Here is a 217,133-nt window from a genome sequence, read left to right as displayed (position 1 = left end):
ATTTCAATTTGATTTCAATATCATTTGATATGTTGTCTTTGTAGTGTTTCCTTTAAAATATGGTTTACATGATTTGCATATCATTGCATTTTGTTTTTATTTACATTCTGCACAGCGTCCCAACTTTTCTGGAAATGGGGTTTTATGTTTAGAAATAGAAAAAACAGAAATCGCGAATGTAATCCAGCGTACACATGCCTGAGTTTGTGAAGGGGAGTTGCATTTTGGTACAGTATCTGTTGTCTAAAATAGTTGCCTGCTGCATAAGTTCTGTCCTTTTCATAGTTCAGAGTAAGTCAACTGTGTCCTACATCACATCAACAGGTTCATGCTACCTTAATGAACACCTGGATGTGGTTCGAGCAGGTTATAAGAAGTTCTGAGGAGGTTGTATTTAGGTGATTTGGGTGACTATTGACTTCTAGCCTTTGTTAGTAGCCTAGCAGCTCCAGTGCTAAACTAAAGAAGGAAAATTTGGAATCCAAATATGTTTTAGCTGTTAAACTATATCTGGGGTAAGTTTAGTTTTGCATTAGAGATTTAAGGTTATTGTAGCTAAGAAGTAATGGGAGCTTTAAGCCACCAATCAGCAATGTGCTAACTGTGTGCTTGAATAATTACACTCATCACACACATGCCTTTACAAACATTTGTGAAAGAATAGGTTTTTCTAAAGAGCTCACTGAATTCGAGTGTGGTTCTGAAATAAGATGCCACCGTTGCAACAAGTCTGTTTGGGAAATTTCATATTCCATGATAAGCTGTGAGTGATATTATTGAAAAGCGGAGGCTTTTAGGAACCACAGCAAACAGCCACAAGGTGTCAGACCACGTAAAGTTACAGAGAGGGGTCGCCGAGTGCTGAGGCACATAGTGCATAAAAATCATCAACACTGTGCTGACTCAGTAAAAGGAGGTTCCAAACCTCCTCTGGCTTTAACATCAGCACAAAAACTGCGCCGGGAGCTTCATTGCATGGGTTTCCATGGCCGAGCAGGTACACACAAGTCTTACATCACCAAGCACAATGCCAAGCGTCGGATGGAGTGGTGTAAAGTGCGCCAGCACTGGACTCTGGAGTGGTGGAAATGTATTCTGTGGAGTCTTCCCAGAAGAGTGGAAGCTGTTATAGCTGCAAAGGGGGGACCAACTCCATATTAATGCTTATGGATTTAGAATGGCATGTCATAAAAGTTCCTGTAGGTGTAATGTGTAGGTGTCTCAATACTTTTGTCCATATAGTGCATGTTACATATCTGAAACCTAATGAAAATGCCCATGCAGTAAACCCTTTTGAAGCTCTTTCTAGCTTCAATATGGAAAAACAGCGCACTGTAGTGAGGAGAGGACGTGACTGATACTGTCAAAAATCCATTTTGCGGTTCCATAACTGTCGTTAACTATTTTATATGGAACTCTGCATGCACCATTGATTCCAAATGCACTAAATCCTTTTCTATAGACGTAATATTCTGCAGACTTCTGTGCATTGTGCAGTTAAAAAACTGTGGTTTGCTCTATGCATCTCTATACATCTGCACCTCATTATCTAAACCCCCCATTTAATGGAACAAATTTTAGACTACCCTTTTCTTTCTCAGCCTATACCCTTCAGTATTGCTCTGGTTGTGCTGGATGAGATCAGAAGCGGACAGATCGAGGGCATCAGGGCAGAGGAGGACAAATCCAGCTTTCCTGCTCATCATGTGTAAAGCCAGGGGCCTTCGAAAAATTCGTCATCTTTTATTTCATTTAATTTTTTTTTTCGGAGAAAAACATTAACGTCTACTTTCCAAGCGCTGGAAATCATACATATGGTCAGTCCACTCCCATCTGCTAAAAGCTAGCCCTAGGTCTTTATAGATTAACAATAACAAGTCACTCCGCTAACTCGATATGTCTCTCTCTCTCTCGCTCTCTGCTTGGGGTTGCTGAATGGGATATTGAGCATTTCCCCTCGTAAAAATGGGTCAGGCTCAGTGAAAGCCAGACAGTCTGTCTCAGAAACAGCCAGCAATTTCTCCAGCGGAGGGGAGCTTTCTGTTGCCCAGTTAGTCTCCCTCAGACCCGCACTGTAAGCACAGCCCAGCAGCCCATCAGCCCATCCAACCCACAATTGAGCACTTATTGAAACCAGGCTTTGAAATTGTGCGACGCATTCCATGGTCGGCTGTGAACAAACTGAGGAGTGCACTTTTTCCAAAATAGCAAGCTCTAGATGTAATCATCATGTCATTATGCATTGAAAAAAAATTGGGTTGCCTCCATTGCTAGCCTGGATTACTGCAGTCACGCTACAATAAATCAATGCCGGTGCAGATTAAATATCCTATTTGCAGCACTAGGGGTGTGGAAAGTGGCGGGCTGCTTAGGATGACCGAACACAGTTCTTTTTCCAGCTACACCAGGCAGGGACCATAGCGAACAGCATTGCAGCTCAAAAAATATTTTGCAGCAGTTAGTTGGCAGCGTGGATTGCAAGGGCAACACACATTTTCACAAAGCATTCCACCTAAAATACGTTGACGTCTTTTCACAGTAATGAATAAACGGTCTTCTGGTGAAAGAATCCGTCTGCTAACCTGGTGGTTGGTACCTGCTCCTTTTCTGGTCAAATCCGCAGCCTGTGAGTTCACTGCAAAAATCTGTACTGATGGAAGTTTCCGGGCTTACAAAGACTGGCTTTTCTCTCATGCTGCCAAAGCATTCCAGGCCAGCTAAACAAGGAAGTTCACTATTGTCCACCTTTCTCTGCGAGGAACCTCAGACACAAAAAAGCAAATACTGTTCAATATGTGGAGAGCCGGTAGTTTGGAAGGCATTAATTCCACTGGAAGAGAAAAAAAAACAGTGATGTCAAATCTGTCTAAATCTGGATTCAGGAGACCTCAAGTGCTACAGAATTTTTTTAGACACATAAATGAAAGTGCACGGTACATGATTTATTCAAGGGAAAATAATAACGAACGACAGAAAAACGTGGAATGAAAAGACCTGCCGTTCTGCTTGAGTGATATTAGAGCAGCAACAACAAAGAGGCCCCAGAATAGAGCCGGGGGGAACCTCTAATTCTCTCGTTTTGGATGGCTAGATGGTGCCACCTGGAATCCTTGATAAAAAAAAAGAAATAATGAGAAAGGAAAAAGTGAGAGATTGAAAGAGAGAGTATTCAGTAATAATCGGCCTTTCCTTTGGCTGCGTCTGCTCTCACACTTGTGAAAGAACCATGCCTCTTTAAAGCACTTGAGGTGTGACAGAGAAAAAAAATGCGGGTCCCTGAATACTAATAGGATTTCTTTCTTCTTTCTTTCTTTCTCTCCTTCTTTCTTTCTCTTCTGTCTAACTGACGGATTAGGGGGTGGTGAGGCAAGCCACTGTGATAATTTTCAGGTGTTGCTGGCCCCTTTTGGGACTGCTTGATAGAAAATACAAGGCCAACGGCTCAAAAAACACACCTGGGACGGGGTACTAGAAACTTTCTTTGACATCAGCTTTTCTTTGTCCATTTGAGCTAAACTGCCCACGATAATGTTTACTTTAAGTTTACAGTTTGAGCTTAGCAGAGCTCAGTGCATATGCAAAACCATTTCTCTTGCTTCATCTTGAAGTTTGATACATAGATGAATATTATTTCACCTTTATGATTGCAAATGCATTTTAGCAATAATTTCTTTCATAATTTTGTCTTAAGTGCATTTCCGGGTACAGTCAACATTATAATTCAATATTAATAACAACAATCTAACACAAAATATGCACTTTAGGTCCAGAATCTTGTAATAAATTAAGCTTGAATGCAACAGCTGGCTGTGATTAAAAAACAAATCTAAACTTGCAAAAATAAAACATTGGATATATTCAAAAGTGTCAGTTAAAAATTTAATTTCAGAGTTGCTTTGTTTTATGATCACAATAAACCATGCAAATATGTAATGGGTAGCAGAGAGAAGATTCAGACTCTCGCTTACAGGGTAACAAACATTATTTTAAGTAACGCTATCTTTCAAAACATTTGTTATAAGAGCATTTTTGGGACATATGTTGGCCTACCCCCCTTTTTTTGCAATGAGACATACAGTACACTAATACTTCTTGGACAAATGTATAGTTTATGTTCTCAGGACACAATAATCCAAAATAGAATACGCCACCTTTCATCCACAATTCTGTAAATAAATCAAGCTCTGGAATACAGCAGTTGATGAAGTCAATTCCACATTAGCTTATCTAAGCTTGCTAGAATGAAAGCTTGAATACCTTCATATGCATCTCTGTTAAAGCACTGATTTCAGAGCTGTTTTTTATGAGAACCATAAACCACGCAAGAAATATGTCAAGTGCAGCTTATGCTCGTGTTATGAAAGCAGTATGAACACAACATTGGCTCTATATTCCCTGTATGAAGAAAGAGAAGTGCTCTCTCTCTTTCTCTCTTTGCCCCGCACATTCACACGTTCAACTGGGGTCGTAAAATGTAAATCAAAAGTGCAAATTGCCGAGTGTAGAATGTAACGCACATCTGCTTGGAACATGCATGAAAATGTACACTTAGCTGCACTTGAACCGTGGTGATGTGGGGTTTACTGTAATCATCTCTTTAGTGGCATCAAAATACTCGCATTCAGTGCCATTTCACTTCTACATGGTCAAGGCAAGAGGGATTTCACATAAAGCTTCACAGCAAGTTATCACACATATACAGAAGTGGAGTGGCCTTGTAATAAAATAGCCTTTTATCATCTCTTCAGACAGCACGAGTTCCTGCAATGCACCCATGCAGAAGTGATGCGACAGTCAGACTGCATTCCACAAAGCTTTCTGCAGCTACTGCTGAGATGCTACCACAACCATGCACTCCCTCTGCCTTAAAGTCCGGATTCACAGCAACACACTATGGTTCTGTGTATAGACTGGATTATCCAGAGACAAAGATCTGAAACAGTTGTGTGGGCACATTTAAAATATATTAGAAGTTACTGTCCAATGAAGATGAAGGTGTGGCAAACATATGCATTCATTCAATGGCCTGTTTTTTGAGAGTTTATAGTGTTTTTATATGATGGCACTCTCATTTTCAATGCTACTTTTTACTAAGAGTCAGAGTTACCATTCAGTCTGTGCCTTTAAGTAAAAACCCATTTATAGCCCATTTCTAGCTGAAATCTTAGGCTAAAGTACAGTCAAGGAGCTGTCAGCAAAGATTTTAAAGGGGAACTCCATTGACTTTTTCAAAATATCTGCACAATTCAGTCATTACGATGCAGGCAAAGTCATTCAGAGCAGTTCTGTGTAAAATGCATCATTGTAGAAAAACCTTCAGAGTCAAAATTATTCACAGTGGTGGTGATAGGAACTGGACAGCAGCTGCATCTAATGCTACCTCCCTGAAAGATATTACATGGAATAGTTACAAATATATTGGCTGAGACATTGTTTTATGATCATTTTTAGATAAGAGTTTGTCCAAAAAATCCATCCATGGTGGAGGGATACATGTATGGCGTTTTAAGGCAAAATAGTATCCAAAGAAAACCTATTTTTTCAGATTTACCACTATTTTACAGATTTACCACTATTTTACCATCACCAATATTATATATAAAAACTCAAAAGACATATCGCAGCTGTTAAAACAAAACCTGGTATCATAAAATGATAATTTTACAGGAGAAGGAAAAACCATACTTTACTTTTAATGTAAGTCAATGGAGCCAGACTTTTTTCCAAGTAATTTTGGGACATTTCTTCTGATCCATTCATCATGAAATTTACATAAAATGTAAAGGGCAACTGGTATACTGAAAAATGTCAAAACTGGAGATACAAGGTTTTGTTCAGACAGCTGTGATACGCTGAATCACTGGTCATTTTGTATAGTAAGTAAAATTACTATACTTGTGCTGTAGACAGCACAACTTCTGGTTCCAATCACCTCCACTGTAAAGAAAACTGAGCTGGTAAATTTCTATTCTGTGGACCATTTTACTTTTAACCATTCAAAATGACTTTGCTTAAATATTAGAAAATAAATTATACAGACATTTTGAACAGTTGGTGGAACAGCCCTTTAAATCAGCAAGGTTTTTTGAGTATTTGGGTACTTTTTTCATAACTGATTGCCCACATAACCTTAAGAACTACTGTCAGACGTTCTGTTTCATTCAGGGAATGCTTCTGAAGCATCTTTATGTAGTTACTTCCGACACGGTTTGCTCCACTGCTATATTTGGAAATAACTAAGAGGTAATATACACCATAAACACCAACTCAATTAGCTTTCACAAAAGCAGTTTCACCAAACGTGTATAAAGAAGAGATGTTGTGTTATCCCCACAAATTTGACTCCTCCACCCTCCGTAACATTCTTGTAATTTTGTATGCATTCTTTTTAGACTTAAAAGGGCAGCAGCAGTAACAGCAGTTCTTTCATTTGGGTTCATGAGAGAGCGGACTCTCTCATGAGTACACTCTCTCATGATGAACTAATGAACTATGTGACATCATGACCTCAGAATACAATAATGAAGTGAATTAAATAATGGATCAAACTACAGCCTCTCAGCTTAAAGGGGAAGATCTTATATGTCTGTACATCTCAGCCGTTGAGATGAAATCAAAATCAGAGTGGTTTGACTTGAATTGTATTGCATTGTATAAAAACTTACCTTCTCAGATTTCTTTGTGGTGACAGGAACCAGGGGTTGCAATGTGTACAAGACAAATACAGCCATTTTTTTGATATCCAAAAAGACCTGTAAGCCTCTATATGTAACGCTAATAATGATAAAATAGTGATAAATCTGAAAAAAAATTACCTTAGGACGCTCTGCATTTACATCTCCACCATAAACAGATTTAAAAACATCTCAAAGCTATTATAAAACAATGTATTCATGGCCGTTACATGCAATAACTTTCTGTGAAAGAGCTTTGAGAGGCATTAAAGGGGAATTCCACCAATTTTTCAAAATGTGTACATAATTCAGTGGTTGAGATATAAATTGTCATTCAGAGTCGTTTGATGTTAAATGGTTCATTTGTAGAGAAACTTGCCGACTCAGATTTCCTTCCAGTGGTGGTGACAGGAACCAGGGGACCTAATGTCTACAACACAAATATAGCCATTTTATTTCCTATCCAAAACCACCAGTGAACCTGCACGTCTCTTTGGGGACTATTTTGCCTTCATGTATCCTCCAGCACCATGAACAGATGACCAAATTTCAGTGTCATAGACATCTGGCTGAGTAGCCATTTCATGTGATAACCTCCTGTGAGGGAGCTTTTGGAGACGTTAAACACTTCATACGTCTGGTTCCCATCACCACCACTGTGAACCATTCTGACTCGGTAAGTTTCTCTAGAACGGAGCATTTCACACTAAACCACTCTGAAAGACTTTGTTTACATTTTAACCATTTAATTACACCGAAAATCTGAAAAAAAACGAGGTCCCTTTAAATCCTTCGGACGTCTGGTTACTATCGCCACCACTGTGAACCATTCTGACTCGGTAAGTTTCTCTAGAACAGAGCATTTCACACCAAACCCGCTCTGAAAGACTTTGTTTACATCTTAACCATTTCATTCTGCAGAAATTTAGAAAAACCGTTGGAGTTCCCCTTTAAATGCTTTGGACGTCTGGTTCCTATCACCACCACTGTGAACAATTCTGACTCTTAAGTTTGACTAGAATGAAGCATTTCACACCAACACACTGTGAGTGACTTAGTGTACATATTAGCGGGTGAATTAAGCAGAAATTAGGAAAAATCTTTAGAAATGCTGTTTAATCTGCTTCCCTCATTCCTGTAATGAAGCCTTACAGCATCTGAGCGCTGAAGCTGAACCAGGAGTGGCGACTGCTTCACTCTGAGGGAAAAGTGGGAGGCTGTTTTAGCCACTTGACAGGAGAGAAGAGGAAGAGAGGGATAAAGCAGAAAGAGGAAGGGGGGGGAGGTATATCACACTCTCTTCAGCTGTCTGTCCACTACATTACGACCAGTAGCTCACTACTACTCCCTCTTCAAGTGGCTGAGTGTCTGAAACCAAGGTGAACAAGCCTCTCCTGACTGCAGTGGAGCTACTTACTGTAGCCTCATTACAGCACTGAAGCACTCTCAGCCCCTCTGTGCGGATAAAACCTCCACAAATACACAACGAAACATTTCCTTTACCTCATAATTATTTCCTCACAGAAAAAAATGTGAGGTACATCCACAGCCTCGTTTCTTCTTCTTTCTATCCTGCTGCCGGTGCTCCGTGGCTAGGCTACATACAGTACGGAAAGCTGGGCAGGCGAGTGTGGCAGACTTTCACTTGTGGCAACAACATAGAAAACCGCAGAACATTTTTAAGTAGAGAAGAAAGCAGAGATGCTATAAAGATGCTAAGTCTCCTACCTTTCTCTCCATAGCGGTGATGTAGCCGGTGATGCAGCCCTTCAGAGGTACGCTGCGGGTGCGGGTGTGTGCTGCTCTCGGAGCTGGTGGCTGGCGCTGGCGGAGCGGAGTGGAGGCTGAGGCTGAGGCCGGGCAGAGTGCAGGCTGAGCGGGGAGAGGCTGCGGCGCAGGCGCGCCAAACCACCTCCAGCACCAGGGGAGGAGGGAGCGTCAGCGAATTACAGCAGTGATGGACGATACCACTGAACTCCTTTACGATCCGATACCGAGTGATAACAAAACCAGTATCGATTTCGATACGTTTAAAAGGTCTTCTTGTGAACAAAAATACGTTTCTGATTTTTACAGTGAAAACTGATCATGTGGACATATTTTTTTTTTTTCAAATGTACACTATACTATAAATTAAACTATTTTCCAAATTCTATTTTCACATATCTTTTAAGAACTCTGTGAACATACTGTAATGATCTGGTTATTTTTTGGCAGTTTTTTGGCAAGTTATTGGCCTTGAGATTTTATCTTCACTTTCAAAATATGATGAATTCTGATATTAATGTTTTTCTCTGATATGAATATCTTGATTCTCAATGCTATACAGCTTTCTCAGTCATTTTAGAATCATTTAGAACCGACGGCTCCGTTCATCATTCTGGACACGTCTATCCTATAAAATATTTTAAATTTGTGAAGTTATACGGGAAATATTAAATCATTCTATACATTCATCTGCAACCAAACTGGTTTTGTATTATTGAAACATTGCTTCCAAACTGTGAAACAGTGATTCCAAACTTTTTGAACGGTGCTGTATGAAAATGTATATACAAGATATAAACAATTATCATCTATAATTTACTAAAGGATAAAAGAGAAATAAAAAATGACTTTTTCTACATTAAACACTTCTTCTCTTCATAGCACATAAAATTACTGCTAAAGAAAAGCACTAAGGGCCAGTTTCCCAAGCCCAGATTAAGCCTAAGCCTAGTTGAAAAAGAATGTTCAATGGTGATTCACCATTGATACTGCAATTTTGTCCAACAGTAGTCTTGATCCATGTATAGGTAACCAGTGCAAAGTATGGATTTTTTCATGTGAGGATCAATTCTCAAAAAGAAACATGGATCAAACCACTCAAAATTACACTTAAAAAATACTCTCACAAACAACTGGAGACTGAAACCCATTCATATTTGTCCTCAGAGGAGACTGTTAGCAAAGTCTGTGTGTTTAAAAGGGGGGGGCTTGTGTTTTGCTTCTAGCCCACTGTGCATGGACCACCTGCATGTCACCACTGTTCATATTCATGTGGCGGAATTAGGATTCCTAGCTAAAATGGCATGGAACAAAATGACATTCAACTGATAATCAACAACTAAGACAAAATTAACAGCCGTGTTCGGTAAACCAAATTTTATTATGGAAAGGAGGTGTCTGTGAATCTTACAAGGAGCTTGTGTGACCAAATACTGATGAGTGTACTTTGGAAAGAGACCTAATAGCCCTTATATTGTCCTCTTTGGGCTCTTCAAAAAAGCAGGATTGTTGGAATCAGTATAAGCAGATCAAACCATGTCCAGCAGACAAAAATCTTTGAAATGCTGTTCAAAAAAAAAAAAAATTCCCCAAAACAAAAAAGAAAACCCAACATGGTAACTTTACAGGAGAAGACAAAAATGGTCTTAAGTTTCAAAGTCAATTCATAAAGATTTTAATCAAAGTGATTTGAGAGCTTTTATATTGATCCATTCATTGAAATTTTATGAAGTGATGGACTGCTGCCATGTTCAAATAATGTAGAAAAACGAAAAACTGGCAATGCGTTTTTTTTGTTTTTTTTTGTGGACAGCAATAAAATGTTAGGCCGATATCCAATGCAAGAGAGCTGCAAGCTGCATGTCTTCTAAGCATCTTTCAGAATGCTCATGATTTTGGCCTATAAATTCACTCAGGAGTTCTTACTCTCAAATGTGTAAAACCACATGATTTTAATTTATACTAGATTAAAACACAGCTTTTATTGGTAGTCACAAAAAAATACAGCACATCCCATGTCCTACCTAAAAAAACAGATCTATCAAACGGAGATTTGATGCTGGCCACTTTACTTGGAATTTCTCCCGAAAACTCACATATTCTTTTAGTAGTAGTATCTGAATGAGGTCCTGGAGATATACCACCCTGCAGAGTTTACTTCAACCCTAATCTAACACACCTGATCCCGGTAATGAAGACCTTCAGAGGCCTCTGAATATTAGTAGCAGGTGTGTTGGGTCTGAACTCTCCAGCACCAGTACTGGGCCCCCCTGATCTAAACCCTGCCTAAAACCTCATGCCACTGGTGGTGGTGTCAGCGTAAGATCTCTATTAGTTGCCCCAAATGTAATATTAGGATCTTATGACTGGGTTTCTCAAGATAAGGAGGTGGTGATGGTGGGGACATGCAGCATGTCAACTTCAGTTTGAGGGTATTTATGTCTACAGTGCTGTGAAAAAGTATTTGCCCCTCACCTGATTTCTTCTCTTTTTGCTAATTTGTCACATTTAAATGTTTCCGATCATTCAACTGATTTTAATATAAGATAAAAACAACACAAGCAAACACAAAATGCAGCTTTTAAATGATCATTCCATTCATTGAAGATAAAAATTTATTCAAAACCTATATCAGCCATGTGAAAAAGTAATTGCCCCCTATACCTAATAACTGGTTGTGCCACACTTGGCAGTAACAACTGCAATCAAATGATGGCAATAACTTGCGATAAGTCTTTACAATAATTTTTTGACGTAATGATCTTTTGGTTCACTTTTCTTTGTAGAACTATTTTAATTTGGCTACATTGGAGGGTTGTCGAGAATAAACCAACCATTTATGGCCTTGAGATGGGATTCAAGTCAGGACTTTGACTTGGCCTCTCCAAAACCTTAATTTTGTTTCTTTTGAGTCATTGAGAGGTAAACTTGCTTGTGTGTTTTAGATCATTGTCCTGCTGCATAACCCAAATGCGCTTGAGCTTTAGGTCATAAACTGACAGGCAGACATTCTCCTTCAGGATTTTCCGATGGAACCATTAATTCTGTTCTCTATCAACTATGACAAGTCGTCCAGGTCCTGCAGAAGCAAAGCAGCCGCAGACCATCGCACTACCACCACGTTTGACTGTTGGTATGATGTTTATATGGTGGAATGCAGTGCCAGCCTTACGCCAAATGTAACGGGACCCGTGTCTTCGAAAAAGTTCTAGCTTTGACTTATTAGTCCACAGAATATATCCCAAAAGTCTGGGGTGGCATCTAGATGTTGACAAATATGAGACGAGTTTTCGTGTTTGTTTTTGGTCAGCAGTGATTTGCACCTTGCAACTCTCCCATTAATGCCGTTTTCCCCCTGCGTCTTTTCTATTGTGGAATCATGTACATTGACTGAGGCAAGTAAGGCCTTTTTCTGGGTTCTTTTGTGACCTGGTTGAGTCGTCAATGCACTTAGGGTGAAATTTTGGTAGGCTGGCCACTCCTGGGAAGTTTCACCACTGTTCCAAGTTTTCTCCATTTGAGGATAACGGCTCTCACTGTGGTTCGCTGGAGTCCCAGAGCCTTAGCAATGGGTTTGCAACCTTTTCCAGACTGGTAGATTTCAGTGACTTTGTTTTGCATCTGTATTTGAATCTCTTTAGAATGTGTCATTGTGTGCTGCTTTTTTGCATGTGATGCCACATTCTGCTTTACATTGCCAGACAGCTTCTATTTAAGTGATGTTTAGATTCAAAATGTCTGGCAGTAATCACATCTGGGTATGGCTAGTGAAACTAAACCGAATAGTCAATTGAATTTGTCCAGTTTGTTGATTTAGTAGCTAAGGGGACAATTTCTGTTTCATACAGGGCCAGGTAGGGCTGAACAGCATTTTTCCTTCAATAAATGAAATAATCATTTAAAAACAGCATTTTGTGGTTACTTGGGTTATCTTTGTCTAATATTAAAAGTAGCTTGATGATAACAAACACTAAAGTGTGACACATCTGCAAAAATAGAAGAAATACTTCTTCACAGCACTGTATATTAGGTGAACCACATATGAATCAGTCTGTTTTATTAGCATTGTAGTACTTGAGTCCAGTACTGAGAGCATAAGTGAACTGTCTCTGTCTCAACAGAATTTTGTTTCAGGGTAAAGTGGACTCGTGCAGTGCCTCGTCTGAGGTAACTGGAAATGGAACTATTTTTCTATCATTACTGAATATCAAACCTTTCCAAACAGAATACAACAGTCCTTTTTTTACAGATTTAAATAAAATCTGTTCTGGGGTGGTTGATGGTTTAACTGGCTATTACTTGTTTGTTGATTCAACCATCTCCTGAGCGCTGATCATAATGTTATTATTTTTGCTTTCATTTAATAATAAAAATGGCTGTATGCTGGTTGTTTGGTTTATATTCAATTGACCTTAGGTTGTGATTCTGAACAACCTCACTGTCATTTACTTCCAAAAGTTATAATGCAAAGCTAGACTAGACTATAATAATAATTAATATTACTTTTAGGCTACATATTGTTATATTTTACAATATATATTATAAAACATAGTATTAACTTTTTATATTGAAAGGGCTTGACTTTGGGTGGAAGTTATCTAGCTAAACTGAAAAATCCTGCTTTGTGGAATGCCCCCTTGTCTCATTCTTGACTCTGATTCGCCTCTAGCGGTCTTCACTACAACACTACTTTTTATACAAGGAAACAAAAGTTGAGTCACTCTTGCAATCCAAAAGTAACTGAAACTAAACTAACATATACAGTACAAAACCTAACATGAACCAATCCCCCAACACATCCTCCTTGCTTATTGTCTTTGGCACTGTATACTGTATTCCATAGGTATTAAATTGTTTTAAAAGGTCCACATTGTATCTGCACAGTGAACCCCAGCAGAGATCAGTTTCCCAGCGATCGAGTCTCTGTACATTCACCAAACCACTGCTTCTGAATTCAGTTCAGGCCTAATGCAAATAGACGCTAACTTTTTGGAATCTGTGGAATCTTTGTGTCCTTCGTACACGTTTTGCCAGAAAACATACACTAAAAAAATGTTCCCATATAATTTGGGAGACTTTAAGAGAAAATATTTGCAGAAAAGAAAACGACCTGAGCAGATTCCAGCTGCAGTTTGCTACATGTTAAGTAATAAAATACCTGAAGGCAAACAACCTGAAACATCTGACCAAGTTTGGTGGCTTTAGCTTAGAAGAGACTGAGGCAAAATTCCAACAAGGGTCGTTCTCAGTCAATACACGTGATTCATGTTCATAAACTGCATAGCCAGCCAATGCACAAAATGGAGCCTCAAATACTTGAGGAAAACGTTTGCTATGATGGTCCGCATAGTGTGTCACAGACTAAGTAAAGGATAAAAATTCCACAAATGCAAACAGACAATGTTACATTAATCCACTGCACTCCTGTTGTACTGCTTCACTGCAGTGTCATGAATATGTAAATGCAGACCAGCTAAGTACATCTACAGTGCATTCTAGAACCCATCCTAATCCTAATGCAGAGAATAGTTTGATGTGTTATTTCATTGTGATAAAACATTTTCTGATGCTACACTAAGGCACTTCCAATATGTTTAATTGGAGTTAGAACTAATCTCTGTACAATGATGGTGCTGCAGGAGCAGGGCTGGAGACACATGGGATTAACCACCATCCTCTGTAGTGAGTTGCGTCAGCACCACCCTGTGTCCAACAGTGGAACATGTGATCCAAGTTCAAGACCACTGCAATATGTAGCCTGTTGAGGTGTAAGGTATAAATTTATGCAAGAAAACAACACTATTCTGCACACTGTGTTGCTTCTGTATGTGTACAGCCCACAGTGATGTATGACATCTGCCCAAACAAGTGTATGCATGTGGATACAGTACAGAAACACCTCAGATCATAAGCTTTTTAAAGACAACGCAGATTTCCAACTCACCATGTGCCCAGTTTTATTTGATCTCATTACAGTGTTTAGTACAGCAACTTCAATCAATCCTGAACATCAAAATAATCAACAGGCTCTTCTTTACCATGCTTCACCCAGGCACTGCTACCATCAGCCCTGAAACAAACAAGTAACACATTTAGTCAAAATTACAACATATCGGAAACTAATTTTAGATCTTGAAAGATGCCATCATTGACACTGTTCTATAAAAACCTTTTAGGTCCATTTTATTGTGAAAAATTATTTCAATTTATTGAGTGTACCTTTTATGATAAAACTAATTGATCTAGAATCTGATTTTATTAATGTACATTCTAGAAACAACAACACATTAAAATAAAAGCCTTTGATGTATAATATAAACACAGCTTAAGTTTCAAAACGTATTCACTCCCCAGTCCGTACAGTCAATACATGGACCATTCTAAATTTTGTTCTGCAGTTAAACTGTTAAATAAATATTTTAAAGAAGTATTCAGACTTGACTCACTCAAAGCAAACAGATTTTAGTCTAAAGTCCAAGTCAGTTAAAAGTCCAAAAGGTGTTTTCTACTCTGACTTTGAACCAATTCGGTGGAATAAGACATACATAAGCTTAACTGTAAAACCAGCTCTTTTTGAAATAAATAATTTTATGATATTACAAAAACCAACAGACTACAGCAGTTCAGCTCTGCCTATTTATAATGAAGTTATAAGGAGAGTTTCAGCCTGGTCCACTTTTTGAAAAAAAGACAAAATTCAAGGCAGCCAATCAGAATGGAGGTCATTTACATAGATCAGTCATAAAAGTACAGTAACAAAAAAGCCTGTTTAACTCTAAGGGATAAAGAGAGACTGGCAAATGGTCATAGATAAATTAATTATGACTGGCACAAAAAATGGAGTGGACCTCGGGGACAAACAAAAAAAATGCAAGAACAATGGAGGATGAGGGCCCTTTAAACTACTATTTCATGGGTGATCTGTTAGAACAGTGACAATATCCATTGTTTAATAATCAAGAGTCATGCCATGATTTGACCACAGATCTCACTAACACAAATATGACATTGTGACTTACTTGCTGTTGTACTGTTTGATATGGGCAATGGGTGGTGGGGCCCTGGCAGCGGTCTCTCTCTCAATCAGTGCAATCAGAGTGGAGTTAGGGCAAACAGATTTCCCCCTGTAGAAAAAACCACCACAACTAACCTTGAGAACACAGCACAGAAGTGTTTACAGTATATCTGAATCAACTGATCTCTATACTCAACTGTTAGGCTAACTTCAATAAAAGAAAAAAGGCAATACAAATGGTCCTGCGCATTTTCATTAAAGTCAATGAATATGCACATAATGGAGAGGGCAATGTTAAAAAACAAACAAACAAAAAAAAAAATGCATACTAATGCCATGCATGTCAGCTTCAAGACTCAATTACAGAGTCACCATCAATTTCAATGTCAATCAATTCAAGTCAATGTTTTACACTGGCCATTTAACAATTCCATATTATTATTCAGGAATGAAAGTGCTGAAATTAGGCCATAATGTTCCAACCAACAGCTGTCCAACTGTGCCTTGTCTAGAGAGGTGACCCACATGCCCGTAAGCTAATTTGATACTTAATAATTTATTTCAGCAAATGATGTTTGAGCAACAGCTTACTGTGCCATTCATTTTACTGAAAAAAGAAAAAAAAAAACCAAAACTGGAAATTTGATTTCAGATGTCTTATATGATTTAATAATTCTCACAATTCTGATCGTAAAAAATCCAGTCAAGCTCCAAAGAAAAGTTTATCGCTGACCTGATGGCTGTAATGACTACGTTGCGCTTGGGTTCACTGTCGTAGCTGACGCTCTCCACACCATACACCTCTGCCAGCTCGTGGATGATTCGCCGCTGCTCGCGCTTCATGGGTGGGAAACAGTGACTTCTCTTTGGTTGTTTGCCCTGGAGAACATACACAACACACTAATTACATTCTGCAATGTAAAAAGCCGTAGCAAAAATTCAGAAGGGTCTCACTAGTGATTAATGTTTATTACCTTGTTTGCTAATTCAACCAGATTCCTGATCTCCTCCTCCACCTCACCGACGAACTTAAATTCTTTTCTGCATAGGAAGAACATCATTTTCAAAGAAAGTTGTTTTGGACTTTCAGAAGCCTTCAGGATTAATTCAGTTACCTTTAAGCATTGCAGATGCAGTAGTTACAGTACTTAATTTACATAGATAATTACATAGTCAATATTCCGAGCACTTCCACTTTCTCCCTGGAAGCTATCAGAATGTCACAACATACTGGAAATTTAGATTTTTAAAACTATGACAAGACTTTAACTGGTTTTAAACAACGCTGGTTTTTACACAGCACATCACATTGTTCCCCTAATGAAAAGGAGAATGTTGAACAAACCTGGCATCCTCTTTGAGAGAGTCACTGTATTTGCATGACGAGGATTTGGTGTTAAATGGATCAACTGACTGATCGACCTGCAGCGCTTCAGCCAGACGCCTGGAACAAAAAACAAGAAACCATGAATGCTTCTGAAAACCTGACCATATCAAGACACATGACCTCCCCACTAATATAACAATCTGATTAGAATACAATAATTAGTTAACAGTGTGGTACTTTGTATAACAAAAAAAACAAACAAAAAACAAAAACAAAAAAAACCAAAAAAACAAAAACAAAAACATGAACATGAAAAACACACTTGCACTAAGCTCACCGATTTCTCTCCAGTGTGGCACACTCTTGATCACATTCCAACCTGTAAAACACAGCAAAAGAATTAGTAGTCTTCAACGAGACAGGTGCCGTCATGGTTATTTTGCTGCCCCCTGCTGCCCACAGAAAATATTGCATCAATCTCACACAACAGGAGTGCTTTATAAAAGTGGCAGGAAATTTTCGCTACACAAATACAAATAACATCAATAAAACAAATAAACATCTTGGATATTACATGGCCTGTTTCTGCTCCTTCTTGGTGAGCTGAGCGATATCAACAGACTCTCCCAGCTGCATATCTGACAGCTTACTCGCCATGGCAATTGCTGCATATCTGCTGGCCAAACACAAACAGCAAATATATCTTTTGATACACTAACAAGTGCTTCTGTTTCATTTTCACTGCAGTAGTCATATTACCATATCCCCAGTCAGGGGTTATGAACACTCAGAGTTAGTTATGAGACACTATGACTGTGCCATGACTGGTATAACAGATCCTGCTAAATGTTACTCTGCTGATGCAGTGATGACCTACCAGGACTTTGAAGTACAGCATAGCAATATAACAATATTTATCATTAACGTTAACAAATAACAATTAACAAATTATGTCACAATCACAATAAGCTTTTTTCAGCATATCACGGATATCATTTGTACTGCATGTTTCATTATAAACAGAGCATCATTAGTGGTGTTTAATTGGTGTAAACATTAATATGTGGCACTACTGACTTTTGTCTGTTTCAACATATCACAAAAATACATTTTGATATCATGTAACATGTAACAATTTACTGAAGTGACATTTTTGCCATATTGCCCACCACTACACTAAAGTGCCCTGTTTAAATATGGCTCTATGTCTGAGCGGTGAGAATATATAGGCTAACGGTGCTACTGACCTCTGGTAAGAACTGGCTGCCTCTGTGCAGGGCATGGTCTCCTTTCTGCGGCCACAATCACACTGCATTGACACCTAGTAATAAAAAAATGCTTTGTTTCACCCTGGTAACCTTGACACAGAAAAACATTCTCTCCTGAAAAATAAATAAGCTGTTGGCATTGAAGCAAAAAACTGCCACATGAAAATGTACCTGTAAAAAATACATTTCTAAAAAAACAGGTATTCCTTGACACAAACACATGTTGACACATACAGTAGCCTCCCTAATACTGATAGTAATTATTAAGCACCTTTCTTTAATCACTGAGTGCTAACAGTCAGAAGATTCAGATGCGCAAAAGCAGGTAGAGGTCTGTACCTTTGCAGTGCAGGTGGTGTGTGGGCAGGGCGTGCCAGGGTGACATGGGGCATTACACGGATGCCCACATTCAGGCCTAGGGTGAGGACAAGGCTGCTTACACTCTCCCTCTGCATCGCACTCCCCACGATGGCATATCCTCTTACAGCGATGGAGGCCACAGGGCAACGGCTTATTGCACACCAAGCCACAGGAGATGTCTTGAAGGTGGCATGGGATATTACTTCTTTGCTGTCGGGAGTAAATGAGGAGGAAGAGGGGGAAACAAAAAAGAGAGAGTGAGAGAGAAAGAATGAAAGTCACAAAGAAGAGGCTGTGAGTTTATTAGACTGTCGATCTTTTCATTTTTAAAACAATTAAAGTGGCAGGGGGTAAAACTGGCAATTACCTTTTATTACAATTACAGTCTGGCTCTTTTTTAAAATCCAATACATAGCTCTCAAAATCTAGGTCAGTTTTTTGTGTCTAGATTGGACTACTTGATTTTGAAAAAGCACTGTAAATAAACAACGATCTGTCTATGGAATTTACATGATGTTTATGAAAGGGTGAATCAGATAGGTGCTCTGTTACCTCATGGTTACCCATGCACCATTTCTTAGTGAGGTAGGTACAGGGGGGACATCTCTCATCACTGTGGCAGGAGTGGAACACTGCAGGAGAAGTGTGTAAGTTCAAGATTATTACTCCCATTACATATAAACAGCCCTGTCAAGTTGGGGGACATTAGCTTTTCAAAGTAAAGTAGCATGGTTGCAATTGGTTAACATTAAACAGAAAATGGCTTAGATCTTGCCATTCCAGAACCTAAGGAACAACTGACAAAATCTCCTTTTGTGTGTGTTTTGTTTGTGTTTATATATTGCCTGTGCTGTGTATTTGAACATGAGTGTAAAATAAAACAAATTAAAAAAAAAAAATACAAGAACACCACACAAATATGATTCAGCTTGCACTGTATAGCAGCTGTGACTAGTATACAGGAGAATGAGGGGTGTGCTTTCAAGCTAACGTTGTGATAGGCCCAGTTTTTTATAGTCAACATAAAATTTAAAGATGTTAAAATGAATCAGCTCTGCCATTTCCCCCATTCCTTCTCACTCTTCATTCCTCCTGCTTCTTTTCTCTCCTCAATCCTAGGGTAGGAGTGTAGCAGTAGGAAGGGAGAGGGAGGACAGGAGCAGCAGTGAACGTTTCTGGATGCAGCCTAGGAGTCTTGGGTGATCCAATCATAAGTGGACAGCGCTACAGGTATGAATGGGATCTAATGGGTCTTGGAAGTTCACTGCAATCTTATCATCACCTTCAAAGGTGGTCACATAACATTTGTTGAGTGAACACGAAAGTGTCTGGATGTGTCCCTGACAACAACGAAGGGAGACGAAAGCAACTGTGTGGTTTCTTTCACTGTGCCCTCTCCTGTCCTGTTAGCATTTGTAACCACTGTACACGGTTCAATCATATGACTGTTAATATATTACGAACAGGGTTGAAGACACTGATGGCTTGAACAAGGTTTCTCCAAGCAGTGTATGTAAGAGACATTAACTCACTGATGACCTGAGTGACAAGAGTCACTGTTGTGTGTACCTGGGTGATCGCAGCTGTGCTGTCGAGTGCATGGCTTTTTGCACTCAGGTGGTTTGGTGCCACACGGAACAGGTGGATACATCACTGTTTCGCCACAGTAGCAGGCCAGCTCATCAAAACCTATGGAGTAAACAAATCACACAGAATGTGAGCATTTTTTCCCTACAAAACAGTATGCCCATTCCAAGCTAGAGAAAAAGGCCTCTGAGCACTAGGGTGCTGATGCTGTTATGGGGGGTTAAACACTCACTTGTCTGCCAGCAGGGTTGGCAGTTTCCACGGTGACAAATCTCCTGGCACCGGTGTTGACCACAGTTGAGTTTGTAGCCACAAATAAATGTGCATTTATGCTCAATATCCTGGTGTATATGAGAGAGACAGAGAGAAAGAATAAATACAGCTTCATTAGATCTGCTACAATTATGAACCTTCTAATGATGCCTGAATAGTCTGCCTACCACACAGCACAGCTCTCCACACTTGTGCCTGCCACAGGAACGCTTCTTACTGCAGCGTTTCTCACAGGTAAACATCAACTCTTCTGCAGATGGAAGAAATTAACATAAGTAACAAGATCAAGAGAATGCAACATTATTGCTGCTAAAGAAGACACTCTTTAGTAGCATCAAAAGTACAAAAAACAAACAAACAAAAAAATAAAATAACACTCCTCACCTTCCCTCTGAATTACAGCACATGGAACCTCCTGAGACAGAAAAAAAAATGTTTGTTCATTATGGGATAGGTAGTTCTGTGGATTTGTAATCTTTGTGGCAAATTATTACCACCTGCTAGTCATGTTAATTATGTACTGACTGACTAACCTTAGTCTTGCTGCCACATCTGCATTTAATAGTGGAGGTGAGAGAGCAGGGGCCACAGCTGCCCTCATGGCAAAGCTTATCACACAGATGGACCGTGTCTGAAAGAAAGAAGGAAAGAAAAAACAAATAATAAACTGATACATAGTCCACTGTAAGCAATGACGTCATTATCCCCCTGCATTTACAATATGGATATGATCTCTTTAATTTGAACTGTATATAGTACTGAAATCCTGAGTGCCATTGCAAAAATAAACAAATAAATTAAAAATAAAACAAAATATGCAAGAAGTGCAATTTTTAAAAATAATTTTTTGTAATAATTTAACATTCCCTTGTAATAGTTTTCTATTCCTTCACAGAAGTTTTGCACTCCCTTGCAAAATCTGTTGTATTTGCAGTCCCTTACGGACTCCATTATATCTGTAATAAATCTTTAGGGAATGAATGGATGAAGATTCCCAGTGGCACACATCTCTGATCCCTTAGCAATCTATACTTTTCCTAAAATCCAGTGTTAGCTTTGTAATGCCCCAAAAGCACTGAGGTCCTGGGCTCTTTCCAAACACATACACATACATACAAACACTCACCAGCGTCACCGCAGGGTAGTGGTTTGCTGCAGATTTTGCCACAAGAGGGTATGGGGTCAGTGCAGCACCTTCTCTCTGGATAGCCGAGCTCCAGCAGCTTAGCCAGGGCTGTCTGTTCACAGGGGCAGCTGCGCACAAGCTTGGGCGAGAGAGCGCACGGCTGGCACTGGCCTGGGTGGCATGTCTGCTGGCAACGGTGGGCCTGGCACTCCAGCATCCTAAAGATACAGACACACAGAATATCATCTTTGAACTAATGAGCATATACCAAGAGTCTGGTGATTTTCTTGCTCCTTCTATGAGTATAATCTCTATAAACTTGAGGTTTGTAGACACCAAGAGTTTTAGTCAATGGTATTAATACGGAGTTTGTCTTGACTTTGCTGCAGTAACAGTCTCTGTTCTTTTGGAAAGGCTCTACATGAGATGTTGGAACATTCCTGTGAGGATTTAATTGCCTTCAGCCAAAAGAGCATTAGTGAGGACAGCTACTGATGTTGGATGATTAGTTCTGGATCACAAACACCACTCCAACTCATCCCAAAGGCAAAGGTTAGAGCTCCATCACTTCAGAGAACACAGTTTTACTGCTCAATAGCCCAATCCTGGGGTCTTTATGCCCCTATAGCTGACACTTTGTATTAGGCATGGTTATCTTGGGCTCACGTAAGGCTGCTCCAGACTGTACACATGACTGAACACATGTGCCAGCAATGAGAACAACTTAAAGTAGCTGAGTTTACCACTTAGTGACAAACTGGTTACCTTGCCAGTAAACAAATAAATAAATAAAAATATTAATCACATCCTTAGAACTTACTTCCCACACTGTTTGTTGCAAGAGAAATATCCAGTTCCATCAAAGCTGTTACGGTCAGTACCACACGGCACCTCCCTGTGTACCACCCCACAGAAGCACACTGCAGAGCACATGGGGTCAAAGTGGATTTGTGAGCTATGACAATGGATCTAGTAACTCAACATGTACAGTAGTGGAATCATGATTTAAGAAATGGTTTAGTCCCTACTTTGTCTCCTCAGTCTCATATTTAAATAAATTATATATTAGTTACGATTTATAGCAGTTTCAGAATTCTGCATCTCAAGACTGATAACTGTATAATAATTTAATGAATCAATTACATGAGTCACGTGAGCATACAGTGCCTTACAAAAGTATTCACCTTCCCTGGTGTTTTTCCTGTCTTGCATTACAATCTGGCATTCAAATGGATGTTGATTTGATTTACACAGCATGCCTACCATTTTGAAGGTGCAAAATAATAATTAAGACAAAAAACAGAAATCTTGAGGGCGCGTAAGTATTCACCCCCTCCAAAGTCAATACTTTGTAGAGACACCATTTGCTGCAATTACAGTAGGTAAACTTTTCCTTTTACTCAGACTGTATAGATATGGTAGTGTGTTTTTATACTATAACAGTTTTCCTAACATTAGATTTTAAAAATCGCAATATTTTGCCTTGCTTACAGTACGGCAATATATTGAATTGTAACATCTGTATCTTGATTGTATTATCAGGTAATATATATATATATATATATATATATATATATATATATATATATATATATATATATATATATATATGTGTATGTATGTATGTATGTATGTATGTATGTATGTGTGTGCACGTGTGTAAAAATCAACAATGTATTTTTTTCATTTCACTTAAATCTTAATTATAATTAATTTTAAATATAGATTGTAACAAAACAGGAAAAACACTACTAAGGACAGTAAACACTTCCACATGGCACTGTATGTCCAAGTTAGCAAATTCACAGATAGTAATTCTAATTCCAACACATAAACTCCCCTGTCAGACATCATTACCTTGCTGGACACGGAGCTGGCAGGGTTGGCACTGACCCTGGTGGCAAATCTGGGAACAACGGTGTTCTGCACAGTTCAGCAAAGCATCACACACCTGTTCACAACGCAGAGATTCTGTCTGACTGCAGCGCACCTGTTTACTACACACAAACACACAGTCAAAAATTAATGTGCTGCTTTGGTTGAACAACAGTGTATTTGTAGCTGCAAAGTAAAGCACCTTGTTCTTCCACAAATGCAGGATTTTGTAACAAACGCTGGACACTGTGGACAGGGTCCTGGGTGGCATAGGCTGTAAATAAAAAATATAATAAATAAATCAAATAAACAGCAGCATTATGTCCTCCTTAATAGGAAAATACAATGACTTTCTGCATAATTAAACTGTTCAAATTGAAACAAAGCCATTTAAAGTGGTTTGATCTGAAATGTGAAATTCTAGAGAAATTTATCCACTCAGATTTCTTTACAATGGTGGTGACAGGAACCAGTCTTCTGAAGTTTTATGTGTAACGTTGATAATAGTAAAATGGTTGAAAAAGGCAAAAAGCTTATCTAAAACTTTCGTAAAACAATGTCTCAGGCATCAGGCAATATATTCATAATGATTTTATGTAACAGCCTTCTGTGAGGTAGTTGTTAGAGCCAATAAATACTTTGGACGTCTGATTCCCATCACCACCACTGTGAACAACTCTGACTCTGGTTTCTCCATGTGTCTCTAAAATGGCGCCACTCTGATCGACTTTTGCAACAAAATTTAGAAAACCTACATTTTTGGTTTTAATTCTTACAACCTAATTAAAATTTACTAAATACTGACAGAACCTGCTACTGTATGTGCAAATATCTTCTTGGCAGTAATGATTAAAAGATTATGAGATTATGTGTTGGTTGTGTCAGTGTAGTCCTACATGTTGCAGGGGTGATTGCAGTCTCTTCCAGTTCTCTTCTTTCCACACATATCACCACAGCTGTGTGGAATCTCACTGCGCTGATACTCCGGATTGGTCACCTTCCCTTTCAGTTACACAAACAAACATATAAATAAATGGGTCAGGACCACAGTGTAGTGTAGACCGCAGCTTTGAAAGAGCTATAGGACACAAACAAAATTTTACAGGGCTCGTCATATCATGTAAAAACTGATTTTTCTTACTTTTTTTTTTTCATAAAATGTAAAAACTGTTACATTTTAAAATGTACCATCCTCTCCTCTGTCCATATATAGAAACTAAGTTGCAAAAACAGCTCAAATCTAATTAATTATTTCAGTGATGTCACAAAAACCAACACATTAGCATGTATACATCAGCCTTGGCAGCATACAGCAGTTTAGCTCCACCCATCCACACTGAAGTTTTAAGAAATGTATCAGCTTGAACTGATTTTCAAATAATACACAATACAGGACACCCAAAAACAGCCAGATTAATTATAAGGAATAAGTAGAAGTTGAAAAATGGTCATGCAAAAAAGGAATACATAGCATATTAGCCCTTTAATGTATTTCTAAATGAACAGTGAATGGAGTGTGTCATTTACCACAGAAGCAAGTGTAGGAGGTCGGGGCCTTGAATGTCACATTTTGGCAAGCAGGACAACGCCAGCCCTCACCTCCATCTGTAAAACATAGGCACTGTGATAAACAGACATACATTTAGGTTTATATCAGGAAAACATCCTATGAAACTTCTACAACTGCTCAACTTAAATGTACAAAGTCTATTTGAGCACAAACATCCACATGTTTACAGGAAAGACGTAGGGTGTTATGTTGTGCTGTAGCTTGTTTTAACACTCTACCATCGGCCTGAGAGGCAGGGGAGCGAGCCCACTTCTTGATGCAGTTCAGGTGGAAGACGTGGAAGCAGCTTTGACAGCTCCAAACTGGTGCCATGACACGAATCACGTCACAGCAGACCATACACTCGTACTTCTCTTCAGTCAGCTGCTCGATCAGACAACCTGAACACACACACAAGCAATAATGTTCCAGTACACCGACTGTGACAGGAAATTATTAATGAATATCATTTTTTTAGCTTTCTTTTTAAATTTCTTACTTTAGTTTTTCTAAATTTCTGCATAATTAATTTATTAAGGCTTAAACAAAATTGGAATTGTTCACAGTGGTGTTTATAGAAATCAAAACATCTCAGAAGACCTGAGTGGATAAAGTTTATTATTGATGGCAGCGTCCCAGCTACAACACAGGAACGGCAACAAATTTCTTTTTAAAAGAGGGATCAATGCCAACTGTCCATGGCAAAACTGCAGACAAAGGATATAGAAGTATTTAAAAAACAATCATGCTATGTGTTTATTTGGCTGCTTAGAACTAGCTAAAGGTAACAGCTGAGCTAATACATTTATATAGATGCAATTTTCTTAAACGTTTTTGCCGTTACTTGCTGCAGACTCTACAATAACGTTAATGCTATTAGTCGGTTAGTTGAAGGTCTCAAAGATGAACTGCATTTTATCAACACGAATAACATGAGAGTAAAATGAGAGAACGGGTGCAGATGTCTCCAGAGTGTTTCTTGCTGTCGATTTTATAGAGATTTACAAGACAGTCATTTCATTTAGCCCCCAGGGAAGTGTGTTAATTTGTGGAAAAGGGGTATAATGTCACCATTAATGCCTCTAAATTCTACCTTACAGAAAATTATTACATGAAATGGTTACAAATACACCACCTGCTGTCTGATAAATTGCTTTAAAATAGTTTTGCAAGAAGAAATTTGGGCTAAAACTAATTTTTGAATACAATCATGGCAGAGAAGTACACACAGAACTTTGTAAAATAGCAAAACAGTAAAATAATATCACCCCCCCTAAAAAAAAAGTCATGTGAATACATGTAAAAAACACTGTTTTAAATTTATTCACATTGCATATAAAATCTCACAAGTCTCCAGCAGGCTCACTGGTGGTTTTCAGATAGCATATAAAATGGCTGTATTTGTGTTGTAGACATTCTGACCCCTGGTTCCTATCACCACTACTGGAATGAAAGTTTCAGTTTTGGTTACCGCACAATTGTATGTGTGCTATTTCACAGCTTTGATTTTCTCACTATCGTTCTAAAATGTGGAAACCAGTAAGAATAAGAAAAATCCTTCTGGTAGTAGCTGTGTCCAAACCTTTAACAGGTGGTGTACGTAATAAAAGAAGGGAAGCCTGATATTATGCTGAAAGATATTCTGAACAATAAAATCTCTCTCTCTCTCTCACCTGTCTGAGTCTCTTTACTTTTGGGGACCTCCAATTGTTTCAATGGCCCAGTCCTTCTCTCGGCTCCTCCTGCTCTCCTCTGTTCTTGCATTCGGGGCCTTTTCCCCTGATCCCTTCCACTTCCGCCTCTCCGAAAAGCTTCCACTTTGCCTCCTCTGCTCTCTTCTTCTCTCTGTTCTCCCTCCTCTCCTCCTGTGTGGGGCATTTCCCTCTCTCTCCAGTTGCTGTGGTCACTAGGACGGAGGGCAGGGCCTTTCTTTCTGGGGTGTGGCTGCCTTCCTCCTCCTCCCCCTCCTCCTCCTCTCCATCTGTTCTGGTTCCTCTGCTCATGCTCTGGTTCCAGATGTTCAACGGATGCTTGACTGGCTACTGAATCTGCAGCTGCTGCACAACTCTCCTGGTTTGTCTCCTTGTATTTGGATAATGGCTCCCTTACTCTCTCTCCTCTGCCTCTCCTGGACCTTTTTGGCCAATGATCTCTTTGATCAACTTGGGACTCTACCATGTAGGTCCCTCTAGGAGGCCCCTGCTGATTTTCCACATTTGTAGGTCTATAAGCAGGTGGGGTGCTGGGTCTTTGGCCCTGATTTGACCCATGGTCCCATCCTGAGTGGCCATTATCATTTCCAGCCCTTGACCATCTTGGACCCTGTTTCCAACGTTCATTATTGCGGTTGTTGTCGCTGCCTCCACGCCCTCCTCTTCCCCTCCCTCCTCTTATGTCATGCCTGGTAGATAAGTTGTCATGTGGAACAGCAGCACTGTCATGAGATTCTTGAGGTTCCTTTGCATAACTCACTGGATTAGAGTGTCCTGACCTTGGATGGGGTCTGTCATGACCTCCCCATCTGTGATTGCGATCCGGCCGTGGTCGGCCTCTCCTGGAAGCCGGCTGGCTGGGTCTTCCTGCTGCAGAATCAGGACCTGATGTCGCAGATGCTGCACTCAAGTTGACAGAGTCTAGAAAGAAAAAAAAAGAAAAAGAAATCAGTTAGCATAACACTCACAGGTTGTTCATGCACTTTCAGTATAGCTTGTCTAATATGTGGATTTATCTTTACCACAGACTAGGACTGCACTGTATAGTTTGTTAATTGTTAACACAATACTGGACTTTAGAACAATGATATTGCAGAAGGTTCAAATATGCAAAGGACCACTTTAACTCCTGTGATCATCCTGATCATCCTGAGCATCTACATGTAAATAAGTGGGGGGGGGTAACGATACGCTCAACCCACAATTTAAGGTTTGGTGCTTTGCACATCTTGAACATAAATGTTGATAACTTAATAAAAGTGTTCACTGAGGTGCTCAAAGAACACAATGGTATTACAGGGGCTTAGCCAAAGTGTTTTGGGGGGTGGGGGGGGGTGTTGAGGGCTGTTGAGGAGGTTCATTTCACCCCAAACCCAAAAAACAATATTTTATAATAATAATAATAATAATAATAATAACAATATTTTGAAAATGAACGTTTCTCTATAAATTTATAATCAATCTATATATAAATCTATAAATTAAATTCCTCATTAATAGAATAGCCAAAATAACGCTGTTGAAAACGTATAGGATACCAGATGAAATGTATCAGATAAAATGGATTAAGAACATATCTTTGAGCAAAAATGGATTTGTTTTGAATCTGCACTCTGAGGAAGTCAAGAAGTCCTGTGATAACATCTCACTGTAGAAGTCACTGAAATGCACACAGAATAATAAAAATAAAGTAAGTTATATTACAGTGAAATAATCTGTAGTCTATACATCTTGTTTGGTTTATTTTGAGATATTCTTAAAAGAGGGACAATGCAAACTATGTAGCGGATAGTGGAGGTGCTGGACAAAGGCAAGAAGGAAAGCTGGCCTGCTTAACTACTGTGGTTAATAATGAAATAGCTGCATCAGGTCAACTTGCTGACCTAAGATATCCAGTGTTTGTAATTGAAGTGAAATTTTTTTTTCAAAGTTTTTTTTCCCAGTTTTTCAAAATGTCTGTATAATTAAATGGTTAAAATTATTGAGAGTGGCTACATTTGTGTGGTAAACATGGCAATCCCTGGTTCTTGTCATCACCACTGCGATATCTGAATTGGTAAATTTCTCTACAATTAACAATTTAACATGAAACCACTCTGAATGACTTTGTTTACATCTGAACAACTGGATTATACAAACATTTTTTTAAACGTAGAATTTTAAAAAATTTTAAAACTTTAAAAATGTAAACTTTCTGGGTAAAAGACCCCTCACACACACACACACTTCTAGGAGTCTGCCCAAGCCCCTGCACTAGATCACATTAGTAACAAAACGCCAGTTCTCCTCTATGCACTTTGGCTCGGAAGATCCCGTTTGACATGCTAAGGTGGCACAGTGATTGTTTTTTAATATGACATGTGGCCACAAGCTGAGTTTAAGTAATTCGTGGCCTCAATATAGTAAATTGTGGCTATGTCTTACTAAAAAATAATCACAGGTGTCACCTTAAGGGCTTTATACTTAAGTGCTTCGTGAACTTCTTATTTTTAGAGAGAGCTCATCATTTTATCCTGTTATTTTTTTTACATTTCACCCTGACATCAGCAGTTAGGCCGAACGCTTAAAACAACTGCTACATACGCAGTAACTGTCACACTGAAGCCCTTTGAACGGACAGCGTTAGCAGTTTAGTTGTACTGAAATGACGTTATAAGCCTAAAAGCTAGTTTCACAAACTCGTTAGACTTCGTATGAGTTCGTTTAGTTTCTGCTTCACTTTGACAATGAATGGCAGCAGCTTTAACTGACATTCCACTGAAATATAATAATGTGAAGCTACTGAAAAATAACGTTTTTAAACCAAATAAGACTTCTGTCATCTACCTTAACTACATAGCCAGCACTGAAAGAGAGATTTAGTTTTGCTAGCTATGTTTTTTTAACTAGTTTTTAGCGAACAAACTAGCCAATCCATTAGCATAGCAAACTGTTTTTGGCTTACTCGCAGCAGCTAACTTCGTTGGCATTTTCTTCTTAGCTACAAACGTTTGTGAAAACAGACTAACCGAGAAAATGCCATGTGTCTGCTCGTCAGCTAACGTAGTTAACCTAGCTAGCGTTAGCTAGGTTAAGTAACCTAACTTAGGTCTCTATATTAGCTGGCTAGCTAGCGTGCTAACAGCCACTGCGTTGCTGCTGCCTGTCACACCAAACTAGCTAACGACAGTCAGCCAAACATGTAGATAAAGTTAAAGTTTTAATGTTAAACCTGTAGCGTTACCTGTCACTGAGGCTTCAGCCATTCGGCTACATCAGAAAAAATCCCCCTCCGTCTGTTGTATACAGTGTCGTCCCGACTGGAACTGGAAATGAGAGACGAAAATAACAGTGAAGCAGGGCTAAAGAGGAACCTGCCAGCAGTAGAAGAAGAGCCGAGTGGAGGGGGGCGCTCATCCCAGCGAAGTCTGCTGAACAGCAGGACTGCACCAGAGTTCAGCCTCCTTACATGGAGTCTGATTTTTCTCCTGTATGGAGTGGTCATCGTGCACTGTCCCTTCTGCAAACAGTAAGTGACCAATGCTCAAAAAAAGCGCACGTGAATAACATGTAATACAGCGACTCAGCAGCAGATAGAAAGGCTATCCTGCTGAAAAAGATCAGGAGAACTTTTAATAAGTTCTATGATTTCTTTCCGCAGGGTACTTAGATAGACATGTGCTTCCCTACTGAAAAAAAAACAGCACAGACCCACACGAGGTCCACGCTGGTCTGTGCTGGTTTATGCTGGTCTTGTGTTGCTCTGATGCTGGTTTAGCTGGTCACCCAGCATGGCCATCCAAAACGAAAAGATTCCCAAGTGCCTGAACATTCCATAATAAGTACATTTGCACTGTCGTAAGTGCGTACAGATAGATTAGATTGCTGTGGAAACTGAATCAAACAAGCAGTTGATTGTCCTGCAAGACATGGAAGGAGAAGGGAAGAAAACATAAGTGTAGTTGTGGATTGACAGTGTTGGAGTGCTTATAAACTGTGTGAACATTTCATTGAGCGCAGGGATTTAGTAGTTACAGAGAATGAGAGTGGACCAAGAATTAACACCTGAGGAACACCACTTGTAAAAGTATGAGGTGCTCAGTCACCTTCCCCAGGCTACCTGAAATAACTGGCCTTGAAGAATAAATGATGGATGACCTGTAAACCTTTAAGAGAAAACATAGTTCCTGATGCCCCAGATTCAAAGTGATGGAATACGTATCTGGCCAACAAGAAACACAGAACAGGTTCTTTCAGAAACAGTGTGGAGGGTCCTACAGGACCACAACACTGAGTAATCAATATTTTCCCAGCTTTAAAACATGCTTTTCATCCTCTAATTGTCATGCTAGTCATCAGTTGAATCAAGAAGGTTGGAGCTGGGAAAATGCTAAAGTGTGGATTGTTGCAGTCCTATTGAACTGCAGTTTGAAAATACTGGTTTTGACTATGCTAGGGGTGCCCAATCCTAGTCGTGGAGATCTACCACCCAACAGAGCCTACCTCCAACCCTAATCTTGCACACCTGATCCAGGTAATTAAGGCCATCAGGACCATCTAAATATTTAGAGACAGGTGTTTAGGTCTGAACTTTCCATGGTGGTTGATCTCCAGGACGAGGATTGGGCACCTCTGGACTATAGTATTATATCTAAAATTCATACATACAATTTATGGTGTATATCATTTGGTATGAAGCATCCGTAAACACATTTACTACACAAATGTCTGTCAATCTGGGATCATGACCTATAAAAAATAAGAAATACCTGACTTTTTTGAGGGTTGCTCAGAAATTTTGTTCCATTAATAAACAGCTGTGGTTTAGATCGACAGAGCAGTTTCATTGATGCGATACCAAAGTGTGAATAGAAAAGGGTATGCTGGGAGACATTTTGACAGCCTGGAGAGAAGAGAACCTTGTTTAAACAACTTTATTACTTTAAAATGTAATCAAAATGACAGTAGTTACAGAGGAGCACGCAGAGTTACAGCGGCATGTCGTTCAGCAGCTCTCAGCGGGTCGTGACTCTCATGACATGATTATCAAAAATCCTAATGTGCCTCCAATTGAGAGCAAAGTCTGCCGATGAGCGCAAATATTGTCCTCGTCTGTCAACCATTTGTTGTTTTGTGATTATTTCACAAAATAGTCATCCACTTCAGGATTTAATGTCAGGTGCACTCACACACACACACACACACACACACACACACACACACTCACAGAGTTAAAGTTGGGTGGAATTAATCAGATGAGTTCAGTGAAAAAGGTGATAAACAAAAAATAAACAAAAACAAACAGCAATGACAATCGCAAAGCAGAGCAAGCTGACTTCGCAGATATTACATATTCTAGTAAAATGGGGATACAGTTTCCTCTGGTGGCTGTGGTTGACCATTAACAGGTGGTTCTGAATTTCATGGCTAAAAAAATATAGACCTATAGAATTTTTGTGGGCATCTGAACTCTTTTTGTTCACTGTTTTTATTTACAGACAACCTTTTGTTCTTCTGTTTTATTTTATGTAATTCAGACCCTCATATTCATTCCTGGACATAATTAGAGTCTGTGTGTGTGTGTGTGTGTGTGTGTGTGTGTGTGTGTGTGTGTGTGTGTGTATCAGAGAAAGATAATAAGGTAAACAGTAGTTCTGATGCAGCGATACCATCGGGGTCTTTGGTCTTGATAATACCCAAACACTTGCAAATTATTTCAATATGTATTAGTAGTATGTGCTATGACTATAGTTGATTATATGAATGAAGTGAGACGTATTAAAACTGTCACTTTACAGTTTATAATAAGATATTGCTATTGAAGATGACTGCAAAAATTATTGGAATTCAGTCCCCATTAGTACCTTGAAGTAGTAAAGCCTAAACTACACAAATGATCTTGAGGGCTTTTACAATCATCCAGTCCCTATAAACACTCCAGCAGTGTAATAAGAACACTGTTAGAATTCGGAAACATAATATTTCAACATCGCCAGGATTACATATGTATATACGTAGTTACACATGGACATATATCAAAGATATATTCTCACTGGAGTGGTCACTGGCACGTCTGTTTCAGGATATTATCTTGCATTAAAGCCTTTGAATATGAATGCAAAGTGGCGAAATTAGTCTCAAAACCTGTAACATCTGCAATAGGATGCAAAAAATGTCCAATCAGTGTCTCATATTACAAATGAACGCAGTCGGTCCAAAATGTAAATCAGAAAAAAAAGAAAAAAGGAAATGCATCCAAACATAAGATCACACACATTTATACACACACAGGACACAAAAGTACACAATCTCACAAGCGCCTGTCTTGTAACTTTTTGCATTAGTAACACAAAGAACTCCCAAACAAATAAAAAAATAATATATGTGCATTAAAAGGATCTGTGCAAAAATGTAAAATATGGTTCGGCTCTAGGCATGGAAAAGTTGAGCAGTACTGTACTGTTGGCAGATTGGATTGGTTACAGTAAGCAAACCTTTCCCAGTTGTAGCAGAAATTGAAAGCACAATATTTTTTTTTCGTAAGCAACTGCATTAAAAATGTAAGCAAGAAAATCTGTATACTAAAGTCTTCATACCTATTCCTCCAAAAACTGAAATACAAACTGAGAAATCAAAGAGAGAGGAAAAAAAAAACATCAATGTGAAAATATAACACCCAGAACCCCATTTCAAAGATATAGAAAGCTCTAAATATGTTCTCCTAACCATAAATTGGAGATGTACATCTCTGATTTGCCTTTTAAAGCGGTTTTTGGACATCGTCAAAAGATTTTCCTCGGTGGCGAAAGGAAAAGACGTATCCGATTGGAACATGATGCTTCAAACTGCGCTCCATTCATCTGCTCCAAGATCAGAATGTGTTCCAGTGGGATTGAGGCTTGGAGTGCGGTTCCTAGGTCAGATACCAGCCTGCAGTTCACAAATGAGGGCCAAACCTTCTTCGTCTGATCCAGTCGGGGCTCGTTTTTTATTCACGCTACTGAAACGGACTAATTGCTTCTGTCACTTCCTCAGGAACCATTTTAGCTCCATACTGTCGTTTCATATTTGGGGGGAAGATGAAACGGGGAAATTTCAGTTGTTAATTGGACAAGTGAATTTGAAGAGGAAGCAGGGCAGTGTGTGGGCTCGGAAGGTCAAATGTTGAGACCTCAGCACTGCTCGGACTCGATGAAGCCCTCCTTTTCCTGCCCGACAGGCTCCACCTCGGCGTATGCTGGATAACCTGAACCACGGCGGAACTTCATCGCAGGCCACCGGCTGGGCCGTCGCTGTAAAAAATACAAAAAAAAAGCCATTTAATAAGCAGCAGATGCTATCACAAATAATGTTATGGCAGTTACTTTTCTGCAGGCACCAAATGAAGGCACCAAATGAGTGCTGTATATCATGGAAGACTTGATTGATTTTATAAAATAGTTTTCCAAAGTAAACAATAAGGTAAAGCAAAGAAGCCTTGAACATTTTTTCAGTATCTGTTTTTTACTATTGACAATTCCTACAAGGCAAGTTTATTTATATAGCACCTTTAATACACTTCTGTTATTCAAAGTGCTTTACAAATGAGAAATGAGTCATTTAAAAAGTATATAATAGAAATTAAAAATGTGCTTAAACATGATTAAAACAACAGACTGTAAAAGAGAAAAATCATTACATTAAAAATTAGAAGAGGATAAGTAAAAATCAAGTTAGAAAATTAATTTAGGATAATAAAGTGCTGTTGCAGAGGAGAAAGGCTAGAAAAGCTAACAGTGATTTAAACTGAGCTGAAAGCTGCTCAAATAGGAACGTTTTAGGCCTGGATTTAACAGTGTCTATTGCTGGGGCTCTTCTAATGCTCTCTGTCAGCTGGTTCCATTTAAGAGCAGCATAGTAGCTTTAGCCAAAAAAGTCTCTGTAGCTTAGAGTAAAGGAGTCACTGCTGTAGAACGCTTCAGGCAGAACACTTTTCAACCATTCAGACACAATATCTGTTACACATAATGGCCCATTATATATTGCAGCAGAATTGCGCTTGATTGATCCATGGACTTTTACTATGTCTATAATCATATGGTTATATCATATATCATGGTTATACATGTATCTCCATTTTTGTCATTTTTTATTTTTCTACATTTAGTTATTATTAGGGATGCACAGAAAATTATTTTGGCACTAATTCCAATTTCTTTACAGCCAAATTTGCCAACGGCTGACTTTTGGCCGTTTTTCTCAAAGCTCACACTGTGTGGGCTATTGCACACATGAAACACACTAGCACATTTCCAGCACTTCAAAGTCACACTATAAAACTCACACTGTAAAAAAATAATATCAATATTTGCTCTTTAAAGTGCCAAATTGGCATTTTAAATTATTAAATGAAAAATCAATAAAGAGCCAGCTGGATATTTAGCTCAATAAGTTGTGCGTTATTATGCAACAACATTTTGGTACAGGTGTAGCAGCAGCACTCAGATACAGCATGACTGCACCTAAACTGCTCATGTTATTTACATCATAAAATTACAACACACTGGCCAGAATAATAAATTGGCAGACTGATGATGCATGTTTAGAGCACAGATCTCCTGTTTTTCATCTCAGCTGATTTTGATAATGCATTAGTTGTTACGGTTCAGATTTTGTTTATGTTTACTTTATATAGTTATTTATATGCTTAGATTTATATTTATTCTTATTCATGCTAAATGCTGCTAAATGTAAACAGAATATCTTTATAGTTTTAAATCCACCTATCTGTCTATCACCAACACATGCTGTTACATACTTTATTTATGTATATGGCATGGAAATGCTAAATGTTATGATAGGGCAGCCTTCATGTTAGATCTCCCACCTGTTTCAACACCAATTTTAACAAAGCCTCATCCACTCAGCCTCCATATCCCTCTGCGGGGATCCCCAATGCCATGTTAAGAGCTGTTCCATTACTTTATTAGCTCAAATGTAGTGTGTTAGATGAGCCCTCGGAGGGGTGAGGAATCGAGTGAACACAGTTGAGTGTTGACTTCAGCAGCAGAACTTGCCCATCTGACCTGATGCACTGCCCCAGTGATGCAGGACATAGGGGTGCTGAAAGAGCACCCAGATTTCAGGGTTGGTTAACTGTAGCTGCTAAAAATAACAAAAAAAGATCTGAACTTGAAACTACTTTGAATGTGGTAAAGACCTATATCTGCTTGTTTCAGAGGGGAGAGTGTATTTTTATGTTTTATTCATATATTTTAAAAACCTGCAGTAGCTATACTATTTACATTAAATGAATTGCTTCCCTCGCCCACTGCTAGCTGCTCTGGGGGTGCATCACTAAAAAAAAAGCAGGCTGAAGCACAAAGAGGGGAAAGTGTGTGCAGAGCCAAAATTGGCCTAACGTTGTGTTTTAAATCTAAGAATAAACAGTAACGTCCCGCGCTTCAAATACGCTTTTTTATCAATGGTTATATATCTCCTGCTTGGAGTGTGTATTTGCATGGCTAGCTGATTAGCTCACTGAGGCTAATCCGCCGACTATAAGTATGTTCCGTTTGACTAATCCGCTCCTTGATGTTCCCTTTCTCACTGCTGTGAGTGGCCACTTAGTAACATGACTGTGAAGCACATCTAAGTGGTGAGTGAAAACGGACAAGGGCAAATCAAAAAAACAGTATTGAAACGGCCCAGATAGCAAGAGGACAGTGGGGCCGCTGTTGGCCTGCTGACAGCAAAGCTGGTTATTATTCTTCTTCTGTAGCGTCTCTGCTCAGAGGATTCTTCCTACTGTTTAAAAACCTCAGTCTAATCTACGGTTCTGTGTTACGTTACTGAGAAAGACTGAATTTGAGGGTATATAGGCCTAAAGTTTTATCATAGAAACTAAGCAACACTATTTCTAGTCATTTTTTTCTATATTGTTTGTAAAATCTTTAGTTTATTTTTTCATAATAAAAGGCAATTTGTACTTAATAACTGTCTGAAGAGTTTTAAAACTAGTTAGACCTTGTACACAGTACAATAACCTAGATGGTCCAAGACTTGACCAGTAGTGGCATACAATGCCAACCTTATTGAGCAAGCAATCCGATACCTGCTCGCTATCTCGATTATACTTTTCTGGGCTAAATGAACTCTGCATTCTTGAAACAAGCCTTGACTACCAGAAACTACCTTATGAACGTCACTGCTCTATCATCCAGTCAATCCAAGTCTCAGCTTGCATGGGTAGGATTGCGTGTACTGATACTTACCCCTATACTGTGATTCAGTATCTGTGATATTAGCACATCAGATTCTGCCTAAGCTAAAGATTTAATTAAAACTTGACTTTCACTCTCAAACACCTGACTAACAATTCTCCAAAATCTCAAAAGCTATTGTTGAAAGTAGCAAAAATTATACTAACACAAATAGAGAGTCTGAATAACTGGGCTGCATAAACTCCACTCTGTAAGTCTGAGCTAGTTTGAGTTTGACTCTTAAAGCTGTTCTGTGTTTGTGTTTGATGGCGACCTTGACTAGCGAGCATTCATTACTTCAGCTGCCCAGAGAGCTGTTTACACATGCTCAGATCAAACCACTGTATTGTAGCTGAGGAGTAAAGCAGAAATAAAAGTGTTCATATGAGATGTGAATATTTATAGGAGATGTGAAGAATTATCATCACGGACCACATAGACTGAGGGGTAAGGTCAGTGTGAATGAAGAACAGTCCCACAGGCTTTAAAGAGATTCTCATTTAATTATACTGAACCACGCAGAAAGTTCAACGTAAGCCGAGCAGCAACAATCTGTCGACAATGTCAATCATGTTGATCATAAAAAAATGCTGACATGGATGTTTTATCGTCAGAGTGTTTACTTACTTGCAGTGTTCATTTGATATGTGCTATAATTATGACAGATTGCAGTCACTACAAGCCCCATAAAATGTCCCATAGAGGAAGAAATCACTTGTTGCAATTATGTTGTCACTACCCGATCTGCATCCCCTGTACTGTTCATGCACACTACTGTCACATATGCACAGAGCACACTGCTTTTACCTGCACCAGCCGGCACTACCTGTAGTGATCCCCTGCTCAGCTGGTCTACCTTGACATCATCTGATCTAGGTTATATCACTAGGTCCTATTTAGCCACTGCAATGATAGCCTCTCAGTGTAATGACAGCTTATTTAACACATGACAGCCCTCTATTGTAAAGTTGGCTATTTTATGTAATTTATGTGTAACATCCAGGGTGGCCAGCTGGAGCCAAACTTCACGTGGTTGGAGTGAGACTGGAGTGAGGTTTTTAATTTTGTATGCACAAGTGCGTATTCACTGTTACAATGCTTACGACAGTAATTTAAACCACAGCTCTTAGTCATTAGCACGTAGCACAGTAGTTCTTAAACCAGTCCTATGCTTTAAGCAAACAGGAAAGGCCTAGTCTTGTTAAAAGCCAGGCCTTTTAAATTATAGTTATTGTGATTGGCTGTTTATTTCTAAATACAGTCCTGAAATGATTTTTCTCATGCATTTTCCACTCATGATTTTGTCATGTAGAAGTAAAATAATGAGTAGTGAGAGAACTTTTTCTTGCAGGATGTATTAAGTAATCCCATTACAGCCGCTACGCTACGATACGAGCCAATGAGATAAACAAAAGAAATACAGAGAGGACATAAAAAATAGACATGATGTAAGTTTGTTCTGTGTTGGTTGATTGGCTTTAGATCTCTCTGTGCAGCGCGAGAGCTTGAGAAAAGACCCAAATTGTGAGTCTCACGCCAAATTGTGAGAGTGGGCAACCCTGAATATCTCCATATAAAATGAAGGTGGACTCCCACTATACATGCCACAGTCTTCATATAAAACAATGCTAGGTAGCTAACTGCCGCTGTCTAACCTTTGCCTCGCACACAAAGTCCCTCTAGTATCTAGTGTTTGATAGCATGCTAACGCAAGCCACCTATCATTTTCTAAATAGCAGTACTTCGGCACACACTTTCTTAGTAATGATTAAAGATTAAAAATCTGTTTCATCTGTGAAATTCGAGTAAGGTAACCATGTGGGTCATTTTAGCCAATCAAACAACGTCTTTGACTTAAGGCAGATCGGCTCAGGAGGGTGGACGGACCACACGGAGAAATGACAAAAGGCATAATGGTTCAGTTAGTTGATTAACAGAATAACAGTTAATAGGTTAATGAATTATATAAATCATCATTAATAGCTGTATAAAGTGTACAAACTGTACAAAGTAAGACTATCTATATTCATCTGTTGTCTTCTTTCATCTCACAAACCCCCTCAATCTTCTCCACCCCAACACACACACACACACACCTCAATGAAGAAGATGCCGGCGGCAGAGCTGGGACGGTGGTAAATGTAGACGGTCACCAGGACGACAGCCATCATCACCAGCATCAGCAGCAGCATTCCCAGAATCAGGCCTGTGTGAAGAGGGTGTGTGTCGCGCTCTGCTGTACTCTCTGCTGCCGCAGCTGTAAAACACACACACACACGTACACAGTTGAGATCACAGAATTGTACACAAATTCACATTACGGGTGGGCAATGTGTCAATATTTATCGTTATCATGATATATATGTCAGATATGTCACAAGATCACACAATACACTTTACTGAACGTATTGTGAATATCATTAGTACTTAAAGAACACTGACCAGCTGCACATTTTGTTGTAAATAGAGCATAATTAGCCCAGTGTAACCGTATTCAGCGCAGTGCAGTATGTGAAATGTTAAATAAAAAAAAAAGTTGTTGACAGTATTTTGAATACTGTCTGGCATTTCTGGTTTCTTTTGCCTTTTCCAACATATCAGAAGTTAGAAACAATTAATATTGTGACACATCACTCCACTCCACACCACTAATCCACATTCACTTTTGACTTTATGACATTTAGCACTTAAACAATGATATACGTTACAGTTTTCACTCACACATAGGCTACATACATTTCTCTCTTTCATTACATGCACACTCATGACCTGTCACACAGTTGTCACTCAACTATGCAGTAAGAAACTCAGTTATTCTCATACTTATATTTATTATGATTTAAATAGACATCAAGCTATTTATCCTTATCCTATCTATCCTTACAAGTTGCAGTTGTTACCAGCGATAAGAGAATCATAGTGTAATTAATATTAATGTTAATTATTTCTCACTTGCAGCTCATTGAAAAAAGCTTAAACATCCTACCAAGACTGTAGATTTTGTTTGTAGGTAAAAGAAAAGTTTATTATGATTTGAATTTTATGAAAAGTTGAAGTGAAAAAAGTTTCTTTACATTTTTGTTTGTTTTGTCACTTTGTGACATTGAAATAAAATGGAAAAAGTCAGACGTGCAGACTGGAACCTGATGAAACAACATATAAAATGAATCTAACTGTAATTCATTGTGTAGAACTCAACGTAAATAACTTCTCAAATGGCCAGGACTTGCTGTTGGGTCTAAATTTCAGCTATATTCTCCTATAACTTAAGAATAACTCAGCTAGCTTGCATTGCAGTCCATGTAGTTACTGAATAATAAGCCTTAGGATGTAATAAGACTGATTTTAAGGGGTAAATATGTCAATACATAATTCCATTTGAATAATATAGCAAAGCTAAAGTAATAACTCTCTACAGGGTTAAAGCAGCATGTTCTATACACTATGCCAGTGGTTTTCTATGCTGGTTCTGGAATGAGAACATTTTAGTGTTCTCCTGCTCCAACACACACACTTCATCTCTGGAAGGGCTTCTTATTGAGCTGATTAGAGGATCAGGTGTGTTAAAGCAGAGAAAATACCAAAATATGCAGGACAGTGCCTGTAAACAGAAGGGGGCAGTGTTTAGCCATCTCCACTCTTTGTCCATTTCTCAGCAGAAATATTGTGCGGATCTCTATCTCGGTGATCATTTCTCAGCAGAGCTATTGTGTGGCCTGCCTCATGGACGGAGACTGACTGATAGTGAAAGGTTAAGGTTGTACAGCTTGATTTGTTATGTCTTTAAGGACACTGCTGGCAAGCTTCTCTGGCACCAATGACCTTGCCGACATTGATTTCCTGTATTTTGACACCATTTTGAGGTCCAGCCAACCACAAACTACTGCTTAAAAATAGAAGAAGAGGAATGCTGATTTTAGCTGATAATAGCTATTAAATCCAGTAGTCAAAAAGAAGAAAAATATGAATGCTTGAGCTCTCAACATCTGCGTCCTATCACCACTAATATGTGTGACAGACGTCAGTGATAAAAACCACAAGCCAAAGAAAAATTCCCCAAGTTAAAGGAAGCTGTAGCTCCCATTTAGCATCAGTGCTGCAGTTTATCTCTTTTCTGTAGACTTGAGTTAAAACAGTAAATTCAGGCTTCAAGACGACAGTTGCTGATGTTTTTAGCTATCTAACAGACTTTTGTTCATTTTGATAGATAACAGTGTGTCATACAGTGTTAGAAACCACAGATTTGGGCCTCTCACAATTATTACATGATCATCTGAATAAATATTTGAGCTGATTGCAATTATTTTCCACAGTTGTGAGCTTTCACAATCACTGAAATCATTGTTTGCAACAAACAGAACATGAATTGGGTGCATTTTCATCAGTTGGGTCAATCCAAGTTAGGAGGTACTAGTATAGACACCTAGGAGGCATGAAAGCTTATCACTCGTTGTACACAACAAAAAAGGACAATTCAGTTGTTGATTACAATTATTTATATGCAAGTTAATCGTCGACTTAAAGATACAGACCTAGATTTAGGCTTACAGTTTGCACAACTGCCCTACTGGTACTCTATATAAAGATGGTTCTTCATGGGTTCTTTAGTAAAGACAATGATTTTATATAGAACAATGAACACTCAAAGACTTGCATATATGTATAGAATCATATACAACACATTCTCTCAATTTCACCATGCAAAGAACCCTTTAAGCATGCAAATGGTTCTTTGAGTGTTCATGGTTCTATATAGAACCACTGTTTGTACTGAAGAACCCTTGAAGAACCATCTTTTTTAAGAGTGTAGGGTATAAACGTCCTAGCTCATCCACTATGTTTTGTGTAAACTGTTTGACTGATTTTTTTGCTAAACTATTCTTTTGAAGCACTGCATTTATGAAACACACTGAGAGGAACACGGTCACAGTGTAACAGCCTGTACTGGTGGATTGTTATCAGGCTGTCTGACTGAATGAATAATGTTCAGGTTCTGTTGCAACATGTTGACTGACCTCTTTAAATGAACAGCAGTCAGAATATTTGGCCTTTGTGTCGACTCTGGAGCACAACAGCTATAAAGCTTTTCCCTTTTCACTGACAGAACATTCTGCATTCAGCAGCCGCTCAGCACGAACAGAGCGCAGGGGGAGATTAGCATCGCTCCAGCCTAGCGTTTACACACACACACACACACTCACACACTCACACACACACACTCAAGTGCTGCCGTGTTTGGGCTTAAAAAGAGCCACTGCTGGGCTCGAGTGACAAACCTAACCTGAGGTTAACAACACGCTCACTACACTATCTTCCTTTCATTCTCTCTCTCTCTCTCTCTGTCTCTCTTTCTCTCTCTCTCAATCTTTCTCTGCCTATCTAATTTCATTCTATCTCTCTCCCTCACTCGCTCATTCTCTCAATCTTTTCCTCTCCCTATCTAATCTGAATATCTCTCTCTCCCTCTCTCATCCTCTCTCTCTCTTATTTTCCCTCCTTCTCTCATTCTCCCTCTCTCACTCAATCTTTTCCTCTGACTCTCTCTCCCTCACCCTCTCATTCTCTCCACACCATCTCTCTCCCTCATTTTCTCATTCTATCTCAATCTTTCTCTCCCTAACTAACCTCATTCTCTCTCTCTCTCACTCTCCCTCCCTCCCTCTCTCATTCTTACTCTCTCATTCTTTCCTTTCTCTCTCTTGCTCTCATTCTCTCCTCTCTATCTCTCCTTCTCTTTCCCTCACTCTCTTATTCTCTCCCTCTCCCTCATTCTCTCTCTCTCCTCTTCTCTCCCCGGCTCTCATTCTCTCTTGCAATTTCTCTCCTTCCCTCTCTTTCATTCTCTCTCTTTCATTTCTCTCATTCTCTCTCACACTGTCTCCCTCCTCTTCTCTCTCTGCCTCTTTCCATCACGCTCTGTCTCTCATTCTCTCTCACACACACATTCTCTCCTTCCCCTTCTCTCTCTCTCTCCTCTGCTCTTCTGTCTCTCACAGACACATGGGACTGAGCAGCACTGCTAACACCACACACAGAATTGTGTCTGGTGAAGATAAAGGTTGATGTGTTGTGAGTGAGAGGCTTGGAGACAGAAGCAGAGCGTGTGTGTGTGTCAGTGTGTTTCTCTCACCTTCAACAACAATTCAACAGCACACCTACATTTTCCTCTCTCTCTGATTCAGCTCGTGTGCTCAGATTTGTCTCTGAAAGGTGATCATGTACTGAGATGAATGTGCTCCAGATGAAAATCTACAAAGACATGCTCAACATGTGTGTAGTTTATGAACAGCTTACATTCTTTTTTAAACGTTCTCATTAAATACTGTTAGAATACCTGCGTATGAATGTATTCATAAGTGTGTTTGCGTGGAAGTGAAATGTACATGTATGTTCGTTTGAATGTATTTGCTGTTGTGATGGGCAGCCAAGACAGATTTCCCATAATGGAAGCTTACTCCACTGACCTGTCCATGCTCTGCGGAGCAGAGGGAGGCACAGAGACATACTTGCATCATTTATATATGTGATATATGTGTGATATCTGTGGATGTGTTAACCAAAGCCCTATTGGAGCTGGATTAGTTTTACCAGAGGAGGTCCGGTAATGTAATTTGTGTGTGATTTGACTCATGTGGATTAAAGATCTGCATAATTTCCCAAATTACCTAAAATAGCCAGGATCAAAACATCACTGCATGGACATTTATGTCTGTATTATTCAACATTTCTGAACAATAACAACATGCTGTGCAGCTAAATGGCATATAGACTACACACTTAAAATGGTTCTTCAAGGGTTCTTTAGTAAAGAAAATGGTTCTATATAGAACCATGAACACGCAAACAACCCTTTGCATGGTTAAAGGGTTCTTTGCAGCATGAAAGCGTTCTTCAGATTGATGGAAATGTGCTGTAGATGGTTCTATATATCACCAAAAGGGGTTCTTCTACTGTTACAAGCTTGACATCGAACATTAGCAGAACTCTTTTTGGTGCTATATAGAACCATCTACAGCACATTCTCCATCAATCTGAAGCACCTTTTAACATTCAAAAAACCCTTTAATCATGCAAAGGGTTATCTGAGTGTTCATGGTTCAATATAAAAACGTTGTCTTTACCAAAGAACGAGTGTAAGAGTGTAAGATTAGGCTAGTAAAGTGGGTTCATTCAATTCAATTCAAATGCCACATAATAAGACAGAAAACTCATTGCCTAGTAAGAGGTACTTTCATTGTCCTTGTAATTTAGCAATTACCAAAAACACTGTGGACTTCCGTCATCTTCTTATGAACCTGAGGATTAATAATTTGGGTCAAATCAAGCTCCATTTCAGTAGTTATCCTTCTCTTCAGGTCACAAAAAAGCAAAAAAAGAGAAAAAATGGAAGTGCAGCTTTCTATTACCTGGCCTTGTTATCACATTACTGTGATGTGGATTCAAACAGGACTAATATTACTGAGGGAGCTCCAAGTTTGGCGAATTATACAAGACAATTTGCTCCTGAATTATTACTTAGCAGACTTTTAAGACCACTCAAATTACAGCACCTCCCCAGCTAAAACGAACTCAGCTCCAATAGGGCTTTATTTTCACATAGAAAATCAACAAAAACATGTAATTTGACCAGATGCATCCATACTTATCAACACATAAACCAACATAAGACATACCTGCCACACTACTGTTCCATTACAGAAAAAGGTAACATTCACATCAAGTGAACAGTAAGTAATCACCACACACAAAGACACAAAAGCCCCCTTCAGTCTCTCTCTAAGCACATGATTAACTCATTCCTCCTCTCCACGCTCATCATCAGCACGCTTATTTTCCTCTGCTCTCCTCTCCTGAGGATGGGTGTGTGTGTGTGTGGGTGTGTGTGATATGAAACAGGAAAACAGCACACACACATGCTAATGATTTATTTATTGGGATAAATTATACAGCGCTCAGGTTGGGAGCAGAATTGCTTTGTTAATGATGTCTGATTATTCCCTCAGCTCCACGCTTTTCATCTTTCACTCACCTCATTCTGTTTCACACTCAGTGCGCACTCGACCCCATTCACCACACTCTCCTCACCACAGCGCTCTCACCTGCAGCCATACACGAGCTGTTAGAGTAATGACTAGCCTGCTCGGTCTGTCATAGGGCTGAGGACGGCTAGAATGTCAGAGACACTGTTTATACCCGGTACTACCTCGAGTGATCTCATCACAAGTGGATGGTGAGATGTATGGCTGCTTATGTCTAGGTTTAATGCGGTCATGTGTCTCAAATGCGTCTCCATGACTGGAGGAAGGGTGGAATGCACAGTTTCTTGTTATGTTTGAGTCCTATTTCGTGTAAATGTATGTTTAGATCGCATGGACAGTTAATGCAACTTATAAACAAATGAAGAAGGAAGTTACGTAGCTGCACCTGTCTTTGTTGTGATGAGGCGGTTGTTTAGCCTGTCCTTCCCTCATTGCTGTTGGGGGCGCATCAAGATACTTTAGCATCATGCTGAGCCTGTTTACAACTTGCATTAACATGTGTTTCGTGTCCTGTTACACAACACACATGCAAGATGTAAACAGGCCCAAACCACATATGAAAATAGGTGGGGGAAATTGCAAAGGCCCATAAAACTAAAATTAACCTATGTCTTGGGCGAGCTGATCACAGTGCTCAGTACAGGAGGTCCGAAGCATCTCGGAATCACAATGTGATCCAATTACTCAAACCACCTTCAGAGGTGGTCAGAGATGCAAAGAACTACATTAATATTTGTAGTGTGAACGTTAAGAAGTCATGCAGTGTCCCACATTAGCAGTGAAGAACCTCCTTAATCTAGGGTTAGGTGGTGCCCCCTTTTAATACCTTCAAATCTCCAATTATTACCATGATACACAGTTTTACCAGGCTTTGGTTGAGAGAGATGTAAAAGCAATTAGCGATTTTTTGCTATGTTGTCCAGCATTATTTCAAAATCAACAGTCGCAAGATTTTTAAAGGCATCATTCAATAAATGTCAAACCATCTAACTAAACAGTGATAAATGTCTATCTAGGACAGAGGAACTGGCTATTTACCACACAACATGTTCGATTCTGGGTAAAGCACCAACACAAGTTTAGATGATAATGATTCAACTTTAAAGGAGCAATGTTGAGCAACTGGCGCTGAAGGGACAGAGATGAAATTCAACCTGTTCCTTGGTGTTTGGATCTGTGGCTAACTTCATCTTAGTTTAGCAAGCAGGCTAAAGACTCAAACAGTGCCACACACCACAGTACAGGTTTCATTCTGACTAATCTGTGCTCTGCTGCAGCAAGTGTAGATGATAAAAACTAATGTCTAAATGTGAGCAAAACCAGTCGAGCGACTGATGCAGGAGTGACCGAAAGCCAGAAACAAACCTGTTCTGTGGTGTTTGGGACTGTAGCATTTTGGCTAAGCTAACAAGAGATTAATTGGTAGGCCAAATGTGCCACACAGCCCAGGCTGGATTCTAGCTAACTGATGCTGATGTGATGCCTGTTTAGAGGATCTCTGAGAGTGCAGAGTCGAGTGACTTGTGTTAGAGTGAAAGCCGAAATTAAACATGTTCTGTTGTGTTTAAGACTGTAGCATTTTGGCTAAGCTAATGAGAGCATAATTAGTAGGCCAAACAGGCCACACAGCACAGGCTTGATTCCAACTAACTGATAATGAAATGACACCAGGATATCTGAGAAGGCAGAGACAAGTGACTGGTGTTAAAGTGAAAGCCGAAACTGATCATGTTCTGTGGTGTGTGTGGCTCTGAGCCGCTATCGTGCTTAGTTTTTCTGAGGTTCTTTCTGGTCCTGATTTTCCATCTCTTTAACTGCTAACCTCGCTAACTGCTATATGCTTGGGGGGTGTATCACTAAAACACAAGCAGTTTGAAGTGCAAAGAGGGAACAATTTTGTGTTTTTAAACTTCTAAATAATCTAGCATTATAATATCTGTGTTTTTTAGGCTGTATCTCCCACTCGAATGGGGCTCTCAGTGCTTGAATCTCAGTGTGCGTGTCAGGGATTTCCTAGTGTTTCCGCCCCTTCGTTAGTTTCCACCCTTGTCTAGTTTTTTCTTGTTCCATGTGCTTTTGTTTACATCAGCCATGTGCTTTTGTTTTTGTTCTGGTTTTAGCTCCTTCCTTGTCCTCACCTGTTCTTAGTTCCTGGCCCTGCCCTTGTTTAGTGCTCTCAGGTGTTCCTTGACTGCAAGGTTTGTATATACACCCCTTTGTCTCCTTTGTTTCCCAGCCAGCACTGTTGATTTGTGGAGGTTTGTGTTCATGGTGTTCTTGCTTCCCTGCTCATGTTTTCTTTGCATGACTGTAGCCTTTGTTTGTTTTTCTTAGTTCGTAGTGTTCTCTAGTTTTCAGTGGATCCCTGTACCCATTTTCCTGCCTGCCTGTTATCTGGATATTCTGTGTAAGAACTTTAATAAAAGACACTCGCACTTGTACCCCGCCTCCTCGTCTGCCTTGCCAGCCTCCACGTTACAGTGTGATTATGAGCATGAAACAATGAATTACCACGCCACATATTAACATTCTGATTGGCCACCGCTCAGCTCACTTGCATAAAGTTCATGCAGAACGAGAAAGAGTTATACTCGCTGCATGACGTCCCATCAGCACGCAGACCTTTCAGCTGTTTCAACCACCTTTGCAGTGTGTGCTTTTAACAATAGTTTAGAAGAGAAAACAGTGTACAAAGACAGATAAAGAGTTTTAGGGCTTAGGGTCCGGTGTTGACATGCAGATGTGCTTTAGCAGTAGCTGTTAACCTCTCTCACAAATAAAGCCTTTCATTCCATTAGAGCACAGCAGAGCTAGCTGACCTCTAAATCGAGCTAATGGAATCAGACAGCCTTTTATTCAAGGAAAGAAAGAGATTGTGTGAGAGAGAGAGAGAGAGAGAGAGACAGACAGACAGAGAAGAGAGGAAGAGAATGAAATTTTCAGAGAGAGAAGTTGAGTATTTAAGATGTACACGATTAATCACATCAGTGTTTGTGGTTTGTGTGTGTGAGTGTGTAAGTGTGTGTATGGATTAACTTGCTCTTCCTGCTCCAGTGCTTTTGTAGTGCATGTTTAACAGCTCTTAAAGCTCTTTTCCCTCACTCACTAATGGAAAAGTCAGATTACACACACACACACACACACACACACAGATACAGTAAATTATCTCTATTAACTCATCTGCTGTTTCATTTTCAAAGTCATTCAGAGTAGTTTGATGTGAAAATGGTTCATTGTAGAGAAACTTGGATTTCTTACAGTGGTGGTGATGAAGACCAGGAGTCACAATGTCTACATTACAGATTATTTACCATGACCAGTGAACCTACACGTCCTCTGAGTTTTATGTTTATTACTGATATAAGTAAAATCATGGTAAATCTATATGGTTCTATATAGAACCGTGAACCCTCAAAGAAGCATTTGCATCCTTAAATGGTTCTTTGCATGGTGAAATGGTTCTTCAGATTGATGGAGAACGTGTTGGATATGGTTCTATATAGAACCTTGTTGAAAATGGTTCTATACAGCACCAAAAGGTATTCTGCTATTGTTACAATGTTAAGCATGTAACAAAAAAGGACCCTTTTTGGTACTAATGATATAGAATATCTCTCAAAAAGGTTCTATATAGAACTATATATTAATCTGAAGAACCATTTCACCATGCAAAAGACATTTAGGCCTGCAAATGGTTCTTTGACTGTTTATGGTTTTATATAGAACATAATGTCTTTACTAAAGAACCCTTGAAGAACCATCTTTTTAATAGTGTAGCCAAATCATGTTCAATCATATTTACGTGCCCTTTCCCCTCTATTATGTGTTTTCCAAATAAATGTGTTCTTGGTCTCTTTTATGTTGAATGGCTGTCTTTTTTGTTTGCTTATTTTAATGTTTTAATGTTCCTTATATGCTATATATACTATATAAATAAAACCTATTATTATTATTATTATTATTTTTATTATTATTATTAAAAGGAGAAAAATTGTGTAGAAATCCAAATAAAATCTCTTTGGTAAAACAGCATTTTCATGACAATTTCATGTAATAGTTTTCTTTGTGGTAGCTTTAAGAGATACTGAACTCTTCAGATGTCTGTCTCCAGAACCATAAACAATTCTGACTCAGTACATTTCTCTAGAATGGAGCATTTCACATCAAACCACTCTGAATCTGAGTTTGTTTAAATCTTAATTATTAAAATTAGCAGAAAATTTGAAAAGTCAGTGCAGTTTGCAGTCATCCAAGCTTTAAAATCTTTTCACATGAATAGGCCTTCTGACCCTAAACCTGTACAGTACGGTATATATAACGTTCTTGTTTAAAATAATTGCTAACTGACTGTATACAACACATCTACTGCTACAAGTACTAGTGCCATGAGACCTCAACACGAGCAGCTAACGTGGGGAGAGTGGAATGAAAGGTTATGTGAGTTAGGCAGAAGTTTTTAAAACAAGTTTCCAGACATGCGTCCACGCCAGATCGATTGAGCCACAGCATTTCTCACGAGAACATAAACAGAATGCCAAGAAAGTGGAACTAGGACACAACTTCCTGCAGAAGAGCCTGTTCCCTGCTCTCTGGAAAGCAGCACAGCCATCTGCTCAGGAGAAAAATACTGAGAGAGAGACACACAGCGACAGAGGGGGAGAGAGAGAGAGTGAGAGAGAGAGATCTGCAGTATCTCTCTGACCTCTACACAGCTGCAGCAGTGATCAGGGCAAGGCCTGGAGCTTCCTGAAGGATCTTTTTCTCTATTACACACACACACACACACACACACACACACACACACACACACACATATACACACACATACACACACTGCTCCTCAAGCATTACAAAAACTTCTGTGAAACACAACCACAGAAGCAGCACTGTATCAGTTTGTATTCCTGTCTTGGTGGGGTATTTCCATTGTATACCTGCATGAGTGCAGCTAATTACTTCAGCTGAGCAATGGCCACTGACCAAGCCACAAACCCCAGGAATAAAAACTTAAATTTATAGATGTACATAAACACTGTCCTTGCAGGGAGCTGCCAGATGAAAACATTTGGTCTCCATAAAGAGCTAAATACATGTCTACAATACACCCACACACACATCAAAATGCTTTCTAAACAACTTCTAAACAATACTAACCCTTTCTGTCAAACACAACCTCAGAAACTCTACTGATTCACAGCATGATTCGCTAAGCTTTGCATTCACAATAACCCACAATCACAGTTTGTGGGTGGTTTAGTTCTACTTCCCACACAGTTTAGCCAAAGCTAACCTGTAGGTCTTACTGTGGCTTAGAACAATCTAAACTCAGCTTGTAATGTTCAGCCTCTATCTGTAGGGTCAGGTTAATTTATGGGACTTTTAAGTCAAACCAACTCAGTCTTCAAACTGTTTTTTCCTTGTCTTGATGTCAATGGCCCAAACTAAAGGCCTAGCTCTAGCAATTACGAATCGCCACAGCATTTTGTAGTATTTCAATTGGTACAAGTATTTCATTTTCCTTCACCTACTAACGAGGCCTTCACCAACAATGTTAAGCTTATATTGGGCCTGTATTGAGGACAAAAGAACTGTGTCAGGTTTTGCTCTTCTGGCTGTCAAAAAGAGGTCTTGTTGTCTATAAATGGGTCTTGTTATTATAGTGAGTTCAGTGAGAAGCAGACGACTATTACTGAGGAAGCTCTGAGTTCAGCCAACCACAGAGAGCCATTCAACATGGAATTATTACTGTGCGACTTGCAAAAAAATCCACACTGCAGATTCATACTGGATTAAAATCATGCATCTCATTTAAATTAGTAATCACTTAAATTACAGTTCCTCCCCTGAAAGAACTAATCCAGCTCAAACAGGGCCTTTTCTGTAGTTTTGAACATGTCTAACAAGGGAAGTCAAACAGCTTTTCAAAATCAGGTTTACTTCAAGGATATTTGGGGAAAAAAAGATCGAATCAAAAGAGGTAAAGGGGCTTCACACAGATCAAGTGTCTTTAACCAGTAAAGACCTCTAATCTGTGTGAGTTTGCTTCCCATTGCTAGCTTTCTTCTTCAAGGCAGGTAAACGAAAGAAACTGAGCTTCATTTCTCTGGTCGAATTCCATAATTAAAACAAAAAAAAAAATTCACCTTTTCATTTTTTCTGTAAACTTTGTTCAAAGTGGTTGTTTTAGTGTCTGCTGTTTATCCTTCAAGTTCAAGGCTCATTTTGAAGTCTCATTTTTGCATGAAAAGGGTCTCTTAATCGTAAGGAAAGGTATATGGGTCAGGAAAGGTATACGTCTGTGGGACAGTTCTGGAGCAAGATCTGTTTAGATTGTCAGATATACACCACATTAAAAATATACTGGCCTTTACTCATCAAAGTTATGCAAAAAGAGTGCAGATTTGACTGCCTTTAATGATGTATGAACCACCCCGCTAGTCATGAAACCTTTACATGACGTGAAAAACAAGCAGAGATTAAAGTAAAATCAAGTGCCAGCCTACCAGCACCTCATTTGCATATCATTTATATAAGACAGGCTCTAAATCATAACAATGTTTCAGTAGGGAGCCACTAAAACAACAGCATTCAGCAGCTCGTGAGCCAAGGGCTGTTTTAAAAGGCGGAGTTTGAGGAGCAGTGAACGCACTACTCCCCCTACTGACCAAACGTCATAGTGTTAAAATTGCAATGACTGGAAAGAATAAAATGTGAAATAAACAAAATATTGTGTTGGTATAACGATGTGTTTGTGCAGTGTGATTATTTTTGTAAAATAACTTATACTGGCGGGGTACTAGTGGGGTTGTTGTGTGTGTTTTGTATGTGCGTTTTCTATTGGTATGTCAATAAAGAGTACTTTCTCGCAGCAGGTCATGGCCACCCCTATGTTTCACTCTCTTCCAACATCATATTTGTATTGATATTATAGATGATATTGATAATAGTTTCAGTTAGTTATCCACAAATCAAGCATTTTCTTCAGGTTGTTAAACTATTACACTCGAGTCACACACACTCCTACCAGACGTGAGGTTTGATCGCATAGATATGCCAAAGATGAAACGAACAACAAAACTGTCTATAAATTGGAATTTGCTCATTTCATGATCGTACGCAACTTTGATGAATAAGGGCCAGTGTAAACAACAAACAGCATAATCATATTTGAGCAGTAAATAGTTCAAACCTGTAGTCTGAACATTGCCTGTGTCATATCTTCACATCAAAACAGATGGAAAAAACGTCAGAATTGTGGACTCGAAATGTTAATTGAATGTAGATGTAATTCACTATGTAATTAATTGTGTAATAGTCTAGCAAAAATTGAAGTATTAAATATGGAGTTACAAGGGTACCTGCAGGAAAATGCTGGAAATGGCTCGGGAATGTATGTGAGATTGTGTACTGCGGTGCTAACATACAATGACATGCTCAGTGGGTCAAGATAAATGTGACTGTCTGTAGATGTGCATCTCACTGCCTGGTGATGCCACCACATACTTATAGCACATTCATTCTTCACTGTTGTTCCTGCTTTAGGAACAGATAATTCCCTAAACTGTCCTCCATACATGCCTTAATAAAGACACATTACAACAGTAACGTCTACAATAGCAGTGCAATGTAACACAAACAAACACAAGCATATGACAACTCCAAATTGTTGCTACGATGAGTTATAAACATGTTCATTTGTTTTAATCCAATTATTCCAAATAGCATGACAAACTACTCCCATATATAACTACAATCATTTGTCTCAATCCAATTATTTTAAATAAGCCCGTTTTGCCAGGACTCACTAGACTGCCTGAGATGTCTAAACTTGGACACACACCAAAAAAAGAGTACATGATCAATTACATTAATGCATTTACTTTATTCTCATTTTTCCTTTGTGCTGGAAAAGAAGAAAAAAAGCACATTAATTTATCAGCTCTACTTTTTTGCTTTCAGCAAACTTTAGATGCCTCATGACCTCTTTTTGAGGTTACACTCTTCTAAGACTTTCTGAAGTTAAAGTTAATTTCATATTCAGCCTGGAAATGCAAGACTTTTCCTTAATTTACCTAGAAAAAGATTCTTTCTTATGGATGGAACTGCCATTCCAGGCCTGCAGTTAGCTTGTTGGAATCTGTGTAGCAGGTTAGGACAAAAAATGCATATCTATCATTGTCACATGTGTGAACAGAGCACATAATTGAAGACTATGTTAAGTACTAGAATAAAAGTCCTCATGTTTAGCGCTGTTTGAGCTGAATTAGTTTTACCAGGGGACAAACTGTAATTTGAGTCCTTACTGACAACTTCCATGATTTTAATCCAGAATGAATCTGCAGTGCTGATAGTCTCGCAATAATAATTCCACGTTAAATGGCTTTCTGTGATTGGCTGATCCCAAAGCTTCCTTAGTAATAGTAGTGTACTTCAAAATGAACTCACTGTAATAAAACCTGTTTATAGAAAACAATACCTCTTTCTGACAGCCAGAAGAGCACAACCTGACACAGTTCTTTTGTCCTGAATACATGGCCTACTATTAGCTTTAACATCTTGGTGAAGGCCTCATTAGTAGGTGAAGGAAAATGAAATCATTGACTTTTATTGGTAGGCCTTTCCTTTGGGCCATAAATATCAACAATTGGTAAAAAAGGTAAATAACAATTTGTTGGCAGTGCTAATTTCTGCTAGCTTCCCTGTGGGATTTCTAATAGTATGTTAGTGTTAACATACTAAGGCTGCTGCACATGAACATTTTTTGGCCTGTCTTGATTAAACATGGACACTTCAGGCTTTAAAAAGCCATTGCATATTGTTTTTGAAGCTTGTAACAAACATTAACATGTATTTTACCTTGCATGTTGCAGTTTCACAACTGACTCCCTCAGTAAAGAATCCTGGCATAAAGCTGTGGTAGGTGAAACCTGGTTAGGCTCCTTCTCATATTCACATTCAGTGTTATATCTAGGACTTCCAGAAGGTCTACAGCAAGGGTTTTTTGCATTGGACAGTAAAGGTGTGTTGTGGGCCAAAGGGCCAAAAAGACAAAAGAAAATTACAAATGTAGAAAGGAAAAAAACATGTAATAAGTTTGTTCTCTCAGTGGGTGAGGGGGTATGGTTAGGATATCTTTTTGGTGGGCCAAATCAGATAAACTCACGAGCCAACTTTGAACTTTGGCTCACAGGCTAGAGTGACATTTTTTCTCATGAAATTTGTTCAAACAATTCAAAGTCAAAACCTGATTGGTTGATTCCTCTGTCAGTTTCTCATTATGTTGGCAGTTAACCTAGCATATTAGGCAATTGGTCCAGCTCCTGAAGGCCTATTTAATGGAAGAGCTTTCTTGGCTGAATCTACATAGACACTACAGAAAAAAACAATCCTGATTGGATAATTTTCCTTCAAGATCGTATTGCTTTTTTCAAACCAAATGAAATAAAAGTATTACTACAATACTTGCACAATTTAAATACTACAAACAAGATGATACTCACATGAACTAAAAATTACAGACAAGTAATTCTTACATTTTTAAGTAATATATCATTCCCAGAAATCATAGTAGGCTCTCAAGGTTTTCCATTTAGAAATACCAGTATATCTCTATCATGGATTAGTCACATTTGTCTATTTGTATTTGGGCCATATAAAAACATGCTGCTAACTTTTATCATATTTAAATATGGGCTATCTGTGGTAAACTGGGTAATTTATGTATACATGAATCAGCTAAATCCCTTATGAATTACATTACAGAACCTCCTCTGGTGCAGACAGACCATCTCATAATGTTAAGATGAATAGAATTAGCATTGAGCTGTAGCATGTTTGTTGCAATTGTGCTTAATGGCTCTTGAGCCAGAAGCTAAGCAGGTAAACTAGCATCTCCCGCACAGTGTTCCCTGCTATTGACCCCCCCGCCTTCATCTCTTCAAATCCTCCTCACAGCAGGCAATCTCATAATGCTGATGAGAATGCTCCCACATGTCTGCCTCCAGCTTTATTACAGTGGCAGAGAAAATAGCCCCATATAGCAGCTTTATTGGGGCTGAGGTAGCGTCCTTCGGGCAGCCATCTCTTATCGCTTAGCTCTGTTGCTAATCTTTTTAGCGCTGAATACTGCTCCCTGCACTTCTCAAGGTTAGAGACTGGAGAGATGGACATGACAGATAGATGAAAAAGAAGGAAAGCAGGGACAAAAACAATGGAAAAGGTTGATGAAAGTTAGTTCCTTAATGAACTATACTATAGCCCTACTTGCCCAGAGGAAGAAATGTCTTTTTCTTAAGATTGTCTCAGAAATAAAGTAGATCTCAATATTGTATCAATAAAGGTTCATTGATTTTTCAATTCTTTCTCCTAAACTCCCTTTAGGAGAAAAGAGGAGATTAGCATAAGCATTTCACTGTAAGAGGTTCTAGTGATGAATGAGAAAGCATGAGTTCTTCTTCTACACTGATAGACTGCTGAAAGGGTTCCGTGATATAGAGATCAGAGATATATGATGGCGCTTTTTTAAACACATGGTACAGCTCAACTCGACTCAACTCTACTCTTTTGGTATCAGCTACTTCCTTTCCCCCTGCAGATATAATACCCCCTCAATGTAACTGGTCATCATAGCGATACCACATGAAACTGCTGTAACGTGAAGGAGAAATTTTGTTCAGAAGAGGCTGACGGCAGCAAGACAAAAGGCTGCTGAAAAAAATCAGAGTTTGGGAAAATTGCATCAGAATTCAAAGGATTTGACGATTCTGGTTGCTTAAATGGTGACGCAAGAGTGTACGCTAACCTGCGCTAACATTAGCATATGTGTTTAGAGTGATAGTGATGATTCTCTTTCACCAATCAGCAGTCTGCAGTTTTTCTACCGGCTTCTATTGGCTCAGCTCATTTGGAACCTCGACGGAGGTGATACCAAAAAAGTACCAGGTACCAGGTTTGCCTAATGGAACACCAAAAATGACGAGCAGAGACGAGTTGAACCGGTACCGTATAGTCTTAGGGAAATATTATCCAGCTAAGACTGGGGTGAGACGAGTAAGACACAACAGAGTTAATCCATATGTGAGACAATATTTTTATCAAAGTGAGAAAATCCAAGGGTTGTATCCCAAAATTTCAGAAACAGGAGAAAATGGCTAATCTCTCATTCTGATTTCAAACAGGACTTAACCCCTCAAAAGGCCAGCGCCCACTGGCTGGCCCAAAGTTACTACACACTTCTATAAACTAAGAATAGCTCAATCATTTTGCACAGAAGCCCCTGTAGTTACTGAATAATAAGCCTTAGCATGTAATAACCCTGGGATTGTAAGGGGTTACCCGTGTCTTGGAAAAGTACATGAGGTTAAGAGATGATATTTCTTTCTTCTGGGTGGACATGATCCCACGCTAAGCAGACATAGCATCACTCTACCTTACTACAACTTTCCCTGCACACATTTCTCCAGACTCTGTTCTTCCTCACACACGCGCACGGCACAGAAGGGTAATGGGATTTGTGAGAACAGTCAGTCCTCTGCAGCAGAGGTGAGCTAGCGAGGCAAACAGCACTGTAAGTGTAGCACAAAGTGAAACTGTCTCTAATTATAATGTGCACTATGGGAACTAGCACAAGCTTCCAAAGCCAGGAGTTCTGTCAAAGCTGAGTGGCAATCGCAAAGGAAAACCTGACTCATTTCCACTTCTGGGCCCTTTACCTGCACCTCCTGCCTACCTCAGATAAACTTTCAGTAAACCATTTGCATTTTTAAGACTTTATCTAAAATAAGTTGCTAGCACCAATATGACAGACGGCTTCCATCATACACTCTGGCTCAGCAGTACTACTCCTGGGGTAAAGTGGTTTCTCCAGCCTCGTCTTAATGTTCAAAGTCTGACATTAACAGCAATAAACAATAATTACAACTAATTACATGTGCTAAGCAGGAACAAAAACAAATCACACTATGACACAGAAGTACAAACCATGTACTTTATGTGGAACCCCTGACTCATATTAAAACTCGCTGGCCACTTTAGGAGCTCCACAATGACAGGTGGACAGACTGTAGACCATGTGTTAGTGCACAATTTACCAGCTCTTCTCTAACCCATTCATCATTGGTCACTTTCTGACCACAGGACCGGATATTACTTGGGTGGTGAAATTTTCTCAATGCAGCAGTGACACTGACACGGTAGTAATATGGTACCATAGAGTTTTTACATGTCAGTGTCACTGCTAGATTGAGAGTGGGCCAATACCCAAAAATATCTAGACAAAAACAGCTTTATGGTCAGAAACTGACCACTGATGAAGGAGTATAGCAGAGGTCTTCAAATACAGGTCCTGAATCCAGTTTCCTGTCCTGGATTTTGTAATCATTGGTAGTGGCCAATCAGACACACCAGCAGTTCAGTTAACTATACTCTTAAAAAAATGGTTCTTCAAGGGTTCTTTAGTAAAGACAATGGCTCTATATAGAACCATGAACACATAAAGAACCATTTGCATGTTTGAAAAGTTTGTATGGTGAAATGGCTCTTCAGATTGATAGAGAATCTGCTGTATATAGTTCTATATAGCACCAAAAGGGGTTCTGCTATTGTTACGATGTCACGTTTGTAAGAATAAAAGAACCCTTTCAGGTGCTATATAGAACCATTTTCAAAAAGGTTCTATTTATAACCATCTACAGCACATTCACCATGCTAAGAACCATTTAAACATGGTTCTTTGAGTGTTTATGATTCTGTATAGAACCATTGTCTTTACCAAAGAACCCTTGAAGAACCACCTTTTTAGGAGTGTACCAGTGATTACAAAATCCAGGACTGGAAACTTTATCAAAGGTCCAGATTTGAAGACTTCTGAGTTAGAGGTTGACTAACTGTTTGTCAAGAGATACAGTCTCTAACTGCATAGAAAGGTAGGGGTTTCTGATAAAGTGGCCAGTTACTGCTTACAGGATTTCAAATGTACAGTGCAGGGGTGCCCAAACTTTTGTCTTGGGGGGCCAAAGTGCAATGGCTGTGGTGGGCTGAGGGCCAAAAAGATGAAACAGTATACAGATAGAGAAGGTAAAGTCATGTGCAAAAGATTGAACCCCACCCCCCGTCAAATTACATGTTTTGTTGATTTTGTAAGTGAAATGCAATTTTCAGTGCACAATTGCTCTTCATATGCAGAGTTTAACATAGTGGAAAAATAAAACAACATATGAAATGTACCATAACTTTGGCACATACACATTTTATGTTTTAATTCCTTTTCCAATATGTTAAATTCAGCAAATAAACAGTAATGGTGTACAAAAGCATGCAGAAGTATGTTCTCTGTAGAGGACATGTAACTTATTTTCACTTAGAAAATAAAAAAAACACGTCATTTGACAAGGGGTGCACAAACTTTCGCATACGACTACAGGTGGGTTCCAAAATGAGTTTTTAAAAATGTATTTTACAACATCACCCTACTATTTTGTGACTAAAATATTTCCAAAAAAACAATTACAAAAGGAAAATAAAAACAATATGTAGTATGAAAACAGGTTTTCTGTGCCAGTGTTTGAGGGGGTGGAATTAGGGTACCTTTCTGGTGGGCCCAATAAAACATCTTGGGCAGCCCTGGTCTAGTGTATTTGTGCATGAGTAAACCAAATGCTGAGAGGGTGCATGGCTTGCTATAGAAGAAGGAGAGGTGCATTCAAAATGCAAATGAGGATTTATCACTGAATGGAGTCATCCTGAGTAGCATAAGCTGATTAGTCTATATCTGTAGGACTAGTCAATGAACACAAAAACACTGCAGTGCATGCAAGAATAAACAAAGAAAATGCAAGAATTCATAAGTGAAAAATAAGAGAACTGTCCCTTTAAGCTGGTACAAACTCTGAAAAATATCAAACCCCTAGATGGCGAGACCCTCAGTAGCTTTCTCAGTTGGCTTTACAGGAAGAGGATAAAGCCAAAGGAATGTGAGTTGACTGAAAGCAAGATAAAAATGTGTCGAATGTTAATGTCGGTGAGGGTGGCCCTTTAAGAACAGCTCTGACTCCACAACCAACTTTATGACTTGAGTAACCTGTATCTGTCCGTTATCTGGGTTAGTGGAGAATCAGACAGCGACTAGGCTTATTTTGGCAGTGCTGTTGATCTGGCCGCCAGTGCATTGTTCTGTTTTAATGATAAAAAGTTCTCCTGCTTTCCAGCCTGCTGCTTCAGAGTGAAGGAAACTCTGAGTGCACTCCAAATCAAAACCACATGAGCTCCATCACACTCACACTTCCACAGAAACAACAGAGAAAGAGCGAGAGAGAGAGTGAGAAGAAGAGCAGAGAGGGGCGCTGAGAGGAAAAGAGAGAGAGGGAGAGAGAAAGTGGAGAGAAAAAGAAAAGACAGACAAACAGTAGGTAGAGAGAGAAAAGAGAAAGAGAGAGAGAGAGAAAGGAGGGAGATAGAGATAGAGAGAGGGATATTTAATAGGGAGGGAGAGACAGAAAGAAAGAGAAAAAGAAAGGAGAGAGAAAGGAAAGTGTGTGAGAAGGAGGTGGAGAGAAAGACTAAATGTGAGAGAGCGGAGAGAGAAAGAGGGAAGAAAAGGAGAGAAAGAGAAGAGATGGACAAAAAGCAGAGAGAGAGATAGAGAGAGAGAAGCAAAAATATGAGGGAGAGAGAGACAGAAAGAGAGATAAAACAGGGACAGAAGACAGAAAGGAGAGAAAGCAAAAAAGACAGACGGAGAGAGAAAAAATGGATGAGAGATGAAAGGAGGAGGTGGAGAGAAAGATGAAATGAGAGAGAGCAAGAGAGAGAGAGAGATAACAAACTGAAAAGAGAGAAAAAAGCAGTAGAAAAAACTATAGAGAACAACAGAGAGGGAGAGAGAGAAAAAAGGTGAAAATAAAGAGAGAAAGAAAGAGAGAGAGAGAGAGAGAGAGAGGAAGGTATGATAAGGAATGTGTGAGGAAATGAACTGGCTCTGTGCCTCAGAAGGAGATGGAAAAGGGATTGGAGCTGCAATTCACTCTCCAACACACACACACACACACACACACACACACACAGACATGCTCGTTTATGGTGTTGTGTCTCTGAGCATCAGGAGGTCAAGACTGTTTCTTTTTCTGGTGTTTTGTGGCACGCTGAAATGTCAGAGTGAACACACACACACACACACACACACACTACAGATGGTAAGATTGGTGAGATCCTACCTCCATTGTCTTTGAGATGAAGAGCAATCTTGGTGTCATCTGTGAGAGAAGAAAAGAACAGAAAGAGAGAGAGAGAGAGAGAGAGAGAGTGAGAGAGAGAGAGAGAGAGATAGAGAGAGTTAAAATATGAAAAAGCATAATTTCAGCAGCTACTATTATATATTTTTTACCCAACAAACTAATCAGTGCAGGACGGAGAACAGACCCCAATCCCATCTCACACACACACATACACACAAAATCACCAAGCACTTTTGGTGAGAATTGTATATGTATATATATATATATATATATATATATATATTCAAATGACTTATACTGGATGCAGTACGTCAGTGAGGGTCAGTGCAGTGTGGGGTCAAAGTTCAACACATTTAACTCTCAGCCCTGTACTTGAGTAACGTGTAGCTCCATGCTGGACGGCAAACAGCAGCTCCGTTAAAAATGACAGCCAGGATGCAAAACTTTTCACCATGATTGTATATACGCTGCTTAAGCCATGAAGAACAGTGTTCCACCCTTCCAGTACAGTTCCACAGACCTGACGCTGTTCTGGCAGCTCGATGTAGCCCAGCACCTTACTGAGACACTCTGTGTTGGTTTTTCCCCTTATCTGTCACCTGTCTGAGTGAAGAGTGGCATAGAGACCAGAGGAAGCAGTGAAATGAGGCCAGCGCAAAAATAATGCTGATGTACTGGAAGTAAGTGAGATTAAAGCTCTGTTATTAGTTAACTAGTTTCCTGGCAAGTCACTACAGCAGCTATCATTAAAACTGAAACGTGTGCAGTTTGAAAATCATACTCTTTCACTATTTAGATTAAAAATGATTAATTGTTCAGCCTCAACGTGCACACACACGCACGCCATGGATTTTATAGCGATTCTGAAGTCACTGCAGCGTGCATATGAGAGTGTATGTTTTTTAAATCTATTGATCTTGGTTCTCTGTATCTTTAACTCCAGCGCAGCCCGGCCCTGAAACTGAAATAATCTCAGAGTGGAGTTTACTCACTGAAAATTAATTTCACTCCATCCTGCATTCTGTCTTCTTCTACCTGCTCCAGACATTCTGCATGTGTGTGCAGTTTATAAGAACCTCCTCTCTCTCTCTCTCTGTGTGTGTGTGTGTGTGTGTGTGTGTGTGAGGTAAGAAGAGGTTTACACTGTAAAATGGATGAAACAGATTATCACTGAGGTGACTGGAGAGAGATCCAGGGATAAAGGCAAAGGTGTGTGTGTGTGTGTGTGAGAGAGAGAGAGAGAGAGAGAGAGAGAGAGAGAGAGAGAGAGAGAGAGAGAGGTGGGATTGAGAGAGATAAAGAGAGGGAAGGAGAATGAGAGAAAGAATGAGATAAGAGATACAGAGAAAGAGAGACAGTAGGAGAGAGAGAAAAACGGAGAGAAAGAGAGATAGAGAGAGAAAGAGAGAGAGATCGAGGAAGAGACAGACAACAAGAAAGAGAGGGAATGAGAGAGATAGAAAGAGTAAGAGAATGAGAGAGACAGAGAAAGAGAGAAAAAGATTGAGAGACTTAGAGAAAAGAATGTGAGAGATAAGAGAGAGAAAGAGAGAAAGACAGAGAGAAAGAGAGAGCAGGTGAGAAAAAAGACTGTGTAGCATTATTTGTCATGCCAATAAAGCACCTTGAATTGAATAGAACTGAACTGAGAGACAGAAAATGAGAGTGAGAGAGACAGAGAGAGTGACAGTAAGAGAAAGAGAGAGACTTTGATTTTTAAACCCCTTTATTGAAGCATTATGAATTAAGAGATTTCACATGTTAGAGTAAAGAAAAGAGCTAGTGGTTATATTAATAATAATGAGGATCCCCAAAGAAAATTCACCAATTCACAAAGATTCACCAATGGAATGATATCACACCCATATCATTAACAGACACAACACTTTGACCAGCACACAACCTTTTCTCAAAACAGGAAATATTATGAGTACTTTGGTAAAAAACAAATTCAACTTTAATGCATGATTCCACTAAAGCTCTTAAAACATCCACCTCCTGCCCTTCAGACTCCAATCTGAAGGACTTCCACACTGCTAACTTTGCTTGTCCCACTAAGAAATTAGCCCAAGTACATTTGGAACACTGAGCTTTAGAGTCTTTACAGCCAAAAATAAACATAGTCTGGGTGAACAGGAACCCCAGCCCTCTGAGTGTCCTGTCCAGGAGCTTGAACAGAGGAATCAGTCTTTGACAGACGGAAAATGCATGGAAAACAGTATCTGGGTTATTACAGAAAATGCAAAGTGGTTGAAGAGCCGGGTTAAATTCTGACACAAAACCATTCTTAGGTACAGCACAGCGAAGGATCCTCCACTGGAGGTCTCCTGAACGTTTGGGCAAAGGGCTTTTGTACAGGAGTCTCCATGAAGGCCTCAGACCCTCAAGGACAGAGAGATGGGCTCTCTATTTGGAGTCACATCTCCCCTTCAGCTCACGAAAATGCAAGGATTTAACACAGCACTGGTACAATGCCTTCTTACTGGCTGTTGAGAAAGGCAACTTCTGCAACCCACACATAGAGAGGCTGCCCCTCCCTAACCCCGGGTCTGAGACAGGAGGGCTGACAAATAACTCTGGAAAGAACACTTGAGCCAATCCACCAGCCAGAGCACCAGTCACAATAGCCTTCAGAGGTGGAGACAAAGAAGCTTTAAAAGTACTGATTAGAGCCCCAATCACTCTCTCTGATTTAAAACAAACGTGCTGCTGTGTTAAAACACCAGTCATCTCCACTCTCCCTCCCTCAAATCAATCAGATGTCGAATGCATGTTACTCCTGCCTTCGTAAAAGCTGTAGCTAAACTGGAGGACTTGCAGAAGCAGAAAGGGGTTAGAAAATAAAGGCTCATCCAGACCATAATGTGCATCATTGCCCCTCGTCACTTCAAACAGCCCCCATGCATTTAAAACTGAACTATAAAAACCACAACCAGCTATTTGCTTTACAACATTCCACGGCATAGAAAAAGCTGTTTGTCATAGCCCAGTCCACCCAGTTTACAAAGTAATACCAAAGCAAAGTTAATCCAAGGAGCGCTGTCCTCCCCAAAAAGCAGTTTTTGTGCAGTCTGTAGTTGCATGGCCTTCACTCTGGCCAAAACCTGTATTAGCCCTTGGCCTCCTTCACCCAGGGGCAGATACAGTAGTGGTATCAGTAGTGATACCCATCCCAAAAGAAGTCTACAAAGGCCTTCTGAACATGATGTAGTAAATCCACTGGGAGGTCCAAAACAGTTAACCTGTGCCACATCATTGAGGCTGCAAAATTGTTAATCACTCTTCCCTGGTATGATAACTGAGGCAGAGCCCATTTCCACCTCTGGAGTCTCCCCAGAATCTGTTCTCTCAGTCCCTCCCAGTTCTTCTGCATATATATATATATATATATATATATATATATATATATATATATATATATATATATATATATATCCATCCCAAAAAAAAAACACCCAGCACTTTAAACCCAGGAGCACTGCTGAGGGAGCCGAGGTGGACTCTCCTGAAGCCAATGACCTTATAATAGTGCTGTGCTTTTGTTCCAGTTTATCCTTGCTGATGTGGCTTCCTGGAATTTTCCAAGGCACTCACGTACACTCTTCACATCACTCTCATCTCTAACGACAACTGTTACATCGTCGGCGTACGCTGTCAGTTTCACGGTTACACATTTCCCAGTGCCGGGCCTTTGGGCTGAGACTCTGTGAAGCTGCTTTCGGAAAGCCACTAGCAATCGCAATAGTATATAACAGTCCAGAGAGACCACAGCCTTAGCGTATCCCCCTGTTTACAGGGAAAGGCCTTGTGAGGCTCCCATTTATTTTCAGCAAGCTATATACATCAGTATACAACAGTTTAAACTGTGAAACAAATTTTGGGCCAAATCCAAAAGCCTTCAGTGTCCTGAAGAGAAAGGTATGATCAACCCTGTCAAAAGCTCTCTCTTGGTCTATGGATCTAGAGAAAGAGAAAGACAGAGAGAACAAGAAAGACTGAACGAGAAAGAGAGAGGGAATGAGACAGATAAAGAGAGAGACAGAGGAACAGAGAGAGATAAAGTGAGAGAAAGAGAAAGAGAGACTGAATGAGAAAGAGAGAGGGAATGAGAGAGATAAAGAAAAGAGAGAAAGAGACAGAGAAAGAGAAGAAAAAGAGAGAAAAAAGAATGAGAGACTTAAAGAGAGAAAGAAAATGAGAGATAAGTGAGGGAGAGTGAGAGAGAAAAGAAAGAGAGCAGTAGAGAGAAAAAGAGAGTGAGAGACAGAGATGGACAGTGACAGAGAAAGAAACAGAGAGAGAGAGAGAGAGAGAGAGAGAGAGAGACTTGGCTTTCATCTTTTTTCACAGCTCTGACCTGAACTTGATCTCACATCCTTTCTGATCTAGTCTAATAAGAGTGTGTGTGTGCGTGTATGTGTGTGTGTGCGTGAATGTGTGTGTGTGTGTGTGTGTGTGTGTGTGTGTGTGTGTCTTTGTGCTGAGTTCAAGCAGTCATTTCAGATGAACAGTGGTCTATGAGCTTTGCAGCAATTAGAAAGCATTAATCCTTACAGGCACTGAGGGGTGTGTCAGAGTTAGTGTGAGACAGTCATTATGAACATTCACTAATCAACACCATGTTTCAGTAAGACACAGAGATGTGTTGTGACTCTATGAGAGAAACAGGCTAATGGGCCTTTTTCACACTCCTGCGTATGTCCAGTTTAGCGTAGCGTTAGCTAGATCTGATCACTTCCGCTCCTAACAGCTGCAGCAGGAGAGAAACAGATTGTCAGTGCAGCGTATAACAGTGCCCTACAACAGCCATATCTTAGATTTCATGCATTCCTGAGTGACAACAGTGAACTGCATCCATGAGGAGCGTACTTATATACACAGTTTTCTCAGGGAAGGAAAGCTTTAAGGAAAGCTCTGAAAGAGGTCATGGTTAGGGTCCTTGGGTGACCAAGGTTCATACAGGGGAGAAAAGCAGGTTTTTCAAAACCGCAGCAGCAACTGCTGTGTCTGATCCACTCATACTAGTGCACCACACACTAACACACCACCACCACATCAGTGTCACTGCAGAGCTGAGAATGATCCACCAAACTAATAATACCTGCTCTGTGGTGGTCCTGTGGTGGTCCTGACCATTGAAGAATAAGGTAAAATGGAGTATCAAAGTACGCAGAGAAACAGATGGACTACAGTCTGTAACTGTAGAACTACAAAGTGCTCCTATATGATAAATGGAGCTTATAAAATAGACAATAAATGTAGAAACAAGGAGGAGGTCTTACTGCTGTGGCTGATTGGTGTATAAATTAAAAAAAGATGAGCATAAAGGACCAAAAATCTGGTCGCTCTCAGTTACATCTAAAGCCCGCTCCAATTAACTTGAGTCCTATGCATTCGTCAGTCAAGTGTATTGTAAACAATAGGGCGAGGGACAAAGACGTAAATGGAAAGACAGAGAGAGACAAAACAGAGACAGTTTCTGTTAGAAGTGTAGCTGCAAGCATTATTTTGAAAAATCTCCCCTCACTTTCATTCCACGCCTCGACTGGCCCATCAGCTCTATACATTTAAGACTTTAAAGAGACTCTGCCTCTACTGACAAGCATTACAGAAACACCATGTAACCTTTCATTCATCCACACTCACACTTACCCAGCCACAGTTACACTTAGCAGTTGTGACAACATTTAATAAACCTTTCAACAGAAAAGTGGATAGAAGGCAAGAGAAGGATAGATATGGTGCTGTTTACTGAGCCAGACTCTGGTGGTAGATGAATGAGAGTTTGAATGAAACTAGGGAACCAGGCCAAGCAGACAGAGCTCTGAACTCACTGTATAACAGTGGTCAGAAATGTTGTACCTCCTCAAGATCTATAGCCACATGCAGAAGTTTGACCACCCCTGGTTCAATTGCATAAATTTTCTTCAAACTGTAGTGCACAATTTATATTTATTTTTGACATACAGCAAAAAAAAAAAGCTCAAAATATCAAATGTTTTATATTCTATATAAAAATATAAAAAGCCTAAAAACTAAAATTTTGGTACTATATAGAACCATTTTCAACATACTTTCCATCAATCTGAAGAACCATTTCACCATGCAAAGAACCATTTAAACATAAAGTGGGTCTATATAGAACTCATGGATCTAAATAGAACCATTCTTTTAATAAAGAAAGCTTGAAGAACCATCTTTTATGTAGTTAATATATCTATAATATAATATTTCTCATGATGAGACTGTTGTAAGAATGTTATAAGATTATTTAACCTATGTCTGCATTTTTACTTGTTTTAAGTCTCTTTATCTGGTAAGATGTGTCTTATTCCATTTCCTTTGACTTGTTTGTAAAAATAATACTTCAAATAAGTCAAATGATCTGTCAATGGAATAAGACACTTTTTATAAGATAAAATGACTAAAAACAAGTTTAAAAGGTCTAGAAATAAGTAAAATAATATGACAATATTCCTACAAAAATCTCATCATGAGAAATATTATACATATTTAAGATGTTCTCACTCTTTGAGACATCATGTTTTGTACTGCGGGACTTTTAATGGGGTCAGTTATCTGGGGATTTGTGGGGAGATTTGGATGGGGGGTAGAGAGAGAGAAGGACAGAGTGAAAGAGGGACAACAGAGAGTAACAGATCAGGGTGTGTTTGAGTGTGTAGAGACGGTGTCAGGTGTGTCTGGACCTTCGGTAGGTGCGCTGGTGGGGGGGTGTGAGGTGGTCTGGGTGGAGTCTGCCTCTGTAGCCGCTCTGTTTCTGGTGGTTGCTTTCGTCACTGCTGCTGCGGTGGAGGACTGGAACTGAGTGGTGCTGATGTCACACGTGTTATCCTTCGTCTGAAAGAACCAAGAGCAAACAAAAACATCAACACAACAAGCACACACACAACAACGGTTCTAACCCTCTGACCTCACCATGATCTCTTTTGATATGGTTTCTTAAGGACAAGATTCAATGCATACAATATTTCCCCACAATTCTACATGTGATTATTTTTGTTTGATTTAATTTTTTTTGTCATTTTTTTTCAGTGTCAGAAAAAAAACATAATATTTAGTAGAAAATTAGACAACAACTAAATATAATACAGTATTTTTTTCAGTATTTAATGTGCACCATTTGCCTTTATTACAGCTTCAATTCTTCAAGTTTTTCAAGAAAATCTGGAGGGATATTTTTCACACGTCCAAAGTTCAGTCTCAGAAGTTGGTTGCATTTTATACTTCTAACAATCCAAGTAATCGCAAACACATTCAGTGAGAACACAAACAGCTTTCTGAAGACATTTGGTATTTCTCTTTTTTCACAGTTTCCTACTAATTATTTGAAAGCTATAAAATTGCACAGGACTAAGATGGCAACTTAATTCTCTATATTTTTCTGAAGCCTAATTCATCACTGAAAAGACTGCACACCTTTGACCAATGGTGTATTTAAAAACTGGATGATTCTGTATCATAGTTATGAATGATTTATCTGTCATCATGAATGATTCATCTATTCACACAGTGACAGGACAACTTTATTTTTACCATTTCAATTTTAAATGCTTAAAGTTACACTTATCATATTATACCTCATGCTTTATCTGCCAACAGTAAAAAAAAAAGTATTAACAGGATAGTATTAACATTTTTGTACTTTTTAAGTAACTACATTTACATTGTAAGTCATTTTATGAAGTGAAATTATCTTACAATATAATAATATAATATAATATAATACATTATAATATAATACAATAGAATAACAAATGTATTTAAAAGAAGTAAAAATTGTCCAGAAATAAGTGAAATAACTGTATAATAGGCTAATGACAGTCTCACAATGAGGAATGTTAGATATATCTACTAGTTTCAGATAATTTCACTTGCAAAGATACCATAAAAATCAATACTATAAAATATCAAATTAATGGTAAATATGATGATAATTAAGAAGAAAAAGGAAGGATTATTAATAAGTGTAACAGCATAAGTCTACAAACTATCATAATATAGTAAACTATGTCAGGGTAGGTTAGCAGTTCTTTCTTTTTGCTATTTTTGTTGTTCCTGACTATAACAAAAAAAAAAGAAAAAAAGAAAAACAATATATTTTGGCTTTAATTTGAGTTTTAAACTATAATTGGCAGGTATGTAATAACTGATATCTGACAGCTCTTTCTCAACATATCTTGTTCTTTTTTAACAACCATCCCATAAGTGGCCCCCCTCTGCCCCCCCTCCCAATTTGCACCAGAGCCTACAAACAAATGTTCTGCTCCTTAAAGGAAAACAATCAGTAGTGTTATTAAATGTAGAAAGAATGTGGAAAGAAACACCAAAAAAGGAATGCATTGAAGCAGGATTTCAACATATGATGTCATTCATCATGAGACCTCAGCAACAGGCCAGGTGCACAAACAGAGCATTAACAGATGCTCACACACACACACACACACACACATACAGAACACACACACTCACACACACACTCACACACATACCTCATCTGGGCAGCTGTTGTCAACCCAGTCCTGCCGATGGCGATCAAAGCCACTGGAACATCTGAAATGAGAATAAAAAATCATTAGCATTGTTAACGAGGAATCTGTTAACAAGCCAATAAGTACAGAAATGAATTCCACTTCCATGCATCACCTGCGTACCAACACAATAAAATGAGGGCGGATACCACTGAAGTAGACAAAGCCTCCAGCCAATGAGAAAAAGAGTCGATTCTTTATTGATTCAATGACAGAATATGCTAGTTTATTGCTAATTTGATGAGCAGGATAGATATACATATAACAATATAATAAAGCACAAACAAGGTTGAAATAACAGCCCCCAGTAACAGCACTCATGCCAAATAGCCCAAGTGTCTGGGGTGGGTGGGAGCCAGCAGGTGGGAACTGACCATGACTGAAGTGGAAGAAAAACAGGTTAAAACAGAAATGTAAGCTTTTTCACTATAATTACATTTAATAACTGTTGTTAAATTGCTTTCTGTTGGCAATTTTGCTGTCAGACCTTTACTGTTATTTTAAAAAGGACTAGCAGTTTTTTTTAACAGTATGGGTTTCAGATGGTTAACTTCTCAGGTTTTAAAAGAAAGGACATTGGAGTGTGGTCAGACTGGCCAGATCTAAATGACCTGTGCTGTAGAATAGGTTAAGGTTAAGAGATTTGGGTTGGGCTCTGGCTAATGGTGAGTTGGTGGATGTGTGTGGTGGAGTTGTGAAGGATCCATCAGTGTCACTGGAGGCAGCATTAGACTGTAACAGAACAGTTCACAAACTACAGCTGATGAAATCAAGACGGGCTCTAATGAAAATTAAACAGACGCAGCAAAAGCAGCTCTGGACTGGACTGAAACTTCAAGAAGAGCTAGTGGATGGATATTTTGGATGGTGGACCACTCTCAACTCTGACACTGATGTGTGTGAAAACTCCAGCACCACCTTTGCCTGATAGACTCTTATCAGCACTGCACACACTATCATGTCAGTGTCATTGCTGTGTTGAGGATGATCTACCACCCAAATAATATTTAGTCAACAGCAGTCCTGTGGTCAGAAACTGACCAATGATGAATGGTCCAGAAACTGACCAGAATTAAACTATGTCGTGCTATACTACACAACACTACACTATGCACTATACTATACTATACTATAATATACTATAATATACTTTATTATACTCTACTATACGAAGCTGTACTTTTAATTTTAATTTTTTTTTTTTTTAATGTAAGTTGACTGAAGGTCCGAAAAGGTCCAAAAAGAAGACAAATTTGTAAAGTGTAAAGTTATGTGAGTTATGCCTCTATAGGTTTATTGGTACTAGTATGTTACATCACATACTCCATCATAAAACACAAAGATAAATTAATACATAAACCAACTGATGAGATCCAGATCACCTCTTATACTAGCTTCATAGCAATAAAAAATACTGTAACAATTTATGTGTAAATCATTATGCCTCTGAAAGCTATCCCATAGAAAGTTAGCAATCAAATGGCTGCAAACACACTGCCTTACGCTTGAGACATTGTTTTATTTGCTTTTAACCTAAAGCATTTTTTTAATATTTAAATCAATTCATGGTGGAGGGGTACAAGTACGGCGTTCTAAGGTAAAACAGTCCCCAAAGAAAACTTCTGTTTCAGATTTAACAGTATTTTACCATAATTAGGGTTACATATAAAATCTCAGAAGACTGTGTAGGTTAACTGTTCATTTTAGACAGTAAATAAAATGGCTGGGCTGTATTTATGTTGTAGACATTGCGCCCCCTGGTTCCCTTCACCACCACTGTAAAGAAATCTGATGGACCATTTCACATCAGACCAGTGTGAATGACTCAATGATGGATCTATGCAGAAAATAATAATTAAAAATGTGGATATTCGAATTGCAAAAATTGCTGCCACTACCTAATTTCAATGCAGACTGCAGGGGAGACTAAAGAACATGTAACTGCGGGAAGGTGCTGGGAAGAATGAAAGTGGGAAAGTAAAAATGTATGTCTCTCTTTCTCTTCCTCGCTCGCTCTCTCTGGCTGAGAATGAGACTGTGCTGGCGAGGATATGGGCCATTGTTAATGTCCTCCTCTGATACACTCATTACTCTGACTGCCTTTCTGCTTCAGGCACTGCCCATTCTTCACATGCTTCTTACATTCTCCACTTAAACATACTATCTCTCTCTCTCTCTGTCTCTCTCTGTCTCACAGATATATTCAGGGCAGTGAGAGACCCACCTCCTCACCCCTGTCACCACACAGGAGGTTAACAAAGCAACAGTGTGTGTGTGTGTGTGTGTGTGTGTGCACGTTTGTCTGCGCGTGTCCAGTGACTGGAGTCACTTTGTTATTGTACAGATAATAGCCTTATCCTGGTGTGCAGTGCTCTATTAGAAATGTCAGCCAGCAATCATATTGAGTTTTTTGCCACTGGCTCAGCGGCCAGTCTTGCTCCCCACAGTAACTGCTCGCTGTGCCAAATCAATCCTGTTTACATAATCAAACCAAATGAAAACAAGTAAACAACAAAGTCAATCCCCCCGTCGAGGCAATGAGGTGAGACCGATCCCGTCTGTCTGTCTGTCAGTCAGTTTGGCATTCCCAGCAGAAATCACTAGCATCTGAATCTGCTCCCACTGGAATTTTTCCCGCTTTCAATAGCCTCTGCTTTCATCCCGCTCGGCTCTGCAGCTAAATGCCTAATTGTGATCGGGTTGCATTGTGTCATTTGCATATTAATGAATGCAAATGCAAACGGATTGGCTGTGTTCTGGTGGAGTTCAGTATCAATATGATACCAGGGGAAAAGGAATGTACTGAACAGCTGCAGCTGCGTTAGGGGCATAACAGTGTACAAATCCGATTAGAAAATGGTCATCAGTCAGGACTTCATGCAGATGTTATCAAGTTGCTGAAAATTATTTACTTATATTAGTTATATTAGTTTTCATTATTTTTTTTAGAATGAATAGTTACTGAATCATTTGCTGTAGCTACCAAATTATTTATGGTAGTCACTGATTGTTTACAGTAGTTGCTGAATCATTTGTAACAGTCACTGAGTCATTTATAGTAGTTGCTGAATTATTTATGGAATTGGAGTTACCTAAAGTCTTAAAGTAGTTACTAACTCATGTATAGTAGTTAATGAATCTCTTATATTCATGACTGAATCTTTTATATTCATCACTGAATCATTTACAGTAGCCACTGAATCATTATAGTAGTTACTGAATCATTTTTGGAATAGGAGTTACCTAAATACTTAAAGTAGTTACTAAATCATTTATAAAAGTCACTGAATCATTTATAGTAGTTAATGAATCTTTTATATTCATCACTGAATCATTTATAGCAGTTGCTCAATCATTTATAGTAGTTACCAAAAGACTTAAAGTAGTTACTAAATCATTTATAGTAGTCACTGTCATGTATAGTAGTTAATGAATCTTTTATATTCATCACTGAATCATTTACAGTAGTCACTGAATCATTTATGGTAGTTACTGAATCATTTTTGGAATAGGCGTTACCTAAATACTTAAAGTAGTTACTAAATCATTTATAGTAGTTACTGAATTATTTATAGTAGTTACCAAAAGACTTAACGTAGTTACCAAATCATTTATAGTCATCACTGAATCATTTATAGCAGTTACTGAATTATTTATAGTAGTTACCGAAAAACTTCATGTAGTTAGTAAATCATTTACAGTAGTCACCAAATCATTTATAGTAGTTAATGAATCTTTTATATTCATAACTGAATCTTTTATAGCAGTTACTGGACCACTTATAGTAGTTACCGAAAGACAATGTAGTTACTAAAGCATTTACAGTAGTCACTGAATCATTTGTAGTAGTTACTAAAATATTTAAATAGTTACTGAATCATTTATAGTACTTACCGAATTATTTACAGTAGTTATTGAACGATTTAATAGTAGCTACTGAATGATTTCATAGTAATTAGTGAATGATTTAGTAGTAGTTACTGAATGATTTATTTGTAGTTATTAAATGATTTAATAGTGGCTATTGAATAATAAGTCTTAAGTTTAATAACTGAATATTAAGCCTGCAGGTTCAGGGGTTAATACTGTGGGTGTGTTAGAGCAGGACGGAGATTACACTCTGCGGCTCAGTGGTCCTCCCTACACAGGGCTGAGAATCAGTGTGACAGGAAAATCCAATAAACAAATCTGATTACAGCACCTTTTTGTCTGACTCACTTATCTCACCACCGCTCAGAATCATATCAGCAGTGTTCTGATTCCTGTAAAAAAGCTGGAGTAATAGGCGCTGCTATGAAAATCAGAGAAACGACAATTTAGACAGGGAGCTGAAATGAAATATGAAAATCTGAACAGTCTCATGGGAGTGCTGCAAGAACAGCGCTGCGTTTCTGCTTCTGATTAAACAGGAAATGTGTCAGCATTTGATTGCAATTTGCACTCTGACAGCCTTGCTTTTAAAGGCTGGTGCATGTTAGATACAATTTACCCCAGCCACCTGCACACATATAAAATAGAAAATGTGTCACAACTTTGGACAGGGTGCATTTTATTTTTTTTCAATACGTTAAATTCAGCAAATAAGCAGCAATGGTGCATTAAAATGTGCAGAGGTGTGTTCTCTGTAGAGAATGTGTTAACCATGGGCACACAAACTGTTGCATACAACTGCATTTTTACAACTTTTGCGGGGGCTAAATATTCTTTCAATGTGTGTTCAAGGCTTGTGCCTCCACAAAACCAGCCACTGCATGTTACTCAAATGTCAGTATCTTGAGCGAGATATGTAATCAACTGCACATCAATACCCCAACCCAGTTTTGTGTGGCCCTCCCTCAATGCAGGGAGAGAAGCGTGCTTTGTTTTTCCATATACATGGCCTATATATAGTGGCAGAGTGCGTCCAATTTGCATCTGAACCTGGTGTAAAATGCTCAGTTATCAGAGTCAGGCAAGAAAATGAACCAAGATGAAGTGGTTTTAAATATGCTTGAAGAGGACTAGCTCATGTTATTGACTAGAGATGTTAACAGGCAAACTTGGCCAAGAAGCCTGCATACGTCATCAGTGCATGAAGACGCCTTCACGCATAGAAACACACAGACACATACACACACCCTCAGGCCAAAGACAAAACAGACTTTAATTACTGGGATTGCTTTGAATTCCGGCTCGTTTCATTAACCTCCAGCTAAACAAAAGCGCCCATGCATTTTAATGCACTCCAAACTTTCCTACCCGAAAGTGCCAGCCAGGAGAGACAATGAATGTCACTCTACGGCCAGCAGCGTTCAGGAAAATGTTTGCATTTAATTACAGCCCTGCTTAATTAGATTGAGCTGGGTTGAGGCTGTGGCTGAAGCCGTACTTTACACAGTCACAGAATGGAATGGGTTGAAGTATTCAGTAGAGTATTGAGTGCACATGCACCAATTACAGCACTGAAGCATCATTTTCTAAGTACTAAGATACTAAAACAAATGTCAATATGTACTTATCGATATGTAATGTGTACTTACATGTGCTTATCAATATTGTATAAAAGGGCTGCGCAATACATCATTTATTAATCCTTATATTAAAGTGGGCCTTTGAATGCTGAAATATGCAAATACACCTCACTGTGTTTTTTTTTTTTTAACTGTAATATAATGCAAGGCATATCACAATCGCAATATGTAGCAATACAATCACAATGCTAGTAATTTGTCAATGAGTGCGTAATCCGATCATAATCCGATTTCTGCAGTTATCTGCATCCAATAAAGAAAGCTGGATTTTAGCTCAGTAATCAGATTTCTCAGTGCATGTATACTATTACTCAGATTTCTTTTGGAATTCTTAGTCTGCGCAGTGTGAAAACAGACCGCAGAACTGGAAACAATCAAGCAACGTTGCCGCGAGATGCGGCTATTCACTTTTGGAGCAACGCTGAATCCAACTACATGCTTGATGAATGAAGGATTTAAATATTCTTCATCTTCTAGATGATGTATGTTCATATTTTCAGGTAAAGTGGTGCAATGATTTAAAAAAAAAGCTGCGGCATTAAGTTTGAGTTTTACATTACGTTTACGTCACGTCTTCTTCTGTGAGTTTATTGGCCAGTTGCAAAGCAGAAATCCGATTATTGTCTGACTCGTAGACCCGGAGTTTCCCATTATCTGATTACTTAAGTGCATGTAAACGTGTTGATTGGATTACTGACAAAATCTGATTTTCTGCAGTTATCAGATTATTAAGTGCATGTAAACACACTCAGTGTGGTGCAGACCTGCTTTTTAATATTTAATATAATAACATATATAAACACACTTCTCTACATTCAAATACTCCTCAAATATGATGATTAAAAAACTAGGATCTTCTTTAAGCCTCTAGGCCATTCATTTTTTATTCTTGCACTGTACAGTCCATTAAAAGTGGACTTTTGGGCTCCTAGCACACACTGAGGACAGCAGGGTCAACAGATATATTTATTGCAACTGATTTCACTGCAGTGCTGTATTCCTTAACAATACATCTAATTAGTGAAATATGGTGGCAGAGCAATATGACTAGAACTTACACAAACTTTAGCCTTTAGATAAAAAAATAAAGCTGAGTGCTACAATATATTCATATATTAATGAATAACTATCAATCAGGTATTTTTTACAAATCTAAAAATTAACAGTGAGAAAATTAAAATCTCAAAAGAAAGCAAAGTAAGGGGGCTCTAGAGTGTCTGTCTAAGCCAGGCATGTCAAACTGGGTTCCGTCTGGTCCACAGTTCTGTGGGGACTATGTTTTCTCTCATTTGACGCTCTGAATTTAATTCACCCTTCCTGGATCGGGGCCTTGTCGTGGCGGAAGGGCTTGTGTGGTCTAGGGATCTTCAGAGCTAAGTCGTCGGGAGCAACATGCTCCTGGTAGGGTCTCCCAGGGCGAACAGGTCTGGAGTGAAGACCCAGACTAACTCGATCCAAAAACCTCCATGAAAAACGGACGCAAAACATCGTGTACCCTGCCCGGGAGAGGGTCACCGGGACCTACCCCTGGAGCCAGGCCTGGGGGTAGCGTCCCTCGGCGAGCGCCTGGTGGCCGGGCAGCCCACGTAACCCGGCCAGGCTCAGCCCGAAGAGGCAACGTGGGGGGACCATGTGGGCCCACCACCCGCAAGGTCCAGCATGGGGGAGTGGTGCAGTGCCGTACAGGCAGTGGGAGATTGCAGGGGGGCCCTTGGTGGCCTAGGCCCCTGCGGCAGAAACTGGCTCTTGGTACGTGGAACGTAACCTCACTGGGGGGGAAGGAGCCGGAGCTTGTGCGGGAGGTTGAGAGGTACCAACTAGATATAGTTGGGCTCACCTCCACCCACAGTATCGGCTCTGGAACCAAACTCCTGGATAGGGGTTGGTCCCTCTCCTACTCCGGGGTTGCACAAGGTGAGAGGCGCCGGGCGGGTGTGGGGATACTCACGAGTCCCCGGCTGGCGGCAGTACAGTTGGAGTTTGTCCCGGTGGACGAGAGGGTCGCCTCAATGCGTATTAAAATCGCAGAGAGGAAAACTCTGACTGTTGTGTGTGCTTATGCACCAAACAACAGGTCGGAGTATTCGGCCTTCTTGGAGCAAGTGGGCGGGGTTCTGGAAAGGGTCCCAACTACAGACTCCATAGTCTTACTGGGAGACTTCAATGCTCATGTTGGCAATGACTGGGAGACCTGGAGAGGCGTGATTGGGAAGAACGGCCTGCCCGATCTAAACCCGAATGGTGAATTGTTATTGGACTTCTGTGCCAGGCATGGATTGTCCATAACGAACACCAAGTTCAAACACAAGGATGTTCATAAGTGTACATGGTACCAGAGCTCCTTGGGTCAAAGGTCAATGATCGACTTTGTTGTCGTTTCATCTGACTTGGGACCATATGTTCTGGACACTCGGGTGAAGAGAGGTGCTGAGCTGTCAACTGATCACCATCTGGTGGTGAGTTGGATCAGATGGCAGGGAAGACTGAGGGTTAGACCCGGTAGGCCCAAGCGAATAGTGAGGGTGTGCTGGGAACGACTGTCGGAGGCCCCTGTTCGGAATGATTTTAACTCCCACCTCCGGGAGAGCTTTTCTCATGTCCCGGAGGAGGTAGGGGACATAGAGTCTGAATGGACCCTGTTCAAAACCTCCATTGTGGAAGCTGCCAGGCGCAGCTGTGGCCAAAAGCTTGTCGGTGCCTGTCATGGCGGTAACCCAAGAACCCCCTGGTGGACACCGGTGGTGAGGGAGGCCGTCAAGCTGAAGAAAGAGGCCTTTAGGGACTGGATGGCCCGAAGGACTCCCGATTCAGCAGATAGGTACCGACATGCAAAAAAGGTGGCAGCTGCAACTGTGGCAGAAGCAAAATCCAGGGCGTGGGAGGAGTTTGGTGAGGCCATGGAAAAAGACTTTCGGTCGGCCTCGAGGAGGTTCTGGACAACTGTCCGGCGACTCAGGAGTGGTCGGGGTGACTGCGCCCAGGCTGTATTCAGCAGGGGTGGAGAAACTCTGACTTCAAATGAGGATATTGTCGGTCGGTGGAAAGAGCACTTTGAGGAACTCCTTAATCCGGGTGACATGCCTCCCTCACGGGAGTCAGGGCCAGAGGCCTCTGGCGTGTCAAGCTCCATTTCCCTGGTGGAGGTCACTGAGGTAGTTGGCAAGCTCTTCAGTGGCAAGGCACCGGGGGTGGATGAGATTCGTCCGGAGATGCTTAAGGCTCTGGATATTGTGGGGCTGTCGTGGCTGACACGCCTCTGCAATAGTGCATGGACCTCGGGAACAGTACCCTTGGACTGGCAGACCGGGGTGGTGGTCCCTATTTTCAAGAAAGGGGACCGGAGGGTGTGTGCCAACTATCGGGGTATCACACTGCTCAGCCTCCCTGGGAAAGTCTATGCCAAGGTGCTGGAAAGGAGACTTCGGCCGATAGTTGAACCTCAGATTGAGGAGGAACAATGCGGATTCCGTCCTGGCTGTGGAACAATGGACCAGCTTTTCACCCTCTCACGGATTGTTGAGGGGGCATGGGAGTTTGCCAACCCAGTCTACATGTGTTTTGTGGATTTGGAGAAGGCTTACGACCGTGTTCCCCGAGATATCTTGTGGGAGGTCCTCCGGGAGTATGGGGTGCCGGGGTTACTACTCCGGGCCATTCAATCTCTGTACGCCCGGAGTGAGAGCTGTGTTCGTATACTCGGCATTAAGTCGGACTCTTTCAGTGTTAGCGTTGGACTCCGCCAGGGTTGTGCCCTGTCTCCACTCCTGTTTGTGATATTCATGGACAGGGTGTCAAGGCGTAGCCGGGGTCAGGAGGGCATTATGTGTGGAGGCCGGAGGGTGGCGTCTCTGCTATTTGCAGATGATGTTGTTCTTTTGGCTGGATCACATGGATGCCTCCAGCGCACACTGGAGCGGTTTGCAGCTGAGTGTGAAGCGGTTGGTATGCGGATCAGCACCTCCAAGTCTGAGTCCATGGTCTTAGCCCGGAAAAGGATGGTATGCCCACTCCAGGTAGGGGGAAAGGACCTGCCCCAGGTGGAGGAGTTTAAGTATCTCGGGGTCTTGTTCACGAGTGATGGGAAGAAGGATCGTGAGATCGACCGCAGGCTGGGACAAGCGGCAGCAGTAATGCGGTCGCTGTACCGGACTGTAGTGGTGAAGAGGGAGCTGAGCCGTAAGGCGAAGCTCTCTGTTTACCGATCGGTCTACATCCCGACCCTCACCTATGGTCATGAGCTGTGGGTAATGACCGAAAGAATGAGATCGCGAATACAAGCGGCAGAAATGAGCTTTCTTCGCAGGGTGGCGGGCTACACTCTATTTGATAGGGTGAGGAGCTCGGCCATCCGGGAGGAGCTCGGAGTAGAGCCGCTACTCCTCCGCATTGAGAGGAGCCAGCTGAGGTGGTTCGGGCATCTGATCCGGATGCCCCCGGGACGCCTCCCGGTGGGGGTGTACCAGGCACGGCCTACCGGAATAAGACCCCGGGGTCGTCCTAGGACCCGCTGGAGGGATTATATCTCCAAGTTGGCCTGGGAGCGGCTTGGGGTCCCCGGGAATGAGCTGGAGGAAGTTGCGGGGGACAGGGTCACCTGGGATTCTCTGCTCTCCCAACTGCTACCGCGACCCTATCTGGATTAAGCGGTTAACGATGATGATGATGATGATGATGATGATGAATTTAATTCCTGTAAAGCCATTTCGCAGAACAGTGAAGACTGCAGTGCTGTGTCCTACAAGGACCGGAGTCTGACACACGTGGTAAAGGCAATGTCACAGCCATGAGGAAAGCATAACTGTCCTCGCTCTCTCTGGGTGGGCTGGTAGGCCCCCATCACTTCGTGCACTGCTAGTGAACACAGTGTCCCCAAACATGTAGTGCAACAGCATGAAAGCGTTCTCACTTTACCCACAGACTATGCTGGACGCCTACATGACTGACACTCTCTTTCACGCTCTCCTTCTAAATGATTTTCTTTCTCTGAACACAATGACCAATTGATTTGAAATTAGAAATAAATTAATACAGACACTCGCGTCTTGTGATCTTCAGATAATAGTGTGTCTTATGTTCTTTTTAGTGGAGGCTGTATGTGGATTTAAACACATATTCATCTGTTAAGTGGCCGTTTCAGATTCCACACACGTGCAATTACGACTACGCGAGTGTTACAATTCGCCATAAAAAATGTGCATCTGCATGGAAAATCAACTTTGCGCATCATTATAAAAGAATGCGCTTTGCTAGCTGCATTTCAGTCTCGAGTTGTGAGCGTGTGTGGAGTTGTGTGTGTGTGTTCAGCTCAGAGAAGACGTTCTATATGGGTCATGCATTATTTACTGTAGCCTACAGCCTCTGTGAACTGATATGCTGCTGAAAATGATGACTGACATGTGCGTCCATCTTAAAAAATCCCTATCAATCAAACAGAACAGTCGTTTTTCAGCTTTGACAGAACATCAATGAAGAACCACAAACAGACGTGCTAAAAAAACAGAAAGCACAGCACATCAAGCTGTAAAGTACGGTTCTTCCACAGAGATTCAAAGAGAAGAGAAGATAAAAAGAAAAAAGGAATGGACAGGAGAAGAGAAGAGAATAGAAAGGAAGAGAAGAGAAGAGAAGAGAAGAGGGGAAGAGAAGAGAAGAGGGGAAGAGAAGAATAGAGAAGAGGAGAGAAGATGAAAATAGAGAAAAGAAGAAGAGAGGAGAAAAGAACAATAGGGAGGAGAAGATAAAAAGAGAGGAGAGGAGAGGAGAAAAATAGAGAAGAATAGAGAAGAGGAGAGAAGAGAAGAGAGAAGAGGACAGGAGAAGAGAAGAGAAGAGAACAGAACAGAACAGAACAGAACAGAAGAGGTTGCTAAGGTTCAGAAATATGCAAGAGAATATGAATAAATTGGTTAGAGACAGAGAGACAGAGAGTGAAACAGAAAGACAAAAAAGCAGAGTGAAAGACAAAGAAGCAGACTGAAAGAAAGAAAGAAAGAAAGAAAGAAAGAAAGAAAGAATCACCACTATATGGACAAAAGAAAACAAAACAATGGGCATTAGTATGGCGTTGCCCCCCTTTGTGGCTATAATGGCCTCCACTCATCTGAAAAGGTTTTCCACAAGATTTTGGAGTGTGTCTGTGGGAATTTGTGCCCACTCAGTCAAAAGAACATGTAAGGTGGAGAAGGCCTGGCTTGCAATCGACATTCCAATTCATCTCAAAAGTGTTTGGTAGGGTTGAAGTCAGGGCTCTGTGCAGGTCACAGGAGTTCCTCCACACCAAACTCATCAAACTATATATTTATGGAGCTCGCTTTGTGCACAGGGGCACAGTCATGTGAGAACACGAAAAGACCTTCCTCAAACTGCTGCCCCACAGTTGGAATCAAATAATTGCCTAAAACACAACCCTACTTTGGAAATAAGGGGGCCAAACCGTGAAAAACAGCCCCAGACCATTATCCCTCCTCCACCAAACTTTACTGTTGGCATCAAGCATTCCAGTAGGTAGCATTCTCCTGGCATCTGCAAAACCCAGATTCGTCCATCAGACTGCCAGATAGTGAAGCACGATTCATCACTCCAGAGAATGTCTACCGCTTCATGGATAAGCTGTTGTTGCTCCTAGATGCTTCCATTTCACAATAATAGCACTTTATTTATAGTTTTATGGGGGCAGATCTAGCAGGGCAGAAATTTCATTAACTGACTTGTGGCAAAGGTGCTACCTTTAACATCACCAAGCTCATTCTACTGCTACTGTTTGGAGTCTATGGCTATGTGCTGGAATTTATACACTTATTAGCAATTGACGTGACTCAATAATTAGGAAGGGTGTCGACATATTTTTGGCCATATAGTGTATACAAAGAGATTAATGTGTGTGTGTATATATATATATATATATATTCACACACGCACAGATAAAGAGAGACAGAGTGACAAGCAGACTGAGAGATTAAACAAAAGGAATAGAAGCCTCAGTTCTGATGCTGAGTGTTTTATTCTCTCAGTGCTGCTCTGCTCTCATGTGAAGGAGTGAGTGAAAAGGTCTGAGGTGGAGAGGTGAAGGAGCGTACATGAGTCAGCAAAATAAAGGACTGTACTCTTCCCCCTGAAAAGAGCTGAGGGGGAAACAGCCAGATCTAAAGCAGAGTTATCTCTGAATGACTGTTCATACTCCACACAAGGAGAAGAAGTAGGAAAGTGAGAAGGAAAACTCAAACTCGGATGAAGTGACAGATTGATACAGATCGTAAGACCATGCAGAGGACAGAGAAAACAGCTTAGAACATCAACAGAGTCTTCTTCCCCCCAGTTCCAGAAACCTTCTACAAATGCTGCATTAGTAAGGCCTCTAGCATAAGTTGCAGTTCCACCAAGTTCACAGAAACTAAAGAGTTCTGGAAGTGTCCTGATCAAGCACTATACAGTTCCAGAGGACGTTCCTGCTTTGCACTCCCACTGCACTGGAGAAACTGTGGCCATTATGTAAAATAATGCAAACTGCATAAAGGTTGTTTCATCAGCATGCAACAAAACTGCAATGCAGCAAACATGGAGGGAGCTGAGATTGAAGCAATTTTCTTGAGATACTTTTACATTTTTATAGCTGGCTGCCCTTTGTTGCTTGGTGTGCTGGTATTCACATAAAATGGATGGCTTGAGATTTAAAAAAAATGGCTGAGACAAGGGTTCTGTCATGCCTTTGTCTGACCAATCAGTAACATTCAGTGCAGCAAGTTCTAGCCCAATAGTTCCTGGTCTGTAGACAATACGTACTCTGCAGGAGGAACTAAAAAGTTCTAGAACCTTTATGAGTTCCAAAAAACGACAAGATCTGTCCAATGGAAAGGGGCCCAAGACAGGCTTAGTATCCGGTTAATGAAAAGGTTCTTCCATTGGAAATGCCTCTAAAACCTCTTTAGTACCCAAGAAGTTTCTGGATCATGACAATTTTATCTGGTGGAAACATGTCTAAGAGTTCCTTAGTCTTTCCCATGGAGACAAGCCTAGAAATTCATAAGTTCCAAGAAAAGTTGCCAGGTCATGAAGTGGTTTGTCCTTCGCCAAAAGTCAGTTGATGAAATTTCTGTCATGCTAGATCTGCTCTGGCCAACTGTGAGTGCTGTTATTGTGAAATGGAGGTCTAGATGTCTAAAAGCAACAACAGCCCAGCCATGAAGTGGTAGATAAAGGTCTTAGTCTTCTTTAATACCCAAAAAGTTCATGGTTCATGAAAGTCCTATCAGTGGAAACATGACTAAAAGTTCATAAGTTCCAAGAAGGTTCAAAGTTTCTTCCAGCAGATTTGGGTCTAAGGCTTCCTTAGCACCTAAAAAGGTTTTTGGTTCATTCAAAGGTTCTCGCAGTGGATTCAGGTTTGAGCCTTCCTTAATACCTAAAAATTTCAAAAAGGACTTTATGGCTTCTGCAATAAAAAGTGCTTCAAACGTAAGTTTTAGAAAACGTTCCTGTTTCCTGACAAATGCTCCTGCTGCGAAAATGCATCAGAAATGTCTTGGGTTTCTGAAAAAGGTCCTAGAAAAAGGTTCCTGCTGTGAAAATGCACCTATACTGGATAACCTTCCCATAGACTCTTTGCTTCCTTCCATCTAGAAGAAAGTATTCAGCATTCGGGCCAGTTTTATCACTCACTGCAACAGCTTGTTGCCTCAGCCTGTCAGGATTCTCCAGGTGTGCCCCTCCACACACCCACATATAACAAAAACCTTCCGACCGCCCCGTCCCCACACTGACCACTTTATTACAGTACAAACTTTTTCTCTGGATTGTCCACATTTACCACACAAACTGTTCATAAGCTTGACTGTATAGCATGCTTCTAGCTGAAGTGGTCTACCATGCTATGCTGCTGTTATAGTAGCTTGTTAGACATAGCAATGGGGTGTCGGGGCTACTGAGGGGTCTGTTGGCTGGTTTGTTTGACCTACTGCACCCATACAGAATAGCATTGCTTGTGCAGGTTTTATTGCACCATGTGTAGTCTGGTTTTCCAGTCTGACAGGATTAATTATGAAGCAGACTGCCTTCTGCTATTCACCAAACATGAAGCTCTTTCAATAGTAGTGGTGGTACATGTTGTATAATGCTGATGTGCGAATCAGAGATATGATGATACTAATATTTCAGCCCTATTGGTGCTGGGTTAATTTTAGCTGGGAAGGTGCTGCAATTTGAAGATTAACTTCCAGAGCTTCCTCAGTAATAGTAGTCCTGTTTGAGTCAATATTACCACAAGGTAATAGCAAGTTAGATAACAGAAAATGGTGCCTCCATCTTTTTTCTATTTTGTGACCTGGAGATAAGTCTAACTGCAAAAATTGGCTCAATTTGACATAGTTTGTTAATCATCAAGTTCTTGATGAGAGACCTGAAACCCACAAGTGTTTTGGTGATGAATTACAAGGAGAAGGAAGTGTGTTGTCCAGGGCCATATTTTGGAGTTTTTTGGTGACATATTGTTCAAAAGTGGCACCTGTCGTGTAACATGGATGTGCAATGATGACATTATCTGGGGAAATTATACAAATCTTTTATCCTGTACATATCAGCCAGTCAAATCATGCACAGATTACATTACAGAACCTCCTCTGGTAAAACTAAACTAACAGCTGAAACAGGGCTATAATCAGCCAGTCTAATCCCTTACAAATGAAAACTGATCCAGCTAAAACAGCGCTTACGTCTTGGTCACTTGTGCTGTGTGCTGCTTGGTGATGTAAACACTGGTCCTCTATTCGATGTCTTCCGCTGAGACCCTAGAGGAACTTGTTTTGCTCCACTGTTTACTTGTATTTGGACAGAATGACAAAGTTTTTCTTGACTCTTGACTCTTAAAGTGCAACTGAGGAGAAATAAATTCAGTTTTCTCTGAGGAGCAGCTGGAGGGCCCCACGAAAGCACTGCAGGGAAACTGAATTTGTTTCTCTCTCTCTCTCTCTCTCTCTCTATCTCTGTCTTTCTGTCTCAGAACATTCTCAAAGGGCAGAATGGTTGTCACCTGTTGAGCCGGTGGCACCAGCTGCAGTTGAAGTTGATCTCTGCAGCAATGCAGGTGGAGCAGCTTGTGAACTGTAGACAGGCTAAGGAGAGAGAGAGAGAATAGAAAATGAGGAGGCATGAAAATCACAGAGGACACACTGGTCACACCAATCAAGCATTAAGAAATAAGCACTGAAATCAGGTCAAGAAATGAGAAATGAGAAAAGACGTTTTAACAAAATATATATATATATATGTATACACATGAAAGCTGTAATACAGGCAAATGTGGGTGCTCAAAATACGATATATGTGTATATATATATATATATATATATATATATATATATATATATATATCCACCTTTTGCTTTTATTACAGCTTCCACTCTTTTCAGGAGACGTGCTTTCAGTTTTTTAAAGAAACCTGCTGAGGAGCTTTTTCACACTTTTACAAAGTTGGCTGCATTTTCTGCTTCTCACGATCCAAATACTCGCAAACCTATGCAGTGATGCGGAAGTCTGGACTCTGGAGTGGTCAGCCCACTGTTCTGAGAACACCATCAGCTTCTTTGTTTCTTTTCTGTCTAGTTCCTTTTCTCAGTAACAGCTTCTTGATAGCTACACATCCTTTCAGACTCACAGTGTTGTCTTCTCACAGTGGAAGGAAGGACAGAAATATTCGTGGATTTTTCCGATCTGAAGAGTGGAGCTTGATTTTTTCCTCTCTCTCAAAGATGAAAGCTTTAAGTTCTGTTTATCTGATGGGGACAGTTTACGTGGTCTACGACTTTCACTTGCACTTTTCCTTTGACTTTCCCCTTTCTTATCCACATGGATTATCTGATACTTCATATCCACAGAAAGATGAAAACGAATAACTTATTCTTCTTGACTGGAAATTAAATAAATGAAAGAGGGTCTCGGACTTTAGTACAGTACTGTGTGAATATCCTTTATGAATAAAACATTTTGTGTTTTGTGTGTGTGTGTGTGTGTGTGTGTGTGTGTGTGTGTTTGTGTGTGTATCATCTTACTGGGCAAAGGCATCATCTCCACAGCTGTGCTGTTTGTGATTTTGTTCTTGAGCAGCTCCACACGATGATACTCATAGATGGTCTTCCTCCGAACATCTGGAGACACACACACACACACACACACACACACACACACACACACACACACACAACACAAAAACACATCAGAAATGCCATGGGAATAATTTACAACACTGAAACTAGGACAGAGAAAAGGTCATGTTATGGTTACGAAGGACAGCATTCATTCTTTTTTCCCATTTTCCTTCATTTCCATCTATTCTGTCAGCCATTTTCTCAGCAGCATATTACGCACAACCTCTCATAACCATACTTTATGACATTTTATGACATGATCAGTCACACAGCATCTCACCCACCACTGCCCTGTCCGCCTGCCATGTTTCAGGAACATTGTGAACACTCGTTCCCTCTCATCCCCCCACGCACCTTCTTTTCTTAAAACGCATCATTTCCCTCGTCTGGCTCCCTCCCTCCATATGTGGAAAGACAAATGAGATGGATGCTCTTGTAAATTGAATGTAAAAGACTTTATGGTTTGGGGTCATGATGAATGAGGAACTGCAATACCAATCAGACTGTGTGGAGGTCAGTGGTGAGCGTGTAGTGTAGATGTGACAGGGGTAAGAGCTGACTCCAAATCTGTTTAACTCTTATCTCTGGATGTAATAAAAGCAGGGTGTGATTTAATATTCATAATTTCTCACACCGAGTTCACTGTATCAAGGGGAGAAATTCTGTGGAGAGAGCAGAATCGAAACTTTCAGTGGACAGTTTTTTTAGTGGACAGTGTTTATAAGTAGAAGAGGAGATACTTCATGATTTGAACTCAATACCGAATGTAAACTGAATGCAAATATAATTATGTAGGTCATTGTGATTAATGACATAATTGTGTAATTACAGTTAAATAGTACATCAAAATGACTGTAAGAATGCTAGACTTTGAAAAAAAAAACATTTGGAATTAATACCGACTGTAGTGATGAGGGGTGGTCTTTGCACTAGGCCACAGATTCCCAAAACTGGTCCTGGTGTACAATGTAGTGTTTTCCTGCTCTATAACACAGCCACGTCAATTTTGCTTGTTAATAAGCTGATTAGTTGGATCAGGGCGCAGGGGAAACACTAAGGGCCATGATATACTTGCTTTTAACACGTCTGCCTCACGCATCTTGTGTTCCGTTGAAGAGTTGGCAGTGCACGTCCTCCAAAATTAACGAAGCTTGTCTGCCAGATACAATGCCAGCATAAACAGTACAGACAGTATACCGCAATAGGATGAGTGACGTCAGCAGCACACTGAACAAACCGTAAACAATGGCGACCGTGGCAGAGACTTTTAAAGAGAGGCTGACAGAGCTTGTCCACAACTACCCGCATTTGTATAACATTTCTATGCCCCCCCCCACAGCGATAAATACGCTTGCTGGAACACATAGCATTAAATCACTGACACTTTGTTTATGTTTTGTAAACATTGAAACTTGCAAACATAAATGGAAACAAGTTGCAGTGGCAACTGGGGATTTATTGGCCCTTAACTGCCCCCTAGGGGATAAGACTTTTAGTCCTCCAGATAGACAATAGCTACGTGAGTGAGTATGTGCTGCTCGCACAGCCGAAGTGTGCACACGCATTAGTGTAGTCAAAAGCAAGTACACCGTGGCCCTGAAATCTGCAGGGTAGGAGATACTTGAGGGCTGGGAGCCACTGCACTAGGCAAAGGTAGGCAGCTGCCTGGGTTCAACATGAGCAAGGACCCTATGAAAATACAATTAGACACTGTTTTTCTGTTAACCCTGATAAAGGCCAAGGCCCACCAGCAGGCCCAAAGTTTTATTACACACTTTTATAACCTAAGAATAGCTCAGCCTGTTTGCACTGAACTCCCTGTAGTTACTGAATAATAAGCCTTAGAATGTAATAAGCTTGGGATTTTAAGAGGTTAAATAACCCATTCTGAAATATTATATATATTATATATATATATATTATATATATATATATAAGTAGCTGGAATTTGAGATTGTAGTGGTTATTTTCAGCAATTTCAATGCAGCCGAACCCCTCAGTCAAAAAAGTAATCTATGAGAAGTTACTTCTAAGTAAGCATTGCTAAGATACTAATTACTTCTCTCAGAATGTCACAGGACTACATTACTTTATTACCTCCTAGAAAAAGTGATCTCATTACTAATTACTTCTGCATTACTCTACATAAAATTATCGCACTGTATCGGCAGACAAAAATCTGAGAGACATTTGACATATCAACATGATTTAAGATTATATCACTTGCCAAAATTTCATGTGGATGGCTGCGCCACTCAGTCAGGAGCCTCAACTAATTTAAAAATGTGCATGCAGAGAGCCCCATTCCTGTTTCTTGCTTGCAAGGTGGAGCGTCTGGAAGTCTAAAAAGCATGTCTTACATTTTTACCATGTTTTGTCCTAGTTTGACATCGAAACAAAAAACAATTGCAGACTTTTTGATACAGGAGATAAACTGAATGCAAACGTAACTCACTGTGTTAGCATTCATAATTATGTAACTGTGTACTTAACATTTAAATATCAATAACAGTTACATTTTAAGGGTTAAAGCAAACAACATTTGCCCAAACAAACAAACAAACAAACAGTTGCCCACTGCAGTGGTGGAATCTGCCAATATACTCCTGATTTGTGAGATGTTGAGCTAGTAAACTTAACATTCACCTGGAATAAGAGCATTTCACATGCCAGCTTAAGATAATAATAATAATAACAAGAATAAAATGGCAAGGTGGAGCATTTGGACATCTAAAAACATACATTTTTTGCCATTTTTTGTCCTAGTTTGAAACCAAAGCAGCAAAGTCAGAAGTGCAGACTCAAGGCTGGAAATATAGGGTGTAAATCCAATGTAAATGTACTTAATTATGTAATTACAGTTGAATAGAATAGCAAATCAAACATAATAACTTACAACAACACCTCTTTCGCTGTCTCTCTCTCTCTCTCTCTCTCTCTCTCTCTCTCAAACACACAAACATGCACACACACAGATATTTGTTAATACAGAGGGTATATGAGACTGGTCGTTGAATTAGCCCAAGCAGTGATGTGGAAAATTGAATTACTATGTACAGTGAAGAGGCAGGGCAGATTGTTTATGTGTGTAAGTGTGTGTGTGTGTGTGTGTGTGTGTGTGTAAGTGTGTGTGTGTGTGCATATGCTCATGAAAGCTACTCTCATTTGTCAAACCCCCCCAATGATTAAATCACTTACTCAACAGCTCAAAGGTTTGGAATCACATGTCAGGTTAATCAGTTTTGCTATTCTGTATACAATAATATACACAACAGTTACTTTTGATGGCGCAGTCTGATTGGTTGAGGAGCGTTCTAGACGTGTTGTTATTTGTGATAACTCCATGTAGTGACTCACTTTGCACTGCTAACCGCTAACCATGACTAAGTTTCTACTTTAGCACATACAAAACAGTAAATTAACATATTAGATAACTTTTATAAGAGTATGTTTGACCTGCAGCTCGTTGATGGCAGAATAAATATAACAAAACTGGAATTAGCCAGATACTACCAGAATACAATCTGGAAAACAAGATGGCTGTGAAATGCTTTACAGACTGGCTGGAACAAATAGACATTCAGGCGAATCTGGAAATTACTACAAAAGCTGAACCTGATATTGTGACAGTTTTATGGCACTATGTGTAACAAAAATGGCTACTACTTTTTGGCAGAAGGAACTGCCAATATTAAAGCACATTTGCTACAATGTTAGAGGCTTTTTTGCTTTACTTTTTTCTTATTTTGCTGAGCATATAAGAAGAAAAGGTTGGATGTTATCATAAATATGCTATTTACAATAACAGACAAACTCAAATGTTCTATAGCTCAATTAACTCATACAGTTTAGATTTAAATATGATCAATTTAAGCACCAGAAGGTACTTTCCAATGATTTCTTCACTATTTTAAGTCCAAGAACAACAGGTTATGAAATGATTAGTAACATCATACACTGTAATTATCTGTTTACAATGCAAAAGTTTGGAAAAGTTTTGACACATTTTCTATTTTCTATTTTATTTTTCATCAGTAAATAAACAAATTTTAATTTGCACTAAAATTTGCAAAAAAAAATCCACATTTAACTCGTTTTTACTTAGAGAATCAGCAAAACATGTTAATTGACCAGGGAACCCCAAACTTTTGCGCACAACCGTATTTTTGTGAGTTTTTTATGACCTCATTCTCAATTTCTCAGTTTTGTCAGTGCCCATGTGATCAACAGCAGTCCTGTGGTCAGAAACTGGCCAATGATGAAAGCGAGAGGGTGCTAAATTGCACACTGTCAGATGAGTTACAGTCTGTAATTGTTCACCTGTACAGTGGAGCTGTAAAGTGGACTCATAAAGTGAAGTACAAGTTGGGAGTTTCTAATAAAGTCAGTGGTGAGTGTAAATCTTTCATATTCGATTCCAATGTCTAATTTGCATTCATGTTAAAACAAAGAAAATAGAGAGTTCTGATGTAGGTTGCCACGGTAACGCCACATTCTGTCTCACGCACAGTTTGCAACAGTACGGTGATCTGACAGTCAGCAGAGACGGACTGATTTGTCATAGTTATGAAAGAGACATTTCTGCCCCGACACAAGCCGAGACCACTGAACCAGAAGCGGAATCTCTGCTCAGAGAAACTGAAAGCAGACGGCATAATGGAAGCTCCTGGCCAGAGACTATAAACATGGAATGAGGAATGTTGTTAGCAGATCTGTAGCTGCGTGCCTGGTGCACTTCAGAAATCCATAGTGATACAGGACGAGCTCAAAACAGGAGCATCAAAAAAGTTGACTAAATTGCTCTGATTCTTTTTTTCCTGCCAGCAAACACTCACCATCCACTTTATTACAAACACTGGTGTGAAAATCTGATTTGACAGATGTGACTGACAGACATTTGAGTGACATCCAATTCTCAGCTGAAACACCTCCTAAGCTCAAATAAACAGCACAAACTTGCCATGTTAAACAATATATATATTCACAATCACTGGGGGTTTCTGTTAATGACCTCTTATTTCTCTTATTGTTCATCCGAGCTCTTTATTAAAATGTTATAACATGCTGTTCTTCATTTCTCATGTTTTTAGTCTAATCATAATTGTGTGCTGTGTTGAAATTCATCAGTTATTGTTGTTATTAAGTTAAACAGACTCTTACTGGCTTTTGTTCTACCAGTGGAAGACCATAAGTGTGATTCCTGACAATGCCACAATCACAAAGTTGGAAAATTATTGCCGATACTGATAATACCACGGGTTCTCAATATCAGCCGATATTATCAGCCAACAAATATATCAGTCGGGCGATATTAGAACTGCCTATGAATATGAATCTTAGCAGCAATTTTTCAGAAGCCCCTTGTACACTCTCGGAAAAAAAGGTACAAAACTGTCAGTGGGGCAGTACCTCTCTTGTCTCCAGGGGTGGTACCCTCAAGGGTTCATCTCAGTACCTTTAGTCAGGGAACATAACTGTACCACAATCCATTGAAATTATATTTTGTAAGTTGTATTGACTCCACACACCCCGTCTGTCTCCAGGCTTTTTGTTTTATTGTTCTGTTTTAAAATATTAGGTTATGAAAAGATACAAATACGTACTTTTTACCTGGGCCAATCTTATTTAAGGTGCACAACTGAACCTTAAAACCACTGTTGTACCTTAGAGTACATTTACATTGTTTGTACCTTGATGAACTAAATCATTTCTAAAAGTGTACAGTACTGTGCAAAAGTCAGAGACCACCCTTAATTTATTTAATTTCTGGTCAAAACAGCCAATAAGTACAAGAAAATCATTTTCAGCAGGTATTTGTGAGGAGATTAATGGCTGTTTTGACAGAAGTGAAGAGTGGTCTCTGACTTTTGCACAGTACTGTACTTGCACGCACTTATCACTTTAGAAGATCCTCCTTACAGCTCTCCTCTTCAGGTGAACAACTGCTATTGTCAGAAACTGACCACTGATTAATGGCTAGAGGACTGCTATCAAAAAGTATGCATCAAGACGGGCAAGGTAGGGGTCTCCAATGAAGTGGCGGCTGAGCATACACACAACTGGCACCACTGAAGCAGGATTCTCTGACACTCTCTGTTATTCAGAGAGTGAGATCTATGAGCTGATGTCTGCTGAGAGAATCTGTAGGATGTGTGAAGAGAAATGCATTAAGCAGCCTGTTTACAGCTCTTACAGTCTACAGGCTCTGGGAGAGAGATGTGAAGCAGGGACAATTCTCTCTTTCCTCCTGACACCATATATCACTCCATCTATTCTTCACAGCATGACTCAACAGCTCTATAGACTGTTTGTGCTGAATCTGAATGTTATCTCCAGAGCAGGCTGCATACGCTCACTACAGGCCTGCTGTGAAGACAAGGTCAGATTAAAGAGATGAAAATGAATGAAGGACATGTTCCCCACATGTTCCTCACTGTGTACAGCTGAAAGTATTAAAGAAAACTCATCATAAGTTCATTCATGGCCAAGAACATAGGAATGTGTGTGTGTGTGTGTGTGTGTGTGTGTGTGTGTGTGATAGCTTTAGGGCAGGAAATTGTGGCTGTTCAGTGGAGGATGTTCAGAGGGTTAAAAGCCTTTTCCTGTAGGTAATTACCTGGCCAGCCTGTGGGGCGTCACCAGCCTCCTCTGTTTCACACTGATACCTCGTCTGCACAGCCGTGTGTGTGTGTGTGTGTTTAATCCTGACAGCAGTTTGTGCTTTAATGAGTTTCCAGCCTCTAATTGGTAACAGCAGGTCAGCCTGAAACAGCTCAGAGTCTCTCAATCAAACTCTCACACTTCCTAACAATCTCTGCTTTAAACATTCTCTCTCTCTCTCTCTCTCTCTCTCTCTCTCTCTCTCTCCTTTGCTCTCTCCCTCTGTCTCTCTCTCTCTCTTTCCTTTTCTCTCACCCACTCTCACTCTTTCTCTATCTCTAACTCTTTCTATCTGTCTGTTTCTCTCTTTGTCTCTCTCCCTCCTTTGCTCCCTTGCCTTCTCTCACTCTTTCTCTATCTGTTTCTCTCTCTCTTCACCCTTCCTCTGTCTCTCTCTTTCCTTTTCTCTCACCCTCTCTCACTCTTTCTATGTCTGTTTCTCTCTCTCTCTCTGTCTCTCTCTCTCCTTTGCTCTCTCCCTCTGTCTCTCTCTCTTTCCTTTTCTCTCGCCCTCTCTCACTCTTTCTCTATCTGTCTGTTTCTCTTTCTCTGTCTCTCTCTCTTTTGCTCTCTCTTCCCCTACCTGCCTAACATTTTCTTTTCTCTTCCTCTCTCTCCCTCTCCACCTGTCTCTCTCTCTTTATTCTGTCTCCCTCTTTATTTTCTCTCACTTTCCTCTATATATTTTCTCAATCTTCATCTCTCTACCTCTGTTTTTCTTTTTATTCTTCTCCCTACATATTTCTCTCTTTCTATGCTTTTCTTCTTTCTCACTCTTTTTTCTCTCTCATTCCCTCCTATTCCTTCCTGTTCCTCCTTGCTTTTGCTCTGTCGCAATCCATCCTTCCCTCTCTTCCTCTCTCTCTTGACTCTCTATCTTTTCTCTCTCCTTCTGTCTCTTTTCTCTCTCCCTCTTGCCCTCTCCCTCTTTGCCTCTGTCTCTCTCCCCCTCATTCTTACAGCCTTTTTTCTCTCTCTCTCTATCCCTCTCTCTTTCTTTCTCTCCCTTTCTTTCTCTATCTGTCTCTCTCTCTCTCTCTCTCTTTCTCTCCCTCCTGCTATTGTGACACTCCAGTAGACAGACAGATTTGAGGTCAGAGGATGTAAATGTCGCCCTTTTCTCAGCTGACACACACTCACACACACACACACACACTCACACTGAGCTGTCAGTGTGGTAAATATCAGACTTCAGTTGATGGTACAGCAGCAGCAGATCCTCTGTGTTTACGGTCTGCATTCTCTCTAGTGGTGCTGCTTTGGCTCCTGCTGAGCTAAACGTTTCTGCACCATAAAAGGATTTTCCTGTTCAACAACACACACAGCTGAGTAGCTAGAGGGACTTCAACATCCGCTAGCCCCCCGGTAGCAACCGTCTGTCAAACCCACCCTGTCCAACAGTTCACAAACTCAAGTTTCACATCTATCACTATCTATTAGCTCTCACACAACTCACACAATCCACACAGCTGTACTGTATGTAGGTCACGTCTGGAGTAAAGCTACGATCTACAGGTCAACACGTACTTGTTATTTCTTTATTACCATATTAATACTTAAAAAAAGCTATATGTTCCAGTATATTAAACCTTAGAGGTCTAGGGTTTTGTAGTTTTGCTATAGTATTGAATTATTTTTACATAATTATGCAACTAATTACACAGTTAGTTACATAATGAGTTACATTCAAACATTATAAACAACAATAACTTTTCATCAAATTCACATCATAATAAAATATCCTCCCTTCTATGTTTTATTGACCATCTGTAAACTTTCGATTGACCACTTTCCACTGAAAGTTTAGAAAGTTTTTATTGAAAGTTTTGACTTTGTACCTTCAACAGAATGTGTATGTGTATTTTACCCAATTTTGTCATAGCCCACATGTTATCCTGTTATCTGGGTCCCCCATCACATGATGCTACCAAGATGAGGCTAGTACTGGCTTCCTCTGATGCATGCAAAGTTAGCCACTGCATCTACTGCTAATGCAATGCCACTGGACACACTCAGAGGCACTATGTGAGCTAACAGACGCTTGTGTCGGGTAGCATCACTCTGAGTGATGGAGGAAGAGGGAGGGTCATCCAACTCACCTAGAAAGAAGGAGGCTTTTGGAGATTGTGGCATTGCTGAGTCAGGTAGGAGCTAGACGAGCTTAAAATTGCTACTCTACGCTGCTGAGCTGCACTGTGTTGTTGTAGCTGAGCTAAAACAGAAGGTTAGAAATGAAAATATTAAATTTGCTGCCATGCTAATATTAGTGTGATTACATTAAAAAAAAACTACATTCAATCCATCCCAACACTGTGACCTCTTACCCACATAGAAAATAAATATAATTTGAAATTGATAACACAAATTGTAGGTACTCTGCCAAAACTGAGTTGTGTGTCCAACCCAGCAACAGCTGCAATGAACAAATGCATTTGTGAGCAGAGCATTGATAGGACATTTAAAGAAATAGTCTGGCGAAAAAAATCACATTTACACAACTTTCCACTTTCCCTAGATTCCGTCAATCAGCCGAAACAAGATTAGAGTTCAAATTTTGCTTTTTAAGTTTAGAACTGGAGTGATAAGGCTCATGTTGCTAAGAAATGAGAGCTCAATAACCACCCAAATAATTTCTGTGAAAATACATCACCAAAACATCTTTCAATTCACTCAAACCACATCCAGGTTTTACTAAGGCGACCTATAATGCTTTTTGCACATAAAAACGGTCTACAAAGTTACAAAGCTCAAAGTACATCCCAGATGGAGTAACTCTCTCCCACAGAAACCACTTTTCTCAACTGCCTGAAACGCCTCGCTGGAATTCCAGCCCTTTTCCTTTGTTACAAGATGACATCATCTCAAAACACAATCCTTATTGCCTTCCTACCAGCAAGCTTGCCACACCCTCACACAACACACAGCAACTACTGGAGGCTGGAAAGTGTCTGTTAAGTTTTGTAGGCATGTCAAGAAGAGGCTGACCTGAGTTTCAGGATTGGACTCTGGCTCAAACTGATATGACAAAACCGACGGCACGGAAAAGTAGTTTACCAGTGTGTACTGCTGATCAGGAGAGAAGGGTCAGTCTGCAGACTGCAAGATGGGATGGACCATGTAGGACCATGACTTCTGACAGAGCGTTTCAGACAGAGAGTGAATAGAGATGTACAGTACAAGAAAAATAATGTGTTTTACGAACTTTGAAGCATGTAAATCTGTTCTAGTACACCGCAAAAATAAAATTATGAACACTGAAAATGAGCATAATAGGTCCCCTTTAAGGTCAGACATAAAGATAAACAAAACTGCCTGCAGTAAGACAACTTTCCATATTCATAGATCTCAGGAACAAGAGTGCAGATCTAGAATCAGTATATCTGTGAACATTCACTTCTTATAGACCTACTATCCATCCATCCATCATCTAAACCGCTTATCCTTCTGGGTCGCGGTGGGGCGCTGGAGCCTATCCCAGCTGTCATTGGGCGGAAGGCAGGATACACCCTGGACAGGTCGCCAGTCCATCGCAGGGCAGACAGACAGACATACACATTCACACACACACACACACACACACCTAGGGGCAATTTAGCACATCCAATTGGCCTGACTGCATGTTTTTGGACTGTGGGAGGAAACCGGAGTACCCGGAGGAAACTCCACACAGAAACGACCCTGGTCACCCGGCCGGGAATTGAACCCAGGCCCTTCTTGCTGTGAGGCGACAGCGCTACCCACTGCGCCACTGTGCCACCCCTAGACCTACTATAAGACCTACTATTTGCTACTGCAAATAGTCAGCATGGCAAATACTAATCATTCATTCATTTATTTATTAAGAGCAGTTAATAAGCTAATATGTTGGCCCTTCTCGAAAACCTGGCAAACCCAGCACTGCAGAGAACCACCTTTCGCCTTAAAGATGGAGCTGATTTAGTACAGGATGATGAGGGGCTCATGAGGTCATCCTCTGTCCACAGCTATTTTAGTATATCTATACTTGTGCACTTTTGCATTACTGTTTTTTTTTGTTCCTTTTTTTTTTTGAAAAAACAATAAACGATTTAGTAAGCTCACTGTTAAATTAGTCAGCAGCGAGTTTGTTGAAGATAATACACATGTTCTATCCTTTTAAGTGTTTGTTGCTGGAAATATTCATATTCAAATCAGTTAAAAGATGGGTGGAGCTGGAAAGCTAGTTCACATGCACTCACTTCTACGACTGTTTGTGATTTACAGATAACTCACTCGCACTTCAAAGTTCTGTGTGTACATTCTAAGTACACTCTTGTTTTTATAAATCATTTGTGCACGACCTTAATAAAGTCCTGGAAGCAGTTTCAGCAGATTGAGAGAGGTTTTTTGGGATGCATTTCTACAGAACCTGTTTGGACTATTTGGGTGACTATAGAGTTGTAGTGTTTGTTAGCAATGTCAGCCTCATAGCTCCAGTTCCAAAGTAAAGAAGCAAAATTTGGACTCCAAACATGTCTGAGCTGTTTGACCACATCTATGGTAAATGGAAAATTGGGTATTTTTTTTAAATATCAAATTTCCACTATGCTTTTATTGTCAATAGTGGTAACTGCAACTAAGGGTTAACATCACTCCTGACACGTTCCTGTATGCTGTGGCTGCTTCTTTCTCCCCTGGCTCTCCTCTGCACTGTTATTGTGGGCAATTACAGTTTCCAGATGGTATTGTAATGGAGAACAATAAAGTATGTGTGTCTGGCTGAGCTAGCCCATCCTATCTCCAACGTCTCCATGTCATCTCTGCCAACCGGAACATTCTGTCTGAGCCTTCATTTGGTCTCTTCTGCAACATTTCCAATCTTCATGAAGCACCAGCAAGGCTTTCAGATAAATATGTATCATTAGCTCTCAAACAAGTTATAAAGTCATAAACCTTAATTCATTGTGATGTTCTGAAATGACCTGTGCAAGTTTCCCACTGCGTAGCGTCTGGATTGGCTATTATGTATTTTACACAAGAGTTTGATTTCTTTTGGAAAGCTGGCTGACATCAGCATCATTAAAGTTTATTAGCTATATCAGTAAGCACCTCTTCAGAGACAGCATGGTTCCTGCTAACCGTAACGTCTTCCACTCATGAGCTACGTCTGAGTGAACACGTCAGGTTCAGGTACATTTACTGGTGCTGTGTTCTGCAATCTGAAACGAGGCTCTCTTTGTGGTGTCTCGATTCAATACGTTACTCAGCACAGCAAACGTAAGGAGTGGCTGAAAATATGCTTCATGTTAATATGTGAATACATTTTCAATTTATTAGCGTATGTAATACTATAAAAGTAAAACAGTTGAAACAAAAGTGTCCTGATCTAACACTCTAGCTCATTTGCTAGCCCAAAGCTAACATGCTAGCCACAAGCTAACATGCCATTCATACAATGATATGATACGCTGTATTGTTACTTTCTGAATTTCTATACATTATCACATGCAAATTAGGGGAGTTATGTGATATTAGATGTTATATGCAATATTACAAATTAACCAACTGTCAAAAAGTAATAAACTCTGTGGGAGAACATGTTGAGCAATAAATCATTTATTATCATTTTAACACTTTTTCCGAGTAGCGCAGGCTGAAGCCCAGCTGCTTGCTTGCTGTATGTTGCTATGACAGAATACGAGAGATGATAATCACTGAATTTACATATGATACTTATTGTTGCTGTCCACAAAAAAAATTATCTCAATTTTTGTCCATCTTTATTTAACATTTCAACACAGGAAAATGTCCTTTACATTCTGTGAAAAAAGACCAATGAGTGAATCAACAGGAATGTCCAGAATCACTTGGAATAAAATCTCTTTATATTAAACATTAAGGGTTAAGAATGTTTTTGTTTTCTCCTGTAAACTTACTATTTTGACAATATTTGTTTTGGACAGTGACAATATGTTGCATGTATTTATTCATTTATTTATTTATGTATCCACACTTTGCCTTTATTACAGCTTCTATTCATTTAAGGAGACTTCTTTCTTTCTTTCTTTCTTTAAAGTTCAGTCTTATAAGCTGGTTGCATTTTCTGCCTCTTGTGATCCAAATAATCCCAAACACATTCGGTGGTCCTGGACTCTGAGGAGGTCAGTCCATTGTTCTGAAAACACCAGCAGCTTCTTTTTTTTATTTTTTTCTTTTCTCTGTAACAGCATGTTGAGCTCTTGTTACAGTGGAAGGATGAACAGAAACACCTGTGGATGTTTTTAGATCTGAAGAGTGGAGCTTGATTTTCTCCTCTCTCTCAAAGATGGAAGCTGGGTTTATCTGATGGTGACAGTTCTGGTGGTCATCCAGGGCTTGCAAGGTTGTTAGGAGGCACACTTTCTCTGTATCTTCTAATCATTTTTTACCCTTCAGTTTTGGAAACTGCTGTTTTTCCACTTGACTTTCTCCTTCTTATGCAAGTGGATTATCTCATTTCTAATTAATGAATTACCTTGTACTTAATGTCCATTTTGACTGGACACTAAATAAATGAAGGGCGATCGCTTACGTTTGTAATTACATTTACATTTAAATGAAATGGCAAAGCAACAGTAACTTTGAAGGGTTAAAACAAACATATCAAATAGTTGCCCAGCACAACACAGTGTCAGAAAACTGCCAGTATGTTTTTGACTCTACACTTCAAAGAAGCTGGTGGGCTGAATAACCTCACATTAACCTGGATTAGGAGCATTTCGGATGCCAGTGCAAAATAAATAATAATAATAACAGGAATGAAATGTCAGGGTGGAGCGTCTGGACGTCTAAAAACCATGTCTGAGTGCATAATCCCCATGTGTAATTGTGGAAATATGAAGAATGAAAGGCTTGTGGCAGTGTCTGAAGGAGTGTGGGGGAGTTTGTTTGAAATGAGAGAGAGAGAGAGAAAGAGAGAGAGAGAAGGGGAGGGTGAGAATGGAGAATGGCCTTTAGGCTAAAAAATAAAGTTCGAACCCGAAACGCGTTCAAGATAAACTGTAAAGCCAGTTTCAATCAGAAGCAATGAAGATAAAGACGACTCACATTCAGCTGATACTCAGAACTCATTTGATCTCACATATGTTGCTAAAATATGCTGACAACTCCATTTCCACCCTGTTTTAAGATATAAAACCTGCTTTCTCGTACAGCTGCCATCTGCAGTCTGGAACAGGCAGCCATCAAAATGTTTTTGTACAAAGCAAGCCAACCGAAATAACTCAAAGGGAGCACAAACACTGCACCGCTCAGTGAAAACACGTGGGATTCCAATGATAAATCACTCAGTTTGCTGATTCACCACGTATTAAGAGAATACATTTAAAGTTTAATGTCCATTGCAAAAACATAGCAAACTACTTGTCTATATTTACGTAACTGTTCTGTTCTTTAAATTGTATTCCACTGTCTTTCACTACTGCACTTCTGGCTTTTGATGGTTTCCCAGCATCATATGAATAGTCATGAACTTTAAGAGTGCATTAGGGGTGAGTTTGCGATATGCATCACAATATTTAGATAATTTAGATGATAAAACCATGACTTTTTCAACACTGCACATTCCATCTGTCCCAAATCCAATTAAACAGAACTAATTATGCTCTCTTTGCAACCAAATATGCAGTTTCTGGTGCTCTTTAAGTACTAGCGATATCCACAACATGCCCAGAAAAGAGTATTGTGACCTTATATTAAATAATTTTTCACAATAGCAATACATATTGTTATATTGCCCACCCCTAGGTGCCTTTAAATTTATAACAACTCTTTAGCCACTTGCAGTTCCTAGGCTTATTACACCCTAAGGCTACCCATATTTGGTTCCATTTGACAATGCAGCTAATTTTACTTATACATCATATGTAAATTTTACGTAATTTTACTTATACGTCATTCTATTGTCAGTGTCAGTATCAATCTTATCATTTCTCACTCCATGCTGGAATTAACCCCTCTAATTGCCAGGCCCCACCGGCAGGCCCAGAGTTTTATTACACACTTTTATTCTGAGAAAAGCTCAGCCAGTTTGTACTGAAATCCCTGTAGTTACTGAATAATAAGCCTTAGTATGTAATAAGCCTGGGATTTTAAGGAGCTAATAAGCTGTAAGCAGACTCCGCTGCTCGCGGAAGATATGTTTCCCTTCAGAAAGGTAATAAATGATGATAATGGTAATAAATATAAATGCGGAATGACTTACTGGGTATCTGCTGGATTCTGTGGACCACCACAAAGGCGTCAGAAAGCCCCACCTTCACCGGATGGTTGACGGAGCTGATCTTAGTGATTTGAATTGGAACCTGTTACCACACACGAAACACAGAAAGAAAGAAAATATTCACATTAAAAACTACATTGATGGCTAAAATGAACTGAGGTAGTGACAACTGATAAAAAGCAAAAAATAAAGAAAAATACTAGGAGTTTTTTTTAGCAGTATTTTGTAACTCCTTTTTTAGCCTTCATGACCACCTCACACCATTCAGTCAGTGTTCATTATGTCATCTGAAGGACAACAGTCCCATGCTTCCCATCACTAACACTAACTGTACACCAGCAGGTTGGATATAACAGAGGTCTTCAAATCCGGCACTTGAATCCAGGCTCTGGATTTAATGTCCAGATTTGTCAAACCAGAAAAAAAAACATTAATCCAGGACCGGAAACTGAATTCAAGGTCCAGATTTGTCGTACCTGCCAGTAATTACAAAATCCAGGACCAGAAACTGGATGCACTGTCTGGATTTCTCATAACTACAAGGGTGGACAACAGGCTACAGTCTGTAATTCTACACCTAGCGGACTTATAAGGTAGGTGGAGCTTCTAAGTACAAGGCAAGAGTATATAATAAGCTGGCAACTCAGTGTACACACATCTGAGCAATTATTTTTGACAAGCAGTGTACATACCCGCAACCCACAACCCATAACTACTATAAATTATTCAGTAAACATTATAAAACTAATTGCTATGTTGTGTAGTTCTGAGAGTGAGGAAGTGCAGTGTGTCCCCATGTACAGATCATTTGGGTTTATAGCCCATTTGTCAAACACAAGACATAATTGTATCTGGCCCACAGAATTATTTTGATTTTCTATAAATATTAGCCCATTTCACAATGCATTGCACTACAATCCCCAGCATGCATAATGTGCGCTCCCAACAACAATCAGTTACACCTCAATTCTACACAATTCCACAGCCGTCATTTCACCCTAGTTGTGACACACTAGTTGTGCTTTCAGCTGCAGCTCAACCAACATAAACACTTAGTATCTCAGAAATTGATCCCAAGAATGAATGAACTTGCAGCAAAGAAAAGATGACAGATTTGTAGATCAAGCAAACAGGTAGGTTTAAACGACCTACTTCCAGGGCACACTTAAAGAGGTTTATCTGTTACTAATGTAGCCTGTTGACAGATATTTGTTTTTTGAATATTTCAAAGTTTAAGGTTTACTACAAGTGTGTATATTTTGCTGTTGATGTTTTGCTGTATTTTGAATAGACAACGGCCAGTTTGGGTTACAGCGAAATTTTATTTATTTATTTAAAAATGAAAACATGAGTGTTCTCTGGTCCACGGATATGTTGAGATTTTTTAATATGGTCCTGTAGTGGTTAAGCTTGACACCCTTTTAAAGGGCTTATAAACTCGCATTATTCAATATATGCATTGAAAGTAGAGCTGTGCACAATAAAATTCAGCAAGATTTCTGCCCACAACTGACCGATACAGTATGCTGTAGTAATGAGCTGCTGGCCAAATACTATGCAGTAAACATAAACCATTATTATCAGATCATACAGGATCGAATAAACATTAGTCATTTATTGAATAAACAAGTATTTCTGTTTTAATAATTAGAGATTTCTTCTTAATAATTTAAGAATTAACAGTGACATGAAAGGTTTGGGTACCCTTGTTTAAATGATTTTCTGAGTGAAAATAACACTTCCTCTACAGTGTCCAAATATCTGTACATTTTAGCGCACAATTCCTGTTCATTTGCTGACAAAATTATAAAATGTAGCATGTGCAAAAGCTATTGCACATTTGTTACCTGTAGAGGATGTGTTGACTTATTTTCATGTAGAAAACCAAGACAACATATCATTTTATCTACTGTAACTAGAATTTGCTTAATAAGCGTTCTTTGCACATCTTCCAGCTTCATTTTCTCAAGCCTCGAGCAGGCTTTCAGAGCACTGCTTAGAATTGACATCATAAAACCTTGGCTGTGTATAATGGATTTTTAATATGTAAACAAAACGAGTTACATAAACAAAACAAAACAAACCCCAGTCTTCATGCACAGCTCTTACTGAGAGTTTTGATTAGAGAAAGTAAGGAAAGTGAAGGGAAAGAATTCAAATCTTCAGTCTGGATGACTGAAGCTCCAACAGTTTCCAACAATCACTTACACAGATAAATACATCAGTACAAATGTGTACATACACAGTAACTTAACATAATAAGGAAGAACATTCTCGCAATTTAATGGACGTTAATGGAGAGATTAAGTGATTTTGGAACATTTTGCTCCATTTATCAGGAAATTTTGAAACACTGTAAAACGCCAGTGAGTTTTATATTTTATGTCAAAAATAAAAACCACATGTGTTTTTGTCAAAACAGCACAAATAATTTATGCAATTAGAATAGTTACGTGTTTCACAGGCAGGCCCTGATCTTTCCTGCCAAAGCAGCTAAAATTCATTTTGTAGAATCTTTTTCTCTCTTTCGGGTCTAAAGCAATTGAGCCAGAGCTTTCACGACATCTAATAAAGGTGTGGAGTCTCCTCTGGAGAGAGTTTCAGAAAGCAGAGTCGAGACTGATATAGGTCCTCTGTACAGTTCAGCTACAGGATGCTGCACTCGTATCTCCAGCAGCTTTGTTAATCAGGAGAGAAACAAAATTTTCTCTCACTTCAGTGTAATATTCATATTCAATATTCATGTAATAATGAGAGCATTATTTTTATCACAACCGCTACTACTGAGAGGAGTCTGCACTGTGATTGCAAACACAGAATGAGATGAAAAAGGAAAGAGGACGAGAGATAGAGAAAGAGAGCTGGACTGAGACAGAAAGAGAGCTGGACTGAGACAGAAAGAGAGAGAGCAAAACACAAAATCGCTTTATAAAATATGATGAACATCAACACTGTCATACAAAAACCCCTTGTATAATTTTTTTAATGTTCCTATTTTTTACACCATTTGAAAATGTCACTGCCCTTTACATTGTGTGAACATTTAATGAATGGATCAGTAGAAATGATCCAAAATGACTTGGTATTAAGATCTTGTTTAATTGACATCTATTAAAGATGAAGTTGTATGCAAAAGCTTGGGCACCCCTGGTCACATGACATGCTGTGTTGATTTTCTAAGTAAAAAATAAGTTAGCACATCCTCTACATGGAACAAACTTAAGCATGGCATTCTTCTGCAAACTGCAGTGCACAGTGTCTATTTATGTGCTGAGTTTAACATATTGGAAAAAAAGGAAACATGAAATATAAAATATAACTTTTGCACAGGCCACATTTCATGATTATCCCCCCCATATTTTAAATTCAGCAAATAAACAGTAATTGATATGTATTAAAGCATGCAGAAGGGTGTTCTCTGCAGAAAATATATTAACTTATTTTCACTTAGAGAATCAACGGGCGCCCCAAATGCATAGGATTGTGAGAACGTCTTTTTGCAGCCTCCTTAAAAGATGCCATTTTAGAAACAGGAGCGTTTAATATGACAGCAATGATGTACAGCGATCAGATGGAAAGATCATACATCATAGAGGAAAGAGGGAAAGTGAAGAGACAAAATTAAGCATAGAAAACACAAAAGGAAAGATATGAGAAAAGCATCAGACCTCCTTGTAGGCGAAGATGATTCTGCCGTCGCTGTGCAGTGTAGCCTGGAAGGTGAAGCTGCCCAGACTGTACGAATCCTGAAGGTGAACGTGATCCCACTGAACCACCAGTGCAGTCCCTTCAAACACAAACACACAAACACACACACACACACACACACACACACACACACACATTCATATATATATATTCATATACTCATTATAATATATTCATATACATGCTATACTCTATTGCTGCCTTCCTCATGGCTGATGGAGATTTGATTCCCTGCCTGGGTAAGCACACCATGTACAGTGGCCTTTTCAAAGTGTAACTAAGCTTGAAACTTGTCCCAAAATCCACTCTGTATCATGATATATCTCTGGTTTTAGGCTTTATAACTCAGGAACAAGTTACCTTAGAGCCATGATACACATACTATAACAGTCAGCATATCATATCGTATAATATCAACCATCTCTAGCAATAGTGGTTATAATAAGCAACAGAATAAATCACCATCAAAATTCTTGTGTTTGCAGGTTATAGGCACTCTACTCTAGACACAATTTCTGAAAAGATATCTAAAATTTTTAGGCTGTACATGCAAAAATTCCAAAAATTTAGGAGATGCAAAATTTGCCAAATCATAGAGATATCACAAACAATTCTTAGCATTTACATATCAAAATGTGACCTGTCAGAGCAGCCTAGGGTTTTCTGAAAATAATAACATAGGGCATGTGTGAGTATGTAAATGTCACTACTTTGTAACTGTAACAAAAGATGGTAAAATTAGCTAGGATTAATTGGGTTAAGAGTAAGTTTTTAGGAACACTGACTTCTTGTACTGGTAATGCAGCCAGCTATTGTGGTATTTCTGGTTAAAAATTATTTTATTTGGACATCTGATATCACTCAAGCCTAATCTGCGTCTTGCATTCACTTTGAGCATGTTTCAGTGGCCTTATATACTCACTGCCACTCATTCACTCCCCCCACTGAGCACATGACTCCTCCCACTCATTATTTTGGTGCCAAATAACAATCAATAATAATCATTTGATTACAGCATTCTAACAGGGGCATTATGTCGTGATGTCATGTCAAGCATGTCCAATTATTTTCTGTCATGAAATGTAATGATAGCCATGTTGATTTCACAGAGAGGCCTAAAATGAAATAACTGGATGTATAGGGACTACAATCAATGACATAAGCTGATCTGTGGGCTGATTTTCTTCATTTGTTCCAGTGACACCACAGACTGATCGATTACCTGCCTGCCAGTGTGTGTGTGTGTGTGTGTGTGTGTGTGTGAGATAGCATGAATTTGTTAGTGTGCATGCACAAACTGGAAAAGCCTTCAAAAGTGTAGACACAGAAACACATGCACTCTCTCTCTGTATATATAACTGTCTCTCGCTCTCTCTCTTTCTCTCTGTATCTAACTCTTGGCATTAATATGGATTTCCCCCCTTTACAGCAGTAAAAGCCTCCACTCTTCTGTGGAATACTCTTCTTTCCACAAAATTTTGGAGGTCAGGCAAGCACTGAAGTTGGACGAGAAGGCCTGACTCACAACTGATGTTCCAGTTCATCCCAAAGGTGTTCAATTGAGTTGAGGTCAGGGCTCTTTGAGTTCTTCCACACCAAACTCGTCAAATCACGTCCTTATGGACCTCGCTTTGGGCAAAGGGGCACAGTCATGCTGGAACAGGAAAAGGCTGTCCCCAAACTGTTGCCACAAATTTTCTGTCTTTGTATGGTTTAGCATTAACAATATCCTTCCCTGGAATTAAAGGGTCTAGCCCAAACCCTGAAAAACAGCCCCATCCCAACCTGACTGTTGGCACTAAGCACTCCAGCAAGCATTGTTATCCTGGCATTTGCCAAACCCAGATTCGTCTATCAAACTGCTGGATAGAGAAGTGTGATTTATCACTCCGAAGAACATGTTTCCATTGTTCCAAGTCCAGTGGCGGCGACCTTTACACCACACTAGCCTATGCTTGACTTTGCACATAGTGATCTTAGGCTTGTATGCAGCTGCTCAGCCATGAAAACTCCTTTCATTAAGCTCCCAATGCACAGATCTTCTGCTGATGTTGCTGCTGACTTGTGGCAGCAACATCCTAGTGGCATCCTATAACAGTGCCATGTTCAAAGGTACTGAGCTCTTCACTACGCCCCATTCTACTGCCAGTGCTGGACTATGGAGATCGCATTGATATGTGCTTGAACCAATGGATGTAGCTGAAACACTTGAACATAATAATTAGGGCCATAACTTTTGGCCATACAGTGTAACTCTCTTTCAGTATCTAACTCTCTCTTCATCTCTCTCTCTCTCTTCCTCTTTGTCTCTTTTTATATCTAACTTTTGCTCTCTCTCTCTCTCTCTGTCACTAACTTTCACTCTCTCAGTCAGCATTTCTCTCTCTCTCTCTCTCTGTCACTAATTTTCACTCTCTCAGTCTGCATTTTTCTCTCTCTGCCTGTATCTCTCTGTATATCTCTCTGTATGTATGGCTCTTACCATTGTCGAAGTAAATGACGGTTGAATTTCGGGACAGACTGGGGTCAAAGTTCGCCATGAGTGGTGCGATGTACTGTGTGGCCGTCAGCATTCTGTGTACGACGTCTCCAGTGTAGATGAAGCCTGCAACACACACAGGTGAAAAGGTCAAATTCACTAATACATTTCAAATCAAATAAAAAATTTGAACATAATTCCAACGTCTCAGAAATCAGGCTCTTAATTACGCTGCTTCCTGTGTGACAGTGCTGAATGCTGAAATGCATCTCCTCTACTGTCCATCTCTGTGCTTCTCCAGTGCTTGGAGAGGTAGTGACAGGCATGGGTATTCACATATACAGATACTCAAACTCAGCATATGTTTAATTAATCTGAAATTCAAATAAGAACACCTGATAAGATACCTTTTATATGTTTTTGACATACTGTGTGACACAGAACTGCAGAGACACAAGCAGCTGATATTCCATCTCATGTTTAGCAAAACTACAAATTTGTAGGTGTATGTTATACAAGTTATAGGACTCAATTAGGATGATCAGTCTCAGATGCTCCATCCACAAGGAAGCAGATATCTTTTGCACACAAAACTGACCACAAGTATCAGGATTTTGTTGGCTGCATTCTGAGTGGCTATTCACATGGCTTTGTATAGATCATTCCACCAAATTGTTTCAAAGTTCTCAAACTCCTTTTGGACTTGTAACTGACTTGGACTTTACACTAAAATCCTTTTATTTTGAGTGACCTAATACCTTAATTATGTCCATTTTATTAAAACAAGTGACTAAACAGTCAATTTTGTCACTACCAGAACAATCACAACTCTACAGAAGCTTTCACTTTTGTGTAGTGACTATTTCAGTTAATTCTGAGCAGTACTTAAAAATGCTAGCCAGTACATGACTAGCAAACACAGCTTTGAACATGTATGTAAAATCATACGATTTTTTATTAAAACAAAAACAAGTTTACGTAGTTGCAGAAAAAATGTTTCAGTAGTGACAATTCTTAAGGTTACACACTGATTTTCAGACATTGGGACACATTTACTTCTAAACAATGGGGTCTAACTGCTAACTGTTAACTGCTGGCTTGCAGTCTCATTTCCTGCTCTAAAATGCAGGGGTGTGGCTCAAATAAGGCTCCACCTATGGACTAAAACTGTGTTTCGGAGGTGATGAAGTTTTTTTAGTTAAAAACTAAACTCATGTATAATATAAATAATAAAAACAAATAAAAAAGATTTTAAAAAAGATGATTTTTTTTCAAGTAGATATTATTTTCGCAAGATGAAATTTAGGAGTTTTGGGACAGACGCCTGCCAACAGAAAGTACCCTATAAATGATGATTTTGTATATATTTAGCTCATTACTATTTCAATTAATGCCTTGGGTTTAAATAATACATCATAACATGATCCTTGTAAATATCTAAGGTCTAAATAATGAATTGTTTTTAAAGATTTTAGAATAATCCATATGTACTTCCATGCATTTTTTATAATTTGGACGGGAGACAGAATTTGGTTATGCCAGCTAAATTTTAGTCAGTAATAGTGAACAGCTGTCTGCTCTTTACATTGTGATGAGCAGCAGAAAAAGCCTCTTGCATGGTGTGCAGCAGCACTTTGACAAGCAAAAAACAAGCTTGATTAAAGCAGTTCCCAGAGCCTAGAGAAGGTCTAGTATTTGTGTTTACTCCTGCTCCCAGCTAGTCCTTAACGTTACACCTGGTCTTACTGAAAAATGTAGGTTAACAACCATTTTGTGCAACATACAGTCTTAAAGTTTTGCCCCCAAAGTTATGACCAACTTAGCTAAACCTGTTGCTGCAACCAGGCCCTGTGTAGTTACACCTAAAAAACAAAGATAAATCACTAAATCAATCGAAACAATCAGGTACAGATCAGCTCCTCTGCAAACCACATGCAATAAACAAATGTTAAGTCTTTCATGTTATTCATAACATTATAACATCATTTCTTGTTGGAATGTTTGAATACTGTTGTTTTGAAAATGTGGATATTTAAATATCAGAAGTGGTTAAAATGCCCATCACTAATTGAGTGTGATTGAGTTCTCAGACGAAATGACCTGCAGAACACCTGCAAATAGCCAGTTATTCTTTTCTGGAGATCAAAGTCACAGATTATCCCATTAGCATATCAGCCCATTTCATACATTCATTCTCTCACAGTTACAGCTCCTGCAGTGACGCAGAAAAAAAAAAAAACAGTTCTCTGGCTCCTCCTTACTCATCTCTCCATCCTGGCACACAGCCAAGGCCTGCCTGCTAGTGATTAATTAACCAATTAACCATATAAACTCCCATCACTTTCAGTACCTTCAGCTGAGTCATTCACTACCTTGTGCATACACATGCCACACACACACACACGCACTATTACATGAACATACAAGCATTTCAATATACAGTCACATGCAAAGGTTTGTGCACCCTGGTCAAATAATATGTTCTGTTGATTTTCTAAGGGAAAATAATTTACACATCCTCTACAGAGAACACACTTAAATGTGGCATTTTTCTGCAGATTTCTGCACAATTTGTATTTATTTAACATTAAAAACATTATGTGTCATAGGACACATTATAAAGAAACTGTACTAGTGCACTAAAATGTGTAGAAGTGTGTTTTCTGTAGAGAATGTATGTTATTGTAACTTATTGACCAAGTAACTTTTGCAAACAACTGTATATGTCTGAGATGGGATGGAATGAAAATTTCCTGTTATGATATCAGATATTAAATTATCAGGATTTTCAATAATATCATGGTAAAAATTCTTCACGTATACTGAATATAATATGCACTGAAAATATTTCCCTCAACATTGTAATATTGAGAGACTTTTCATAGTTCTTTATAACACCAAAATAATCAACTGCAATTTAAAAAGTTATGAAATGACCACGGGCGGCACGGCGGCACGGTAGCGCTGTCGCCTCACAGCAAGAAGGGCCTGGGTTCGATTCCCGGCCGGGTGACTAGGGTCATTTCTGTGTGGAGTTTGCCTGTTCTCCCTGTGTCTGCGTGGGTTTCCTCCGGGTACTCTGGTTTCCTCCCACAGTCCAAAAACATGCAGTCAGGCTGACTGGACATGCTAAATTGCCCCTAAGTGTGTGTGTGTGTGTGTGAGAATGTGTATGTCTGTCTGTCTGCCCTGCGATGGACTGGCGACCTGTCCAGGATGTATCCTGCCTTCCGCCCAATGACAGCTGGGATAGGCTCCAGCACCCCACCGCGACCCAGAAGGATAAGCGGTTTAGATGATGGATGGATGGATGGATTTTCCTCATAGCATTGCTAGCTCTAACAAGACCTCTCGCCATCAGTTCTCAATTTTTGAGAGGAACAGTTTAGAACGTGAATGTTTCTCATGTTTAAATGCTTGCATTCAGAATCGCTGAACCCCCTCAAGCACCTATTAAGTGCACTAAAATTGGGAGAAAACTGCAAATTGAATTTCCTCCTTCAGCCATATGCACAAAGGAACACATCAGTGAAAGAGTTTGGGGATTGCCGGCCTGCAGATCTGGACAATCTGGACAGTGATGTCTGCAATCCATCACTGCAGCAGAGTGAAAAAGAACACAGAAATGCTGGAAATCACGTTTTGCTATTAGCTTCCATTTAGATAATGTACTGGGCATTTAAAAGTGATAGAAGAATAAAATCATGACAACTAAATATAGGCAATAAAGCAGAGTCTTACAAACGTACAAATATATCTTATGAACTTGATGTAAGGCCTAGATATATACACACTCTAACACACTAATACAAACCATTCACACACATACTCCAGCAAACAGACTGCAGTTGTGTGACGGTGATCTAGTGCTTTAGTCAAACAAGAAATATTGTCCTATTACTCGCCCATAAACTGTGCAGCATGTGGGCCGTTCCTAAACACCATTCAATGAAATTGAATTCAGGCCCATCAGGAAGTAAACACGGAATGAAAAGGACATTATGAACCTAATGAGAGCAGAACTGTGCTGAATGTCTGCAACAGTGTGTGTGTGTGTCAGTGGCGCAGTCAGAATTTCATTGACGGGGTGGGGTGGGGGTGTTAGGTGGGGCTGCATACAAGCTAGTAAGCATTAAAGGTCCCATATTATGTAAAACTAGGGCTCACAGTTAATCATATTTGAATCACCATTTTAAGAAGTGAAAATTTCAAACTGCAAGAACTGCAATTTTAATTATGCTCTTCATTATTCAACATTGTCTTAAGCTTCATTTGCTGAATTCTGGCGACAAAAATTAAAAAAATTCTAAATCACATTTATATCATATTTACAATACTGGTCAGAAAAACTGCACACAGATATTTACCACCAAATTATTTAGCCTTAAAAAAAAAACAGTTCAATGTAGTATGCACACATTGTTTCAAGTTTCAAAATATATTGTTCACTCCTTAATTCCGTACAGTCCGTATATGGAAACTGAGCTGCGACAATAGGTCATTTTGAATTTATTGTTTCTATGATGTCACGAAAGCTAAACCATTTACATTAATCCTCCTATTCAGCCTACAGCAGTTTAGCCCATTCACACTGAAGTAATAAGGAGTGTTTCAGTCTGTACTGCAGCGCAATACAGGACAGCCAATCAGAACACAGCTCATTTACAAATATTGTTAAAGACGAAGTAACATAATGGGATAAAGAGAAGTTGTAAATGACAAAAAATGAACGCCACAAATGAACACCACAGCGGGTACTGCTACTACTAACTAGAAAAGCAGCTTGTGCTGTGGTACATGTTGGCGTTTGGGCAAAAAAACATGCCTTTTTGCATGACCCCATTGGTGGGAAGCTGCCCCTTTTTTCCTTAAATTTTAAAGGAAAATAAGAACTGAATAATAATAGTAAATAATAGTATAAAAATATGTTTGTTCTCTCACAAAGAAATGGCTTATGGTAACTTTCAGGTGGGCTAAATCACACTGGCCACACTTTGGGCAGCCTATCTAAGGAGAGCTTTGTCAGTCTCTTTTATATCTTTATTTATTTAAGGTGGGAATAAAGTCATGAGAATGCAAGAAAATGGCAACTTTGCCCATGATGGCCTTACATTTAGTAATATTTTCCTAGGCACTGGAGGACTTTTTTACCACCAGAAACCTGGGGGGTCTTCCTTTCAAGTGGGATGGCCCAGGGCCCCAGGCCCTCCGGTGTTTACGTCTCTGGTGTGTGTGTTTGAGACGAAAGTTTAGTGGAGGTAGCTGCAGCGGTCAGACCCAAGCAGAGAGAGAGCCATTTTCAAAAGCTTTTTAGATGGCTGACTCAGGTATTCTGTCAAGCCTCAGTTGGCACACACACACACACACACACACACACACACACACACACACACATATATTTTATCTCTTTCTCTCTGTTTCATAATAAAAAACTAATTTTATTTCTGCTCCCAATTTCTCAGAAAATTGCCCTACGCGGTGTGTAGGCCACAGACAAATGATCATTATGAGTACATTACTTCTTTATCAGGCAACCTTATCAAAAACCTATTAAGCATCCTGAATCTAAAACTAGACAGTTATGAATGAATGAGAGAAGACAGAAAGAGTGCTGAATAGATTAAGAGTGATTTTCTGGAAGGTCACTTATAACATCTGCCAAAAGCTGCCATGCCCAGTCACAATCTACTCACTGGCCACTTTATTGGAAACCCCGACCTTGCTGGTGTACAGTTAGAGACTGTAGCTCATTTTGTCGATGCACAGTTTGTGTTCCTCTAGTGCAGGATTCATTATTCTAACTCTGCTTTTCAAGTGCAAGTGGGGCAGTAGCTTTCTTCAAGGAGGAATTTGTTCACCCAGCCTGCATATTTATGTGGTTTATGTGAGAGATAAACTGAACACTCTGAGGTTGTGGAATGGGTGTTGTAGTTTATTAGCTGCCATCTATCAGTTTTGGCCTGTTTTACTGGTGTTTTAAATTTCAATGTACCTGACCGCATCATTTAACTTCGAAGGGGGTTCATATGGTGCCTTCTGGTGGGAAGATTTTTCAGGTAAAACTTGGACCACTTGAAAGCAGCATTATTCACAAAGGACTGGCTTGGCTGCAGGTTTTCATTCCAATCAAGCAGAATCACACCTGATTCAACTCGTATTCATATTAATATGGTTTTATAACGTTTACTTTGAGATGCTTTTAAAACAGGGACAGTGTAGTGGATATCAGAAGTGCTGGACAAGGCTAGCGGGGAAAGCAGGCCCACCTAATCACTGTACACTCTTAAAAAAGATGGTTCTTCAAGGGTTCTTTGGTAAAGAAAATGGTTCAATAAAGAACCATGAACACTCAAAGAACCCTTTGCCTGGTTAAAGGGTTCTTTGCATTATGAACAGGTTCTTTAGAATGTGTTGTAGATGGTTCTATATAGAATCGTGAAAAGGGTTCTATATAGCACCCTAAGGGGTTCTTCTACTGTTATGATGTCAAACTTGTAACAATAGAAGAACCCTTTCTGGTGCTATATAGAACGCTTTTCATAAAGGTTCTGTGTAGAACCATTTGCAGCGCATTCGCCATTAAACTGATATAAACTTTCATAATGCAAAGAACCCTTGAGAGTTTTCTGAGTGTTCACAGTTCTGTATAGAACCTTTTCCTTTACTAAAGAACACTTGAAGAACCATCTTTTTTAAGAGTGTAGCTAAAGATGTGATAACTGTATCAGGTCAAATGCTAACCGATGTAAGATACCCCGTGCTTGTAAATAATAAATGTCCATTTTTTGGAAAAGTCCCTTCTAGTGTATTTTGGCTTGTAATTGCTTTTTGGCTCCTACTTTCTCTTGTGGTACCAAAACTTTCTGGAGTAGAAGAACAGAGATACAGTGAGGAGATACTCATCTCTACCCTAAGGTGCTCCAGCAGTATTTGTCTTTCGCAGTCTAGAGATGACAACAGGTAGATTAAGCTGACTTCTCTCCAGTCCTGAAGACGTCAGGCTACCTGCACTAGGTCTTCCTGTCTGACTTTACTCTGACTAGAAGTTTATGCTGACATAGGAACAGCTTCTCCTGTCTGAACTATAACTATTACAAGAGCTGCGTCTCAACAGTGTACTAAACACTAACTGGGAGATATTTCAATACCATTCCAGGAGTAAAAGTCAGGATAAAATGGCATTCCAGCTTAGATTTTTCATTGCTTATGTAGGTGAAAATGACCAGTGTTGGAGTAGTTACTCAAATAATGATTATTATTACTAAGGACTTCTCTCAAACTGTAACAGGATTACTTTGCTTATCTTATTATTGATTCTGGCCTAATCAGGTAAGGTTCAGGTTCACTCTTCTTCAGCACAGGGATCTTTATCAACACACTAGAGGTCTGCGTAGGACTGTTTTTTTAGCCCCACCCGCCTGCTCCTGCAAGATTTCAACCCGCTCCCGCCCGCGACCGGAGCGTTTTGTCCCACTCCCACCTGTGCAATTCCATGAAGGTGAACTGACATCCAGTGTTTGACACAGTCTATTCACAAATACACTATTCTCTTCTGAAATAACACAGCAGTCATGGTCATCAGGCTGACTGTGATTAACTTCACCAAACGCCATTTATTCCCAGTAAACAGCAGGAATTAAAACACACAACAGTTATTTTTGGTGTTTTACTGGGCTTGGCAGCTGTGGCCGTCTACCACACCTCTACCACACACACATTTTCTAAGCCTCTTATCCTCCTGGGAGGAAACTGGAGCACCCCAAAAAAAAAAATACCCACACAGACACGGGGAGAAACTCCACACGGATGGGACCTTGCTCATCCGCCCAGGGAATTGAACCCACACTTTTCTTGCTGTGAGGTGACAGCGCTACATACTGCGCATCACCAGCTGTCAAAGGTACCATATGTGTGCAAATAATGTACAATGACAGGCACAAATAATCTACGTAGAGGAAATGTATGTTTTCAATGCATGCATTGCACGTTATTAATATTGTTCTCTTAAGGCCTTTTCGAGCTGGTCCAGTGATGTAATTCGTACGGGAAAAAGTATCTAAATTACTCTAAAAAGCCTTGATCCAAATGCCAGACATTCATTTCAACATTAAAATTATAATTAAATGGATACAAACAAACAAACATCTAAAACAAATTTCCAGTTAATAGCACATAGAACAGCATTAGGCTAGTAAAATAAAATAGTTCTGACCAAATGCTGGACAGAAACCGCTCTGCATTGTAAGAGGTATCTTCAGATGTTCCATTTCATTCTATTTCTAAATAGCTAATCACCAAACATGTTAGAGATTACAGGATTCCTGTCCTGAATTTGGGGATAAAGGAACCGTGCCAAACAATTTAGCAGTTAGCCTTTTCTCCCAGTCACAAAAAACTGATTCTGATGTCTATTACCAGGATTTGTTAATACATTACCGAGTGGGGGATTCGAACAGGGCTGCTATTACTGAAGGAGCTTAAAATCTGATAAATTATGGAAGGTCATTCGCTCTGTAATTATTCCTTAGCATTGACACTGCAGATTCACACTGGATTAAAATCACAGATCTCACCGGTAATCACTCAAAGTGCAGCACCTCCCCAGCTAAAACTAACCCAGCTCCAATAGGGCTAACAAAATTCTTAGTAATTCAGTAAGTGTAATATAATTACAAGAATTTACACTACTTTGTTATAGGAAAAGGTAATTACATTACCTATTACATTCATTACTTATACTGCATTATTTGTGGTTGTTTTACACTGTTTTTAAATCATGTGTATATATGATGTACAGTTTGCTTGTTTTGTAATTGCATGAATCTTGCTCAAATACCTCTATTAGAATCATTCTGTCACGCCCTCATCTCTGCCCCCCACCTGTTCAGTATCAGTATTTCCGCCGTCCTTCATTAACCTCCCTAGTTCTCACCACACTTTGCAAAGTCTCTGCGGGTTCTAAGCGTGTGCTTCTGTGTTTAGGTGGTACCCTGGATTTTTAACTCAGGCCTGTTTATACTCCGTCCTTGAGTCTGCTGTACCTGTATTAGCCTGTCTGCTGTTGTTTTGGCTTTGGACTGTTTGACCTTGTTTTGTGTGTGTATTTATTAAACTGTTTGCGATTGCGTCCAGGCTCCTCTTATTCATGACCCCAAATTTTACTCACATATTTCCTCTTCCTCATACTTCTCCATGTTTGACAGCTCTACAAGCCCACCCACTCACCTCACATTATGTCCCTATCTCAGTGCTTAACACCCAAACTTGGTGACTAATAGTAATATTATGGTAATAGTATAGCAATTAGTATCTAGCATACAATTAGGACACAGCATAAAAGTGCAATAGACAGAGCAAGACTTCTAGCTGTCTCTCCCTGCAGCAACAGAGGAGCAAAGACGTGGAAGAAATGGTGAAAGTTGCTGTTTTATTGCATCTTTCCTTGTTCCTTTATGCTTCAGGGCTGTCTTCTCAAAGTACATCATCACATGGCTTTATTTACTCAGTGCTGAGCTGAACATCTTTTCCCTCCACCACTCACTCTTCTTCTGTACTATTCCCTCTGTTCTTCTGTTTCATCTTTCTCTCTGCGCACCATTCCCCCCTTTCTCGAATCCACAAACAAACACAGACAGAAGTATAGAACAAGGAAAAAATGCAAATCCACAGACAACAGCGAACGCATACAGAACACGGCGTGGGGGGAGCGGTCTGGGATTAGAGAGAACACGAGGAGGAGACAGAACCCGTTAGAGAATTATAATGGAATGAAAAGAAATACAATTCATGAAAGAGTTAGATAAACACACACACACACATCAGAAGAGTACAGGAAGTGTGTGAAGGTGGTTGGCCTCATTAAACTAACAGATAATTCACAACTGACATTTCTGAAATGTTTTTGTCGTCTGCCTGATGGAACAGATGCGCTGACATTGTAATCAATGATTCAACCCACATCGGCTGCACTAGACGCACATCTTACCTCTCTTAAAATGTGAGACCTTCCAATCTGACGTTTTCTTAAACACTGGGTTTAAGCGTAAACTTCATAGACATCCAGTCAAATCACACAGTCTTACTCTTTGTAGCATTCTGAACTACACTCTTGAAAAAAACATGGCTCTTTAAGGGTTCCTTAGTAAAGAAAATGGTTCTATATAGAACTACAAAGACTCAAAGAACCCTTTGCATCATTAAAGGCTTCTTTGTATCGTGAAAGTGTTATTCAGATTGATTGAGAATGCGCTGTAGATATTTCTATATAGAACCTGTTCTAAAATGGTTGAAATGGTTGATTTTCTCAGTGAAAGGTTAAAAGTTGAACGTTAACACATCATCTACAGAGAACACACCTAAATATGACATTTTTCTGGAAATCCTAGTCCACAAGTATATATAGACTCTAAGAAAAAAGGTATGAAACTGTCACTAGGGCAGTATCCCCTCTTGTCACAGGGGTGGAACCCTCAAAGGTACATCTCAGTACCTTTAGTCAGGGAACATATTTGTACCATAATCCATTGATACTATATTTTCTAAGTTGTACTGACTCCACACACCCAGTCTCGTCTCCAGACGTTTTATTTTATTGTTCTGTTTTAAAACATTAGGTTATGAAAAGGTATAAATGTGTACTCTTCACCAGGTTAAAATTTGTTAAAGGTACACACTTGGACCTTTTTTGGAACATTTACATTATTTGTACCGTGATGAACAAAAAACGTACCTGCACAGAACCTTTATTTCTAACAGTGTATCTCACTGTGTTATCACTGTTGCTGCTGTCTCTGTAAATGTTATCACTGTTCTTCTGTCTTTTTTTCTTTGTTTCTTTATTTATTTACTCTCCCACTCTGATATAAGCACATTAACTGCCCTCAATATCAGTGCAGCCCACCCATAAGGCTGAAAAACACCACGTAAGCACCTTTTTAGCACAACCTCAATTTTAAAGGCACATTCAGGTTCTTTCAGAGCTATTTTAGAAATCTGCTTTCTGCACAGTTTTCAAAAGCTCAAAAGCTGCTATACAAGTTTGACCACAGTCGTGACTGTTTTATCACAACTGTCATTTCAGCAGAGTTCAATCCAGAAGCCCAACTGAGAAACCTCCTGCAGTCAGTCACTGTTAGAACACACGACAGGTATAAACAGAAAAAAGCTAAATATAAAAATGACAACTAATAAGACATTACAATCCAACAGACAGAGGTAAGCAGACACAAACATTTGGGTAACAAACAGTGATAGGGCGACCAGCACTTGTCTAACAATAATTACTTCTAAATACTATATACAAATCTGTATTTAATCTCAGTTGATAAAATGGATAGTTCCAGTTCTAAAATTAGATTGGCTGACATTTGACGCTATTGTAAATTGTCGATATGCGAACATATGACCACACACATCAATTGAGTCATTACATATTATGTAAAACTGAATCATTATGTAGACATGCTAAGCATTGTTGACTACATTGCTTTGCCTAACAACATCCCTTAACCCCTTTTTGGTATTGAAACAACACAGGCCCAAGTACATCAACCATGTTCATATGTCCATATTATATATGATGATCAACACTGGATTCTGTCAGAGAGATTATTTAAGAAAAAACACATTTCATGCTGGTTTGAGTGATGGTGTAAGAGCAAACCGAGATCAAGCGTATCAAATTTCTTAGGCGGATCGATATAACGGACGGCGCGGTATTGACATCTCTCCTACAGAAAGAGCTGGCACAGGAAGAGAGAGAAAAAACGAGGTGTCAGGTACAGGTTACTGCTGCACAGTAACCCCAATCTGAACCTGCCAGCAGCCAGCCAACAGAGATGAAAAGATGACGGCAACTGTCAGGAGAGCTGTGAATGTGAATGATGTAAAGTTTGTATGGCAGGTGAATTAGCTTGCAAGAACACCTGTTTTTGAGCTGATCATGGCATTGCTGTCACAGTCATGAACTACTCTACTACTATATAACTACTATATAACTACTATTCAGTCTATGGTCTAGCTGCACATTTACACTGAAGTGATAAAGAGTGTTGTTACTGCAGACATTCTATAGCAGTTATTTGAGCTGTTCCAGGCTGTCAGGTTGATGTCCCTGAGGATTTCTGTTGGAACTTCACAGTTTGATCCACATTTTAGTCTGGACTGTTAATCAAATGAGGCATCAGAGGACAGCCAATGAGAACAGAGGTCATTTACATACAGTCGTATGAAAAAAAGGGACGCACCGGGTCAATTGACACTTATTTTCTAAGTAAAAATAAGTTAATACACTTTCATACCTTTAAATACACCATTATTCTTTATTTGTTGAATTTAATATATTGGGCAAAATATTTTGTTTTTGTTTTGTTTATATAAAATAAAATTTGCTGGAAAAGGCATATTTAAGTGTAAGTAATATTTCCTGTAGAGGATGTGCTAACTTACTTTTTTGACCTGGGGTGTTCAAACTTTAGCATAAGACTGTATATCAGTCTTAAAGGTAGATTAACAAAAACAGCTTATTTAATTGTAAAGGATAATGAAAGTTTGGAAAGTGGACATGTTAAAAAAATGTAAAAATGTTTGTTACATAAATATTATAAGTGGAAAAAAATACTAATTAATAATAAAATCCAGGAAAAATGTAGAACATGGGTCGTTTAAACTCAACTGGCAGTTGGTAAACAGTGCTACAGCAGGCCTGGAGCAGTTGTTATTGAAGTGTCTAGCTCTTACTGAGTAAAAGGAGAAGGAATGGTGATATCAGCATGACACCAGCAGTCGGTCCATAAACCCCGGCATTCCAAGCTACATTTAACACAGCGGCTTTTCAGCATGGAGCCCTTGAACTCTCTATAACTTCTGCTTTGAATTCCTCCAAGAGGCATCTTACAGTATTCAGAAGCCCTAACTACTCAGCTACTAGCACTCTGCTCCAAAATCAACAGCTATACATCAACAAGAGTCCATTACAAAGAACAATTAAACGTTCCCAGTTCATTTTATTTCAACTAGTCAAATAAAAAAAATAAATAAACACAGAGAGGAACAGACACACACACACCTAGCTTTATATCTGCAGTAGTGCTGATTGCAGAATCCAATATGCCAGAACATAACCTATTCATGCCCATCTGCTCATACACACTCGAACAAGAAGCAATCAATTATGCAGTTCTCTTCTCCTCTCACACAGAATACAGAAAGCAGAAGTGGGACAAACGCTGCTCCAGAAACTACATGCAGGCTAAGCTTATGAAGTCATATCACAGAGAAATAGGCCAACTGTGCCATAGCACACAATGTTCTAAAGTACCACACAGAGCCCTAAACTCACTTACAGAACACATGCAGTGTGCATAATTTCCAAATTAATAATTCCTACCTGTTAGTTAAGTCTCCCCCCACCACAGTGTCACCCCTCAGCCTATGTGCAAAGCTATTTGACCCAACCGTCCTAATCCGAGACACAAACAACGAGAACCCAGCATCAAGTGACATAACTGCGCTTATTCTTCGTAGCGCCAGTGCCAGTAAGGTATAATATATAATACAGAATGCATGAAAATCATGTATAATTGTGTGTCTTTCTATTATATATCAGCAGCTTTTATGTAGCCTATATAAAGTAAGTGGACTGTTCTCACATCCAACACAACCCCAGTGTGCTCATTACAGTGCTGAGGGCATTTTCTGAAATTGCTGGACATCAGGTGAAAGAACAGAACTGGCATGATTATCAAGTACATTTACTATCAATACAGTTTAAACTGTTCAATACAGTGTGATTCAATGATTCACAAGTCAACTTTATTTTCACCTCAGTCTTAATCTATAATCATAATGTATTCAGTCTGTTTGGCAAAAATCTTTGCATATAAACACAGCCATTGTGAGGGAGGGTTAAGGCTAGCACATGCTAGCACACTGAGACATGTAAAGTCAGCCTCTGTGTCTTTTTTAAACTGCTGCTAATGCTAAGTCAGCTAACAGACACTTGTATTGGTTAGCATCGTGATGAGTGATGGGAAGAGGGAGGCTGACTATCCTGGCCATGGTTCACTGTGGCATCACCGACTGTAAAGCCAACGCCAGTCAGTGAGCTCAGCAGTGACCTTGGGGTCAGTATGGTTGACTAGGTTTAAAGTCTTCACACCCTAAACACAGCCGCACACGGGGAACATATACACATATACACACACAGTCTTTAGAAATACACAAGGACATGTCTGGTGCACTTACCGCCTGTTGCCACGGTGATCTCCCTCAGAAAATGGCCATAAAAGGGGAAGTCAAACGACAGGTTGACCCGCTGTGAAGGGCAAAAGAAGAAAAAATATGAATCATGGCCAAAGAATTAAGACTGGTGTCATTTAATGGAGATTTTGATACCTAAGCAGAGAGAAGAAGGTAGAGAGAAAGAGAGAGAGACTGACAGAGCAGCTAATTGAAAAGGCAGGATAAGCCTTCATATCCGTCCAGTTGAGCAATTCTACAGTCAGCCAGTGCAAACTTCAGAGTAAATGCTCAGATTTGACTTTGTTCAGTGGCTGAGGTGAGCATGTCCGCTGTGGTTTCTCTTGTTTGCTGAGGATAATGTACTTAGCATGGTGGATACTGCAATACGCTGCTATAATGCTATAATGTTAATGCACTGCAGTGAATCAACTTCTTTCTCCATTACAGTAAATGAGGACACTCTGACACAGAGCTGTTTTACACTAAGTACACGTCTATCTCTGCCTGAGACTGAGGAAGTAGACGAATCATGCCGAAACTGAGAAAACGCTGCTGTATACAAACCCAGTATGAGAGTAAGAGAGCAGTAAGGATGTTCTGATACTGATATTTTTATACATTCCTGTATTATTTGAGGAAATATGTGTGGTGCTTATGTGCTCGTCCTCCTTTTAGATGTGCTGTTGATGTATGTGTGTTATCTGGTGTGAGCAGGGTGGGGTAAAGGTGTGCTAAATTGTGGCTGCTGAAATTGTGAGCAGCATATACGTCATGTATGCTGATACATTATGCAAAAATAATCTTTTTGATTTTTTGAAATTTGAATTTTTTGGATAATTTACATCAACTATGTCATAATGTGCTATGATGAGACAAGAAATGACGACATACATATACAACCGACACAATAAACCACTGATGCACACGCTGCTCTACCCACTCAATGCTAAATTTATGCAAATGAGCCAATCAGCAACCAATAAGATTGCAATCTAAACCAATAAGAAAGCAATCTTACTGGTTGCTGATTGGCTCATTTGCATACATTTCGGTAACTGATGGTGTTGCACGCACAGTCACACGCTGAGATTCAACACTCTAACCCAGGGTTTCTCCACCACCAGGCTGTGAAGCACCCTCTGGTGGTCCTTGGTCTAATACTGAGGGTGTGTGAGTGGTCCGAAGGTGGCACTTTGTAATAAAAAACAATGAACAAAAGTAATTGGCTATTGTTTTCAAATAATATACAATATAAATACAAGCTCTGCAACAAAGATGCACAAAGCAGCTTCAACTATTGTTGGCCAGTTGACACAAATTACACTCAGCTGTCCACGTCCACCACTGTCCAATCGTAAGTGTAAAAAAGCATTTAAAAAATACAAAGCAGAAACATTCTGCTTAATTTACCACCATTCTGCCTGATTTCTAGCATAAAACGAGCATAAGTTATCCTAATCTGTTGATATTCTCTGTTCAATGGCATGGGACTAGGCAGGCAAACATTGCTATGTTGAAAACTTCCGAAAATTTTTAAGCAAAAAACTTTTGTTGGGTTCTGCTTTTCTTTGGGCCTTCAAGTGAAAAATGGATGGGCCTTTTGGTGGAAAAAGCTGAGGACCCCTGCTCTAATGCACACCCTGTGGGAGATATATTGATTGAAAAAAAAAAAACATATGCCTTGAAAATGTGTGATTGTAACATTAGATTATTTTTTAAACTTTTGAAAGCAATGTTAGGCCATTAATATTACTAATGTTTCAGTGAAACATCCCTAGACTGGCCAACAGCTGCTGAGGGAAGCGACTCAGCTCGCTGTAATGAAAATGCAGGGGCAACTATGTTTGGGAAGTGTGCCGGTATGAAAGAAACCAGTACGATGTCCCTTCATGATATGGATTTTGCCAAACTGTGGTACTGTCTGTGATAAGCCCAACGACGGTGCATAAGCGTGAACTGTTCAAATTACACTTATAAACTCAACAGGAGTTTTTTTTAGGAAAACTTCACCTCTATATGCCACTTGCAGTCGCTCCTATGTTAATCAGGGCACATGCCCAAAGTGAGTGTATTGTTGGGTGCCTGTCACATACATGGAGCATCACAAAAATGTTCCGTTTCGCTGGCCATGGAGGCAACTTGGCGAGGGTTTCCATTTTTACTTTGTTGTTTCACTGCTGGACAAAACAAATTTAACACAACTGTTAAGCATGACGAAGAACGAATCAACTTGTAAAACCCATCCAAATAGTGTGGAGTAAACATACTGTGATAACTTCACTTAGCAAGCCTGGTACAGGGAGCTGCCTTTGTTAGATGAGGCAAGCAGTGAAATATTATTTTAGACAACAACCATGAGGTGCAAAATGGTATCGAGGATGAGTGAAGAAGTAAAAACAAACCTGAGGGACTTCAAGAAGCTACTAGCGTGTGTGTCAGTGTGTGCACAATGCAGAATATGCTTTAGTCAAAAACTTTTTTTTATTGATTTTTGAATGGCTTCCTGTAATAATAATAACAGCAATGGCAATAGTAACAATCATAATAGTACACTAATTTAATAACACATTTATTACTAAATAATAATTATTATGACAGTGTTGTCTTTATTATTGTTATTATTATTGATTCTATTATAAATCTTTCATTTTTGTTTGATTTCATGATATATATTGTTATTGTCCAATGAGTAGAAAATACCATGATATAATTTTGAGCTCATATCGCCCACCCCAGTGTTAAATTACACAGTACATGGCTATTGCAGATTTATAAATAACACATAGACAAAGTAAACCTTAAAATAGGCACAAAGTGATCTTTACCACACTCACTTTGTTTTAAAGTTCTTTTACTCGCTATTATAGAACTGAGGATAATCTATATTAGACCTGCATCACACATTACAAATAAAAACACTTCCACAGAGGACGCACATGTGTAGCATCTCTCTAGAAGCCTCTTCTGTTCTCGATTCCTCCAAGTGAGTGTAAAAAATTGATAGGTCCATAAAGATGGTGGTTTATAATCAGTTTCATAGGCTGAAACGTGGAAGACAGAAGAATTGAGAAACCATTCATTGGAGTTTTGAGATCCACTCCTGATCCACTCTGTGTTGTTGCCATAATTTAGTACCGAGACCCACGAGGACCACACTCATAAGGAAATGGATATGAGTTAAATTAAAAACACAATTTGATTCAGCAGAGGAGAATTCAGCGCTGCCAAAAGGACATTCATATTTAACTTATTTGGCCGAAAAAATGCTTATGAAAGCAATGCAGCGATCATAACTTTTTATGGCACATTCTAAGTAAATTACAGCCAAACTGCCTGATGGCCAATTTTCTGGCTGATATTTATTTGCCTTTTTTTAATCCAAAGCTCACACAGTATGGGGTGAACGAACACAAGAACCACACTAAGACACTTCCAGAACTTAATTCTATCCAAACTTGCAATTTAAACAACATTGTTTGCTTTTTAATGAGTCAAACAGACTTTTATTTTTTCAATCAGTCAGTGGCCTAATTAAATAAGACGAATCACGAAGTAAGACGAAGTGACCCACCGAAAGTAAGAGGCAGCTGGCAGTTTAGCACAAAGAATAATTATTCTACTGGTTAAAGTGTTGCAGCAGCATTCAAATACAGCGCTAGTGTTCTTACTTTCCTCACGTTATTTACATCATAAAATTGCAACATGGACCTCCTCATGTAATAACAACAAATTGGCTGATTTCTAATTTCGTATTATGAGCGAAAATCTGCTGATTCGCATTCTTCAGATCATGCATTCCTGGCTTATATTATATATAAAATCTTCTATGTACAGAAAGAGTTTTTAGATTAAACCGGAGAAGTCTAATATCATGTTATCACAGCGTGAGAACAGATTAGTGTGGAACGTTTATTCAGACTTACAATGTTTGGGATCTTCCTTAAAAGCACTGCTTGATAAATAAATTTATTAAAGCGGAAACTAAACTTAACTTTTTACAGCTGATTGTTTATATAATATTTATTTTACATTATTTTTCATGTTATCCGTGATTTAAGAAAAAAACTGTTATTGCTGCAATATGGAAATTTACCAGTCTTTGTCATTAAAATGTGAGGTTTTATTCTGCACTTTGGGTGAGGAGCCAATTCAGATCACTTTTAGACAGAATTTTGTCAATCTTGGGTCAGTTTAAGACTCAAAACTTGACAATATGTTTCGGGGTGGGCTCTGGACGCAAAACTTGCTGTGGTTTGGGTCAGACTCCGATTGGGTTCGGGCCAGGCTTGGGTCGGGTTTGGGGCAGGCTCAGGTCAGGTTCAGATTGAGCCCAGGTCAGGCTTGAGTCGGGTTCGGGTCAGGCTCAGATTGGGTCTGGGTCAGGCTCGGGTTGGGTTCGGGTTAGGGTTAGTTCGGGTTCAGGTTGGGTTTGGGTCAGGCTCGGGTCGGGGTTCAAGTCAGGCTCGGGTCAGGTTCAGTTTGGATTTGGGTCAGGTCCTGGTTCAGTTCATGTTCAGGTCAGGCTTGGGTCGAGTTCTGGTCAGGTTCATGTCAGGCTCAGGTCGAGTTCGGGTCAGGCTCGGGCCAGGTTCAAGTCAGGCTCGGGTCAGGTTCAGGTTGGGTTTGGGTCAGGCTCGGGTCGGGTTCGGAACAGGCTCGGGTCGGGTTCGGAACAGGCTCGGGTCAGGTTCGGTTCACGCTCGGGTCTGGTTCGGGTCGGGTTACTAGTCAGGCAGAAAGTTCTCAGGCTGGATTCAGGTTCCACCCAAATTTTCAACCTTGATTACAGTTCCAGTGTAGTTGCTGCTGTATGTGTGTCATGTGTGTTGTGTATAGTTGTATACAAATCTGTGTGTGTGTGTGCTTACCGCTGCTTGTCTGTGTGTGTTGGACAAGATTCCGTGGATCTTCACTTTCTCCTTGTCCATCTGATCGATGTTTACCCATAATTCTTTGCTCATGGGGTCGTTGGGGCCGTAGGTTTTAGACGTGTAGTAGTTGTGGTCTGTGTCCTCCTGCAGAGAGAGAAACACAGATGCTCACCCGCACATAATCAGCAATAAGCAGTGCTCCCACAACTACAGCACGCACTGCGTGTGCTTCCCTGCTCAGTTCAGCAGAGTCGGGAGTTGAAATGGAGCAGAAATGTGGAGCATAATGGGGATCTTTGAGGATAAAAAAGGAGTCAAAACTAAGGGTTCTGACTATTCTGACTAATTTTAATATTGTCAGCAATGAGAGGAGACCGAATGCAAATGCAAGACATTATTGAAATCAATAGAAAATCAGACAGTCCAGAAAAGTTACCAGCAAACAGACTGCTGTAGAGCAGACAGGCTCAAAATCAATATAACAGAAAAGTACATCGAAACCAGAAGAAAACGCAGCACAAACTTTAAACAAACAGCTCACAGCTCACACTAGGATGGCAGACACTTGGCAAACTGAGGCAGCACACTGAGAGGTAATGAAGACAAAGAGTTAATGAGTCCTATTAGCCAGAGAGGGAGAGCGGAGCCAGTGAGCAATTGGCCGAGACGCCCAACGCTGAGAAGAGGTGGAGCTAAAACTATAGCTAACCAGTACAACACTGGATGCTGATAAGAACTTGTTGTATTCTTCCAATGCTTTTTCTCAGATCTGATCTTTTTAACGTTATGGTTCATATTCATGTACATATGGGACTCAAACTTGCATCCTGAAACCACCCACATGCACACATCCTCAATAATGTCACATGAATGAACAATGTGCATCATGAACAACAAACAAACCAACTAGCAGACCAGGCCTTTGTGGAGAAATAATCTGTTCTGAACAGCTATCAGCTGTTCATTATTAAAGCAAGATGAAGGCGAAAAGAGTGCATTTATACGGTTTGCTGGCACAATTTAAGGTGAGGTGCTGCTGCCATGTTAACTTTGAATGCTGGCACATGTGCCAGACATGAATTCCGATCTGAGCATTGTCATTAAGATGGCATGGCCATGAATTGGATAGGTATCAGATCTAGGACCACATATGAAAGTGGCTCAGATCTGCTTTAAAAAGATCAGATCAGTGTTACAAGGCAAAAAAATCATAATCTGGTAATGTGGTTTTACAGTTTCTGCACCTAGCTTACATCAGCTAGCCACACCAGGTATTCACCTTCCTTTACAATGCGCGTCCCTAGCACATGCTCACATTAAAACCCTCCTTTCATTGTAGCAAAGTCTAACATAACACATTTGCGTCCTCGCAAAATATGAGCAGACATGCAACATTTTATTGTACAGATAATACATAAAATTGTCGTTTGACTGAATTGTGGCCCTGCATAATTTCTTCATCTTCCTGTGATGAAACATAATGAATAGCCAAATACTGGTCCTTCTAAGGGTCAACCGAGCACTCGAGTACCCATGCACATCCACAGAACTGCCTTCAGAGGCAGAAATAAGGCAGGAGGTCTGGCTACAACTGCATGAAACTGACAATATACCTCACTGTAATTATACTGCAACATATTGCGTTATACTTTCCAATATACTAAAAACACAGTAGTCAATGCTTGTTGTCACATGCATTTTTGTTTTGGACCAAAAAATTTACATTTATTGGATCATGTAAATGCCTTGAGTCATATGAACATGTGTACTTGTGTGACTAGTCAGGCTTCTCACACTAGAACATTCAGTAAGGACCCTTTAACCCTTTAACAGTTATTTACTAATACTTTGGCTATACTTTGCAGCACTAATGCTCATCAAATTACTCCTTGCTGTGAAGAGCAGTTATTGCCTCAATACTGACTGGTCAGCTTCCTGTTCCAATCTTTGCTAAAAGCACACATTGAAAATCTTTTCATCCGAAGGTGGTTTAAACAGCTGGCAGATCTGAGTGCTGTTGAGTGACATCACAACAACATAATATAATGTGTTACAACATTGTTTTCAAGGTAGGGGGTTTGTAAGTGTTTCTTTTAGTTCAGCAGTTTCTGCAAGCTGAGAAAAGGAATATACTCATTTGTATTGGGAAAGCACTGGGAAAAGGTCCTCAGTCAACTTTTGATGGGCAGCATACAGGCAAGCGCACTCTTTCTCTAAGTCCAGCACAAACACAGGCCTGTTCTGTCCAGTCCATCTCTGTTTGTTTTTTGTTGTCTGGGCATTTGTGAGGCTGGCCATATGTTTAGCAGAGGCTTTCTGTGAAGTGAAATGACTTCAGCATTGATCAGCAGCAGCTGTGGGGGCACTCAATGTTTGGAAATGTTCAGACAACAGAAGGAGCCAGCTGGATCATCTTAACACCGCTTCCCTTCCACCAAGAGAGAAAAGAGCCAGAGAAAACCTCTCAGAGCAAGACCCAGTGAAGGAGAGGGTGGAGAAACAGAGAGAGAGAGAGGCGCTGAGAAAGAAATAGACCAATGTTGGAAGAAATGTTAAAACAAATAATTAAATTTACACAAATTTCCCCCTTTCCCCAAATGTGTTCATCAAATCAGCCAATACATGTGCGATGTCTGACGTTTGCTCCTTTAGTTTTACACTGGAGCTATGAGTCTAATGTAGCTAACAAGTAATGGAAGCTTATATCCACCAAACATGCCAAATAGATTAGTTTAAAGGTGCAGTGTGTAAGATTAGGGGGATCTATTGGCAGAAATGGAATATAGTATACAAAACCATGTGTTCATTAGTGTATCATCACCTCTAACTACTAATCATTGTGTTTTCATTAGTATAGAATGAGCCTTTCATGTCTACATACGGAGCAGGTGCTCTACCATCAGAGGCCTCCATGTTGCACAGTCATGTTCATACAGTAGCCCAGAATGGACAAACCAAACCCTAACTCTAGAGAGTTTTTACGCTGAAGCAGCAGCTCATAATTGGAGGTGCTATAGCACCGGCTGGAAGATGTAAAAAGAAGAAGAATCAGTGGTTGCTGCTAGTGCTGGCTGACCATTTTGTGTTGTGAGAAGTTTGAGAAACCAAATTTGCACAAATAAGAGGATCATACTTATTATTCAGCACGAGAAAAAGCAAAGAACCACTGTAGCTTTTGCTACATGCTTGGACAGGAATGGGTATTCAGTTATTTGCAATCTGCAACTGCACCACTAGATGCCACTAAATCTTACACACTGCACCTTTAACCATTTAAGGATGAGGCCAAATAGGTGCCTCTTTATGCTGTTTAATCCACTCTTCTCCATTAACAATACATAGATTTCTTTTGCTTTTGCACATTTATTTTACATATAAAATCATAAAAAAATCACAAATTACCTTTTTGAACAAGAAGACACATGAACAGACATATAGGTCACACGTCAATTGCATGTCAATGGTTCCCTGATTAAACAATTGATAAATAAGTGGTCTTCCTATGCGGCCCATTCCTAAGTTCACTTATGTCACTCCACTGCTGTGTTCCCTTCACTGGCTTAATGTAGCTGTCCGCATCAGATTTAAAGCACTGATGCTTGCCTGCAAAGCAAAAATGGACCAGCCCTCCTTACCTGATAGCAAAGGTCAAAACCTGATCTGTATCCCGAGCCCTTAGTGCTTCAAGTATAGCTCAGCTTGACCCGCCATCCATCAAGTTATGTGGAACACAAGCACCAAGCCTCTTCTCTGTCCTGTTACAATCTTCCATGAGTCTCTAGCCATCGTTAAATGCTGACTGAAAACCCATCTCTTTGTCAAGCCTTTAAATGAACACTAATCTAGCACTTGACAAGACACAAAATGTATTGTATTACACTTATGATTACTTAACAATTGAGCAGCTTTACATGGTTTGAGGCCAGTATGTGATAACTGAGGCATGCAGTTAGTCACAGTGCTGATTGGTTTACATACAGTAATTGTCCATTACTTGTTAGCCACATTAGCTTTGTAGCTCCAGTGCAAAACTACAGAAGCTCAGAAAACAAATGTGTTTTTGCTTAATGATGACATCTGAAATAAGGGGGAACTGAATTTGATTTATTGAATTATGTGTGTGTGCATGTGTGTGAGTGCAGGTGCATATGTGTATATGAGAAGTGTGTCACTGGAGTCTGAATAGCAGACACTTCATCACACAACAGTAACGTCTTACATAAACATCACATTACATTAACTCAATCTAACAAAACCAGAGACCAATAATAGAAAAGGACATAGAGTCGAGCATCTGAGAAGTTAGCGCTCAACTCAAATACAAGACGTATCTACAACAGAAAGCATTCATGCGCCTCAGGGAAGAGAGGAAAAAAAACCCCCCAAAAAACTAATGAAACTCCAGTCTGCAGTCGAGTTCTGTGCAGTGGCAAACAGCCCCGGATTCACAAGCTCCATTTGTGTAAGTGAGATTGGCTGTGGCAGTGGCATCAATATTGCATTAGCGGGCTAGCTGTATGTTTTTTATCTCTCCGCTCTGTCTGGGCTTTTTCTACCTTCTGTCTGTTTCTGAGGAGCAGAACACACTGACAGAATCAGCTGAGATGTTGCAATGAGAAGGGAGCCCTGTTTTTGAGTAGATGATAATGTGAAGAACAAGCTGAGATACATTTCCACATAGCTGATATCTTCAAATACATTACTAAATATTAAATTTCACAGTCATACAATGCTCATGCACTGCCTCTCGAAAACTTTGGGAATACCTGGCCTTCTTCTGAAAAAAATAGTTTTTAGTAAAGTGAGATGTAAATACCTAAAATTTTGTAATAAAAATTTTTACTGGTATGGTATTTTTACTCCTGAGGTCTGTTTATGATGTTTCTGTGGTTTTATCTATCAAAAAACAGTCATATGATAATTTAACATCCTCTGTTTAGCCCTTAGAATTGAACAGCCTGATTCTGTTACTGTGCCTTTAAGAATGATACGTGTAAATTTCTGATCGGCTGACCTCTTTTGACCTAAACAAAAAGTCGTCTGGACTGAAATGTCGAACAAACTGTTAGGTTTCAACTGAAATCCTCAAACACACCAGCCTGACAGCCTAGAACAGCTCCAATAACTGTGTCTGCAGTAACAACACTCTTTATCACTTCAATACGAATAGGAAGATAAACTGTTGTTGAATGGTGGGTTAAACTGGGTTGAATGATGGTGTAAATGATCTAGATTTTATAGGCTCCACTGCGTTGTGGCTCACTGAAAAAGTAGTCTTGGACTGAAACACTCCTTATAACTTCATCATAAATGGGCCAAGATGCTGTAGGTTGAAAAGGTAGATATGCAAATTTGTTGGTTTTCACAACACCATGAAAACATTTAATTTAATTGTAACTTAGTTTCCATAAACTGACTGCATGCACTGGGGAGTAAATCTTATGTTTCCAAACTTTGTGTTTACATACTAAGTCAAACTCATTTTACTTAACAAAAACTAAAATGATTTGTCACTTTTTCTCCCAGTTTTTTGTTCATCAATTCCTTGGAATCATTTAACAGCTTTCTATGGTTAAAAGCACATATTGGTTTAACGTTTAACTGTCGCCCCATTTGAAAAGGCACACCCAGTGTGAAAGAAACACTGTGTCCACATACTTTGGGCTACAGTCATAGTCTTGATCTCATTTTAAAGGTAACACCCTTGAGTTTTTGTCCCAATTGCATTGTATGAATTACTCACACAAAGTAACACAGGCCAGAACACAGGAGTTTATTTTCACCTGACGTAGATCTTTGAACTCATCTCTGACCCTTGCTGTTTTATCAAGACCATATGTTTTGGATTATGATGTCTTTGTGGATAGTGGCATGGCTTTGAAGGTAAGGTTCCACAGACTTGTTAGTGTTTGCCTACAGTGCTTATGTTGCAAATGAGACAATTGTTACTGCTGTAAATAATGGATCATAAAACTGTTTGTGGGAATCGAATCCTGAGATTTCAAACTTTGTAACCATATATTGTGCCACCAAATTGCTGGACCATTATCATATCAAAGCTGATGACATCATAACAGACACTAGTATTATGGCTATGACTCAATCAATGCATTTACTTGCATTTAATAGTCCGATGATGATCTGATTTTAACAGTTATTTGATTGTTCAAGTGGTCATGTAAACAGCATAAACCGATTTCTTAGAACGGATTAAGGCCTATAAATCTGATTAAGAAATCCAATAAAAAGAGCTGGACTGTAGCTCTGTAATCAGGTTTTTCAGTTCATGTATATCCTTACTCTGATTTCTTTCATTTGTCTTAGTGTGCACATGTATGTACCTGTGAGAGGGCAAAGAAAAACACATTTGGAGCGATGCTGAAACCAAATACATGCTTGATGAAATGAAGAAATAAATATTCTTCATCTTCTTGATGTATATCCATTTTTTCAGCTAAAGTGACTCAATGTTTTTGAAAAAAAAGCCACAGCATGATTATGATATTTCATATTGTCTTCTATGAGTTTACTGGCTGGTTGCAAAGCAGAAATCTGACTACTGCCTGACTCATGTAGACCCTATTATCTGATTACCCAAGCGCATGTAAATGCACTCAAATGATGGCTTACTGGAGTGGATTATGAAGCTCAATCCAGCATTCCTCAGGAGAAGCTCTCTTTACTCTCCTCCACAAGGTGATGATGTGATAAAAAGGAATAATAAAGTGGAGGAAAAGGCAAGTTCCTCAGTGCTCAGTTTGATTTAATGAGTGGATGGACTGGCTGCTAAAACACACACCAAACTACAAGCACAAGTAAGTTCTGTGTGCGGAGAGGGTTTAATGTGTGGCAGTTTCTCAGGCTCAGGCTTTGGATGCTCAAGCCAGTTCAAGAGTAATTGAACACACATGGGCCGTCAGTTCTGATGAATGTGGGAGCCAGACGTGGAAGTTGAACTATGTTAACTACACGATTAATTCAGAATGCTTTTGGCTATTTCTGTGGTTATCTGCTTTTATTTTCCATCCTCAAAGACTTATAGAGCTAAATTAGGCAGTGTTAAAGCTGTTTTCTCACAGATGACTCCAGTTATGTTGCCTTTTGAAGATATGTGGTTTTTAAGATACCGATTGAATATGCTGATAAACCATTATGTATTTATTTGTTTTTCAGCATTTAAGTATTTGTCGTATCATAGGCTGATAAATAGTTAAATGGCTTCAGCCTAAGCCATTCATCTTCAAATGGACAGGTATAAACATCAACAGGTGCTGCATTAGTGCATTAGCACATCTTTTATTGATTGTTTCTGTCTGGATCCTTCTGTTCTTTACTATATTTACATGGAAGAGTTTATTCGGGATGAATATTTCAATAACGAAGATGCTGCACTGACCAAAGTGTCCTGCAGAATGTAAAAACAGGCTGTACACTATGATCCTCAATGGATTTTTTGGCTTTGCCGATATAAATCGAATCATCCATTACCCCTGAGTGGTCAACCGTGAAGAATTAGATTTGTGTATGTCACAGCGTTCTATTCTAAACTCCGCACCTCATCCTCAGCTGGCTCTCAACAGAAGACATGAGAGACCACAGAGCACAAAACGGAATGTGGGGAAAAAATCTGAGATGTCCTGTCCTGTTTGGAGTAAGCCTGCAGATGCTTAATTAAAGGTAAAACTTTAAATGATATTAGTATGAACACACTTATAAACTATAAGATACAAAACATAGAATAAATATGATAAATGGATATAAATATAACAAAGTAAATATATACACAAAGTAAAAGAATAAAATGTCTATAACAGAATAAAAAAAAAATACAAACTTCAACCAGCCATTGGTAAAATTGGAGTGCGCAGCTATTATTCACTTGGGACATACAGTGTGACTAATTTTGATATTTGAGTGTCCATTAGAGGTAATGAGCTGTTAACATTTGGTTAATATTCAGTTAAATGCAGGAAAGCTGGCATGCTAAAAATCCAATAGCAAGAACATAAATTTATCAGTTTATAGGTTGTTCACAGAAAATATGTCTAATTGTCCAACAGCCAAGGGAAATCTTTTGGTCACTGGGCTTCAGTAATCGAAGCTCCCTTCAGATGAGCTAACACTAGAGCTAACTGGTGCAGCAGTAGATGGTCATGACTCACCATCTACTAGACCTTTTTTCTCCTCAGTGGATGATTAGCTAATGTTAGTTTGTCAAGGTAAGACTGAAAATAGATGAATATATTTTCAAAGTTTTGTTTGTTCTAGCTAAGGCTAGTTAGCCTAGCTAAGATGTGACATGTGATCTTGGTCTGGTCTGATTGCTAAGACCATAATCGGCATACAACAGACATGGTTATCAGCAAACCAGCTGTTACGTCCATAGGACGTATGTTTTGTTTTGCTTGCTTCTCTTTCTTTCTCTCTCTCTCTCCCATACTCTTGCTTATTAGGAACCCGCCCACTTGTGCGTGTGATTGGCTGGAGTCCCGTAACGAAATTGCATCTGATTGGCTGGCTGAAATTGCATGGAGTATATCTTCGACGGCTGCACCGGATGTCACGGAGGCTTTCCTCCATGGCGGTTTGGGGCGATTGTTTTTAGATCCGAACCGCAGCTCAGCTTGTTTCATCCCAAATGAAATAGCTTAGCTTTACCTCTTGTTCCCTACCCAGTTATCTCTACAGTTAAACCGTAAGCTCATGATCTGTCTCTGTAAATGTTCACTTTTATGCCGACCAGATTGTAGGAGTGGGTGCCATTTCTTTTGTCCTTGTTTTCTCCTGTTTTTGGTATAGTTAGGGAGTTAGGAAAGGCTGACTGTAATTTTGTTTCTTTATGTTTACGTAGGCAAGTTAGTCTTCTGAACTCTCTAGCTAGACTGGTTATGTTTATTGTTTTGGCATATGCCCACTCTGACACTGCCCTGTCGTGTGTACAAAAGAGCAGCACAAAAAGAAAATAACACGACTTGACCTGTTTAAACGTCAACTGGCTCTCTTTTGTCCTTTTTTATGTTATGATCATCACAAACCCCTAGACAGGTCATAGCACCAGCATTAAAACATAACATGTGCAGTTTTTTCTGGTGATCAGCATACCAGCAAACCAGCATGAACACATAACATACCATCACGGCCCAAAAACAAACAAACAAACAAAACAACAAAAGTACAGCAGCTGTCCTTGACACTATATGACAATTTTAAAATGAATAGATAAATAGAAATGCTTGGAATAAAATCTCTTTACTTTAACTTTCATTAAAAGTAAAAGTTGCCTTCTCCTGTAAAGCTTTTTTTGTTTGGACAGCGATGATGTGCTGGCTTTACTGGTGAACAGCTGTGCTGGTCTGTGCTGTTTTTACTTAAAATCAGCACATTTCTGAGTTCTTAATCACAGCCTTAACAATGTCTGGGTAACACACTCATGTTAAGGCATTTGTTTCACTTTGGAAGAGTATAACATGTAGTGCAGTGAAAAATTCAGAGATTTTTCATTCATTTAATTTACATTCAAAACTGCCATTAAGTACAAGTTGATTATTTTTAAGAGATATCTCTGAGGAGACATAAGAGAGATATAAGATAATCCACTTACATAAGGAAGGAGAAAGTCAAAGGAAAATAAGTGCAAAAAACAGCGGTTTCCAAAACTGATGGGACACCTAACAACTGTGCAAGACCTGGTAGACACTAAAACTGTCACCATCAGATAAACAGTACTTAAAGCTTTCATCTTTGAGAAAGAGGAGAAAATCCAGCTCCACTCTTACTGTGAAAAGAAATAGACAAAAAAGAGCAACATTTACTGCTGGTGTTCTCAGAACAGTGAACTGACCATCCCAGAGTCCAGACCTCAACATCACTGAATGTGTTGGGGATTACTTATTGCTTGCATGAGAAGCATAAAATTCAACCAATTTCTAAGACTAAACTTTGGAACTTTCAAAAAGGTAAAAAACCCCAACACTGTAATTCAGATTATGTGAATGTATTATTAATGTGTTATTCAGAGTGTGTCTCACTATGCCTGTATGCAGACTAACATATCTTACTATTATAGAGTACTTTGACACAGGCCTAGTGTTTCAGACTCGGTATCATCAACCACTCAATATTAAAGGGCCAAGGGCAGAAAAAAAAGATTTAGAATTTACAAAAAGGACATGAAGAATATATTAAAAAGCCCACGAGGAAAGAAAAATGAGAGAATGGTAGATAATCTCTCCTAAGGCGGATTGAAAGTCGTCAGATGAGACGAGATTTGGGGGATTCTGAGGTTCGTTATGTAATCTGGGTGCTCGCTGTCGACCAGCAGGACGGCTCATTAGCAGCAACAGGGCTTCGCTGTGCCTGTGCGTGTGTATGTGCTTCGGCCCGGTCTGTCTGAGATTAAAAAGCAAGTCAGCGCCAGGCTGTCTGTCTAACCAGGAGAGAAAAAGAAAAACAATAAAAGCAGGGAAAGAGGGAGAAGAAGCTGAGAACAAAACATGTCCAAACCTGATCAACATGCAGCTCAGCACAGAACAACAGTGTCTTAAGGCAGTAGATTTTAGCACAGAGTAACATTGAACGGGCTCAACATGCCTGTCAGGACATAGAGAACACCTACATCTACACTGTGTAGAGTGCTAAACTCCCACTGCCTGAGGCAGGGCAAAGATTATATATAATTCAATACAGTACACGCTGTTCTCAAACTCAGAATACCTGCACGTGCATGTGTGTTTTTTGGTTGTGTATCTGTGTGGCTATTTAAATACACAGTATCTAAATTCCTCAGTGTTCATTGACTTGGTACTATTCAGACAGGATTAGTTTTGCATGGGGAAGTGAGGTAATGTCATTTTTACCAGTGTTTCTCAGTGATTTTAGTCCTGTTCAAATCAGAGTATGTGAGTAGTGCAGACCAGGAGGGGAGCAAAAATTGGAGCGGCATGATTTTGCCCAGACTGCATAGTAGCTTTTTAGAAAATCGGAGGATTGGTTGTCTCACACCGAAATCTCTTCAATACAGTCCATCCTCTAAGCCACTCTTTTTAAATACACACCGACTACCTCTATGTGTTCACCAACACTGGTCCAGGAGATCTACTTTCCTGCGGAATCAAGTTTCAACCACAATCTGCCACACCTGCTCCGCCTAATTAACTTCTTCAGACAGTCTTGATCAACTGGATCAGGTGAGGGTAGCATGTTAGATGCAGGCACTAAACTGTGCTTTATATGATGCGGCAGCATAACTGCCACAGCTTCAACTTCATCTTTGCACTCACTGCACTGTACTTTATGTCCTAGTATTATTGCACAATTCATATTTGCACAGACTTGTTACTGTACATGCTTTGACTCTGCATACTATTATTTTGCATATCGTCGCTGTCCAAAGATAAACAGGTATCTCCAAAATACTAACTTTACAGGACAGGGCAAAAACTTTCTTTACTTTCAATGTAATTCAATGAAAACAGATTTTTTTCCAAGCAATTTTGGAGCATTTCTATTGGTCCCATCATCATGAACTTTTCACACAACGTAAAGGACTGCTGCTGAGCTCAAAAGACGCAGAAAAGTAAGAATCGCAAAAAATGGAGATACATGTTTTTCATTGGACAGCGATGATATGCTGCTCTCACAGTACATACTACCTACACTTACATTCTCTCCACTCATTCTGTATATATGTATATTATATTTATACTTGCATATCTATGTTTTTTTTACCACTCTACCATCCTTAATTGTGCATGTAAGCATCGCTTACCATGATTACTTTCTTGCGCTTTGTATGTACATAATGCTGCATTTTGCACCTCTGGTTAGATGTTATCTGTATTTCATTGGCTCTGTACATGTACTCTGCACAATGACAATGAAGTTGAATCTAATATAATCTAATCTAATGTTATGGTCATTCATACACAGTGTTATGTGCCGTGGTACTGTTCAGCAGACGTACACTGGAAATTCTGACAGATTGCAACAAAGTTCTACAAATATTATAAACAATTACTCTCATGTTGTCAATTTTGTTGCAAAGATCATGTTAAAAAGCACCTTTGTTGCCCCTCTGCGGTTATCTGGCTTGTAATGAGGCCATCATTTCAAGCCTATACCTACTAAGGAAAGCCTGTGTAGCACAGTGTTTAACAATTTTTTTGTTTATTAATGACCATAAATTATATTAGTCAGGAACATACGTACTGTCTTGCCCATACGTTCAAGACACAAAATACCCATAATAAGCATGAATCATATGGAGCAGACAAGGAGCGGGTTTTCTCTGATGTGTGAGCGAGGAGCGGGAAACAGAAAACCCGGAGTTGAGTGATTATAGACTGCTCTGAGCGAGAAGCTGCCACCCTGGACTCACATACTCTGACCCGAAAGCACCATGTCAGTCATTTTTGCGGAGTGTGTGCTCCCACAATTGTAAAGATTCCGCCGCCTTTTACTTTCTATAAAACGAGGCTTAGAAATAATATTATAATAATATTATTAAATAATTTACAGGATTATGTTAATCCTGTAGCCTTCAGCTCAAAACAATAAACATTATAACATATATATATATACATATATATATATATATATATATATATGGAGATACATGTTTTTCATATAAAATGCCATTTCTGTCTGTTTTGGAGGTCCCTCAGTTGAACTACAAAAAAAAAATGAAGTGAGCAAGATTGTCATCTTTGTAGGTGGGCAAGCAAGTTATTTTGTGCTTAAATGTTATTTGTTTATGGTGGTAGTTGTACACCATTTCTTTGTTTTGAAGAAAACTGCAGCACTGTTGTTTTTATCCCAGCATGGCAGTCTTTGTAGAGAGGTGTGAATTGTTTTCAGAGGAGGGGGCCCTCACCCCTTCCCCTTTCACCCCTTATTACTCAGTAGCAGCTCAACACAGAGTCACAACCTTATACACAGAGACAATCTACTAATTATTCTGATAACAGTAACAGGGAAATATTTTATCTAATTATATTAATTTAAAATATATCTGTGTCAAAATGTGTTAAATCAGTTACTCCTCTTCATCACCTCTTCTGCTAATGCACACAATAAACAAATGTTACACTGTACATACATGATATTTGATGCATCATAATATTATTTCTCACTTAATGGTAAAAATATTTGTTTAACAATGCAAATATTCAAACAGCATAAAGATACTTAAAATGCCCTTCCCTACAGTGTATGTGGAGTGAGCCACGTACTACACAAGAAAGAAGACCTGAAATTCAAGGGTTGTTATGGTTGACCGCCTCAAAGCATGGCTAGTTTATTTTCTGAAATGTATCATTCATTTCAAATGAGCACAGTTCGCAGGCAGTTTTGCAGTACTCAACTGGAAGCCCTTTCTCCAGCTTTGTTTAGAAACCTTATTTTCTCTGAATTATGGCCTACCTTCGCTCTTTTTCTTTACCAAACACTGTGCAGCCCACCCCAGCTGACCTGACTTTGTGTGTCATTTCCTCCCAGGAGCGGAGAGGAAATCAAAACACTGCATAATCAACCACCATGTCCATGCAAAGCCACATCAAAAGAGAGCAGCCATCTGAAATTGTGTGTAGAAGTGCACACAAGGAAGTGATGGACAGAATTTACTTGATACAAATGTGTACATCATTTATACAAGAATCAAGAGCATTATATAAACACAATCAGAGTCTAAATTATACAGTGACACTTATGGGGTCAGTTTGGTTATAGAGAGACAGCTTCTAGGTAGGTAGCCATACTGTAATATACTTGCACGTTTTGTTAGATCATGATAGACTTTACTTTTTACCAAAAGTAAGTAAAATGAAAAATAAAATTGTGTTGATATTAATATATTTTATTCATTTGGTAAAAATGTTGACCAGGGAGCACAACTCCAGTACTGGAGGGCTGGTGTCCAGCACAGTAAACCTGGCAATCAACAGGTGAGTGTAAACAGATGTAAATGGACACTGGCCCTGCAGGACTGGAGTTGTGCACCCCTGATGCAGACATTTAAATTAAGTACATTGAATGCATTTGTTCCATGCAGAACTAGACACTTCACAAGGATAGGGGCCATTATATGGTACTATACTATGTCCAATTATTACTGTTCCAGAAAATGTGTCTAATGAGTAAGTGTTAGTGATCTCCCTGCAAAAGGTCACTAAAGCAATAAATCCTGAGAGGTTGTGTGTTTTGCTATAGTTATTGTGATGTTAGGCATAAAATTACTGTAATAAACAGCCTCGAATGGCTTATTGCTCCTCTAAAAGGGAGGCAAAATACAGTCAAATAAAATATACCAATGTAGGGTTCCCAACTGGCACAACTGTCTTATTGTTGACCCTATAAAGATGCCTCAGCTGTCCATAGGCTAACTGTCCTTGCTCTCACTGGGTGAGTAGGATGACTGTCTACCCCCATCACTCAGCGTGATGCTAGCCAGCATAGGCATCTGTTAGCTAACCAACAGAAGTGCGTTGAGCTGTCCACATGACATTGCATTAGCAGCAGTTCAAAAACAGTGTGTGTTGGCCTTCAACATCCCAACTCAGTAGGAATGTGCGTTTGTGAGAGAGACAATTCTTCTGTGAAATGATGACGGTCATTAGCAGTAAGCTTTGGTTGTCAAGCAACAAAATGAGCAAAGATTATTTCATGACCAGTACAATGTTTTAATAGCTTGTTGCATTAATACAGAATCCAACTGATTTTTAAACCCCTCAGCCAATCAGACTTTAAAACCTGTTTAAACTGTCCATTTTATAGTCAGCATCTAGTGTATCTAAGAGCATTGTGTTCTTGTTGTTTCAAAAGTCATATACTCAGGCATCTCAGTGTGAGTGAGTGTGTTCTGTTCTGCAGTATATCAGCTTCCCTACGTGTTCAAAGGTGATGTGGTTTCTATTGTGTGCCTCTAAACCACAACACAGCGGTGGGCACTTGTTGGTTTCAGAGACAAACCATTCAATCAAGCAGCCAGCAGCAGAGAAGTGAGTGTGTAGCAAAAAGATGAAACACAACAACAGTGTGTGTGTGAAGTAGAGGAAGTTTACAAGAGTCCTAAAAGGTCTTTATTACAAACAACAAGGCCAAAGTCAAAGTCTTACTCACACACACACAAATTCAATTCTGTTCAGTGCTTTCCTCTTTCACCTTCATGTCTCACACACCAGCATGCCCGGGTTACCTCCTGCTCAGACAGAAAGCTCTGTTTCTGCCCATGTACATGCACACAATTTCAGGTGAAAGAACATTCTTGCTCCTCACTAGTTCGTCATTGGATCTGGCCGCATGCTGAGCAGAGGCCCAGACCACCTGCGCCTCAGTAAGCCCCCTAGCAAGTCACAAATTAATGGGTTTCTTAGGAGCTTTTGTGCAAAATCTTAGTTTGCAAAATGCCTAATGATTTTTATACAGATAAATACTCTTTTTTTCTCAATAAAGAACAGCACAATCAGCACTAATGCTAGCACCCTACTGCCCAAAACCTTCTTGCTGTAGAAAAATGCTAAGATACTGGTTTCCATTGTTTTTTTTAATGGAATAAATGCTTCTACATTGCAAATCTAAAGTAAATTCATGCATAAATGGCTAGAAATAAGTTCATTTTTCTGTTTTTTTGCCATTTAGCTCCATTTCATCCCCTTTCATTGAGGAGTTCCTTGTGCCCTCTAGCATTTTGACATCATTTTTTACAATGAGAAGAATAGGAAGTGGCCAGGCTCTCCTTTAAACTGGCTCTGCTGTCTACGTATCTAGATATAGCTATGCTACCTGTCCCATTGGTTAGGACTTCAGGAGCTGAAGGCCTCATGTGTCAGATTAACCACCAACATAATTAGGAAGTGACAGAGGGATCAACCTACATTTTGAATTACAATAGGTGGGGCCAATTTGGTAAGACAAAATATCACTGTGGACCTTCTGGAAGTCCTAGATCAGTGGTCAACTACGCTGCTCCTGGAGATCTACCTTTCTACAGACTATAGCTCTAACCCTAATTGCCCTCACCTGATTCATCCAATGATTGCCTTCAGATGTCTTCCATTTGGGTTGGAGGTGAAACATACAGGAAGGTAAATCTCCAGAAGTGGGTTGGTGACCAAGGGCCTAAATACATGATTGACCGTGAATATGAGTGGTAGCTAGCTGTGCCAAAAATGTTCATGTGAATTGCTCTTAGGTTTGTGCTAACATACTACTAGAATCCCATAGAGGTGCTAGCAGAAATGAGCATTATTGTAGAGGTGTTTTTCTGATCATGTTTTGACATTAAGGCCCAAACTGAAAGGCCTAGCACTAACAACCTTAGTTTGTCACTGGATCTGGTCGCATGATGAGCATGACAGGTTTGTGATGTTTTTTTGTTATAAGGAGGCAATAGCTGATCTGTGCCCACCGCACTTGCTTCTTCTCATCTATCCAGATGAGACACACAGGCACATCTGTCTACGCAGCTAATATGCTTCTGCTTTTCTCTCATCTTCCCACAGCCTCTCTCTCTCCTCCTTCTGCTGCTCCACCAGTCAATAGCATATCGCCCCAGGACGAGGAACACAGCCACAGCCAGGCTTCAAACAAGCACACCAAATCAGACCAAATGAACGTTTGCCATTCAGCAGCCATTGTTTTGATTATTAGACACCCTGCAAAGCAGACTTGGTTCTTCATACACTGAATAAATCAGAGTGCATAAATCTAGTCCTGGAAGGCTGCAGAAGTGCTCGTCCTTGCTCTAACACAGCTGATTTGAATAATCAGCCAATGAAATGCAACAGCATGGAAAACCATAAATGGACCTATCATGTCTTGAACCTTCATAGCATAGTCAAAAGACTAAACACACTGAATCATAGCAGGGTTTTCTTTTCACAATTTTACATGTTTTAGTTTCAAACGATGAAATAGCAAAGGCTGTCAAAGGTAACATGTTAATAACACAATAATTATTGTTATTATTATTACGAACTATTTAATCATTGACTGTATATATTGATGTGACATTTATTCCTAGTACAAATTCCCTCTATTAGGTCAGTTAGGGACACTACCATATTTTAAGAATGTGAACTGACAGAATAATACTAGAGACAATGATTTATTTCAGCTTTATTTCTTTCATCACATTCCCAGTGGCTCAAAAGTTTACAAACATGTGGTTAGTATTTGGTAGCATGGCCTTCAAATTGTTTAACTTGGGTCAAGTTCTGGGTCCTCCTAACAGAACTGGTGTAGGATTGCAGGCCTCCTTGCTCGCACACACTTTTGGGATTGAGGTCAGGGCTTTAGGATGTCCACTCTATTACTTTCTCTTGTTGTCCTTATGCCATTTTGCTACAACTTTGGAAGTATTCTTTGGGTTATTGTCCATTTGGAAGATCCATTTGCGCCCAGGCTGTAACTTCTTGGCTGATGTCTTGAGACATTGCTTTAATGTCCACATAACATTTCTTCTTCATAATGCCACCTATTTTGTGAAGTGCATCCATCCCTCCTGCAGCAAAGCACCCCCACAACATGATGCTGCCACCCCCATGCTTCACAGCTGGGATTGTGTCCTTTGGCTTGCAAGCCTCCCCCTTTTTTCCTCCATACACAAGAATGGTCATTATTGTCAAACAGTTCTATTTTTGTTTCATCAGAGGACATTTCTCTAAAACGTAAGATCTTTGTGTCCATATGCAGTTGCAAACAGTAACCTGACCAAACTGCATTCATCTCTAGGAGACAGAACATGTCTCCTTTCTGAACAGTGTGATGGCTGTGGGGCCCCATGGTGGTTAAATTTGCATATTCAGGAATTCGGAAATTGCTCCCAAGGATGTACCAGGCTTGAGGAGATCCACAGTTCTTTTTTTGATGTCTTGGCTGATTTCTTTTGATTTTTTCATGATGTCAAACAAAGAGACAAGTAGGCCTTAAAATACTGCCATAGATACACCTCCAAATAACTCAAATGATATCAAGTAGCCTATCAGAAGCTTCTAACGTCATGATGTCATTTTCACAGTCAACTTGTATGTAAACATCTGATCCACTAGAATTTTGATTTAGTGAATTTAAGTGAAATAATCTGTTTGTAAACATTTGTTGGAAAAATTGATTGTCATTTTTAAAGTAGATATCCTAAACAACTTGCTAAAACTATAGTTTGTTGACATGGAATCTGTGGAGTGGATATATATGAGTTTTAATGACTTCAACCTAAATGTATGTAAACTTATAAGTTCGACTGTAAATGTTAATTTGTTTTTTCCAAGTAATTTTGGAGCATTTCTCTTGGTCCAGTCATCATGAAATTTTCACACAATATAAAGGATAGTTGCCATGTTCCAATGATGTGGAAAAATAAAAATAGTGGTGATATATAATATTTAAGAACATGAACATGCAGATTCTGTTGCTCTCACTGGGTGTCTGTGATGGAAATTGGAAAATCAATGTAGTATTTATCATTAGTTTATTAACATCCGACGGATCACTTTTCCCACTGGGATTTTACATTTCTGAGGTAAACAGTGGTTTTTAAGTATATGAGCTTGTGTCGGAGGTCTTTTGTGTCATAGAACCAATGTTGAAAAGCGGAACCGATGTTTCACACATTCACGTGCAGACACAAATCACCCAAACACCAACTGCCTCCTAATGGGCTACACGCATCTTATTTGCTGGGTCAATTTGCATAAAATTAATAAACTACATCCCCCAAACTCCTCTTGTCAGACCCATCACGCACCGTGTGGCCATGTTGGACAGCACCGATGCTTCCTATTGGAAACGGATAGGATAGCCATGGTGCACTGATGTGCTGGAACATTGTTATTGAACTGAGCATTTCCGGACAGATTATCAGAGCTACAAGGTGAAAGTAGCTGAAAGGTGAAAGCTCACCTCTATCTGGGAGCTGTTGTCTGCCTCACTGTCGTCCAGCACTCCAGGTAAATCCTCTGCACTCTCCTGACTGGCTCTGTTATTGGTCATTGGGCGGGGCTCTGACACAAGCCACCGCCTCCTTCTCAACACCTCCACTGTAACATCATCAGCCTGTGCCATGCCCTGAAGCGTTGTGTAGGAAACACCTGAGAAAACACAAGAGAGATGCATTCATTACGTAAAGTAAAAACAATAGACTTACAAACAAATACCTGGTTTCAAAAAAAGAAATGACCCAGAAAAAGAGTATTAGCCTTTAAAACATGACCAACAGGATTATCCTTGTACAGGCCAGACAGAACATCAGTTCTGCAGTATTTACATTGTTAATAAGAGTGGACTCATTTGTACATTCTCTGGTACAAAGGTACAAAGTTGAATAAAAGGCAAACAAGTGTAGTTTACACAGTGGTATTAGCTCAGGAAAATGGACTAGAGCCTCTGTGCTAACACGCACACACACACGCACACATACTTCAGTTGTTCTCCTTCTTTCTCGGCTTTGCTAATGTTGTCATCGCTCCTAGTCAGAATTGTTTCTTTGTTCTCAACTAAGCGATTTTGAACATGAGTCAGAAATTCACCTTTTATTCTCAGCACAGAACTCCAGAAGCCAAAAATGGCTGTTATAAAGATAAACAGCTACAGAGGATCCTAATTCTTTGCACACAAGCACACTCTGATCAAACTACAAATTATATTTTGCAACTATAAATTATAGGCTCAGTCTATAAAAGGCTATTAAATTAAATATTGAACATTTTAACGTTATTTATTATTGAAATTTCCATAAGGTGCATACTGAAACAGTGACATTTGGTTCCACTTTATTTAGATAGCCCCCAGTAATAGGTGTTGGGATTAGGATTAGGACCAGGGCTAGTCTTAGGTTAAGGTTTAAGTTTTGGGTTAAGTTTATAATTCATTAAATAACATAATTCATTAACTGATTTACTAGCACTGTTTAAGTTCAAGTAGAACCAAATATGGACTAATTTTCAACCCCAAAATACATTTGTTTATGCAGTGCCCTATTAGCCATGATGCTAACAACAATGCTGCTATAATGTTGAAAATAACAACAAATTCTGGTCAGTACTTTATGGAACAGACATGACAATGTACACTCAGCGAGCACTTTATTAGAAACACTATACTAATACTGGGTAGGGCCTCCCTTTGCTCTTAAAAGAGTTCTTCGTGGCATGTATTTCACAAAATGTTTCACCAAAAAGATTCTTTTGAGATTCTGGTCTGTGGTGACATGATTGTATCATGCAATTCCTGCAGATTTTTCAGATGCACTTTCACGCTGTAAATCTCCCATTCTACCACATCCCAAAGGTGTTAGATTAGATTCAGATCTGTTGACTGGGAAGGCGACTGAAGAACACTGAACTCATTGCCATTTTCATGAAACCAGTTTGGTCTCAAACTGGTTTCATGAAAATGAAAACCATTGCTTTGTGACATGGTGCATTATCATGCTGGAAGTAGCCATTAGAAGATGGGTGAATTGTGGCCATGAAGGGATGCACATGGTCAGCAACAGTACTCAAATAGGCTGTGGCTTTCAAGCCATGACTGATTGGTATTAACAAGTGTGCCAACAAAACATTCCCCACACCATTACACCAGCCCCACCAGCCTGAACTCTGTTGGGTCTATGGATTCATGATGTTGGCACTAAATTCTGACCTTTTCTGCATCAGTGTGCCTCAGCAGAACTTGAGATTCATCAGACCAGGTTACATTTTTCCAGTCTTCAACTGTCCAGTTGTGTCCACTACAGCCTCAGCTTTCTGTTCTTGACTGACAGAAGTGGAACCCGATGTGGTCTTCTGCTGTTGTAGCCCATCAGCCTCAAGGTTTGATGTGTTGTGCGTTCTGAGATACTTTTCTGCTCACCACATTGTACAGTATGTTTACTTGAGTTACTGTAGCCTCTCTGTCAGCTCAAACCAGTCAGGCCATTCTCTGCTGACCTCTCTCATCAACAAGGCATTTCTGTCTGCAGAACTGCTTCTCACTGGATGTTTTTTTCTTTATTGCACCGTTCTGAGTAACTCTAGAGACTGTTGTGTGTGTAAATCCAAAGAGATCAGCAGTCATAGAAATACTCAAACCAGCCCGTCTGGCACCTACAGTCATACCATGGTTGAAATCACTAAGATCAGATTTTTTCCCCATTTTGATGATTGATGTGAACATTACCTGAACCTGCTGGCTCATATCTGCATGCATTTTATGCACTGCACTGATGTCACACAATTGGCTGATTACATAATTGCATGAATAAGTAGGAGTAAATTGGGGTTCCTAATAAAGTGTCCAGTGAGTGTATATGTCAGTCTTCATATTCGGTGAAACATTTACTGAAGAGATCTTTCCACAAGATCCTCACAAAATGCTGACTATAAGAACAATCAGCCTGAACTTAAGCTAGCGGCTAATGGTCAGTCCTTTCTGGTTAATTGTCAGAAACATTCCAGTGTGGTTGGAAACTTTTGGTTCTTTGCTGTTCTGAAGCAAAATTAGATCAGTATGTTGAGCCTTCAAGCAGCCTTTTCACATTGGTCAAGCAGTAGTAGAATCTTGAACTGGGACAGTCCATGAAAAACGGTCTCACTATTAAACTGAAGGTATCTCTCATAACTGGCTCTGTCGAATGTAAAAGCAGTAAAGTCACTGATGCTGGTATGACACTGTGTGTCCTTTTTCTTTTCTTTCATGGTTAAATGAGACTTTTCCATCTGAAAGAATGTGGAGATCTAAAGGCATTTTGTTTCTCATTCCCAAGCGTGCTCTATTTTTTCTCCTTCTTCATCGATCTGTCTCTTTCTTTCCACTGAATCCACTTTGCACTCTTTCACTAACTGCTTTCATTCCTGTTTTCTGTCTGCTGTCTGTCTCTCTTGCTTTCCGAGGTCTCCCTTCTTTGCCGCTCCAGGCCAGACGCTTATGCTAATGGAGGCACTCCATAAACAAAAACACTGCCTCTCTCACCAGTCACATGACCCAGCTTTAATTAACAAGCCCTGTTTAGCTTCTCTCTCTCTCTCTGCAATGCCCATTAAGCTGCTTTCCAGTGAATTCAGAGAAAAGAGGCAGAAGAGGTTTGTGAGTGTATGTTTGTGTATGTGTGTGTGTGTGTGTGTGTGTGTGTGTGTGGGTGTGTGTGTGTGAGTGTGTATGAAGGGTTTATAATGAAAATACAGCCAAAGTAGCTAAAGTAGCTGCTGACTTAAGTACTTCATAATGTGCATCAGAAGTGTGAAAGAGAGAGAGAGTGAGGAAAGAGAGAAATAGAGAGTAGAGAGAAAGAGAGAGCTAAGGGAAGAGGAAAGAGAGAGAAAGAAAGGGGGTGAGAGAAGACAGAAAGGGAGAGAAGGGGAATAGAGAGGACAGAGAGAGAAAGATAGGATGAGAGACAGAGAGAGGGGGGAAGAGAGAAACAGAAAGGTGAGAGAGAGAGAGAGAAAGAGAAGAGAGAGAGAGAGAGAGAGAGAGACAGGATGACACAGACAGAGAGAGATGGGACACAGAGAAACAGAGAGGGAGGAGGGAGAGAATGAGTATGAGACAGAGCGAAGAAAGAAATAGTGAAAAAGCAAGTAAGGAGAGAAAGAGAGAGATAGGGGAGAGACAGAGGGAAGAGAGAGAGAGAAAGGAAAGAGAAAGAGAGAGTGAGGGAACAGATATGTTTTAACTTCCTGGAATCTTCCAGTCTGTCTCTCCAAGAAAACAACATATCTTGTTCTGCTCCATTTAGCTTTTAGCTTTGTATGTAATAAATCAAAAATCATGCAGCAGTAAAAGCTAAATTAACACGTTATTAAACCCTGAGGGCTACTTCAGAGTGACAGCACTCACACTCACCAACATACTAACGGCTTCTTCTGCTCAGTTAGATTCACGAGCATTTTAGAGCTATTTGACACACAGTTCACTCAGCTGACAATGTTCAGTTTCGCTGAGTATCTCACAACCCATTTCACACAAAGCCACATAAACATACATATTTACTGCATATAAACCAAGTAAAACTGCCGTGTGAGTTCTATAGGCTTTAGTGTGTAATCAGCCAGTCCGCTCACAGAGCACGTACTGTATTTGCATCCTGCCAAATACCATGCAAGACTCTCTGTTGTTTCAATGTGTCTGAAATGCTGGCTGACGCCCAGCTTTCACTCTTCTTCAGTTCCTCAGCTTTTCTATACCAAGACCATGAAGAATTTGGTCCACCGTCCTTTCAAGCAGTGATTTTTTTCAAGAGCAACTTTTCATGAAGACAACAGTAAACAGTCTTTAAATGCACAGATGCATCTCTATATCTTCAGTATACCCTAAAAATCTTTGCTTATGAATAAATATATTGTCTACATGAAATGGACAAAAGTACAGGCAAAACTCAAGCTTCAAAATGGCTGCTACTTTAGTTTTAACTAAAAACGATTGTGCCTCAAAGGTTCTTCATTAAAGATAATTGTTCTATATAGAACCATGAACACTCAAAGAACCATTTGCATGCTTGAAGCGTTCTTTGCATGGTGAAATGATTCTTCAGATTGATGTTAGTTTAATTTTTTGAAAATGCTTCTATATAGCACCAAAAAGGTTTCTTCTATTGTTATTCGTTTGACATTATAACAATAGAAGAAACCTTTTTGTGCCACATGGAACCATTTTCAAAAAGGTTCTGTATAGAACCACATACAACACATTCTCCATCAATCTGATGAACCATTTCACCATTGCAAAGAACAGTTCAAGCATGCAAATGGTTCTTTGAGTGTCTATGGTTCCATAGAACCACTGTCTTTACTAAAGAACCCTTGAAGAACCATATTTCTGGAGAGTGTATGTAATGCACTTTTGTTCCTTTTTATAGATAACGTCATACTACCACTTAAGTATGTCTATTAGAAAATACGTAACATCTTCACTGTTTCTATTATTTGTTAGCTACATTAGCTGTATAGTTCCAGTGCAAGACCAAAGAAACAACTTCAGATCAAACACGCCTTGGGTGATCGACTATGAGGGGTCACTGAGTCACTGATTGTAGTCCATTAAAAATCTACCCTGTTGTGGAATACTGTTTCACAGACACAAGCACAGCACTGAGGTCTCTACACCTGCTGAATCGGCCATGGTTACACGCCGGCTTTTCAATCATTTGTCTATTCACACTTCCATTAAGCCAACAGACATTCATGTGTGCAAACATTTACAAATCATGTACAATGTTGACAGTATTCAATCTGAATTAGCCAGGCTTTTCATAAGAGAAGTGCAATGATAATTATTATTATCGACATAATCTTCATCATTGACATATTCTTGTTTTAATGATATTAGGATGATTTGATGAAGTTCGCATACAGTCATTGTGTGTTTTGTGTAATTAGAGACATGTATGGTGATATATATATATCTCTGCTGTTGGAACAAAACCTTGTATCTCCAAAATGATAACTTTACAGTAGGAGGAAAAAACATTCTTTACTCTTAATGTAAGTCAGTGTAAAGAGAAATTTTTCCAAGTAATTTTGCACCATTTCTTATCATCCATTCATCATGAAATTTACACACATGGTAAAGAGCCACAGGCACTTTCAAATTATGTAAAAAACTGAACAATGACAAAAATGGAGATACGAGGTTTTGTTTCGACAGCAGCGATATGGGTCATTCTATAGAAATGTCCACTTTTTTATCTATCCACGGGAGGAGAATAAAGTAGGTCATATGAATATATATACATTTGATCTTGAAAGTTTCTGAACCCTTTAGAATTTTCTACAGTTCTGCATACATTTGATCTAAAATTTCATATTAGATCCTTTTCTAATATTTTTGTCTCATTTGTTTAATTTGTTTTTCTTTATCTACTATAAGGACTTGTGTGAAATTTATGCAGGAATATAGAAAATTCTAAAGTGTGCATTATATGTGTATATATATATTATATGTGTGTGTGTGTGTGTGTGTGTGTGTGTGTGTATCACCATGTATCATTAAAATGAATAAACATAAGCAGTAAAAGCTTTTCTTCTTTTCAAAACAAGTACTTTGAAAAGTTAGTGTATTTTATGAGCTATATCTTGTGAGTTAGTTTGAAGAACAAAGTTAGCTTGCAGATTTCTCCTCAGTGCTCCCAGCCATCACATGGAGTTGTTAAATTCCATCACCAGCACACCTGATTTAACATAATGAAGTATGCATACGCCAAAGCAGATACTGGATGATAACTACAATTGATACTGTCATAAGGAGAAGTTTGGAAATGGTTAAATGAAAATGTAAAATAGAAACTAAAAACTTAAAAAAAAGCACATATAGGTCTTTCCTATGCTCAGATTATGGTTTTTGAATGATATTTTACAGTTGCAGTCAAACAATCCTGAAACCTGGTGTTGCAGCCCCTTGAACTGCCCCCCAACCCCCAACCTCCTCCCAGCCCCCACCATTTCCGCCTCCCTGACCGTAAGCAACTTTGATGAGTAAGGGCAGCTGAATCTGAGGTAATGGTGGGATGATCCTTTGAAAGACCAGTCAACAAATATTCCTTCAACTTCAAAGCAAAGCAGGCCTGAAACTGAAGTTTATGTAGTTCTGTGTAATTGTTGTTAGAAGCTAATCTTACAATAAATACATAACAGCTCATTCTCCTCATCCGCGCACCACTCCCCAAGCGGAACGACTTCTTTTAAAATGAGGGAAAGAAACAAAGCTGCAATCCTTCTTCAAAGGCCAAATCTCATTTCTCCCACTCCATTCATCCCTCCGTCCCTCCATTCATCTTTGGGGCGGCCTAATCTTTCCCCCACTCCGCCAAAGCACCTAAGCACAGGACAAAAGTGCTCTCAGAAGAAAAAAAAACCTCAGAAAGACTCTTGCGACTCATTCCGCAGAGTGCACTTTTTCCTCTGCAGCTCCATGGCTCCAGGTTGCTCTTTTAAAGTCGTGAGTGAGTAAGTATGCGAGTAAGTCTTCTTGGTGCCAAAGCCTTTATATAAAGCCTATTATATATAAAAGCAAAGCTGAAGGTGAAATAGGAGTTACTGTCAGACGCTCCAATTGAAGGCCAGCGACAGACCCTGCCACAGCATGGCATGCTGTGAAAGACCACCACAGCAGGAACTGAGTCGCACTCTCATTTCCTACTATATATTTTCTCTCTCTCTCTTTCTCTCTCCTTTCATATGAAACTAATCCCTTTCCTTTCCTCCTTTGTTTCATTAATTCTCTTGTTCTCTTAACGGATGGTATATCGTCTTCTTTTGACCCCTGAAAGCCTCTCAGTTCCATTAACTACTTCCAGTCAACCTTTGCAGATGATGACTAAAGCTGGGAAAACACTTTCTTCCATTCTAGAAGTATTGTTTTCATTTGATTTACATTACATAGTTATTTAAGTGAATTACAAACTTAACTACAGTTAGTAATGAAATGAATTACATTTACATCTAAATTACTGCTAACATGTATGGTAGTTGGCCAATTTACCTTTATTTTAGCCCATCTGTGCTTTAATTTTACGACATAAATAATCGGGGTGTAACAATGTAAACATTGAAACATTGTGATGTCGGTATTCCAAAATTGTGACAGTGTTCACTGTGGAGAAGTGACAATACATAATGAAGAATGGCCATTCAGTTATTTATGGCATTGAATGCAACTGCACTGGTCGAGCAGCAAAGTTTGCAAACAACTAGCACCAATCAACAACTCACTCTATCATGTCCTTGTACAATAACATGGATGCAGTCAACATTTTTTTAAAACTTTGTTCAAGATGTTGTGAGAGGCCTGTGTAGTCCCTCTTATTCGGATAACTGTGGAAAATAATCTTCATTAACAGTTAAACCAGGCTGGTGGAGATTTTATTTCCTTTGTTTTACCATTTTGTCCAGTAATTTTTCGACATCTCCTACACTGAAGTCGATGCAGGAGAACTTACTCACTTAGCCCTTTGCTTTCTTCTCTGAAGCTATTTTACCTGAAGCCATTAAGTGACCCATTTCTCATGCTAAACGAGAGCTGAGACAAGTTTATAGTCATGTTTTTCCCGAGACCGAAGTCGTTTTTCAGTCTTAAACCTGTTGCTGTGGTGTGAGGATGTCCTAAAATGTTTGGTGTATCACAGAGGCTTTTTACAGGTTTGTTATATACCTACAGCACCAGCACAACTGCATTCCTAGAAGAATCTCATCTTTGTTAGGTTCAGTAAATGTTGTATTAATGTAGGATATCACATCACCCAATATTTAACAGCTCACTTCTGTTGATGTGTGGGATTATACTGCTGGCTTGCTGTGGTTTGCACAAAATAAATCAATACATTTTTTTTAAGCTGGTGATAAACAAGTTTTTTACTATCACTGGGGCTTTTACCACAGTAACTTTATTAACTGCCACCAGGCACAGGTCTATGTGAGAATACTGAATCATACACAACATATCGAGTTGAGTGCATCATTATAACCCTATGTGAGCTAGCAAAGTAAACAAGGGCTGCATCGCCTCTGAATGCTGTTGCAAAACCTCACCAAAAATGTGAGGTTTGGAAATATTTTGAAGTGTATGAGCAAGAGTGCAAATTTGGTCTGACAAGTTAGAGGACCTCGAGACACTGCCCAGCGTGCACACAGAATGCAAAGCAACTCTGTTTTGGCCTGTAAAGACTACAACATTGTCACGCAATAATGTCACTCTCGAAAATATGTTATTAACAATATAAACCATGCACTTTCTTTGAGATGCCACAATTTCTAATTACATACATATAAAAAGTCAATTGGCAAAAAAAAGATATTTCTATTTTAATGAATTTTAAAAAATAATGTTTTTTATTGTGCATTCCAGGTGACAATCAAATGAGTAATGAGTCTGCAAATTTTCATCACTTTATAAATTATGCTGAATGTAGACAATATTCAAACTAAATTAACTTTTTCACATATCATTTCATTGAATTTTTCTAATTTTATTGTGTTTAATAAGATATAATATTTAGTTTTATTAATGTAAATTTTACTTAATGATTTCAATGTATTCAATTTTAGTCTCAGTTTATTTAACCAAAAATTTTTCCACAAGAATTTTCAGGCTGTTAAAATATTATGGTCACGTTTTCTGAAATTTTATTTATACAGATATGGCAAAGATGCAACTGCACACATATATTTTATGATAAGTAACTCTGTTATAGCTCGCAATGACAACACAATATCAATAGTGTAGAGGAGTTCATATATATATATATGGTCTGTGCAAAAGTTATGGCACATGTTATATTTTATGCTATCAATAATAATAAATAAAATTTGTGCACAAAAATTTGTAGAACTATGTAATATCTAAATTTGCTCACTGTAGAGGATGTGTTAACTTATTTTTCAAATCAACAAACATGCAATTTGATTGGGGTTGTTCAAACTTTGACATACATCTATATATTAATTATAACATAAGCATGCATTTAATTAGCCTTAAATGCATTAATTTGCCTTAAAAGTGTTTCATTTGAACAGCAACTAAACACTAACACTGTCTTTGTTGCAAGTTTCTTTAACCTCTCTTCATAAAAATGCAGTGCACTTTCCACAGATTTTCTCCTCTGGTTTTAAAGCACTAAATGAGTGAGAAATAATTAAACAAAACATAAAGAGAGCTATTCATGACAGATTAAAAAACAGCTTTCTGAAAAGGGCAAAAAATCTTGTGTGAACAGTATGAAATGCTAACAAACCTCTAAACACAGCAGGGCAATGCTATAAATATGGTGCAAGACAAAAACTCAGCGCCATAGACTGGGAAATGAATACTGCAGGAGAGGGAAACTAAGAGGTAGAAGGTAATAAAGGTAGAGAGGGATTTTTCCCTCTCCACTTCAGCAGTTCTCAGAGGCCTGCTGAGTATTTATTCTGCGACTGACAGCCAGACTCAATGCCACTGACAGCGTGCTTCTACCCGGCCCACACCAACAACGTGTGAGTGTGAGCATATGCGCGTGTGCGCGTGTGTACAGACATTTGTGTACGACAGTGAGATAAATGACTTGTGAATGAGCGTGTCAGGCTGCGGCAAGTCGAGATGCCTCTATGCTGGAACAGTTTGCTAGTTTTTCTCCTTCTTTATTTACTCTTTCAGCGCTCAAACTGGAAAGGAAAGGTTGAAACAGTAGCGTAACTTCTTACAGTGGAGGCTATCGCACTAGGCCCCATGGCACAGTGGGGCTTGCCGCGACTGGACACCCTAAAATCTTTAATGGGACCATCAAATAGATACTGGAACAACTGTACACCCAATACTCACATCTGATTTCTTAACAACATACCTCACAAGTTATCTTAACTCAAGGCCAGTCTCATTTTATTATTACATAATCGCCTGATCAGAATTATATGAGATTACATATGTATGTGTGTCTGCACTGTGACACACTGGCGACCTGTCCAGGGAGTTTCCTGCCTTCTGTGTTTTCAGTGCCCCCTATGACCCACAAGGATAAGCGGTTTAGAAAATGTGTGTGTGTGTGTCAGAGCTAGAGAAAGAGTGAAAGCTACAACACAAAGAAAAGTAAACAGAGAAAGTAACACTGCTCTATCTCTGTCACCTCGACTTCACTGTGCTCCAAATGTAGCCTGCTGATGTGATTACAGTAATGCTGAATAAGCGCATGCATGTCTCTAGGACATGTATCTTCCTTATTGTGCTATCAGGGGCAAATATCTGGGTATTAGAATTGATTCCAATCTTACAATTAAAAGCAAAAAGTAGTAAATATTGTCAAATTTTTGCTGTATCAGAAATTGTTTAACCACTAAACAGAAACACTACATTTCATTGCAACAATTGCTCCGTAATTGACTGACTGTGTTACTGACGGAAAACCTGGATGGAATGGGTAGTATTAAAGCCAGTGTGGGAAAGTGAACATTCACCATTGTTAGTTTGGTGCTATAAAAAAGAAAATCCCATAGATGGGCAAATAGATTTTAACATCATGGCAATGATGGTAAATTCTGGTCTAAACAGGTAAAAAAGTGTAAAACCATTCAATTGTTTCACTTTTTTCACTTTGCTAACCTTCTGTATGAGAATGACAACAACTTGGTTATCTGTTTGTCTGCTTCTCATATTTCAAACTCATATTTATTCAGCAGAGTGCCAGGAGAGTGTCGTCATCAAACGGCGGCAACATTGGTTGACCTATTTGTATATTGTGATGGATAACCGTCCTCCAGTGCTGATCTTCATCATGTGCACCTATAGCAGAGGAGGCGCTGTAAACGCAGAACTGACCACAATAATTATGTTAATGTGATAGTTTGAGAACTGTTAAGACTACAAGAGGACTGATGACATTTATTATTACAAAGCAATATACTGTTTTTGTTTGGCAAAAAACAGTCCTTTTTTACTTTTTTGCATAATGTGAAAACTGTTTGAATTATGTTAAAATGTTGTGATGAACAGATCAATAGAATGAAAGGCCCAATGGGTCCAAAATTACTTGCAAAAATCTTTTCAAATTTACTTGCATTACAAGTTAAGAATGTTTTTCCTTCTCCTGTCAAATTGCAATTTGGGAGGTATGAGGCTTCGTTCTCACAGTGACGATGTTTACGAGCTTTAGTGTGTAATTACTCTTTAAAGTTTTGCACTGGGGTCCATACAATCCTAGTTACACCACTAGGTTGAAAAATATAAACTCCATAATTTCAATAAATCCTAATACTGGTAATTATTTCTTAAACATCTGTACAAACATCTGTCATTCAAACAAAGCCTGCACATGCAATAGCACTTAAAAACTGCCAGCCTTTCAATTTATTTCACAACACACAGTAAAATAAAACACATGTACCAGGCTGCGTAACACCGTTCATCACCGTACTGCTGTTTCCATTTAAGGACAAAATATTTTTAGGGCACAAAGACAGAAATAACTACAAGAAAAATTATGTCAGGAACAAACAGAATGGCTCACTTCAAATTAAAAAGGACTTACAGATGAATGCTTTGAACTCGACTACAGGTGAAAACGAAGGTTAAGATCCTTGGCTTTCAGAATTTGACGGTTATTCCGACAGTGTGAGTGTTTAAACATGTTCTGTTGATTTTGGGTGTTAATTCTAAGTGCACTGCCGCTCAGGAAGAAAAGCAGATGCCAAGAACTGACTAATGGACAAAGCTAAAGAGATGAAGACTTTCTTTTGATCCCGGCCTACTGTGTGTGTATGTAGGTGTGCAGGTGTGCGTCTGTGTATGTAAAGTTACCCACAAGTGAACTTTGTACTGGTCACTTGTCTCAACAAGTCAGAGTGACTGATTTATTCTTCTTAATTGCAGGGATACACAGAGAAGCAGAACACAAAGGAGAGGAAAGTGAAAAGAAAAAGAAGCCCACATGCTGAGTCATCCTGAGACATCCTGAGTCACTGATGTGAAACGGATGAAGTCCCAGTGAGGGGGCTCTTATAAAGCACCCTTGCAGTGCCAACGCGCAGCCTGCAGCTGAATATCACACTCCACATCGGGGACTTTTTTAAGCAGCGACTTTTTAAAGCAATGACTTTTTTAAACAATGAACAAAAACAGCGTGCGTCTGTCGCTGCTTCCTGTCGCCATAGCCTGCTGTACTACGGCAAAAAGATTAGTTTGATGTAGTTGCTAAAATGAGAGATTTAAATAAACATTCAGGGCTACAAATAATGTTTAACATGTGTCGTGCTATTACAGTATTCAGCATTATATCCCTCAGCCTCTTCAGTTTGACAGAATTCATGATTTTATACATTTTCACTGTTTTTGTTCACACAATTCATTTGAAGTTTACCTCTGGAGTGCAGTATATGTGAACATGGAACATATGAAGAGACACATTCATGCTGGATAACACTGTTGTCCCACACATGGTTGACCTGGCTGGGGGTTTAATTCCCTGTCCAGACAGAGTCTGTGGTCAAGTTAGCTAACTTTTTTGATCTTACAGCTTGTCGTCTTCTTTAAGAAAAAGTTTTAAAAGACACTGGTTAATTTCATTTTGTTTAACATTTTTACTTAAGTTTTCCCCCTAATACAGTCATGACTAATTCCCACCCGCTAGCTAGGTCTCCCCCTTATCACACGAATCTACCAAGCTAGTAACACACATGGTAGCACGTGCTCACTCCAAGGCATGTGAAGCGCCACCGCATGCTTTCAAACTGCTAATAACGTAATGTCACTGGACAGCTCAAGATGCTTGGATGATGGCTTTGAACTCAATCACAGGTGAAAAAGAAGGTTAAGATCCTTGGCTTTCAGAATTTGACTGTTATTCCGACTGTGTGAGCATTTAAACACATTCTGTTGATTTTGTGTGCTGCTGCTAATGGGCAAAACTAAAGAGCTGAAGACTTTTTTGATCCAGTCTACAGGTGTGTGAAGGTGTGGGTGTGTGTGTAAAGTTACCTACGAGTGAATTCTGTACTGGTCACTTGTCTAAACAAGTCAAAGTGACTGATTTATTCTTCTTAATTGCAGGGATACACAGAAAAGCAGAACACAAAGGAAGACAGACGTTCTTCAGCTCTTTTTTGAACGATAACTGCCGCCGTTCTGTTACAGCAGCTAACAGAAGCATTGGCTAGTGTCACATTGAGCGATGGAGGGAGAGGGAGAGTCATCCAGAGGAAGCAAGGCCAATTATGCTCTCTTGGCTACTGATGGCTAGGGCATCACCAGGGGTCGAGCTCACAATCCATGGGTGACGGGGTCAGCGCCTAGACAGCGGCTTCACTCAGGAGCCTTCCACTTCAGTTTTTCTACTTTTCTTGAGGTGAGCAAAAACTGTCAAACACTACATTCTGTGACATGACTTTGCTTTTTGGTTTTTGTAGCTACAGTAAAATACATTAATGTGGATTTATTTCTGTAGCTCTCCCTACAGCCGTTGATGCTTCAAGTCCCTATTGACTTTTGAGGATATGACTGGCCGTGTCCTGCTCTGACCCCCGCTGGCATTAAAAATTATTACCCACTCCTGTTCCTCTATCCTTGACACATTTGCCTCTGTTATCCCTGCTCCTTTATATGGATTTGTGCTGCCTAGAGTGAGGCCAATTTTTGAATTTACCTTATTCCAGGCAAGGAATACACCAATGTGAAAAAAACTGACCTTTTCATACAAAGGCCTTAACATGGTCAATGTCAAAAATGTGCTTACTTTTGAGCGGTTCAGAATCTTGAATATTTCTTGTCATAACTTTTATTGCTTTTAATTTTTTAAAACTTTTTTTCCAAGTTGAAATGAAAAAATCCCAGATTTCCAGTGTAATCTCAGACGTTTGGAACCCAATTTATATACAACAGCATATTGATAATAGATATTCAAAATGCTTCAAGCCTTAGTGTACGTTGGACACGTCCTGCATACAGGTGTGAATTAGACACTGAGAAGCAGGAATGCATAAGTTGTGGAGCTCAGAGACCATTCCGGTAAAACAAAGCTGTGAATCACAGTGACTCAAAGCTTATTCATTATTATTCAATGAGAACTACTAACAGAGCTATTTCTCACACTGAAAAAGAGCAGATCTTCATTTTCACATACCTGCACACACACACACACATCTGTAGTGGGGTACAAAAGTTTGAGACCACACTGACATTTTTTTTCATTGAAACTTGGAAATGAACAACAGAAAGTTTTACAATTATAAACAAAGAAAAGTTATGATGAGCAAAATGAAAGATAGTATTCACAATTATGCAATATTTAAATATCAATATTCAAATTAAAGCAAATTTGTGACCCTGACCATGTTTAGGCCTTTGGACAAAAAGGTCATTTTTTTGTCTTAACTCTTCCACTGAAGCTCATGTTCAGACGACTCATTTATCTTCTCATCAGAGGCTTTTGCACAAACTTGCACACCCGAATATTTGACTATTCTGATCTTCGTTTGTTGATTAGGTATTCAGTTTAAATTTGGGATTCAGATACCTGAATATAATGTAGGGTATCAATAAAGACAAAGTGCAAATCACTGTAATGTTCAGGGTTCTTGGGAAAAACTTCATTAACATAGCTTTATTTTTCTAACTGGAAACACTGGCAAACACAGAAAAAAGAAAACCACCCTCTCAAGTTCTAACAGCTAAAGACACAGCCCTCTGCTCTACTCTGGAAAACCCACAACTCCACTCATATTCAGGCTCTTCAGCATAAAAATAGACAGATTCTGATATGAAAACAAGTAATAAAAAAGAAAGTAATAACTATAACACTCAATTTTGTCATGTCTGGTAAAGCCAGAAACTCCCTAGCCCTTGCTTTTCTCTGACTGTGCTGACTGTGCTCTGGCATGCTGGAGTTACTCTCTCTCTCTTTAAGAAAGACAGTGGTGCTTTCATGTTTGCTCCCTTTTAACACATCATATAACTGCTACGGAAGTGACTCAGAACAAGGCACACCAGAGAACATTACTGTCTGTCTCTACTGCTGACCTACAGCTCGTTTACACTATTACACTGCAGCACATTCAAATGTCACGATGCAACTTCTACAATTTCTTTTCTTTCTTAGTCTTGTCTTTTCTCTTAACCTCCTGGGAGAATGTACGCAGCGTAGACTATAACCTGCACAAGAACACTAGTCTGAACTCCACATTCTATTGTAGTCATTGACTATACATCATCTGAAACATGTTTGTCTTACTGAGGGAAGGACACAATTATCTTGCTATACATATACAAAGTCAATAAACCTCAACCTCTAATGTACAGTCAGTCTCTACTGTTATCAGATTGACTCTCTTCATAGTATCACTTTAGATTATTATCTGAGAAAATATACTTATATTAAGAGCAATGTTGTTCACCTCAAGCTCACCTCAAACTGAAGACTTATCGCGTTACCTGCTGCACAGGGGAGTTCTTTTATGAGAAAATGTATAGGAACATGTTGGCTAGCCTCATCATAGCCATCGCTACTGCTCCAGAACCATTGCTGAGATGCCCTGGTTTAAGGTAGGAGAGAATTACAGAGTGCAGAAAACCACAAGCCAACATTCAAACCACACAAACAAACCACACACCACACTGGTTTGTTTTTATACAGAGTCTGAACATGGCGGTCATACATATGTCCAAATGTGTATACATATAACTACCTATATGTAACACTACTAATACTACTACTACTACTACTACTAATAATAATAATAATAATAATAACAACAATTATATCTTTATTTGTAGATCACTTTTCATACTGGTGGCAGCTCAAACTGCTTTACAGACAGGTGATATAGCTTAACAGTAATAGAAGGACTTATAAGTATTCATTTAAAGACATATAAAAGATTAATACCAGAGATAATACCATAAGATAAATACCAGAGATGTAGGATTGTAACACTAAGTTAAAGAGATATGTTTCAAATGTTTCTTAAAAGCGTTATATATGTAGTTTATATGTAAGTCCTTATGTGAAATCTATATGTAAAAAACAATGTTATATATTATACATGTAAGTACCTCATTGTAATAATGTAACCATGTTATATATGTAGTTTTTATATGTAGGTACTTATGAGTAATTGTATTACATGTAACTACCTATGTGTAATAACTATGATACATATGTATTATATAATGTAACTACTTATATGTAATAGTCATGTTATACATACATTTTACATATTACATATTAAGTACTTATGTAAAATGTTATATAGGTAATTTTCTGTATGTAATAAAAGTTATGTATTACACATGTAAATACATGAATGTAGCAATGTTATGTACGTATATAATATTACACGTATTAGCAATTTTATATATGTACTATATATGATATAAATACATATATGTAATAAAATGCTGTATGTGTAAATACCTATATGTAATAACAATGTTATATATGAATTACTTAAATGTAAGTACTTATATGTACTAATACGTTGTGCATATAACTACCAATATGTATTGTATGGTGAAATATATGAAAACACACATGTGCACACACATTAAATAAGTGGTATCACAGAAAAGAACACATTAGCCTATTCAGCTCTCTTTCCATCTGCAGGCAGTTATGATGTGTAACCTAATATGAAAGCTTAATGAACACATTCATCTGTTCTTCATCTGCCTTTTCCAGTCATCCCTTGTTTCACATCCAAGCCTTACAAACACTGTGCAGCTCCACCGTCAGCTCCTCTTTCTGCCTTTGCAATCATAAACACTGTCCTATTACTCCTGGCTGTGAAAAGTGTGGGAAAATGTGCATTTAGTGTTCTGGACAAACAGAAAGTGAGAGAGTAAATTTCAGACATATTAAGACACGCTCTCCACCTGTAAAGTTCTCACGGGGGAACAGCCCCCACCCCTCTTGTGTTTCTCACATTCTCTCTCACTCTGCCACTTTGGACCGAAGCCTAAATGTTGAGGCAGGTAAAGTCACATAACGGTTACCTGCGAAAAGTCAGTGTTTCCACACGAGTTAAGTGAAAAATAAAAACGTACAAAAAAATTCCCTCATCCTAAATGTAACTAAATAACCAAGACATGTTTGCTTTTTTAGTTTTGCACAAATGCTAAATGAGAGCAGCATATGCAAAAGATAAGTATGCAGTGTAAACTTGTACAGTAATTAAATTTACTAAACCAACCAAACGGTGCCTGTCCTCCAGGTTTATACAGGTTTTGCACAGTGGTATATTAAGTATTTAGTCTAGAGATGGACAGATCAGTGTTCTCAGGACAGATACCTATCTCTGACTGCCTTTCAGCACGATCAGCCGATAGCCGATACCAATCGAGGGCAAGGCTGGATGCCACATTTAGAGGCGCAGAAGCATATCTCAACAGTAAACAAATACACCCTTCAGTGCTCTGTTGGAAGCTCTGCCCTCCAAATTCATGGGTGTGCATTGCCAAGGCAAACACTTTTTTAGATCTTCATGGCCATAAAACCCTTTGCTAACATTGTATGGACAAACGCCATGATATAACGTTAGAGCGAACAACAACACAGGTAGTAATGTAACTAACATTAGCTAGGTTGTGGGTTAGCAAACTCACTACCATTGCTACTGTGGCGCTAACATTCATTAGCAAACAGGACAAACAATGCTGACCTGTTGATTCTGTGAAACATTACCTGCCTGTCAATCAGAAACAGAGCAACCTCCTCATCCCTTTCCTGGCTTTCTACTCTCGATGAAGCTGTAGTCAGCTTCTTATTCGCCATACGATGACATACAATCAGTTTTGTAATTTTGTGTCTTATATTCAAGTCATAGGTCCTGAAGCTACTGCCATGTAGACTAAGATAAGATTAGCGCTCAGAAGCTAACATGCTAATAGAAATGAATCCTCAAAGCTTTGACAACAAACCATGTTAATTACAGCTCTACACTTTCACACAGTTTGCAGCAAAACAGGAGCCAAATATGTAATAGTACACTTCAGGAAAAATGTTTCTCATTAGTGAAATAGATATGATGAGGCTGAAGTTGGCTTCCTATTTGCCAGCTTCTCATTTGAATTTTCCTGTTCCACCTTAAATGGTGCAGCAGTTACATTCTGGCACCTGAGACGAAATATGGCTTACATGTTTTACGTCGCTGATCAGCTGTCAGATTCGGCTAAGCTAGAGAAATATTGACTGATATATTGACTGATCGCATATTTGGGTACCAATACAGATCGATCCTTCCATTTCTAATTTAGCAAAAAAGGGCACTATTCCATTTGGAACAAAAGGGTCAGGGGCTCGGGTGCATTTAAGTGTGTGAGAAACAAGAGCCAAAAGAGCTGAGGCTGAGGTTACAGCACAAACAGATAATGGTAAGCGTGATAAATGAGAAAGAGAGAGAATGAGATCATTAAAGGCATAATGAAAGCATACAAAGCAATAATCTTGATAATGAGCCTTTATAGATTATCATCACATCTCTGAAAGGATTTCTGTCCACTTTATTGTAATATATTACTGCAATATTTCAAACTCTCTAAACAGATTTTAGGTGAAAACCCTCAACACTGGCACTATAAACATCACTTAGTTAGTCCGCATTGACAAAACTATGAAAACATCAATTATTTTAATAGATTTGAGATGATGCAAAAACTCATAGACAAAACAGGCTCACAGACAATGACAGGTGTGTGTGTGTGTGTGTGAAGTGACAGGTAGCTGAGTTCAGTCTCATTGTCTGCTTAAAATCAATACTGACACCCACTAGACCTCTACTGAGTCCGGCAGAGGTCAAAGCACCACAAACTTTAGTGCCTCTCCTCCAGCACACACTGCAACTCAAATAGGCTTAATTACTGCCTGAGAAGCTGAAACATGTGTTACAGCAGGGACATACCACCAATTCTTCAAAATTTCAAAATTAAATGGTTAAGATGTAAACAAAGTTAAGATGCAAACAAAGTCATTCAGTGTTGACTTTGAATTGTTCAGAATTGCTCCCAGCGTGCTTTATTTACATTCTAGTGACCCTTTATTTTAAATACAGGGCATCAAACTCTAGCATAGCCATAGCATGCTTATATTATTTGTACAAGAAATGTCACACATTGTTTATCCATACCTGAAATGTTGTGAAAACCTACATTGGAAACAAGAAAAAAACAAACAAACAAACAAAAGAATACATTCACACATAAATGTAGTGTAATGTAAATGTAAGTGTAGTTATGTAACATATTTCCCTCCTGCGCCAAACAAACACAGTTAGCCTGGTGAAGAGGTATAGCTGGACTAAGGAGGAGATGAGAGCATGTTTAAAAGCAATGCTGCTGCTTTTTTAGCTGAGGGAGATGTCCTGAAAAGACCACAGCCTTTCTAAAGGGAATGTGCTCAAACAGCTCTGTACAGCAGAGAAACGTGAAAATCTCTCACGTAATGGTTCCAATGGTAAAAACGAATAAAAATAAAATAAAAACTAAAATAAAATAAACAAAAACTCATTATCAGTAAACCTACTGATAAGGAATTTCCATTTATTTTCTGTTATTTTTGGGGAAATCAGGGAAGTTGCAAAATGCATGAAATTAGAGATGGAAACATGTCAAACACAACTTTTTTGCTAATAAACCAAAACTTCTGTAACAACACTTATTTTTTTGCAGGAAGTGACATCATCACTTAATGCATTTGTATCGCTAAAAGTGAGTTGGAAACACATTTCTGAGTGGCAAAACCTGTGTTTTTTTTAAAACACTGTCATTTTACATTTTACATGTGCAATTCACACAGAAAGTAGATGGAAACCTCTCATTCCAATCACTGCCACTGTACAGAAATCAGAGAGGGTAGGTTTCTCTATAATGAACAAATTTCACCTCAAAGCTCTCAAAGACTTTGTTTACATCTCAACCTTTATATTATGCAGAAATTTTGAAAAATCAATGGAATTCCCCTTTTATGGACAATTTACACAGAAAGTATTTCTAAAGCATTTTTCTTGGTCTGTCTGACGTGTGGAGGTGTGGGTTGGACAGATGGGCGCTGCGCTTATGTGTTGCTGGTGTGTGGCATCTGGTGTGAATTCCATATTAAAAGTGCCCCTTAAGTGCCTCCCTTTAAGATTAAGCCATGATTTTTATATTCACTAAGACATTCATTAACTCTTTACCAGAGTATCTGTAGGGTCTGAAAATGTGTGTGTGTGTTAAAAGAACCCTTGTGTGTTGTGAGATCTCTAACTCAAACCCCTCTTACATCAGGCCGTTTCTGTTTTCCGGCCGTGTGCGAGTCTTGTTCAGACACTTTTGTTCTGTTTGAGCAGAGATGTGTCAGAATGCTGCTCTCTCACTCTGTTCCCACGCCCGCTGCTACCCGAAAGAGCCATACCGCAGTTGCATCATTCAGGGGCTCATCTAAACCCACATTAATTGTGTCACATCTCACACCATATCACTGACATGTGTGCCTTGTGCAGGTAGGCCTGTCACCAGTATTAAATAATCAACTGATCACTACAATTTAAGCTGACTACAATTTCCACAGTTGTGAGACTTTCACAGTCTTATGTTTACCTTGCAACAAACAGAATGCGAGTTTTCATCAGTTGGGTTCAGGCAAAATAAATGTTACATTTTTTAAAAGGCACCCTAAATGTGATATGTGTGTGTATATATATATATATATATATATATATATATATAATATATATCACATATATGCACACACATTGCATTGTTCTGTTATAAATAAAGGCTCATTAGCACTAGACTCTTCAGGAGGCACTCTGTCTGTTTATCTGAGTGGGAAGGTGAGTGTGTGTTTAGTAGCTCATCATGCTGAGTGTGAGAGTGTGTGTCTGTGAGTGACAGACTGATGATACTGAGAGAGAGAGAGACAGAGAGAGAGAGAAGAGAGGAAGAAACCTTTGCATACTGTTTTTTTTTCTATTTCCATTTCCACTCTAAATTGCTATCCTTACTTGTTCTTTGATCATTTTAATCTACTTTTTTCTTAAAATTGAAACCCAGGCTCAAAAAATATCCAAGACTCATAAAGTCTGAAACCAAAGAAGTTCAGGTGAAGGACATCAGGTATTTTTGCTTTGGGTGGGCCAAAGTTCAATGTGTGTGGTTGGCCGAGGGCCATAAAGACAAAACACAACATGATTATAACATTACACTAGATTTTGTTACTAAAATCACAATTTAATACGAAATATATAGTGTAAAAATATGTTTGCTCTCTGACTTTCTAGTGGGCCAAATCAAACATCCTGATGGTCCAAGACTGGTCAGCCCTTGTCTAGGGGATTTGTGTTGATGAAAGTTTCCTGTTAAAAACACAAGGGACTCTCTGGACTACATTATAAACACACTTTCAAACTTTTATTAGGCCTCTTAAAAATGATGCTGAAACTTCATCCTGTATGTGTCCTGAATGGGTGGGAAACTGGGTCAACCTGTTCATACATGCTGTTTGTGTGTGTGTCTGTGTGTGTGTGTGTGTGTGCGTGTGTCTGTGTGTGTGTATGTCTCAAAACTCAGACCCCAAACCTGATAGAGTCAGTACTATGAATCCACTGTATCATCAACAGCAGGAAGCAGAATGAGGTTCAAACGGTAGAAACATTCATGCTGTTCATGTTCATCACAAACAAAAACATTATAAGAAAAGAAGTTTTAAAGCAAAAGCTAAAAAGTTAGTGATGAACACCAGCCACAGAAACACATGAAGAACATTAAACACTGGGCAGGGAGAGACCCCTGCTCAGGGACTGAGGAGTGTGGTGTGGGCTGGACGGAGATGAGCAGCAGTGTTAGTTCTTTTATGTTTAATGTTTACATGTCCGTAACTACTAGTTGTGCACAAGGAAAGACAGTATTAAAGGTTTCCTGAGTCCTCGAATGAACAGCTTTATTCATGTATCATTATTTAAAGCTACATTATTAAACAAAAAAGTTAGGAAAGCTGTGCAAAATGTAAATAATAACAGAATGCAATGATGTGCAAATCATTTAAAACCTATATTTAATTTCAAATAGTACAAAGACAACAAATCAAGTTTAGCACCAGTACTTTTTACTATGGAGGATGCAATGTCCATGTGTTTTTTTCAAATTTTGATTTGTCAGACCACAGGACACTTTTCCACTTTGCCTCAGTCCATCTTAATTGAGATGGTGGCAGCATTTCTGGATCCTGTTTCTATTAAGTTTCTTCGTTGCATTGTAGACATTTAACTTACATTTGTGGATGCAGAAACCAACTGTGTTGTCAGATAATGAATTTGACAAGTGATCCTGAGGCCATGCAGTGATTTCCACTACAGAATCATGTCTGTTTTTAATGCAGTGCTGTCTGGGGACCTGAAGATCATGGCCAGCCAAGACTGGTTTTCAGCCTTGTCCTTTGCAAACAGAGATTTCTCCAGATTCTTTGAATTTTTAATGATAATATGTACCATAGATGATAAAATCAAGTTCTTTGCTACTTTATGTTGAGAAACATTATTTGCCCACAGAGTCTTTCACAGAGTGGTGAACCCCTCCTCATCTTTACTTCTGAAAGACTCAATTTTATACTCAATCATATTACTGAACCTTATTACTTGTGAGATGTTCCATCAAGAGTTTTTTCAAGATCACACAACTTGACCAGTCTTTTGTTGCCCCGTCCCAACTTTTTTGAGACATGCTGATGGCATCAAATTTCAAAAACAATAATATTTCTCAGTTTCAACATTTGATATGTGGACTATTTTCAACCTAATATATGGTTTAAATAAATGATTTGCACATTATTGCATTCTGTCTTTGTTTACATTTTGCACAGCATCCCAACTTTTTTGGAAAGGGGGTTGTTGTTCAAATTGAGTGTCATGTTACACATAAAATAATAATTTAAAAGTCAGAGGTGTAACGTCTGGCTTGACATTTATGTCTCAAATACAAAAGATCATTCATTCACATCCTCTGAAGACATGTCCTTCCCCAAGTTTTGACTAAGTTCTCTTTGAATACTCTTTCAACATGTTCACAATCATCAGATTCATCTACTCAGGGAAGGGATCCAAAGCACAACTGACATTACACGCTGCACCTTACATGCAATAACACATTTTCACTACCGAGGTCTCCAAATCCCCAAATCATACATAGTGTAGCTTTAACAACTGTTGTAGCTACCAACCATGTTGTAAACATCAGTTCAACTTGAAGAAGTCTTCCAGGCTAAGTGTAATGTCTAAGCCCCAAAACAGAACACAGTATGGTAGAATAAAGGCAATTAATTGAGAATGTTTTGCTGCATGCATTTTAGACTCATCAATTTGGCAATTTAGTCAGCTCAAGACAAACATATTAGCAAACAACATGGTTGTTAAAAAGGAGCTATAAGTCTATTAAAAAGTCAGTTTATTTCTAATATGAATGGAAATTGTTCTAAGTGCGCTCATAGTAGGTGATTAGGGTACAATAACGTGTAGCTACTACAAGAGCAAAAAAGTAGTTCTACCACTGCCACCCCAGCAGAAATGTTCCAAAACACAATAATTCTCTTATTTCTTTTTAAATCATGCAAATAGTGAACACTGGTGCATGTGAAAATGCTGTCCTTGAGTATCAGAAAAGCAGGCTGTTTTGATAGATCACACACTTGGAGTGACTTTAAAAGACTTTAGCCAATTCAGAACTATTACATTTTTACCCAATTCCCAACGAAAGCTGGGAACCTTTTATCTGAAGCCTCTTTATCTGAAGCTACACAGCGAGGTTACAGTGGAAGTTAATGGGGGGCATGCTCACTCATAAACAAAGCCTTAAACGTCCTAAATATATACTTCAGTCGTGCCCAGGCTTACTGGAATAGATTTCAGACAGTATATTATGTTTTGTGAGGCTTTACTGAGAGTAGAAACAGGCCATATGCTGTTGAGATAGAACAGCCAATGCTAAATAAACAACATATTCATTTGTGAAATAATCTGATTTTATTCATCCTGACAGTGCAAAAGCCACTATAACCCCTATCACCATAGTGTGATTCACAGCAATGTAAACAGCCTACTGATGGCTGCAAAGGGCTGGATTTGATGGTTGAACAGCAGCAGTACAACATGACTAAGGCAAGAAAAGGGAAAGCAGTATTAACCAGCATTAAACAGTGAGTTTGTATGTGTTTCTGTTCATCCTTCCACTGTGAGAACTCAACACTATGAATCTGAAAGGATGTGTAGCTGTTACACTGAGAAAAGAAAATAGACAAAAGAAGAAGAACACAAATCAAACAAAGAAGCTGCAGAACAACGGACCGAACACTCCAGAGTCTAGACCTCAGTATCACTGAATGTGTTTGGGATTATTTGGATTGTGAGAAGAAACTGCAACCAACTTCTAAGACTGAACTTTGGAAGTGTGGAAAAATATCCTTGCAGATTTCTTTGAAAAACTGAAAGTAAGTCTCCTATAAAGAATAGAAGCTGTAAGGCAAAGTGTGGACACAATAAATACCAAAAAATGACTGGAAATGAAGGGTTCTTTGTATTTTTTGCACAGTACTGTAGATCCCTGTTATCTCTCTCTCTCTTTGTCTCTCTCTCACTCTCCCTCTCTCTCTCAGTGGGAAACTCTCATAATTACTAACACACTTGCTGTGACATGACAGAAGAGATGACTCCCCCAAGGTGTTGTGTAATAGCAGTGTGTGTGTGTGTGTGTGTATGTGTGTGTGTTCTTTATTACCATTGCCTCATACGTTTAACCCCCCGCTGTATAAAGACACACTGCGGCCCACCAGCCATCCCCACTTGTTTTCCATCTGTCATAGACTGTAATTAACACACACGCTGGCACGTGTGATGAATGTGAATATGCAGAGTTTTTTAACTATCACCCAAACACACACACACACCCAGGGCAGAAGGTTAAGCTCATAACCAAATGGTACAAATGGCCAGGCACTGTCCCTGACCAGTCTGAATTCTCCATAACTTCCTCTCCTACAGGATATACCTCATGAATAAGTCATCCAGCGTGTGCTCCTAGAGAGCACTAGTAAACAAACACAGAAATGAAAATATCAGCGGTTACACTGTTTGCATAGTTATTAAGTAGTATGTAACTCCAAAAGTATCCAGACAAAGAAAAGAAAAGCACTGACCAGTAGAACAGGAGATGCCCCACATGAGCCTAAGGCCGACTTTAATTGGTGAAACCTTAATGCAGCGTAGTTGTTTGAGATCTACATAAAACTAAATTGCACTTGAGTTGCATAACGTAAAGCACCCTGCAACTCACTTGAAACTCAGTTGTAAGCATAATACTTTATTTTAACAGCCTGAAAAATGCCTGATTGCCTGTTAAGTAATCAAAATTATTATCAATAACATCAAATTCATAACAGTAACAACAGAAAATAACAATCCTAATACACTCTCAGAAATAAAGGTATGAAACTGTCACTGGGGCAGTACCCCTCTTGTCACTGGGGTGGTACCTTCAACGGTACATCTCAGTACCTTTAGGTAATGTATTCCATTACAATATATGTATTCAGAATACATTTACAGTACATCTTGCTAAGGCACATATACTGTTTACACTGTTCCTTACTGTTACTGGTAGGCAGTTTAATTCATGTAATTATTCTGTCAATGCGTTTCACGAAAAATACACTTATCACTTAAGTTCCGTAATGTAGTAACTCTTGTTTTTTCTCTCACTACCTGTCTCAGTCCAAGTCCACGGTGCAACACAATGCTAAACTTATCGCTCGCAAACATGTCCACTACTGAGATCATTAGTTTGATCATCGCTTCAGAGTTCAGTAACACTGAGATGAATATCTGACCATCACTTTGATTTATCAGTCTACTCAGGCTTTAGTAGAGCTCAATAACACTGAGATTAATAACTGATCATCACATTGATTTATCAGTCTACTCAGGCTTTAGCAGAGCTCAGTAACACTGAGATTAATAACTGATCATCACATTGATTTATCAGCCTGCTCAGGCTTTAGCAGAGCTCAGTAACACTGAGATTAATAACTGATCATCACATTGATTTATCAGCCTGCTCAGGCTTTAGCAGAGCTCAGTAACACTGAGATTAATAACTGATCATCACATTGATTTATCAGCCTGCTCAGGCTTTAGCAGAGCTCAGTAACACTGAGATTAATAACTGATCATCACATTGATTTATCAGCCTGCTCAGGCTTTAGCAGAGCTCAGTAACACTGAGATTAATAACTGATCATCACATTGATTTATCAGCCTGCTCAGGCTTTAGCAGAGCTCAGTAACACTGAGATTAATAACTGATCATCACATTGATTTATCAGTCTACTCAGACTTCAGGAACTTCAGAGTTTGTAAAGAAGTTGATAATTGAGGTTCTCTCTAGAATCTGTCTAACCAGCATGCCTGCTACATGCCATGCACTGATTCTAAAATAGTTAACAAACAAGCATTGATGGCACTTCTTTTGATGATTACATGTTTATTTAGTGTGTCTGCTGTGTATAAGGGTTGCAGGGTATTTGGAAAATGTGATCTATAATTTTATCAATACCATCCAACAGTAAGTGCTGACAGTGCAATGGATGCTATTTTAATTTCTGTTTTGACTAGTGGTGTCTCAGAGCACATGTTGACTGATTTATTCATGAGGTGTTTCCTAAGGGAGAGCAAGATGTGGAGAATTCATGACACTAATAACGTTCTACAGGTGACCCCTGCAATAACAGTATATCTGCAGAAATCAGAACAAATGCAGAACTGGGTCACAGAAACAGCACACACTTTCTCCGCATAAACATAGGGAAAGTGGAGGAAAGAGTGCTGGAGCAGGACTGAGAGTGAGAAGAGAGAAACAGAAGGAGAGAGAGGGAGGGGGAAGCAGCAGGAGGAGAGAGTGAAGGAAAGAGGGTAGGAACAAATGAGAAAAAAGGCAGGAACGTAAGGAAAGAATCTTGCTGACTAATGAAAAACAACAGAACATCTGCACTGCTAACAATATTCAGATAAGTTCTGACCACATGCACACACACACACACACACACACACACACACACACACACACACACACTCAGCCATTCACTGAGAGGTACAGATATGGGCAAACTGTTCTGCATTATATTAGTACCACAGCAGATATGATAATAACTGCATTAGTAATAACAACAGCATCTGGAGTTGGTGATTTCGACTGAAGTTATCATGAACACACACACACACACACACACACATCATCTAAACTGCTTATCCTTCTGGGTTGCGGTTGAACACTGATAAACACAAGCAAATGTTAAAACATTAGGCCTGTCAAGATCACACAATTTTAGCTGACAATTCAAAAGAATTCATTCTTAAAAAGAAATGTCTTCTTAAAACCCATTTATGCTGTTTTTTTTATGAAGATTCTGACATTCACCAGTGTTTTCTTATTCAAGACTTGTTCTCAGGTAAGAACAGAATCTACACACACTCAAGAGCACAAAGGTGCGAATAATTCTGCACTTTAACATGAATTTATCATGAATCTCATGTACACTTTTTATTAAGAACTTTCTCAAGAACAAATTTAAGAACAAACTCAAAAAGATCTTGGTGAATGAGGCCTGTTGTTTTTTGACAAGTTGGCTGAATAGCTATCTTGCATGCTAGATGTTGACCTCTGTAGCAGCTCCAAAGATTATATATAAGATAAAACATGCCTGGTGCATGGTGCATGCCTATTTAAGTCTACGGCACAAAAAGTGGTCCAGTTCCTGTCCACTCATCAACTTTGCAAGGCCTGCATCTCTGTTGTCTGCATAAAGGGAGCCTCTCGCTCACCAAAACCGTGTGACCACATTCACAGAAATATTTTTACATGGTGGCTAATACCTCAGGCAAAGGTTTGAGTGACAAATAATTCATTCTACAGCAAGACCTCTAGCACACCACAGAGGAAATCAAGATATACTTATTAAACAAAGAAGCTGCTGGTGTTCTCAGAACAATGGACTGACCACTGTGATTACTGCAGCCAACTTCTAAAACTGAACTTTAAAGGTGTGGAAATTTATTCATGAAGATTCCTTTGAAAACTGAAAGCAAGTCTCCCAAAAAGATTGGAAGCTGTAACAAAGGCAAAGAGTAAATATACTAAATATTGAAAAAATGACATTACATTTGGGCAGTTGAGGCTTTTGTGTAATTTTCTGTTAAGTATATGTTTTCTTCTTTTTCTCTGATGCTGAAAACTGTAAAAATGGTCTTTAATGGTCATTATAAATCATCATAAGTTAAGCACATTCTGGAGCTGAGCTTGCTGTGTTTCTCCAAATGAGTTTATAGGTAGATCAGCTAACAAGTCTTTAAAACTTCCATTAAAAACTACATTTACACATAGTCTGTTCTTAGTGCAATAAAACTGTGTCACATAGTGCGGTCTTTAGACACACACCCACACACTTTAAAACAGCCATGTCTATGCTTCGGCTTTTGGCACAGTTAATACTTCATGCAGTTTAGAAAAAGTACCATAAATGTGGTCTGTTAGACACACACACACACACACACACCACACACACACACACACACAATCACTAAGTGCCTCTGACACAGTTCATTCCTAATGCAATACAAAATGTACTGTAAAATGTGCTGTTTTAGACACACAGACACGTGATGGCTGTGTGGTCAGTGCAGGCGTTTGAGAGATGCCTCACATTTGCTGTTGGCCACAGTCTTGTACACACTTGGCAGCACTGGCACAAAGTTGCACTGAAACACACATAGCGAAATGTGCGGCCTGGAAACCTCGACGTGAGCAGTTAAACCAGCACATATCCTCTAACAAGCAATGATGGATTACTGTTACTGCTGAACAAGTGGAATAAAAGAAGATGACAACAAAGGTTTACAAAATAACAAAAATGGACAAAAAAGTAATTGGACCTCAGAAGTATTTAATGCTGTACTATGTATTTTATCCAGCTTGATGTTTATGTCTCAAATGTAAAATCAACATCATACTGATGTACATATGATGACAATAGTAGATCATTCACCGACATCCTCAGAAGACACGTCCTTCACCAAATTTTGACCAAGTTCTCTTTGAATGCTCTTTCAACACACTCACAAGCATCAGATTTATCCACTCGGACGAAGGGTCCAAAGCACATCCAACATAACAAAATGTTTTTCCGCATGTTACAGGCAATTACACATTTCCACCAGAGAGGTCTCCAAATCCCCAAAACTTACATAGTGTAGCTTTAAATGGGTCTTCTTGTAATCTTGTAATAATTCTCCATATTCCCACATTTCCTATTCAGATTGGATTAGTTTATCAGTGGCATATCTATAAAAAAGTACACGCCTCCTCACTGATAAAGCTCATGCATCCGGATGGCATTTAAATTACTACAGAAGGCATGAGTTTTGAGCTGTAATTTCTATCAGCCTGGATGTTTGCATCACATGTGGTCACGAATAATACTGATGATATTGTGCGTATATAGAAATGCTTTGATGATGTGTAGCTGTATGTGAATATAAGGTGTTATATGCATGTAGCTGCTGTTATAATCCCATCTTTAATCAGTCTGTGAGATCTCGCTTCTCTGACACTTTCTCCTCCTTCTAATGCTCCTTAGTATAGAGAGGATGGAGACAAAGTTCTACCAGCCAATCAAATGAATGGCTGAGAGACTGCCAAAGCATCCACCAAAAAATGTTGAATATCGAAAAGCGTGCTAGAAGACTAAATACAGTGAGTAGCAGTGGTCAGAAAAACTCTTTCCAATGCGATGCAACACCTGCCAGGAAAATCCACCAAAATCACAGAGATGTATATCTGGATGGGACTAAATTTACCAGAGCACCGCCGAATCTGGTGAAAAATAGTGGGTAATTTGGCCTGTAATTTTCTCAGGAGAGAAGGGAGAAAAACACAGACATGCCTGATTCGGAGAAAAATAAAATCACCAAGGATCACCCGTAAGAGAGGAAATTACCCCAGTACCCCCTGTGAATCTAATCCCATCCGAATAGGGCTTAAGAAGCATTTTGAGTATGAAGTCCCCTTTTTAAAACTCTTCACACACCTCTCTGCAGAAACATGCAGCGCAACAGTTCAGTTTATGTCAACAATGCTCTACAGTAACCAAAACACTGCAATAACAGAACAACCACATAGGAAACATTAGAACAGTTGGCATTAAGGTAATGGAAGCTTTAGCGAAAGTTCTGCCAGGAAGACTCTAATGCTAAGTCATTCATTCATTCATTATCTCTGACCAATCACGGGCCTACACCTGTCTTTAAAATGACTCGACTTGTGTACCTATTCTGCTGCTTTCAGGTGCCTGTGTTTTGATGTTCCCCTCCTTCCTCCCCACCATCACCAGTTGGGTCCCTGTCTTTTTGTCCAGGGGGTAGGCTCCGCCCCTGCCATCTCTATTCGGCAGGATCAGTGAGAGTCTTGACACTCCAAGACCTGGACCAAGGACGGGCCTGCGCCAAAGACTCTTATCTTTCAACTTCCAGATTCTATTGAGAATATACAAAACTGTCCTTCACTCTTGCCTCCTGAGTCTTTCTGGCAGAACTGTAGATCCACTATCTTATGAAAATCTATGAAGTAGCAAAGAATTACTGAGAATTACTGAATTGATTTGGTAACACTTTATTTGGGTAGTACAGTTTAGATGCTTTGTAGATAAGCTACTTTTAAGTTATATTCAACTAAATATCTACTAAAGTCACTATAATTTTCTTTAACTATAAACTTTAATTCTTAACTTCAACCCAGAACATAAACCCAACCCATACCCTGCTCCTGGCCCTAACCCAGGAACCTACTAAACCTACTAACTCAAAACACACTTGAAAATGGAAGCACAACCTATTTGTATAGTTCTTTATAAACCTAGCTTTATGGACACCTACAAATCCCTAAACGCTATTGACCTTTAAATTGCATTAACAACTGCATACCATATTTCTTGACTGAACATTTACTAGCGTTTACATCCTCCTTCTCCTCTCATTAGATGTATATTAAGTCTTTTCTTTGTAAAACTGTCAAGCCAATGTACGTCCAAGGTAATTTTCTAACACTGCCGCAGCTGAAGGAGACACAATTAGGAAGTCATATGCAGAAGGCTTCTGATGACACAGCAGTTGTTAGTGGCTTTCCTGAGGGAGATGGCACACTTACACCAGCTCTTGCATCATGGTGTTTTAAAAAAGTAGGAAAGTATAAGTACAAAATTAGTGTCTGAAACTTCTTTTAATGAATCTGACTAAAGAGAAACTCCTGAAACACGCTAGAGATGAAGACTTTATAGTTTGCCACTCTGCTCTATAACTGCAAGGTTGCCAGAAAGCAACAGGTCAATGAGCATCATTTCTCTTTTGGTAAAATTGCATTTTTGCCCATGTTCTGTTTAGCAAAAATTCCAGTGAAAGAACACACGTGAGGATGAAGCACTGATAGTTTATCTTGTTTATATTTCTTGTTGCATGCCATGGCTAAGATAAGCATTCTAATCTTCCTTTTCATTAGTTAAGAAGAACTATGCTATGCTATAACATTCTTGTCTCTATAACATTCAGCCAGCTCATCACGGGATGAATTCAGTCCTAAACAAACACCTTACAGCCAGTGGAGACCACACAGTGAAATTCAATTACAAAGACATTGTCGTTTTCAGGTAGTTAAAGGAAGCAGCAGGTCTGATTCTCCTTCTTTCTCAGGATGAATCTTTTTCTCCAGGCAGTTATAATGTGTTCTCCACACAGCTCTCCTCCCTCAAACAAGTCATAAATGAGCTTGGCTCATTCTCCTGCCCCAGTCCCCTCTGCTGTGTTACTATTTGTTTTGCTCTTCAGGAGATAAATGTTCCCAAGATGCCGTGCTGTCAGGAAGCAGTATTGGAGTCTTCCATTACAGCCAGCCAAGGTCAGAGGTCAACATGGACCACACTCCATAACTGAGCGCACACAGTGTATCACTCTCTCTCACAGAGGATGTGGGGGTGGGGAGGAAAACACAGATCTCTGAGAACAGTGGTGTGTATCCTAGTCTAAAGTAGTGGCTACACTGTGACTAGCTGATCTGATCACAGTTAGCAAGACTAACGTGAGAGCACAGTATGCCATACACATCCGTGTTCCGAACACATCAGTATTCCGTACATATGAGTATTCCACTTACATCAGTATTCTGTACACTTTAGCTGTTAGCAAGACCACCCATGTTGTGTTTAGACATTAAATCTGTCTAAATAGTGTCACATGTTGGGTGGGGAAGCACAGGAATGAAGATGGGGTGGGGAAAATGTTCTTGTCCAGTTAGAATGTAATTTTAGTACAGATTGTTAAACATCATAAATTAGCATCATAAATTGCAATATGTTTAATGCTGACTTGTTAAGTTGGCTTAAAAAAGCATACATACTGTTCTTTGTATTATTATTCTATGTGCAAATCTGCTCATCCTACAGCTTTTGAGATGGAACCCTCAAACTTTGTAGGACTGCAAAGCCTATAATCGAATAGGCTGCTTGGGCTTTTTCCATAGGAATAAATGGGGGTGGTGCTCAACATCATGAAATGAGTCATTCCAGTTATATAACATGTAACATATGGGGCAGTCATGGGCTGGAAGTTAGGAAACCAGCCTTGGTTCCATCCCCTGAGCCGACAGGACATGACTGAAGTGCCCTTGAGCAAGGCACCTAACCCCCAACTGCTCCCCGGGCAGCCGTGAATAGGGCTGCCCACCGCTCTGGGCAAATGTGTCCCCCTAGTGTGTGTGTCCACTAGTGTGCATGCATGTGGGTGTTTCACTGCATGGATGGGTTAAATGCAGAGGTTTAATTCCTCTGTGTGCAAGCACAGTTGGTCAATGGTTCTAAATTCTAACATATAGTGCTTATACACTCTCATGCAACAAATGGGCCACAATGGTAAAAAATTTACCTTTTAATGGTCTTCACAACAAATTATTAAAAAAAAAGGTAAAAGTATTTAATGTGGGATAGCTTTTCTCTTTTAATTCTTTAAATGAACAGCTTAGCAACCACCTGGGATACCATAGCAATGGTGTGGCAACACCACAGCAACTTCCTGCAGTTACTGTATAAACTCAGTTAAGTCAACAAAAACAGTGTTGACACACATGTACATGTGTTCCTAGCAGAAATTCACTGTAATGGCTGAGTGACTTGCAATTGTAGAAGGTTGTGCTTTCTCTTCATCAGCCAACCCAATGTTGAGCGAGGGGCAGCTTTATTTCATGGTCATTCAGAACTGAGTTTCAGTGTTTACTAGTTCGATTTGTTCATTTGACTTTAAACGACTAAAGCTTTAAATGAGGTTATAACAATGGTCATATGGTGTGCTCATGTGCATTATGTAGACTACAGCTCACCCTAGAAGCTCCTAAACCGAGTCACTAGGGCTGGGCAATATGACAGTTTATTTCACCATCTTGATAAATTATGTCACAGAACAATACAGCATGATTTACTGAACATGCATATCATCAGTACTCATCAGTATGTTTAGTTAAAAGAGAGCAAAATAGTCCCATTTAACTGTATTTAGTGCAACAAAGTAGGTGAAATATTGAATAAAAATCATTGTATTCACAGTTTTTGATAGTATTTTTTAAAATGTAGCACTACTTGTTCGGTTTTCTCAACTGATCAGACGTCTAAAAAAATAAATATTGTGTATCGTGAAAAGTATCTCCAAGTCTCAGTCTCCTGCAGCCAACTCTACTCCTCAAATGAAATCATATACTCATATACACATAAAGAGTATCATTACACAGGCACACACACACACACACACACACACACACACACACACACACACAGAAAGCTCTTTCAGATGCACATCACATTGGCAGCAGTTCCTGTTTGCTGCAATCGATAGAGCAAATCCCTCTGTGCTAACACCATCACCTCGACACATAATCAATATACGCACACACTTATCATACACCTGGTCCTGGCTGAGTGCACACACGAGCTCTGTACCACACATGAGGTGAACCACTGATATTACAGGAGCTCTGATTATATTAGTCTGATTATAGCTGCACACTGAAAAAGTGATACAGTGATTTTACTTGATTTAAATGTGTTCACATGTGCACTAAATAAAATCAATGCATTACCACATATGTCTATAGGCTAGCATGCTCTAACATGCTCCTACTGAATTGCCAGTGTTTATGTCAGTTATACAGATAACTGCACATAGCTCAGGTAAGACATCAGGAATTCAAATGGGTTTGACAATAGAAGGCTAAAAGAGGCATTTAATGACACTAATATTTTGCCAAACTGCATATTTTTCAATTTTCAAAGCCCGACCATGACAAAATCAATGCCAGCAAGCTAACTCATAAGAAAGAAAAATACAAAAAAAATGATTTCCTTAATACCTCTGTAGTTTCTCCTAGACAACAAAGAGAGCAGATGGAAAGACAAGACAAGGAAAGTCTCCAGCTGTTCAGATATTTCTCCTGAGCAAAAGGCCTCTGTGATCTCACACGTCTCCTCTTGAGTTATAGTAGGGATCTTAATAAAATCACAGATTGCGCTCAGATTTTCTGAGAAAACACTCCTGTTTATCTGCAAATGAGCTAAAGACAGGTACCGTTTCTCCTCCCAGACAAGCCTTCTCAGTTTCGTTGTTGTGAATAACTATTATTCCTTTTATCAGGTGAGAAGTATCTAGTGCCTCTTTTTGTCTAATGCTTTTTGAAGGAAGCATCTGTGACAAACGTGATACATACTTGAAACATAGTGAGAATCACCATTAAGTCTCGTGAGCCATTAAAGAGAAACATTTGAGCAATACAATCTTCTGGGTTAACAGTCCTGGACTACTGTGGCAAAAATCAAGAGATAAACAGGAGTGGTCATAATTAACATGAAAACTAACGGTGCAAGATCCAGATCATATATCGTACATCTGCATATATTTGCTCCAAACACGTGATTGGCATTCGGCCAAATGATTATTTTTATTTTGGCCGATCTATGCTTATTTTTGACGTAAATAATGAAAGTCAGGTAAGCCCACCTGTGCCTTTTACCAAAATGTCATAGCGTAATTATATATGACTCATTGTGCGGAAAAGCCAGTTGCCTCTGACTTTTGACATGGCACTTTATATGACTGTTCTACAAATAGGAAAGTGATTTTCTTTTGAGAATTTAAAATGCCAATTTGGTCTGTTAAAAGAGCAAATAATGTTATATTATGACTTTGGCTAATAGAAAGTATTAGAAATGTAGATTTAGCCCACACAGTGTGAGCTTCAGTTTAAAAACAGAACGCTAACAAATGCAGCCAATTTGGTTGTAAAGAAATCAGAATCTGAATGAGTTACAAAAAATCTCCATCGGTGCGTCCCTAATGAGAACTGCTGTTTACAATAAGTTAAAGAAATCTTACAAAAGAAATAATCCAATAAAAGGACAGAAGCGAGCTACCAGTGGAAAATGAACTTAACCCCTTAAATGGCCAGGGCCTACTAACGTTTTACACTTCTATAACCTAAGAATAGCTCAGCCAGTTTGCACTGTAGTCTCTATAGTTACTGAATGATAAGCCTTAGTATGTAATAAGCCTGAGAATTTAAGCGGTTAAGCAAGTTGACTGTATATAGGTTTTTGCTTTATGCCATCTTAAGTGTCTCATTTAGAAGCCGTGGGATAAAGGTGATTACGAAAGATTCAAAGATCAAGCAGAACAAGAACAGTCAAGCCAGCTAATTACTTAACATTGCACAAGGGATGTAGGGGGATGAATCAGAGTTGCACTGTTGAATTTGGATAAGATACATAAACACATCATCGTCTAACCATATGTTGACTGGTTACGTTTTATTTTGTTTGGTGAGCTGCCTCTCCACACTGAGATTGGCCGCTAGGCTAACACCAGCGCTGTTGGGTGAGAAGTTCAAGGCCCACTTGTTGCACAGTATTTCTGCCTCCACTCCACACTGGCATGAACTCCGACCTCTCCGTCAAGGACGCAGCGCAACAAAGCCCGCTGGGTAATGAAATGCATAATTTATTCATAATTAGCCTGTCAGACTTAATTCCCTGCACATCTCATTAGAGTCAGCCGGGTTATAGAACACAAAAGCCTGTTCATTACAGTCAATTACATCTCAGTGATTAAATTAGCATAGAAACAACCCGCCGACGCACAGAGAGAAGCACACACTGTTGCCAAAATTCTGTGAGTATGTGATAAAGCCCCCATAAATACACATTTATTTGTATACAGTATCATTAATATGAGAAAATGCAGTCTAACACTCTAACACTATCTTTTCATATGTATAAGGGATAGTACTATGCACGAGAGTCAAATGGAGGCTGCACTGATAGTAGGGGTTTTATGATATGCAAATTTCATAATAGGCACTGTCATTACCGAATAGAGGTGGACTCTACTACTGAATAGGCGTGGATTCTACTACCAAATAGAGGTGGATTTTACTACCGAATAGAGGTGGACTCAACAACTGAATAGAAGTTTACTCAATAACCCAAAAGACCAAGCAATGTGCCTAAAAACTGCAACAGTGCACACTTTAAAAAGATGGTTCTTCAACGGTTCTTTAGTGAAGGCAATGGTTCTCTTTAGAACCATGAGTTCTGTATATAAACATTTAATGCTTGAATTAATCTTTGTTAGGGGAAATGGTTTTTCTAATTTTATGATGTCAAGCTTGCAAAAGAAGAACCCTTTTTGGTGCTATATAGAGCCATTTGCAAAAAGGCTCTACATAGAACCATATTCAACACATTCTCTATTGTTTAGTCCATTAGGGGTGCTAGTAGGGCTAGGCAATAGGACAATTTTCTTAAGGTATCATGATATTACATTGTTTCCATATCGCCCATCTCTTGGTGCCATGATTGATGCCACCATACCTGCTACAACAAGCATAGAAGATAAAATCTTTCTACTAAAAACATAATTTTTGGTTGATATGTGTCTGTGAAAATCAGGTCAAGTCAAAGTTTATTTATATAGCATTTTTTGCAACAGGAGTGGTCACAAAGCAGCTTTACAGAGAATCTGGGTCAGAGCCAGAGAATGGACAGAGAGTCCAGTGATGACTGATGCCAATTTATAAATCATATTCACAACAGCTAGAAAATGTCACTAGGGTCTCTGTCGGCTTGCACGCCTGAGGCTGAGCCTGAATTTTTCAGGGGCCCAGTCATATCTTTGTGTGGGGCTGGTTGTGGTCACACTATTACATATTGTTGGCTATCTGCTAGTCACATGGTTGGACATGTGATTGATATCAGATTGGAAAGAAACGCCAGTATTGCTCCTTTGGTGCAGTAAAGAAAGGCATTTCCCCAATTCACTGACCTTCACCTCTAGCTGTTAGAACACATTCCATACCTACAAGGCATTAGTCAACTTTTCTGAAAGATCCGTAACTTATTAGAGGAGTCTGTTCTGAGTTTTAAACTGGAAAATGTGAGGAGACAAAAAAGCAATTGAGTGGAGAGAGGTACGACACAGAACTGAGTATAAGTGCAGCTCTCTGGCCAAAAGTTGAGAGCAAAAGTTTCTGCCAGATAACTGAGAAAAGGTGATCAGATATCTACTTCTAATGTAGACATGCTATTAGCTGTAACAAATACAAATTTATTAAACTAATCTTATTATTTGTTTACTTAATTGATAATAGTATAGTTTGTAGGGGCGTAACAAGTAGTTTGATGCCATACAGTGTGTAGTGTAGTGCTGTCTTGACTCAATACATTTTTCAATATAGCAAAAAAAAGAAGTACTTGAAAATGCTCTGGTTAATAATCTTTCTGAAAAAAGGTCTTGGCTTAACCCCTTAAATGGCCAGCTTCTTTAATAAGCTTGGCATTTTGAGGGGTTAATATATTCACATTTTAGTTTATTACAGTATTCCTTATTCTAAAAGGAACAGTAAATTATAATAATGCACTAGCCACAAAGTAATATATTAGCCCTGAACTACAACCCTGTTTCCAAAAAAGTTGGGACACTGTGCAAAATGTAAATAAAAACAGAATGCAAAGATGTGTGCCTCATGTAAACCCTATGTTTATTTGAAAATAGTGCAAAGACAACATATCAAATGTTGAAACTGAGAAATCTTATTGTTTTTTGAAAAATATTTTTGAATTTGATGCCAGCAACATGTTTTAAAAAAGTTCAGACAGGAGCAATATAAGACTGGTGAAGTTGTGTAATACGAAAAAAACATCTGGTGGAAAAACTAATTAGTAACATGATTGGGTATAAAAAGCCCAGAAAGGCTGAGTCTTGGGCTCCACTGATTCTGCAGTGAAAATCACTGCATGGGCTCAGGAACACTTCTGAAAACCACTGTCTGCGAAAACAGTCCGTTGCTGCATCCACAAATGCTAGTTAAAACCCTAAAATGCAAAGAAGAAACCAAATATAAACAGGATCCAGAAATGCTGCCACCTTCTCTGGACCTGAGCTCTTTTAAGATGGACTGATGTGAAGTGGAAAAGTGTCCTGTGGTCTGACAAATCAAAATTTGAAATTCTTTTTGGAAATCATGGACATCATGTCCTTCAGGCTAAAGAGGAGAGGCACCATTTGGCTTGTTATCAGTGCACAGTTCCAAAACCAGCATCCATGATGGTATGGGGGGTGCATCAGTGCACATGGCATGGGTGACTTGCACATCTGTGAAGGCATCATTTTGAAATGTGTTGCTGGCATTAAATTAAAAACGGGCATATATTTTTCAAAAAACAAAGAAATTTCTCAGTTTCAGTATTTGATTCTGATTTGCATTCTGACAGATCCAGCAGGGTCCACTAACTTGCATAGCTGGTCTTATACATCTAGTGCAGTAAGCATAGTGTAATTCTGAGTGAGCTTTAGAGGTAGAGTACCAACAGCTGAATACATAAACATACTTAAACATAAACACAAACATAAACAAACAGACAGATACACTGCACTGGAACTAAAATGGTGAGGTATTCTAAAGTGACCCGGTGAGCTGGCTGCTGATACCAGAGCAATGTTTTTTCGGATTGAGGTCACTCTCTGTCTCTCTCACACACACACACACACACACACACACACACACACACACAGACAGAAACATGGCATGCTCTGCTAAAGAGATCAGATAAGAGCTTCAGCACTGACTACTGTGGGCAAAGGAGGATGGGAAAATATTGCTCCTGTGGCTGTTGCCATCACACCTGCCAACCTCAAATAAACACAGAAAGCAGAGCTTTTCCCCAAATGTTCTTATTTTGTTCTTCTTCAATAAATTATTGATATACGCAGTGAGGCACTGCTGTAAGTAATAAAGACATCCTGTACATTTCATCCTCTATCAGATCTTAGAAACTTAAACACAGCAAACTTACTGGCGGCTCATATTTATGTTCCTGACATGAATGCAAATTTCATCCATGTGAAAACAGACATTAATAAAAATGTGTACATATTAAAGCACCTTAACCTGTACCTGTAGTAAAATGAATTACAGGTGGATAAACAACTTTACTTGACGATAATTCTGCTTCATAACATTGTCATAAGCATGCCATAAACATTTCATGGTTGATGTCATATGCTGTCATGAGTTGTCATGTCAGAATATGTCCAGTAAAATAACAGTGTCATGTTAGCATTACCGTTAATTGTCATGACAGATGTCATGTTTGGTTTCTTGACAGCTAACTAGAGCACACAGCATAAATTAGCATGTGACATAAGTTGCTACAACATTAAACATTACGACAACAGTCATTACAACTACTGGTAATGTCAGTAGTCCTGAGAGAAATACGTAGTGAAGAATGACTTGCAAAATGACATGCTCCAACAGGCCAAACACTGCTGTAACTGACAAACGAACACACACTTTAGGTGGTCCTCTAGGGTAAAGCATATACCTCTCTTTCTCTGTACAACTTTTGGTCTTAATAAACAAGACTTGAATTCATTTCTATTTTGTAGTCTTTAGAGTGCACCAAAATCAAATAATCTCTATTTACATCCAAATTCCACTGCATGCATACACAACAATAAAGTATGCAACCTTAACAAACAGAATAGCATGAAGGAAGGCTTGCACATCATCCTTAGTACACTATTAACTGATGATTAAATAAAAAGTTACATTTTGTAAAATCAATAAACTATCAGTCCTTATGCTGACTAGAGGGGTTCTCATTTTAAAACTGTCTCGATGTCAAAATTATCAGAGTTGAGTGGTCTCTGCTGTTTCTTGATGACAAAACTTTATGAGGGACTACAGTAACGTCTATGAGAATAAGACACTTCATGAAGGACTTCATTAATGTCAATGAGACTATGACATTTTATGGAGTACTCTCTTAAGAACAATTCTATATAGTACCAAAAAAGGTTCTATGTCTTGTAACTAGGGATGCATTAATACCATTTTTTCAGGCTGAGTACAAGTACGAGCACGTATTTTTTTTAGTTCCCTGTAAAATGCATTATTACTTGTGACATCCATAAAGTTACGTCTCTATCGTGTCCAAAACATTCTCTCGGAAGTGGCACTAACCACAACAGCTGCAAGACAAAACTTTTTCCAGATGATTCACTGTTTTTCTAATATAATATACTAGTAGTAACAAGTGAGAAGCCATGTTTACAGAAGGTGAAACAAAAACAAAGTATATATTGATGTGCTTTTTATGCAGTACAATTGTATCTCATCTGGTCACACTGGGGACACATTTTAATGAAAAATGTGAATAGAAATGTATCCAAAGGTTATCCTTATACTATTCTGACACAAAACACATGTTAATTCATGGTGTATACAAGCTCTATGATCCAAAGTTCTACACCAGGCTTGTAAGCATCAACTATAATCTACAAGCATCAAGTGAGAAAGTTTGGCTAAGATTGACGTACTTGGCTCAAAAACGGTAAAGTGGGGCTTATAAATACATGAGGGAGATTTCAGTGGTGAATGAAAAGTTTAATGTATGGTAAATGCCTTACTGCTCTTTACTAGGTTTGATGATGTTTCCTTCTAAAGCATTATGTAACTATTATACAACAAAGCCTTTTCAATATCTTGAGGGGGCTACAAATTTGGGCATTTTAGGCAAAATGGCATTCATAACAGCAATTTAAATCCTATACTGAGCTGCCAGCAGAGCAGCAGAACCAAAAAAAAACCCAACTGTGCACATCAGAGGGTACTTTTTTACTCCAAATAGGACAGAATGGGGTCTTTTTGGTGCAGACTGAGAAAGGCTGGTGAGTTGGTAGTTCAAAAGGCAGTTTGATCTGTTTGGCACTGTAGCTGCATGGCTGTGTGTGTGTGTGTCTGTGTGTGAGTGTGTGTCTGTGTGTGTGTGTGTGATGGGACAGTCTTTCCTTATACCAAGTTTCTTTCTCACACAGTCACACACACAGAATCGAGGCTGCAGAAACACAAAGCTCCATTGTTGAACTCTGAGTTGGTAAAGGCCCGCAGGGTCCTGTTAAGACTTGCAGGCAGCTGACAATACAATCGGTATGACTGCGCGTGTGTATATGCAGGAAAGTTGTACAGGATAAGTTCAGATTTTGCTGAAAAATTAAAACATTTGACATCATAAGTGCAGAAAAGACAGTACATGTATAACAGTCTGAATCAATGAAAAACATAAAAAAAAAGATAGCACCCAATTGTTTAAGGCGTAATCCCCATATCTACACCATCTTTAGGGCCCCTCTTATCTTCCCCAGCATGTGAGCTTTGAGCTGTTCCATGTCAGGTCAATAGGGGTTTTCTACTTTCACTTTTGTGAGACACGTAAAAGTGCTGCAAAAGTGAAAAGCACATCTGTCTGATTACTTATGGACAAACTATAATATTACAACAGTGTGTGTCAACATTTAGGCAAGGCTGAATTCTTGCAGGACGGGCCTTTGAGTTCACTGTGTCCAATGCAAATAAGTAAGGTTGAGAAGGGCAAGCAGATGAGATGTTTATATTGATTTTATGGCTGGTTTGATGTAGAAGTGTAATGAACTAAAAAGAAGGATAAGTGTGGAGACTACAAAAGCAGGACACTTCATTATCAGACACTGAACAGAATAAAAGAGTGTAGAAGCGGGTATGACCAGGTACTGACCTTCGCAATACTGATATTGCAGAAGGCTACAATATGCAATAAAATGAGACCTCTAACCAATCACAATGTTTTTACTGTGTCCTATGAGCATCCTGACCAATCACAGCTCCATATGAGTGTTTCTGTGAATGATACAACAAGGGCAATTATTTTAGTAAAACAATGCAGGCAAATCTTTAGACACACAAAAAGATGGTTCTTCAAGGGTTCTTTAGTAAAGGGAATGGTTCTATTCAGAACCATGAGCTCTATATAGAACCATTTTATATTCTTCGCATGGTGAAATGGTTCTTCAGATTGATGGAGAATGTGTTGTATAGGGTTCTATATAGAATCTTTTTGAAAATGGTTCTATATAGCACCAAAAAGGGTTTTTCTATTGTCACAAGCTTTACATCATAGCAACAGAAGAACCCATTTTGGTACTTTATAGAACCATATACAACACATTCTCCATTTTTCTGAAGAACCATTCCACCATGCAAAGAACCATTTAAGCATGAAATGTTCTATACAGAACTTATGGCTTTAAACAGAACCATTGCCTTTACCTAAAGAACCCTTAAAGAACCTCTTTTTTGAGTGAGTATGTCACATTACCAATTCACAATTGTGTTCATATTGCAGGACATATATTAGTGTAATTACAATTAGGGGTGTGTGATATCGCAAAATTACAATATCATGATACATTGTATGCACAATATTTAATTTTTCTGAGGTTTGATGAACTGGAAACTAAAAAGCAGTGCCACATACCATAAAACTACAATAAAAAGAAATCAAATGATTTTTATTATTGTAGTGTTGTTTTACTGCACTAAATCAAGTCAAATTGTACTAAAATCCTCTTTGCAATGAAAGACACAGTTGCTCGGTGTTCCTGAAGTAATGATGATATCCACAAAGGTATCATAATATGACCAACCCCTACATTTGTAGTATGTGGTCCATATAGTGCAGCCCTGGCATAGACACATAAACACACATACACACACTCATACAGACACACACACATACAGACACACACACACACACACACACACACACACACATACTGCTTCAGTTAAAATAACTTTTCTAGGACAAAGCAGATATATAGCTGAGAAAGAGAGAGACAGAGAGAGAGAAAGAGAGAGAGAGAGAGAGAGAGAGAGAGGGAGAGCGAGAGAGAGAGAGAGAGAGAGAGAGAAAGAAACAGAAAGAGACAGAAAATTAGAAAGTGTGTGTGTGTGTGTGTGTGTGTTTGTGTGTGTGAGAGAGAGAGAGAGAGAGAGAGAGAGGGAGAGCGAGAGAGAGAGAGAGAGAGAGAGAAAGAAACAGAAAGAGACAGAAAATTAGAGAGTGTGTGTGTGTGTGTGTGTGTGTGTTTGTGTGTGAGAGAGAGAGAGAGAGAGAGAGAGAGAGAGAGACTCCTGCTGGTCTTTTGTCCTCTATTGAAAATGCTTGAGTGGACTGAAAAACCCTTCACTCCCCAAGTGCTAACCTCCACTATCCTTTGACAGACAGTCTTCACACGCCCACACACACACACACACACACACACAGGCTCACACACACATTCACAGACCCCCCCACACATGCATTTGCATTGTTTTTAAGTCCACATTTAAAAACACATAATAAAAGGTCCAGTGAGTTAGATGTCCAGTCATGCATGAATCAGTGACTACAGCAGCAACAGTTATACAACAGAACAGAGAACACATCTTTTCCTCCACACACACACACACTGTCCTTCCCACTCTCTCTCTCTCTTTCTCCCCCTCTCTCTCTAAGGTTAGTGTCTGGTTTAACTGCAGCAGTTACTCTGGGGTCAGTGCACTTCAACAGGTGGGAGTGACCCTTCTGCTGACCTGAGACTGAGTCTCCATTGCAGGAACGCCTCTGCTAGAAGAATCATCCTTCACTGATAACCACCAAGTCTGACACAGCCAGTGTGTTTATACATGGCAGAACAGCTACCACTGAAGACATTCATGAGGGTAATAAAGACTTTAATTACAGTGTAATTAACAAATGCTGAGGAATAATCCACTCAACTATCAGGTCAAAGACCACATACTGGGCTGCATTATTGCAACCCTGATGTGAGAGAGTGGAGAAGACAGAGAACGAGAGAAAAAGAGTGAGAGAGAGAGAGAGAGAGAGACAGAAAGAAAGAGAAAGAGAGAGAGAGGGAAACAAAAGCACTGCTGGAGACAGAAAGAGTGTTTTAAGTGTGTGAGAAACACAAAGCATGCCTGGAGCTCAAGAATGGCCTCTGCGCTCCGACTTTCATGAGGTAACTCTCTTTCTCTCCTCCTTCTTCCTTTCACTGCATCATCCATTGTTCCAGTTCTTTAGAAAAAACTGTGCATTGACCCTTGACCACTAAGATTCTGGCCATGAGTAACTATTAAGAGCGTAAAAATGCATCGACCTGAAAGGCTGATTCAGCTGCATCAGTTTTGGAATAGTAGAATGAACTGGTTGCAATCAATTGTTTCTAATAACATTTAATAAAATTTATGCTCACTTTTTGACCAGAAAAAAGATCTGGTGTATGATATTTGTTGTCTATACTGTATTACTATGTAAATCAGTCATTCTTACAAAACTGCCTTAAATCATGCGCATAAATATTTGAGAATCATAATCATTATGCAGATAAAAATATTGACATAATGTAGGTCAGGTGAAGCTCTATAACATACAACAAAATGTTAAATTCTTCATTTTTCTATTTTCTTAGCATTTTTTCAGCCCAAAAATCTTCTGTATTGGATGAAACTGAAATCAGAATTGGCCTACAGTCATGTTGTTGATTTGAAAATACTTCTGCACATTTTAATGCATAGTTACTCTTTATTTGCTGAATGTTTTATTTTTTCCAATATGTTAAACTCAGTAAGTACACTACTAGAAATAAAGGTGCTGTGCTGGTACATTTTTCCATTCATCAAGGTACAAACAATGTAAATGTTTCCTCAAAGATAACAGTGGTTTTAATGTACAACTGTGTACCTTAAATATTTTTTTCCAGGTGAAAAGTGTACACAGATATTGAGAACTAAAATTTGCAGAAAAATGCCATATCTAAGTTTGTTTCCTGTGGAAGATGCATTTACTCATTTTCACTTCAAAATCATCAAAATGTACTTTGACCGAACGTGTTCAAACTTTTGAATACGTTTGTACAAATTTATAATCAGCACTGCTTGTCACTGGCTAAGATATGACTTACAGATATGACGTGTAGTAAAGTGATTGAGCCCCTGTCTACTCAGTTTCATGATTATTGATAGTTTTTGTGGTGTTTTTACTATGAACTGGCAGAGAAAGAATGCAGTTGTGAGACTTTTGAAATGACTCTTTTTTCGACTTAAGTTGGGTGGCACTAAATTTGGTGCAGGTGACATCAGATCTGCCAAAGTACCAATCAGAGTTAGCAATATGTAACATCGGCTACTCGCTTTCCACTCCCTCACATGAAGTGACTAATGTCCTGCTGCACCGAGTCTCAGACTAAACTCTCCATGAGTAGATTATTAAAGCTTGTTATGTTAGATTACAGTGCTTGTTATGAAGGTTTATTACAGCGCTGTTTGTAGTGTAGCTATACACTGCTTCTGACTTGCATTAGCCACCTGTCGCAAGATCCTACTATAGAGTGATTAACTTCATTTATGAGAGCGCAAGAGCTAGTGGCCCACCTTCACTGTAGGAATAAAAAGCTAATATGTTAGCTACACCCCTAACAGCAAGGCTCATTTCCCGGCAATCATGCTTTGCAGGCGTGGTGCACAATAAGCAAATGACAAATTTCTCCACAGTGTCTGCAAATAGGACCATAACCGGTGCTCTCTGGTTCAGGAGAATGTCGCAGCATTGAGCTAAATATTGGACAAGACATGTCTGTGATCTACACGTCATAAGATGAAGAATGTGGTTAGATCTCTAAAATGATGATTAGACTGCTTCGTCTCTGTTCTGCACTTTTTATTCACTATTGAGAAAGGCCAAGAAGAGCAGGGTGGTCTATTTTTCTACAGGGGGCTCAAACATGTATAGCTCAACCACACTGATTGGTAGTGTCACTCAACACTGCCACCAATGCCAGGAAAACTCTGCTGTCAATCATTTTGTGATCTGCCCACACAGTTCTGAGCAGCAGCCCAGATTTTTTGGAGTATTTCCCTACTATTAAATTGTGTTCATTTATAGACAGTTTATTTAATATAACACTGGTAAACACTGTTTCTGCAGCATATCTTTACTATTAAAACAAAAATTGAAACATTTTAAACCATGTTGACAAGGGCTTTAACTATAGCTTAGTAAAGACTTTACACACAAACTTCATCACAAAGTCCTGCTCTTCTCCTGTAAGTCACAGATTTTTTTAAACAGTAACAGAGTGTTTCAAGGCTTTTACAGTGACCATCCAATCAGAAACCTCCGGGTCAATCTGCTGACACACAGTGGCACTAAAGGGACACACTTAAAAGGACCCCCTGTTTCCTTCATTGCTCTGTTCATATTGCTCTCAGGAAGTTGTTGATGTATAGACAAAGCCTGACACTTTCTGTTTCTCCACACATGGAGAACAGAGAGAAAAGAAAAGTAACAACAATAACAGCCACAAAGACAGGATTTTCTCTCTTTCTTCCTTTGTTAGTTCTTTTGCTCTGCTCTTCTCTTTCCCGTTCATTACTACATTCATGCAAAAGTGGCCCAGAAGCTCCAGCTCTACTCCTGAGATTTGAATCAGTACTTTGTAAAGAGCTTCTTTTTGACAAAAAAAAATGCCTACAGTTCCACTAAAAGTCCACTAATCAGCTGCAAACCCTCAAAAAGGGCAAATACAAATAAATAACATAGTTTCAGAAAACTTAGAACTATAAAACGCCACGTCTGCTGATGTGTTCAATAAAAGAGCATTTGCTAAAAGCGCTGTGTTAGCCTTGTCTTGTTATTTGCCAGTCCTACACTATATATGTTATAGATATTGTACACTTTTAAGCATGGCCAGCTACAGTTTAAAGGGAATTCCACAGATTTAAAAAAAAAAAAATCTGCCTAGTTAAATTGATATGATGTAAACAAAGTCATTCAGAGTGGTTTAATGTGAGAGGCTCCATTCTAGAAAAACTTACCAACTAGGAACTATTCACAGTGCTGGTGACAGAAATCAGATGTCCACCTCTAAAAAGCTCCCTCACAGAAAGTTTTTACATGAAATGGTTATGAATATGCTTCCTTGATGTTAGACATAAACCGTATTTTTTTTAAATCAATTTATGGGAGAGAGATGTTTATGAGCATCTATAAACACATTCATAACATGTTACAATGCTTTCATAAGGAAGGCATTATAAACATAGCTATACATATTCATAAAAATGAATTACACTTTAGAACCATGTTTATTACGCATTATGAATTGTTCACATAATGTATTATAGGTAGTTTTCATAACATGTTATAAGAGCTTGTTAGCTGTATTTGTCAGCTTTAAGTAAAGTGAGGCATAAGCGGTACTTCATATTCAAGTAAGTGAAAATAAAGCTTTGATTTATAAAGATTTGCAGAGTTTACACTGTACTTGCTTACCAACGTCTTACAAATAATAAAAAAAAGACTTTTATGGTGATGCCCATCACCAACACGCTCGGTAAAACAGAATGATGATGACATGGTAACTGTAATTCATAAGCAGATAAGCCAATTAGTAAACACATAAATGAGTAACACGAATAAATCTTAATAAGAACACTGTTTAGTTGACCAGCCAAGCTAGAGGGAACAACCCTTGTTGGTACTAGGGTTCTCTCTCTCTCTCTCTCTCTCTCTCTCTCATTCCTATCTGTGAGCTTCAGGTCTGCAGTCACTTCTGTAAGACATGAAGGTCAGTGGAAGTTCCATTGGTTGCTTCTGCTCTGGTCTACTCCTGTATGTGTGTGTGTGTGTGTGTGTGCTGGTGGCATTATGATGAATGAGAAGCTCTCCCCTATAGCCAGGCTGTGTATCACGGCCACTGCTGGTAAACTTGCTGTCAACCCAGAGACCCTCTGCGTGTGTCTCATACCAAAGAACTAAAGGCTTCTGAGTAGAGACAACACACGACCAAGTACTACTTTCTTACTTTACACACAAACACACACAGTGACAGGATGTGGGGTCAAATGTTTGTCCCATATGTAACAGGTAGGTACCTACAGTCAAATGCAAAAGTTTGCACACCCCTATTCAAATTATTTGTTTTATTAAGTGAAAGTGAGTGAACACATCTTTTTCGCTCATACAAAGAATCAACATAATATGGCATTTTTATTCAGATTTCAGTGCACAATTTGTATTTATTTGAGTTTAACATATTGGAAAAAAAAACATAAAATATAAAATGCGCCATAACTTTTACACAGACCACATTTTATGCTTCATTTTTCCCCAGTATGCTAAATTCAGCCAATAAACAGTAACTGTGCATTAAAATGTGCAGAGGTGTGTTCTCTGTAGAGGATATGCAGCTTATTTTCACTTAGAAAATCAACAAAACATGTCATTTCTTCAGCACCCAAACTTAAACCATATAGTATCTATGCAATAATAAAATGTATAACATGAATTGTATCGTCACTGGGACAAAACCTTGTTCTTTGTATCACGTGAATGGACCAATAGAAATGCTCCAAAACCGCAGTTATGCAGTTCCATTTAAAGATAAGAATGTGTAAAACATATTAAGTAACTATAAGTAATAATAAGAAGTCCTATATATACAAAGTCTGGACATTTGTGTCCTGAACACATATAAAAACACACACAGACACACACACAGAGGCTTATAAAGCTGCAGACAGTCTTGTTTGGCGTGAGGCTTAGCGCTGAGGGAGTAGAGAAGGATGTTTTGCTCTAATGATGACCAGATGGAACAAGTCTATCTATCTGTTACACCCTCTATGAGCATATCTTAACCAGACAACACAAAAGCACAGAGTGTGTGTGCCTCTTCTTCCTTTTAGCATTGTTATTAGGCTGTGCATCTAAAAAGGTCACCTTCTCCAACTGTTTTAAATAGAAACGAGTGTTTTCTTTATTACACCGCAATAACCTAACGTACTGTAAGCCACGCAGATTTCTTTGTGAGAATATTATGCCAGTGCTACTTTGGGAATCATGCCCTACACTGTATCCACTTGAAGTGACGTGCTTATTAGAAAAGAAAACTGTTAAATCACTGCTTTAGGTAAAAGCTGCTCTTCATACCAGACAGATACTTTCATGAACATGTAACTGAGCACTGCAAAATATACACAAAGTACAAGGTGAAACAAAAGTCTGGAACCACCCAAACATCTGTAAGATACTTAATGTTTCCATTATGTATTAAACCTATGACGTATGTCACTCATCGGTCTAATACATAATAGTTACAATGAAACCAATATAACATTAATGCTGTGTTTTTACAGGCTGGCACTGAGGAAGTCATTTCCCTCAGCAGAACTGATGTTATCAACAATGGTATGCAAAAGATGGTGGCATGCAACCATGTTAAAGTTCCTATGGTGACAACATCATTGGAATAACAGTGGCGTTCTTGCCCATGTTCAGAGTGGTGGTGTCAGCCACTGTTATAACCTAAAAAGTGTTTTGAACACATGCTATTGTTTCTAATGGTGTGGGTTTTTTATTAGGTTTTATGTACAAATGGGTGCATCTGGACCTCAACCATGGTGTTCACTGCCTGTGTTTCTCAAAAAATGAACCATACACAACTGCAGCTGATGGCAAAAATGGGAAAACTGAACTCAAGATGGGACGTTCTGCTGACCACTGCACTATGCCGCCACTGCCGCTAGCAGTAGCAGAATTTTGTCCCACTCAAAACCAATATCCGGTTTGCTGCCAACCGTCTGCAGTCATAATGTAAAAACAGCATTAGGGTCGTATAAATATTTGAGAGGTTCCTGACTTTTGATTCGCCCTGCGTTAGTAAACAGCTGTTTTATGGTTACATAAAAATACTAATTTTTTACATAGCCCCTTAAAGGGGATTTTCCACCAATTTGTCAAAATCTTTACATAATTAAACCAAAAAGATGTAAACAAAGCCATTCAGTGTGGTTTGATGTAAAATACGTTGTAGAGAAACTTACTGAGTCAGAATTGTTCACGGTGGTGGTGACAGGAACCAGATGTCTGAAGAGAATACCTCTAAAAGCTCCCTCACAGAAAGTTATTGCATGAAAATGCTCATGAATACGCTGCCTAATGCCTGAGATGCTATTTTATGAGAGTTGTGAGATATTTGACCTGAAACATATTTTTAAAACATATTCAAGGCAGAGTGATACATGCAGAGCATTGTAAGCATTGTAAATAGCACCCAAAAAAACTTTTTCTTTCACATTTACCCTACATATTTACTATTTTACCATTATCAAAATTACATAAAATGCTCAAAAAAAGAAAACACTGCTGGTTTTGGAGAGTACATGAAATGGCTATATTTGCATTGTAGACATTGTGACTCCTGCCTCCTATCACCACCACTGTATCAGAGTCAGTAGGTTTCTCTACAATGAACCATTTCACATCAAACCACTCTGGATGACTTTATTCACATCTCAGTAATTGAATTATGCAGAAATTTAGAAAAGAACCCTTTAAGGCTAACACAAAAAGTTTTTTGTATGCTGTTTAATCTTGCTGTTCTCCCTTAATAATGTGAAGTTATTTGTGTCACAACTACCATACTGAACAAGAAAATACATAAATAGAAACAAACACTGACCGGCCACTTCTTTCGGTACACTTCCTTGTACCTACACTGTTCATTTTATCAGCTCCACTTACCACATAGATGCACTTTGTAGTTCTACAATTACAGACTGTGGTCCATCTGTTTCTCTGTTTACTTCATAAGCCCCCCTTTCACTCTGTTGTCTAAAGGTCAGGACCCCACAAGGCCACTACAGAGCAGGTATTATTTGGGTGGTGGATCATTCTCAGCACTGCAGTGACACCGATGTGGTGGTGGTGTGTTAGTGTGTGTTGCGCTGGTACAGGTACATCAGACACAGCAGTACTGCTGGAGTTTTTACTGCTGGAGTGTCCACTCACTGTCCACTCTTTTAGACATACCTAACTTATTGGTCCACCTTGTAGATGTAAAGTCAGAGACAGTAGCTCATCTGCTGCTACACAGTTTGTGCTGGTCATTTTCTTGTCCTTCATCAGTGGTCACAAGATGCTGCCCACAGGACGCTGTTGGCTGAATGTTTTTGATTAGTGGACTATTCTCAGTCCAGCAGTGACACTGAGATGTTTAAAAACTCCAGCGGTACAGCTGTGTCTGATCCACTCATACCAGCACAACACACACTGACACACCACAACCACGTCAGTGTCACTGCAGTGCTGAGAATGATCCACCACCCAAGTAGTACCTGCTCCCTGGTGGTCCTGTGGGGGTCCTGACCACTGAAGAACAGGGTAAAAGGGGGCTAACAAAGTATGCAGAGAAACAGATGGACTACAGTCTGTAATTGTAGAACTACAAAGTGCACCTATATAGTAAGAGATCTCATAAAATGGACAAAGAGTGAAGATACAAGGAGGTGTTTTAATGAAGAGGTTGGTCAGTGCCAGTCACACACACAAGCTACTCTTATTAAACAAATCAATAATAAGTGGATACCAATCTGAACTGTTCACTGAATGAGGTCCATGCATGTCCACTTTGTGCTGTAACTCCTCTGGGGGCAGATTCAAACAAGTTAAAGGGACAAAGTTAAGTGGGACTCTCAGTTTGAAAGGGTTGATTAAAAATTTATATCAAGCCCCTAAACTTTTGATGGGCAGGATATTGTTGCACATCTCTGTGCGTCGGGTCTAATATTAGAGTTAGTGTGTGTATGCTGTCCCGCTATATGTCGGTCTATTTCTCTGCACCGTTTATCCTAGCAGGATATACTCCACATGCTTGACCCTTGGGGAAGTCCTCCACACCCAAGAGATTTTAGTATGACCCTATTAATAATGCAGTGTGCATGAGGAGAGGGACACTTCAGCACTATGCAGCAGCAGCAGTGGTGCATGCAGCCAGTGCTCTATAAATACTGCTCTATCTGGGCCACGAGCTCTGAGACAGCCAATACAAAACTCCATGAACACGAGAAGCACAACACCATAACTCAGCCCAAAGTGTAGCTACAGGGAGGAGACCCTGACTTACAGACTGTCCATATGAGCCACGGTCAGGCTCACAGCTGAGCCAAACAGTTGCAGCCAAACAACAAAAACAGGAGATGTTCAGACTCATAACTCAAATGGAGTGACGCTACAGAGTGAGGAAGTGAGAGCAGGACTCAGGAAAATGGCCTAAGCGTGTGCTGATGGAAGAGACTAAACAGTATAACTTATCTACAATGAAATGAGGTATACACAAACATTCCAATGTTCAGAATCACTGTTTCCAGTAATATAAACTCTGTTTGGTTTCAGAGACTTGTGAAAAACATGCCAATATGAGGCTGGTGTGCTACAATTTCACAGTCGTCAAATAATTTAGGAATGCTCAGTGATATCGGATACTGGTATTAGCAGATACAAAACACTGGCATGGGATAGATGGTCCAGATGCAACAGCTTAACATTGGTTGACATATTTATTTTTACTTCAGAAGAGCAGAACATGTAGGCAACACAGGGCTACAATGCTAATATATATACAGTTCTCTATGCTAATCTAGGCAGATGTAGTCCCTAATTTCTACGTTTCCTAAATGTTTATGCATTGGCTTCAGTATTAGTATCTGGAGATATATACATGGGAAATATCGGATACAGGATATGGGCCAAAATTCACGTGTCAGTGCATTCCTAAAATAATCTGTAGGAATCTGCAAAAAAATTCAAGGTGTCCTGAATGAACAGAGCTGCAGATAATCCTAAAATGACTGGGAAAACTGTATAACATTGAGAATGAAGGTCATGAATGTCTAAAACACCTTGTACATCAAAAGTGGTGGTCAGATCTTGAGGCAGATAACTTCACAAAAATCTTGTCTTTTTCCCCATTAACTTAAAACGTTGAATAAAACATCTATAAAACTTTTTGCTGTCTATAATGTTTCAATCTATATTGCTTAAGTTATTATATGTTATAACTTTTGAACAGTACTTTGCTTAAGCAAAGGCAACTAATTTAGTTACCAACCACTAATGCATCTAATCCAATCCAGCACTTCTGAAAGAGCTAATTAGCTGAAGCAGGTGTGACAGACTGCGGTCAGAACAAAACTCCGCAGAAAGGTAGCGACCAGAGTTGGTGACCACTGATCTACAGTCTACTTCATATCGCTCCCAAAGGCTTACAAGAATTGCAGCAACTCAATCAGAGTCAATAGCCACTACCACACTTAGAACACGGAACACTGCCTCATTAACTTTTCTAATAAGCGCAGCCAGCCTCTCTCATTCACACGGCTCACGCTAGCTGCAGCGTTCACACACGGCTGTGCATGTCAGGAATGGACAACTCGTCCTCCTGTCTGTAGTCTGTAGGGATGTTTGTATGACAACATAGCAGAGGATTTGTTTGATCGATAACTGTGCGGCTGTGGGCACTATACCAAAATGCTATTATCCAGAAGTGCAATGGTAATGGTGAGAAAATACATCTGCCAAAAACACTGGCTGTAACTACGGCATCCATCTCCATCCAATTTGTAAACACTACAGCCTGTAACGTTTCATTAGAATCTGTCAAACTGTCATTTTGTTTAAACATTTAAGAAGAAGCCATGAGAAGTTATGTAACGCTGACACAGACTTCCCTCCAAAACAAGGCTCTCAACTCAAAGACACTCAAAGACCTTAAAAAAGATGGTTCCTCAAGGGTTCTGCAGTGAAGATGATGGTTCTATATAGAACCATGAGCACTCAAAGAACCCTTTTGCATGATTAAAGGTTTCTTTGCACTGTGAAATTGTTCTTCAGGTTGATGGAGAATGTGCTATAAACGGTTCTATTTAGTACCTTTTTTAAATGGTTCTATATAGCACCAAAAATGGTTCTTCTATGGTTACAGTGTCAAGCTTGTAACAATAGAAGAACCCTCTTGGCTGCAATATAGAACTCTTTTCAAAAAGGTTCTATATAGAACCATCTATAACACATATATGGACATTCTCCACCAATCTGAAAAACGCTTTAACGATGCAAAGAACCCTTTAATCATGCAAAGGGTTCTTTGAGCGTTCATGGTTCTATATAAGACCATTTTCTTTACTAAAAACCCCAGAAGAACCATATATTTTAAGAGTGTAGGCAAAAAGTATACAGCCTTAAATAGTTATTTAGTAGAGAGAATGGTTCTATTTAGAGCAATGATCTCTATATAGAACCATTTTGTGCTTAAAGGGTTCTTTGCATGTTGAAATTGTTCTTCAGATTAATGAAGAATGTGTTGTATATGGTTCTACATAGAACATTTTTGAAAAAAGTTCTATATAGCACCAAAAAGCATCATAACAATAGAAGGACCCTTTCTGGTGCTATACAGAACCATTTTCAAAAATGTTCTATATAGAACCGTATACAACACTCCATCAATCTGAGGAACAATTTCACCATGCAAAGAACCATATAAGCATGAAATGCTTCTTTATAGAACTCCTGGTTCTAAATAGAACCATTCCTTTTACTAAAGAACCCCTGAAGAACCATCTTTTTTACGAGTGTACTTCTAGGTCTGTCTCAACAAAAATTCCCTGAGGTCTGGATAACTGTTGACCAATTGCCACTAGAAAAACATAACTGGAAGCTTTCATTTCACTTGATATTGAGAATGTTACCAACAAAAAGAACATGCAATTAGTTGGCTGACAAAATCTTACGGAACCAAGAAACACTAGGACTGATTAGTCAACAGGTCAACTTAGAGGGGGCATGTCCTACCACATGAACCACAAAACACAGTGGACAAGAAACAGATCGTAGCTGAGGAACCTCTTACCTATAGGTGCATTTTAAACATTACAGTCACATCCCATTATGTAGCTCAGCAAAGAAGAGCTAGTATGATGCAAATTTGTTTCTCCTGACTGCCTTACCCAAGTGGGAGCACAACAAAATCAGCTGAAGAAATGCATAGCCAAGTAGCCTCTGTGTTTTTTTGCTGCATCTGAGACACAATAAACTGCTTCCAGGTTGCCTTCGATTAGCATAGCCTATTCATGAGGGAGGGCAAGGCGAAGTGAAGGAGTGAGAAGGAAATGAAAAGCAGAGAAAGTAAGAAAATTGGCCAGAAGAGGAAACATACCACCTACATCTTCCATGACCAGCAAACGATTATCAGCCTGTTATATGTTTAAAGACAGACCTCTAATCAGATAAAGATGATAACAAACATAAATCCAGCTAGTTTACTAACTGCTGTGGACAGAGATTAGCAGATTGCAATGCAAAGGCATGACGTACTCCAGTGACTTGTCAGGTTGCGTGACCACGTGTGATTTGTCCATATCAGCACAGAATAATCAGCATGAATGTCTCACATTTGTCAGTGGACCCGTACCATATACGATCAGCTAGCTAGCTGTTTACAGCTAGTTACACTGCTGTTGACAGTGATTTTTAGACTATAATATGCAGACACTCCATGCAAACACCAGAGATTTGTCAGGCTGTGTGACCGTATGTGATTTGTCCATTTCAGCACAGTATAATTAGCGTTAACATATCACATAAAACAGTGGACTCCCACCACCAACAGTCAGCTAGCTTGCTTTTTTACAGCTAGTTAAACTGCTGTTGACAGTAATTTTTAGATTACAACATACAGGCACTCCATGGAAACGCCAAAGATTTGTCAGGTTGTGTGGCCATGTGAATTGTCTATACTTGCACAGAACAATTAGCATGACCATTTATGTTTGGTCAGTGTGTACTCCCACCACACTCATTGAAAGAACCTCATTTTGATTAATATCCTTTTGATTAATCAATGATCAGATGTCAAGTAGGGTTTTCCAGTCAATAATAATGCAAACAAGCCTTACAGGCCAAAAATATATACACATATATCCAATATTAAAAGCTGTGAAAAACAGACACCATATCAGACATACATGAGCAAATTCTGTTTTAAAAGAAAAGGAATGAACCTTGATAACATAGCTAGCTAGCTAATAACTCGTATAAACTCATTATATAAGACAATACTTGTTTCTAAACATAAGACAAGCACTTCTCGCACATCATTCTGAGTAGTGACATTTGTCCTAACATCAATCATTATCAGGTAGCACTCACCCACTGCACTCACCTCTGGTCAGAAAGTAAACTATTTTAGCTATAGTATTTAATGACTACCTTCATTATCACAGAACAGCGGAATTGTTCTTATTATTGTCAATGCACTGCCCCTTGTCAATGGCAGAAGACTTTTTCCATGGTTTTATTGATGTTTCTACAGCAAGCTGCTAAAACATTTTAACAGACTACCCTTTTATAAAGATTTGGGGACAAAATCAGACTCTTTAAAAATGCTAGGGACACGTCTGTGTGTGTAAATCACACCTATGCAAAGATAATAAGTATCACTAGCAGAGCATTACTGTACACTGAGCTATAGCTTAGGTTAGCTTATAGTTTTTTTTTCCTTCCTGCTTTCTTCTAGAACTGTTCGTGCGGATCCAGTGTTTCCCTTGCTCCCCATCTCAAGTAGCTAGCAGACAGACTCTCATTACACTCTAAACTCCACAGTCCTCTGACCTTTTCATGTGAGGAACAGCGTTCAGGCCACCAGCTGCAAGGTTTTAAGAGAACTCCCCCATTCTTTCACCTGCACCAAGTCTAAACAGTTAAAAGCCATATAAAGTTAAAAATATAGGCCAGATTAAGTGTTACTCAAACTGTGAAGCTTTAGTTTCTACAAGTGGCCACAGAGAGACACATCTGTAAGATGTGCTTGTCGCTAAACCAACAGTATGTATTATACAGATCTGTTGGCCTATATTGTCTTTGTCTGTTGTCAAACAATGCTGTATGTCTTTGGCTTGCCAACTGAAGGAAAACAACAGCACATAAACATTCTCACAAATACACATACACACACGGATGCTGTGTTTGTGTGTGTGTGCGTGTGTTTGTGTGTGTGTGTGTGTGTGTGTTTGCGTGTGTGTGTGTGTGTGTGTGTGCGTGTGTGTGCCTTTCAAACACACGTGCATAGAGAAACATACACTGAAATGACAAAGCATCAAAAGGGTAGAACTATAACGAAATCATACAGAACTTTGTAAACCATGGAAGATGATAGTTTTTCATTTTTACAGTTCATTGCTGTTATTTTAAAGTATTAACTGCAATTCAGTGCTTACTCTGCCATGTTTCAAAAACTGTATCAAAACATTAAACATAAAATGTGGCCACTGGCAAAAGTTTTTTTCCTGTGTGCTAACTTCTTTTCACTTAGAAAATCAACATACCTTGTAATTTGACCAGGGGTGCTCAAACTTTAGCATACAACTGTAAGAAAGAAACTAAAAGGTTCTTAAAACTGTCAGGCTTCCTTAGTAAAGGCAATGAACAATAGGACTGTGAACTCTCAAAGAACATTTAAAGAAGTTCTTCTCTATGATGGAAAACCTGATAACCTTTAAGAGGACCTTTTAAAAATGGTTCAAATCATTGAATCTTTGTGGTACTACATAGAACACAAAACACCATCCCCTCTACCACACCATCACAAAGGACTCATTACAAGAACAGTTTACAGCTTATTTATGACCCTTTTGCCTGATAACCGTTTCACTCAGTTCTAAAAAACGCTAAATGTGAAGTGAGTGAATTCTGAGTCGACCCTTTTCTATGAATCTGCCGAACTGATTTACAAGACCAACTAAATAGGCATCTAATAAAATAGTTTTTCACAATTTAATCTTTTACATGGCCAGATTTTATTACACACTTCTACAAACGAAGAACAGCTCAGCCTATTTGCATTGAAGTCCCTGTAATTACTGAACAATAAGCTTTGGTATGTAATAAGCCTGGGATTTCAAGGGGTTAACCTCATAAAACCACAACATAAACTACAACACAAGGACAACCGCTTTAAATTTGCTTATACTTTCTCTCTCTCTCTAGTCTACTCCTGGCTCAGTCCTCCTGTTGTTTATTTGCATTCTGTTCATTCAGAGTCTGACCATAATATTAGTAGTGACATCAGACTTACTCACTGCTCTGAATGTCAACGTACGGAGGATATGAGGATGAAGTTGGCCTGACAAATCATTGTGGACATGAGACTGATTTGCTAAATTGGTGTCACATGGAAGAGATAAGAACAAACATTCTGACACTGTGGGGACATTTGAACAGTCCCTATAAGGGAAAGCACTGCTTTCCAAAAATGCAACCTTAAGTTGAATGAGTTACAGAAAAGAAAACTTCCTTGTGGTTCATGAGGTTTGGTGCCTGAGGTTAAGGACAGTTAGGGTTAGATTAGTGTGGGGTTGTTATAGTGCTTTAGGTCTTTTAGTTATAAAGTATATGACGAAGTAATGTTCCCACAATGTTGGGGTGTGGGTCCCTAAAAGGGCACAGTAAACCACCTATCAATACATGAATACACCTCTTCATTCACAGTTTACTTTGGTCAAACTTAGGTCCCTGAATCGGACAGCGCTAAAGAATTGATTTGGTAAACTGAACTGGATAGAACTATCACTAGTTCCGTCTACAGGCTCTGCTGGTTTGCCTTCCAGCCCAACGGACATCATGTTTCATATGTTTTATATGTTACTCTAAATGCTTTTCTTAAGAAATATCTAAATTTGCCATATACACGAAGAGCAACACAAAAGTATACAAGGGAACATGTAATGGACAATTTCTATCAATTTTGGAAATTAAAGAGTTTGATATAAATATTATTAAAGTTTCAAAATGTACCACTCACTCCCCAGTCCATACAGTTCACATATGGAAACTACAGTGCAACAATAATCAGTTCTGAATTCTCTGTTTCATGATGTCATGAAAACCAGCACATTTACACGAATCACCCTACAGCAGTTTAGCTCCGCCCACTCAAGTTGAAGTTATGAGGAGTGTTTCAGCCTGGACTGCTTTTTGAATGAGGCTCAATCCAGGAGAGTCAATCAGAACAGAGCTCATTTGCATATAACCTTAAAATCACGGTCTGGTTATTTCTAAGTGATTTAGAAAGGTCATTTAAAAGTGAATGATGACAGTTTTTGTACACAAAACCACACAAATATGATCAGTGGACCCCAGAAAAAAAATACAAGAAAAATATGGGGCCTGGGCCTTTTAAGAGTTTCTCCAAGTAAAATCTACAGGCTGTGAGCTGCTGAAGTGGGATCCAACTGCAGCCAACCAAATGTTGTTTCTGATGTCGAAACACTCGACGAGTGAATTGAGCTGCCTGCTACAGGGACAAAACCACAACACATGCACCCTCTATGTTCAAGTTTGAGCAGGCTGTAAGCTCGAGGGCAAAATGGCGAGAGAGATGAGAACCTTCCCCTCAAACACGAGCATCAGTTCAAGCCCCACACGCACACACTTACCGCACACCCACAAAGCACACTCACAGCAAAATCCACCATCCAAAACCACCTGAATGTGCCCAGTGCTAAACATTAAACACAACTCCCAGCACATGCAGTCCAATCCTCCAAACACACTACAGAAAACACCTCTACGTTCCTCTATCTGCTCACTCCAGTTATCATTACATCTGCAGTGACTTTATGACTTTTATTAAATTATGGTAAACAAACTGACCGTTCACTGGACTGGCCATGTAGCAGTGGCTTTTTCACTCTTTCTGTGACAACTTTGCTGGGGATTTGGAGACGTCTCTGGTGGAAATGTGTAATTGCACGCAAGATGCAAAAGAACATTTTGTAATGTCAGTTCAGACCCCTTCCCCAAGCAGATAAATCTGATGATTGCGAGTTTGGTGAAAGAGTATAAAGAGAACTCAGTCAAAATTTGGTGCAGGAATTGCCTTCTGAGAATGTAGGTGAAATGCAAAATGATTTTGCATTTGAGATCTAAACATCAAGCCAGAGATTCTTTTTGAGTCTGTGCATGTAACGCTGAAAATGTAAAGACATATAATGTGGGCCTAAAAAACTCCCAAAAAGTACGAACCAATGTCTCTGACTTTTACATTTTCAGGTTTTACAGTGCAACTCACAGCAGAAAACTAAAGTGTTCTAAAGTAGTGCATGAATGTATTACATGTTTTATGCACACTGCTTTTCTTTTTTCAGAGTTACTCAAAATACCCGCTACTAAATAAAGCCTATACATAAATCCTGCTCAAAGACCCCCCTAGCATTCACACATCCCCCCCAGGTTTCTAATCACTCCTACACTCCTTGTTTTGCATACTACACTTTTAAAAGGTACATACTACACTCTTCAAGGGTTCTCTAGTAAAGGAAAAAGTTCTATTTAGAACCATGAGTCCTATATAGCACCAGAAAGCATTCTTCTATTGCTATGATTTCAAGCTTCACTCTTAAAAAAGATGGTTCTTTAGTAAAGAAAGGAGATCTATACAGAACCATGAACACTCAAAGAATGCTTTACATAATTAAAGGGTTCTTTGCATCAGACTGATGCAGAATGTGATGTATATGATTCCATATAGAACCTTTTTGAAAATGGTTCTATATAGCACCAAAAAGGCTTCTGCTATTGCTACGATGTCAAGCTTGTCACAGTAGAAGAACCCTTTTTAGTGCTAGGTAGAAACACATACAACACATTCTCCATCAATCTGAAGAACCATTTCACAATGCAAAGAAACATTTAGGCATTATATGATTCTATCTCATACTATACTACATACTAGACTATATCATACTATATCATAGTTCTGAAAAGAACCATTCCTTTCACTAAAGAACCCTTGATCTTTTACAAGGGTATGTTACAGCAAATCAGCGCTACTGGTTAAGTAGGACTACTAATACTCTACATGTAATGCTCGGTTGATGAGGGTTCTTTAAGAAATGACGATATCCATGATACCTTCTGAGAAGTGTGTGATGTAATCATGATACGATATAGTATTAGAGCTGGTTTATGAGGAGACTGGCCACTTCCTATTTCCCCCGTTATATCAAAAACATGACTGCAAAATGCCAGAGGGCGCCTGCGAGTGAGTCCTCAATGAATGGGAGTGATTGGAGCTAAACGGCTAAAAGGGAAAGTTTAAATAGTTTCTAATCACTTGGCCAGAACTTTCCTTTAATTTTAGAAAGCAGAAGGATGTATTTCACTAAAAAGGAAAGGAAACTTATATATTTCCTTTTTTCTACAGCAAACAGGTTTTGGGCAGCAGGACGCTAGCGTTACTGCTAGTGAGTGCTGATTGGTTGGCGAGAGGAGCAGCTCATTGACTGTTCTCGCTGACAGACACCATAGACGTACATAAAGTATTTATAAACTTACGATTTTGCTTAAATGCTCCATCTTAACCCATTTATTTTGGACTCGCTTCAGAGCGCCCTCTAGCGTTTGTGAAACCCAGAAGACATTACAGAGGAAATCCTCCTCTCTACAAGTTCTCTGAAAGTATCGTCATATTGCCCACTCCTAAATGTGGGGTCAGAATCGGTTCCATCTCTAGAACACCCTGGTCAGGAAGGGCGCCCTCTATTGGTGGAAAAATGTATCTTTCCTTCATACCTGCACAGAAGAGGTTGTTGACAGTGTTCTCACTGATCTCTCTCTCTCTCTCTCTCTCTCTCTCTCTCTCTCTCTTTCTCTCTCTCTCTCTCTCTCTCAGTGCTGTGTCTCAGCAGAGCGCTTCAACATCGTTCCAGCGACTGAAGCTTCCCCTCAGAGTCGTGTGGTAAGTGATGACTTTACCTTACTTCCCACAAACACCAAAACTAAGCTGAGACTTAAGAAGACCCTCGAAGACCCCCGTACGTACAAGTGAGACAGTGTTGAGAGCTTCCTAAAGCTGACCCACACTCCGTGGCTGTGTTTGCACTGCAGGTTGAAGTGGCTCTTACCGTGCTCTCTCTCTCTCTGGACCTCCACACTTCCCACCACTACTGCCAGTCCCAGCAGCAGCAGCTCCGTCCCGCGCGCCATCGCCTCACCTCCTCCAGCCCCGCGAGCCCACCAGCACCAGCGCGTACGAGTGAGAGAAGAGGAGCAGAGAAGGAGCAGGAGAAGAGAAGAGAAGAGAGAAGACGGAGAGAACGCCGTTCGGTTTAGCCTCCTTTTCGTCCCGGAGAGTCGCGCGGCGCAGCTCCTCCAACCCGCTCGAGTGTGAGCTGAGAGTGTGTGAGCGCGCGCGTGCGTGTGAGAGAGAGCGAGGGAGAGAGAGAGAGAAAGAGAGAGAGAGAGAGAGACAGTTGAGCGCGCGCGCACGCGTCCAGAAACTGATTGTAAAAACACGCTTCACAACATCAGCCACGGCGCGCGCGTACACACATCCATCCACCTACTGAGGGCGAGAGAGAGAGAGAGAGAGTATGAGAGTATGAGAGAGTATGTGTGGTAGGCAGAATTTCCCCACGAGAAAACAAGATACAATAAAATATCAATATATAATATAATAATCATTCATTCAATTAAAAGTTCCGTTTAGACTCTTTGCACAAAATAAAGGTCGCTGTACGAGACAAAATACACCAACAACCCACAAGTCAAGTGGTCTTTATTTCCTGCTTTAAAAACCCATAGAAACCATTAAGTGTATCTGCTGGTTCCTGATAGTTTTGTAATGTGTTTTGGCTTTTTAATGCGTTAATCACAATGTAAAGGATGCTAATGGTTTAACTGGTGACCAGTGGCTGATTCTAAATGCATTTGATGATCCTTTTTCAGCAGGGTTGTCATTGTTCAATATAACTTCAATTCAATCCAATTCAGTTAAGCTTTATTGTCATTGTACCATACAGGGTTGTACAATAACAAAACACTGTTTGTGCAGTGATAAAAAAACAAACCATACTGCAATGATAATAGACAAAAACACACACACACACAAAAAAAACAATAGGTGTATAGATAGTAAATACCAAATATGTGCATGAAGAGGAACTGTAGGTCAGAAAGTAGGCCTAGAGGTAGAATTTAAAGTGCAAACTATAGTAAATAAATAAACTTTAATAACATAATTGCAATATTTTTGCGGAGTGATACATGTAGAGTGTTCTAAGGCAAAATAGTACCTAAAGAAAATTTCCTTTTTTCATATTTGCCACTATTTTATCATCATCAACATTATGTAAAAAAACTCAGAAGACACATGTAGGTTCACTTGTAGTTTTGGATAGTAAAATAAAATGGATATATTCACGTTGTAAACATCACAACACCTGGTTCCTATCACCACCACAGTAAAGACATTTGAGTTGGAAAGTTTCTCTCAGATGGAACGTTTTACATCAAATCACTCTGAATGACTTTGTTTACATCTTAACCATTTATTTATGCTGAAATTTTGAAAAATCGGTGGAGTGCCCCTTTATAGTTGGAACTGGGTTAGGCATGGCACAGCAGTATTTAGCTACACTCATACAGAAGACAATGGAAATGACCTACAAAGACAGGAAAACAATTGCCATCATATAGTCAGGTCATCACTTCTGCAATGATCTCATGCCTTTTAAACTATGATAAACAAACTGACCACTCAGTGGAGCAGTAGCAGGACATGTTACGTTTTCTTTTTCACTCTTTCTGTGGTCTCTTTAAACAGCTTTACTGAAATATGCTTATCACCTTCACAGGCTGCTATTTTGAAGCTGCATTTCTCATGTGCATTCTCATCTTGAATGTAAGTGACTGTAGTGTCATACAGGCTGGCACTGCCCATATCTAAGATTCTCTGATCAAGAAGGGCACCCTCTACTGGTCAACAAATACAAGGTGTTCTTCTTCCCAAAACATGGAAGGGGGCTGTTCAAGCACTACCAATTCACATCATTCTCCCAACAATACACTGGCATAATAAACAATCTGCTATAATACACTATTACCATAATATCTTGCATAAAGCACTTTTTCTGTATGTGAAACTAATATTTATTAGGGCAGTTTGTTTGTGACATTGGTGCTGTCCTATTTTAATAGAACTTCTTAATCCTCAAAAATTTACTAAGGCCATTAACTGGCCATTAATGCACATTAGGCTGAAGTTAAGAACCATTTCTAGATCTAAGTGGTATAAGCAGTCCCTGAGCTATGAGTGGACCCCTAGTATGTATTTGTTTTTTTAATGTATTTACTGTTATTGGTCAAAAACACAGTGAGTCCAGAGATTTTCTTAGGTTGTTTCTTTATCAAGATTAACCTATTCTATTCTTGCCTACAAAAGAGTATGACTGTAGGGTGTGGGTGTGGGCCCTTTCAGAAAAGGCCTTTTTAAGCACCGTGGCTGTACACAGCACACAAAATACATCACTCTATAAAGCTTATTTGGCAACACTCTTAAAGGAGAGGTTAGATTTACTCAATTTCCTCTTGTCTTAAATGTAATCGGTCAGCCAAAACAAGATTGGTTTCTAAAGTTTACTTCTTTAGTTTTGAAGAAAAGAGCTATGAGGCTGAGGTAGCTAACAAATACTGGAAGCTTGCTTACACTCCTCACCGGCCCAATTATTACAAACTTGAGTTGAGTGGTTTCTGGCACTGTATGACATCCATAAAAATACAGACAAAAAAACACAGGAACCGTGTTTAAGTGCATGGGGTCATGAAGAAAGAAGATTATGTTATATCTGCTGCCAGTCTGGCTTTAGGTCGCTGTTGGGTTTTCCAGCAACACAGTGACCAGAAGCCCACATGCAAGTTGGTCCAAAACCTTTTGAAGGACACCAAAATCAAGGTCCTCTAGTGGCCCTCTCAAAGCCCAGATCTCAATCCTATTGAGAATGTACAGCAGGAGCTCAAGGTTCCGGTCCAAAAGCCATGTAATTTGGAAGAGCTGTTACAATTTGTCATGGAGGAATGAGATAAGATCGCTCAAGAGACATGTGCCAACCTAGTTAGGAGCTACAATGAAAGGTTGCTGCCAGTTGTGAGTAGGAAAGGTTACACTATTGACTATTAATTGTCAGAGGGCTAATAATTTTGGTCTTATCATTTTTGTCTTTTCTTGTTTCAACTCAGTGCATCAGTAAAAAATCTTCAAACTTTGTGGAGATTTTTTTTTGGTCTTTTGTAGGTAATTATAATATAAACACTTTTGGTACTGGCCATCTCTTTGGAAAAGTTAAGGGTCTTGTTCGATTTCATAACGGGTGGTCTTAATTGTAAGTGTTTGTTGGTGCCAATTAACCTCTTAAATAGCCAGAGCCCATTGGTGTGGCCAAAGTTTAATTATACACTTCTATAATCTAAAAATAGCCCAGAAGTCTGTGTAGTTACTGAATAATAAGCCTTAGTATGTTATAAGCCTGTGATTTTAAGGGGTTAAGATTACTGAACAGCTCAAAATGGTTTGAGGCAAGTTTGTGACGATTTAAATTTGCACAGTGCTAATTGGTGTGGTATTAGCTTCTATTACTTGCTAGCATTAGCCTTGTAGCTCTAGTGCAAACCTAAAGAATCTCAGACTCCTGACTGATTGACTACATTTGGCATAAAAGGGGAAAACTGCTGAAAACTGTTTTTTGCTTTAAGCACTCCTGTTTTAAGTGCTGTAGAGGTGAGTAGAAACAGTAGCTCACTCCTCTCCTCCTTGGGCGAATGAGAGAGAGAGACAGAGGGGTCATTAGTGGTTGGCAGTGGGGCCTGTGCTGTGCTTTCTGCTTGCCAGCATGAATCCCTTGGGGGTCCTAAGAGGCAGTGAGCCACCCGAGCGCTAACCAGCCCCCATCAGCCCTGCAGGCCAGGACAAGCTGCCGGGGAAAATTGTTTAGTGACGAGAAGCTGGAAAGCAGTCCAGTTCAAACACCCTTTATGATGTAGCTGTGGAAAAGGCCCAGCCACATTAAAATGCTAAGCGAAAGCGCTGGTCTTGGATAAATTGAATTTGGATTCTGGTGTTAGCTTTTATGACCGGAGCCCTTTGATAGGGCTTTTCTGTGGCGAGACAGCAGCGTGCCTTTCTGAGCCAGTTTCACATAAAATCCTCCAACGTTCCCTCTGAAGTTCAAATCTCACAGCGTGGACCTCTGTGACCAGTCAATCATTTCAAATGACGCCCAGATGGAAAAAGGTATGAGAGTCTCAGCGATTTCCATTAACAATTACTCAATCGTTAAAGTAAAAATATAAAAAAGGCCTTTTTTTAATTTACAATAGTTGGGCAAATGAGAACACACACATGCACATTTTAATACACAATTACTGTTTATTTAATGAATTTATCTCATTGGAAAAAAAATATATATAGCCTGTGCAAAAGTTATGGCACATTTTAGATTTCATGCTTTATTTTTTTCCAATATGTTAAACTCAGCAAATAAATAGAAATGCAATAAAATTGGCATAAAATGCCAGATTTGTGTTTGTTCCCTGTAGAGGATGTATCATTTTCACTTTAGAAAATCAATAAAACATGTACACATCTGACTAGGGGTGTTCAAACTTTTGCATATGACTATATGTATACATATTTTTTGATTATGACATCTATCAAAGTTGAACCCAGAGGAACACATACAAACAACATATAAACAACATATAAACATCTGGTTTTCTGATATTGGACTGATATTTGTGTTGTATTTTGGATCCATATTTGACATCCATGTACGTATTCCTTTAATTAACCAATTAATCAGTTAATAAATCAGTTAATTAATTGATCAATGAATTAATACATTATAGAAAATATTTGCTTATACAATGGAAAAACAACTATTCTTGTAAATAAAGAGGTTTGATGTAGAATGTAAACATGAAGTTTGGTAATGCACTGCACACTCTGCCAAAATGCCTTATTGTAAATTTATCATGTTTGTGATGTCACAACCATCAACACACTTACATTTGACTGCCCATTCTGCCAATTTACCTGAAAGGAGTGGCTTATTTGTAAGGAAGTTTATTTTTTACATTTGTTGCATACATTTCAGCTTGGACTGGCAAGGCAACAAGAACAGTCTGTTTAACTATAAGGGTCAGAAAATAGACATGAAAAAATGAACTATGACTGTTTCTATTACATAAAAACACAGATGTTATGGTGCACCGTATTTTCAGTCAGTATACAAATCTACAGCAGCCGCAGCAGGCCCGCACTGAATGATTTAGTGTTCAATATGTATGCAATGAATATCTGGGCTGCAGTCTGTCTAGTCCGTTGCAGCCCAAATGGCCTTCAGGCTGAAGTCGGCCCATGAGGACTTTTTGATTTGGCAAGTTACCCTAACCATAAACCCCCAAAGCTACTCATGAGAGAAGATTTAATAGGACAAAAGTTGGAACAGTATGTTAAATGCAAATCAAAACACAAAGCATTTTATAGATTTATAGTCTACTTTAATTGTATGTAACGAAAACAGTATAAAGGCAAGACCTGTAATGATTTTCCTTATCAACTAACAACCGAGTGCAATTTAAAACTAGGAACATTGTGAACTGTTCAAAAAACATCTTAAACAGGTGATGCAATCATGTTTGAGTATAAAAGGAGCATCCAGGACAAACCTAGTTTTTATGAGCAAGAATGTGTGGCACATTATAAAGTTCAAAATACAACAATGAAGGCCTCTACAGTTGTGCACATAAACCTTGTCTAGCAGAATAATGGCGAAAAAAAATATCAGCTTTCAAATATGGATCAGTTTAAATCTTCAGTCCCCAAATGATCAATAAGTGCTGTTAAAAGAAAAGTTGGTGTAACACAGTGGTAAACATGCTCCTGCCCCAACTTTTTTGGAACTTGTTGCAGACATCAAATTTGGAATGAGTGTATATTTGAAAGAGATATGAAACATGATATGAAATATGAAATATTGTTCATGTTTTCGTACTGTTTTCAATTGAAAACAAGTCAAACTAAATTTATTAATCACCGCTTTGTTTTCTGTATAATTTGAGCTCAGCAGCTGTCCTGTACATGTGTGAAAATTTCATGATGAATGGACAAAAAGAAATACTAATATTTATAAATAGATTTGTAAAATCTCTTTACAATACCTTACATTGAAAGTAAAGAACATTTTTGCCCTCTTCTGTAAAGTTGCCACTTCAGAGATACAGTTTTTCCTTTGGACAGTGAATATATATAAATTGTTAAATTCTCTTCATTTGTGCGCCTGTCTGTTTTTTTGGCCTATAGCCCACCCCAGCATTGCACTTTGGCCCCACAAGATGAAAAGTTTTGCCAACCCTGGTCTAGACTGTGAACTATAAACCTCTACAAGCCTGCATGAACATGTCTGAGACCCACACTCCACAGGCCAATATGCAGAAGACACTGAAACCCAGCCTTAAGGCGTTTAGTGTCACTTTGGAAAAGTTTTATTGAGGAAAACAGGGAGCAGCAGGCAGTTGAGCCAGTGCTCATTATGTGACACACTGAGAGAGAGGCTGACAGGTAACCAGGCTGAACACATCGCATGAATTTCACTGAGGTCTGGAGAAGTGTCCGCTACCTGGGGACGCAGTCCTTAGAGACACACTCAGACTTCACGTCATGCTGGTGTGCATTCTCTCTCTCTGGCTGACTCTCCACCACACTGCTCTTCTCCTGTTCTCTCTGTTATTGCAGTCTTAGTGTTGTATCATAAACAGATAGAGGCTTTCTCAAGCTCCAACTCCAAGAACTGGGTCTGTATCGCATGGGAGCAGGTCCCCGCAGTGTCGTTTGGGCTAAGCCAAACTACGCCTAATTCAATATACAGTACTTGGGGAGTCTGCCATTGTTTCAAGCTGATGTAGTTTTACCTGGAGAGCTTCTCTAATGTAACCAACTAAGTCACAGAAATTGCTGGTGCATAAAAGTATGAGTAGCTATTAATAATTTCTCACCTATACCTTAGTGAAATCAGCAGAGAAACTCTGCTGAAAGTGCATATTTTAAACTTTGAATCAATGCATTTGTGTTTGTAAGGAGGAGGGCAGATGTTTTTCTGTTTTAAATTGATAAAAATGTGTTTGCAATGTTTTTGCCATTTCTTGACATCAAAGCAAACAGTAAAATGTGAGAAGTGAAGACTTGAATCTGTCAATACAGAACATAAGTGTAATTCCTTACTCAAAACTACACTATGTACGTTTTGGGGATTTGGAGACCTCTCTGGTGGAAATGTGTAATTGCACTCAACATGTGAAAGATTTTGCATTTGAGACCTAAATATTTAGCAAGAGCTTCTTTTTGAGACTGTGTGTGTGATGTCAATATGTTAAGACGTATTGGTGGGAAAAATTCCTACGAAATCCTATCTAACACCTCTGTTTTTAAAATTATAATTTCAGGCTTTACAGGGCGACTCACAGCGGCAAACACACCATACTTTAGCCAGTTTTTTTTTCTTCTGACTCAGTAATGCTTCTTCTTTTACAAAAAAAACGTATGTAGTGCAGCTTTAACTATGTAATTACTAGCTATTATGTAATTACATATGAATAACATAGCAAAACAAAAGTAATAACTCTTTGCTTGAGTTAAGTGATAACTGATGATATCTGTGATTTTAATTTAGTATGAACCTCCAATGTAAGTTTTACAGCCTTTCTGAGGTAACACAGTATGAAGGAGGGTCTCTGAGCTGGCTGAGTGATTTCTCTTAATGGTACGAGGACGTGAGGGAGGTGAAACATAATATTATTGGTTAACATTATATTTCCCCACCCACTGGTGCACAGCGATGTAATGAAAACTCAGAAGACTTCTATAGATGGGAAAAGGCACTGTATTTTGAAGGAAAATTATGGGAAAACAAGATGTTTGTCTTTTAAATTATATGGTGGATAGGGCTTAATATGACCAGCGACATGAACTAACGAGGAAAAAAGGTCAGGTTTGATTTCTGGTTGATAATTATTAGTAGTCCTGTGTGAACCAACCTCTCCATAATGCAATAACAAAAGTGCCATGCAGTGTGTAATTATTATTGAGGGCAGCGCCTGTGACAGAACTTTGATGTGTACATCCAGGCTATGACCCTGAGTCTTTTTTCTAGCTGTAAATTACAACACCAGTAGGGTTTTATCCTCTGAAGTTGTCTATGAGGGAGTAGACACCCATCCTGGAGCATTACTATGAGCTCGATAAGGGGGACAGCACACAAAAGTCTTTAGAGGAAGAAGAAACAAAGTATTAATGAGAGAATGGGAGGGAAAACTGAGAAAGAAGTAAATTGAAGATTCTTCCTGAGGCTCTTTCCACTAAGTATGTGTGTGCCTACTTACAATAAAGCAGTTGTTTCAGCTCAGTCTGTATGATTTAAATAGAACATATTGTCACCGTCTAAATAAAGTATCTTTTTTTTATATATCGTTTGAGCTCAGTAGATGTCCTTTACATTGTGTAAAAATTGATGTATGGACCAATAGAAATGCTCCAAATTAACCCCGTAAAATGTCAGGCTTATTACATTCTAAGGCTTATTACTCGGTGACTATGGTGACTTCAATGCAAGCTATTCTTAGGTTTTAGAAGTGTGTAATAGAACTTTGGGCTTGCTGGTGGGCCCTGGCCATTTAAGGGGTTAAATGAAATGACATTTCTTTACATTGACTTACATTCAAAGTAAAGAACGCTTTTGCTCCTGTAAAGTTATCACTTTGGAGATCATTGTTTTTCTTTAGACAGAGATGGTGTGATGAATTCATCAGACAGTCTTACACACACATACTCACACATACACACACGCACTTATTCAGACACATAGACAGACACACACACACAGAAACACACATTTAACCTTATGAAAGGTGTTTACACAGCATTTGAGCAGAACAGGAATAAAATGTTCTGAAAAGCAGGTGTGAGGGACCCCCTCCTCTTTTTCCACAATATTCCTCACCCCCTAATTCAGTCGCAGTGAAAAACGAGCCTTCCAGAGACTCTACTGAAAGAGAAAGAGGGGAAAAAAACAAAGAATGAAAGAAATGGCGAAAGGGGCTGAATCATCGTGGCTGCGTTTTTACAGTCAGCTGAGAGTCACGTGAATGTGGGTAAATGAGACAAGAGAGAATGTGTGTGTGTGTGTTTGTGTGCTTGTTCAGGCTTTAACTCAATAGGGGCACAAATGAAACTGAAGTGCTGACTAAACATTTAAGCTGTATTATAGATGACCACTGTTTGTTGTGTGGCTAGGATCCACAAGATCTAGAGAGCCAGACAGACATTTGACCTTGGTTCACTTATATAACCTCTTAGCAAAGTTCACTGAGTGCATGATAGGGAATCAAACAGATTTCTTTGGTAAATGGATCTATATGGTGTAAACATCAATAGATCTTTATACTAGATGGATCCACAAGGTATTGATTTTCAGTTGATCTCTATGGTATATAGATCCATATGGTTTGGATCTCCTATAGATCTACTATATGTTATAATCCTATATGGATCCATAGATTGTCTACAGCTCTTAATGATATATAGTTCTTTATGGTGTAGATCCTCTTCAGATATCTATGGTATATAGATCTATGTGGTATTGATTTTCCATTGATCTCTATGGTATATGAATCTATATGGTGTAGATCCTCCATTGATATCTATGGTAAATGAATCTAGTTAATATTGATTGTAGATCCCCTATAAATATTTACGGTATATACATCTATATAGTGTAGATCTCCTGTAGATTTCCATAGTATATGGATCTATATGGCATAGGACTCCTTTAGACATCTATGGTATTTGGATCTATATGGTGTGGATCTATTATACAGATCTACAGTGTATGAATCTATCTAGCACAGATCTCCCAAAGATAGCTGTAGTTTACCATACATGGATCTATATGGTGCAGATCTCTTATAGATATATATGGTGTTTCCTGATCACAGAGCTGCTCTTGGCTGGATATGTGTGCTCTATGAAAGTCCCTATGTCTAATTCCCTTATAACAGCACCACACATATTACCATGAAGCTACAATGTCAGCCTCACTGCTGTAATAAGAAAGGCTCCCCATTTAAATAATACCTGGTCTACAGCT

The 217,133-nt window shown here is 39.2% G+C and overlaps 2 protein-coding genes across 3 annotated transcripts; both read right to left on the bottom strand.

Moving 5' to 3' along the window:
- Positions 1 to 14,373: 14,373 nt before the first annotated feature.
- Positions 14,374 to 29,902, bottom strand: nfx1 (nuclear transcription factor, X-box binding 1). Of its 2 annotated transcripts, XM_036596540.1 has the most exons (24): positions 29,757 to 29,902; positions 26,495 to 27,454; positions 25,061 to 25,222; positions 24,800 to 24,877; positions 24,169 to 24,274; positions 23,475 to 23,546; positions 23,255 to 23,394; positions 22,218 to 22,317; positions 21,398 to 21,615; positions 20,805 to 20,902; positions 20,656 to 20,686; positions 20,439 to 20,521; positions 20,231 to 20,339; positions 19,981 to 20,100; positions 18,964 to 19,043; positions 18,391 to 18,621; positions 18,031 to 18,104; positions 17,358 to 17,456; positions 17,121 to 17,162; positions 16,802 to 16,900; positions 16,431 to 16,497; positions 16,190 to 16,335; positions 15,461 to 15,565; positions 14,374 to 14,511 (listed from the first exon to the last, which is right to left on the bottom strand). In XM_036596540.1, exons 1-24 carry the CDS (start codon positions 29,776 to 29,778, stop codon positions 14,439 to 14,441), a joined length of 3,315 nt encoding a protein of 1,104 aa, XP_036452433.1. In that variant the 5' UTR covers positions 29,779 to 29,902; the 3' UTR covers positions 14,374 to 14,438. The 2 variants fall into 2 exon arrangements, with proteins under 2 accessions (XP_036452433.1, XP_036452434.1); XM_036596541.1 differs by lacking the exon at positions 14,374 to 14,511 and having other exon boundaries at positions 15,457 to 15,565.
- Positions 29,903 to 31,430: 1,528 nt separating this feature from the next.
- On the bottom strand, positions 31,431 to 207,711 carry plxdc2 (plexin domain containing 2). The gene is made up of 14 exons (XM_036596551.1): positions 207,063 to 207,711; positions 144,288 to 144,475; positions 125,391 to 125,537; positions 120,526 to 120,595; positions 106,285 to 106,407; positions 103,763 to 103,881; positions 100,077 to 100,176; positions 85,121 to 85,216; positions 84,103 to 84,184; positions 68,533 to 68,593; positions 66,730 to 66,880; positions 60,002 to 60,040; positions 38,850 to 39,010; positions 31,431 to 33,804 (listed from the first exon to the last, which is right to left on the bottom strand). The coding sequence occupies exons 1-14, from the start codon at positions 207,142 to 207,144 to the stop codon at positions 33,685 to 33,687; spliced, it is 1,539 nt and encodes a 512-aa protein (XP_036452444.1). The 5' UTR covers positions 207,145 to 207,711; the 3' UTR covers positions 31,431 to 33,684.
- Positions 207,712 to 217,133: the final 9,422 nt, after the last annotated feature.

Source organism: Colossoma macropomum, unplaced genomic scaffold, assembly GCF_904425465.1.
Source record: "Colossoma macropomum unplaced genomic scaffold, Colossoma_macropomum, whole genome shotgun sequence".
In the NCBI taxonomy this organism is placed as follows: Eukaryota; Metazoa; Chordata; class Actinopteri; order Characiformes; family Serrasalmidae; genus Colossoma; species Colossoma macropomum.
Note: the sequence above shows the minus strand (reverse complement) of the source record. Positions and strands in the feature narration are given on the sequence as shown.

Bases quoted from the DNA above. Each gene is read 5' to 3' on its own strand.
- nfx1 (XM_036596540.1), bottom strand. From the start codon at position 29,778: ATGGCTGAAGCCTCAGTGACAG. The intron at 20,101-20,230 runs GTGAGTGTTTAA...TTTACTCCATAG, and splicing joins CCAACCCTGCTGGCAGACAA to GTTTTGATGAGCTGGCCTGC. The intron at 19,044-19,980 runs GTACACACAACA...CTTCTCCTGCAG, and splicing joins GCACAGCTGCGATCACCCAG to TGTTCCACTCCTGCCACAGT.
- plxdc2 (XM_036596551.1), bottom strand. From the start codon at position 207,144: ATGGCGCGCGGGACGGAGCTGCTGCTGCTGGGACTGGCAGTAGTGGTG. The intron at 85,217-100,076 runs GTAAGTCATTCC...GTGTGTCTCCAG, and splicing joins CAGAATCCAGCAGATACCCA to ATGTTCGGAGGAAGACCATC. The intron at 33,805-38,849 runs GTGTGTGTGTGT...TATTTTTTACAG, and splicing joins CCGGCATCTTCTTCATTGAG to CGACGGCCCAGCCGGTGGCC.